The sequence below is a fragment of the Periplaneta americana genome, chromosome 16, assembly GCF_040183065.1.
Source record: "Periplaneta americana isolate PAMFEO1 chromosome 16, P.americana_PAMFEO1_priV1, whole genome shotgun sequence".
Lineage (NCBI taxonomy): Eukaryota > Metazoa > Arthropoda > Insecta > Blattodea > Blattidae > Periplaneta > Periplaneta americana.
In genome coordinates, this window is record NC_091132.1 from 54,586,860 (window position 1) to 54,847,105 (window position 260,246).

The 260,246-nt window shown below is 35.0% G+C and overlaps 8 protein-coding genes and 2 long non-coding RNA genes across 16 annotated transcripts in view; 7 read left to right on the forward strand and 3 right to left on the reverse strand.

Annotated features, from left to right (window-relative positions):
- Window positions 1-21,381: 21,381 nt before the first annotated feature.
- Window positions 21,382-31,596, forward strand: LOC138716267 (juvenile hormone epoxide hydrolase 1-like). The gene is made up of 6 exons (XM_069849164.1): window positions 21,382-21,706; window positions 22,690-22,894; window positions 24,511-25,055; window positions 26,551-26,750; window positions 27,518-27,752; window positions 29,861-31,596. The coding sequence occupies exons 2-6, from the start codon at window positions 22,709-22,711 to the stop codon at window positions 30,060-30,062; spliced, it is 1,368 nt and encodes a 455-aa protein (XP_069705265.1). The 5' UTR covers window positions 21,382-21,706; window positions 22,690-22,708; the 3' UTR covers window positions 30,063-31,596.
- A 62,612-nt stretch (window positions 31,597-94,208) lies between these two features.
- On the forward strand, window positions 94,209-118,633 carry LOC138691232 (uncharacterized). The gene is made up of 5 exons (XM_069813040.1): window positions 94,209-94,258; window positions 110,480-110,541; window positions 111,020-111,056; window positions 112,772-112,915; window positions 118,045-118,633. Exons 2-5 carry the CDS (start codon window positions 110,488-110,490, stop codon window positions 118,212-118,214), a joined length of 405 nt encoding a protein of 134 aa, XP_069669141.1. The 5' UTR covers window positions 94,209-94,258; window positions 110,480-110,487; the 3' UTR covers window positions 118,215-118,633.
- A 1,022-nt stretch (window positions 118,634-119,655) lies between these two features.
- Window positions 119,656-163,055, forward strand: elgi (E3 ubiquitin-protein ligase NRDP1 elgi). The gene is made up of 7 exons (XM_069849165.1): window positions 119,656-120,146; window positions 127,086-127,186; window positions 131,763-131,905; window positions 133,770-134,058; window positions 137,502-137,657; window positions 151,479-151,737; window positions 162,935-163,055. The coding sequence occupies exons 2-7, from the start codon at window positions 127,097-127,099 to the stop codon at window positions 162,976-162,978; spliced, it is 981 nt and encodes a 326-aa protein (XP_069705266.1). The 5' UTR covers window positions 119,656-120,146; window positions 127,086-127,096; the 3' UTR covers window positions 162,979-163,055.
- LOC138716270 (uncharacterized) lies at window positions 157,839-172,112 on the reverse strand. Its single transcript, XR_011336624.1, has 3 exons — window positions 171,953-172,112; window positions 169,377-169,516; window positions 157,839-162,409 (listed from the first exon to the last, which is right to left on the reverse strand). It is a non-coding gene; the product is annotated as an uncharacterized lncRNA (long non-coding RNA).
- Window positions 172,113-172,363: 251 nt separating this feature from the next.
- bonsai (28S ribosomal protein S15, mitochondrial) lies at window positions 172,364-183,595 on the forward strand. Its single transcript, XM_069849167.1, has 4 exons — window positions 172,364-172,921; window positions 177,859-177,992; window positions 178,854-179,049; window positions 183,217-183,595. The coding sequence occupies exons 1-4, from the start codon at window positions 172,704-172,706 to the stop codon at window positions 183,500-183,502; spliced, it is 834 nt and encodes a 277-aa protein (XP_069705268.1). The 5' UTR covers window positions 172,364-172,703; the 3' UTR covers window positions 183,503-183,595.
- Window positions 183,596-186,291: 2,696 nt separating this feature from the next.
- On the reverse strand, window positions 186,292-196,441 carry LOC138716271 (DNA primase large subunit-like). The gene is made up of 6 exons (XM_069849168.1): window positions 196,317-196,441; window positions 195,297-195,566; window positions 193,795-194,078; window positions 191,408-191,624; window positions 188,638-188,998; window positions 186,292-186,673 (listed from the first exon to the last, which is right to left on the reverse strand). Exons 2-6 carry the CDS (start codon window positions 195,476-195,478, stop codon window positions 186,341-186,343), a joined length of 1,377 nt encoding a protein of 458 aa, XP_069705269.1. The 5' UTR covers window positions 195,479-195,566; window positions 196,317-196,441; the 3' UTR covers window positions 186,292-186,340.
- A 25-nt stretch (window positions 196,442-196,466) lies between these two features.
- Window positions 196,467-201,090, forward strand: LOC138716272 (uncharacterized). The gene is made up of 2 exons (XR_011336625.1): window positions 196,467-196,676; window positions 197,382-201,090. It is a non-coding gene; the product is annotated as an uncharacterized lncRNA (long non-coding RNA).
- A 6,723-nt stretch (window positions 201,091-207,813) lies between these two features.
- On the reverse strand, window positions 207,814-222,799 carry LOC138716273 (uncharacterized). Its single transcript, XM_069849169.1, has 3 exons — window positions 222,575-222,799; window positions 217,483-219,788; window positions 207,814-214,050 (listed from the first exon to the last, which is right to left on the reverse strand). The coding sequence occupies exons 2-3, from the start codon at window positions 219,760-219,762 to the stop codon at window positions 213,808-213,810; spliced, it is 2,523 nt and encodes an 840-aa protein (XP_069705270.1). The 5' UTR covers window positions 219,763-219,788; window positions 222,575-222,799; the 3' UTR covers window positions 207,814-213,807.
- Window positions 222,800-222,865: 66 nt separating this feature from the next.
- Dlish (Dachs ligand with SH3s) lies at window positions 222,866-243,406 on the forward strand. Of its 3 annotated transcripts, none has more exons than XM_069849171.1 (7): window positions 222,866-222,997; window positions 223,420-223,607; window positions 225,013-225,268; window positions 227,663-227,793; window positions 230,622-230,811; window positions 233,179-233,315; window positions 237,300-243,406. In XM_069849171.1, exons 1-7 carry the CDS (start codon window positions 222,949-222,951, stop codon window positions 237,462-237,464), a joined length of 1,116 nt encoding a protein of 371 aa, XP_069705272.1. In that variant the 5' UTR covers window positions 222,866-222,948; the 3' UTR covers window positions 237,465-243,406. The 3 variants fall into 3 exon arrangements, with proteins under 3 accessions (XP_069705272.1, XP_069705273.1, XP_069705271.1); XM_069849172.1 differs by having other exon boundaries at window positions 223,420-223,496; window positions 227,657-227,793; XM_069849170.1 differs by having other exon boundaries at window positions 222,867-222,997; window positions 227,657-227,793.
- Window positions 243,407-247,694: 4,288 nt separating this feature from the next.
- Window positions 247,695-260,246, forward strand: part of LOC138716275 (ankyrin-3) — a 40,541-nt gene continuing 27,989 nt past the window's right edge. Inside the window, exons 1-3 of one of the 5 annotated variants that reach the window (XM_069849176.1) lie at window positions 247,695-247,811; window positions 248,238-248,357; window positions 259,829-260,070. In XM_069849176.1, the coding sequence (XP_069705277.1) occupies window positions 259,894-260,070 (177 nt within the window). In that variant the 5' untranslated portion in view covers window positions 247,695-247,811; window positions 248,238-248,357; window positions 259,829-259,893. Of the gene's footprint in view, window positions 247,876-248,237; window positions 248,358-257,499; window positions 257,624-259,607; window positions 259,745-259,828; window positions 260,071-260,246 lie in introns of those variants that run through there. The other 4 variants (XM_069849174.1, XM_069849175.1, XM_069849173.1 and 1 more) reach the window with 4 other exon arrangements.

Sequence of the window (260,246 nt, forward strand, 5' to 3'; positions counted from 1 at the left end):
TTCTTTGAATTGAAGTAAGGAATAATAACTTACGATTCAAGAAATACGATTTGTTTTGCATTTTCGAGATAGCTAAAAAAAAAAAAAAAAAAAAACATTGTGTTCCCCATTTCTTCAGTTCCCAAGAGAATAGGTAGTTAAATATTCCTGCTCCAGGAGAGCATTTAGGACTATTAACAAGTTTTATCAGTTATTTAATGACGTTGTATCAACTGCGAAGTAACCTAGCGATCATGCAGGTAATGATGACCGAGATGCTATTTTTGGAGAGATGATACCGACTATCCATGCCACTTGCTGAACTTTTAACAATCATCGAATGTAGGTCGCACAATCGGTTAAATAAAACAAGCCCAAATGTTTGCTTCCGTTTCAGTTACGGCACTAGACAAAGTCAAGCGAAACCAAAGCTCACCGCGACTTTTTGAGTAATTAAACACAGAAATATTACTAAATAACTTTCTAACTTCTTTACTGTGTTAATATTTAGGAATTTACTTGGCGACTAGTTTTAACTGTCCGATGAAGAACAACACTTCGAAACTGTCGCAAAGTAAATTTCTAAATATTAACAGTAAAGAAGATATATAAGAGTTAAAAGTGTATATAGATAAATGAAGCAGAAATATTAATTGCATCAACGCACACGCTTGATATTTTGTGTTCACTTACTTAGATATAACACGCGGAGCATGGTAGAGCATGAAAGTCGATGAATGTTATGGACAGGAAAACATCGATCATACGGGAATGGATATTTAAGAGTTATTAATTCACTATACAGGGTGATTCACGAGGATTTACCGTCACTTACGGAGTTTTTTTCCGAAGATATTCTGAGCAAAAAAAGTCATATAAACATTTGTCCTAAACGCAATATTTTCAAAGTTACATTAATTTGAAGTTGTTAGTAAAATACATTATTTTTTTCTTTAGATTTAAGGGCAAGAAAATATAAACTGAGAATGAACTATTCAAAAAGTGTCACTTCTTTAATTGGCTAGTTTTCTGAAGCTAAAACTTTGTTGTTAATTGTTTTGCACAAATTTTATTTTTAAATTTTTAACTAAAAATGACATCATTCTTACGCACTTACCAGACAAATTGTTATAAATCATACGACTTTAGGAACTTGAATATTTACAGTTTAATTATGCATCCTAATGTAAATCTTAAAGAATTTACAAGAGTGGCGTGATTTGTAACAATTGTTGTGATAAATGCGAAAAAAAATGGAATTTTGTTGTTAAAAATCGAAAAAAAAAAATCTGTACGAATCAACTATGGAATTCACAACACATTTTTAGCTTCAGAATACTAGCTAATTAAAGAAATGATACTCCTGAATAGTTCATTCTTTATCTGTAATATTATTTTACCCTTAAAGCTCAAGAATAATGGTATTTTACAAACAACTTCAAATTAGTGTAATTCTGAAAATATTGAGATTAGAACAAATGTTTATATGACATTTTTTGCTCAGATTGTCTTCAGAAATAAGCTCCGTAAGGGACGGTAAATTCTCGTGAATCACCCTATATAAAGTGAGTCTGGCACAACGTTAATACAAATTAATTTTATTTCCTAGAATATATATATATATATATATATATATATATATATATATAGAATAACTCTTCTCGGGTTCTCAGCCAGGTGAGTTGGAGATTAGCTTCCAAGCTTTCGACGGCTAGCTCTGCCATCTTCTTCAGGGACATATATATATATATATATATATATATATATATATATATATATATATATATACACACACAGAGCGTTCGCCTACGGGTGGGGCCAGGAAAGCGACCTGCCTGCGGTGTCGTTTGCGGGAATCGTCTATCCGTAAGCTTCCGCTTTCTATACTATACTCTGTAGAGTTTTAATTTTAAAAGTTTAGCAGCAGTAAAGTTTGATGTTTTTGAAACACTAACCTCCTGTGAAACACGTCTTAGAGATTTATTAGGAGAGCGTGTAAATGATGCACTGATTTAATCAATTTTTTCTCCCGTCAATACTCCTCGTTTTCGCTTAGGAATTGTAGCATTTATCGATCCTGTTGTCCTTAATTTGTTAACAAGACGTCTAACAGTTTCTCTACCCTGAATTGGAGCACCCGAATATTTCACTTCAAATTGCCCACGCACCTCTCTACATGACTCTGTTTTCACATATGCATCATACATAAAAACTCTCTGTTCAAGCGTGAATTTTGCGTTTTACGTTGTTAACAAATTTTACACAACGCTGAATATTTAAGCAACTGTGTCAAGAAACTGCACTGTACGTGTTAAATACTGCAGCATCTGGCTCACAACTGATAACTTGTCGACCTTGATTGTCGAGTGTGTCTCAACAACTGCGTGCACAAAGCGGCGTATGAGTACATGCTGCTTTCCTGGCCTCACCCGTAGGCGAACGCTGTGTATATGTATATATATATATATATATATATATATATATATATATATACAATAATCAATAAAATAATGAATGAATGAATGAATGAATGAATGAAGAATGAATGAATCAAAGTAAATAAGTAAGGTAACAAAGAAATAAATACATAAGTAAACAAATAAGTAAATAAAGAAATAAATCGGCAAATAAATAATTAAGTAAACAAACAAATACATAAATAAATATAGTAAATAAATAAATATTATCTTAAACTCTCCAGCAATATCCCTAATGTTTGCGCCGTCTTCTAAGCGTTGAATAATATTTAGACTGAAATGCATTCTACTAATTCGGGGGAGCAGTGTAACAGGCAGGAGATGCTTGTGAAGACAAGATCTCTTAACATGTTAAGAAACTACGTCACGATTGCCTCGATAAATACAGGAGCTTCATAAAAGTGGAATAGCAATCGACTACCAATAGACCACTTAATGATAATAGGCTTATATACAGTATCCTGCCTCTTCTCCGCCTCAGTAACAGTATTCTGAATACGCATGAGTTTTTATAATCCCTGTACGTACGGGAGAGAATCCATGTTATATAAATATAAATGTCAAAGGAAGGACGTGTGACCGAAATTCAAATTGGAGAGAGAGGCAAGCATCATTATAAGCTGACTGAAGGAAGGAAGGAGAGTCGAGAACGTGCCGACCATGCAGACAGCGTCACAAAGGACGCGGGCATCATTGGGTCGACTCTTCACAAGCGTAAAATGCGAACCAGAATAACATCGTGGGCATCATACCAGAAGGGCGCCGTATCAACAAACTTTGCGCTATTGGAATATTTTAACTGAACCTATTTATGTTTGAAAACAATTGTTTGAGAATTACATTGGGCATGAGAAAGAATCCAGACGTTTGAGATGGGCAGGGCATGTAGCACGAATGGGCGAATCCAGAAATGCATATAGAGTGTTAGTTGGGAGGCCGGAGGGAAAAAGGCCTTTAGGGAGGCCGAGACGTAGATGGGAAGATAACATTAAACTGGATTTGAGGGAGGTGGGATATGATGGTAGAGACTGGATTAATCTTGCTCAGGATATGTTGTTGTTGGTTATTGACTTTTCTGGCTTTGAGCCAGAGGCCGTTTTAGGGTCTTATACGTGCAGGATGCCTCTTCAGTCATTGTACATAAATAATAATAAAAATATATTTACATAGGGACCAATGGCGGGTTTATGTGAGGGCGGCAATGAACCTCCGGGTTCCTTAAAAGCCAGTAAGTAAGTAAGTATGAGAAAGAATCAGAGAAAGTACCTCGTTATGTAGACAAGGAGAGGAAATATCATTCCACATTTATATGAGCCGTTCAGAGCAGAAGTGGTGTAAGTCAAAATTGACTAGTGAGGTTTAAAATAAAAATTCTGTAAAATACAGCGCAAAGTACCAATTAATATGTCCGTGCTATCAACTGACTGCTAGCAGTTTAAGTAAATTGAATATTAATTGCTACTTTACGCTGTATTTTACAGAATGTTTACTTTAACCCTCATTACCCATTTTTGACTTACACCACTTCTGCTCTGAACGGCTCATATGACAATGTAAACTTGCAGTTTTGTTGGTACGCCCTTCTGGCATGATGTCCTCGATATTTGTAACAAAATTACGCCAAATAAATGTAACAAAATTACTAAATACCGTGCAATTTACCCGAAGCAACATAGGTTAGGCCAGGGATGGACACAATGTTCCCTCGCAAGCATTGTATACACCACTCCTTCATTTCTCCCGCCACAAATATTCAGTCTGCGTTTTTTTTTTATTTCAGCAGCGCATAGTCCTAAAAGTATGTGTTTTTATAACTCAATTGTAAGCACCTGAAATTCCTACCTCTTCTGCGCTTGGTTCATCATTAATAATACCTGCCTAACTCTCGCATTAATCTTCCGTCTGAAATAACGAAGTCTATTTAAAGGGGCACAGTAACGACAACGACGCTTCTAACGAGGAAGAGAGACATTACTGAACATGCGTTTTGTTAAGAATTACTTGTCTTGAGGCTGATTGGGGATCAATGAGTTAAGTTGACTGCAACACGGAATATACACTGAGGCTTCGTTGTTAGTGGCAGAAGATGGAGGTATACAGAAACATCAAAACTCAAGGAGCGTTGTTTACTGCTGAATGTATGTTGACCTTGTCGTTCAGAATCATATTATACAATTAGGCTATGTTGGTCGTCTAATGAACATAAACAGTGCTTGCAAGGAACGATGGGTTACATAAGAACATTTATACAAAATTAAATAAATAATATATTGAAAATGAAAATAACCCAAATATATGTGTCTTATTTAATGCAATGTGCTACCGTAACATATTTAAAAATAATTTTGCCTTAGTGTTTCATAGACTGGCAACTTTTTATTTGTGAATTTTTCAATAAAGACTTTAAAGTGGAGATTTTGTAGTACCATGATCTCACACAAATCCAGTTAAAATTGTGATTGTTTATTTGAAATGGAATTACCTGTTGCAGATCTTCATTTTCGTTTTTCGATGCAAGTTTTCTATTTTATGTATTTTTTCTAGTGTTACAATGTCTCTGTATATATTGACGTTTGTCACCCCGCATGTTTACGCTACACAGTTTGCAAGTAATACAGGGACATCATTTTATTTTTACTTCAATTTTTATTGTATCTGAGTTTTTTAATGTACTTCACTCCCACCCCTTCTACTAGTAAACTTCCATCTGTCTTCCACGCAGAACCAAGGCCGCATATGAAGTCAAAGTCGTCTTACAGTCACAGCATACAGTACTCAGTGAGTATAGTACGTTCAAAAAATGTGGTCATATTTTCCAGTGAATGAAATGCATTCATTATTGAATCATATTTTCGCAGGTACAGTGTCCGTTTGGTTAGACCTACGTCTTTTTCCGGTTTCCCCCACACGTTTCTGCTGACTCCTCTGTAAAGGCTAGTGACTGGGCCGTAAGCCCTTTTCTGAAACATTTGCTGTTAGGAATTGACGTCCACGTAATATTATACAATTTCTTTAAATAATTTAAATAAAAGGGTGTCGTTAACTGTCACGTGATTTCCCCCATTTCTACGACCCTGCGACATAACTACTTGGACGGACAGTAGATAGCAATGTGACTAAATTTATCTGTGCGCATCGGGCAGAAGTGAAGATTGAATTTACAATACGTAAGGTACTCTGTTATAGAGCAGGTACAGACTGCTGACTCCTCTGTAAAGGCTAGTGACTGGGCCGTAAGTCCTTTTCTGAAACATTTGCTGTTAGGAATTGACGTCCACGTAATATTATACAATTTCTTTAAATAATTTAAATAAAAGGGTCTCGTTAACTGTCACGTGATTTCCCCCATTTCTACGACCCTGCGACATAACTACTTGGACGGACAGTAGATAGGAATCTAAGTAAATTTATCTGTGCGCATCGGGCAGAAGTGAAGAGTGAATTAACAATACGTAAGGTACTCTGTTATAGAGCAGGTACAGAATTATTTAAGAGGCACAGGATTATGGTCTCCCCCATGTCGACTGATGCTTTGAATTATTACTTTTGGGGTTACTATAAAACAATTGTGTCTGTTAAACATACTACAATAAGAGAAGAATTGCAGAATTATATTCCAGAAACTATACATTAAATTTGAAAAGATAGGCTATGCTTAAAAACGTTTTCGATAATATGTACACAAAAGAACTGAAGCCTGTATCGAAATGAACGGGCATCATTTTCAACAATTTGTTTAAATATCTAGATTTTGATTATTTTTCAGTTTAAATTCATTCTCCATATTGTATGCTAAGGTGCTGTAGACAGTATACTATACAATGCATAATGAGTACGTCCGCTTGGATAGTTCAGTTAGTGAGTAAAAATACTTATTATTAATACTGTACTGTATTTTCAGTAAACCTAACGAAAATTATCAAACTGAAAATCGTAATAATTCCTAGTTTATGTAAATGGATGCACTACTTTTCTTCCCTCCTATGTCTAGTAAAGTGATTTGTTTGTATTTTACACTAGTATCATCAAACTCCGGTCGTGGAAGGGGGCAACATAGTGTTTGCGGTTCTCAATCCAAAGGTATAGCCAGGATAATATTAAAAATGTTAGTAAAAACAAAGTGATGACCCGGTATATTCCCCTTTCACTTCAAAACACTCGCCTCCAAATTGTCACAAATTGATGCTTCTTAGATTCCTTCCTTTTCCGTCTTGATGTACTATAGATTCATTATCTATGCAGATAAGTAGCGCACTGACGGGTTGTTACAAACTATATGTCTGTCTTGGTGAACAAACAGTTGCTTATTTCATAGTGTTCCTCCCTACATAGTCTGTAGTGTACATGTGCCACTCTTGAAGCTACACACAAGCTTTGCTCCAGCATTCAGTTAACTTGCATGCACAGTGTTCACCTCAATCGGTCCCTAAGATGCTATGTCTGCTGATTAGTAACTGTCTCTAACCCAATTCGAATTTCTATTAGACATTGATGACTGTGTCTCCAATTTCAAGTCGCGTGACATGAAAGAATATTATTACTGTATCAGAAAAGTAGGAAGCCACCGGCGTAGCTCAGACAGTAGTACGTTTTCCTACTGATGCGTAATTGCGCTCAGGTGTGGGGTTAATTTCCGCTGGGGCTGATTTGTAGTTGGCTTTTATCCGAGGTTTTTTCCAACCGTAAGGGGAATGTCAGGGAATTTATGATGAGTACTCGGCTTTATCTCGCCAAATATCACCTCGCTATCACCAATCCAATCGACGTTAGATAACCCAGTAACTGGTATAGCGTCGTCAAGTAAATAAGTAAAATAAAAAAAGGTAGGGGTATACACTATTTATTGCCTCTCACAGGAAAGAACGATAATTTTTAACATAGTTATCTTGGAGTCATCTTTCTCAATCTTTTATCCTTTAAGTCTTTAAGATGTTGCTTGAGTTTTGAAAGCAAATAAAATTCACCAATGTTAAGGACATGGAAGAAAGAAGGTTGTTCAGTGAGTTCCATTCCAGTACTGCGAATTGCATTCATAGGAATGAGAGTTTTATAGCAGTAGTGTTTCCTTAATGGCAAAGAATTCCATGAGACATCTCTTCCCTTCTCTTTTTATAAGCAATCGCGTAGGCGAGAGATTAATACTGTGCAGTGTCCCCCGTTAATCTTCTGACTTCTGTTCAAACAGCCATCCATTAAAATATTTAACGTCCCAGAATATTGTGGCCATAATCCTTCTATTAAGCCCTGTACCCGAAACCTGTGAAATGAAAGAGAACTACATCAAAGTAATACACCCATGTTTCATCCAATGTCACAAATCGAGCAAGAAAACTTTCTGAGTCACAACTAAATAAAACCAAATTGGCTTCAGGGCAAAGCACTCTTGTATGCTTTTGTTTCAACATTCTTGGCACCGTTCTGACAGAGACTTTCTGGAGACCCCTATAGTTGCCAATAGAATAGTTGCAAAAGTACCTTTTGAAAAGCCTATTTTCAGCAATACATTAGTAATCAATCGATGATTTTCCGTAATTAAATCATTCTCAAGGTTAACATTTTCTTGTTCACAGTGTGCAGTAGTGGCCTGCATGTCGGACAGCGAAACTGCGAGCCCGGGTTCAAATCCTGGTTGAGACAAGTACTTGATTGAGGTTTTACCGGAGTTTCCCTCAACTCAATAAGAGCAAATGCTGGGTAACTTTCAGCGCTGAACTCTGGACCCATTTCACTGACATCACCTTCATTTCACTCAGACACTAGATATCCAACGCAGTTGATAAAGATTCGTAAAATAACCTCCCCCCTCTAAAAAATTCTTAAGGCATTGTTATATCGAACGCGGTATACTCGTATATTGTTAGTGTAAGTATAATTCGCGACATATAGTATTTGAGAAATATGGACTGTATATTTTATATAGGACCAGCAGAGTACCTCAAAGCATCTCTCGTTCAGTAACAGGAATTGTATACTCTACATCTTATTCTGAGAATCCGTATGATGTCATGAATATGAAATAAAGGGAAAGATAGGGCGAAAAATTCAACAGGTGCTTAGCTTCATTATCCTGCATATCTTTAAGTAGAAATTCGTAGGGATACAAACACCTGTAAATCTGTACAGCTTTAGTAAGATGCGTACCTTTACGTAGAACAGCGGTGACCAAAACTCGAGCTGCACTGATTACATGCGACAAACAGCCTATGAAGTAAGGAGACCAGCTACCCCAGGAACCATACACGACACCGTCACCATTCTTCCCTTTATATCCACACAACTGAAATGGGCTGACAAGACGCCAGAACCTAACTTTGAGTGCAACAATCTGTGTGACTTAAATTGTGGCTTTGTGTTAACGTAAAATTCGTAAACACTTAAGAAATGACGCATTCCAAACTTGGACAAACCATAACTTGCGTGGTAAAGGGGTTATTGTTTATAGTGATCTCCCCAAGGCTAACTCATGGGTAAGCAATAGAAAGGGCCTATCTTCCTCAGAATGGACCAATGCTTTAAAAATGTCAAGCAATATTTCGGCGGTTCGCGCAATACCGGGTAGAACTCTAAGCACAACCCGCTGCCGTCATCCAGACTGTAGCGAGCTTGAAACACTTGAACACGTGCTTGGACAATACCTTAAGGCGAGCTGCTGATCAATGCTAGACATCATCGTGTACGACATGCTTTGGCGACATCGTTAAAAACTTTAAATTGGGAGATTCATGAGGAAGTGCATTGTGTATCATCAGATGGTTCTTTCAGACGGGCAGACATTATTGCCATTAACGGACTCTTAAAACGGGCTCTTGTTCTTGACCCTACTATCCGTTTCGAAAGAAGCCTAAATCAGGCCACCGAAGTTGATATTGAGAAGAAGTCCATATATGAACCTTGTCTGCCTTATCTTTCTCAAAAGTACAACGTCCCTCTTAAACAATGGTCCGTCATTGATTTGCTGTTTGGCAGTAGAGGTTCTATTTCCGAATTCACATGGAATTATCTTAAGGAACTTCACATTCCCTTTGATTATGTAATGTCTGTCCTTATAAATATTATCAAGGATTCTCTTCAAATATTACATCATCATCTCTATTTCAATAAATCCATTTATTTTGCCTTAAACAATTAACTTTCTTTTTTTTTTCTTTAATGTATCACATCACATTATTGTACATGTTTATTGAATTCAGGACCCTTGTGGTCACTCAAAATTCTTTGAGCTGATGTCTATAATTTATATATATAGTAATGAATATTTTAGTCGGTAGAGCATTCGTGCGCTAAGTGAAGGGTCCCGGGATCGATACCCGGCCCCGGAACAATTTTTCCCTTGAAATTATTCAAGTCTGCTTCACAGGGAGCTTCTACCTGAAAGCCAGATTTTCATAATGTACTGAAAAGATCCAAAACACTAAATGCAATGCAATTCGTCACTGTGGAAGCAGATAAAAATCGTCAGTCTTTAGAAAACGATATGAATACTGCGATGATTTTATAAGAAGTCCAGGAAATTAGATAAAATTGAGAATAATAAACACGCAACTTAAATCAAGTTGCGAGGATTCAATTTGAGAGGCGATAGTACATGAGCTAATCATTAGTATGACGTATTCTAAAAAATGTCTTTAAATCTGAATAAACGCCACTCTTTTTTAACCAAACTGTATTACTGTTTCCCTATAAACTTACTTCTTGACAAAAAGGACTTTCAAATCTTTCGCGACTATTAAATAACCATATATTTTAAAACGTTGAAATATAAACGATTGAGTTTTTACTCGTACATAGAACAAGAAAAGGTAAAGACAATCCCTCCGCATGCCATGATTGTGGCTGCGGAGCACGAAGGTGAAGCTTCTTGCTATCAAGACAATTGGTACTAGAATGACATGGTCAGTACAGCGCTCCGACCACTTTTACCTTGGAAAGAAACCGTGCTCAATTTTACAATAGGCTGAGTGGACGCCGAGGAAATTCTGAATGTTTTGACGATAAAAATCCCGTCATCACCCAGAATTGAACCTGGGATCTTCCAGCTCGTAGCCAGTTGCTCTGCAAAGTAAACTTCTCAGCCGCCATGTAACAATCTATACTAATAATGAATCTGTAGCCGAAATTTTTCTGGTAATTTTCGACTTTCCAAAAATAATTGGTCCTAACATATATAATTAACCACCCTGAAACCGAAAATCGCTTTTTTGAAATTTTTGTTTGTCTGTCTGTCTGTCTGTCTGTATGTTTGTTACCTTTTCACGCGATAATGGCTGAACGGATTTCGATGAAAACTGGAATATAAATTAAGTTCGTTGTAACTTAGATTTTAGGCTATATGGCATTCAAAATACATTATTTAAAAGGGGGGCTATAAGAGGGTCTGAATTAAATAAATAGAAATATCTCGCTTAATATTGATTTTTGTGAAAAATGTTACATAACAAAAGTTTCTTTAAACATAATTTGCGATAAGTTTTATTCCTTGACAATTTTTGATGGGACTGATATTTAATGAGATAAATGAGTTTTAAAATTAAAATAACTGCCATCTAAGGCGGTGTAATAAAATAAACAAATGAATTCGTCTATAAGGGGCCTTGGACAACAACAATCGAAAGCTATGAATCATAGCCTACAGAGAATGTTTCTGTGTTTGTATGAAGTAATATCGGAAGCTAAATTAACCGATTTGTGTAATTAATTATTATTTCACCATTGGAAAGTGTAGTTTCTCTATATGGACATAATGCTATAATGTTATTACAGTAACTTCGGAGTGAACTGAGGACAGGTAAGATTAAAATAGCTTCTTATGCACAAACAACTTAATAGGCTATTCTGTGTATTCGTTTCCTGTATTTCTTAAAATAATGTTTATCTCAGAGAATTAACGAACCACAAGAGTGTATTGATTTACGTAGTATGCAGTAATAATATGTTAGCTTAGCATTTCATTATTTTATAATCCAAATTTTAACTATGCTCAATTGAATCGTGTTAAAATACATAAAATACATATGCATTAAATGCAATGCAAAAAAATTGGGTAATGAGCCAAGCAGATTATGTTGCGCTGTTGTAAAATAAAATTTGTTCCTCCTGAGATTCAAGAGCCCCCATAACAAATTAAAAACTTACTTATCGGTGTGCATCCGTTATCAACACATTTTTATATAATATAATATAATTTAAGTTATTTAAGTTATTTGAAGGGTTCAGAACCATAGTGGCCCAAGCGCCATTTACTGAATACGTAGAAAACAATGGTTAAAATTAAGTTATTATCATAATTCAATGGAAACATATAGCAAGTAAAATAAAGTATACACATTAAATCTAAATGATATGTCAGTTTTCATTAAAGTATGGATGCATGTAATAAAAATTAAGAAACATGTTAAAGGAATTGTCATTGCACCAAATGAGTGGTCTCTGGACCAAAATGATCGCATTTTAATTATTTAAATACAATTTAAATTAAGTAACATATTAAACGATTTATCCTTCTATCAAACACGAATCTTCCCTGGATCAAATGTCCTATTTTAATTATGTAATTACTTTATATTTATTTCTAACGGGTGCAGCGGAGCACACGGGTACGGCTAGTAAAGAATAAAGTACATATATAATACGTTTTATAATACGTTTTCCAAAGAATAAAGCTTCTGAGAATTACATTTTGTTTTTAAAGTGTGACATAATCGAGTGCCCTCTATTATTGCGAAAATTTACAGTACTTTATTGCAACCTAAAAATGAAATTACAGACATAAAAGCCACAGGAAGGAGATACATTTGGCACTGTGTACTTGTAAATGTTCAACTATCAAAAATCTGTACTTGTCGTCCTGAAATGTAACCCCCTTATCTCATTTAATATTTGAGAATCAGTCTCTCTTTTGTGATTCTGTTACGTGGAGTCAGGTAAAGATTACAATGCCTGGTATTTTGGTCTCACAATAAGAAATCACGCCACAAAACAAGCTGGACTCCGTTCTTAATTAACATATTCCATTTAAGAATGAGAACAGTCTATTTCAGGAGCGCATTGCTTGAAAGCACGCACCTCATTCACTTCTTGTCTTCTCTCTCGAGTAGGAGATAATTTGGCTCCGCGACCCTTTGTGGTGGAGGACTCGTAAACGTTCAGTGAACTCTGGTTCATCGATTTAACACCGTAATTATAGCTGTAACTGCACAATTTGTCACACGTAATTCCTCAAAGGAACCTCTACGGATATTTTCCTTTCTCAATGTTTATTTAATACACAGACATTTTATTAAACCTACTTAAATCATTTCGGGAGGGAAATTAGGTCGGTCGGTAGAATCATTAGTTGCCAATTTACAGAGCGAGTTTTCAGAAACGGGCAGAAACAAATATTGTCTTCCTCCGCCATAACATGTATTCTAATACCAGATTTAACACTGAGGAGTTTTATGTGACTATTTCTTTTATATGACGTCATTCCATTTTCGACCAATGAAGTGTAATGAAATTTTGAATTCCAACCAATCACAGTCAGACTTTGCGATAATTTGTGCAGCTAGATTTATCGCTATCAATTTATCGCATGGTCGTTCTTTTGTTTAGTCGTTGTCGCCAACTGTTTCCCCGTAAATTGATGATCATGAATACTTTAAGATGCAACTACACGGTTAAACTTTTCTTTCAACTTTAAATCAATGAATGCAAGATTGATATTTAATATTAATTAATATATTTACGCAGTGAAGACCACGTTCAAAACGGTGCACCATGTAGACACAAAATCTTTATGCATCTTAATTGAACGTACCTTTTAAACTTGATTCTTTCAATATTCTTCCCAGATTGCACGCATACGCGATTGGCATTTTGTACTGTGTAGATGCAGCTTTAGTTCCGTTACACACTACAGAGAGAATGCGTTTGTCGAGCTATAAAAAATGCTTTCGTGTAGCACTCATTGTAAGTAACGGTCGAAACAAGGCACATCTGACATTGGTCCTGCTTCTACAGGTAACATAACCTATAAAATTGTAGCCTATAACATTTGTATTGAAATTAAACAATTAATAGACGTTCAAATTTATGTAACATAATCGCATATCAAACTCATAGACCTTGCTTAGTAATAATGTCTTTGATCAAACTGCCTTTCGTATGGCGTAATAAAATTCGTGTTTTAATTAGGCCTATCTATACAGAGATGGCTTCACTGTGTAGCAACATATCTCGCTGTGAATACATAAGCATTGGTATATAGCTGTTCCCACTGTTACTGTTTAATTAAATTATGATTTCAGCAGATAATGAAAATGTATTTGTTATACTAATAAGAGAAAAGTGCAGTACATTTAATTAACATTGTTAAACCTGTATTTCGCTTTTCGCAATTGGCATTACTGAATAATAACATCGAATTTCTTTATTGCAGTAATCGATATTCATCTACGAGTATTTCAACTTCACAATGTCTGAATAGGTTAAGTATTCGTTAATATACAATTATTAACATTTTGTAATCGAATTTTAGGGATATAATATTTAAATTTTTATTTTATTCACTAAATAGTCCTAATAAATGTCACTCGAAGTCTGAGATTTCCCAGATAAATCCACTCGCTTCGCTCGTGGATTTATCGGCAGATCTCAGACCTCTCGTGACATTACTACAGATAATTAGTGCTCGATATCGAAATCTACAATAGTGCAGCGAAACCCTGCTAATTAGAACTTTACTAATTTTCGTAATTCGCTATAATTCGGACAGATTTTTTTCTATACAAGACACTTAGGGTGCTATTCATAGACATTTCGCTAGCCGGCGCTACGAGCGTGCTAAACTAGCCCCGACTATCGACTGTTTACTTGTACAGGATTCATATCATATCATATATCATATCGCTAACACTGGTTTATGAATACGAAAAACGTTAGTTCGCTGATCATCCACCGGAAGCCCGCGCTAAAAATGTCTATGAATACGACCCTTGGAGATTAATATTCCACAAATTGAAAGTATAAAAAATGAATGGAAAGAGTGAAAAATGTGGCGATAAAAATATATTAAAATTATCCGACATAAGATTAATTTAGATTCATTTTGTGGACTGTAATCCGAACTAACAGAAATTTCATCTTGCCTTAAAAGAAATGCGTCATGATGTAGGCTACAGTCTTAGAAAAAAATTGACCGTCTGCTAAGTCCCCTTCGGAAGACTTCGGTTGATTCCTTGAGAGCTGAAGTTCACACGTGAAGTAATTTCTTATGCACGACTCCGCTCTGTTTTTCCTTTGCTTTGTTTGTTTGTTGCTTTTTTGTCTGTTTAAGGTCAAGTATTATAAATAATTTATAACGAAAATGTATTCAAGGAGTAAATTAGGAACAAAATAAACATCCTTTCCCTAGTCGTGTGAACCAGGCGTTGCCGAAATGGACTTAGACAAAATTCATGCTACAGGAGAGCGGCCATTTTTTGTGCCTAAGGCTGTACATGAACAGCAGTGCAAACAGACGCACACAACATTAAGCTTTGGTTTTTTCTGAACCGACGTATGCGACGTGCAAGGTCCGGACTACAGGAGAGATAGTGAGTGGTTTCTATAACTGCGAGATGCGAGGTCTGCGCACCTCGCAACTATAGAAAGTAGAGACACAGTCTACTATATACAGTAGCGAAGCTCAATATGTAGTAAAAATGCAAACATGGGTAGTTGCCCACCACTAGGATCGCTACTATCGCCTCATCATCGCAGATCTCTCTCCTAGCAGACGACAAAATATGTTACACTTTCGTTGTCGTGTTCTTTTGGAAAAATTAACACCTTCCTTCCATTATTGAAATATTAAATGCATAAAGTTAATTTATTATTTTAATGAAGTATATTAAATTCTACCATAAACTCGAAGGTACCTGCAAGAAATAGGTTAACATTATTTTTGTTTGTGCAAAACGAACTGAAATTTATTATAATCGCTTCACTCATTCAAGATTATAGCGATAATTAACTATGAAACCAATAAATATTAATCTGCATTTCCCTTTACAGCAATAATAATGGAAATATGAATTAATGGAGTAACTTACGTGTACCGGTACTTGTAGTGTAGGCTTACGTAGTTAACAAAGTGGGATGAGGTTAAGCAATAATAATCACACCAGAACTGGAAATAAAACGTGATCAATAAATTTTATTGTAACAGACTTTTTCTACGTCTCTAGTAAAGTAACAAATAAAAATAACAACAAAATTAACAGCTATAATTAAAAACATATCCTTTGAAAAAAAAAGTAGGCCTAAGCAATAATAATCCCACCAGAATTGAAAATAAAACGTGATCAATAAATTTCATTAAAACAAACTTAATTTTTCTACGTCTCTAGTAAAATATTATTATTCCAATTATTGTATTTTAGCCATTAACATTTCATTACAACCAATAACGAACATTCCGCAAGCATCAATGTGAAATACGCAACGAGCTAGCACTCGATGGAAATATGACACAGTCCAAAGTCGACCATGGACAGTCTATTGTTTCTAGTTGCTAACCGCTTGGAGCGCTTTATCACGAGATTTGCAAAAAATCACGTCAAGCTTCGCGACTGTATATAGTAGACTGTGGTAGAGATGAACAAAACTAACTGCCGCTCTCCCTCGCTGTGTTCGTTGCATTTGTCTTTCGAGTCTCGGCTCGTCATTCTCGTGCGCTTCGAGTCTCACTCATCATTCTCGAAATAGCATTTGGTCGACGTGGAAAGATTTCGTAACTTTGAATAACACACATCATTGAAATAGATAACATTATAAATGTTTAAATGAGACAAAAAGACAAAACAGAATAGCAGCTTAGTTATCAAAATGTTCTGGTTCTATTTTATGATATTACCTAGCCTATGGTTATATAAATAGAAAAAAAACAATTCTCAAATAAATTTGCATTTCTAAGAAACATAAAACATAACGTTAATATCTTTCTTTTTATTTGAGATTGCACACTTGTTCTCAAACATATGAGAAGAAAATTCCTAGCCTTTTAATAAGGGCCTACTAATTAAATAAAGATTGGGGAACGGATTATTATACACTGAAAGGTAGAGATGATGTTTCAAATAGGCTACTTGATTATTTATACATAGGCCTATATAAGAGTTACCAAAGTAGATAAAAGTTCAGTCTGGTATAAACAACTGTAGCGATTCAAGGCTGCTTGGCGTTCGGGACTTCGGGAGCGATCAATCTCGGCATCTCGAAACATTCACAAGTAGTCTTTACGTCAACGATGCGATGTATAGAATACTGTCGTGCGGGTTTTCGGCTTTGCGGGCGCTGTTAGACTTGCTTTCTCGATCGTTGTTCATCTCTAATAGAAACCACTCATGTATTCCGGATTTGTGCGAGGCGGGCCTCGCATCTCGCACGTCGACTCAGAAAAACTAAGGCTTTACCTCTTTCTTTAAATCACAGTCTGAAAAGCTAGTATTCTCTGTACAGTAACTGACTTGAATTTAAAAACTTCAAACTCATTCTTCTTTTAATTAATGTTTTATGTTCCATGTGTTTGTAAAAGTTCGTTACAATATGCACTTCTTGTGTAGTAATTGATTTGGACTAAAGAACTTCAAACTCATATTACGAGTATTTTAAATGGGAGGTGGAGAGTGTTGGTGGAATCATACAGGGAATTAATTTTAATTGCTCAAAAAGTAAGCAAAACTATTTTGCATTTTTGAGATCTTACATTAAATTAATATAAATGCAATATTTCAAAACCAGTACTGCAGTTTTTCGCCTATAAGCAGGCGCAATAAATACAGAAATGGTAAAACCTTGATTTATCCGAACCGACACATGACGTGCGAGGCGCGAGGCTCGCCTCGCACAAATCCGGACTACAGGACAGATAGCGAGTAATATAACTGCGAGATGCGAGATCTGTGCACCTCTCAACTATGGAAACCACTCACTATCTCTCGTGTAGTCCGGATTTGTGCGAGGCGAGTCTCGCACCTCGCACGTCGCATACGTCGGTTCGGAAACACCAAGACTTAAGTGAATATCCTTTGGACTCAGAGTGACCTGCTGTTAGTTTTGGTACGTAAAATAAAATGTGTTTGTTTGTTGTCCATCTTTTCGTCTGCTGTTTCTACATGGATGTGCACTATCAGCTGGACGCCAACAGTTAACAAACTCTCCTGTACAGTCTATTTGACGTCATTCCTTTCGTTGTACACTGTCGGGGCGTGTCAAGAGAATTAAAAGTTCGAACAGTCCGGAAATTGCTAAAATCCCGTGACTGCGCTTTGACAAAACAAAGTTTGCTGGGTATTTTGTACTACTTGGCACAGACTCTTGTAGTCCAAGTTGAGTGCACAACAAAAGAGTGAAAAGAGAAAACAACCAATCCTATAAACTCAAAGTTTTTCGTCTCTCAGAATTTACCACGCCACTACACACGGATCAATTTTGTTTTTATTGGTAGTATATCACTTCATTTCTGGCTTCGTTTCAAATCTGTGCTTTAGATAATGTAGCAATGTTCAATTGTAGACATCACATATTACAGACTTATTTTTATTTCAATCGAAAGTTGTGCATTAAAGAGAACAAATATCAACGACGAGCCTCTAGTTTAGTTCTGAAATACTCGTATTAATAAAATTCTCTATTAAAATAGAATTTCATAAATATTTCAGGAAGTGAGTTCTCATTTATATCACATTTCTGTAAGAGGTATTCAGCCTTTGTGATTAACTAACTGCTAATTTTGACTTGTGTGAATGTTTAGCTTAGGTACTTAATTCCCAATTATTCAATCCTAGACAAAAATTATCGTAATGAGGATAGATAAAGAAGAAAAATGGAAGCGAACTGCAAGCGACGTAAGACGAATAGTAAGCATATGATCATACACACAGGACATAAAATAAATCACGATATTAGGACAGAAGTTAATACTTTGAATTTTAATTATAAAATATAAAACTTATGTAGAACTTTGGTATGATCTTTCACAAAGTATGAAATAAGAGTAAATCACAAAACCAGATTCGACAATAAAAACTCAAATGTGAGAGACCACAGGACAGACCGAGGGAACGACGATATGACAATAATGTTTCAATACACGTAGAAGATGGCATTGGATGTGTGCTGGTAAGCTTCTTGGTATTGAAGTTTCGTGGCTTTTAATACTACATGTTCAGTGTATTACGCAAAGTTAGTCGCATATAAGACAAAAAACCACATGGCATCTTCCCTGCAATACGTCACCTTAGCGAAAGAATACGAAGGAAAGAATGAACAGTCGTATAGCTTTCCATCAATCTACTAGCACAGTCCAGTACACACAGTCACGAAGCTTCAAGCGATTTTTTTTGCATTTCTGGCGATGCAATGCTCCAAGACAGACCTGCAGAACTGTAGCTCCTCGGAGCGACTGCCTTCATACACAGACATTTAGTATTGTGTGAACCCTGCTCTCTTGCATTTCTTCCGTTGTTTATATTTACTTCAAAGACATTTGGTATAGAGTGTACAGTAGAACCCCGATTATCCGTCACCCTGTTAACCGATTGGCGGATTATCCGACTGTCTTCCTCTCGCTCCTTTTTTTTTTCTAAAGAAATATACGAATTAGATTCTATAGTACGTTATATTTTTTTTTCTAGAGAGTGTTATTACAAGCATTTACACTTTAGGTCCTACACAGTTTGGTCCACTGTTCGAGTTGCCATACTCTACAACTTCTATATAAAATGTATTCCATGAATGTCAAAAGAAAACGTGTTGTGCTAAGTATCGAACAAAATGCAAATAATTAATTGGTTGGGGAAAGAGAAATTGTGAGTCATCTCACATCACAATACGAGACTGATGTTACAACTGTGAGCAATTGAATAAAAATCAAAGATAAAGTGTGTACAGTATGTAAATCTACAACATGAGGCCTCTACTATTTATATCTTTCAGCTGACTGCCATTACAAGGAGTTTTATTACCCCTTAAAAATACGTCGTTGACAACCGAACTTAAATTAATGAACTTCTGACTCACTACAAAACGTGTTAAACACAAGATTACGGAGGAAATGACGAAAATTCAAGTGTTAATTCACTTAATTTACAAAAATATTTTATGTTACGGATTATCCGATTCTTTCGATTAACCGTTCCGTCAACCCCATTCATTACCACGGATAATAGAGGTAGTACTGTAGTTGGTTTTATTCCGGAAGTTTTCCCCAACCTTATGACAAATATCAGGTAATCTATAGCGAATCCTCGGCCTCATCTCGCCAAATACCATCTTGCTATCACCAGTTCCATCGACACTAAATAACCCAGCTAAAAAATACTTTTAGCCAATAAATCGAATATGGCAGGATTTCTCTTCCGCAAACTTCTTGTAAAGCCCTAAAAGCTCTGAGTTGCGATTTTTCCTTGTGCAACTTGGATTGTGAACTACCGCCTTTGTTCATATTCACTGACCATCTTTTAGAGCAGTTTTATTAGATGAGAAAACAGAAAATGTAATATTTATAAAATATTATTTGGAGAATTTCAATAAAGCCGATTTATAAATCAATGTTTGCTCCGCAACATAGGCCTACTATAGGCTCCAACATGAGATTTCCTAAGTCCGACGGATTGCCTGGCGGTGGAGCATTCGTGAATCCAAAGCTGATAGGCGAGCCATCCTTCCTGATCCTACAGGCAGTGCTGTCATGGTAATTTTTTCTTGACCATACGCCATACTGTTTATTCTTCTCCCTTGAAATATATTTTACTCTCTTCTCTCTACCTATCCGACCGTCATGTAATGGATTTTTTAATATATATTTTACGACGCTTCATCAGCTGCGATGGTTTCAATTGCTGTTAATGGCTTTGTGGAAAAACTCCTAAAGAAATCTTAACGAGGTAACTTATCCCAACTAGGAGTTAAACCCGGTCCCGCTTGTTTCACAGTCAGACTTGCTAACCGTTACTTAGAATCTTTTAATATAGGAAGAAGGAAAGAATTATTATTTTGATTTACCTTTTCATAATTACAAAACAAGCTTGATTTAAAGAATATCCCACGAAGCTGTCACAGTAGATGCACACTTGCCTTAGAGCATGTATCTGCAGCACTTCGGTAATTTTCAGTAATATAATTATGGTTCTGGATTTCAGCGCTGCGATGTAGCGATGGACATTTATGATCACAAAAATAAGATAATCATAGGAACAGCATGTGAGAATCAAAGATCAGTACAGATCTCCGTGTAAAAATATAGATCTCCATGTACAGAACTTTGGCGCCCATGTCTCCACTTGGACTGAATTTTCTCTTCCCCATACGATTCATTAAAACACTGTAGGTTTCCATACACCGTATTGTCCCGTATGAACCCCATGACAGCATTGCCTGCAGGTAAGATTCCATCGGAAACTGATAAACCAGGATCCAAGAGTCCGAAGCTCCAAGCCCTTCTCAAAACCTGTATCAGCATCGGAAACCCGTACTATCCCCAGACATCACCCCAGTCTATTTTTACTATTACAGAAATGATAAATGAAATGAGGGGAAAGTGAAATGTGTTGGTTGAATGAAATGGGAAACGGGAATGCTTCCAGGAAATGCCTCTGCAACTACTCTTTTGTCCACCACAAATTCCACTCAAACCTGATGGGAATCGAACCTAGGCCGCCTGGATGGAAGGTCAACGCGCTAGCACTGTAGTCACAGACGACGCAGTTATTGACGGTGTAAAGTGGCAAAGACTTATAAAGATAGTCTACTTCATTTGTTATTGATAGTAGTTGTTCAACGTAACTTACGTAACACAAAACATCGAAAAGCAAGAAGTCTGTAGGCTATATAAATAAACCAATAGAGATAACATGCAACAGTAGATGTTACAAATTTAGTGCAAGGTCATGGACAGTCAGCTGAATATGTCTGTCGCGCATGATGTTTTGAATACGAAGTAACATTGTGCTTTGTACCTCGATTTGTTAACTCTGATGTAACACCGATATCCAGTCGCCATTGCAATCTCATTATCTGCGTAATGAAACAGCAAGCAGATAATGAGTCTACTTATTAACTTCGAAGAAAAGCCCAGTCATTGCGCTATCTACATAGCAGAAACTGCAACTAGATAGTGACAAAGCACGCCGAGATCTGGGATTATAGGCGTGGACTTAGCTTAAAACAGAACGACTCCTCAGATAGACGGCAACACTGATAGCATTTGTCTGCAGCTGTAGTACAAGCAGGTAAACCACACACGTAACATCGTGGGTCGCAGGTCCAATTTCAGTCGTATTATCAAGCGAAGTGGTCTGCTCCCATTATTATTATTATTATTATTATCATTATTATATTCGTCTATTAAGCAAAATGTTTATTTTCGCACACGCAAGGAAATAAACCAAGCCAAAATGTCGAATCATTGTCTTCAAATGTTTGTTCTTGTTCTTTTATCGTTGTTCCAAATGCGTAGGCACTTGGAAGCCTTCCAATCGCCTTCTTTCGTTCTAAAATAAATCATTGATTATTTTTCTGTTATTCAAAACTCTGGATGCAGAGTCTGAAATACTTCTTGTTTGTGATTGAGTTGTTATCGTTACTGAGTGAAATTTGGTAATTCGAATATTCCTTCTTCATATAAATGAGTTACAAGCAATTATATTAAGCTGTTAATTTAAAAGTAACTACATAACCTCACATATATACACATATATAACATCGTCACCTACGCTGGCTGAATGATTAGACCTCCAGCCTGTCACGCAGGCGGTCCGCGTTCGAGTTCCAGTGAGTTACACTTTTACTAGGTCATACTACTTTTGACCAATAAAACGGTACGAAAGGATGTGTTTCAACTAATCATGGCTGTTTACCGCTACAATTTTATCATTTCCCTAGCATTTGTTTATGTTTATCACTTCCCTAGCATTTGTTTTTATCACTTCCCTAGCATTTGTTTCTTTGTTTGTCAACATTTCAAACTGCAAATTCTTTACGGTACTATAAAACATGCTTTGCGATCATCATTTGTTTACCGCATAGATAGTCAACTGAAAATGGCGACTCCGTTCAAACGTTTTGTGGAGCTAACATTACTGAAATAGAATTTCAGTAAATCAATTTGTTATTGTATTAGAGTACTTTATTTCTTCTAATCGTGTAATGGTCAATTAAATTCCACAATATAGTTAATAATTATTAAATTGTGTATTTTGTAACATTCTTGCAGATTCTCGTACGACCTAAAAATGGGACTTCTAGGAAAGTGTCTGCTTATAAGTGTAGCACTTTCTGCAGTTGGAATTGCATACTTATGGTCTGTTCTTAACGAAGTGCCCCCACAACCTCAACTGGACAACAAATGGTGGGGAGTGGGCCAGCCTCGTAAAATGGACGAATCCATCAGAAGTTTCAAAATTAACGTCCCAGACGAGGTAAGTTTGTTACAATTTAAGTTGACTTCTAATCTGAAGTTTATCATTTCTCTCCAAGTATTGAGTTACAGTAATATAGGACCTACACTTTGGTCTAACATAGACTATGACGCAGACTTTGTCGTACAGTACAAACCACTAGAACTCACTTTCTATGTAACACGAATGGGCTGTGCCAAATCACCTGTAAGAAAGAGTATGAAGATGTTCAGAGGGTCTATAGACTAACGAAATATATATTGTAACTAAAAACCGTTTTCTTAGTCCCAGAACATTGGAATGACTATATGTGTGCAAGGAATAGTATACATTACATCACGTGTCCTTAAGAAGACACTCGTCCACACCTGTGGAGTAACGGTTAGCGCGTCAGACTGCCAAACCAGGTGGCCCGGGTTCGATTCCCGATCGGGGCAAGTTACCTGGTTGAGGTTTTTCCCAGGGTTTTCCCTCAATCCAGTACGAGCAAATGCTGGAACTATCGTGCTAAACCCCGGACTCATTTCACCGACATTATCACCTTCATCTCATTCAGATGCTAAATAACCTAAGATATTGATAAAGCGTCGTAAAATAACCTACTAAAAAAGTAGACATTCTGCTCACAAACTATACAGCATATATGCATGCATGTATACACAAGTTCCAGAGAAATGCAGACCAAATGGCGCTAAGAAAATGGGAATGAATGATTGATTGGCTACAATTTCTTTTAAAATATATATCCTAACCTATTGCAGAGACCTCTGTGTTAATTGAACATGATTTTCGGGTAGAACTATTATTTCTATGTATATATGTATGTATGTATTTTTTATTTTATTGGGTTATTTTACGACGGTGTATCAACATCTCAGGTTATTTAGCGTCTGAATGAAATGAAGGTGATAATGCCGGTGAAATGAATCCGAGGTCCAACACCGAAAGTTACCCAGCATTTGCTCATATTGGATTGAGGGAAAACCCCAGAAAAAAACCTCAACCAGGTAAATTGGCCCCACCTGGAATCGAACCCGGGCCACCTGGTTTCGCGGCCGGACGCGCTGACTGTTACTCCATAGGTGTGGACTTCGTATGTATGTATGTACAGTAAGTATGTATGTATGTATGTATGTACAGTATGTATGTATGTATGTATGTATGTACGCTTATAACTATTTATGGGTGTATGTGTTACTATGAATGAAATCGGTACACTTTTGACAGAATGATACAGACTACCCGATTTGACATGGAATACTCAATTTTAAATACCGGCTATTTTACGTGGAAGTTTTGTCGATAAATGACATAATCGCCATTTTCATCATCATCATCATCATCATCATCCCGTCAGAAGAAGTCCAGGTAACAACTGAGTCCGGAGTACAAATAAAATTGGATAAAAGAGGTTTCACGAGGCAAAAAACGAGAAACTGGCCGCTGTTATAAGTTCTTGCCTACATGAGCACTAGTCATTGAAATTGTTCTGCATCAGCACTGTTACTGCCAGTTCTATCTAGATGTGCCAAATATATGTTTAGTCTCTTTCTCCCGTTACATCGAAACCCATAGTGTAACATGTGCACCCTATGCTAGTGAATTGACAGAGTTAATCAACTACTTCTCAACTACAGGTACTCCAAGATCTGAAGAAACGCTTGGATCTTGCTGCTCCATACACTCCGCCTCTCGAAGGCATCAACTTCGAGTACGGCTTCAACACTAACTACCTGAAGAAAGTCATCGAGTTCTGGAAGACAAGCTACAACTGGAGAGAACGTGAGACTTACCTGAATAGATTTCCTCACTTCAAGACGTACGTGGACGGCCTCGACATCCACTTCATTCACGTGAAACCCAAGAACGTGGACAAGTCCGTCAGAGTATTGCCGCTGCTCATTGCCCACGGATGGCCGGGATCAATCCGGGAGTTCTATGACTTAATCCCTCTGCTGACCACCCCGCGCAAGGACGCTGACTTCGTGTTTGAGGTCGTGGCACCTTCTCTCCCTGGCTACGGCTTCTCGGAGGGAGCGGCTCGTCCCGGACTCGGCACAGCGCAAATAGCCGTCATCATGAAAAACTTGATGCAGAGGCTTGGCTTCAACAAGTTCTACGTCCAGGGAGGAGACTGGGGCTCTGCTATCATAACGAATATGGCCATTCTGTTCCCGGAGCAGTAAGTGTAAATTCAAATACATTATTTATCATCGTCATCATTACAGATTACATGGCGGTTCAAGCCGTGTTGGGAGCTCAGTTAGCAGCGTTGGCTCCCTACAGCCGCGGACCCAATGGCGAAGTTGTATTTCTGGTGGACAAAGCCAAGGTTGTTAAGGATCTTCTCGAGATTCTTCCGTTTTTCCTCGTCATTCCACCAACGCACCCCAAAATTATCTTTTCATTATCATCTCCGTTTCCAAATGTATGGAATCTTTCGTGTTCGTGCAACGTCAGAGCCGACATCCGACCCAATTTCTCATTTTGAAATGTTGGCGAAATATTCGCTACAATTATGGTTCACACAAATGTCAGAAAAGTTCTTTGACTTAATTGTGATGTATAGACTCCTGTTGTACCTAGTTTAACTTGATGTTTTATGTTACAAGTACGTGTATATTTAATGCTACACTTACGTTTCCTAATGTTACATGCTATGTACTCTACAACTTTCACTGCACACAACTTCCAAAAGAGTTCACTGTTGAAATTGAACACATTTTGTCTATATTGATCACTATGTTTGCTTAAAATTTTTTCTTAATAATTATGATCGCCGCATTCTTACTATAGGCCTACATCTAGGTTGTTAGTCTGTTGCGTTGCTTTCGACAGAGCTGTACCACGTTGTATTGTACCATCTACGTGAACTACTGAGTGATAAGTGTACGAGTATTCTGCTTGTAAACGTTAGCTACAGTAGATCGCAAAACTAAATTCAAACAATATTTTTTCCTAACTCTACTACATCATGGTAAAATAAATAATTCTGTTGTGTTCATGTATACCTTGATGTTACCCTGGTGGTATTTGTCAACATTCCGAAGTCCATGCGAATAAGTATAGAACCTTGTTTACAGAGTAGCCGCATTAAAATAAATATCTGGCATAGAACTTATGGCCGATGCACTGAAACCTCATCTCAGCTTATATGTAACTGTCCTCTTTGTATGGCGTTAGGCATATTTGGGTTAAGCATTACGTAAGACAATAATTATGGTTTGTTTAGTTTTTGCTATCACTGGAAGAGTCATATTAAGAGTAGTTGCCGATACTCGTAAACATTTCATTCATAATGGAAATAGTAAAACAAACTCAAAGACTTTATCAGTCAAAATATAGTTTACAATGTCAACTACTTTACGCCGTGTTCATGAGAATTCACCAACGTTTGCAGGAAATCTGTAACCTAACTTCAGAAGCATGTCCTACATATAAAAATTGCTCATTATGATCACTTCTGTCACCTCTGAAAGTTTGTAACAAAATCATATAATGATCCGGTATATGAAAATCATATAATATATTATATGACATTATTTTAAAATGATTTTCAGGGCCCCATGGTGCAGTTACTATAAATTAAATTTATTAAAAATTGTATGTGCAAAACAATTAATATGAATTAAATAACTAAAAGATGGAATTTCTCAAATAAAATCTGTTCATTTCAGTGTCCTGGGAGCCCACTCCAATATGTGTTTCTCAATGAGTCTACTTTCTCAACTCGCACAACTTTTCGGAAGCTTCTGTCCTAAGATGCTTGTTGAAGAACATCGGGTTGACAAGGTTTATCCTCTAGGGAAGCACTACTCACAACTTATAGAAGAGTCTGGATACTTTCATCTTCAAGCCACTAAGCCGGATACTATAGGTAAGTCCACGTGCATTTCTGAATGAGTGAGTGAGTGAGTGAGTGAGTGAGTGAGTGAGTGAGTGAGTGAGTGAGTGAGTGAGTGAGTGAGTGAGTGAGTGAGTGAGTGAGTGAGTGAGTGAGTGAGTGAGTGAGTGAGTCTGCGGTCTTATAAGCTATGCGCATATGAAAAAAGCAGTAAGGAGCTATTTTTTTTAAATTAGCTAGGTAACAGTAGGCCTAAATATAGAAATTAGTTTCAAAATGCAAATAAATTTTCTCAGCGAAGCCAATCTCATTCAATTTATTTTACACAGAATAACTCGTTCGCTTGTTGCTCATTTTTATTCCTCTTTGTCAGCGAGGAGACAATTGGATAAGTAACGGGACAACAGGACGGAGGATGGTTTGAGATGAGGGTTTTACCTTGTAATATTTCCATTAATATTTGTGATTGATAATGTATCATACACTACTGTGCTACACTACTTAGGCAAGAATTCAGAACCTAGAACCTTATATTGTACATATATCAGAAGGATCTAATATGTGAATATGTATATGTATTTTCTTTCCATTCTGCTCTTAAAGTAGAGGAGGTGATCTTATATGCGAGGAGGTATATTAAGCGAGTAAATATGGTAATTTATTTTATACAACAGATGATGTCAGAAAACAATGAAATTTTCTCTTATCTCACTGTTTCTTCACGGAGGTGGAACTCAATTTTGTGAAACAATATATTTTATATGAAAACATGGAATTAATATGTAAGCTTCCTGTTTTAGGCGTAGCTCTTCGCGATTCACCGGTTGGCTTGGCGGCTTACATCCTGGAAAAGTTCTCAACGTGGACAAATAGTAGCTGGAAAAATTTACCAGACGGGGGCTTGACAAATAAATATAAACTCGAAGATCTTCTCGACAACGTCATGATCTACTGGGTGACTGGATCCATTACTACGTCAATGCGGATCTACAGCGAGAACTACAGCAAAGCGCATTTGGCATTGAAGTTGGAAAAGTAAGTAATACTAACAAGGGAATCTTTCACAGCTTCAAATTGAAACACATCTTGACGATACGTACACGGGTAAGAATTGTAAATGTACAAAAGTTATAACTGGCTCAGACTGAAACACTAAAAATGGTTTTTAAAACAGTTTAAAATGTTCTTTTCTACTCAACGAGACCACACTTTACACTACAATAGAAAGATTTACAAGTCCTTATAAGAGATTTTGATAAAAGCAGGTCAAGTGACTTGTTAAAATTGAGAAAGAAATAGCTCTCCTGGGCAGTTAGCTTCCTTACAGGACATTGTGCTCTCAAGAAGAATTAACCTAGCTTGTATTCCTTGTTTACAAGGAGATGAGTCTGTAGCTTATCTGTTATATGATTGCAATGTACTCACCTATCAAAGAGCTCTCATCTTTGGAAAAAACTTTCCAAAGCTTGATGAGCTATCAACTGCCCCAGTCCTCAGTGTGATTCAGTACATCAAGAACATCAAACTATTGGATTGATAGGATATCATGGCTTATTGTGTGGTTTCGTAACAAGCTGTTTTTTTTTACGGTGATGGGTTGTTAGCCCTTCGTCCAACCCCCAAGCTGGAGGATCACCCTTATCGGCAGTACACGACTGCATATTCAGTATATTCGCAGCTACACTCCATATCTGGAGACCGCCTCCTCTATCCGCAACCTGAGTGGATTAATCTTGCACAGGATAGGGACCAATGTCGAGCTTGTGTGAGGGCAGCAATGAATCTCAGGGTTCTTTAAGACTCATAAGTAAGTAAGTAGGATATTATGACGGGGAAGCTCAATATATCTTTTAGGCTGCAGTACTAGGGCTGTAATAGCCCGCTCCTACATATAAATTAAATTAAATTTCGTTCAATTCAGAAGCAAATTTATGTTTTTTTAGTTCCAATATATGAGTCATGATCAATTGAAACCCGTTCGAACCGGTTTGTTTGTTTATTCGTTCGTTCGTTCGTCTCTGACGTAGCTCATAAGGCAGATGCATTTTCCTACTGATCCGGAGCTGCGCTCCGACGTGGGTTCAATTTCCGCTTGATCTGATTATATCTGTTTTTTTTTTCGAGGTCTTCCCCAAGAGTGAGGTAACTCATCTCGCTATTCCCAATTCCATCGACGCTAAGTAGCTCAGTAGTTGATACAACGTCGTTAAGTAACGAACTAAGCAATTCTTTATTTAGGGCACTGAGATCATATGAAATTGTGAAATAAATGTCTATGAGAAATGAAGGCACTCAAAGGAAACAGTTTTGTTTACCTATATTACACAGAAATTTTAAATTAAAAGATTTTACTGGCTTGGATTAGAAATAAACATTAATTTTTGTGCAAGTTTTCGTACCAGCTTCATTAGATGTGTGACAAATATCATACGCATAACATCACTTATTTGTGGCATCAGATCAATTATCTGTGGCACGCTAAGTATACCTTTTCATAGAACATCTTGTTATTCAACATCTTTTACAATATCCACCTCGCGACAATGGAATTTGTCACAAAATATTAGGGGCTGCAAGATAATAAACATTTTTAAAAATAGCTTAAAGGATAACCTTCTTAGCAATTCACTCTAATTATACTGACTTAACGTTCACTGAATATATGGTAACTTCTTTTTTTTAGACATGCATCATAATAGTGCTGCATTTTCAAAATTGTCTCTCAATAATCTATTCTTATTATCTAAAATTATTTGAAATATATTAACATTCTAAGTATGTTAGTTTAATTCTGCTACACCGTTTGCACTTCACTGTTTAATTTATAGTTCATATTATTTTACTGTTTAATTCGTATAAGTAAATCTTGTATACACGAAACTTTTATCTAAATCAAATTCTTGTATTCTTTGTAGCTTGTAAGTTCATACATACATGTATGTATACTTTTTGCTAGTTGTGTGGAAAAGGAGGTCTTACGGCCTTAACTCTGCCAGCTAAAATAAATCATTATTATTATTATTATTATTATTATTATTATTATTATTATTATTATTATTATTATTATGTAATCCCTTAAAGACAAAATTATGGACACATGCCACATTGGAAAATACGTAACAATACTTTTGTTCTATCTGTAGGATTCCCCCGACAGTACCGATTGCGTGTGCGGCATTCCCTGATGATTTAATCTACAGTCCGAAGACGCTGATGAAATGGAGATTCCCCAGTCTTGTGAGATACACCGATATGCCACATGGTGGCCACTTCGCAGCTTTTGAAGAACCTCAGCTCCTCGCAGAAGACGTGTGGGCCACAATAAGAATCATGGAAGGGAAGTAATTTGCAGCACAATATTGGAAAGCCTAACTTTCAAGTAGGCAATGTGATTTACTGAACCCTACAGCTACTAATATGAAGAAAATGTTCCTACACTACCGGCTGTCGATTAAACTGTTAAAAGTTGAACAGTAGTATATATATAAAGGTTACTGTTTACAAGGTTTAATACGTAGAATATCATCAGCATTTCAGATCTTGTTACAGTGATTCATAAGTGAGTTGAATATTGGATGAGTATAATTTAGAAATAAAGGCAAGACTTAAACGCACTGTAACGCTTTTCCTGAAAATACATTATTTCATAACTGTGTAGGAAAGAAACAGTAGCAAACTCAATACAAATTGAAAGTCATTTCTCTCAAAGAATTTACAAACATTATAATGGTAACTGTTCAAAGTGATTTGCCTGAACCCATAGACACACGTTCTCGTTGTCGTAATGATCTTGTAACATCACTAAACCCGTTCAACTCAATCCGAACAGTTTCAGTGTCTCGTTCCGTTTAATTAATCTTTGCAGTTCTGTTCTGTCCAGAATATTAGTGGCGTACATAGAGACTTCAGACGACCCCAAAGGTAATCCGGGAGTCTTTTGTCCGGTGATCTGGCTGGAAAAGCAATCACAATCTAGACTCTCCATTAAACTTTGTCATTACTTTGAAATAAAGTATTTTCAAAAATAATTATTTAAGATACAAGTGTTCAAAGTGGAATTTTATTTTGTGAGTAGAAATGTTTAAGAAACGAGACCTAAGGACAAAATGAAGCAATCTAACGAAATAAGATCAATTTTTGCATGTGTGTCGTATACTATTTTTAGATAGTCGTCTGTCCGTGCTGGTCTAGACACAAATTCCCCGACTGTCCCACTGCTGTATTCCCCCTCTTTATAATAGTGAAAGTTTATCACGTTAAATGAAAGCGGTGCAATAGTTCAACAATAGAGCATTCTTCTGCAGAACAAGAGTTCTCCGGTTTCTTAATCAAAAACAGTCATTTTTGAAGTAGGCCTGCCACTGTTTAAACCGCTTTATTGATCTGTTGCAATTGCTACATTTGGTGGGAAACAATTTAAAATCGGCGCAAATAGTTGAAAGTCAGTGGTAAACATTATTTTCTCATTAACGTTAAAAGTAATTTTCGATCGCTACCGTATAATAGTCAGTTTTTAATGTGCTTGCCTAGTGTTAAAAATCTACTGTGCTTTTAGGATTGGCTGTACAAAAATAATTTTAGGTCCTATAGGATATTTTAATCTGGTTTTCATTTGTACATTACACCCATGCAGTATTTACACTTATGAATCACCATATATTATTCAAAAAGCTATTTCTTTCAAATAACTTATATACAGTAGAATTCCTCGTATCTGGCAACTGTGGGACAAGCCAATGCCGGTTAACTAATTTTGCCGGATAATTGGAAAATACGTTTATAGATTATGTAAAGAGACACTGAACTGCACAAACATTTTTTCCATGTTGAAATTTGGTAATTTTCACATAGATATTTAAAAATAAAGTTTTTAAATGTGTACAGTGTTTATTTTTATTACTGAATACGGTAATATACATTCCTCAGTTCATAATTATTGTAATACATAATAGCGTAAAAATACTAAACGTTTCCGTAACCTTATGACAATTTTAAATGGCGGCCATGTGAGCCATGTGACGTTAGGAGCAGTGTAGGCAGCTTTGAACTACGAAGGCGATGAAGTAGAGCTCGATGATTTGAGCGTAAGAACATTTCGCTTGCGTTTCACGGAATCCATTGTGAAATAGCAGTGCTTAGCGGTAATAGCCATGATACTATCTATCACTCGAATGAAATTTTTGCGCACTGTAGGAACAAAGAATTTCACACTTTTCTATTTAGACTCATCCAACACCCCTTCGAAACGGGAGAGTTCAATATTGGTAAATTTAAAGATATCGTCTCTGCGCATTGTTTGCAAGGTCCAAGTGACAGTTTTCTGACGCTACCCAATATGCTCCAGGGACATAATGGAGTGACCTAGCCAAAAGTACGGTTGTTTTGGTATTGCCGGTTTTTTGGGTGCCGGATACGAGGGATTTTACTGTATGTGTTTAAAAATAATTTCATATTATAACATCCTGAGTCCTGAGACATTTGTTGTTTTATTTTTAAAGTTCAATATAATTCTACACTTCAAAGAAAAGTTACTGACATGAGGGAAAATGCTAAAAAATTCTGCAGGTTACAGTTAGGGCATAAATGCAGGTATATTATACTATATTTCGGGTCTCTGCACGTACATCTAATATCATAATCTTGTATGAAGTATGGTATAGTTACTAGGCCTATACTCTTAGGACTCAGGAGGATATATCTACATTTTGTTTCATGTACATGTAAATATTCTGTATAGGCTAAATGTATTGTTTTAGTCTTTAGATTTTCGAATTTAATTTTGAATACAGAAAGTTACTAAGCACACATCAGTATTTGCATTGTAAATAATAATGTTTAAAATTATGGCTTAAAATTAATTATTAATGTATTCAAAACTTCCAACATATAGACACGTTTCATATTGAAACTAATCTTTCAACTTTTTCTTTTTGTCAAGCAGACAATTATTTTAATATTTTTGTAAAACAAAATGTTTTATGTAATTTACACGAAAATAAAGGATTTGCACTTCAATTAAAATATTTGTTGAAAACCTTTAACTTCACTACAAACGATATCCTAGTTAGGTTGTTTAGTTCGTGAATTTTATCATTCAGTGTAATTTTATATTTGAAGAAACAGAGGTCCACACCTGTGGAGTAACGGTCAGCGCGTCTGGCTGCGAAACCAGGTGGCCCGGGTTCGAATCCCGGTCGGGACATGTTACCTGGTTGAGGTTTTTTCCGGGGTTTTCCCTCAACCCAAAACGAGCAAATGCTGGGTAACTTTCGGTGCTGGACCCCGGACTCATTTCACCGGCATTATCACCTTCATATCATTCAGACGCTAAGTAACCTAGATGTTGATACAGCGTCGTAAAATAACCCAATAAAAAAAAGAAAGAAACCGTTCTTTTCCTTACAGAACAATCATGATCGGTTTCATCTTCGCCGCTGCGTGACTCATGGTGGACAAACTTATACTGCAAGTGTTTAAACCTTGGTTCTTTTGTTTAGCGCGATGTTACAAATTTAATTACGGTAACACTCCATTTCAACCCATATTTTAACTTACTCCACATCATTTCATCCTGTGATAGCACGCCAGGCACAACTTTATGTAATGATCAGAGTTGCGCGATTCCTTTAACCAAAACATTGAAAATAGGTTAGTGGTGTCTAGACTACAGCTGCAATCTGACGTACAGTTACGAGCGTACATTCGCAACGAGAATGTGATATCAAAGGAAGTCGTCCCGTGAAGGTTTGTTTTCCTTACTCAGGTACATCAACATTTAATTTGTTACGAGCACAAGCGTTAGTCACAACGTAGACTTACGTTGTTCAGAAATATGCCGAAAATAAGAAAACACAACATGCAACAAATTTCGATAAACGAATTTGGCTGTGAGTACTTTTGTTTGGTAAGGTGTAATATATTTTGTAAAGCACAGTATATGATGTGGAAATAAGAGCGGAAAAAATACATTTCGTTCAATCACATTGTAATTCAAGAAGACATAGTGAACATACGAAAATTAATGTTAAAGCACTACAGAAAGAACTCCCGTCCACCTCCCGTAGTACAAGCATCCAACAAGATTTTTCACCCGACCGCACCTTTTTTTTTCTTTTGATACAATCAGAATGTACGAGTATATTGTAATTTATTATCATAAAGATCAGTGAACCATATACTGGCATGTGTTATGTATAGAAGTACATTTTATTTATGTATATCAAACTGTAATTACTAGTTTTTTTGTTATTCATAGAAGTGTATTGCATTTACGTACTTTATTTAATTACTTTTGAAAGTTATATGAAGTTCACTGTATTAAATTCCAGTGCAAATGTTGCACAATAATGAAAAAATTAGTACACATGGAAAGTTAATTTCATTAACTTGCTAGATTTTTCATTCGATTGTACAGTCCGATTATTTAGTCCTGAAGTCGCCGGAGATATGCGCCTGGGTCAGGCGAGTCAATTTAGTTACGCCAAGGGGTGTTTGGGTTATTCACTCGCTTGCCTTCGGAGCGATAGGATGCCATGCGTGCGGTAGAGCGGTATGTTTCTAGTACAATATTAAGCTGTACTGCATTCCTTTACCCACAGCTCGCAATTACCTCTACTCCGGAGCTCTGACCACTACTCCTATTACATCCCCTCTTTCGCGTCGCTGAGCTATCAGGACTAAATAATCGGTCTGTACCTGTATACAGCACGCGAGCACTGTTTCCGAATTGGATCATAAAGGTATTCTCTGTCTCTTTCTTCCCTCTACAAACAGTCGCTGCGTCCTTTAGAATCTCAGCACTGGTAATGATCAACATAGATCGGTGAAGTATGTCGAGGTTGTCTGAAGTAAAACCTGATTTCTCACTTATCAGAAAAGCTGGGTTTTTCAATGTAATGATCGCCAGAGGAGCTGTCTGGCCTAACTATTCGATGACTCCAAAACTACTGTCTGTGTGTCAGTAGAATAAGCAGTCGTACAATAGTCTGATCTTTTCTGCGGGGACAGGAGAAGGAAGGATGTTAGGCTACGTGTGTTGGGGTGCTTCCTATTTTTTGTTCAGAATAGTGCTACAGTTCAGTGAAACTAATTTGTAAACTATGCAAATCTGGCTTTCAGATAGTAGCTCCCTGTAAAGCAGGTTTGAATAATTTCAAGGAAAAATTGTTCCGGGGCCGGGTAAACTTTCTTACATTCTAGTAATATACTGGGTGTTCATTTCAAAGTGTGTCATGACGTTACTGTTGTTGGGTCACCGATTTGAAGCGAGTTTCAGCTGATATGTTAGAGAAGTTGCCTATTATTTAAGGCGTTCTTCAATCTGAACTTGAGAACGTGTACGGTATAACTTGAACGTCGTAGCAACAGATGGCGGTCTGTACGGTCTGTGTGCTACCATAACCTCTTTCCAACTGTGTTTTGCGCCGGCAAGTCGTACGCAGGGTATTTGTTATCATCGGTTGCGTACGGTAACATTCCACAACACAAATTAAATACTCAATGTCCATGTTGACCGTCGAAATTAATGTCAACAAATACGTAAGTAATCGTCTTAACCCTCTCCCCATATCCCGACAGTACGTATTTCCAAACAGTTCACATTCCTGCCACTACCGGCGTTACCGTACGTATCGGTACGTACTCTTCAGAATTAACGCCGCACTTTCTAGGCAATTTCTCTGCCTCATAGGTTATACACATCTGCGGAAGTGTAGGAAGATTGAATTCTCTAGACTCATCGGCTAGCCACATGACGGCATACAGCGAGCCATGACACACTTTGAACTGAACACCCAGTAGTGCATTCATTAGTGTAGTTTATACGGTGTATTATGATGTACTATATCGAGATAGTGTAGTGTTGTACCATGTAATATAGTGATATAGTGTAGTTTGAAGGTAAGCGTTCACTACATCGTATCGCACTCATCGGACGAATCGCACGGGTCGGAAAAAGACAATCTTTACTGTATTTGTTATGTAACCGCGTTCACTACATCGTATCGCACGCATCGGCTCTCGGTAAATCCATCCACGTTTCTCGGATGAGCAACTTTTCCGATGCGTGCGATCATGGCCTTCTTTAATAGATCAATTTTAATTGCTCAACTGTTACTATTATGTTGTGCCATGTTCAGTGTCGTGCCAAAATGGCAGACGGAAAACTTTTATTTCGCTTGTAGAAAACTGCGAAGAATTATATAAGTTGAGGCATTCCCATTACAGTAATCAAGTCGTTTCTTACATATATATTACTTAACCAATATCTCTTTCGTTTCTTCCTCTTCAATTAAGAAGCATGAAACAATTACAAATTCTTATTCGCTAACCTCAAACTCCTCTCTTTTTAGCAATGTCAATATCGTACGCCATATGTTTTAAACAGCTGATACAGAATCCGATGAGACGATGAGATATAGCCGTTACAGTGAAAGCACTGCGCTTAAAATATCCGTTGCGTGCGATTCGTACGAGGAGTGCGATACGATGTAGTGAACGCTTACCTTACCTTGCTATACTGTAGCTAAACGGAAATCAATTATTGTTATGCACAGTGAGGAGAAGGAAATAATGTAGAACATTGTGGAAATGCGTTATATTTGTTACTGTCTTTGCCGCGGTTAACTGAAAGGGATGCTATGTACAGTGGGGGACATAATTTTCGAGCGGGCAAAAATGCCTCAAGATTTGTGGCGCGGTTTATAAGAGGCTACAATTTTAATTCATTCTCAGCATAGACTGTAATACTTAAATAGAAATATGAAGCGAACATCTCATCATCATATGAACCAAAACTTTCGGCTCGGAGCATGCGCAATGTGGCATTCCTTGACTTAGAAAATACTCGAGTCGCTCAACTATTATGTCTCTCACTGTACGTACACCGGAGTATCATAATATATTCTACATTCAGATCATGAGGACGGAAAACAAAGAAAGGAAATAGCAGGATATGGACACAGCTTCATGCGTCTTTATTCACGTGTGACCTGAATCCCTTAGAAATTGCTTGCTCGAAGAGAAAAATGGAACGGTTTCTGTCTGCACATGGAGTCTCGATGAGAAAGATAATGTTATTCCGACAACTTAATAATGAGTACATTCAGACAGTGATAGTAACGATGAAACTAGTTCAAGAGAGTCAAGGAATATCATGCACAGTAAAAATCGATCATACGCGAATAGATATTTAAGGGTTCTTAATTCATTATAAAAAGTGAATCTGATACAACGCTAATGCAGACGACATATATTGTGAATGAATGAATGAATGAATGAATGAATGAATGAATGAATGAATGAATGAATGAATGAATGAATGAATGACTATTACCTTAAACTCTCCAGCAATATCCTTAATATTTGCGCCGTTTTCAAGGCGTTGAATAATATTGTGACTTTGATTTCTACTTTAACCACCACACAACAATGTGACTTTTATTCTTAATAATTCACCCTACAACAATAGGTATTCCACACATCACAGCAACACAATAGTGTTATTGCACTCCTCACGAAGACAATGGCAAACACGACGTGTATTATTGAGAACAGCGTACTCCTAATTTCAATTAATGTTCACAAAGCACTATGTGCAGAACAAAACTGTCAGTTCACAGTTCGCTTGCCTTGGCTAGTTCTTCTAGCTCATTATTCAAGTTCACTGCACGTCGAACTCAGGTCTTCCGAACTGCGTCGCACTCGCCTGGACACTGCCAGAGTTACGGACTCACTCAAGTTCACTGCACGTCGAACTCAGGTCTTCCGGCTAAGGTCCACTGCAAGTCGAACTCAGGTCTTCCCAGTTACGGTCCACTGCACTTCGAACTCAGGTCCCCGTCGCTCGCTGGTGATTAAGACAAGACTTGAGGACTCAAGATTGACTGACTGACGAAGACTGACCTCCGACTGTCGGCCACTAGCGCTTTTATTACTAAACTACACGTTCTGGAATCTTCGATTCAGAATCTTCGAGAGAAATACGCTTCTAGATGTTTCCCTTGCTCTCTCCGCTCCGCGCCGTCACGGTAGTTTTCTCCCATCGCTCCGTACCGCGCTACAGCTCCTACCGAAGCTCAAGTTTCCGTTTCCCAGCGCCATCCTTCTCGCTAGATGCGTACGCACACTCATGAGGCAACCAGAACAATCCAGACTGGTGCCACAATATTTACTTTGTCAGAAATACTCAGACGTGAACTTGCTCGTGATATGAAGCCTTACCAATTTGTGGGAGCTTGAATTCTCGTCATAAGAGACCAATTTGTACTATATTACTGTTTTCTTTAACCTCAAACACAATCTACTAAATCGGAGGAGCAGTGTAACCACTGTTATATAACTCGGTCACTGCAAGAATAAGTAACACTGGTATAAACTCACAGAATTTAGCTGATTTCATCTCCTTTAAATCATCAGGGTCAAGAAACGATACATCACATGCGAACATGACACATGAGGCAGTTCCGCTGCCATCCTTCATCGCCTACACGTGGAATCATTAGTGGCGTACTTGTAGGAGTCTTTTCAGACGCGGTGACTTATCAGTATCCCTGTCGCTATATTCAAGAGACTTCTTTTTAATAACGGATTTATTGAAGGCGGCTTATGAATGCCCCGTGAGGAATTTAGACATGTCAAAACTGCTACTTCACTCAAACTTCTCCTGAATTTCTTAATATCTTCTTTCAGTTCTCTGAGTTCAGAACCATTAGAAAAACCGGTAAAGGACTCTGGCTCAATACGAGAGGGTGGAGGTTCTTTTTCAGCCAAAACATCAGCTCCTTCATTTTTATGATATGAAGAGCTCTGAAATTCATATTACAGTGTAAAGTCCATCCAACGTAAGACCCGCTCTTAACGGAAACAAATATGTATCACTCCTCCCACACGTTCCAACCTGTTGTTATGTTGGCGCTTATTGATTTCAAAAATATTTTTCGCAATTGTGGAGGTTGCGAACAAAACTGGTCTTTTCCAAAATAGTATTTTTTTTAGGAAGTAGAAAAAATATTTTGGAAATGTCCGGTTTTTTTTTTTTTTTGGCATTATGAGAGAAATGTTCGCTTTTGTTCGAAAAAAAAAAGCTATTTGACATTTATAACAGTAAAACATATACGTCATTTAGGCCTATATTAGTTATATCATGGAGCAACGAATATAACTTTACATGATAATTATGTAGTAAACATCGGCCAGGCAATCTTCCAGCAATAGGGGTCCAGAGCACATTACCAAATATATACATATATTTTAATTATATTTTGAAAATTTTCGTATGGCTAGCATATTGTGAGTTCCTTTACACTCTAACGGAAAATATGTGCCCAGGACCTCTATTGTGGGAAGATGACGGCCTAGCTGGTATCCTAGATCATATATACCCAGACTGCTCGGCCTTATAGACTTTAACGGTAACAACTTTTGTCAGGTTTACTATGCTGCCATCTAGTTGTTACATAAGGAGCCACGTCATAACTCCCATTTGAATTGTATTAGCGACTGTACTGCCATCTCGTGTTCGTTTACGGCGGACGGGTGGCGATCCTTGCGGTTGTTCTCTTCAAAGTGCTGCCGATTTTAACATAGGGATGAGCAATCTGTTATATATGTAAACTGGGATGGTGCTTACTACATAATTATCCGTACCGTAATACTTTTACAATAATTTTAATAGAAAAACATTTAGCTTAACTATGTGAATGCACATTGCATGAAAATAAAAATATGAATTGAATAGCTTATCCCCAAGTTATCCTTTACTTTCATTCTACTATATCATGGAAAAGTGAATATATTATAACATTTTTACAATAATTTCAGTTAGCAATAAGATATCCCTCTTGCACATGGAAGTGGAAATGACCGATTTTGAATAGATTGGTAATTACAACACATACAAAGTGTTGAAAATGACTGTTTTTGATACAAAGAAGACAATAAAAATATTGATTTTAGCATGATGTGGAATTATCCGGTTTTGATTGAAAATAATGATTTTACCATACTGTTTCTCATGGAAATGTCATCTTTAGAATAAAAAAGTAACATATTCAGAAAGATGCCTCTCTAAACATACCGAAACCGTAGAAGAAACCTCATTTTTTGTTTTCGGTGGAAATGGCGGGTTTTGTTCGCAACCTCAAGAATTAGCTGCTGCCGTTTTGTGTCCCTCTGCGGTCGAATATTGAACGACATGATTCCCGCTTTCGATAAATTCAACATCCGTGTTGTTTCCGCTCATTGGCGAAAAATGTTTTCAACACAAACAAGGGGAGGATATTTTATTTTTTGAACTACTCTGAAAAGAATATTGTGGATTTGTCATGCCAAATCAATTTAAATTTTCTGAAAGATTCGAGAACTTTATTTATAGATGGGGCTTTCAAGATCTGCCCTAAGCTGTTCAACCAAATATTTATAATTCATTATGTACATGAAAAAAAAAAACTATTTCCCATTGGTATTTTTTTTTTTTTTGCTCCCAAATATAAAATATGAGACATATAAGGAAGTTTTTCCTTAATTACAAATAACACCAACCCAGACATTATACATGTTGACTTTGGGACAGCAATTCACCAGGCAATTGCTTACGTTTGGCCCCAAACGAATATAAAGGGTTGCAGATTTCATTTCGAGCAGTCATAGTGGAGAAATATTCAATCACTAGGATTATAAAATGATTTTAAATTAAGGGAATCTAAAATCGGAAGACTTCTGAAAACTTTGTTTGGACTGTCAAATTGAAGACAGCTTCGTCGAAGACCTAATGTCCCGCAAATCTAAGCATGAACAACTAGATGACTTTTTTATTATTTACTTCATACCTATATTCTCGCAGATAGCGACTTTCAACCCAGCGAGTGTTTTGAAGTGAATGGGGAATATACATGGCCTGGGTGAAACAATTTATTTTATGAACTGTTGAGGATTTTGAAGTTACAGCGTTAGAGTTTTAAACACACGTGGAGTGTGTTTGCAAGCGGCAAGTCGAGAGTGTATTGTACATACACCGCAACAGGGAAAGTGTAATGGACGATCGCTGTTGAAGGGACGGAAATAGTACTGGCGCTTCATAATGATATGAGGACTGTATTAAAAGAAATAAACCAAAATAAAGTGTGGGAAAATGGAACAGTTTAATTAATATTGTTTCCATTATTTGTAATTAATTTAATACCGGTACATTAGCCTAATATACAGCGCTAAAAATATCATATGCGCGTAATTGTGACTTGTATTTTATTTCTATTTTAGTAGGTTATTTTACGACACTTTATCAACATCTTAGGTTATTTAGAGTCTGAATGAGATGAAGGTGATAATGCCGGTGAAATGAGTCCGGGGTCCAGCACCGAAAGTTACCCAACATTTGCTCATATTGGGTTTAGGGAAAACTCCGGATAAAACCTCAACTAGGTAACTTGCCCCGACCGGGAATCGAACCCGGGCCACCTGGTTTCGCGGCCAGACGCGCTAACCGTTACTCCACAGGTGTGGACTTGTGACTTGTATAGTATATGTTATGGTAAATATGTATAACGAAAAGGCGAATTTACACAATAACCGATTATTATTCATTATTCATAGTAGAAAATATTGGTTACTATGACAGACATCAATGACATCATAGAAGAACAGTGACAGATTAGGTTCAGTTTGTTGAGGTTTTTGATATGCTTTACATATACGTTTTCTGGTAGGCATACCAAAATCCTGAACAAGCCAAACCTAACCTGTCACTTATCTTCGATGATGTCCGCCATATTGACCAACGTTCTCTACCTATACATAATTATCGGCTATTATGTATAATTCCCAGATTAATTACTTATATGTTCCGATTATTTAGTCTATTGCAGTTTATTGCTGCTTAATGATATTATTATTATTATTATTATTATTATTATTATTATTATTATTAACTTATTATTATTAGAAGGAACAGTTACATTACTGGTCGTTCTGTACGGTTGTGAAACTTGGACTCTCACTTTGAGGAACAGATATTAAGGGTGTTCAAGAATAAGGTACTTAGGAAAATATTTGGGGCTAAGCGGGATGAAGTTACAGGAGAATGGAGAAAGTTACACAACGCAGAATTGCACGAATTGTATTTTTCACATAACATATTCTCCTTCCCCTTTATGTTGAGGGCTGTTATAGGGACTGGATTAATCGTGCTCAGGCTAGGGACCGATGGCGGGCTTTTGAGAGGGTAGCAATGAACCTATGGGTTCTTTAAAAGCCATTTGTAAGTACGTAGGCCTACTGTAAGTAATTAAGTAATAGGTATTAACCTATGCGTGACTATTTTATAGATTGTTTCATTGGCTACAGTAGTTACAGTTAACTAGTCTGACCGTTTGACTTAAAGGGAGTGCAATTGTTGAGGTCAGTATTGCTTATAGGATTGCTTACAATTCCGTGAAAGGCACTCCACGCCACTGCACTCCTGCGGTCACGGAAATAGAAACTTGCGGTTTTTATCCTTTGATAATCTAAAACATACACAATCATTCAAAATCACGTCATAACGAAAGCTTTCATTACCGTGATTTTACTAAACAACTGCCCTTAAGTGTAGTTGTAAGTCACTTGTGAATAGCTAATACATAGGCTACTCAGAAGATAACAAGCATGAATACCTTTTCCTTTGATGGGGCAATACAGATTCTAGATCCCGCAATGCATTGTACACTGTACTACATCAGTTGTGCTTCAAATTGGAGGGCCCTGTTACAAGTACTGGCTTGTATACAGTGCGAGTTTCATGTTTGATCATGTCAGTACAGAGAGCAAAATGTCAATACTTGAAATGGATGTATGTTAACGTGAATCAGTGTTCAGTTGCAAGCAGAATACAAAAATGTGTCGATTTTCCGTATCTTTTTCTTCTACCATAAAAAATTAGTAATCTTGTTTGAATCCTCTTCTTAAAGACGTAACTTTTTAAACGTGAAATATACCAACTAAGTAATTATAAGGTTAATTACCAAGTCTATAGTGCCATCATCTTCATTTACCTCCAAGCATTAGGTACTCGTACTTAGCCCGTCCATCCTTTACTGGATTTTTCCTGGCTTATTTCTTTAGTTAGTTATATAACGAAGCTATATCAACTACTAGGTTATTTAGCGCCGATGGAATTAGTGATTTCGAGCTGGTATTTGGCATGATGAAGTCGAAGATTCATAATAAATTACCTGCCTTACAGATGGGGAAAATCTCGGAAAAGTTCTAAACAGGTAATCAGCCAAATCAGGAATTGAACCTCCGTTCGAGAACAGCTCTGGATCAGCAGGTTAAACCCATCTGCAGCCTGAACTACGCCGATGGCTTCCAGGTTTATTAACGAACAATATAGGTAATTGTCATTGTCTCAATGTAACCCATGCTGATTATACTAATTGTACTATTCCTTTAGTTGTGTGATTATATTCATATGTATTAATTCTTTTCTTTTAAGTTAATACTTGCATACCAGAATGTATTTATATTGTGGTTATATTCATATGTAAGCCTATTCAATCTCTTTTTATTTTTATTATTATTACTATTATTATTTTATTTGTTTTAAGTCATTACTTATATACCGGTATGTATTTTTCGGTATGTGCTTTGATCCTGGTTGAGTGGAAGGGAAGGCCTGATGGCCTTAACTCTGCCAGGGAAAATAAAACTATTATTAATAATAATAATAATAATAATAATAATAATAATAATAATAGTAACCCGGGAAATATTTGTGGCTAAGAGGGAAGAAGTTATAGGAGAACAGAGAAAGTTACACAACGCTAGATCTGTACGCATTGTATTCTTTACCTAGCATAATAAGCAGGGAACGGATTTATATGGACTAAAAATATATGAAATATGTAAATATATATGTAGTTATTTTTACCAAAATATGGAATTAAATATGGATTTTTACCAAAATATGGAATTAAATATGGACTTAAAATTATAAAAAAATGACTATGTACGTTAAATATTGGTACATTTTAATCAAACTAAACAAAAAATATAATGGACGTACCTTATCTTCCAATGTAGTTTCAACAAAACACAATTTTTATTGTCTGATACCATAACAATAGGTTACAAACATTTCTTTCAAGTGCTGAAAAGTGAATCTTCTTCTATTGTCTCTGAGGATAGATTTATACTGACTAAAAGAGCGTTCGACGTCACAAGAAGTAACTGGTACATAATTCAATTTCACAATGTCTGCTGGGGATAAGTCCAAGTTAATCTTCACTGTTGATTCACCACTCATCACAGCAACAACCTTTTGTAGTTCTTCATATCCAGGGTTTTTTGAAAGTACAGTGTCCACCTTAGCTCTTACTGCATCTGCAACTTTACCTCTACCACGATTCAGTTGTTCCACAGTACTATTTATAATTTCAAAACTTTCAGATAGTGAAAGGTGCCTATTTTGGAGACTTTTGAGCGTTTTTATGATGCATGAAAATGTATGCTGAATGTGAGCTAAGTCATTCTTCACACTTATGTCACAGGTAACTGTTTTCGCAGTATCAATTGAGACTGCATCTTCAGAGTCCAATGCAAGGAGAACATTGTTAATAGAGTCTATATGTTCGGCATAATATTCAACTGCTTCTAGCCATGTACCCCATCTAGTTAAAATTGGCTTTGGTGGCAATGGAATTTCAGGGTACATTTCTTTCAACACGTTAACTCTACTGGGAGCTTTGAGAAATACTTTTTTCACTGATGAAATCAACAAATCTACTTTAGGGAAATTGTCTCTGACCACTTCTGCCACACGATGAAATGCATGCGCCACACAAGTAAAATGAGTCAATTTAGGATATACAACAGATAATGCTTGTCCAGCTTTGACCATATAAGGGGCAGCATCGCTAATAAAGAATAACACATTATCGTACATAATACCCTTTGGCCACAGGATACCCATAGCTTCGTTGAACAGTTTAACTATAGTTTTGTTATTGCACTTTTCTAGAACATCACAATGTAAAAGAATTCGTTCAGAATATTGTTCACTTAACAAACCGATAACTACATTACCAACAAGTCTACCTTCTTTGTCGGGAGTCTCATCAATGGAAACCCAAATTGAACTATCTTTAATTTCATCTCTTATCTTCTGTATTGTCTCATCGTAGATGGATGGAGCATACGTCTTCCTAAGTGTTGACTCATCCGGGATTGTATGTTGAGTATATTTTTCAAGGAATTCCCTGAAGACCTTATTCTTTAGTTTGTAGAGAGGAATATCAGCAGAGATGAGAGAACGGCACAGGTCGATGTTAAACTCAGATCTTACATTCGATGTTGTTGGTTGTGTTAAAAACAATTGTCTCTGCTTGGAATTTAGTGTTTGTTGGCCTGATGTTTACTAGTTGTAATGTGTTGTTGCACCAGGAACTTTTGTGTAGATGATACTGCACACTGACACAAATTACAAAATAATATTTTATTGTCAGTTGATAAACCATCTTCTTTAAATTCTGAAATGTAACTTGTTAGTTTTGATTTTAAATTGACTGAATGACGTACTTTTGGCATATTTACCGTCTTTATAGTATGATTTACAAAACTGAACCTATGTGTACTCTGACTGGCATTTAACTGTTGAGCTGCACAACTGAAGTCTGTTAAAAATTTTAAATTAAATTAATACAGTTTTGTAACTTACTTTCCCATTGTTGATAGGACTGCTAATTTTCAAATAACTCTGATGTTAAAGGGATTACTGAACATGTGTTTAAATCTCTATTGTTGAAATGTATTTTTAAAAGTTAATGGAATTTTGTTTTGTTTTATTGTTAAACCTAATATAATATGGACTGTTTTATATGAAATATGGAAAATATATGGAAATTAACGAAAATATGTACTAAACTCTAAAATATGGAAAAATATGGAAAATAAAAGTAGGATTTTTCAACCCTACACATTGTGAAACATAAAGATAATGCAAAATATAAATTATATTAGCTTTATAAGTAAATATGTATTTACATATAAATCCTTTCCCTGATAATAAGGAACATTAAATCCAGATGATTGAAATGGGGAGGGCATGTAGCACGTATGGGTGAATCCAAAAATACATATAGTGTTAGTTGGGAGACCTGAGGGGAAAAGATCTTTGGGAAGGCCGAGACGTACTGTAGATGGGAGGATAATATTAAAATGGATTTGAGAGAGGTGGGATATGATGCTAGGGACTGGATTAACCTTGCTCAGTATAGGGACCGATGGTGGACTTTTGTGAGGGCGACAATGAACCTCCGGCTTCTGTAAGAGTCATTTGTGAGTAATAATAACCCGTGGTACGAGAGTGCATGAAGGGCCAAGCCCGTCCAGCCGACTACTGGCCTTACGATTATCCAACGACGAACACTCTAACCTAATATATTTCCCTATATATTTTATAAACAGTATACTGGTTGGATGATCGTTCACTTCTACTGAGGCACGTGGACGTGAAGCCAGCAGTCGACTGGTAAGCCTTGACCCTCTCTGGGTATCACGCGAAAGATTATTGTTATTGTGATCGTTATAGTCGTTATTATTGACGTCGTTGTAGTCGTTGTCTTCGTCATCGTTATCGTGTTATTATTCTTGTCATTATTATTATTATTATTATTATTATTATTATTATTATTATTATTATCATTATTATTGTCACCGTTGTAGTCGTTATTATTGTCATTGTCATCGTCATTATTATTGTGAAGTGCATTACAAAATCTCGGAAAATGGAAAACTTTTCCTCGATTTTGTAAAAAAGTACTTCTCAAACTTGTATCGTAAATATTATTTATTATTTCTTTTCAGCATTACAGTGTCTTATCTTTGTTTTTCGTAAAACAATACATTATCAGCATATTTTTTGCATAATCAATTCACTGGTAAGAATACTGGCATTAAATGTACTACCTACAAATTCATTGTCACTCATGAGTGCATTGGTAGTCTACACTCAACAAGCGAGAATATAAATGAGTTCAGAATTAAGTGCCGTGACAGTGATAGATTGACAAAAGAGTCCCGCATAATTAACGTTTACCACACTCTAGACGACCTGACACAAGCACTTTTTTCTTTCTTGTGACAACAATTATTATTGCTATCAATCATGCTGGATATTGTGAAACATTAATAAAATCGTCAAAGCTACAAAATAGTCAGTGTCACTTAGTGTGAACCTTTACAACAAAGGAACTTTTCTTATTACACCTCAATTTCTTTGTTTTCAATAGAATCAGAACAGTGTTTTTTTTTTTCGGGAGCAGCGCAAGCAGACAACGGTCAATTCTTTAACCCGCGACAACTGCCTTCGTGTGATCAAGAAGGCAGTGCCGCCACTCAATCACAGTAGAATGAAATTGAATCATGAATTTAATTAACGATACAAACAATTCTCTGTTAGTTTCAAAAGGATTGTTCCAATAATAATTTTTTTAAATGTTATGCACGAAATTTTACGAAATTGCATGTTTTTCTTTAATAAATATTCATTGAAATCAAATCATTTTAATCACCGAAATCAGGGTAAAATAGTCACCATAAAATCACACCCATATAGATCCTTTAATTTACTGTACAGTCAGCGAAAATAATATACTAGGCTAAGAACTTAATAATACTACAGTCTAGTACAGAGGTCTCCAAAAAGCGTATCGTATTTCGTGCTCTCGATGCAGCCCGCCGAACACAGTGTGCTGTAAGGGAAAGAGACTCTTATCTCAACAGATGGGAGCGATCAGTGGGGGATCGCGGCAACGGTGTGCTTAAGTTTACAAATAATAACATCAAAAGAATAAGAAATATTATACGTTTGTATATTATTTTGACATACTATGAAGCTGGATCCCCGTCTATTGCTAATGACACAAGCCATTGCAAATTAAACCTCTTCTGTTCTATGGTGCCTTTCAGTGCCTAGAAAAAATCTTCTCCAGTTGTATTTTGTAATTACATCTAGAAGACATTCAGACACAGTAAAATGTTCATTAGCTCCTCGGATGAAAATGGCTAGGTGAGCTTTGTCATTTCTATCTGTGCTTTCGTCCAATGCAAGTGAGTAAGCTACAAACTGGTTAATTGTCGTTTCGACTTCAGATTCAATTACATTTACAATCTTGAAATTCCTTCTCTGAACTGTAATTGGAAACAATTTAATTTTCTCAAACTTTGACTTTGTTCTGGACATGGTATTTTAGTAACATCCTGTATGCACGATTTTTACAAATGATGCTTCTGTAAAGGGCTTCATTGACTTTCCAATATTCCAAGCTAGAACATAGCTAGCAAGAAGCTTTTATTGTTTAAGACTGAGGACACGTGTGTGATTTGTGTTTGTATTTTCTTATTTAATATTTATCAAAATATTTGTAGGCCTACGCATTTCACCTAAAATTAAACGAAAAACTATATGTTTGTCATGCGGAACTGAGTGTAAACTGGTTATTAAGTATAACCAAAAGTTATACAGATAGGCCCGAAATAAATTATTTTCACATGTCCCACATACCTGTAATTGTATGATATTCTTTGTGAAGAGTCGAGTATTGTCGTCGCATGTTGAATTTTAACACACCCTTAAGAATTTTCGAACAAATTAAGCATTTCACATTCTCCCCACTAACTAAAAAAAAATGTCTCTTCCTATTCATTCTTGAATGTACTACGTCCACGATTAGAAGACATTGTGAAAAGGTGGAACACTCCGACCAACACAATGATAATGGCAGTCCGCCATTGCTTCTCGTTTACGCATAAACATTGAATACAGTACATGTGGGGATGGGTGAGGCGGAGCGGCTCGTTACGTAACGGCTTCGGTTCCGTTCAGGGGCTTACTCGTGAGTACGCTTTTGGAGACGTCTGGTCTAGTATATACAGTCACGAAGCTCAATACGTAGTAAATATGCATCCATAGATAGTTGCTAACCACTAGGATCGCTAATATCGCCTCATTACAGACAATGCGAAATAGTACCGGCACAGTCTATTGTTCCTAGCACCCTCACAACTCAAGCTTCGTGACTGATATACAGGACTGTGATAATACCTCCTAGTATAACCTGTAAAAAGTTACTGTATCTCAAAACAATTTTCAATTTATTCAACATATTTAATCACATTTTATCTTCACATGCTTTGCACAACGATCATACAACAATTCTAAATGTTTTAAAAAATTATTGTTTTCTAGGCCTACAGACCACTCTTCCATAGTACAAATTACTGCATCATTCTATGACAGCTTCTTTCTTTTCAATTTTTCATTAATTTCGGAATAGATGATAGTTTGAAGGCTAAATCTGACGAAGCCCACGGGACTGGATGGTTGTCCATTGCATTGCGACTGTCCTGTAATGTCCCTGCATTCAGTGGCGATGAAGGATATGAGGATGATCCTACAGTTTAATTTCGTGCCTCTGATGATAGAAAACATTTTAATTACAGATTTTTATTTTCAATGCGTTCCGACATAATAATTTCCTTTAAGCTTCCACTTTCTGTCGTGAGTTGTCGCCACTGCACAGCTCAGAAATAATTTCCGAGAAACCATCCAAATATCTTTCAGCAAACGGTTCTTTCTAGCAGTGAAGTTAGCCGAGAGGGGAGGATGCGGAGGACAGGGTATGGCTTGACTTTAACCGCGTTTGAGGCTATGATCGTGTATCCTAATACTACAGTCAGGAAGCTCAATACGTAGAAAATATGCATCCATAGATAGTTGCTAACCACTAGGATCGCTAATATCGCCTCATTACAGACAATGCGAAATAGTACCGGCACAGTCTATTGTTCCTAGCACACTCACAACTCAAGCTTCGATATATATATTAGATTGTGCTAATACAACAACCCCTCTTTCTGGGTGATGGAGACCCTGTCAGAGATTACAATAAGAATTTTCAAGTATCGTTATAGCCTTCTTAAATGCAGTTATTGGTCATTTTAAAGGAGTAGAATAAACGAAATAATAAATAATTTAAAATGATATAACATAAAAAATAAAATTACATAAAAATAAGTAAAATGAGCTATAATAAATACAAGAATTAATAGGACTTTCAGATGACAGGACAGCCGAAAGAATATCTGAAGTTGTATTTGATCATTTAGAAGAATTTAACTATAGCAAGAAATTAATTGCGCAAACTTACGATGGAGCATCGGTAATATTGGGCAGTACAATGGCGTTGGTCGGCCTCGGTAGAGTAGTTGGTATAGCGCTGGCCTTCTATGCTCGAGGTTGCGGGTTCGATCCAGGCCGAGGTCGATGGCATTTAAGTGTGCTTACATGCGTCAGGCTCATGTCAGTAGATTTGCTGGGATGTAAAAGAACTCCTGCGGGGCAAAATTCCGGCACACCGGAGACGCTGATATAATCTCTGCAGTTGCGAGCGTCGTTAAAGAAACCATAATTTAAATTTTACAATGACTTAGGAGCCATCTTCGCAACTAAAAAGGGAAGGAGAATCAAACTTCATTACAAATAAATTGCCAGTTCCAAAATGGTGAGTCAAAGACTAAACATAGGCCTACTTGTATTGATTTTGCATGCTCTATTATTATTATTAATATTAATAATATTATTATTGTTATTAATATTAATATTATTATTACTAATATATTATTATTTTATTATTATTAATATTAGTTTCTGTCTTGGTCATCAACCGTCAATCTCATATCCTACATACAAAAAATTTCACGAGTCGCCACTGCGTGCATTTTGTCAATCATATATCCAGTAAGGCCTCACAATGTATATACAGTATTTCTAGTGTGAAATCAGAGAATACCCTTCCTCCCTACGCCGGAGTGATCTGTAAGTCGGTAGGTGTTTCTGTATAATTTTATCCAAGCTTAGAATAATACACTCCCTTTACAACTTTACTTTTTCTAAGTAGCGTTCATAATTATTTCGTCTTTATTTCAAAAACTTTTGTCAGAACCTTTTCTGCACATTTTTTGAACGTGAAACTTCTTTGCGCGGGAAGAGCCAAAGTATTTCATTGTTTTTGTGGTTCATTTGTTTCTGGATCATAATGATGGATCCAGGTTTCGTCTATAGTTACAAGTCGATCCAGGAATCCTATTAAAAACGACGACAAAGCGACTTGGAAATGGTCGCCTGATTAGCATTGAGGCATTTAGGGATTCCACTAACAGATAATTTTCTCATTGATGTACGATGAGGAAAACGCTCTCATATCAAATTTTCAAAGCTTTTGATATATGAGTCCAATTCGTATTAATATATACTACAGTGTTCTGTTCTTAGACCAAAGAAGTAAATCAATAAAAAAAGTAAAACACAGAAGATTGACTTTATGGGGTATAAATCTACGCCAGTACACATCAAAGCTTAGGAACCAGATTGAGATTGGTCACGTCACAGTTAGGAAGCGGCTAGCCTTACTTACTGTAGGCTACCTACTGTATGTAACTTAATCAGTTCTCGACATGCATATATACCACATGTATACAGTATACGTATATGCTGAGAGCTGATTACGTTACATATACCCATGTATGTGGGCTACGTGCTATGATGTGACCAAACCATCCAGTTCCTAAAGCTTTGACGTGTATTGGCACAGATTTATGTCTCGTAAAGACATTGTTTCTAGAAGTGTTTTACTTGTATTGATTTACTTTCTAAGTCAAAAGGAGTATTACACAAATATTGCTATGCAATTTATAGGAAAGATAACGCGTAGCTAAATCGATAAAGAAATATTAGTGTTTTTATTTTTTTTTCGAACTCGTTTATTTTATTTAATGTTTTACTTTGAAATATCTTTCTCAGAGAAGGTTGTATTAGCTCAGTTTTATACCATTATAATAATTAATATTATGGATGTGAAACCTGGACAGTTGGCAGTGCCGACAATTGTAGGCTGAGTATATTTGAAAGAAAGGTTCTGAGGACGATATACGGACCAGTGAATGATGAGGGCAGTTGGAGGAAAAGGTATAACCATGAATTATATCAACTTTTAAAGAACCAGATATTTGCAGAGAAATTAATGCTAGGAGAGTCAGGTGGCTGGGCCATATCTGTAGGAAGGATAAAAATGATCCTTGTAAGAAACTGACTCTCACTATACCTTTTGGCACCAGAAAAGTAGGGAGGTCTCAGCTAAGATGGCTGGATGAAGTGGAGAAGGATGTAATAGCAGCAGGTGTTAGAGGATGGAAAACAAAGGTGTTAGATCGAAGGACAAGCATCGTTGGGGCGGTCAAGGCTGGAACCCGGCTGTAGAACCAAAGAAGAAGAAGAAGAAGAAGAATAAGAAGAAGATAATAATTAATATAGATTACGTGAGAATTGTGTATGTGTGTCATTTTGATAAATAATTATTGTTTCTGGACAAGTGGATATAAAATCTTTCGATACAGTTCAACGTATCATATGCGCCTTTAAATAAATTAGAAAACATAGGTGTCAATGAAATTGTCAAATTTATTTAAATCATATTTAAGTACTGGGACCTACATAAGTTAACTAAAATTCATAATCAATTTAGTAAAATTCAAAATGTAAATTTAGACATGCCACAAGGTACTGTATTAGGGCCAATTATATATATATATATATATATATATATATATATATATATATAAAACACAGTTGTAATTTTAGCGCTTCACCTGGGCTAGCGTAAAGAAAATGTCAATAATGTAAATATTATTATTAAAATATAGCTAGATAACAATTTTCTTTCACTAAATATTTCCAAGACTACTCTGGCTCCATTTGCCTCAACTGCCAGCTGTTTATCACAATCAAAATCTTGTGATAAATTAAATGTAATAAAATTGATTATTCAGTTTTTTATTAATGATGATTGCAAATGTATTGAAGTAATGTATTCAAGTGAGATACTTAGGAATTACTATTAATTAGCACTTAAGGTGGGATAAATATGTTTCTTATTTATGTAAAGACTTCGTAAACAATTATAAATTTGTTAATCTTCGTTCTTAACATTCATACAAATATGCTGCGATTATTTTATGTAGGTTTGGTTGAATCTGTTATCCAATATGGTATTATGGTTTGGAAGTAACATCAAAATTTACACTTTCTCCACTGATATTGCTTCTAAAGGGGATAATTAAAATTTGCGTAAAGAATGCAACTGATCATCCAACAAATCTGATTTATTCCGATTTTAATGTTTTTAATTGAACAAATACATTAATATATCTTATTAGAAATCATCATAAAATTGTCAAAAATATTAAAAAGAACCGTATGTTTATTTCATCAGAAGAAATTTGACATGTCCTTAACTGAACCTAAATATTACACAACCACTGGACAAAATCATACCCAGAGTTACGGGCCAAGGTAATATAACTTCATATTGATAGTAAACCTAGGTAATTTTAATTTGTTAAATATAAGAATAAAATTGAGCAAATTGTTTAATATTCATGCCCTTTTCTTTCTTCTTTTTCTTTTTCTTATTATCAGTAGACCTATAGGCTAATTATTCATTCTAATTTATATTCCGTTTTTTGATTTGATTTCATTATCTTCATAATTCCTGTTAATTGTATTAAATTTTGTATTTTCATTGATTTTTTAATAATACAGTTTAGTACAAAATAGTTATTTATAGGAACATTCCCCGAACACGAGCTTGCTCAGACGGGTGTGCGCTATGTTTATTCTGTGTATTAACTTTGTATTGTAATTATGTAGTATTAAATATGACCAGATATTCGTCTTCTTCATACCAAATACAGTAAAGCGATCATCACGAAAATTAATTAATTTCGGAAACATAGTACTCATCAGCAGACCTGAAATGCAAGAGGCAATAGTGTACTTCACCCACTAGTTCACTTCGTTAAGATTTGCAGGCAGCGTGCTGGTTGGAGTCTTATACCACGCCATGTTGTGTTAAGACTCGGCCACACAGAAAGCGGGCTGCCGCGGCGGGCAGCGATCTGTGCCAGCAGCGGAAAGCGTTTGAATTATACGATGTAAGATTTTATCACCCCTGTCAAACAAAAGACGGGCTGACTCGGCGGACCAGTCTAGATCGTTGCGAGCAGCGGACATTTTGTATTTTGAAACAGATTTCCTGCGCGGGTAGTAGGAAATGGCATAAGAATTCACTAAGAAGTTAATTGAAAAAGTGCGGGAATACGTGTTCCTGCATAATACAAGTCACCGGACTACAAGAACCTTTCCTTTTTCCATTGATTTCCTGCACCCACCACAGTCTCCTTTTTCTCTTAGAATTCAGTGCTAACACAAGATGTTCTTCCTCGTCAGTACTGGACATCATGACATGAAGGAAAATCATCCAGACGAAAATAAAGAAAAACTATTGGAGTACCTCGTAGACGGCTTTTCTTCATACTAGATATCTCAGCTGCGGCGCTCTGTAAGGCGTCACTACACGACGAGAGAGGCTAGCAATGTATTCCTGTCTAGTACTGGGTGTTCATTTCAAAGTGTGTCATGACGTCACTGTTGTTGGGTCACCGATTTGAAGCGAGTTTCAGCTTATATGTTAGAGAAGTTGCCTATTATTTAAGGCGTTCTTCAATCTGAACTTGAGAACGTGTACGGTATAACTTGAACGTCGTAGCAACAGATGGCGGTCTGTACGGTCTGTGTGCTACCATAACCTCTTTCGAACTGTGTTTTGCGCCGGCACGTCGTACGCAGGGTATTTGTTATCATTGGTTGCGTACGGTAACATTCCACAACACAAATCAAATGCTCCGTGTCCATGTTGACCGTCGAAGTTAGTAATGTCAACAAATACGTAAATAATCGTCTTAACCCTCTCCCCATATCCCGACAGTACGTATTTCCAAACAGTTCACATTCCTGCCACTACCGGCGTTACCGTACGTATCGGTATGTACTCTTCAGAATGAACGCCGTACTTGCTAGGCAACTTTTCTGCCTCTTAGGTTATGCAACTCTGCGGAAGTGTAGGAAGATTGAACTCTCTAGGCTCATCGGCTAGCCACATGACGGCATACAGCGAGCAATGACACATTTTGAACTGAACACCCAGTAGTGTTGTTAATGTAAATCGGTAATATAAGTGAAAGTGAAACTGACGGGGAAAGGAATTATTATTATTATTATTATTATTATTATTATTATTATTATTATTATTATTATTATTATTATTATTATTATTATTACACAGTGTCCCGCTTAGAGGGATCGAGAAATAAATGCCCACCATTTAAAGTCAGATGAAGATATTGTTGTGATTTACGTCTCACAAGATGAAGAAACCGTTCAAGTTTGTGCACCAGTGGTTTAAAAACAGTTGTATGTTCATGAGCATGCGCACTAACGTTTATCGTGGAAACAAGCCTGGGGCCATTCAGTAGAACATTCTGTCATTGGACTATTCTTCTTCATCGAGGCAACAATCAAAGAGAATGTGTATCTGGACATGTGCAGAACTTTTGTTGTTGTTGATCAACTCCTGCCAGGATCCGTTTTTCAGTAACATGGGGCACCACCCTATTACTTTGGAGCAGTGCTTGACTTCTTGAACGCAAACTTTCACAATAGGTTGATCGGAAAAGGAGAACTCTTCCCTGGCCACCTAGGTCATCCGTCTTGACGCCCATTGACCTTTTTCTGGGCTTTATGACGAGTGTTTTGTAGTAACGTGGTACAGTTGGCACTTGGGAAAAACTGAGACAACGCATTGTAAATGCAGCTGCGCTAAACACTTCACAAATGTTATGGCACACTTGGCAGAAGGTTGAGTACCTTTTGGATGTCTTCAGGGTAGCTCGAGGCGCACACATCGAGTTGCACTGACCATTCTCCGAAACTCGGAGAGTTTTTACAACAAGTTCTATAAAAAGTTATGTTATAAAACCATTATATCTGTAGTGCTCGGGAAAAGTGGCACAAGTCAAAAATGTTAATTTTTACAGAAGAAGGAAAAAAACTGTTTTTACACTGGTTTATGTCGATTTGATTTTCTTCTGTGTTAATTATTGTAATGGGAGAAATACTTATGTCTCTTTTCCCAAGCGAGCAGATGTTCCATAAGTTATCAATAAATTAATAAAAAATGATTGTGGAAACTGACTTATGCCACTTTTCCCAAGCACTGCAGATTTATACTTTAAATTGGCACTTATTTCTCGATTCCTCTAAGCGGGGCACGGTGTTTTATTATTATTATTATTATTATTATTATTATTATTATTATTATTATTATTATTGAGCAGCTGGCTACGGACTGGAAGGTCCGGGGTTCGATCCCAGGTGGTAACAGAATTTTTTTCTCGTTGCCGAACTTTCAGAACGGCCCCGAGGTTCACTCAGCCTCCTATAAAATTGAGTACTGGGTCTTTCCCGGGGGTAAAAGACGGTCAGAGCGTGGTGCCGACCACACCGCCTCATTTTAGTGCCGAGGTCATGGAAAGCATGGGGCTCTACCTCCATGCCTCCCCAAGTGCCTTCATGGCTTGTTACGGGAATTCCTTTACCTTTAGGTACCTTTTACCTTTATTATTATTATTATTATTATTATTATTATTATTATTATTATTACTAGTGGTGATGGTGGTAGTAGTAGTAGTAGTAGTAGTAGTAGTATTACTGCTCTTTTCAATTTTATATTAATTTAAACACATTGACCACTTCTTGCATATTAAATTTATAATATAAAGGAACAGGTAATAGTTATTGATAATGTTAACTTTTAAAAATAAAAAGCATTAGCATTATTTTCACTACACGTTATATAAAACTTCCAACTAGGAGGACAAATTGGAAATTTCGAAATCCGAGAACCTGTCGCTGCTTTCTTTTACTCTCACTTTTTAAATACCTCCTGTTTCAAATTAGCATCACTGACTACGAAACACAGTTTGCGGCTTAGAGAATATTTACTGTTTCAACAGCGAAATTTACTTTGTCAGTTGACCAATGATTTTGCAGCACAGTGTATAGTGTTTATGTACTGTCTGTTGGAATGTGTTTTAGTTCGTCGCTGGAATTCGCTCCCAGCGGTATAATTAGCATTGTGCTCGTATTGTACCTGCTTCATGCTCAGATAACACAGAGACGAACATGGATCTGTGTGTGTATATTACTCTATATTATGATGCCTCTATGATTCAAAGACAGAAGAATTTCAATCAGCGAATCTACAGTATTTACATTTACTCACTAAGCCGCTTCTCTGCTATGTGATCAGACAGTACTCGTTCTCATCAATAGTAAACGTGCGTTAACATGTTGCATATATTGAAAGTAGGCTTAGATATGGCTTCTTCCAACGCTGAAACGAAGTTTCAGAGGTTAGATATAGCTCCACCTTCGTGTGAAAATAATGAAGATGAAAACAAACCCTATACAGTAGGTCATTACAAATGGATAAATATGGCTATTACGTAAAACACTGGAGGCAAGAAAAAATAAGAAATAAGATAGAGAATTGCGATTTTCTCCTCTATTTTACGGAGAAGGAGCCCGAAGATATCCACTCCAGCCACAGGCTTATTGTGGTTACCGCATTTTTGTAGGAATGCTTAGGATGCAATCTTGTAAGTATCGTTACACACTGTTCGGTTCCATCTATCGATTCAGCTACACAACACTCCGTCTCCCCTGAGAGTTTTCCAGCCGTATAATTCTAATTATGGTTTATTTAACGACGCTCGCAACTGCAGAGGTTATATCAGCGTCGCCGGTGTGCCGGAATTTTGTCCCGCCGGAGTTCTTTTACATGCCAGTAAATCTACTGACATGAGCCTGTCGTATTTAAACACACTTAAATGCCATCGACCTCGGCCGGGATCGAACCCGCAACCTCGAGCATAGAAGGCCAGCGCTATACCAACTACGCTACCGAGGGCGACCCCAGCCTTCTCAGAACGATTCCATCTGTATGGAATCAACGGTACTATATCCTGCAGTATCCTCTATTCATCTCAATCTCTTGAATGGTGAAAAACTAATTTGAAACTAATGATGGCGAAATGAACCCAAGGGTCCAACTACGAAAACTGTCCACCATTTCCTTCGAATTGGTAAAAAACTCCAACCATAATTAGATTCGTAGTCAGACATGCTGACCACTACTCTACAGTGGTAGACTAGATAATGATGATAGTTTTCAGGATATATATTATTTTGTTCTCTATTGTGGCTGCCTACTTTCTCCCGCCTCTTATTGAGCTGAAAATGCTAATGTATTAATTTTAGAAATTACAATTCAGCCTATGAACTACTGAAAGCAGAGAATCGCAATTTAATCAAAGCGAACAGTTCAAATAATGTATTATACAAAGCTTTGATGTATGAAATAAATTTATGTAAAAAAAATTGATTTAAAGTTTACAGTAATTTCTCAATTTCGGCAGAGAGGAGGGGGAATTGAAAACTTTTTGAATGTATTCATTCAGAATCATCAGAGATATCACCAGCCAATGCAGAACCAGAAACGTATTCACATCCATTGTCTACGAAGTATTTAAACTTATGCACGGGAAAAAATCGAACTGTGTGTACACTGTTGTCAGCACGAAATCGATTCGAATAAATGTTTGTTTCGAGAAATTCCTGTACCCTGTGAACGGGACTTAAGAGGGGGCGATTGAGAGGTAGTAACTGTATTCTAGTTTTAATCCTGGTTGAGTGTAAGAGAAGGCCTTACGGCCTTAACTCCGCCAGGTTAAATAAAGCCATTATTATTATTATTATTATTATTATTATTATTATTATTATTACTAGCCGTACCCGTGCGCTCCGCTGCACCTGTTAGAAATAAATATAAAGTAATTACATAATTAAAATAGGACGTTTGATCCAGGGAACAACTTTTACAACAGTGCAAGATAATCTGCTTCGCTCATTACCCTTTTTTTGCATTGCATTTATTGCATATATATTTTATGTATTTTAACACGATTCAATTGAGCATAGTTAAAATTTGAATTATAAAGTAATGGATTGCTAAGCTAACGTACTATTACTGCATACTAAATCAATACACTCTCGTTGTTCGTTAATTCTCTGAGATTAAAATGAGTGTACATGAATATTATTTTAAAAAATACAGAAAACGAATGTACAAAATAGCCTATCAGATTTTCTGTGCATAAGAAGCTATCTTACCTGTCCTCGATTTACTCAGACGTTACTGTAATAACATTATAGCATTATGTCCATCTAGAGAAACTACACTTTCCAATGGTGAAATAATAATTAATTATACAAATCGGTTAATTTAGCTTCTGATATTACTTCATACAAACATAGAAACATTCTCTGTAGGCTATGTTTAATAGCTTTCGATTGTTGATGTCCAAGGCCCCTGTTTCGATTGCTGTTGTCCAAGGCCCCTTATAGACGAAGTCATTTATTCTTAATTCATTGCACCGTCTTAGATGGCGTTATTTTAATTTTAAAACTCATTTATCTCATTAAATATCAGTCCTATCAAAATTTTGTAAGGAATAAAACTTATCGGAAATCATTTTTAAAGAAACTTTTGTTATGTATTATTTTTCACAAAAATCAATAATAAGCGAGATATTTCGATTTATTTAATTCAGGCCCCCTTATAACCTCCCTTTTAAATAAAGCATTTTCAATGCCATATAGCCTAAAATCTAAGTTACAATGAACTTAATTTATATTCCAATTTTCATATAAATCGGTTCAGCCATTATCGCGTGAAAAGGTAACAAACATACAGACAGACATACAAACAAAAATTTCAAAAATGCGATTTTTGGTTTCAGGGTGGTTAATTATATATGTTAGGACCAATTATTTTTGGAAAGTCGAAAATTACCAGAAAAATTTCGGCTACAGATTTATTATTAGTATAGATTATTATTATTATTATTATTATTATTATTATTATTATTATTATTATTATTATAATGCGTTTATTGTAAGTACAGTGTAATGAAAAGTACAATGTTCAAACTTATAATATTTCTAGCAATGGGTGCCTGAATTAGGAGGACAATTCTATCGGCTTCGTCACGGCGTCGGTGGCAGAAAACGTTGCGCCGTACAGCGGTTAAGCAATTGTGACTTTTGCGAACACAAAAATCTGCACTTATATTAATTCAAGGCAAAGTCTCTAAATACTGTAGCCAACCCTTGCTAAGAAGCATGCCTGACATCGTTTAAAAATGTTTATAGCAACATAGCGAAATTCTTGTTTTGTGACGTAAGTAATTTCTACAAGAATATTGTCTTTCAGTTAATTTAATGTAAATGGGTTATAAGCATACACTCTGTTTCAGTGTCCTCCAAAAACAGAAATCGCAAGGATTTAAATCGGGTGAGCGGACCGGCTACAATCCTCGACTAATAACTCTATCATCAAAGATAGTCTTACTTTCATTCATTGAGACATCTGTAGTGTGCGAGGTCGCATTATCCTAAAAGAAAGGAGTTCATGTTACTACTGGGTGTTCATTTCAAAGTGTGTCATGATGTCACTGTTGATGAGTCAGCGATTTGAAGCGAGTTTCAGATTTTGTGTCAGAGAAGTTGCCTATTAATCAAGGCGTTCAATATGAACTTGAGAACGTGTACGGTATAACTTGAACGTCGTAGCAACAGATGGCAGTCTGTAAGGTCTGTGTACTACCATAACCTCTTTCGAACTGTATTTTGCGCGACCAAGTCGTACGCAGGGTATTTGGTATCATCGGTTGCGTACGGCAACATTCCACAATACAAATCAAATGCTCCGTGTCCATGTTGACCGTCGAAGTTAATGTCAAAAAATACGTAAGTAATCGTCTTAACCTTCTCCCCATATCCCGACAGTAAGAAAAAACTCACCTCAGTACATGTTTCGAAGCAGTTCACATTCCTGCCACTACCGGCGTTACCGTACGTATCGGTAAGTACTCTTCAGAATGAACGCCGTACTTGCTAGGCAACTTCTCTGGCAGATAAGTAATACACCTGTGCGGAAGTGTAGGAAGATTGAATTCTCTAGCCTCATCGACTAGCCACGTGACGGCATACAGTGAGCCATGACACACTTTGAACTGAACACCCAGTATAACAAATCATTTAAAACTTACGGTAATCTCTAAAACCGCTGGCGCGATAATTGCACGCGCAGTTAATGCATTTTATACACCGATTTTCACATCAACTGAAGGAACTTCATACAGGTTATGCGGATTTTCCGAACTCCAAAATCTATTATTTTGGCTATTAACATACCCGTTAAGACAAAATTAGGCTTCGTCATTGTAAAACACTAGTTCTGGATCAACAATCCCATCGTGTACTGAATGTTGGAAACATAATTATAATAATAGGCCTATATCTTGCTCCTACATCTACCAGTAGACTGCTGAACCACGGTTGTTTTTACGGTCTCAATTTTAACAGTTTTGTTGCCAAACGGACACCTATCTTGTTTAATATGTCTTTAGTAAGATCATGTTTAATTTTCTCTCTATTCAGCAGTGATCTCGTTGCACGAAGTTTTGCCACTAATTTGTAAATCACAGACCTTCAATAACGGGAATATGGAAACTTTCTACGAAAGAGTCTTTGACATCTTCTCCAATTTTCACGCGAGTCACGAAATGCCGAACACTGCTATACACATACACTGTATACAGTTAACTTAAAAGCGGTGTCTGGGTTACACGTAACCGAGCTCTGATGATAACATACGCTACAGACCTAAACATATCTTTTATTTTTATATACTGGTATCAAGTGTTAAAACACAACATTTGAAATAAAATTACCTCCCTATTTTATGCGTACATATTTAAGCGCATTCTTGGCCGAAATTCTAGTGCTGAGAATCCGACATATTCTAGTGAGTCTCCAAGGTGGTGTCTGTAGCGGATAGAGAAGTCGGTCTAAGATTTTCTCGGGTTACGCCCGGCTCTCTGATGTCATTCAATCGTTTTACCATAAAAAATAAATGCGTGAATTCAAACTTCGAATGTTACGCAATCACAAATCTCATGAAGAATAGCATTCATGCTATATATCTACAAAAAGCAACGAATTTCTGAAGGACCTAACTATAAATAAAAATAGGCCAGAAGTGTTTAAAGATCGATTATCTTCTGCACTTAAGTGATGGACTAAATTTTCACCTTTTCCTTTTTCATTAGCTAGTTCAAGTTGGAGATGATTATTTTACAGATTTAAAATAGACTACACTCTTCGAAATTGCCAGTTAAGAAAATGCAAAAACGCCGGTAAAATATCGAAAATCTATCAATTTTATTACTTTACTCGGTATACTAAATGGTTTATACTTTATTCACCAGTAAGTCTTTCAAAAGCTGAAGATAGAATTCTGTTCAAAAATATTAAAGAAAGAAAAATAATCTGTTAATCACGAAATTGAAGAGCATCAAATTCATCGCTACTCTATATCAACATGCAACTATTGCATGCTACAAGTATAACTTACTAAATTTATTTTTCATATACTGTGTACTAATTTTCAACGATTCTACAGTATTACCTTAAAAGTTTAATATAAACAGAATTAAGGATATATCTAACAATAATAAATTTCGTGTTAAATCTTTCTATAAATATTAATTTCTTCTGAGGGATTAAGCTTTTCAGAATATTTTTTCAACAAAATATGTTAATTTATTCACTGAAATAAATCCATTCTTGTGACAGAGTTTTAATCTCTACAGAAATAGGCCTAAAACTTTCTTCGACTCCATGAATTGGCGTCAGCGTCTTGAAACAGACAGGCTGTCAGGTTGAGAAGTGAATCGATTTTTTAACTCTACACAAAGTTCGGTAACCTGTTCTCACAATTACAGTAATAAAAGCTTGAATATCTGAAAACTGACAATCCCTTGAAACTAAGAAACCTCTACAAATTCATCGTTTTCTGTTAAATTTTAATTAACTACCTTCCCTTCTTACTTGATATAAGAAACGAGGCCGATAACTGAATTATAAAAGAAACTAGCAAGCAGGATTATCATCAGAGTCAGTATTTATGAAGATCGAGATAATCACTAAATGTTAGATATACAATTAATTTGTATTAATATTCAGATATTAAACTATAATAATTAACAGCCTGTAGATAAAATTAGCAATAAAATGCGAAATAGGATCCTAATAGCGAATTATAAACTTAATCGTGAATTCTCACAATCGTGCCATTTTATAGGGAATTTCAATTGCCAATAGCGAATAAAAGTTCTGCAAGATTTTTTAAAGTACAATTTGTAATAGACAGGCGCTTTGAAATGTTGTAAATTAATTTTCAAACGGATGCTCCGGATGTTTATGGTTATTAAGAGTAAAATTGAGGTTCCATACTTCTACAGTAAGTAAAATGTAATACCTGAGTTATGTTTAAAAAATATAACATTTTAATATATTTTATATTGAACAATAGAGCTATTTAGTTTCTTCTCTGCAGTAATTATAATATTTAGAAAAGAAAAACATGTTTGACCGCACTACTGGAACTAAAATATTTTATAAATCTATATACTTTGTGGTATTAATGTAAAATAAATATTATATCGACAAAAATATAAAAATTTAATTTATAATCATAGTCTCACGTTGCCACTATAATAATTTAACAGTAATGCAACTATCATTTTCTTGACCTATCACAGATTTAGCATAATTCAATAAACATTTAATATTATTCGTGATAGTGGAAAGGAATATTCATATTGAATTAGTATTCCAGTTAGAAAAGAAAATTACAGAACAATGACTTCTCATATGAATCAGAGAACCCAATAGTGACTTAAATTTAAGGAGTAGGAGATAATAACTCTAGAGTGTAGTTAAAAAAACTAACAATTATGTCTCTATAATAATAACAGTCGGCCTGGGTAGAGTAGTCGGTATAGCGCTGGTCCTCTATGCTCAAGGATGTGGGTTTGATCCCGGTCCGCGTCGATGGCATTTAGCTGTGTTTAAATGCGACAGGCTCATCTCAGTAGATTTACTGGCATGTAAAAGAACTTTTGCGGGGCAAAATTCCGGCATACCGGCCACGCTGAAATAACCTCTGCAGTTGCGAGCGTCATTAAATAGACCATAATTTGTTTTAATAGTAACAATAGAGTTTTTAATCACATTCTTTGTATCATAATACCACTCATTAGATTATATTGACATCACTGATTTAAATTTTATATTTCAAATAAAGTTGCACTTTTATATCACAAACAGTTTAATAGACTCAGTAAAGTAATTTTACTGTTATATGTTGTAAAATTATATATTCATACGTGTTAAGAAAAAGGTTATTAAAAAAAGATGTGGATTACAAATATAATCCGCGCGAGTTCTGGTGCCACAAATTATGGCGCGAGCATTGAAAGGTTAAAATTATAAGACAAAGATCTTATTTTTACTGGAAATTATAATAAAAATGATATCTTGTTAATATCTTAGCTTTAAAAAATATTAAAATACCACCAAAGGATTTATATACCGAATTTTGTAATATAAATTTAATAGCAAGGTACAATTTTAAAGAATTTTGTGCGAGATCGTCCGTATTTGCTTGTTTTCCGCACAGAACCAATACGCGGTAAGTGTGAAATACCACATTCAGTATTCCCAACCTAACACACATAACAATTTCCCTCTTCTTACCGCTTAAGCGCCATATTCATTTTATTGCTTTAGGCCTTTAACATATTATTTTTAGAGACGTTTAACATAGCAATAATTATAAATTGGAAACTTACCACTGCAATTTCACCTAAATTGCAATGTTAATTATTGTTTTTAAATATTTGCAAAAATTAAGTAAAGTCTACTACTCCACGAAATTTATTGCATTCTTGATACAAGTAACATTAAGGAAGCCGTGAAAAAATCAACAAGATTCCAGATGCCGATGTTATTACTGCAATATGTTATATAAATAATATTGTTAAAATATTAAAATGAAAAATAAATCATTACATAACCTTACCGTTTGTTTTAAGTTCGCATTTATAGACTGGGGAAAAAAAAAAGACAGACGTATATCACGGCCTGCTGGAGTATAGTAAACACAGAAAACATTTTATAGCAACAATGTTGAAGAAAGATATTTTGGTTTTCCGAAGTTGCCGTCATTAAACAGAAACCAACATGGAGATTTCATTGCAACTAATTAGAAATTTTCGTCTTTCAGGTATGTAATAGACGATCTTCGCACAAAATAATGTACGATACACGAGCGGTATGTTTGTTTTCATGTTCTCGGAAATTAAAAAAGCTCAACTACGTTTCGCTTTTTCAATCTTTTCCTCGACCATGAAAATGTCAACATACCGCTCTTGTAACGTATATTACTATTGTTTCTACATGTTTCATGATGTTACAGGCAACATACATTTTTATGTAGGCATATACGGGCTCTAGTAAATTCATCAACATAGCTTTACTAGATAAGAAAATTGTGCTTGTTAAATGCTTCTCTGCTGATATCAAATTAAATACAAGTAATAAAATAGCACACATCTACGTTAATCGATATTTGAAATATGACTCCCCCGCTTGTAAGTTAAGTGCTCTCCACTCAACAACCCACAGGATTTGAGTTGACCAGACTTTCCATCTCAGCAATTTAAAATCAGTTTTTTCAACGCAGTATTGCGTGTTGCTTCAGTACCTCTTCAATGTAATATCCCCCCTCCAAAAACATTAATAAACAGACTTCTCTGTATGATGTTTTCGCTTCTGGAAATCCTCAAGTAATACCATACACATTATCGCAATTATATTGTTATTGTTTCACAATAACAGACACAAATGTCTTTTTACGATAACGTACTGTACATATGGGTCAGATACCAGTTGGAATCCGAATTTAATTCAATTCAAATTATTAGGCCATTAAACATACAAATAATTTGATACATTTGAAAAACTTAGCTATTATGAAAAGTAACAAAATATGACTAAAATTATTACTTAAAACAATTTCACATGCAAAATATTAAAACTAACAAAATATAATTAAATTTATTTATTAAAAAAATTTCATTCGAATTTATGTTTTAAAGACTCAACGATAGAGTAAAAAGGATTTTTAGATTATGAATTATAAAATCTTGTTGGAAACTTTGATAGATAAATTGTAGGCCTATTATTGATTGAGAAGCTTATTATATAATTTCATCCCCATAATATAAAAGTTAGTCTTTTGTAATCTATAATATGGAATATTGATTAGTCTTTTGTAATCTACAATATGGAATATTGATTAGTTTTCTGTTGGAATATTTATTACTATTTTGTAATCTACAATATAGAATATTGATTTGTTTTCTATTTATAATTTCATAATCATGAATATTGTCAACTAATGAGTAACTGTCGATATTTTGACGAGTGTAAAGTACTAGATCGTATACGTACAAATTTACTAAAACTGTTAATATGTGTAATTATATAAAAATTGGACGACAATGTTCAAGACAGTTTGATTTGCATAAAATTTTAACAGCGTGCAACGATGTGAAAATAACATTGTTCTTCCTTACTCCCACATACTGCCACATTTGGGTCTCACAAGCATAACAATTTTGACTGCATCTAAAATAAAATCAGTTATTTTATTAATAGTTTGTGAGTCAATTGTGTAAATTATTTTTATTCTAAGTGAAAAGTTGGTTGATCATAAATGTTAGCCAGTATTCACAATACAGTAAGCATGACATTTTCCTGAAAAGAAAAGGAAACGTTTTATGCAGGAAGTCATCTTCTGGGATCAATTCTAAAGCCCTAATATGAAATAGGAATGACGTTCTGTTCATATGAATTGAAAGCACGTGCCTAGAAGTGGGTCATCAACCCTTAAAAGCAACAGAGACAACCCGAATAACCTGTTGCATACACTTTTAACGCTGCTATAACATTTTGTCAATTTTAATAAATGTAAAAGGCACAAAAGTAGTAAAGGTTGGTTTCTCATTCGTTTTTTTAGTAGGTTATTTTACGACGCTATGTCAACATCTTAGGTTATTTAGCGTCTGAATGAGATGAAGGTGATAATGCCGGTGAAATGAGTCCCTGGGTCCAGCAACGAAAGTTACCCAGCATTTGTTCATATTGGGTTGAGGGAAACCCCCGGAAAAACCTCCACCAGGTAACTTTCCCCGACCGGAAATCGAACCGGGGCCACCCGGTTTCGCGGCCAAACGCGCTAACCGTTACTCCACAGGTGTGGACTTCCCATTCGTGATTTCATCTTGATTATTAAGTGGTGAGAAAAAATTGTTCACACGAAGCTCGCATATAAATTCTGATTACACATTTCACACATTTGGCAACAATTAAGTTAGTTTATCACCTCGAAATTACTCGTACATTATTGTTTGCAGTTTATTTTCTCACACTAACAGTTAAAAGACACATCAATGAAGTCATATACTATGCACCGAAACAAGGCATTCTTTATAAGTTACTGCCAGAAGTAAGATATTCCATTTTTTATACATGTAAAGTTTATTTACATTTCTTTTATTATTTTAAGGCCCGATTGTATAAACCATTTAATCTTAGATCAGAGGTTAAATTGATCCTTGTTTCAGCTGAACTTGGAATTTTGTGTTGTATAAAGTCTAATCTGAGATTAATTTGTCTCAAACTAAAGTCAACTTTGACTGAAGAAATTTCTCCGATTAAGTTAGATGATCCAAGTTCAGTTATTTCTTTTCTGTTTGAAATATACGAGTGACAGATTGTGCAAATAAAATAACCGTTATTATTAATATTAATGGATATGTTAGGTACATTTATATATATTTCTTTCAATTTCTTGCCTTAATACACGAACATTCTTATATTTTATAAGACTCTATCGTGTTCAGCAGTATCAAATAACATAACCTATAATTATATTATATTTACAACAACCATTAATTATTAATGGATGTGATAAGTACATTCATAAATGTTCAATTAACTGTATTACTAAACGAAAATTGTCGTTTTATAAAGCTTTATTGTGTTTAGCAGTGTCAAACACCGTAACATGATAACAACTTGGAGAACAGTCAACCTTCTTCTTATTGTCCGCCCATTATTTACATTGCACAAAAAACCAGTGTCTCCAACAGAGTGTAATACGGAAAGTCGCCAAAAAGTAGTTGTAAAGTCGCTAGATTTCTCATTATCAACAAAGAAAGATTAAATTTTGTCACTATGGGGTGCTAAAAAGGTAACCAAATCCCTATTTAAGCAATATAAAAGTTAAAAGAAATTGTTGTTGAAAAAGAGTTAAAGTCGCTAGATTGGCAACACTGAACAAACCTGTATAACATGGTCCGCGCATCACGTATTTCACCTGTTTATGCGATGTTGCCAAATCCTTTTCACGTGAACTTAGATTGCATTTGAACCAAGGTAATTTGATCGCAGAAAAGTTTTATACAATAGAAGAAGTGTCTGAACTCGGTTCACTTTTCGATCTTCGAGATCAAAGTTGATCTTTAGTCAGGGAGTTTTATACAATTGGGCCTAAGTCGATTATTTAACAACACTGTGTCAATTACTACGTTATTTATCGCCCATAAAAAGAGCGATAGCGAGATAGTACTTGGCGAGATGAGGCGGAAGATTCGCCATGGGATCACCTGGCATTTGCCTTACAGTTGGAGAAAATCTTGGAAAAATAAAACCAATAATATAATCAGTCGAATTATGAGTCAAAGCCAAGACTGAGCGCAGCTCCGGATCAGTAGGCAAAAGCTCCTACAATATGCCAATGACTTTTATCTATACATAGGATTATTCGAAAGTTAAGAAAGATTATTTTATTTTCACAAAAACGTCTAATGAAATAGTTTCACTATTGTTGCTACGAGAAACGAATTAAACAGTAACTCGAGCTACGCAAATTCACACCAGAAAATAAAAGTTTTGTCTCTACAAATGCAAATTGGCCTTATTCAGTATTACTATGAATGTAATACAGTATAATCATCAGGCTTCGGCCTAGGGACACAGAGTAACTGTATTCATCTGACGTTGTTTAGTTGGCTTACAGTATTCCATTCAGTGCGCTGTCTGAGGGATGGGGACAGGAAACTACACTAAAGCAATACAGATGGCGTAATGTGTAACGGACATGGTCGGTCCTGTTATGCACGTCTGTAGACAGCAGTGTATGTGTACAAGTTGCAGTGTCCAGTCGATCAGTCCTAGTGAATTGGAGAAGTACACGAGAGCGGAATATGCAGACCTGATTTTCGAATACGGATGAGCCAATCGGAACAGTAGACAAGCTCACAGATTGTATCGGTACAAGTACCCACGTAGGAGACATCCGGCCCATACCATCTTTCCACGACTGTTAAGGGAAGGAGGGCACGTGGTGCGAAATTACAATTCCATTTCCACACAATTATTTTTGCTTATAACTTTCGACTCAGTCATTTCCGGACCAGGGTTCCTTATCTCAAATTGATACATGTGTCCTTCCCCATCATCCCTGAAAGTTTGTAACACCAGCCCGGAAACGCCCTGTATATATATATATATATATATATATATATATATATATATATATATATATATATACATCGAGTAGAAGGGTATTAAATAGGATCCTTCCGAAGAAAGTGGAGTTAAACGTAAAAGTTTATTATCATTGTGGTCGTTTTTGAACGATTTTTGAGATATTGATAGAAATAAAAGAGAACAGATGGGAACATTACAACATGTGTTCATGTAACAGTAGCGGTTGAAATGAAAAATTATATGGACGAAATGATCAGTAACCTAATGCGTCACAAAGGAACATTGGTGGCTGTGCTGTTCACCCTTCTCGCAATAGTCTTGCTTCCGACTTATTTCTACCGTTCACTGAATGCACGGTGGCCACGTCTTCCTGTCACACACTTCGTTACCGGTCTTCAATGAAATTACGGCCAAACCGTCAATGGTACGCAACAAACCACAAAGACACATTTGTTGATATTTTCTCTACAAAACCTCAACGTCTCCTCTCCAATGTCCCCCATTTTCCTGAAATACTCATTCCAAAATTCAACTAAACAAAACCAATTCACGAAGGACCTCAATATAACACTTTGTTTAACTCACTGTCCTGATTAATCTCTCAAAAGGACTTTAGTTAGTCCCCTTCTAATACGTATATTATCAGAGAAAACTAAGTTGGCTTATTTTAACTATTTAAACATTATCGAAAACTACGTCAAAAATAATCAATGCTTGTATTAATAAAATTATACGAGAAAATAAATTTTAATTGAGAGTTATGTATGGATATCTAGCCTACTCAGCTGTTTTACAATGCTACATAAGCTGATAATTCTTATAGTTTTATTTTAATGCTGAATAAATCTTTCTGTTGGAGGTATTTCACAGTTCAGTTAACATTACGCACGCAGTAGATAAAATGCCTCATCTTCTTTCTGACAGCAATAAATCAGTGTCAGCATAATGAATTTTAATGTAAGGGCGGGAAAACAAGGTGCAATTTACACATAAAGAGAATATACTGCGTTTATATCCAAGTCTTGAAATTGCAGTCTATGTACGTACCGGTACATTAAAGCTATTAAATTAAAACTATAAATGAGTCCAACTAATTTTTTATAGTTCTTAATATGGTTCACTAAGATGATTTCCTCTGCAATCAAGAGTAATTAATTATCAAATCAATAAGTAAAAATAGAAATGTAAATATATTAAACGTGTTTTATCATATCATTAGTGTTACAATATTTGTGCCTTAGAATTCCATCGAAACAATTTTCATCGGTTATCATTGCAACGTACAAAATATGGTCATGCTGTCACTTATGACGTTCAACCCGTCTTCGGACAGTTTATTAAACAACAAATATGTTATGATAACCATGTTTAAAGAAAATGGTTTGGTAACATGTCATGTATTGGTAGAAGTAGACGTGTTCACAAACCGAAGCTATTGTTAGTGTTGCTATGGTAGAAAATCCAAAGAAGAGTCTTTTAAGATTAGAAAATTGAATTTTTGCAAATTGTTCCAGGAACCTTCCAACTCTTCAACCAAATATCTCCTAATTATTATTAAAAAGTTAACACGTGATATTGCGAAAATTACATTTAGTGAATGTGTAAGTCTCAAATTGGCAGTAGCTTTTTATTAGAGTTGAACAACGACCGAGAAAGCAAGATTAACAGCGTCCGAAAAGCCAAAAACTGCACGACAATATTGTATACGTCGCGTCGTTGACGTAAAGACTGCTTGTGAGTGTTTCAAGACTTCGGGACTTCTCGAACGTCAAGCAGCCTTGAATCGCCACAGTTGTTTATACCAGACTGAACTTTCATCTACTTTGGCAACTCTTATAATAGGCCTATGTATAAACAATCAAGTAGCCTATTTGAACATCATCTCTACCTTTCAGTGTATAATAATCCGTTCCCCAATCTTTATTTAATTACTAGGCTTTTTATTAAAAGGCTAGGAATTTTCTTTTCGTCTGTTTGAGAACAAGTATACAATCTCAAGTAAAGTTATATTAACGCTTTATTTAACGTTATGTTTTATGTTTCTTAGAAATGCAAATTTATTTCAGAATTGTTTTTTCTAATTATATAACCTTGGGTAATATCATATAAGAGAACCAGAACGTTTTGATAACTAAGGTACTGTTCTGTTTTGTTTTTTTGTCTCAATTAAACATTTATAATGTTATTTATTTCAATGATCTATATTATTCAAAGTTACGAAATCTTTCCACGCCGAACAAATGTTATTTCGAGAATGATGAGCGAGATTCGAAGCGCACGAGAGTTACGAGACGAGACTAGAAAGACAAATGCAACAAACACAGCGAGCGAGAGGGACAGTTAGTTTTGTTCATCTCTATTCTCTATGGCCTGGACGTTACCGTAACCGGCCCTTGTTTTCAAGAATCGTGCGTTTAAATCCTACCAAGGACGACAGATTTTAAAAGGCAGTAAAATCTCACTATAGTTTCCTCCGGGAAGGAAACAAAGCTGGGAGATCCATGCCGTAAACTTGTATACGGGACGTAAAAATCTCCTGTCTCTGCTAGAGGGCTCCATGAAAAATTTATCGGCCACTTCTCGCCCATATTGAATTTAGATACTCAAAAATCTGTGTGTTTCGAAGCGTCGTTAACTAAAGTAACACCACCACCGCCGCCGCCACCACCACCACGAACTAAATAGTGACCGAAGAAGAGGATAACAAAGTTGTGAGTTCAAAATTAATTGACAAAAAGGGATTATCAGAGTATTGTTAAGTTTATCCCCACAAAACCGTGCTACATCGTTCCTGAAACCCACTGTCGCTGACAACACTGGTATCAGTTACGCGCACCACGTTTAATGTCCACAGTATGTCTAAAAAATCATTCACTTATTTTCGTAAAGCTGTTTTGTAGTATATTTGCGTAAAATTATCTTGTAGTACTAACAGTATATTATTTTATTACCGAACACGTACAACACTGCTATTATTTATTATTATTATTATTATTATTATTATTATTATTATTATTATTATTTTGTGTTTCGAGTTTTCAGTCAACTCAATAACTCAGTAAACATTTACACGAACGAAGAGAATAGTTAATGGACGAACCTCATTGTGTGAGAATGTGCGGAACTCTGACGTTACTGAATTATAATAATTTGAGCTAAACATGGGTTAAGTTCCTATATTTTCAATTTTTCGTTCCTTATTTCAAAACAAACATGTAGCCACAACGTACAGTAAATCATTCTTACAATGATGCAATGGTTTAGTAGTAGTAGTATTTATTCCATATTTATAAATCCTATTTTACATAACTTATAGTATATTAGGATTATAATTTAAACTAATGCTTTAGCTGTCATTCATTCACATCAAAAACATTAGCCTACTAGTTGATGTCACTCTCAGAAATACTCGACCCAGTTGAAAAAGTTTCACTATTAGCGTATTGATTTATTTATTAGGTTATTTTACGACGCTATATCAACATCTAGGTTATTTAGCGTCTGAATGATATGGAGGTGAAAATGCCGGTGAAATGAGTCCGGGGTCCAGCACCGAAAATTACCCAGCATTTGCTCGTATTGGGTTGAGGGAAAACCCCGGAAAAAACCTCAACCAGGTAACTTACCCCAACCGGGATTCAAACCCGGGCCACCTGGTTTCGCAGCCAGACGCGTTAACCGTTACTCCACAAGTGTAGACTAGCGTATTGAAGTTACTTTCGTCTTCACTCTTGCTCAGTAGCAAAATCGATTGATGAAATACAAAACGCATTACAGATAGGAAATCTCGGTTGAATGAAATCTATCAAGGCCCGGTTGCTTTAAAATGGGAGCAGTGAAGTAAATATTCACTTGAACTCGTTTAATAGTAAAACTGAAATTCTAAGTAGGCCGAAAGCCTGTATTCATGTAATACGTTATTAGGAATAAGAACAATACGACAGCAAAAGTTTTGCTAAAAGACAAAGAAGTAAATCATTAAATCTTCATAAATATATGTAAAAGAATTGTAATAAATGATTTCATTAATTCAGTTCCAAAGCGTACCATCAGATGGTTTAAGGGAGTTCTTAGAAATGTTTTTATTGAACAGAACTAGACTCTTGCGGAAGTCTCTAAATAGTCTTAAATGACCAAGTTATATTTTTTCTCCTGTCTTTTCTTTTTTTCTTCTTCTTCTTTTTTTTTCTTTTTTTTTATTATCTTGATATGTATTACTTAATCATTTGTATCTGTATGCCATATAGTACGATTTTGCTTTTCAACATTTTTTTCTTGTAATCCACATATATTTTCCTATTAGTTTTTATTAACATACTACATCTCAAGTGAATTAATCTTCGAATTTATCTCGTGCAGTTTATGTAACTGATTTTGATAATATGTAATTTTCTACTTTATTTTTTATTCTCCTTATATTATGTATCTGATCTTGATTATTTGTAATTTTCCACTATATTTTATGTAATTTCTAAGGTATCTTCTTTTCTGTTGTTTTGTAATCTATCATATAATTTTGTATTCATGTAATAGTATTGAAACCTGGTTGAGTGAAAGAGAAGGCCTTATGGCCTTAACTCTGCCAGGAAAAATAAAACTACTACTACTACTACTACTACTACTACTACTACTACTACTACTACTACTATATAGAAAATTATATGTTCTACATTTTTTAAGATACAGCTTTCATTTTTGGTGCACATACAGTATGTATTTTAGCAACCTAATAGAGTTACCAAAATTTGAATTTCGTCGCACATTTCTTTTTTTCTTTTTTTTTTTTTTAGTTATTCAGTTATTTTTAAAAATGGGGACAAATTTTCAAAATTCTATTCCTCAAACAAATTTCATTCAATTAGCCTGAATATTTTTCTACAGCACCATTGCTGTGTTTAGAAAGAGAACTGTGCATTCAATTTCTCTAAATGATTTCGTATTCTAGAGAAAAATAATTTGTGAAGTAAGCACAACATTTTTAATTATTTTGTTTATGTCACATAAATATGTTTTTTTTTAAACTTCGAGAGGTAGAAAAAATCCATACGCAGAAAACAATTCAGCTTCTTAGCTACAAAATAGTAGAAGCCTTAATGATTTCGATGAAGAGAAATACACAAACTACTATAGCGGGATAAAAATGACTTTGAAGTTGACACTTCAAGAGCGTGAATCTTTCATTATGACGTCATTAGAAGGGTTTCCAATCATCTTCAGCCCTTAATTTTGTAGACAAGTAGAGTTGGATATTAGGAAACATATTTTGCAGAAAAAATATTTTTCTTGTCCAAAAATGTCATAGAACTATTTTCTCCATAACGGCTGCTGAAAATCTGTGTAAATGGTTATTATGTGAATGAAATCCGTAAATCTCAGTTTACTTTCACCATGCGTCCTTCAACTTATAGGTTAAAATATACATTTCGCGGCGATCCTTGAGCTCTTTTTGCTTTAAAGACGAATATTTCTTCTGCACCAAAAAATGATACTATAAATCTGCGAATAAAAGAATAGCATTCTTCTGGAAGACCAATATCTCTACTGGACCAACAAATGCAATACAAATGGAGTAAAAATTAGTATTTTACCATGGACCAAAATGGAGTTTTCCCCTCGATATAACTAGCGGCATGTAAACTTCCGAAGGCTATGGTGCTGATTACATCAGAGCAAAAATTACATTATGTTAATTCGCTTTCTTTTTATGGTGAAGTGTAATCGAAGTAGTCAACATCACAAGCGCAATTACTTTGCAGTGAGAAGTAATCGATAAATCAAAGTGCATACCGGTAGGGATTTAACGGACAGTGAGTGGTAGAAAGCCGTTTCGCAGCTACCGGATTGGTGAGCATTAACCTTTAGGGACTGAATACTTAATGTTGATTAGGTGCCGGTACGTAGAATAACAGGCCTACATGTGAGTGGCGAAATGAAAATGTTATTAATTCTAACACATATTAAGACGTTCCAATGGAAAAAACTGACTAAAATTTATTTCTATTTGTTTGTTATTAACTCACCTTTCGCCGTCGTCATTGAAGGCGTAGTCGCCCATGATGAGGTCCCTGAAGCGATACCTAGGTGGCAGCGGAGGAACTACATCCTTGTCCAGGTCTCGGGCAGCATTCATCGCCATGGTGCTGTTGCTGCTGTCTTCCCCCGACGAATTTCCTTCTTCCGCCAGTTGTACCAGTGCAATCTCCGCTGCGGCGGCCCGCCTGCAGGGGCGCGACCTGCCTAGGACCAACAGGATTCTGGTTGCAAGTCACTTTTATAGGATAGAAAACACAACACTGAACTGTGTACAGCAAAGCGGTTATCTTCGGTGACGCGACGCTCTCTATCGCAGAGGAGGCTGAGAGGACCTCGTGGATGCCAGTTAACGCGACGGATTCACCTCGCGGTCTGCCGCCTCGGACGCCAGTACTCAGACGACCCGCCTTCGAGGCGGGAGTCGGCGCACATGATCAGCGAAGTCGGTTGCCATGCGACGAGTCAAGTAGAGCAGGTTGTGTTCAAAACAAGAAAACGCGGGGGTTGAAATAGTCTGCCCCTCGACGTTGGCGAGGGCAGTGCTTTCTGCGCTGATGGGTGAAGTGGAATTATATTCCCTGCGAGACATTGATTGAAATGTGTTGCAGAGTTATGGATTAAACGTAACAAGCTTTCTAGTCATCGGATATTTATGAGGCATTCACACGGCATTGGAAATATTACTGCTCTACCAATTACATTACCGAAATTATCCTGTTAATTCTCCCATTTCACTTTCTCTTGTAACGTATGTACGATGATATAATTTTAATTCCTTTATTTTACGGCGTTTAATCAACTGCGATGGTCATCTGACGTCGTAGTTAAATGAATGTGATAATTTCAACGCAATACGTCCAGGTTCCATCGCCGAATGTTACCCAGCATTTGTTGTTAATGGAGTAAGGGGAACACCCCGGAAAATCCTTAACCAGGTAACTTGTCCCAACCAGGATTTGAACCCGGGCCCGCTCGTTTCACGTTCAGACGTGCTAATCGTTAGGTCTACTCCACAGCGGTTGACTCGTACGGTATGTATGTATGTATGTATGTATGTATGTATGTATGTATGTATGTATGTATGTATGTGTGTATGTATGTATATGTACAGTAGTGGCAAAAAAACGGACCGGCCCTTGTAGCTGATTTCAGAGCCTTGTTCACTCCAGAGCATGTTAGACTGGTAACTAAGACTTTCGTGGTTCCAATCCTGCATGGGAAGGAAACCTTTTTTTGTTCCTTATTCAAATTTATTCCCAATACTTTTCGATTACGGCGATATTTTACTACTTAATTAACTTATTATTCGCAGAACATGAATGTTACCAGCAATCGAAAAGTATTGGGAATAAATTTGAATAAGGAACAAAAAAAAGTTTCCTTCCCAGGCAGGATTCGAACCACGAAAGTCTTAGTTAACAGTCTATCGTGCTTTGGAGTGAACAAGGCTCTGAAATCAGCTACAAGGGTCGGTCCGGTTTTTTTTTCCACTACTGTATGTATGTATGTATGTATGTATGTATGTATGTATGTATGTATGTATGTATGTATGTATGTACAGTATGTATGTATGCATTATGTAGATTATGTATGTGCAATAAAAAATTTCAAAGCTGATTCTCAAGGGGCTCAATTAATTTTCAAAATTGGACAACATTTTCTAAATAAAAGTACAAAATTAAATTAATTATTTACTTTAGCTGATGGCACGTTTTCTCGACGAAATTTATTCAGAATTCCTTGACTTGACTTGTGAAATATGTACAAACTACTAAAATTGAACGGACAACCATTTTAATTTTATCTAGTTAGTATATAGGACTTCAAGGTATAAGACCAGTACAGTTAACAGGGGATGAATGGAGTTGATGTGTTTGTGGATTTACCGTATTTGGCATGTACTACCGGTTATGTCTGATCGCGAGAATAGTGTTGCAATATGTTTTACTCTCCGCTGAAGTATATTTCCGTAAATATTGCGAGTTAGGTTAGGTTACGTGAAGATTAATTCTTGGTCCTACAGAATATATCTGTTATGGTAACAATGGTTATTAGAGGAGAAACATTCGCTCCGGCGCCGGGGATCGAACCCGGGTCCTTCGTTCTACGTACCAAGTGCTCTAACCACTGAGCTACGCCGAAGTTCAATCCACAGCACCGGATCGAATCCCTCTCCTCTAGATATATTCTGTAGGACCAAAAATTAATCTTCACGTAGATTCTTTGCCCAACAGTGCATATTACTGTGGAATCCCTGCCACCAAGTCACTCAATTGAGTGCGCTCCTTGTATAATAGCAGTTGACTTAATACGAGTATATGTCAACATATATGTCGAACTTGGAGTCAGGCCACAAAGGGAAAAACACTAGAGGAGAGGGATTCGAACTTTCTTTTATTCAATTTTTTTTCTTTGTTTAATGTCCAATAATGTGGGAACTTAGTTTCTTTTCGAATAATCTTAGGGCATGTTTTAATTATTAATTTGCATTTAATGTGTTTATTTTTGTAACTTATTATGAAATATTTTAGCCCCGATAGTAATTACGGACATCCTTTTCTAGTATCCTTCCTTTCTTCCTGTTATGCTTTTGACTCCTAAATGCCATTTCACTATTAAATACTTTCGAGAAGTTACACAACCAGTTCAAACAGCTCTTGAACGAAGCATTTCGCGAGCTAAGATGTCAATTCGCTCGTGAGCGAAGAAAAGAACGAACGAAATGTAGAAATGAACAGGTACTAGGCAAAGACAAGTAACACTTAACCATGCTGTTCGCGCGTGGATAAGTTACGTCATAATAAAGTTTCTAATTGGATACTTAATCACGCTATATCATCTACGTCGTCATTTAGCGTAGATGAATTGTTCATAACGAGAAGGTATTTGGCGAGATGAGGTCGAGAATTCGCCGTAGATTAGCTGACATTCGCCTTACGATTGAAAAACCTCGAAAAATCTCAACCAGGTAATCAACCCATGAGGCAATCGAACCCACGCCAGAATGCAACACTGGATCACCAGGCAAACCAAATATAGCTATAACCGCTCCGGTTGCCACAAAATCATGCCACTCAGGATTGTACTGCTCATAGGTGTACCTAAATGGGGTAGTTTACACATGCAAAGCTGTAGTTTCTGTTGTCAGTTTAGTAGTACCAAAAGTAACATTCGAACTATAGTGAGTAGACGAAATGCAAAAAATTTTTCTCTTCCCTCACAGTCAGTTCAAGCGAACGAATGGTACTTGCTAATACGTTAAATTATTATTACAAAGGAATGCTGAGTTGAAAAAAAAATCTATGTGACAATTCAGTTTAGTTTTCTTAGTTATTAATGTTCTCAATTTCCTTTGAAGTAATTAAAATTATGCATGCGTCAGTTCAACAGGGACATTATCATTACGTGTAAAATGTGTATCTACTCTTCGCTTGCTAGGAGAGGAAAGACAGAGCTGTAATAATGAAGATATGGAGAATTATAGTAATAAATTGTTACTGTAACGATGAACTGAACTAGCCTATTCTAACTACCAGTAGTAATAACCAGGCTTCGGCCTAGGGACATAGAGTAACCAGTATGAGGTTTAGAGTACACGGAGTATAAATGACGTCATGACCCGTGGGCAGTCATCCGACTGCAATAGCACAGGTGGGTCCGTAATGTGCTTTACCGTTGCGTATAGGCCTATTGCAGCTTGGCTACGATACGTGTAAACAGGCTTCGGCGTAGAAACACCTGATTGAAGGTTACAACTCACGTTAATACTTTAATGGTAGACATTTAGGGTGCTATTCATAGACATTTCGCAGCACGCGCTACGAGCGTACTAAGCTAGCCCCGGCTATCCACTGGTTACTAGTACAGAATTCAAATCATATCCTATCGCTAACACTGGTTTATGAATACGAAAAACGCTGATCATCCACCGGAAACCCGCGCTAAAAATGCCTATGAATACGGCCCTTATTGTCTACACTAGGAATGTACTGTATATAGCTTACTGCATCTGTACAGGATGAAATATGTTTTGTGCCGTACTGTGACGGTCTGTTTACATGTTGAGACACGAAGTAACGGCGCTCTTCATCTCCCACTCCACTCGACCAACAGAACACCATCATCCGTGCGTTCTGAACTTCATGCGTTTCTGTGCCCAGGACCGAAGCCTGGTAATAGCTTATTTAAATGTAACTGCAGATATGAGAAAATAGACACATTATTTACTATAGTAAACCCCAAAATAATAGATTGGAACAATTTGCATGCAACAATCTCTGAAAATCAACACATTTAAGAAAACGTTGAAAAGATTAGGCTGAGATAATGTAATAGTAATGTCGGCGCAATGTAATCATTTAACTTGACATGCAATTAATTAAAATGACTTTTAATTATTTAATACGACAGTGGTTGATTTTTTGCTACTTTCGGCACCGCAGAATGAGGCTTATAGTGCCTAGACGCACAATTCTCCTGAACACACGCACACACTGCAGGACTCCCCCGTTTACTGGATCAGGGTACCCGGGGGCTACTGCGAGGTACCACACACACTGGGGCAATGGACAGACAACCAGCCCCGTGAAGAGGTCCGAATTAAATCCCCCTGACTTCACGACCGGGAATCGAACCCGGGCCACCTTGATTAGGAGTCCAGCACGCTACTTCGAGACCAAGAAGGCGGACTTTGGTCGGGTTTGATAGAAATAGGTCCAGGTTTACTTGTAACGTGGCTTTTAGTTAGATATGCTTCGTATTAGGCGTTATTAATAGCTAGGCCTCTCTGTAGACCACCACACAATCCGTATGCAGGGCGTATGCTGTAATGGGGTGTGGCACAATATGAGGTCATGCTTTTGTGGTGTACTCTGACCTACAGGGATGCTTCTAACATGATAAATGTACATAATGTATAGTTTTTCTTCGTGTGCACATAGCCACGTTAATTGGTACGAAATAGGACTAGACACATGCCCTTCGAATTAAGTCAAATCTTTAAATCCAAATGTCAACAAATGTCAATCTTTTATTTTTTCATTATTCAAAATACCAAAATTAAATGGTGCTTTGTGCATCGAAATATAAGTTCTAAAACAAACAAAAAAACATGTTAGTACAATTGTGGTGAAAAGTCTTTGATTGATATGTGCATATTTGCAACTTTACAGGAAAAGGTTTTGAAAGTTCGCCAATCTACCAAAAATCAGTTCTTGCTCTTAGTAATTTCAAAATTTACTTTTTGTTTTGTAAACAAATTTTTAAACAAAACACAAGTAATATTACATCATTTTATCATTAATATTTGTTTTAGAATATAATTAATCACACATCAAGTTTTGACTAGCAATGTATTTTCAAACGTATAGTACGTCCGCTCAAATGAGAACCACTTACACCTACCTTGAGCGGGAGGCGTCAGGTGTTTCAGTCTGGAAGCACGCGGCTGGTTGTTGGTACGCCAGCGCTGTTGACAGATCTAAGTCGGTGCTCCGAAAACAAGTTCATATAACTTAGTATTTGGTTCAGACGAGCCCGGAAGTATAATACAGAACGAGGCAGAGGACAGTAAATGTATATTGTAGCTTTTGTGTTCCATATAATATAAATAAAAAATAAAATAGCTTCAACATCAAACTTCTCAATGCAATGCGTAATAAAACACAAGGCACCCAATATGAGTTTCCGTATCAAAGAAATACTTTAATGGAACTATTACATTCAATGGGGTTTAAATATAAAATTCATGGACCTCAACCAGCACCAATGGAATCATTACGAATACGGATGTGGCCTTCCTCGTATTTACGGAATATAGAGTATTATCGACAACTGAGTTATGAATAAGTATACTTAGACGAAACATGGTATGATACCCATGACGGAGTAAAGTGTCGTTGGTGAGATGGGTCAAGTTATTGTGATGACAATTTTTCTTCAGGTAAAGGACAACGAATAGTAATTTTACATGCGACGGGAAGAAATGGTTTCATTCCAGGAGCATTATTCGTTACCCACCAAAGCATGTGTGATGCCCCAGCTGATTACCGTGGGACTATGAATTCTAAAATCTTTGAAGAATGGTTTGAGGAATGTTTGCTAAAACGACTGGAAGAACCGTCTGTAATCATTATGGATAATGCCCCATACCATTCCCATATTGTGAATCCCGTACCTACCACTAGATCAACAATAGTTGTCATTAAAACGTGAAAATAACATCCCTTTGCGCACGCCAGTCCCAACAACAAAGTTACAGCTGCTACAAGAGATAAAACGTAGCCATTACAGAAAAAAGATGTATGTAATTGACGAACTATCATCAAAATACGGCCATGTTGTACTACGACTGCCCCCTACCATTGCCATAGAATTCGTTTGGACGGAACTGAAGAGAAATGTCCGGCCAGAAAATGCATTGGAAAATAAAACTGTTCAAGAAGTACACGATTTAATAGTAACTGTGATGGACGACATTAACAATAAAAAGCATTGAGTAAAGTATATCGAACATGTAAAGACAGAAGAAAGTGATTATCGCTCCTTAAAAACTAGCTTGGAATCTTGTGTAATTGATTTAAATAGTGACTCAACGGACTCTGAATAGGAGGTGTTCGTGATTTAGTTCTGTATTTACAAGACGCACACGAAGGTTCACTTCAGTCTTCAGAAGGGAGAGATGGCAACGCAGCGTTGTTTACATGGAACCTGCTCGGAGTCGCGTGCCTACTTGCTCCCTGCGGTAAGTGTGTCCAATCGCACGTTCCAAGTGGCTCTCATTTGAGCGGACGTACTATACAGCTAAACCTGCATGTTAAATTCCCTCGTCCATCGGGCTGAACTATTGCAGCTCTCTTTTTCGCAGTTACTGTATAATGTTAACGTCACTCCTCGTGATCCTAAATCTGAATATCTTTGCTTATTGATAGACTTACTGTAAATCAGCGTTGACCAAAGCGGGTGTCGTGATTATATCGTGTATTCACAGACATTCAAACGGGTACGAGGAGTTTCCTGTAAATTTGCTGTGTGTTGCATTCACGTACTGAAGGCAAGCAGTGGCTGTATCATATCCCTCTACAAACTCTGTCTCTACAAGCAGTAAGAGGTAGTTTCGCAAAGAATGAGAAGGGGAAATCTTTTTGTTTTTCTGTCGGACAAAATGAATATGTTTACTTTGCTCAACGGTTCAATTAGGAGCATATACATAGAAACATGAATTTCCACGCTGAATAATGTATTATTATTATTATTATTATTATTATTATTATTATTATTAGCCTATTATTATTACTACTACTACTGACCACTAAGTATGTGTTTCTATAATTCTTCTGTACGTGCATGAATATTGATATTTTTAGATCTTCTCCTTAGAAGGATAAAATTATTAGGTTTTTATCTCAGTTTTAATCTTCTTAATCTTTAGATGAGGGTAACTATTTATTAGTTATTCATTTAATAATGATATTGTAGAAAAACTTCAATATTATGTGCCATCGAACTGTTAAACGCCAGGAATTGACATGTCTTAAATCATAGCCAGGAAGAGAAAGATGACATAAATAAATGTAAGGAAGTCAGGTACCTAATGGAGTTTGAAATATCTCGTGCTCTAAAGCCTTTTAATAGAACAGAATTTCTCAAAAGAGTAATGATTAAAATAGCTTAAATAACTTGTCCATAACAAGTTTTTAATTTTGAAAAGACTACGAATTTCTCAACCAAGTATCGAGAGAAGAATTTAGAAAATTTCTGATTATATTCAAGAGGAAGGTTAAAAAAAGAATCAAGAAATATCGTATATTATTCACTGGCTCTTGATGACAGTATCCTCCCCCGCGTATAGCTTGTTTAGTAAAATTGAAGTGAGTATTAAATTTTCTTTGAACAAGCATCAAAAGATATGAAGTTCAAATGGGCAGTACAAATTCGTAACTTGCGGATTTATTTCACTGTAGTGCATGCGGAAGACTATGCTATTTAATTTTTGTCTTCCTGAACCTTCCAGCTGGAGAGATAGCAGATATTAAAAAAAGCTTAATTTATCGCATTCAGTGATAAAATTGTAATTTGCGAGTGGAAATATAATAATAATAATACTTCTTTTTAACAACTTGTCACGGATGTGAAATATAGCACTTGTAAATAACTTGTAATGTAGCTTTCTCTGCCTTTCATGTGTGTAGAATCTTATCTTGTTAAGCGGTCTACACGCACTTCCTGATCTGCCTTTATTTATTATGACTTGTACAAATTATTGCTCAAATGTCTAAACTCTGTCCCCTGTGTGAAAATTCGTTCTTATTACCGCTACTTAATTTTCTTCAATGATCCCTCAAACGGACGCCTCAGAACTGAATTACCATAGACTCTCCAACTAAGGCATCATGCCTAAGGCTCGCGTTACGGAATGTGCGCTGGTTCGAGTCCCCAAGAGGACGAAATTTTCTCGTGAAATTTTATCTAGTGTATGAGACCGGTGCCCATCCAGCATCGTGATGCATTTGGAGAGCTGTAATAGGTAGCGAAATCCGGTTACGACAACCAGCTATAACGGCTGTAGGGATCATCATGCTAACTACACGATACCTCCGTTCTGAATAGATGATCGTTTTCCTCTGCGCAAGCATCTGAACGTGAGGCCAGTAGTCGGCTGGTCGGCACTGGCTCTTACTGGGCTGTTACACCGCCAATTTATTTGCTTTTAATACTATGAGTGTGATTCGTTCGGCGATCAATTCACGAGCAGCGCAGGCGCGAGTGAATTTATCCAAAATTAATGAACAGTATGAGTGGCATCTGTTTATATTATTTCACGAATATAATTGAAGGTTTCTTTAAAAAAAACCATAGTCCAAAAATGCAAATTTGAGGTATTAAGTATGAGGTGAGTATTTTGTAGCGGCCATCTACTAAATTAATTGTTAGTGAAAGAAAACACCATAGTCCTATGTTATAGGAGTGGAAATTTTCAGTGGTTTTCATAAAACAACCATAGTTCAGAGACTTATTTGTGAAAACAGCCATTGTCCAGGACGATGGTAGCATTTACAAATACCCCATTCATATCGTCTTGAAACGTTTATCCATACAATCTTAAACTGTAGTGGATTGGCAGTACTGCTTCTTATACACGAGGAAAAAGCCACCTCAGAGAAAAATACTTTAGCAGGTGAATTGTATTATAGTCCTGTCGCTATAATTTCCGGCAGCCAATCGCGTTGCAGGTCGGCTATATTTAAACGTGTGCGTCTTGTGATTCGCTTATGAAGACGTTATTCATTTCTTAAGGCTCGATAAATACTTAATATAATCGCCCGCCATTTTGGCTCTTTCGTTGGCGTTCGCAGAAAGCACACGAAGACGTTATTTGCCGCTCAATTATTTGCTGAATTACAGTGCGTTTGATTTATTATCATAGGAGCTACGACATGATAATGTTTAACGGTGTGGTAAATAGCTTCCTCGTATGGTAGCTCGGCAACGAAAGAACAAAAATGGCGAACGATACTACCTACCTAGACTTTATAGAGCCTTCACTTCCTAAGACGTGAGCAAAGAGGAGGAGTCACGCCGGGAATAACAACGTCGCGACTATAGTGATGAGGTCATCTTTAGGTGCAGAAGTAACTACAAGGAAGAAACGTAAGCAACGAAAGGAGAAGAAACAGGATATGATAAAGAAAAAAGAAGATTAAATGAGAGGCACACTTCAGCCACATCAGAGTATTTTTTTTCTTAAAACAACCATTGTCCACAGTTACCTACATTTAACCTACACATGTATTTTATGAGGCAATTTAATTTATAATAATGTACTTCAGTTTTCCCAAGTTTCTACAACACCTTAAGAAATGGCATTGTGAATTTCATACTTGAAGTGTCAACAACGCCCATGTCAGATAGTTTTTTGTTTCTCCTGAAAATTTATGTCTTTGGACTATGGTTGTTTTTCCAAAAAAACCCTTCAATTCATTCACATCCTGTCACTCCACGTTGGAAGCATGGCGCCATAGTGAATGTTCACCATGGGACATGATCTGATGTCATTACCTTCACTTCACTACAAGTCTTGCCCTGCTGATCGATTTCTTCATAAACAGTTCTTCTCAATAACAATAAAATATAAACTACAACATAAATAAGAAATTCCGTTAAGGAACACTGCGACTGAGTTCTCGAAACTACATTTTTAGATGTTTAAATGCATCATGTGAATACAGTTTTCACCAAACTCGATGAAAATATATGAAAGAAATGCAATACGAGTCCGTATGGAGTCTAGTCTGACTAAGGAGATTTCAACAGTATCCCTAAAATTTGTTTCCAACTACATCACTGATATCTAAGTGAAATGACGAGGGAAAAACGGAAAAATCCCGAGAAAAACCATCACACATCTTAGCCTTTCCACAACAAATACAGGGTGAATCATAAGTATGTTCGTAAAACGCGTGAGCGTGCTCCTGGGTCAAAAATAAGAACAATTCCTTATATAAAATTTCACAGAAAATTCTTAGGCCTATTTATTAGAAAAAATAGTAATAGGGTAGTGCCTTTTGTTTTCATAGGTATCTCATCATATTATTGTGTTGTTCTTGTTTCGATTTTGTACCAGTATTTGTTACAAACAACACAGTGACAAGACAGTAGTACATTGTTTTTGTTTTGTTTGGACTAGGTGGTCCAGAGCCTTGGCCACCCAGATCACCCGACTTCACCACATTAGATTTTTATCTTTGGGGTCACTTGAAAGCTGTCATCTATGCAACACCAGTGAATGATGCAGAGGAGCTATTGTAACGTGTTGAAAATGCATGCCAATTGATCCGTGATGACAACATGGTGTTTGAGCGAACTCGCCAGTGTACAGTTTCCCTGGAAAAGGATGAGACGATTGAATATTCCTAAGTCTCAGATGTAAGACACTGCGCATGATCGGAGACCAGAGCACTGATACACAAGATAACGAATATTGAGTTACTTAAATTCAGGCTATTTGGTTTGTTACTAGCATCGTTCCGAAATCCACTTCAAAAACTGCAAAAATATGATAATATTACGTAAATAAAAGATAAATATATATATATATATATATATATATATATATATATATATATATATATATAAATCGTGTAATTAAATCGACAATGGACCTTCATGACTAGATCGACACTCCACATATCGTTTCAATAGCTCAGATGGTAAGACTTCTGCGTGTTGTGTAGAAGAGTGCGAGTTCGATTCTTAGTCTACACAACGATTTTTTTTGTCTAAATAACGTTGAAATAGCTAAGTAACGTTGAAATATAGATTTACAAAGTCCTGAGATTAAGTGTTAATGATCGCAAACAATACAAAATTACAAGTTATAAAACGTTAATCTAATGAATGCATTTATACACACATATACAATGTAAATGCATATTATATTAAAAACTAACAATTAAAATGAAATTAAAAAATATAAAAAATATATGTAATAATAAACAAACTTTTACAAAGGTTTAGAGTACTTGAGTCCTTAGGCTAAGTCATTTGTTGAGTAATTATTACAATATTTTATTAATAGCTTTCCCATATGTGTAAGAAATGCACTCGCACAAAACAATTTTTGTTAAAAGTATGGCTTTGGATTATTTCATTCTCACCCCTTCAGTCAATTTTAACTATTTTATCTACGTGTTTGAAATAGTGTTTAATTTAATGTTCATTCAATTTTATTCATGTTATGATTGAATGAAAAACACTGTTGCAGTTATTGACTAATTACATATATTAATATTAATTATTAAATGCATCTGTTAAGTAACCAATTGCAGTATCTTTTGCAAAATCTTGAATGTTTAAGTTGTCAATAATATTTCTGTACTATATACTATAATACGTTAAAAGAGTTTGCATAAGATTTGGGAGCCTCTACTTTATAAACATTGGTTTTAATGAAAAAAATATTTTCTTTCTTAGGATATCTACAAGTTTAAATTTAATAATATTCCGAATAGGTTTAATTGCATTATCTGAATTTTGTACTTTTCTATTCAAATATATTCTATTTCCCTCTTTCATAATTTTTGATAAATTACACTGTACTTCTTGCAGTATTTAAGACGTCGCTTTTTGATCCTTCGATGTCGGCTCTTCCTATCATTGCGGTCAGTGAAGTTATGGTTTTACAGTGCAGTGAACAGTTCCGATCAGTGATAATTTATAGCGTCAATGAAATGTGTTCTATAGTGTCAGTGAAATGTGTTACAGAGTGTCAGTGAAATGTGTGCTAAAGTGTAAGTGAAATGCGTCATAGTGCCAATACAGGGAATGAGATGAGAGTAAAGTGAAAGACTATTGAAAATTATGTAGGACCTATACATAATCATGTAGGTTGTGTTGTAAAATTAGGTGTTTTATTTTATGTTTTATTATTATTGTGTTAAATTGTATTGTGTATTCTTATTGCATTGTGTATAAAATTGTATATGTGTTGTAAATTTTATTATGTATTGTAAATTTTATTGTGTATTGCTTATCATTTTAACTGTGTATTGTTAATATTGTATATACCACTGCCACCGGGTGCTTGCCCACTTGCAGTGTAAATAAATACATACATACATACATACAAAAAAAAAAAAAAAACATGAGGATCATTACATTGCAACACATTACATATAGATTCTTCTTTTTAATACATGAGATTTTGAAGTCCCTGCGTTATCTACATGTTTTTACTTTTGAATTTTTTCACAACATTGAGTGGAGAACATCCACTGAAGTAATTATGAAATTAAATGAAAAATTCAATACATTTACTCTTAATATCAGTAGTACCAGTATCATATATGTTTTTCCAAGATTCATTTTGTAGACATAAGTGTGAATAATCACTAGATACAACATTTACGATCCTTTCTTAGTTTTTAAATTAATATTTTGAAATTGTTCAGTAACATTGGAAACACTTAGGATTTGTTTATCATGTTCAGACAAACCATTGATTATATAGGTTCTGTCGAATAGGAATTCAGTGTAATTCTGTGTACAAAACATTTATCAATGGCTGTGCTACTTCAGCTTGTATGCTATGGGAAAATTACTCTGCGACTAAGGTTTCCAGTTTCAAGGAGTGAATTTAATTTACTTTTACGGAAAAGTTCCGAGAGATAATCTATGTTTATGTCACTACAGATCACAAATTCCATATGAGATTTCTAAAGTTTTTTCTTTACAAATTCAATTTTGGCTATAAATATTAATAAATAATCTAAGAAATATGAATGATTGTAGTTAGAAGTCTGATTTACATTATAAAAAGCAAGAAGTTACATTCCTCCGCGAGATTCGAACTTTCGATGATGGTTTTGTCGTCCAACACACAACCACGGACCTATTCAATGCTTATGTTAATAACCTACAATTTAGCTGTAGCAATGTGGTGTCATAACTTGGGATTTGTTTACTTAATGTAATTAGATTTAATTTGATTAGTTTCGCAACAATTGGACTTCCTGTTATATCCTGTTATTTAGATATTTAATTTTGGGTTGATTTATTAACTCTTACTATGCAAAATGCCTGTTATTTCAATAATTCTATATCACGTTAAATAGTCATTGTCTACACTAAAGTATTATCGTCATCCCTCATTTCTCATCGTAATGGCGAACCGACGTGACATGAGACAGCGAGTTATAGCTCTAGTTGAGGCTGGATATGGGGCTAGATCTGCTAGCCGTTTGGTCGGTGTTCCTGGAAGTACAGCCGCGAGGTGGGTTCATCGTTACCAAAATTTTGGGGAGGTCGAAAATCGCTCTATTCCTGGGCGTTCGCGGATTTCTTCATTGGAAAAGGATGCTCTCTTATTCGAGACAGTTCGACAGGACCCCTTTCTGACTGCTAACGAAATAAGAGCAGCATCTAACTTTCCCGGCTCTTCACAGACTGTGATCAGCAGGTTGAGGAACTGCGGTATTAGGAGCCGGAGGGCTGCGCAAATGGAAATATTGGGGGAAGCACAAGCTGTCGACCATCTTGTCTTCGCTACCAATCGAGTGGATTTCGATTGGAGAAATGTAATTTTCTCCGACGAAACAACCATCTCGAGTGATTACCAAGGTCCTGTCCGTGTCTATCGTGAGGATGGTCTTCGACATGACCAGCGCTATGTGCACCGACGTGAAAGATCGGGGCGCTTTAGCATATCGTGTTGGGGGTGGATGTCTTACGATGGACCTGGCGTTATAGAACGCATCGATGGCCGGTTTAATGCCGGAACTTACGAGCACATTCTGGGAAATATATTCCTTCCCTCCGCCCGAGAACGTTTTCCCGAAGGAACATTGCTGTTCCAGCAGGATAACCATCCCGTGCACTATGCTGCAAGCATTCAAAGATGGTTTCAAAGGAGACCCGAGATCGAAATCATTAATTGGCCTCCGAAGTCACCTGATTTGAATGTCATCGAAAATTTATGGGCGGAATTGCAAAAGAGAAGGATAGCCACCTATGCCCACCGACGCCCTCGAAATCGGAACGAATTGTGGGATCAAGTTGTTGACACCTGGAAAGATCTCGCCGGGGATCAGAACTTATTCCACAATCTCGTGACATCCATGCCGGATCGACTTAGAGCTGTAATAGAAGCTGATGGCATGTGGACAAGATTTTAAGTTAACATGTCTCTTTTGTTTCTTATGATTTTTGTTTGAGGAAGAATACTTTTAACTTCCAAGTAAGATTTATTTATTTTCTTTTTGACGAGGTTCAGCCCACTTGTAAGACCCAGAAATTGGGCATATATTATTCCATATTTTTCGACAAATTAGACAGTCGAGGAACTCTGAACATATTAATTACACCTCAATAAAAAAAAGTTTTACCCGGGATCGAACACGAGACGTTTCGGTTATACAGTGGAACCGACACGCTCCTATATGAGCTAACGAGACAAGACAGTGACAGCAGCAGTCCAGAATGTAGATCTCTTAGCAGGCATTTGCCATTCGGTACAGAGAAGCAATGATATTTTGTGACTCGAGCTATGTTGTGAAATCCTGGCCTTAAATGGCAGTCTTCTTCATGATCCTTACTCTGGTCCTTGTCCTTGTTGTGGTCCTTGTAACAATTCTTGTACTATTTGTCATGTTATGTATCGTTACGTCGATATCGAGTGAACCGCGCTGTAGAACTTTAACTTCCGACGACCAAGAATCGTCTCATTCTTTTTCAGGGTAACTGTACGTCGTGCTCAGGCATGTGTAAACAATGGAGGGGGACACATTGAGCACCTTTTGTAAACGTTAAATGACAAGCTTACAAACATGTACAGTACTTGTGACACAACAAAAAAAAGAACAAAAAGTATTACCATTTCTCCAATAAATAAACATTTTCTGTCAAATTTTTATACTTTAGTGAAATTTAATTTAAGACTTTTACACGCGGAAGATATCTAGAGAAGAATAAAGGAGTGTATAGGAGAAGAAATGTCAGAAGGAAGTGAAATAGGGAGAGTAGTACGACAAGGATGCCCTTTATCACCTACTCTTTTCAACATCTACTTGGAGAATTTAGTGAAGAAATGTTTTCAGAACATGGGAGGAATGATAGTAGGAGGAAAAAGAATAAAGTTTGTAAGATTTGCTGATTATATGGCGTTGTTAGCAGAAGAGGAGATGATAATAAGGATATGCTACTGGAGCTAAATGGCAGTTGTGAGCAATATGGAATGAAGATAATTGCCAACAAGACGAATACCATGGTCATAGGAAGAAAAATACAAAAGATAAACTTGCGAATCCTAAATTAGACAGTAGAGCAAGTGGACAGCTTCAAATACTTAGGGTGTACTATAAGTAGTAACATGAGCTGCTGCCAGTAAGTCAAAAGGAGGATAGCAATGGCAAAGGAAGCTTTTAATAGAAAAAGAAGCATCTTCTGTGGACCTATGGAAAAAGAACTAAAGGAGAGACTAGTGAAGTGCCTTATGTGGAGTGTAATATTATATGGGGCAGAAACATGGACATTACGACGAAGTGAAGAGAAGCGAATAAAAGCATTTGAAATGTGGATATGGAGAAGGATGGTGCATGTGAAATGGACAGAGTAAAAAACGAAGCTGTGTTGGAAAGAGTGGTTGAAGAAAGAATGATGCTGAAACTGATCAGAAAGACGAAAAGAAATTGGTTGGGTCACTGGTTATGAAGAAACTGCCTACTGAAGGATCCACTGGAATAAATGGTGAACGGGAAGAGTTTGGGGTAGAAGAAGATAGATGATAGACGACATTAAGATATATGAATCATATTCGGAGATAAAGAGGAAGGCAGAAAATAAGAAAGACTAGAGAATGCTGGATTGCAGTGAAAGACCTGCCCTTGGGCAGAACACTATGAATTAATGAACATGCAAACCTATGTTTCACTTTTTGTATAACAACAAAGAATTGTTAAAGATAATTAGGTATAGTGATAAATATGCAGAAGCCGCTAAAGTGATATAAATGAAGTTGGTAGGCCTATAAGGACTTCGTTAGTAAGAGGAATGAGTCAGCATTTTCAGATTTCAGAATATGGTAACCCTAATTGTAATCGATTGAGGTGAGGTGGAGTGGTTTGTATATTTATGACGTGGTTTTATGTTTCAGTTCCTATACAAGTCAGCAAAAAAACAGTGTCAATCAGACTAATAATCGACACCTAACCATGTTGCCATCAGTACTTTTTTACTATTACCTTCTACGCTGATTATACCGAACGGGCCGTGTGCGTGAGCTAACATCCTATACTCCATAGTACAGCTAACCTGTTTGCTTCACTCGGTGACCAAACGCTGGCCTCTGCTTATGAGGTACAAACCTGTCTTCGGACAGTTGACCAAACAACAACAAACAACAAGGGCCGTACTTTTCAATCATCTTGGGTTAAACAATTTTCATGGGTATTATATGAAAAATCAGACGATGTTATTTCCTGTAAAATATGTAAGGAATTTTTTTAGAAATGTTAATTAAAGTTTTCTCGTACTTTTGTGCAGAATCCTGCCCCCACAATATTTCAAAGCAGTCGGCGCTTATGATGGGAACGGAGGATGGAGATGTGCATGTATATTAACTCTTCGCGGTTACGAAAGCCAATATGATCACAGAGAGAGCTTTCCACACATCGCACAAAATATACGTCGTTCCCGCGACAGTTTTCTTTCATCATCTTCCCTCAAAAACGCATAGAAAATGCATATGCACTGAGCATGTCTTCTAGCATGCCTTGAATATTCACCACTGGTCACTACATATGAATCTGAAGTTTGCTTATGAAATCTAAAGAATTCAGACTGTACATAAACAGCCAAAGCAATGAACTATATCAGGGATGTCGAACAGCGCTCTCGAGCTGTGAACTGCAGAGCCTTCACTCCTCCCTTATCGTGCAATGGTTGAACACAGGTAGCAGGCAGTCCGGCCGAATGATAGTAAACAAAAGCGAAACTGCGGCGGCTGGTACTTGGATAGCTTTTATATATCTTACCAATTGATTAGGAACTCAGTTTAGATTTGCACTTGATTAACTCTGATAAACAAAGAATGTAGCCTACACGAGGATGAATTATGATGATGATGATGATGATGATAATAATAATAATAATAATAATAATAATAATAATAATAATAATAATAATAATAATAATAATAATAATAATAATAGAGTTTTATCTACTGGGTCATTCCATGAATGTTGTTCGTTAGTGACGGAAATAGGTAAATCATAACAATAATGGTGTTAACATCATGTTTAAAATATCAACTTTGTGTGTATGTGTTGTAGCAGAGCAACTTCAAGTTCAGAAACGTAAACTGTTTTGATGTATAAAATTAATTACTTTTAGCGTGACCTGAAATTTGTTTATAGTTTTTGTTACAGATTCAAAAATATCTCCTCCTCGAGTTCGATCCTTTAGTGAAATGACATCTACAAGATCCCCATGAACATTGAAATCTGAATCGACACTCCTTATGAATATAGCTAGCTGCGCCGTATCTTTGCGGTCGGTACTTTTATCAAGAGCTATAGTGAGTGACAAGTAAAAGTTTTTATTCTTGCTATCAGTTGTTCCTCCAAGTTATCCCCTATTTCTGATACGCGCTCTGCAACAATATTACGAGACAAACATATAGACTTAAAATCATTAACGTATTCCGGACATATCCCTTTTGCAACAGCTGTGAGACAGCCTATCACAAATTCTCCGTCAGTAAATAGCTTTAAAGCCGTTGCAATAATTTCACAAATTTTGTAGCTAGCACGAACCAAGCTTATTCCACTAACACCCGATGATGATGGAAGGTTTTCTGAATTCAATCTTGATTTTAATTCTTCTACAGCCTTTTCACGAGTGAAACCGGATAACTCTTCTGGTCCATAAGCTTCAGCATGACGTGTAGAATTAAAATGCCTTTTAATATTGTGATGGCTAATGTATCCAAGTTCTTTTCTACATATTAAGCAATGTGCCTTTCCGTCCTTTATCTGTCCATTCACTATTGAATCGTCGTTCCATATCCATACCAGCCGCCAGAGTTAATAAACGCACTGCATACAGAACACTGCTACAGCGAGCTGACTGGCGTTTCAGCTCAGCTACAATAGGAAACAGTATTAATCGTTTCACAGTTTGAGAGCGCTGTTCGACATCCCTGAGCTATATGTTACTGCTGGACTTAACGTACACATAAATTACAAACGAAGCAAGGTTGTTATAAAAAGCGTTGTCACTTCCTGTTTTTCCCCCTACGCTGTATCTTATCAAAATGAATATTATTTTAGTTGTGCTGAGAAATGCACGACACGCATATTTAATGTATGATACGCTTAAAGTAATGCGATTTTTGAACAGCAATGTGTACACGACGTCAAGAAATTTTAGTATAAAAGGAAGTACAGTAACTCAAGTTTACCATTATTTCCTGAAGAGTTATACATCAGAGTAGGCCTACAAGGTATGTAAACTTCATTATTTTTCGCCAATGGTTCATGTAACTTATAATGTTATTTCACTTACAAATTATAATTTTGTTATTTAACATTGAGGTCCATTGTCTATGCCGATGACGTGAATATGTTAGGAGAAAATCCACAAACTATTAGGGAAAACACGGGAATTTTACCGGAAGTAAGTAAAGAGATAGATTTGGAAGTAAATCTCGAAAAGACAAAGTATATGATTATGTCTCGTGACCAGAACATAGTACGAAATGGAAATATAAAAATTGGAAATTTATCCTTTGAAGAGGTGGAAAAATTCAAATATCTTGGAGCAACAGTAACAAATATATATGTCACTCGGGAGGAAATTAACGCAGAATAAATATGGGAATGTGTGTTATTATTCGGTTGAGAAGCTTTTATCATCCAGTCTGCTCCCAAAAAAGCTGAAAGTTAGAATTTATAAAACAGTTATATTACCGATTGTTCTGTATGGTTGTGAAACTTGGACTCTCACTTTGAGAGAGGAACAGAGGTTAAGGGTGTTTGAGAAAAGATACTTAGGAAAATATTTGGGGCTAAGAGGGATGAAGTTACAGGAGAATGGAGAAAGTTACACAACGCAGAATTGCACGCATTGTATTCTTCACCTGACATAATTAGGAACATTAAATCCAGACTTTGATATGTGTAGGGCATGTAGCACGTATGGACGAATCCAGAAATGCATATAGAGTGTTAGTTGGGAGGCCGGAGGGAAAAAGACCTTTGGGGAGGCCGAGGCGTAGATGGGGGAATAATATTAAAATGGATTTGACGGAGGTGGGATATAATGGTAGAGACTGGATTAATCTTAATCAGGATAGGGACCAATGGCGGGCTTATGTGAGGACGGCAATGAATCTCCGAGTTCCTTGAAAGCCATAAGTAATTATCACTGAGGTTCATAATCTTCAAACTTCACAGAGTATATTTTTCTAGTAACCTATATTTAATTCAAAATCTTAGTAAACATATTTCACTGGGACTATGGCGATACATCACATTTTTTTTCTTACTAGTAATTTTACCCAGACGTCATCTTTTCGAATAGCATGAGTAGATGCCACAGTTCTTGTAGAAGAATAAATATGGCTGAAGTGAGATTCTGGCTACTCATTTCCTTTTCGATCTGAAATTAAAGAAAGAATAACAAAATGTCTTCTATCACAATACAACTTCAGTTCCAGTTAAAGTATTCCGTACCTCACAAGAAATATTATTATCACATTAATAATAAGTAAATATTTTCAGTTCCGGATATATCGGAAATTAAACATATTATGCAATACCTTTACATAAATTTGATTGAGGTTCTGGCTTATATGTACATAATTATATTATCAGGCAGTAGGTCTATATCTCATTTGATGATATGTGTCAGAGGAAAAACAATTGTTTGTGTGTATCAGAAGTCTAATTAGTGTAATATGTAGATAATCGCGATGTATGCAATGGAGGGGGAAAGGAATTGGCCATCCTACCCTTCTTGGCCAAGTTGCCTCATAAGTGATGTCTTGTTGGTATTACTTGTGAGGTTCAGACCTGTCTTCGGACAGTTGATTAAACAACAATACCTTTATATGAACAGTATAGGGGAAAAGCAATCAAAGTCACAATTCTCTTAAGGGTGATGCCATCATCTAATTCAGTACCTAATATTACTGCAAACTTTCGTGTTTTTTCTTATCAAAACTGGTAAAGAAGGATTGTTACCACGGATGCAGTCATTCTTTGCTACTTTTTCATTAGGAACAGCAACATAAAGGAAACGTGGTATTGTACACCAACTCAAACAAATAAAGAGATAAAAGAAAGTTTAAAATAAAAAATATAGAATTAATATCACTACCTTAAAAAGTAATACAAAACATACTCATAAATAAAATACTAGCATACTCAGCCAAAAAATTAAAGCAAAACCACCACTTCTAAATTTTGTAGTAATATACTGAATTAGATGACATCCCCCTTAAGAAAATTGTGACTTTGATTGTTTTTCCCCTGTACTCTTCATATGAGCCGTTCAGAGCTCTGAACGGCTCATATAAACTAGGCTAATGATTCGGTCATTATTTTACAAATTTAAATGACATGATTATATATTTTGCCTGTAAATGTATATACGAAGAACAGAGAGATTGAGAGAGAAAAAAAAACAAAGAGAAGGTAGGAATTGTATTTTGTGTATTATTTATTTGAGCTGTTCAGAGCAAAAGTGGTGTAAGTCAAAATTGACTTACTCATATATTATATTCGCCTTTTTATTTCACACTTTACAACTAAAGTTATCAATTTTTTAAGGAATTACAAGGGACTAATGAAGCGATAAAATTTCACATAGAAAACTGACAATTTATCCAATTCAGTTACTAAAAAATAATTTTATTAGGCTTAAATTAATAGTATTTTGAGACAGATTTTGCCGCGCGTTACAATTTTTTATTTTTTAACCAATTTTATTGTAAAAATTTCCTGCATGAGTAGTTGAACTTGACAGCAATTTACACTTCTGATTTGATTACATATGTCGCGCTCTTATTTAGAACATCTGCTCACTTGTTCACAAGAGGAAACACTCTCTCTGTACGAACATTGCTATCTGGTACGCTAAGAAAAAACTCACTATTTTTTTTTTTATTTGTAACGTGAACGTTCTTTGATTTTAAACCTGCGAGCACTGAAAAGCCATTTCTGGAAAGCATTAACATCAACAGAGACTCCACATTTTTATGTATCTCTGTGATAAAAAATATCATATAAATCATCTTCATTCACAGCAAAATTAAATTAATGAAATGACGAGAGGGAATACCTGAAAATAAAAATACGGGACCTAGGGAACTATTAAAATTAGGGCCAACTGAGAGAGATCCGGGGAAATATAGGAGGGTCGGCAATCCTACTTACAATCTCTTTGCCCATTCATTCCTTCGTCAAGTAGAAGATGACGTCTATCCAAAGAAGAAGTGGAGAAAAAGCTATGGTATGTAAAAATAGTTTTTTTAGATAACCATTCCTAAAAGTACAACTTTCAAAACTAGGCAAGCGTATTAAGACTGAACATTATGCAGTAGCGTGAGAAAAGTATTTGAACACTGATATTCAACTGTTTCCGTCGACTGCCAATTGTTTACCACCAGCACACAGCAGCAATCGCAACCGATGAATAAAACAATTTAACCAATAGCAGGCCTACTTTTAAAAATGACCGGATTTGGTTAAGAAACGTATACATAAATTAAATAAATTATATCAATAATTATTTTATTTATGACTATAATATGAACAAATTAAGAATTAAATTTAACTACAAAAAATAAGGCGCACTCGGCTTTCAACCGTGGACCCGTTGACCTACAGTGAATACTTTAACACTGAGCTATATTACCGAATGCTTTTATGTGATAATAGGTTTGTTTCAGCACGGTTCAGAATCGATTCTGAACTGCTTACTCATACGTAGTAGCAGAATAGCTCAATGTGGGTTCCAACAAGACTAGAACTGATTCCGAACCTATACTGTTACGTGTTCCAAGTTCCAACATGCTTTAGAACTCGTTCGGAACGAGTGAAATTGGTTCTCGATTAAAGGTGCATCTACAGTTCTACACGGTTCAACTTTTCTTTCAACTTTACACATTCAAACAATGCATGCAAGATTGATATTTAATATTAATTGATATATATATATATATATATATATATATATATATATATATATATATATATATATAGGCTATATACGTAGTGAATATGACGTTCAAAACGGCGCACCATGTAGACACAAAATCTTCATGTATCGTAATTGAAAGCGCGTTTTAAATTCAATTCTTTCAATATTCTTTCCAGATTGCATGCGTACCTACGCGCATGGAAAATTGAACTGTGTAGATGCAGCTTAAGAGCTGGAACTGGGAATTCTGAAGTGCTGACGCATGCGCAGATGGTTTAATCCGAAGTTACGGTTAAAATCGTTGCTTACGATAAAATGCTTCGAGACTAGGCAGGTTAAAATAAAAAAAGTAGTGATTTGGAAGGTGACAGCGGTATATTTTACGAAGAATTAAGTTCGGAATATGAATATAATTTTAATATGAGAAGAAACTCCAAAGGCCGTGAAAGAAGGGTTCAAGAAATGTTCCATCAACGTAAAATCCCCAACTATAGTTCTGGCACCGTAAACAGCTGGCGCATGGGTCGGTATTAGTTACGGTACGCGTTCTGAATTGCTTGCTGGAACAAACTTATTATTTCACTAATAGAATGAGGGAATACATCAATCAGTAGAGAAGGTGGGATAATAGCCTCTATATCAGCAAGGTCGAATTGTTGTCTAGAAAAGAGTGTACAATAATTTTTTTAACTATTTTGTTCTTAGGTTTCTCCACTCCGCTTGTGGTCTCGTTTCGCAAATATCCTTGCTCATAAAATAAAGTGTCATTTTTAACACTTTATTGTAAATAGCTATTATTTACAGTGTCATTCAGCCACCGAATTGTGTGTTTTGTACTTTATGGTTTACACTGTGGATTTATGTTCCGAGGTCACTCTCAGGCGTAGTTTCTAGTCTCGCTTGGTCCGATCATCTGGTTTTTCAAAGGTATTTCCTAGCCGTAATGCAGATTTCAGGCAATTCCCTACCGAATCCTCGCACTCATCTCGCCAAATACCATTTTGCTCTCATCAATTCAACCATCACCACATTTCCGCGCAGTTCATACAGCAAGATTATAAAGAACCTCATGTCCTGTGTTCTTATTCCAGTACTCAACAAGCCTGTGTATCCCTGTCCTGTAAAATTCGCCATCAGTGTAACAAAAAATGAGCCATTTCTTAACAGTTTTTATGGCAGCATCAATATTGGAAAAGCACTACCCTCGAAATACGTTCTTCATAACATATGGAAGTCCGAAGTAAGAAAATCAGATTCCAAAGTAGATGTGTAGAGAAAGTCTGTATATAAAATAACTCTTCTCGGGTTCTCAGCCAGGTGAGTTGGAGATTAGCCTCCAAGCTTTCGACGGCTAGCTCTGCCATCTTCTTCAGGGACAGATGGCAGAGCTAGCCGTCGAAAGCTTGGAGGCTAATCTCCAACTCACCTGGCTGAGAACCCGAGAAGAGTTATTCTACATCAAACGCCGGGAAAGCCTCAAGTCATACATCTGTATATAAAGTTTGCATTATATTCGCTTGCCAGTTCGCATTGCGTTATTACGCTGAAATGAGAATGTTCGTTTTTCTGTCGAACAATTCGCGAAAATCTACATTCTTCATTGTCTCACACAGCGAGCTGCATTTTCTATAAAAATTTAATGAAAAGCTAATGCACTATGTATTAATTTCGTAACATCCTAGGAAGATGTAATATCAAAATTTCAGTACGGTACAGCAAATAAAACTAATGGCATTCGGAGGATCAAAGCCAGTGAGATGCACATTAATCCTAAGCCTTGTCATAGAGTAGTTCAGCTATTCCAAATTTTTGTGATATTATATATTTTATGAAATCGATATTAGCCGTAAGTGACAAAGATCCAACTCAACTGCAGAAATATTCTAAGAACATTGAGTAGAGAAGTCATAAAAATAAAGATTAAATTTTACGAAACTAAGGCTGTTACAACAACCTGTCTTTATGGCCAAGGGCGCCCGCAGTATTCAATCTCAGTGGTAGCAAAATGGTCAGAAAATTAGAGGAAATGGATGGACGAGGAACGAGAAAAATGAACATGAAAAATGGCCGAGGGTTTGAGGAAACATGTATCGAACACATAGAGAAAAAAATTAAAAAAACGCATAAAAAATATAAATCCCCCCCCGTGGACGCCCTTGTATATATATTTTTTTTATTTTTATTGGGTTATTTTACGACGCTGTATCAACATCTAGGTCATTTAGCGTCTGAATGATATGAAGGTGATAATGCCTGTGAAATGAGTCTGGGGTCTAGCACCGAAAGTTACCCAGCATTTGCTCGTATTGGGTTGAGGGAAAACCCCGGAAAAAACCTCAACCAGGTAACTTGCCCCGACCGGGATTCGAACCCGGGCCACCTGGTTTCGCAGCCAGACGCGCTGACCGCTACTCCACACGCCCTTGTATATGGCAATGAATTCATGGAGCATAAGAAGGAGAAAAGGTGAGATGAGTTGTGTGAACTTTGTTTTGGACTATTCAAAACTTTCTTTTATAGCTACAGTTTTTTTAATTGGGATGTGGCATAACAAGTCTTATTATTATTTGTCACTTTTTATTAATTGTCTTTAACTGGTATTGGCACTGTGGTAAAATTTTATTGATAGTTGATGTCTTATTATCACAAAGTGGTGCAAATGGATGTTTTGCTTCATCAACAGCATCTTCTCTTGATGAAACTCAACTAACTTAAATCATTGCACTGTTACCCTTTACATGGCTTTCAATGTGCCATTTAGATACAAAATAACCATTATGATGACGTACTAGTAAAAATTACATTTTGTACCATTATTATTGATCCTACACTGCCGCCCAGGGGCGGATGCAAGGGTGGGAATTAAGGGGATATATCCCCTCCCGAAATTTTGAGAAAAATACGAAACAAGAAACAAAAATAATATTAATTTTAATTCGTGAATGTACATAGGAATTAGAGAGTTTTCCACATAAAGTCTCTTTGCTAAAATGTTACATTCCAAGAACTGCAGGAAGACAAACACGGCGTTCTTACTTCAAGACAGAGAGTCATGAAGAATATTTTAGGCTTTTAATTTTCCTTCTCTTCTTAGACTATTTCATTAGTCAGCTCAAGGGCAGGTTTTTAAATCATAAGGCAATCCTAAAGTCCATACAAACCTTGCTGCCTAAAAACATAGTGCGAGCATCAGATGAAGATTTAGAAACTGCTGTTGAGGCTGTAGTAAATCAGTGGCCCAATGATGTTGATGCATCACCAGAGTCTTTCTTCAATGAATTGAAGATGTGGAGAAGAACTTTCCTTGATCAGAAAAATCTTCACCTAATACCTACTGATTTTATATCATCTTTGAACAGGTGCAATGAAATTATTTTTCCCTGCACTCGCAAGGCGCTGAAACTTTTCTGCACGTTGCCTGTAACTACAGCAACACCAAAACGGTCGTTCTCAACATTGCGGTATTTGAAGACTTACTTGAGGAGCAGACAGAATAAATGCACTGGCCTTGATGTATATACATAAAAATGTAGAAGTAAAAGGTCATGAAGTACTGGATGAAATGTCTAAGAAGCCTCGTCACCTTCTTCTATAAATATCATTGTTTTTGTATTGCAGTCATTGTAAATGTTAAAATTAAAAACTTATGGTTTATTTAACAACGCTCGCAATTGCCGAGGATATATCAGCATCGCCGGTGTGCCGGAATTTTTTCCCTCAGGACTTTTTTTACATGCCAGTAAATCGACTGATATGAGGCCTTTCGTATTTAAACACACTTAAATGCCATCAAGCTGGGTTGGGGTAGAACCCGCAACTTCGAACACAGAAGGCTATAGGCCTACCGACTACGCTACTCAGGCCAATTTGTAAATGTTTGTGACTCGGAAACAAATTGTGAATATATAAACTTATTTCTCATTACTCTATTTTTACTATCTCCTCAAATCCCTCCCCGAAAAATAATCCTGCGTCCGCCCCTGCTGCCCCCCTTGATGAAGTGTCATTTTGTCTCTTTTTACCTATCTCTTTTCTAGTTCATGAACTGCTCAAAATCAGGAAATTCTTCATTTGTGTCACAATTTTCATTCATAGTGGTTTTAACCCTTAAAATCGCAAAGTATCCTATAGGATAGAACAGGTTAATAGGCTATATGCTATAATTTTAGTAAACCAATAGAAAAATTGATAGGAAAATTAAAATTTCACAATACTATAATATTGTACAACATATAAAATATGGATATTGTGATAGTTTTCTTTACAGTCCGACACAGTTTAATAAACTAGTATGAGAAATGAAGTTTTGCCAATTTAAGGGTTAATGATCTAATTTTGAAAATTTGTGCCCTCATAGGAAACAATAATGGGTTAATTATTTCTGTTTTCCAAGTACTGTAGGCCTACACCATGTTTCTTTTTACAATGTGTGACGAGATTATTCTTTCTATTGAACTGGGCATTACAGTCTGAGCATTTAAATTTCTTATCATCCAAAATAGCTTCTTTATATGTTTTCTTTGCGTAATTTTTAAGTTTTCAAATGTAAAAAGCAACTATACAGAGGTCACATTCAACGTTCTTCGTTTTATTGTTACAAAGCCATTATTATCAGTTTGTTTTGTACTTATGTACTGTAATTTTAACTCTCGGCATTCGTTACAAGCAAGTCTACAAATTACATATAACAATTTTAATTACCTGTATTTTGTCTTCCAATGTGGTCCACAATTTCTTTTGAGAGCAAAGCTAGCGTCATAAAAATTACACTAAAACTGTTTCCCACTTATTTTTCCCACGTAGGCTATTATTATTTTAACACAGAAAAGGAAACTCATATTAACATTAGCGCGCCACAGTGACTGTCTACTGTTTACGAGAAAGACCGAACAAAAACGAAACGCGCAGCTGTAAATGTATTACCAGGTATTACTGTGCTACAATAGCTGCTATTTTTTAATGTTCGGAATAATCGAATTATTTCTGTAATCGAATTATTATTCGATTGTAGGATTAAATCATTCGAATGTATTAATTTTTTTTTTTTCGAATGAACTGTTCAATAAATGCAGTATGTTGATTACTCATGCATATCGTCAGGGCGTTTCAATCAAATGGAATCTTTCGAAATATACTGTAGGCCTATATGGAAGATTAGCGTTCTCTCTTTTCACGTCATATCGCTGGAGTGTTTCGTCAAATGAGTGTTTCATTCCAATAAAGGTCAGGGCCAGATACAAAACAGCCGCACACAACATTTAAAACGTATCCTTCTATTGTTGCGCCATATAAATGATCCTGAATGTGAAGCTCTTGTAGCTTTGATCCTTCTGTAAGGTAAGTCCGTTCATTGTTACCGATATTTTTCAAAATAGACTTAACATTGGAAATTTTGTTTACATTCAATATTAAATCTCGTATACCAACAGTTAAACTAGTAGGCTGAATACTTCTTGTTAAAGAAGCCAAGCATTTGCTGTCCCAGTCATGACATAAATTCCTTTATTCATGTGTTGTTTCTTTGCATCTTTTTCTTTCTTTTCTTTATTTCCTTTTCTCTTTCTGTTATTTATATTTCTTCCTTTCTTGGTTCAGTTATTTACTTTCTTCTCCCTTATTTCTTTGACGTGCTTTTGTTTCTTTCTGTTACTGTTACTATCTGCTTTTATTTTATATTTTCCTTCGTTTCATTAATTGCTTTCTTCTCATTTTTCCCCATTTCCCATCTTTCTTTACTTATTTCTTCTTGTTCTTCCTTTCTCACCTTCTTTATTTTTCTTCCTGTTTCTCCAAAGTACATTTCTTATTATTTCTTTCTTTTGTCTTCTTAAGTCAATTCCTCATTGTGTTCAGATAGACCTACAAACTGAACATTGAAAATTGACTTTACATTATTTAATAATTAGTTTCTTCGACTATAATATCTGATCTTACTGTAATTGTGTCAGCTAAGAATAATCTTCATCTTACGATGTTTGGTGACGTATACACGTCCGTTGATGTGACATATTAATGAATTTAAATACTTATTAAGTTACAATCATAACATCACAGTTCCTTCATTCTCTTCTTCTGTATTTTTCTCAGTCTTTCTTTGCCTCTTTGTTCCTTTTGTTCTTAATTTCCCTGACCGTTTTCTTTTTTGATCCAGTTCATCCTATCTCTCTCTTTGTTTCTTTCTGTCATGTTTGCTTTGTGTTTTCTCTTTCCCCCCCTATTTTCTTTTTCTTCCTCACTGTTTTTTTTATAATTTCTCTATTCTTTTTTCTCATTAATTTTATTGTGCTTTTCTTATTATATTCAAATCTACTTATAGGCCTACTTTGAAAATTCATTTTACATTTCATTAATCTTTTTTGTCCAATTGTATTAACTTAAGGTACCGGTATTTAATATTGCATTTTAGTCGGAAAAAAAGTATTAATTGCTGTAATTTTTATAATACAATTGCCCCATTCTTTCGTTCTTTTTTCTTCAATTTTTCATTCTTCTTTATTGTAACAGACGAATTGTTTCTATGAAAATTCAAGTATATTTTTAAAGTTAGATACTAGCCTATTTTAAATACATGAATTGCACGAAATAGTTTAAATTGTGCACAGGTTCGGCTTTGGTACTCTTACTACATCCTTATGATCATATTATATTATCTCATATTTGTATTACAGATAATATGGTATAAAACATACCTATTTGAAGTTTTCAATCATCAGTGATTAACATTTCTTTTTATTCTTTAAAATTAAGATTTTCTTTCAATATTACGATATTGCATTAACAGTGGTGTTCAAAATCTTCAAGAGCATTCATGAAACAGTTTTTATTTTCTTTCTGATAACCATGGTCTTCTTCTTGTTTGCATTTATTTTCATCCCGTACTGCTCACAGCTGTCATTTAGCTTCGCTAGCATATCCCTTAGTATTACAGTAATATATTGACATAAAATTATTTTAGTCCTCCTTTGTAGCATCATGGTCTAAGGTGCCATGCCTGAATTGCATTATAGAATGAAGAAATGTTGTGTTTACTTTCTTATCATAAGAAGGAGAGGGAGAGAGGGGGAGAGAGAAAGAGAATTGTGATGCTGCAAAAAATAATTTTTGGCATTTTCACGAAAATATATATTTCCAGCATTCCTGATACCAAAGAAGTTGTTTCCAATACACGTTTCCAGCATCCCTGATACTCATTTGCACTCAAAATAGTCGTTTCATCTCAAAAAACTGTTGGATTAAAACTTTCATTCAGATGAAAAATTTAAAGCAAAGCATGAACACAAGTCACGGAATCAAAACAACTAAAACATTTTAATTCATAATTTACTTTGCGATATGTAACAATAATCTTTTTAAAATTTTCCACTGTCATGTATTTTTCTTAGGAATATAGTCATAATAACCACTTTCACCTGTTAAAATAAAAATTAAGTTGTGAATTACCTAGTTGACTAGTTTCGGCTTCGTGTCAGCTATCTTCTGAACTAGTGAGGTCCTTGCTTTTTCTGCTTTCTTCAGTTGTTTTGCTGGGGGATGCGTTTGCGTTTGGTAGTGTGGAGTCAGAAAGGGTGTGTGTTCTGAAATTTAGTGGTGTAGTGAGGATGAGTTGCAGGTGTGTTTGTAGTGTGTAGTTTTTTTAGAATGCTCTAGATACACAAGCAGAAGTGGGGGTCAGAGAGGCATAGCTAATACCACAGTCTAGTATATACAGTCACGAAGCTCAATACGTAGTAAATATGCATCCATAGATAGTTGCTAACCAATAGGATCGCTAATATTGCCTCATTACAGACAATGCGAAATAGTACCGGCACAGTCTATTGTTCCTAACACCCTCACAACTCGAGCTTCGTGACTGTATATACTAGACTGTGCTAATACAGTACTTTTTTTTCTCTTTCTCTCTTGTATGGAGGAGGGAACCGAAGGCTTACACTGCAGTCTAAGACTTATTGTACTTACCACTCCTATTCTGTAAATGAGTGGATAGCCGAACGGCCGAATTCTTGTACCTACAAGTACAGCACACTGCGTCGTAAACTCAACCCAGGCTATGGCAAGGATGATGGTGATATGTGAATTAATGATGGCGAAAAGAGTCTGAGGTCCAATGCCAAAAGTTACCAAGCAATTCTGCTTCAATTGATTAAGGGAAACCCCAGAAAAACCCCGACCTGGTTTCATGATTAGATGTGCTAGCCATTACTCCACAGCGGTGGACAAACTTACTTACATTCCTCAGTTTATTTTCATCAGGAAGATATTTCCCCATCCATGACTTCATTCATACGCCTGAGCATTGAAAACTTCGATTTTTCTTCAGCACACTAGCACACTGAGTCGTGTAATAAACATAACCAACAGCAGGGGCGGACGCAGGATTTTTTTTCGGGGAGGGATTTGAGGAGATAGTAAAAATGGAGTAATGAGAAATAAGTTTATATATTCACAATTTGTTTCCGAGTCACAAACATTTACAAATTGGCCTGAGTAGCGTAGTCGGTAGGCCTATAGCCTTCTGTGCTCGAAGTTGCGGGTTCTACCCCAACCCAGCTCGATGGCATTTAAGTGTGTTTAAATACGAAAGGCCTCATATCAGTCGATTTACTGGCATGTAAAAAAAGTCCTGAGGGAAAAAATTCCGGCACACCGGCGATGCTGATATATCCTCGGCAATTGCGAGCGTTGTTAAATAAACCATAAGTTTTTAATTTTAACATTTACAATGACTGCAATACAAAAACAATGATATTTATAGAAGAAGGTGACGAGGCTTCTTAGACATTTCATCCAGTACTTCATGACCTTTTACTTCTACATTTTTATGTATATACATCAAGGCCAGTGCATTTATTCTGTCTGCTCCTCAAGTAAGTCTTCAAATACCGCAATGTTGAGAACGACCGTTTTGGTGTTGCTGTAGTTACAGGCAACGTGCAGAAAAGTTTCAGCGCCTTGCGAGTGCAGGGAAAAATAATTTCATTGCACCTGTTCAAAGATGATATAAAATCAGTAGGTATTAGGTGAAGATTTTTCTGATCAAGGAAAGTTCTTCTCCACATCTTCAATTTATTGAAGAAAGACTCTGGTGATGCATCAACATCATTGGGCCACTGATTTACTACAGCCTCAACAGCAGTTTCTAAATCTTCATCTGATGCTCGCACTATGTTTTTAGGCAGCAAGGTTTGTATGGACTTTAGGATTGCCTTATGATTTAAAAACCTGTCCTTGAGCTGACTAATGAAATAGTCTAAGAAGAGAAGGAAAATTAAAAGCCTAAAATACTCTTCATGACTCTCTGTCTTGAAGTAAGAACGCTGTGTTTGTCTTCCTGCAGTTCTTGGAATGTAACATTTTAGCAAAGAGACTTTACGTGGAAAACTCTCTAATTCCTATGTACATTCACGAATTAAAATTAATATTATTTTTTGTTTCTTGTTTCGTATTTTTCTCAAAATTTCGGGAGGGGATATATCCCCTTAATCCCCCCCCCTTGCATCCGCCCCTGGCCAACAGTGCCTGTAAGTCACAATTAGAAAAGTTGCGAAACTGCTATTTTTAATTGAAAATGTTGACTGGCAGTAACAACAGCTACGTAGATAGCACAGGTGTAATAGAATGTACACTGTATAATTTAAGAACCATCATATTCATGTTGTATAAAAAAATTAAGTACCGGTATAATTATAATTTTACAATTTTTGAATGTGCAAAAATAGGTATTTAAGGCACTGAAATTGATATTAAACACTCAAATAGGCATTTTAGAGTAGGCCTACTATAAAACTCTATCATATTTTATTATGTTTCATTAAATACGGACATATTTACCAGTGGCTGTTCCTTGGGGGAGGGAAGGGAGGAACGTCCTCCTCACATTTTCTTCTTTTGAAAGTAAATACCAAATAAAATATGTACCTTGAAATTCGAGGAAGATTCGAAAATTTTTAAGTTCACAGCTATAAGAAAATCTCAGTTGATCGAGTTTTAAACGACGCGCGCTCATGTGCTGTAGAAAACTGTGAGAAAGATGCGAGATTGTCTGTGTTGAGGAAAGGCACTCCATTCCTCCTCTACTGCAGTTTACACACATAGACAACAGCGCACTAGCGGCCAGAGAGAGAAAAGCAGAGTTTTAAAGCAAGTAAATGAACGGAGAGGGAGGAGATCCTCCTCTGAATCAGCACATGGGCGGGAAATAGAAACTGACTGGTCGTGCAGCAAGCTCGCTACCGCTGCCACCTAACGATGCTGCATTCAACAACACTATGAAAGACACCATGTAAACTTTTTTTAAAATTATAAATCAAAAATATTATTCATTGCACTTTATATAGGCTACTATTCATGTTTTGAAACTTTCGTGGATATTTTAAAGTTAAAGTCGGGTTCATGTAAAACAAAGAGGAAGTAGTTCGGCTCCTGAAATTCACTTCTATTCATTGTTTACTAGACAGGGCAACAGCCAAGTTGTCAGTTTTGTACAAATATATTTGAAACTGAAAGTAGGTACTCCAAACTACATCATTTTTAACATAAAAAATTAATCGGCCACTAGCAACTTTGAACAATAATGATAGTATGACTTTACAAGAACTGACATTCTTCAAAAGGATGTGATACTGAAGTTGTAAAATGTACATGTGGCAACACAGACCACGTAGGTCAGTGCAGTGTTCTCGCTTTCCTCAGATTATTTCCCATTCCCATTTCCATTTCCATAAAACGGTTCCGGTTACGAGTTAGTAGCTAGTCTCTTCCAACACGTGTGATGCTGTAGTGTGCTCGAAAAATGCTACGAAGTTGTGAATTTCCTTGTAATTGTTAATTTGTGCAATTATTCAACAATGAATGGAAGTGAAAACATAATATATTTTGGACAATTTAGGAAACTCAGTTTACAAGAACAGATTATTGCTATACAGAAGGGAAGGCCAACCCCAACACTACCTGGTCTTACATGTATGCATGTAGGCTAATTTGTAGTATGTTTCATTCAAGAAGGTGTCATTTCGTGCTGTTAACTTCTTTCCTCCTCTTAAGAAATATGCAGAAGCCGCCACTGATATTTACACACTTTTGAATTAATGCATTTTCTTTAAAATCTCAGGGCTAGTAGGCCTATCAATAATAAGGGAAGTTTAATAATTCGCACTCAGAAAAAAATTATACATTTAAATTATACATCTTGATTACACAACTTTTAACATTATATCACTTCCGAATATAAAGTTTATATTCCTTTCATGTGTTAAATACTAGGTTACAGTACCTTGTTGAGTAGATTCGGCCAGTGCTATTCTCAGAACTAGATGGTCTTCGCAGCTTTTGATTGACTTTACTTACTTACTTACAAATGCCTTTGAAGGAACCCGAAGGTTCATTGCCGCCCTCACATAAGCCCGCCAGCAGTCCCTATCCTGTGCAAGATTAATCCAGTCTTTATCATCACACCCCACTTCCCTCAAATCCATTTTAGTATTATCCTCCCATCTACGTCTCGGCCTCCCTAAAGGTATTTTTCCCTCCGGTCTCCCAACTAACACTCTATATGCATTTCTGGATTCGCCCATACGTGCTACATGCCCTGCCCATCTCAAATGTCTGGATTTTAAGTTCCTAATTATGTTAGGTGAAGAATACAATGAGTGCAGTTCTGTGTTGTGTAACTTTCTCCATTCTCCTGTAACTTCATCCCGCTTAGCCCCAAATATTTTCCTAAGCATCTTATTCTCAAACACCCTTAACCTATATTCCTTTCTAAGAGTGAGAGTCCAAGTTTCACAACCATACAGAAGAACCGGTAATATAACTGTTTTATAAATTCTAACTTTCAGATTTTTGGACAGCAGACTGGATGATAAGAGCTTCTCAACCGAATAATAACACGCATTTCCCATATTTATTCTGCGTTTAATTTCCTCCCGAGTGTCATTTATATTTGTTACTGTTGCTCCAAGATATTTGAATTTTTCCACCTCTTCGAAGGATAAATCTCCAATTTTTATATTTCCATTTCGTACAATATTCTCGTCACGAGACATAATCATATACTTTGTCTTTTCGGGATTTACTTCCAAACCGATCGTTTTACTTGCTTCAAGTAAAATTTCCGTGTTTTCCCTAATCGTTTGTGTATTTTCTCCTAACATATTCACGTCATCTGCACTTTACATTATTTATTTATTTATTTAACTTGGTAGAGATAAGGCCATCAGGCCTTCTCTTCTGCTCTACCAGGCGATTACAACTACAATATTAAGAATACGCCTACAATTACACTATACAAACACACCTCCACAGGAATCGCAATCAGAAGGTACAAAGACCGCCCAGTTCTGAGGCTAGCCCACAGGCTGAAACTAGTCAACAAGGTACCTACCAGTACCGTAATGTAGTATTTATCACGTTAAAGCAATATAAACTTTATATTCCGAAACTTAAATTATTGAAATTATCATAAATCTCTCTCATTAAACAATTTTAGCTATTTATTTTTAACGACCAATACATTTTCCAGAAGAGAAAATGGCAGCAAAGACTGTACGCCTTCTGTTCCTCTTTTCAGCATTGATATATCAGGTAAGATTACAATATTCTTATATAATTCTGTACTAGACATATGCAAGGATTACTATTTCAGCTAACTATATGATATAGACATCTTAAAAATGAAAATATTTACTGGCATTCTGTCATACTATCACACTCGTCATTCTTGATTACACTCTTTTAACACTTATATGTCGCTGAAGAAATATTAAGTTATTTAAATGAGTGAGTGAGTGAGTGAGTGAGTGAGTGAGTGAGTGAGTGAGTGAGTGAGTGAGTGAGTGAGTGAGTGAGTGAGTGAGTGAGTGTTAAAACGTTTTAAATACCTGCATATCTTTTAATTATAAACAAACTTGAGATTTAAATCTAGGATGCAGAATAATGATAGATTAAAAATAAATTCAATGCAAAATCTATTGACTAAATGTACTGGTACTCTTCCTTCTTTATAAAATTACCGTATATATACAAATCAGCATTCAATTTACTGTTTTCTATCTTTTTCCAGAATTCAATTCTCACTAAAGCCGAGATAAATAACGATGGTATGTATACATGTATGTAGTACTCTATTCTAATAGTAGCATATTGTTTTTAATTACTATGAATCATTTAGAGAATGGAGAAGAAAAGATATTTTATTTACCTTCTGTGTCACTTTAATATTATATTTGCAGTCAGAAAGGTTTATAATGTTAAATTTAACATTATTCCCGTGGTATTGGGATTTAAATATGAGAGAGGTTAAAAGGTTCTAAAATTGCGAAATTAACCATACAGAAATCCAATCTTCAATTCCAAACCTATTTATTTCAATTTATGTATTAAGCAAAAACTACTCTTAAACACACTTCTTATCAGTTTGAGTGAGTCATCGCTGTCTCGTTTAGAAGAGGATTAGAATTGTATAAATATACATAAGCCTAGTAAATATTAACATTTTATATTCGTCTACTCATATTGGTATAACTAACTTATTGTGTATAATCATTTAAATATTAATATACAGGCTGAGTAAAAAGTATGGAACAATGCTTGTAACTTTCTTATTTCTAATTTTATGAAGAAATTATTTCTACAAAAGTTGTAGGCTATCAAAGAAGGAATATTTTGAACATGTTTTCAAATACTATGCTTCTCATTTATAAAGAGTGTGCCAATGAGTCTGTTTTTTTTTTAATTCACCAATTTAGGATTCTTCAGGTCTTAGTACATACAAAATCATATTTTTTTGTCATTTATAAACTACTGTTTTGTAAAAATGACTTCTTTTGATGACAATGTATGTATAGGCCTACTGAACAAAGGGAAAGTTTAACGCTAACCACTAGGATCACTACTATTGCCTCATCACAGACAATGCGAAATAGTACCAGCACAGTCTATTGTTCCTAGTACCCTCAACAACTCAAGCTTCGTGACTGTATATACTAGACTGTGATATTGGAATGAAATAACCATTGTTATTCAATTGTTTTTATTAGCTTTATTCACTTGTTTCTACTAGCTTTTGTCTACAATTGTTTAATCCAAAGTGTCCTCAAATTGTTGTACTGAAGCATTAAAATTCCCTTTTGTTCAGTACACATACATTGTCATCAAAAGAGGTAATTTTTACAAAATAATAGTTTACAAATGACAAAAAAAAAATGATTTTGTACGTACTGAGACCTGATGAATCCAAATATGGGAAATAAGTACAGGCTACTACCACAGTCTAGTATATACAGTCACGAAGCTTGAGTTGTGAGGGTCCTAGGAACAATAGACTGTGCCGTTACTATTTCGTATTGTCTGTGATGAGGTGATATTAGCGATCCTAGTGGTTAGTAACTATCTATGGATGCATATTTACTACGTATTGAGCTTCGTGACTGTATATACTAGACTGTGCTACTACTTTAAAAAATTGACTCATTGGCACACACTTTATAAATGAAAAGCATAGTATTTTAAAACATGTTCAAAATATTCCTTCTTTGATGCCCTACAACTTTTGTATAAATAGTTTCTTCATAAAATTAGAAATAAGGAAGTTACATGCATTGTTCCATTCAAAATATTCTTTCTTTGATACCCTACAACTTTTGTATAAATAGTTTCTCCATAAAATTAGAAATAAGAAAGTTACAAGCACTGTTCCATACTTTTTACTCACTCTGTATAATAGCCACAAAAATTGTTTCAGAGTGAAGTTAATAACATTGTAATCCAATACAATGTAATATAAAGTATAAAGTTTAATTGTTTTATTTTTCAGATATTAAAGAATTTGAAGCAGTAAATAATTTAATCCAAGCACAGTTGCTAAGAGTGGAAAATGTTATTGGTAATGAAACAAAAGTTCATGATGGTATGCAGGATCTTCAAAAGAGAATGACGGAAATTATAAAGCATGGAAAAGGTAAAAATGAACTCTTCCAATAAATAACTTTTGTGCAATGGTAGGGCTCTTAACTTGCCATTATTAACCCCGACTGTACAAAAATGGCTCATAGATGTCATTAATACCGAGAAACATAGACCATTTAGTTCGACAGAGGCTATCCAGTGTACATCACAGATGGTGGCCTACATTACATTCGTAATGAATGATGACGATGGAAAATTGTTTGAATGTCACAGGGGACATGGAGTACCCAGAGAAAACCCCTACATTGCCTGGACCACAGGCTTTCCCAACTCAACTTATAAATTTAGGATGGATTAACTGGGATTTGAACCCAGGTTCCCTGGCTTATAAACTCAGCACATCAGAACTGAGCCACCATGGCGGACTAATAAATATGACAGATGTATAAATATGTCATGGTTTTTACTACTTACAGGTACTTACCAGTACCATGTAGTTCAAATGATATATATACTATCCCTGAAGATAATGTTAGTATAGAAAATTGTTTATTGTGAGACAATATTCGAGAAATACTTCAGATGCTAATTATTAAGAACTGTGAACTATATTCACTCTACAGTTAATATAAAAGTCGGTGACATATAAATAACATATTATATTTACCCTTAATATATTTTAAGCAGTAACAATTACAGTACCAATACCTATTTTATGTGAACTTGTGTCAAATGAATGGTGTGCAATCATCAGCTTCACACATATCTTTCTACATTATACATCTTGATTACAGTTATGAAGATGGCTGATAACAGGCTGAAACATGTTAACGAGGCAATGTAAAATTTAACACAAGGAAGACACATAATACGTTTTCTGAAGCCATATCTTTCTCTTCGCAAACTCACAAGTTTGTTGTTATTTTAGCACAGTTACCTATGCAAGTTGTTCAAATCAGCTCAAATGTGTAAAATAACATAGAAAAGGTGTAATTGGTTATTTTACGACACTTTTCAACTGCTGTGGTTATAAAGCGTCTGAATGAAATGAAGGTGATAATGCCAGCAAAATGAGTCCAGAATCCAACACCGAAAGTTACTCAGCATTTTCTCTTACTGGGTTGAGGGAAAACTCCATAAAAAAAACCTTAATCAGGTAACTTGCTCCAACCAGGATTTGAACCCAGGCCTGCTCATTTCATGGTCAGAAATGTTACTCTACAGCAGTGGACGAAAAGGTGTAGATTTGATTTTTCTATTGCTGGTGATCAAAAAAAAAATCACAACGTTTCGAGAATTGGCTCTATCTTCGTCTTCAAGTAATAAAAAATGGGAGGAGAAGAGATTCCTATTTTTTTGTTCATTACAAATGGCTACTGCTCAACTGACCCTATAAGCGAGGAGAGAGGTAACGAGGTTTAATTTGTAACTCTTAATCATGTTGTTCGCTCTACAATGGATTAGAAAATTGATATGGCAGGAAGTTTTAGACAGTGATATTTGCAGTTTTTATAGTTTATGGAATTCAGGATGATGTCGGGTCCATACTAGTTCAATAGTCTCCATTCTAATGAGGGAGAAAGGAACATTAAATTGTTTAGAAGAGATGTAGATTGGACTTATGTTACTGGTAATGATAAAGGAAATCACAATGTTTCGATGATTTACGTATCATCGCTTTCTTCAGTGATTTAGATGTTTGTAACAACTTCAAATATTAAGGAACTCCTTCTCACTCCCTTTTTGATCACATCAAGACGAAAATAGAATCAATCTTAGAAACATTGTGGTTTCCTTTTTCTTCAATGGCAATAGAAAAATTTCAATCTACACCTCTTTTAAACAATTCATTATTGCATTCTTCCTTGTTTATATCAATAAAAGAACACAAGTTTCTTACCTAAATAAACATAGGTACTTCTTTCGACAATTCATCAAGTGGTTTTCCGTTCACATTAATAACTTTCAGCTCTATTCATTAAAATAATTTATATGATACCATGTTCTCTGCGACTGTTTATAACTCATGGAATTGGTACAATGGACGTAGGTATAAGTCATACATACATACACATCCTCCCACTCTTTTTTCCCCTTTTCATCCCACTCTCCCGCTTTCCTTCACTCTCTGTTTCTCCAATTCTGAATCTTAATTTCGGTACGGTATAATATAACTAAGCCATACCCACGAGTTTTGTGGGCTTAGATAATGCGGGTAGTTCTTACATTTTATTTACACTTACTTGGAAATACTTGTACCTAATTCTAATGAATATCATTTCACTCTTAAATGTCGACTTTGAATATTTTCAGTTCAGTAATGTTCAAGTTATTCTGTCCAAAAATGTTTAGCCCTTAAACAAAATTCTTCTGTGATTAATAAAATTAATCATAATATTTAGGCAGTTCAGAAAAAGACAGATTAGAAGCTCTTCTATAAATTATTATTTCAGTTATTATGAGAATAAGATCCCAAAATCACTGAGAAAATAATCAACAACTATTAGGTGAGTGAAAATGTGTATTTTGGCATCTAGAATCTATAGGCCTAGTGTTAGTTGGGAGGTCGGAGGGAAAAAGACCTTTGGGGAGGCCGAGACGTAGGTGGGAAGATAATATTAAAATGGATTTGAGGGAGGTGGGATATGATGGTAGAGACTGGATTAATATTGCTCAGGATAGGGACCAATGGCGGGCTTATGTGAGGGCAGCAATGAACCTCCGGGTTCCTTAAAAGCCAGTAAGGAAGTAAGTAAGAATCTATAGGCCTATATGACCAATTTTTTTATTTATTTAAGTCTGATTCATATACTATGAGTTTGCATAACACAGAATAGTATAAAAAGAGAATGCAAACATTAAAATATTAAGAATAGCAAATCGTAGTGCCCTCTTCTCGAAATTCAATTAAATCCACCTATACTTTACATTTTATCTTTTTTTTTTTTCCTTCGACTTTATTTCATTTTGTCACTAAAATTACAGTTTAAGGGTAAGTTGTATGAGGTTTTGTGCTGTCAGTGTAGTCAACCACCCGAATGAAATGTAATGAATGAAGTAATTTCCATACCATACTATAATTCCGTGCAAATACAATATTCGACAAAATTAATAAACCTTCCATTTTATGCAAATTAAATCTCAGAGCATCAATAATTTCTTAATTACTTGACGAATATATGACAAGAATGTAGAAAATGATGAAACACCAGGATGGATTTATTCTTCTTGCCTTCTATTTATTTAAATATTATAAATTTAATATGAAATATAATTTTATTTTTATTGAGTATCCATTTTATATTAATAAAGTAAAATAATAAAGATTAATTCAACAAAAAACTACAAAAAAATAAATACATTCCAGTAGCACTGGTAGTAAATTATAAACGACAGATTAATCAACGCATTAAGAAACAAATATGGCACCTAAATGCAATCACTGCTTTTCATATATATTTTTCCTTTTCATTTTTTTTTCATTTCATTTATTGTATTTCATAGATCTTACATTAGCATTGAAGCTTTAAGATGTGGAACAAGTCAAAATTTTACAAGATTACAATTTTTTAGAGAGATGAAGTGAAGTGAGGCTGAGGATTCACCATAGATTACCTGGCATTGTCTTATGGTTGGAGAAAACCTAGGAAAAAATTCAACCAGGTAATCAGACCAAATGGGGATCTAACCGAAGCCCGAACGCAGCTCCGAATCAGCAGGCTAGCGAGTCTGCTAACTGAGCTAATATGCTGTATATAGCAATCAGATGATTAAATTTACAAACCTAAACAATTATTCATCAGTTGAATTATAAAATATAATATATAATGTCATATTCTTGTAAATGTGTCAGAATCTATATAAAAGCTTCATTCTATAGAGAAAAGAGCATTGGTCTTATGGAGATGTAACAATATTACGAGTACATAATTGTATGTTATGTTATAATTAATGTCTCAAATACGAGAGCTATTCAGAAATCAACTTCCGATTGTCAATTGTGGATTGCTAGATCGTTGCAGGAAGATGGCGCTTGCGCAGTAGCCACAAGTAAAGACATAATAATGCTCCCATGCATCGCACACTCATTTCCGTTCATTAGTCTATGAGAAACAGCTGTTGATAATGGACGTGATTATTACTCATCCTGCAAGTTGTGAGGTCCGTTTGGTTATTCGATTTCTTCACGAAGAAGGAATTAACGCTGCTGAGATTCACCACCGATTGTGTCGTGTTTATGGCAACATTATGAGTAATAGTGCTATATGGGACTGGTACAGGAAATTTAAGAATGTGCATGAAGATGTGCACAATGAGGGAGGTCAAGGACGACATTCAATTGTGACTGTTGAACTCATTCAACAAATTGCTTAAAAAACATTGTTTCACAATTTCTGAACTCTCAGAAGCTCATGGAAGGAGTGAAAACCTGGCTGAGTACACACGCGGCATCCTTTTATGAAGAAGGAATACACAAGATGGTCCCATGTTATGACAAGTGTTTGAATTTATATGGCGACTATGTTAAAAAATAGTGTCACTATCCAGGAACGTTTTCCAGGCAATAAATAGTTTGTAACATTGTTTGTGTGTATGTGTTTTTTTTTTTTGTGCCAATCGGAAGTTGATTTCTGAATAGCCCTCGTACAATACCACAGTACCACTATGTGACAATAGTATAATGGACTTGGTTACTTACAAGGTTCACTCTTAAAACCGATACCAGTATCTCTACAGACGTGGAAATCTCTACAGAGTTATGTTCTTAGTGATAAGATTACAATAAATAAATACATTAATCATTATTTTCAAATTGTTTTTTATTCATTCTTGGATACCGTACACTCTTTCAACACTTCTATAATCATTGATTAACAATAACTTCTTTACTGTGTTAATATTATAAATCACTGAATAAGTTATAAATGCTTTACTACAGTATTTAATATTAGGGCCTATGGTAAATTACCTTCCTGACTAGTTTCGATGTGGTGTCCGTCATCAGAAGCTAGTCAGCTGAGGTAATTTACCATAATATTAACACAGTAAAGCAGATGTACCTTATTCAGTGATTGTTTCTTAATTAAAATATAGCAGTAAATATAAGTACTTCTTATTTCCTTATTTTCCTTTATGGCACGCCACATTTTCCTTCATAAGAATTCTTTCTTTATGTTTCAGCCGGCCATGCAACACCATCTACTGTAAAGGACGCAATAAGTCAGATAAGAATCATCGTTCCACTTGCAGAACAATCAACTATATACATAGAAGAAATGTTAACAAAGTGCAAGCAGTTGAGAAGTACATTAAGAAGTACCATACCAAAACTGGAAATGTTACTGAATTAATATAATTTAAAAGTTTAAGAAAACATTAGAAACTCAATGTACACAAATGAGAGTTTGTGGCGACATTCAAAACTGTGAGCACTTGCATTCAGTAACTTATTTATTATATTTATATCTAATTTTATATTTAAGGTTCGTGTAGTGCAGGTGCTATTATTAAGCATCTTCAAGGTACTTGTACTTTCTAACATGTATATTAGTGTTAATTTGTGGTCCTCTATTTAAGTAATATTCACCAACAATAGATAAGTTTATTAAACCTTTGTAAGTGCTGCATTAAGTGTTAAAAGTCTTGTAATCATGCTACTGTATATGTAAAATTAGAGGAAACTGAAGTTTGCAATTACATTGTACATGCTTTTTATTATTATTGTTAGTACCGGTAGTTACATAATAAAAGTTGTTTGCACTTTCCTGTAGTTGTAACACTTTTATAATGTTTAAAAATTCAGTCATTTTAGCATTAGTCCCTCAACAACCACAATTTCTTTAAAACTCAAATGTCACTTATTCGGCTTAGACTCTTAATTATGTACAGCCCTATTAATAGTTGATTGTGCTGACATCACATTATTTGTTACAAATGGATGGGGTCTATGCTCAGGAATGTCCATTTTGAACTTAGAAATTACAAGAACTAACTTGTCAACTGCTGATTGTTGCTCAATTAAGACTGTAGCCTGGTTCGTTACGAATCGTCTGAAACAATTGCGAATGTTCTATCGTCTCGCATTCTCCAATCACACTGTCTCGGCTGCCGTGCGACCCGCCAATTCGTGCCTCAACTTCCCCGCTCCTGCGTATTGCTAGATGACGTCGTCTGCTCAAGCTCAGGTCACGTTGGGTACATTGATCCTTTGATTGCTCTATACTATATATAACGTCTTTGTTAGACTGTCGATAGTCGTTTACTTCATTGAAATATGTCGTGTAGTTTAGAAATTATAGGTGCGACAAATTTACCTGAAAATATGTCGGTCGACTTTCTGGGATTGCAACCTAATACTTACAGGACTAAAGTCATAGACGCATTCATGTAAATAAGGACTCTGTCCTTTGTTGAGGGCTCCAGACAAAATCTGTCGACCATTTCTGGCCTACATCAACATTTGGAAGTAGCACGATGGACTTTTATCAGTGACGTAATTGGACGTAGATTTGTTCTATTCCGCACTCATTTTATCCATACTATAGCATCTGCAAATAATGTTAAAATTTTGCGCAATGATCTTGGTCAATAGGTACCAAAGACGTTTTATAGTTTAACAGCGCCACAGCGTTTACAAACTTAAATAATAATTATTTATCTAATTATTAGATCATCATCGCCAAAGATGATATGCTGATACATATTTTCACAAACCACCGCCAGAGTACAGTATATGAAAATTCTCTATCCTTGTTTTACGTAAGTTTTCCTATATCTTGTTCCTCATTCGTTCTCATAGCTAGCGAGTGCAGCGAGCTCGTTCGGCTTGTTCAGCGTTGTATTACAGAATTAGAGCAGTTGTAAGAGAAAATGTAGCAAAGTGTCATGTAATTTATGAATGTAACTGCTGTTGGTACAGGTTTAGTAAAAATATAAAACATTCGTTGATTAAAGATTCCGTAAAAAAAACTTGTAGGGAAAATATGATTGTGAACTCTAAAATTGATTTAGTGACTGTTGCACACAATGTAAAACTGTGTTACATGCCATAGCAAAGTTGACAGTGATCCAATGATCTTTAACGATGCGAGAGAGAACCAGTAGATAGCGCACAATGGATAGCAAAATCTCTTCATTGTTAACAGAGAAAGTGCACAAATACCATGCCTTTCCAACGTTTTGTTATATTTAAGAATCCTGTACTCGTTAAACGAAATATTTTCGCCCTAACGTAACAGTCTTCTCAAGTTAAATGAAACAATCTGTCACTTAATACAGAACACGTAAGTAGATTAACGTACTTGTTTTTGTATTGAACGTTCTAGTTTGTTATTGGTAAGATTTCAAATATTACTACTGAATACTGCGAGAAAGACGTTCAATTAATTGCAATATCGTATTCGAATATATAACACAGCTATTCAGAAATGAGCAAGAACTGGTGAAAAGTAGGTTTTCCATAGTTACATGTATTTAAACAGAAATTTCTACTGAGGCCCTATTACTTCTCTTATCAATATGTTAGGTTATATTTTCACTTTCATATTTATTGAAGTAAGGGTAATCTGGTGTCCCATAATGTCTCGGTAACTACAAAGTCCTCTAAGTTAATTTTTAATGTTATGTTAGGATTTATAGTTGAGTCTAACCTAACCTGTAAGAAATTCGGTGTTTAGTTCTGTTTGAGAGAAGTGTATAGACTAGGCCTACCATCATACAACTTTCTGATATGGTATATATTTAGTTGTCGGTTTAGTTGTTTAGTCAGGCGTAATTGAAAGAATGTCATTCTTAAGAGAAAATGCATTTCTAGGTTAGGTATGGAGAAAAGACTTCTTGCCAGAAATGGTCAGTATTCTACAGACATTGTCATTTGTTAGTCTCCTGAATTCCTCGACTTTGTACACTGGACATATTTTGCTTGATCTATATCATAACGTTCTTAATCCAGTACTGGTAGTTAATTTAAGAATGATAAGTGCATCTTGAAAGCACGATTGACCTACTTACATGCCTAGGTACTGTCAGCAGGTTCGGAAAATATAAATAATTTACCGAACTATTCAAATCGTAATGGAAGTTCATGTTGTGAAGGAGAATTGGCTGGTTATAACAGTATGATCAGAATTTTTGCATATTTTGATGTTGCGGAGTATTATGGTTTTGAGTTTATTATTGACACTATTATTACTTAAATGTCAGCAGCTTCTGAAGAAAATGAAATTCAAAGGCTAAAATTAATACCCCCAAATTTGGAAATAGGAATGTGATATAATGTGTTTCCTTTCTCTCTTACACCCTTTCTGTCTTTAGTAAAATAATGGCAAAGTTTCTATTTCTACGGAAAAAAAATAAATGTCACATGTTGATAGATGAGTCATTCCATGTGAAAATAGCAAATTTAGCCTAAATGCTGTGGCACTTCTTTCAGATCTGTCTGAAATTTTGTGCTTGCAATTTAGTCACAATGTATTACTAAAAATAATACAATTCTAGAACTGAAGTAAGTAGCTCTAAGAAACTAGTCTAACAGTATTTGAACCTGAAATATAGATCTGTCGTCTGAACACAAAACATTGATTATTGATTTCAATGTCTGCTGTAGAAAAATAAAATTAATCAAATTTTTACTTTCAAAATATGTAAGTATTGTGAGGAAAAGGATGCTTTAGGTATAGAAACTCTGTTATTTTATGTCTATTGGAATGAAACGCTGATATTTCCTTGTGTATGGAATTTTCAGACAATTGCTGATACATTCTTGACCTTTTCTTCAGTTTCTGATGCTCCTGCTTGAGTGACAAGTAGGCCTATTTTATGCTGGGATTATTTTCTTCGACAAAATTATACTGGTCTCCTGCTGTAAAAATTTGTTTGTTATGTAACCTTTTCAAGAACTGCTTTGGCTTCAAGCTGCTTCGTTGTGCCACCTACACCTTGAAATGGTCTTTTGCCATGACAGGTGGCAAAGAAATGCCATTCTGCTTCAATCTGAAAATAATTTTTATGATTCACCACATTGCCAAATTTTTTTCTATTTTGTATTGTGTTGCAGCTACATTACTGAAGTAAATTATTTTTTAAAATTGTTATTAATTGCTTTAATGTGAGGGTTTTCTATAGCACATGACACTAAAGAGGTTTTTTTGTCGGAAAAAAAAAAGTGGAAAAATTGTCTAATTTTCAGAGGGAATGTAGTTTGGAACGTGAAGAAATCGTAGGACGTCAGTTGACGTGAAAACATAATTATTAGAAACTAGCTCAAAATTGGAAAGAGTTATTGATCAGTGTAGATAACCTAAAAGTGATTAATTAACACGTCAGTTAAAGAGGTAAAACACTTCAAAATATAATGCAAAATGCACAATTCCCTTCACTTATTATTATGCAAAGCTTACAAAAAGCCTAAGCTAACCTGCCACAGATTCATATATACAATGCATACGAAAAGTCTAAACTAAGTTAATCTAACCTAACCTGTCAAGATTCCCGCACCGAAAACTTAGAAAAATTCATGTTTAAAGTTTCAGTTTCACGTGCTGTAGAAAAGTCTACTTAATGTAATTTATGAAAACTTTCTAAAAGTCATAAAAATGTGTTTGTGATGTGTGACATGCAGTCACTAATAATGCACAAGGCAAAGCTTTTTGGTTGAGATGGAGTTACTAGTTGGTATATAAATATTACGACGGGATGGAGTATAACTTCATCATGATCCAATGATAACCTTCAGTAGTTTTCTGCAAAATCTACTAAAACAGTCTTGAGTTAAAAACTGATCCTCATATCATGCAGTGAAGCTGTGTTACAAGGTGATCCAAATTTTGTCAGCAATAAGGCTATCAATAAATTCTTCCAAAGGTGAAGTAATAATAATTGGTGTTGAGTGATTAGTCATTATCTATTCTTTGTCAACAAATACAACAATACATTACAACTTTACCAATAGTGGCTCATGAACTGCTTCAGGACTGGTGTATTGTCACATGTTTTGCTTATCACATTATCAGTCCATTTGGTTAAAATATCCTTTGCATTAAATCCCTTTGGTAGATTTTCACCTTGAACCATGAGGTTTACATTTTGGTGAATAATAAATAATAAGCTACATACACACGTAGAATGAGTTCCCTTAGCACCTGCTGGAGTGCATTATTTTGGACGCAATTCTGCAAATTCTGAAAATCCAATGTTCGCTAATGAATGTTTCTCATAGAATGCAACATTATAGCCTAGGCCTACCTTTGTTTGTTGCAGATCGGACCCACACTGTTTTTCAAATATTGCTTTTAGAGGTTGTTCTTTTTTATGTGTATGCAATGCTGTAGTTGGGCTGGTATGCCATGGCATCTAAAATAAAAACTTGGGGCGTGCTTCCGAACAGGGGCAGCGGCATTTCCTCTAAGGTTAGAGCCCAGTTTAGGTGTGTGTGTATTAATCGAAAATTAGGGGCTAGAAAATATTGAGAATAGACGCATGTTTATACGACTTTTTTTTTATTAATACACACACACCTAAACTGGGCTCTAACCTTAGGGGAAATGCCGCTGCCCCTGTTCAGAAGCGCGCCCCTGAAATAAAAGTAATGGCTGGCATCTCATGATTAACCTATGCTTAAACGCTTGTAAATTCTTTGTTTTATCAAAAGCCATGGTTGTGATCTGTTAATTTCAAGCTTGCAGACTGTCGTGGTATTTCTAATTAATAGGCCCACTAACTTAATGATACAGAACCTCAAGACTGAAGCCTCCAATAATAATAAGTAAAGAGACTCTAAATAAAGATCTAAATATGCAAGTTTAGCTAAAATTACGATGTTTGTTGATTTTGTTCAGAATATGGGAGTAGTCTGTGATGGCATTATTATGAGAGATCTAACAATTTCAGAAGTTTAAAGCATACTGTACTGTTAAGGTCTTTGAATCTATGGTACATTCGCCAGGGTCTTATGATGAGGAGGCATTCTCTGCTTCAAAACTGAAGTTTTCAAAGATACTAAGTTATAAAGCAGGACAAAGAGAGTTGAAATGAACCCTAGTCAATTTTACAGAAACCTGGCAGTAGCTTATCAATTCCAGACATACATCCTACTTACATTCACAATCTAAGATTAGTCATACAAAATGGAAGACAAGTAAAAAAAAAGAGACTGTTGAAAAATTTGACTTGTAAATACAAACATATATAACCTTTAGTGATACATACATCTCAAACTTGTATTCGAACATTTCCATCTTGAAGACAGGTGAAAGAACATCCAGGCCTTCAGGGAATATACTGACTTCAATTCGAAACCACCAGAACTTTGTAGTTTATTATATAATAGATTCTATTTAAATTTTAACTTCAGTATGCGAAGTGTAATGAATAGTATCTGGACTAAGAAAAGGAATACTCTTGTAGTAAAAGAAGTTCTAGGCTTTCGGTCCCAAAAATGTGATGGGCCACCAGTGTTAGCATTTAACCTCATGTCTTATGTGCAATTGTGGCTGCGATCTGGAAGGTGGTCTGCAGAGGCGACTGCAATAACCTTGGAAAAGAAGTGCAGTACAAGTCCGTACGGAGTCTATTCTACCAAGGAGATTTTAACAGTATCCCCTAAATTTTATTTCCAGCACTGTATGCATACATTTAGAGTTCAAGAAACAAGAAGAAAATACCCATTTATATTAAGTAACGTGTGATTAACACGTCTGTCAATTTAAATTAAGATACTACTTTGCCAATACTTTTTGTATGACCCTTTGAGTTGCCATAAAGTGTAATGTACCGAAAATAAATTAAGTTATTCATGAATAATACTTCAGTTTTAAAAATGCATTACAGTTTAGTATAAAACTAGTTCAGTCACTGTCTGCTGGGTCTCATCATATGGCTGTATAAACTGCCTGCTCAGTCGAAGTTATTTTGCCGCTAGGTGGCAGATAGTGCACACCGCTATTAACATTATCTCTAATACTGTGTACACTACCTGCCACTTAACCGGCGACTTATACATAAGCGTGATTGAACAGGCAGTATAAGCAGCCATAGAACGTGATCCAGCAGGCAGTGAGTTCAATATAGCTACGTGTTTACTATCCACAGTCAACAATTTCATTAGATGCGTAAATACATTAATTTTTCTGAATATGCAGCAAACATTTCTCAATACACATCCTATGTAATGCACATTTCAGCCCTTAAATACTTTTACTTGGTTATTTAACGACGCTGTATCAACTACTAGGTTATTTAGCATTGATAGGATTGGTGATGGTGAGGTGAGCCTGAGAATTCGTCATAGATTACCTGACATTTGCCGTATGGTTGGAGAAAACCTCGGAAAAAACTCATCCAGGTATCAGCCCAGGAGGGAATCGAACCCACACCCAAGCACAAACAATAATCACTTGCCAAAGGGGAAAAAACATTATTATTTAAAATGACAATTGTAGGAGCATGATAATAACAAGGACCACAACAATGACAAAGACGAGGACGAATCTTTCATAAAATATAAATGATCAAGGACATAAAAAAAACCTACGCCAGAAATAGACAACAGATAACATTTTGTATTGGTGTATACTTTGGAGTAGGAAGAAAATAGGTCTACACATGCACGACCCGATGTCTTCCTGCCTACGTCGATATCACATGAACCGGGCTGTAGAACTTAACTTTTGACGGCCAAGAGTCGTCTCATTCCTTTTTTAGAGAACTGTACATATCAGCCTGAACCTCAATCAGAGGCACAGTTCACATTATACAAGTAAATACAAAATTTTCTCATGCTAGATTCAGGAAAAATGTACACACTATTTCCTCAGTAGTTGCATTCAGTCTTTAACAGAAAAAGGCCAATGGCAAAACTTGTTTCTGGCAAACTGTCTGTAGTTAATAAAGATTTGTATAATAGGAATTTTGGAATTGTCATGATAATGGGAATATCACAAGAAGTCTGAGTAAGTGAGTTAAGTCTGGTTGCACATTGTTTATTCATGCATGTCCCAACAACTTCTGTATTGTATGTGGTAGATGTGTATGAGAAATCAACAAAAGTTATCACACTCCACTTTCTTAAATTTTAAAGCTGTTGGCAGAAAGAGTAATTAGAATTCACCAAAAACTTTCTTCAGTTATGTAGGTATAGTCGCAATGCTGTTATTCCCGGCGTGACTCCTCCTCTTTGCTTACATCTTAGGAAGTGAAGGCTCTATAAAGTCTAGGTAGGTAGTATCGGTCGCCATTTTTGTTCTTTCGTTGCCGAGCTACCATACGAGGAATCTATTTGCCACACCATTAAACATCATGTAATAGCTCCTATGATAATAAATCAAACATACTGTAATTCAGCAAATAATTGAGCAGCAAATAACGTCTTCGTGTGCTTTCTGCGAACACCAACGAAAGAGCCAAAATGGCGGGCGATTATATTAAGTATTTATCGAGCCTTAAGAAATGAATAATGTCTTCCTCAGCGAATCACAAGACGCACACGTTTAAATGTAGCTGACCTGCAACGCGATTGGCTGCCGGAAATTAGAGCAACGGGACTATAATTGAAACCTTAGTCATTTATTGTACATTCTATGACCATAAACAGATATTTCATATCAACATTGTAACCTATCACAGGAATAATATACTGAAAACCAGCTTCTTGAAACCAAATTTAATAACATTTTAAATAGTGCTGCTGGATCCCCATGCATGCTGCCAAATGAAAACTTGCATGTTTTATAAATCAATCTATTCATGACTATTCGATGTTGGCAAGGACTTCGTGAATAATTGAACATTTTGCCTGCTTCAAAGTACTGTGTATATACCGCAGTTGTGACAACATTTTTCCAGAAATGAAAGTCTGTAACATTTGGCAATCTAGTGTGTGTTAAATATGTAGGACTTAACAAACATATTATGTTGATGGTCTACTTAATTTCATCATAGGTTATACGTTGTTGTAATATACTTGTTATATCAGATTTGTTTTACCAGTTCAGATAAATGCACATATTTCATAGTCAAATGTTAACCACTCTGTTATAACATAAATGTATAATCATATATTATACAGTTAAGATGATTGAGAAGAATTCTCTCACAGTAAAGGAACAATTTTATTCATACATCAGTTTGTAGAGAGATAATCTTAATTCAACATATATAATTGTATTTTTTAAGTAGAAACATTTGAAAGTTAATATTTGTGTCTTTTTCTTTTTTATAAATTTCAGAACTTTACACAATGGGGTTTGAAGTGAATCGCTTTCAAGGTGAAGTTGATGAAGAATTGGTATGCCCTATCTGCTCAGGAGTTTTAGAAGATCCTCTTCAAGTAAGGATACATTGAAGGAGAAGAAATATTTTCTTTGATATTTTGACTAAAACTTGCATCGATTTTAGCTTTTGTCAAAATAGTACTTACATGAAGCAATATAATAAAAATTTGTGTACAATTGCTGTGTTGTAATTTGATATGAAACTGCATATTATTCCTAACACAACTTAGCACTATGACTCTACATACAGTATGTATAGTCACTGGTGCCTTTGCATTAAAGGAGTGGTTGGGGACAGTATTTGGCAGTGGTGTCTGGTGAAATTAAATTTAAATGTTCGCTGCCCTGAAGAGACATGACTTAATCACTTTTTAAAACCAATTTGTGAGTGACATTAATGCAGAATGATCTGTGCACTGAGCACTGAAATAATTTAATTTAAATTTCATTGGAAATATGATATGATATATATTTGTCGTTAAGCACTTACGTCCGTTGAGATGGCACTTCACATATTTTGTATACAGTGCCATCCCACCTTATTACATAGCAAATTTGTGCAAGTCATAACTTACTTCCTTCTCTCTTTCACTTATGTTCTCTTTAAATGTATCTTGTCACCTCTCGTTCACCAGCCTACCTATCTATATTTCCCCACTTCTTCACTACTGACCCCCACACTTATGTCCTCCCTTCACTTCACTTCACTTCCAATTGATATCTTCTTCTTGTATTTCCCCCCACTACTTCCCCCCTACACCAACTTCTTAAATCATAATGTTTCTTTTTTACTCTTCACTTTTATTCTTTCATTACTGCTCCCTGGATCTGTTCCATTTTTCTTCACTTGCCTTGTCGTTGTTTTCCCCTGACTCTGCAACTCACGTACTCGCCTTGGAATCACCTCAAAATGCTGATTGCAGGAATTTTGACGCATTTTTAGAGTTCTGCTACATGTTGATATTTCCTCCTCAGATGACGTCGTAGGCTTCTTTCGATCGCTTAAAGTTGCTTCTTTCCGCATTTCATATCTGTCTGATGAACTCTGTGTCGTGCTAGCCTTGCTATTTTCATGAATGTTGTCCAAGCTGATATCATTACCAATGCTCCTCGACACTAATCCCCTAATTTTCTCCTTCAGGACTCTTCTATTCCTCTCCATTTCTTCCGAATCTACTGCCGGCTCCTTAATGCTTTCGAGACACTCTTCTACACTAAATATCAAATTGTTAATCTTTAATTTGTCTCTACATAGTTTTGCAAACTGACCACTTTTTCCTAGCTTCTTTCAGGAAAGGGACCAAAACCCATCTTCTGCTCCTTACTTCATAACTCCAGTCATTGTCCGTTCTGATAGAAGTGTTCCCTAGCAACCTTCTGTTTCTCACGATTTTATCCTTCGTTGTCATGCTCTTGAATTTCACTAGTATAGGCCTAACTTGATCTGGATTGCGATTTCGATTTCTTCTCCCTATTCTAAATACATCCACAATTTGTCCGTCGCTCAAATCCATTCCAAAACAATCCCAGCACACTCCTATTATCTTCTCGTATGTTTCACCACTATGTTCCTTTTTCATTTCTTCTACTCCAAAAAATATCAACTTCTTTCTCCTCTTTTCCTCCTCTAAATGCTCCCATTTGCTCTTCAAATCTTCATTTTCGTGTTGGATTTCTTCCATCTTCTTCCTCATCTCTGCTATGGTCTCCTTCAATGCTACTAAATCTTGTTTCATTTCAATATGCTCCATTTCACTCCGGCTTTTTTCACTCATTACACAGGTCAATGCCTCTGCTACGCTTACTTCCACTGACTTGCACGGAGCACTGAAAAGCTTAAACTAAAGAGCATAAATTTAATTTAGGAATCCCATTAGTACTGGACTGCACACATCTGTGGTATTTGCAACAAAAAACAATATACCGTATTTACTAGTGTAATTTCCCTCTTTTTTTTTCCTCACAATTTGGAGACGAAAAATCACGGAGGGGAAAATTACGTGATAACTATTAAAATATAGAGAATAATTTCTTCGCAAATAACACCAAACATTTCATGTATTAATCAAACTAATGTTTAATACAAAATAGCTGCATATATACGCACGTACACACACACACAGTAATTATGGAAAATTTTGTGGCTTTTCTTTGTCTTGCTGTATGTCACTTCTAATGGCTTTAATAGCCTGACCTTGATTAATCTCAGATCTTGTTAAATTTCGCGCTTAAAATAGATATTCATATCAAAACTAATTTGTTAATTACATAAAGGAAATGAACGTAGATGTATTTTATATTGCACTACTTTCAACAGATAACAAATCCAAATCATTTTCGTTGTCATCAGAAAATCATAGTTCCCCCCCCCCCCCCCCCCCCCCAGTATAGAAGGAATGAATAAAAGACCTTTGGTTTTCCATGCTTATTTTTTCGATTCTTGGAATTTTCATGAAAGATGCTTCTGAGGGGGAAAGGAGTATTCAATTTTATTTAAAGTAAAAGGGAGAAATTTCGTGAAGAAAATAAAGTTATGAAAAATAAAGAGGAGGGATTATGCGCGTAAATAGGGTAGGCCTATGTGATGTCTATTTAATTTTAGGAATCAAATATCATTGTTTCCGTATTTTCTTTATATCTCGTTTAGAGCAACTCCATGACAAATACAGGTATTGTAATACATACTGGTTTTTCTAGATTGACATGCACTGATCAAATAAATAGAAAACTGATTGAGGTTAGGTCTAGTTTATGTAGAGTATGACAGTAGCTAGAAGTATGATAGAGTAAGTGATTGTTGTCTTGGATTGTGATAAGCTCTTTCTATACTAAACATGATACAAGCTCTTGTATGGCAGACATATACCTATTTAGACCAATTTAGTTTGTGTTTCCAGAAATGCTGACTATCAAGGATTAAATTTGCTAGCCATATTGCCCACAACAAGTAAATGCTGCTGTATCTTATTGTAAGCTTGGAAAGCAATTAAAAGGGAAATGGTAGGATTGCTTCAAGATTTTACTTACTGCCTATTACTCCACTTCCTTATAGAAATATATTCACTCTATCCCACGTCTTTATTGAAGTGTCATATTGACTCTTCGTGTCTGGTACGAGAACAGTATGGTGATACATACACAGTAGTCTTGACTGTAATACAGTAGTGTGCAAATTAATCCGAACAACGTAATTACTTATGCAAAAACACTCAAACAGGATAAAAAAAGGATCCAAGACATACCTCAGTAATCTATGTGGCCTCCCTTGTTCCTAATAACAGCTCTGAGACGATTTGGCATGGATTCCACTAATTTCCCACAAATATTCATTTCTTCATCACGAAACCATACACCAATGTCATCTTCTCCTTTGTAGAACAATCCATTTTTTGCATTCTTCTTTTGCAAATTGACCACAAGTTCTCAATGGGGTTGATGTCGGGTGAGTTGCCTGGCCAGGGGAGTACCTGAATATTCTTCTTGTTGAAGAATTCTGTAGTTTTTCGAGACGTATGGCATGGTGCCAGGTCTTGTTGGAACACACCTCTGCCATCCGGAAATGATTTTTGCAGCTGGGGTACGATTCTGGTTTCCAATAAGTGAATATATTTGTCAGAATTCATCATTCTCTTGATAGGTATTAATGCTCCAGGCCCTTCATGTGTAAAACAACCCCAAAACATTACTTTAGGTGGGTATTTGGGTGCTTGTTGGAGATGAGCTGCTGTTACTTTTTCGGATCCTTTCCGTACATAAGAAACACGGTGGCCGTGGACCTCGAAATGAGACTCATCGGAAAAAAGTACATTCTTCCAGTCATTCACTGTCCAGTGTTGATGTAATTTTGCCCACATTAAGCGTTTTTTGCACATAACAGGGGTTAGCAGTTGCTTCTTAATAGGCTTACGAGCCCTTCGTCCAGTTTCCAAAAGCCTACGCCGCACTGTTGTGACGTGAATATTCGCCCCAGTGGTAGCCATTAACTCGCGGGTTAAGTCGACAGCAGTTAGTCTAGGATTTAATTTACTTTTCCTGACAATTAAATGATCATCTGCAGGTGAAGTCTTCCATTTCTGACCACAGTTTCCTGTTTTCTGGGGTGTGATGGATCCAGTCTCCCTGTATCGTTTTATGATCGAATTAACAGTAGCCAAACCAATGTGACATTCTGCAGCAATTTGCCTCTGTGTCATAGAAGAATGCTCTGCTAATGTTATAATTTTAGACTAATTTTAGACCGTTTTCGTGGAGTTTTATCCATTTGTAAAGACGACAGAATGTACACAGGATTGCAGTATTAAGTCTTCAACACAACTGAAATGCTTATAAGTACAAAACGACAGGCAAAATGTCACATATTATAAAAAAAAATAATGACAGACCTTCAACAATGGAATTACACGTACTACAGACGTCAATTAAAGCGGTATGAGCAGCTGTGAGGCCAACAATGACAGAAAATGTAAAAATATGTCGTGTTCGGATTAATTTGCACGTTACTGTACATACATTATTTTCATTAACCCATTTCTTAAAAATGGAGTTAAAATAGAACTTGATGTTGCACGATCGTAATGTTATATGAAGACTCAGCCTATTCAGAAATTGTCATGCACAACATTTCCTTTGTAGGCTCCTGTCTGCGAGCATGCCTTCTGTAGAGGCTGTATCCAGGAATGGATTTCTAGACAACCGACATGTCCTGTTGACCGGCAAGCAATCACCTCTGCACAGTTGAGGCCAGTACCAAGAATATTAAGAAACTTATTATCAAGGTATATTAATTTATTTTACTCGATGTTGTGATGTGTACCTTCAGAATGTTTAAAATCACAAAACCTTCTATCTCTAAATTCTGAAACTAATGTTTCTAGGATGTCGCAGCATTTATCTGTTATTGAATCTTTTTGAAAGTGACTTCAGACAAGAAAAATGATGAAACTCATTTTCTTCCAGTTACACTTTCCAAACTTTATTTTCATGGAAAAAGATTTCATCACGTTATACATGTCAGCTATGTTCTGATCATATCCTTAAAATCGGCAGTTTAGTTTGTTCAACAGTTCAGAAATATCTGTTATGAATGCCAAATGGTGAAAAATCTTGGAAAGACATTTATATTAATGTGAATAATGGATTACAGATAATTAAAGAGTGGTTTGATTCAAATGATGTTTCGTTAAACACATCCAAAACAACTGTTGTTCCGTTTTTACTAAGGTCCAGTGGTCTTAAATCTCCTCAATCTTCTTTTAGGCTCAAAATTCATCATTCTGATTGTTCTTCTCAAAATTGTGAATGTCCCATATTAATCAAATCCTCAGAAGTTAAGTATTTAGGCATTACAATCGACCAACACTTATGACGGAATAAACATATTATATATTTATGCAATAGATTACGTAAAACAATTTATATCTTTGTTATACTTCGGTCATATTTACCAGTTAATATTTTACGTCTCATTTATTTAGCTTTATTTCAATCCATTCTCCAGTATGGAATTTAGGGTGGGGAAATCCATCTAATTCTAATCTCACTCCACTAATACTTATTCAGAAAAGAATAATTAAAATATTCCTTAAAATAAACCAATTGATTACTCATCTGAGCTTTTGTTCACTGATTTTAATGTTTTTAAAATTAAACAAATTTATTATATGTTGTTGTTATCTAATGCCGGGCTTTGGCAACGAAGCCATTAGCATTCTTGCTCTCCAATATTTCTCTACAAATTTATTATATTGCCTTATTAAACTTCATACATAAAAATCATAATAAATTCAAATATTACCATTATAAATATGGAACTAAAAGATCCGATTTTATACGACTAGAGGAACCAAAGTGTTTTACAAGCACAGCTCTTAGCCATTGTACCTACTTTGGTCCAAAGTTATATAATAAAATAATTGAAAAATACTCAAATTTGGAAAATTTTAGTATCAGAAACTTCAAAAATAGTGTTAGGAATATAATTTTTAAAGAATATATATTAATTTAACATGTATATGTATTTTTTTTTATTGTTATTTAAATTGTTGAAATTGAAATAGAATTTTTAAAGTTAATTTATTCCTATAATTTCTTTTTCTTGACCCATGTTGTGTCAAATAATTATCTTTGTTCGTTTTAAGTATGTGTTTAGATAACTCCCTGAGCACTAGTTTTTACTCCTTCAGGGAGGAATTAAGACTATTTTTGTACATGTTATTTTACTAACAATAAACAATAAACTGTTCAGATAGTACTGGATAACAGAATGAACCACTGCTGACAGTACAGACAATGCTAGAGGAACGGGTTCAGCGTGGATAGGGGTATTGTCATGTGGAACTTATGTCAGAATTCAGGCGCTGTTTCACGAAAGACAATTTTGCGATGTCTGGCCTACAACAAACAGCGTATGAGGTTGCCGTGTCAGTTTGGAGTCAATATGAATGCCTAATAATTTTACATGTGACATCGACATAGTCTCAGTATCATTTGTAAGTGTAAACAGTATTCTCTTTTATTAACGTACAGAATATAAATAAAATGCTCAGGCAATCAGAATATTACACATTTATGTGATGGTGATGATGAAAATGACAGAGGAAACATCTTGTTTCTTAATAATAATGGTTGTCTCTTAAATAGGTTATGCATCACTTGCGACAATGCCAGCTATGGGTGTACATCAGTTATGAAACTGGACTCACTATCATCACATTTAGAGGAATGTGAACATAATCCTAAGCGACCAGTGCCATGTGAACAAGGATGTGGTCTGGTTATTCCTAAAGACGAATTAAAGGACCATAACTGTGTTAGAGAATTGCGTGCCCTAATTCATTCTCAGCAACAAAAAATGGCTGATTTCCAACAAGAGATGGCAGAACAGCGCTTCCAAATCAATGAGCAGAAAAGAGAACTGCAACTCCTGAAGGTATTAGAGTGATGTACTTGTAAATTCTCACTTTACATAGTAGAGCAGAGATGTCAAGCACGGGCATATTGTACCCTCTGACAAGGAGTCTAGAGACCTTTCGCTTATGGAATTGCATGCAGGTATACTCTTAAGAGAGATTCTACATCACTGTTACATCATGTTTCTTCTTCTTCCATCCCTTATGCTGTCAAGTGTCGGGGTAACCTCGGTCTATCCATCTCTGCCTTCCTGTCTGTTACTACTCAATCTCTTCATTTCTCCCACTGTCTTCCCACGTTTCTGTCCAATCTCTCAATTCTATCCTCCCATGTTGTACATGGTCTTCCTCTTCCATATCTTCCTTCCACTCGCATTTCAAAAACCTGTTTTGCTTTCCTTTCCTCTCCCATTCTTTTAACGTGACCAAACCACTTCAATTGGCATTCCTCCACCACCATGCTCATAGCTTTCCTCTGTTCAGCCTCTTCTCAGATTCTTTCATTTCTGATTCTATCTCTTCTGGTTTTTCCTACTACTCTCCTTACAAGTTTCATTTCTGTAGCAGTAATCTTACTCATGTGTTTGTCTTGTAATGCAAGGCTCTCCATACCATACATCTTGTTTAAAGGCTAGAAATGTCCGTACTTGACATGCCTGTAGTAGAGTGTAAGTATTGCAAATTATTATGTATTTGAAAGCTAATCACAAAACATAACTGTGCTGGAATTAGCTTCACAGTTTGTATTCATTTTTGTTTTAACTAAATTGACTCGCCTTTTCATAACATGACATAAAAATTTAAAAAAAAATTACTATTTCTTTCTTTTGTCATTAACATATTCCATTATCGATTAGCATGAAAATGGTCATCTTTTATGAATAAGTTAGTTGTTACAAAATTCAGATTCTTTAATAATTTAGTTTTAAAGTGATTCAGAAAGATGAAAAATAGAAACATAAAATATTGTGAAATCATGGCATGACCCTATTGTGATAATTTGAGATGGAACTTCCCTTGAACATTATAATCGTCATTAGACAGACTTAAATGTTTGTTCTTCAAGTTGCTTGCCACTGCACAGTGGGCCATACTGAGTAAAAAATGGGACAAAATTGAAAAAATGAACTTTTTTTTACAATACTTTTGACAGTGTATACTCATAGTAGAGATGCTGGTGAGCACTAAACTCATGATGCACATGTTTTAACAACTGTGGCTACAGCCTTGAAAGAGAGCTATTGTAACCAGGCGATAGCAACAGTCAGTCCTAGGCCTTGCGCTTGAGACAGTGGTGTGTGTTACGTGGTCATATTCGTGAATAAAGAAATAACAATGGCTGAGAATGTTAGAATAAAGGGTAGGTTTTATTAGGAATACATGTCATTTTGAATTGATTTATATAGAGTGTAAATATTTGTGATAACTCGGAGGAATGCAATTTAACCTAATATATTTAAGTTTTCAATATTTAAAAAGGGTTATAAAGTGCATGTCACTCGATGTTACGAAAACTTTTGTGTCAATGGTTTAAACAGACCCTATAGGTTGCAGAAAAGTCGTATTCAGCTGCAGCTACTTGCACTTTTCTGTTTAATGTGCGAAAATTCAGATACCTACGTACAGTATTATTCATTACTCTTCCAGATGACCACTGTTTTTTACATCGTGAAATCATGGAAGCCTTGCTACAAAATAATAATAAGACAGCTGTTCATGAGTTTGTTATTTCATAATTAGGATTACGTGAAAATTGTCAACAAGATTTTTCTTCAGAACTAAAGAAAAAAAATAGTTAATTCTGCAGTAATTTGAATAAAAAATAGCAGAATTGCTACAGAATGAAAAATAAATAGGAAGAAAAATATGGCAGTTCATTGGATCAAGAATTTAAGCTGCTCGCATGTAATAAATTTCATGTTGAACATGTGGCTGGGTGTTCATAGTTGTATAGTCATTCTGGTCAACCAAGAAAATTGTTCTCTGAATCATCTAGAAGACCAAGAGGAGGAAAACTGAACATCTCAGAGAAGCTGCTGATCCTGCTGTCTTGCTCTTGCTTCTCAGATAAGTCTGAAGGCTTCTGGTAAAAAGAAGAAGAAGAAAATGCTGTAAGTACATCAACCCTTGCGGCAAAAATTCCAATTGCATATAACGAGCATGGTGGTTCCTTCAAAAATGTTGCAAAATGTAGTGGTGGTGACGTTTTAGCCCTGATAATGGATACGAAATTATCTAAGTACCTGTACACTTTATTGAGACTACAAACCAAATGTAGAAATGTAGATTTATATCCAGCATACATTGAAGTTCGAGAAGCAAAGCTGCATTGCTATCCATGTGATATTGCTGTGACAGAAATAAGTGCAGAAGTGAAGTTACAGAGTCTGTTAGATCATACAGCCAGACGAATTTATGAAAAGGAGAAAGGAAGAAATTCAGAGTCCGTTTCCAAATGAGATGGGACTTCTTGTGTACAAACCTAAACCAGGAGAGAGTGGAACCTCAATACTCCTAGAAGATTCTTTTCAAATCCCGAATTAACATATCCATAACCGGGATAGATAAAGACTTAATTATATGTTTTGCAGTTGTTCATCGAGTAATTTCTAGTGGAAGAGATATTAAAATTGATTCTTTCAATCAATATGCGCTAGAAAATGCAAAATTGTTAATCCAAAAGTATCCCTAGTTTAACCTCCCAGCTAGCGTACACAAAGTTCTCATCCATGGATCTCAGATTATTAACTCAGCTCTGCTTCCAATTGCACAGTTATCTGAGGAGGCTCATAATAAAGATATTAAAATAATATATCGAGAGCCCCACACAAGGAAAAGTTCTCGTAAAAATACAATGACAGATTTAGTCAACAACCTTCTCATATCTTCCGATCCTCTCATTTCAAATATCAGAAAGTCACATAAAAACACAAAACCCCCTTGTGGAAAGACTCTAGTGAGGGAGAAGAAGAAAGTGCCATTCATGAAGAAAATGTCAGTAATGAAAATGTAATGATGAGGAATCAGATATTGAATAAAAAACTATTATGTTGTGAAAGTGCTTTTAACTTAAAGAAAAAGTGAAAACTATTGAATAACTATTGATTTTATGCATCCAAGAAAACAATAGAGACATAAAATAATTTTGTCCCATTTTGAGTCGATTCTGGCCCACTGTACACTGGTATAGCTTAGGTAGTAATGCATTTGTCTGCTGATATAAAGCTGCAGTTGGTGTGCCCCAATTCACTTTGAGAAAATTGTTATATTGAGCCTGAAGTTTTTGTATTTCTAAATAAAAATAGTTGTTTCTCATGCAAAGAGATTTCTTGCAGAACAAAAGTTCAGTAGCAAATTTTGTTGAAATCAACAGCAAATATTGTTAAATGTTTGTGAAATGAATGAATTAAACTGCATTGCAATATTAAGTAATGTGGATAAACTTTCTTTTTCTGTCTACTAGGACTTCATGCGAGCCATGCGTATATCAAATCCAGCTATGCGTGCTATTGCTGATCAAATGGAACGTGATGAAGTCTTACGGTGGTCAAATTCATTGACAAGGGCACGTGTCACAAGATGGGGAGGAATGATTTCAACCCCTGATGATGTGCTTCAGGTATGTCCATTGCCAGTTTTAGAAGAGAGCCACTCCAGTACCATTGGATGTTAATGTCAATGGGTTTTTAATTCTCTAGAATTCATATGTTTCACAGTTTTATTTAATGTGTAGGTCCATTTGCTTGTATATGCAACAAACAGATTTTGTGCTTAGTCTGTCCATCTGCATGAAGCAAATTTGCTCCCACTGATCGGATTTAATTGAACTAATATTTACACATTTATAAAAATCTATTAGGTTTTTGTAACATCCTGAAAGAAATAAAGATATATAATAAAATTTAGACAGGAACTTGTTGAGCAAATTTAACAAATACGGGTCACTCCATAAGTTGTGGCAGCTATTTTTTTCCCTCCAAAAGTGCAGCAGTGCTGGAAATCTGCACATGATTTTTTAATCCATGCCACCTCTCGCCAAACTGCTGTTAAAATGTCATTTCCCACACAACTGCTTCTTCACTCTGTGAATGAAATTGGTCATATGGACTGAGGTCAGAAGAATAGTGAGAGTATGTTAAGAATTCTGAGTATTCTCGGGTCATTTTCTGCTCACTGGCTTTATGCTGCTTTTGTACAGTTAACTATAGATAATAGTCAGTGTTGCCAATACAGACCATTTCCCTCTTATTGCCTTTGCCATTTTTGCACCATTAACTATGAATAATCAATGTCACCGACACAAAAACAAGAGATCACCTTCTTGTCATGTCCTTTTATTGCAGTTATCACAACCTTCCCACATATCCACACTTATCATCACCACTTGTTAAGTTAAATAGAAAAAATTCGCGAGTGAAGTTGAGTGAACATAGAAAATTCACGAAGTAGAGGCATATACAGTGCAAATGGAAGTGGCATATAAGCAACAAGTAGCAAACGATAGAGTGCAGTGGTTACTATAGCAACTGACATGTTTACTCTCAATGTATACAAGGAGGCTACTTCTAGAGGTTCCAACACAGTGAAGATATACTAGGTTTTCAGGGCATCTGGAAAGAAAAATGTTGATTGTCACTGCTGATGTTTACCTCATCTATCAGAGACATATTCACGCATAAAACTTGCGGTTGTTTCTCCAATACAGCCCACCCTGTATTGTTTCACGTGTATAATAAATAATATGATCATATGTATCATATAGTGTCTTTATATTGATGGCCTCGACAGATTCTTGCCTATGTACCAAGAGGAAGGAGAAATTTGGGAAGACCACGAAAACGCTGGCATGAGATTGTAACAGATTCACTAGGATCTAACACAAGGGTTCTTAACCTGTGGGTCGTGACCCAGACAAGGTTTGTTGTGACTTTCAGGATGGGTCACCATAGATTCCTGAAAAAAAAAATAAAGAAATGTTAATTAAAGTACTTGGGATTATGATTATATTTTATAATAATTATTATGAAATATTACAACTCTACATTAATAAATAATTTCTACACTTATTTACTTGTTTTCATTACAATTGAATCGGTCGGAGCTAAAAGGAACTAAGTCAAAATATGCAGTTTTGGTTTATGCAAAAAATTGAACAAAGGATGTCATGCGCATCGAACGGTGCATGAAGGAACTAAAACTTTTAAATATTCTTTTGTCTTCTATAACATAAAAGTATAATATTTGTGTTATTAGTGGAATGTTTTTTGCTTCTCCTGAAAAGTTGTGAAAAGTGACTTAGTTCCTTTTAGCTCCGACTGATTCAATTCTACTTTTTAACTTCAAAACAGACCCATGGGTCACGTAAGTTTATCACCCAGTTAACTTTGGGTCTTTGTCAAAAAAGGTTAAGAACCCCTGGTCTAAAACGTGAAGGACATGATGATGATGATGATGGATATTTTTTTTGTGTTGATGACATTGAGTGTCAGCAGACTATTAGTGGAGAAAGGCAGACTATAAAAAATGGCGGTGGGAATTGGTCTAAAGCAGCAGTCATGATGAAAGTGATGCACTAGCGTGCATCCATGGCTGCTGGCAGGTATGCTTTCTCCCTCTCCCTGCTGCACGATGGTGCATATTTTGATATACTCCTTACCCGTTACTCTTTTCAGCGAGAGCTGACGACCACTGTTCTAAAGAATTCTCAGACTTCCCACTCTCATAAAGTCACAAAAGGTACTCAACAGTGTCTGTTGTGTGTGCTGTAGCATTGTCATATAGGAGATCATGCCATTTTCCATAAATTCAAAACATTTAACCATCCCACTGCAAATGAGGACATAGCCATTTCGTTAGATCCTTCACAAGAAAAACATACATATTTAACATGGTCTTAGCTGTAAATCCACACACATAGGCATCACTCATGCTGATACCATTTTGAAGAAAGGATCCTAGGATGTGAGAAACATAAATTAAATTGCTCTTTCACAAAACAGTTTGTTCTAAGTAAATAAAAGTGGAGTGTTAAAACAAAAGGCCGCAGCTGTTCAAAATATTTATTTAGAATGATTTCATTTTCTGTTTTGCTGTCTGTTAAGGGTTTACTTATTTGATGCAGCAGCTTTAGGAAGAATTTCCGAAGCAGAATTACCCATTAAATAATTCTCCCTCAATTCTTCAATTACCTACTGCCTTCTTCGTGCTCCTACAAACACTTTGCTACAGCAATCTAATTTTTTATTTTTCTATCTCCTCCAATTTCCTTCTGTAATCGCTCCTTATAGGTGAAGGAAGAAGAGATGACCTACCATCAATTGCTTGTTCAGATTTTCTGTCTTTAGGAGCATTCCTGGGCTCTTTATTCTGCAAAGACACAAAACACGATAGTTATATGTATCACGTTTTGAATAATTCCTATAACACATAAAAGAATACATTTAACTGTCTCTCATAAGGGGATTTTAAGTTACCAATATTAATCCATCAATACAGTTTCAAAAACCAAAATTAAATTTTCATCAAAGGGAGCCATGATCCATTAAAATTTATGTTACAGTAGTATATATAGTACATCATTATAATAAACTCTTTCATGGCATAACTCATTTTTTGCAGGTAAGAAGGAATATCATAATAATTTGTACAAACTGCAATGTCTTTCAAAACAGCTCTTCCCCTGGACCAAACAAACATGTCTGGTTCAAAGTGTACAGAACAAATCCTAGTATGTTTAGGTAAAAGCCAGTTCTTCATCCTCACTGTTTTTATCCATTGTACTGTTTTGTTTTCATTTTCTGGAAAACTAAAAAGAATAAACAGATAACACGTAAAAAATACTGTAAGTATATTTTGTTGCAATGAAACATGTGTATAACCTCAAATGTTTTATTATCATACACATTACTACAGAGTGATCAGATGAGGTGTTGACAGGAGCGATGGGGTTTTCACTGTGCGCTGCTGACGCACTTGTGGCGAGGAACGGTGGGCTGGCAGAGATGATGATGCAAGCATGCACGTGTTCATCCTGGCTCGTGTCAAGGTTAGTGAATCAGTCTCCAAGTGACTGGCGAGTGACACAGAACATATTGTGCTGTATTATGCGATGTTTTCTTGTGCATTTAAATTAAAAGTGTGAATAAGTGTAAACTGTATATTGGCTAATCAAATGTTTACTATTGAACAACGTGTATATATTTATGATTCATATGTGTTGAGCCAGTCTGCCAGCCAAGTACAAAGCCAGTTTGAAACACAATTCCCAGGTGTAAAACTTCCATCACATACAACAATCCACAATTTTTATAATAAATTTCGGCAACAAGAAGTGTTCATCCTAAGAAACAAAACAAAAACAGCATAAGGTTCTCACAGAAGAAGCGTTAGATGACATTGAGCATTGATTGGAACAGTCACCTATAAAATCACTTAGGTGCCTTTCACAACAAGTACGAATTTCTTATGACTCTGCAAAAACGTACTAAATTATTAAGTTTGCAGCCGTATAAAATAACTAGAATACATGTTCTTCACTCAGATGATTCTGTACGTAGTGAGTTGATGCTGAATAATATTCGTAACAGACTAACAGACCCACATTAATATTTTTGTCAGACGACATTTCATAAAGAGGTGCCAAAAATATGTGGACAACGAAGGTGGACAGTTTCAGCACCTCCATTAATAAAGTTGATAAGCAAGACACTTTTTAAAATAGTTACAGAAACTTGTATGATTGTATCACTGTGACTCAACGCTGTTAATTTCCTGCTGCGCTTGAGTCAGCAACACACAGTGAAAACCTCGTCAATCCTCTCCAGAACTCATCTGATCTCTGTATTATTTATTCCACATTTTCAATTCACCATTGTTTATATAGTGGTCAATGTTGCCAACTCCACTACATCACGTGTTGCTGGCTGCAGATAACTGAGTGTTACTTTCTCTTTGTTTATATAATAATAATAAAAGCATAATATGTATATACAATATCGGGATTATTGCATGTATACGGAATTATAGATTATCTTGCATACTTTTTTTCGACAAAAAAAAACAGGAGAACTGATAGTACACCCTAATAACTTCAAGTTTGATCAAAGCGAAAATGAAGATATTTTTAACAAGTTACGTGCCAGATGCTGTCTCATTGAACAGAAGGTCACACCTTATTTCTCATAATTTAAATAGATCAATTATTATTATTACCATTAAGAATTTCATTTTAAATTTTTACACTTGCAACAGTGAAAAAATTAGCAATGTTACAGATTACCAGAATTTAAATTATCTGGGTCTGCAGTGGTAAGAACAATAACATCAACATGCTTTCAACATATGTGAAGTAAGTTACTCACTGTTAATTAAATCTGGCTGAAGTAGAAGGCTGACAGGACAGCCTCATTAAAGGATATATAGGCTAGACAGAGAGAGACATACTTCCATAAGAATCCATAGCAAACTGAAAACTAGGAATAGGTAGTAGACCTTCTTTTAATGTTTGTCGCTTACTTATGAAAATTTATTACTGGTATCTTATTTCGAAGATTTATCCATCCATAATGCACAACATGACATTTTTACATGGAATACTTTTAAAATAAAGTTGCAACGTTGGTAACAAAGTTATAAACACCAATGTGCCACAGTGCGTGGCTTGGCTTCACCTCTGTTTGTTTTTCATGGGCATCTCCCAGTATTCTTTCCTCCTAATAAATGTCCAGGGTTGCTGCATTTTAGGAGAAAGAAAACGGTTGCTACACCTTCTGGAATTACTTTTGCATATATGTTATGTAACTATTGATTTTATGTTTTCTAACCAAAGGCACGCAATTACCAAGTTGTGAGATTAATTTAATGGAAAGTTAAATATTCTGGAACTTTTGTATAGTTGCGAGCAATTTCTGTTGGAGTTTAATATAAGACTGAAATTTAAAAAATGATTATGATGATGAAAGTGTTCTGCATTGAAGTTATATCAGTAAAATTATCATTTAATTTGTGATTCTGAAATTTCATGAAATGAAAATGCACAGAAATTTTTTAAATGGTATATTGTCATATTTTCAAACTGAGATTATGATAAAATTTTTTACAACAAAATAATTTGCACTGGAATTTTATAGTGTCATAAGAACTAATACTTTTATTGAAACTATAAATATTTTTGTATGTGTATATTGGACTGCTAATGTGTTGTCATACAAATAAATGCAAATTCATACTTGCTAATTTTTAACCTCTACGTACATCCAGTCACCTTCATTTGTTTTTATACATAATACTTTAATATTAATAATTGTCTGAACTATGGGAAATTAAATTTATGTTTTATCTCAATATATGTGTCTCCAAAAGAAAATATTGCTATATGATATATATTGGGTAGTAAGGATTGATATTTCATTTACATTAGCTTTTAATTACTGGACAAATTGATTTTTTTATATTAGTATTTAGTAGACGTGTGTTTTTTAATTAGTCATTTTATATATAACATTATATATTTTTAAAGTCCCAAAAATAAGGCTTTACAATAATTACATCCTAAGATTAGAAAAAATAATTATATGAAAACCTTACTCTTGCAGATTTGGGGCAAAAATTACCAAATCAGAAGGCCAAGAAAATTTGAGTACTGAATTCGTTAAAAAAATCAGAGGTAGTCAAATTTTCATACTCATTATTTCCATGGCATGTATAGTAGTATAGTAGACTTCAAAATATAATAGTCACAACAGTAAGTAGAGTGAAAATATTTCAGAGATTCTTCTTTATAAATTGTACAAAAACTAATAAAATATAAGTATAGAGGATTTCTGGTTTCAAGAGATTGCATGCTGTCATTTATATACCAGGAGTACTCGAATGTTGGGCTTCTGTGTCATCAGTGTTGGTGATAAAATACTATAATTGACAGCAAAGTAGTCGACAAATTTCTTATGACTGGAAAGTCTTATATTGACTCTTTGGTGGAAATTTATGTTGAAACTAATTGAATGAGCATGTAGTTCTATTATGAATATGGATGTTACGGTATGGGTCATACCAAAAAAAAAAAGTATGAATTATGAATTTGATTTATAAACTTCCTCATAGCTTTTGTTTTCACATTTGTCCTCTCTATCCTGCACCTTCTCCTTCCCCTTCCTTTGCACCAATGTACATCCAGGAGACAGAATGCAATGTACAGATACATAAGAATTTTCAACAGGACACTTTTGAATCATAAATACTTCATAATATGCGAATCTTCATTGTGTGTAGTACACCATTGTACCATGTAAGATGTGGAACGTGATATCTCATCAGTTATTGTAAATTATCCTTTTGTAAAGGAAATTTAATTGGACCTTTCTTCCGATCAAATGGCTAAGTTTCTCATATTGCTATAAATAAAGAATACATTATTTTCACGATGGTATGAAGATATACTGACAATAATCCTGATGTAATTTTAAAACCTTCTTTTAGCTTCCTAATTTTTTATTTTATTAGTTTTGTAAGGTTTCCTTGTCACTCTTTTATTTTCTACCTCAGTTTTTCTCTGTACAGTACTTAATTTAAAGCATTTCACTACTAGTACCATCATTTGTTTTGGACCATTTTTCAGAAGTAGTCCCTTCTTTTTCTTTAACATTACGATTAAATAATTTTAAAAGAGGATGTACGAACTGACGTCATTTTTTTTTTCTTTTTCAGTAAGCTTACTTAACCATCTCTTTCGATTTTTGCTTTTCGTTATACTTCTTCGCCTTTTTCCCAGATACACTGCTTACAGTTCAACTATTTGATGTATAATTTTGCTGGAATGTAATCTCTAGAGAATTTGCACATTGTTTCTTCTTTTAAGTATTAGATATCAGGTGTTGAGATTAGTTACCTAAAGTTCCTTTTTCATTTTTAGTCAGTTGATGTATCATTGTTTCATTATTAAAACTCTTTTCACAAATTCCATGAAATTCATAGCCCCACATATCTCTCTGTTGATATCAGTTAATACTAGAATAGAATATTTATTTCATCCATTTTGTTTCTGTAAGACAGACCTGTTACAGTATTACCCCAGGTCTGTCTTACTTTACAATTTTAGCTTCCTGTGCCAAGTTGTACGTCTCTCTGTTATTCCCGTCATGCCTGACTGATCAGGCCTGAATATTTGTTCCTCTATTCTGTGACGTACACCTGCACAACTACTATAGAAAACTTACTCTAGTAATATCACTAAAACTATCTGCTAAGCAAACTTTTCAAATATAACACATTCATTCAAATATCTAACCTAACCACTCTCCTTTACCTCAATACTCATACACCACACAATACTATCTAACAAGGGGAAAAAAAGAACAAACACAAAACAAGATCAATAAATAATTTGGTCTTAATCTTCTCTTCCCATTTCATCTCCGCTATCAGTAAGAATATATCTAATTTTTAACATGCTTATATGCACTGTACTACATATATTTTTAAGCTAGATATCTATTAATACTCAAGTTTTTGTTTAACCACTTTTTTCTTATGTTATGTGTTTCTTGACATTCTAATATGCAGTAGCGTGCAAATTAATCCGAACATGACATATTTTTTACATTTTCTGTCATTGTTGGCCTCACAGCTGCTCATACTGCTTTAATTGACATCTGTAGTACATGTAATTCCATTGTTGAAGGTCTGTCATTATTTTTTTTTTATAATATGTGACATTTTGCCTGTCGTTTTGTACTTATAAGTATTTCAGTTGTGTTGAAGACTTAATACTGCAATCCTTTGTACATTCTGTCGTCTTCACAAATGGATACAACTTCACAAAAACGGTCTAAAATTATAACATTAGCAGAGCATTCTTCTATGACACAGAGGCAAATTGCTGCAGAATGTCACATCGGTTTGGCTACTGTTAATTCGATCATAAAACGATACAGGGAGAGTGGATCCATCACACCCCAGAAAAAAGGAAACTGTGGCCTGAAAAGGTAGACTTCACCTGCAGATGATCGTTTAATTGTCAGAAAAGTAAATTAAATCCTAGACTAACTGCTGTCAACTTAACCCGCGAGTTAATGGCTACCACTGGGGCGAATATTCACGTCACAACAGTGCGGCGTAGGCTTTTGGAAGTTGGACGAAGGGCTCGTAAGCCTATTAAGAAGCAACTGCTAACCCCTGTTATGTGCAAAAAACGCTTAATGTGGGCAAAATTACATCAACACTGGACAGTGAATGACTGGAAGAATGTACTTTTTTCCGATGAGTCTCATTTCGAGGTCCACGTCCACCGTGTTTCTTATGTACGGAAAGGATCCGAAAAAGTAACAGCAGCTCATCTCCAACAAGCACCCAAATACTCCCCTAAAGTAATGTTTTGGGGTTGTTTTACACATGAAGGGCCTGGAGCATTAATACCTATCAAGGGAATGATGAATTCTGACAAATATATTCACTTATTGGAAACCAGAATCGTACCCCAGCTGCAAAAATCATTTCCGGATGGCAGAGGTGTGTTCCAACAAGACCTGGCACCATGCCATACGTCTCGAAAAACTACAGAATTCTTCAACAAGAAGAATATTCAGGTACTCCCCTGGCCAGGCAACTCACCCGACATCAACCCCATTGAGAACTTGTGGTCAATTTGCAAAAGAAGAATGCAAAAAATGGATTGTTCTACAAAGGAGAAGATGATTTCTGCCCTCATTGGTGTATGGTTTCACGATGAAGAAATGAATATTTGTGGGAAATTAGTGGAATCCATACCAAATCGTCTCAGAGCTGTTATTAGGAACAAGGGAGGCCACATAGATTACTGAGGTATGTCTTAGATCCTTTTTTTATCCCGTTTGAGTGTTTTTGCATAAGTAATTACGTTGTTTGGATTAATTTGCACGCTACTGTATATGAAACGTGTCTTCTTCCATGCTACAAAGGGTCAGATATCCTATGCTATGATATCCCTCCTGTTTCTCAATTTCCATATTCCTAACCTCCACCAGGTTAAGCCTTCCCTTCCCTTCTCTATTGTTTATTCTTACTTATTCATATCAGTTAATAATAATAATCAGACGCGTATATATGTAATCTTTTACATTTCTCTTGAACTTAACTACTGCCTATATATTTTCTAGTGTTCATTCTTTTCTTCTTTAGTCTTCAGACCAGTTATTTTTCCTTGTGTCTCTTGAAAGATACCATAGCTTTAGATTTCAATCAGTGATGTCCTATAATCTCATTTTCGAGAAAGTTTGTTTCATTTTATTCCGAAGTTGTAACTGAAATTGTTTATATTTAATTTTCTCTTTCCCTTCTATTTTTATACATGAATATATTCTCTTGTCTCTCATACTCCCTTTTTGTTATATAGGTACTGTATTGATCCGAATTTAGTACAGTATTTTTGCATAAAAACAACCATGGCCGCAATATTGTCAGATATGTTATTTTCTCATAATTTTAATTAATAATCACGATAATGATATTTTGTCGTAAGTCTGCTTATACCCAGATATTTTCCGGTATGTACCTCCATTAAAAGTATAATTTTGTAGATTGTCGTCGACGTCAGGGAAATTTGTGCTTGGCCCAGTGGATAATTAACAACATGGAATAGGATTAGCAGTGAATCAGTTGTGAAGGCTTTCAGTTTTTCTATATAGAACATCTGAACTTAGTGTTGTATTAGATTCAAGTTGGTATGGTAGCTATTTTAATTTATAATTTTGCATTCATAAGATGATCATTGCTTATAATTGCACAATCTTATCTTTACACATGCAGTAAAAAGTGGATAGCAATCTGGTAATCTCCTATTACAGACATCTTTCATACACTCACTAGGACATTTAATAATTCTGCATGCAGTTGTTCCTTGGTGTCTGCAGCTGTCGTATTGGCTCTGAATTATTGCTGCATCTCTAACTCTGACTTCAAAACTCAAGTATATAATTCTTTCTGATGTCTACTTCCTATCTATCAGGCTACCTTTGTTCTTTCGCTTAGTAGCATTCCAATTCTTTCGAGATGTAGGTAATCTCTCCCTCCATCCTCCAAGGTCTTTTAACATACTGTAGATTGCCTCCTCAGCTCAAGGCAGTTGAAAGTGTTGTTGAATAAAATACTATTATTATTATAGGTTAGTAGGTAATAAAGTTACGTAATAAACACGCAAAAATTGTGAATTGAGCTGATATGAATCCATTTACCGTGACCAAAAATAAATTAATGTAGTGAATTTGTTATATAAACTACTTTTCTGTGTTAATTGAAACTATTATGGTATTTTACATAGTTAAGGACTAGTTTCAGCTTGATATCTGCCATCTTAAGATCTATAGTGAGGTCTTGTATTTGTTTCCGGCTTTTTCTTCTTCAATATAATAGACATGATAAAAAGACAAAACATAATCACAAGACACAAAGAAACACAATACAAGAACACAAAAAATACATCACACTAACTTTTGAAAACAAAAATACACTAAATCACATCTTAATTCAGGAAATTAAAATACAACACTGCATACAGAACACAAAACACACTACAAAAACATCTCAACACACAGACAACACAACAAAAAAATACAATCTAACAGGAGTTTATAAACTAATATACAATTGTTGTGACGAATTCAACATCAGAGAGATTGGGATATCATTTCAAACACGATACAAGCAACACATCACAACCGTAACCAAATCACACAATACTTCCATCTATGCATAACACATCACCAACACCACCCACACTACAGCAACATAGAAATGTGCATGGAAACCCTACATATTTAGCTCAAAAGCCAGAAACTGAACACACTAGAACAGTATGAAACATACAGACGTACAAAAACACTTGCACAACACATCCTCTACAGATAAGTAAATTTCAGAAACCACACCCTAGTTGACATAACATACAGACGTACAAAAACACTTGCACAACCCATCCTCTACAGATAAGTAAATTTCAGAAACCACACCCTATTTGACATAACATACAGACGTACAAAAACACTTGCACAACACATCCTCTACAGATAAGTAAATTTCAGAAACCATACCCTATTTGACATAACATACAGACGTACAAAAACACTTGCACAACACATCCTCTACAGATAAGTAAATTTCAGAAACCACATCCTATTTGACATAACATACAGACGTACAAAAACACTTGCACAACACATCTTCTACAGATAAGTAAACATCAGAAACCACACCCTATTTGACATAACATACAGACGTACAAAAACACTTGCACAACACATCCTCTACAGATAAGTAAATTTCAGAAACCACACCCTATTTGACATAACACTACCAATTATAAACGCACCCCCACCAAGGCACTAAAACGAAGAAATGTTATCTGAAATTAGAATTTAATTGTCGCATAAATTGGGTTTCAAATGCCATTGTTGTATCAGAAGATACAAATAAGCGTATCATGTTGAATTGCTAATAGAATGGAACTGGTAAAAATATAAAAAATAACAGTAACAAAGTCTTTAGAATATCCAGCTCGTTTTTCAAGTTTACTTTGTTACTATTCTAGGCCTACATACTTTTAAATGTAAGATTGGGTGTCCTCCCAGTTTTTCTTGAATAGGGAAATTTCTCGTGTTTGTCCTAATTTAATCAAACACATACTATCTTACCTCATGAATTCCTAAAATATCAATGTCAATTGTATTTTGTGCCTTTGTTTCCAGTTGCTTACAGATGGTGCCTACATTTTACATTCCAATTTTCGTAAGGGTTTTCATACCAAATATCAATATAGTTTCTGTTTAAAGTTGCTTTAATAGTGACATTTTAAAAGTCCTTTATGATTATCTCACAGATTTCAAATGCTATGTTATATCTGCTATATCCAAATTAAGGCATTAACTTCTCATCTGCCATGTTTTCTTGTGGCAGAAAAGACATTTTCTTTTGCCTCTTATAATTATGTGATAACATTGCACAATACAAGGTTGTCAGAGTCTCTTTTGTTGTAACAGGATGCACCACAAGTAGGCGAGACTGTTGGACAGGAGAGGCTATAAATGATGCGTCACTGCCCCTTACATCTCACACACGAAATATGTAATAATTTAATATGAAGATTTGTTGTATTAAAAGCACAAAACTGACCTAAGTTGCAAACTGTATGTGACTGTAGAAAAAGGGACAGCTTTTGGTAAATGAAATTATATCATGCATGTTGGCAGAGAGATGGACTGGAGTGAGTAACTATCTCAAAAGAAGATTTCTAATAAAAAAAAATATATATTTTTTAATATAAAATGTGTCAGTATTCACTATCTCTGCATAGAAAATGAGGTTATTTTTGTATCATAATATATATTAAATATGCAATATGTTGCAGACAGTAAAAAAGAGTGATATATTTATTTTATGATTGGCAAAAGACAGACAAATTTTTTATTATTTTATTCTCATTCTTAATTATCAGATTAAGTTGTTTAATAAAATTAATTAGCACAAACTGTAAAAAGTGTTGAGTGTTATCAGTTGGACAAAGCTGTGGAAGAATACAGGAACTATAAAACAAAATGCATTGTACTTATCAAAATTATTTGTTACAAGCTAATCTGTTGTCAGCAGTCATGAGAACTCTGTAGTAAAGCCTAAGTAATACATACACTCTTATATATACAGTGTGGAAGTGAAATAACCCTGCAGATTTTTAGAGCAAATAGCTCATGTTGTATGTAACAAAAAACTATAATACCATATTAGTGGAAAGTTCATAGTTTTCTCAGAAAAAAAGTTTTTTTTCCAAATGTTTAACACCCTCTTATTCAGGAACTGTTGCGAGTTGGATCGTGATTTTTGTCCATATCGATAAAATATCTAATAAAGAATAATTTATTTCTCTGTTGTATTTCAATAACATGGACGGTTTTCGTGTAAATTTAATTTCAAGCCACTGAACGATGCAGCCACATCACAACATTGTGGCTAGAGAAGAAGGCACGAGGCAGTTCACGTATGCTTAGTTTGTTGGCCTCTTAAATCTGTATTACAGTATGAAAGAAGACTGTTAGCGGTGAGGTTGCCAGATTGCTGGAACTTCCAACTTAATTTTCTAATTAACTGTGCAGTTAATCACAAAATCTAATATAGATTTTCTATTCATTTAAGTGTACCCAATCGTCTCTTTAAATATGCAGGACTATTTCATTTCCAATCTGTATATGTCTGCTAAGCAGTGAAAACCATTCTGGAACTATGTTAATAACAGAATTATAAACTAAATTAGAGTGTTGAAGCAAAATACAAGGAGACAAACTTGTTCCAGAAAGATGCATAAAATTCTAATGAGACCTATTACAAGGCAGGTACATGCACCATTTAAGTTAATGTGGAAAGCTAATTGATAATTGAAATATTAATTGCAAAAATGTTGTGAATTGTTATGTTTTACATTCAGGCCATGATCAAGCGTACCTTGTCAGAATCTGGTTGTCCACCACACATTGTGGATGATCTGATGGAGAATGCACATGAACGACGCTGGCCGCCAGGTCTTTGTTCTCTGGAAACGCGGCAAAATAACAGGCGCCAGTACGAAAATTATGTGTGTAAACGAGTTCCTGGTAAACAAGCAGTTGTGGTGCTTCATTGCGACAACAGCCACATGAGCGACGACATGATGGTTGAGCCTGGACTCGTCATGATTTTTGCACATGGTATTGAATGACAACAACATATTCCCACTTCCATATTCCCTATGAAAAGTGTCATAAAGCATCTACTAGTTTTATGAATACGAAATTTAAGAGTATTACACAAGATTTAAAGGAATTGTTATTTCTTGGCACTATAGTGACAGATTCCTACTCTTTATTGCATGAAGAAGAAAAGTTTGTATTTTTACGGGTCTTAATCACACCTCAGTTTTATGGTAATGTTTCATGTACTAGCTTGTATGTAAATATTTGCAAAGATTTTTGTTAAGAGATGTAGTAAAATATTAATAAATCAAGACTGATACTAGAGCCTCAAAATTATATTCAGTTACAATATTTATATTTAAATTGTTCTATTTTTGCAACTAATGCATTTTCAATGATAAGAATTAAAACATTAAATTAAGTTTAAATGATAACGTTTCATACAACGATGTATAAGTGAGACTTATATTTAAAATATTCCTTACATAAGGTACACAAAATGAATGTTAAGAAATTGAGAAAGAGAGCAGAAAATAGGATTTTTGTTGTTATTTGCCAAGTTATACCAAATCTTGATAAATCTACAAGCTTATGGAATGAACAGTTTCTCATCACAATTCATTGATACATGCTTGCATCATAAAATAACGTGTGAATGATATTAGCATTAAAGCCAGAGTGGGGAATCCAGTACCTTATATATTAAAATGTAAAGGCAATGCTTTTGATCTGGCTGTGATCTGTTAACTAATATTTCATGTCCCAATACTTTGGGGTGTCATGAAAATAATTGGAATCTATCAAGGAAAAGAACATTATGCAACAGAAAATTCTCCAACATTTTTATGGCATTGGTGTATATTCATCATATATTATGTTGGGTAATTTTTTTATAAGTGGGCATAATTTTTCTTCCTTTACATTGCTTAAGACAGTCTCATATTTAACATATTGGACTTATTCTTCAAGAGAAATGCAGTTTGTAACCAATAATCTTACAAAAAATATTGCAACAAACAGCGTTTGTGTGAAAGCTGGAGTTGAATTTGAATTGAGATATTTCAGTATGCATTAATGTCTCTGTTTTTATAGACTTGTTATTAAAAGTCGATAAATTGCAATCGAGCAGTAGACACAAAGTTCTGTAATTTTGTTATCTTCATTTAAAAATTAAAATTTGTTCATTTCTCTCATTAGTTTTGATACATCTTAGGTGAGTTCACATATACAAGAGTCAGTTATATGAAATTGTTGCACTCTTCATAAATTAAAAAATATTTTGTATCAGAAAATTTTCAATGGGGAAACGAAAGTCTCATAGATGAACATACTTTTTAACAAAATCACCCTGACAAATGAGGCATTTGACACAATGTGCACGAATTTGTCAGTCTCAGATGAATAGAATGTAGCTTCCTTGATATCTTCAGCAGACTGGAAACAAGTGCTCTTTTAGGCCTGGAAATATATAAAAATCTCCTGGAGCTAAATCTGGACTGTAATGTATATCTTCCAACACTTCCTAATGAATAGCCTGCAGTAAGTCGCTTGTTCAGTATGTGGTATGCAGTCGGGAATTGTCATGAAGAAGAAGTACATCACTGCTCAGAAGGTCATAATGGTGTTTCTCAATGGCCTGTTGCAAATTTGTTAGTGTGGTACAATATATGTCAATATTAATCATGCATCCATGTTCAAGATTGACGACTAATAAGACAGTCTTTGAGTCCCAAAAAACTGTGACCATCACTTTACCAGTAAATAGTCTGTCTTTAGGCTTCTTCCTTGGTAAATTACGTTGTTTACATCTAATGGTTGCTCTCATACTGGTAGCAGCAGAGTGATGGTGTCATGTTTCATCGCCAGTCACAATTCAGTTCAGAAAAATGGATCCTTCACAGTAAACATAAAGCTGGCATTATTTGTTCCACGCTGTTCTTTTCTGTTAATGCTCATGACATGTATTTTACACAGATTTTTCTTCAGTACTGCGACTGTTTACTGTGATTTTCTGCACAATGCTATAGAATAATTCATCAGACCCAATGTGATAAAAAATTATTCCTCTCTCTTTTCTTGTAGAGGAGCAGAGCTCGCCATTTTGACTTTGTCGTTTGTCACATTTTTTCCTGTCACATTTGGGTATGACACTATGGCAAGAGACCTCCAAATGTCTCGCCATTTTAAACTGCATTATAACATACCAAGTCAGCACTAGAGTCCCCAGCAGGTAATTCAGCAACATTTAAGCTTCGATTACATTACAATGTTATAGGATGTGTAATATTTTTGTCTAACCAACTCTTGTATGTGCAGAAAGTATGTATTATGTTAGATTTTTCTGTCTACCTATTTGCAACATCTTGGTTCGCACTGAATTAATTTGACAAAAATTTATATGCACCTGTTTTACGAAAATATATCAACCCAATGCTCGCTTTCTATATATCTTTAACTGATGGATTTGAAGTAAATTCTGTAGTTTTAAAATGTGAAATTGATGTAGCCTATTGTTAATGTCATGAATCATGTCATGTATTTTTCGATACAACAAAACTTAACTATATCCAACTGTAGTATATTAGAATTGTATATTATTTGTAATTATTTGGTACTCTTACATGTAATATTGATTGCTTGCATAGTATCTTTTTTTTTCCTTCCCTGTGAAGTTTTGCAGTTTTGTGTAAAAGTTCTTTTTAAGTTTCAATGGGGTTTACCATTTTTTCCCTTTAGAATAACAAGTGAAATTTCATGCAGTGTCTGCGATGAACTTAAAAAAAGTAATTGAAGTTTTTTTGTGTTTTAAGTAGAAAATTAAAAAGAAAAGCATAGTTGCAGATGAATCTTAGGACTTACTTGCATAACTCTTGGCATAAATCAGAGTGAATAATTAATCATGCCAGTCATTTATATATAGTGTAATTTAGGTAGATCTGGTAATTGAGCTAATTGCATTGTAACTCTGGGATTGAAAATATTGGCAGAAAACTATAATTCATTCCAACTTTCAGAAAAAATGTTGCAGGACAAAAATTGTCACTAATTTCTAATATGTAACAAAATTCGCTTTTCTATTGTTAAAAGATAAATTTCAGAAGTCTAAAGATAATTTTGTTATAATTATTGTTATTGCAAGCCCAATTATACAATTTTGTTTACATTTTGATATTCAAGTACTTGTATAATTTTAATATTAATGATTAAAGTTACGACTCTCTGCTGATTAAAAGAAAATACAAATCTTAAAATTAAGAAAAATATGAATCACTAGTACAATTAAAAATTCCTCTTTTTTGTTAAATGGATAATTGAACATTTCCTTTATGTATATATACATATACACACTTTAATACTTCACAAACACTATAAGGAAGAAAGAGGCTTGTAATTTTACATGTACACCATTTCAGTTTTTTAAACATACTTCCATTTTTATTATACTATCTGTTTTGTGGAGCTCCCGTTTTGTATATGAAATGATACATTAAAAAGATTATATTAACAGTTCAAAATTATATCTCAGTAATCATGAGCTGTGTTAGTCATATTACAGTCTTTGGTATATCAAAATATAACGAAATTAAACATATACTGGTAAATGATAAATATATTATACCTAGGGGTGTGATTTTATGGTGATTATTTTACCCTGATTTCGGTGATTAAAATTGTTTAATATCGGTAAATATTTCCTTAAAAAAAACAAGCAATCTTGCACCCTAAAGAAACTTAAAAAAGAATGGAATAATATATTTTTTTAAATTGTTGAAACAGTCCCTTTGAAACTAACAGAAAATATTATAGATTTATTAATTTGTCCTACAGAATAATATCTGTAATATTGACAATTAATATTTGAGGAGAAAAATTAGCTCCGGCGCCAGGGATCGAACATTGAAGGAGGAGGGTTCGGTCCGGTGCTGTGGATTGAATTCGGCGTAGCTCAGTGGTCAGAGCGCTTGGTACGTAGAACCAAGTACCCAGGTTCGATCCCCGGCGCCGGAGCGAATTTTTCTCCTCAAATATTAATTAACAGAAAATAGTTTGCATCATTAATTAAATTCATAATTCAATTTCATTCAACTGTGAGGAGTGACGGCACTTCCTTTTTGACCTCATGAAAGCCAGTATAGGAAAGAGAAATAATTGTTGTCTGCTTGCGCTGCTCCCTGGAAGTAGTTCCTGAAACTATGCATACATTGTTGCCAGATGTCACATGCATGTAATGTTGAATGATCAAATATATAGAAATGTACATGTATATTTTATAACGAAAATTTTCACGTTTCATTTGAAAGAAAGGTTAATTTTTTGTGCGAATTCTCCATAAAACCTAATTTTTTGTTGAAAATATCGTGATTATGAAGTAATTTCATGGATTTCTATCAACTTCGCGAAAACTTCGGTTAATTTGGGACTTTCATAAGGGATTTCCTCTGATTGAGGTTATCAGGCAGTGCATCTCACTTGATGATATGTGCCAGAGGAAGAACAATTGAATACCCTCCGGAATAAGAGATTTAAGTAAATAGGGAAAACACCATAAGAGATTTGCATTTTCCGTGCATAAAATTAAGTTTTCAACACATTTCGCATATATCGTTAATACTAAAAAATCACACCTCTAATTATATCTTTCAATATTCCCTTTGTAATGAAGTGCAAGATACTCAGTTCACGAGTATGTAATTTTATTAGGAAGTCCATTGAATCGACATTTTAAGTCAATGTAGTTCTAATGTGCAATGTGGGCATTGATTTTTCTCATGCAGAATAAGTCCAATATTGAATAGTTACGGATTTTTCCATTGTAGGAAACTAGGTGCTCTCTGCTATACTTTTGCCCAAGAAATTAGCACTAAATATTTTGTAATGTGTATATATTATATAGAGATGAAAAACAGATAATAATTTTGTTCCTAATATGTAGCGATTTTAAGTAATAAGAAACAGTGTCCAAAATAAGGTGAGGTTTTGCATTTAATTTTTTAACTTTCTCGACATGTTTCACTAGTCATTTTTTTAACTAAAATACCTGGCAAATTTCATATTTAGCTTGTTTTTGAAATGTGTGACGACTGAATACAAAGTAATTTCTAATATACACTAATGTCAAATTTGAAAAAAAGTGATTATTTTTTTAGGAAACTGTCAGGGGATACTGGCTGAGTTTGCTGCAGTTTGATTATAACAGTTCAGATTGAGGGAGGCAGCAAGAAGTTGGATTGTGATAATTGTGTCCAAATAATTTTTATAAAAATCTAGTTTATAGTTGCACTGCAGACCTGGATTTAATTGTCTAGTGGAGTAATTGTGGCATTGTTGAGGTGTGAAATTAAGAGTCAGTAATATATTATAAATGTGGGATATCTAAAAATATAGAATTTCAAAAATAGTATAAAAAGATTACAATTACAGAAATATTTTTCCGATAATTTTCCTCGAATCTTAATTAGATTTATAGTAGATGGCAAGAATCAAATGGGTTGAATGCACTCAAGTGATAGTCATTGGAGACCAACCAACCTTCTTGAAATCATTATATTTGTAGTAATTGATCAGTAAAAATTATCTATTTCTATCAGGACTAATTTTTAAGAATTAAACCATTGGGTGTGATAGCTCTAAATGAATAAATGTCTGAATGATGGAGAATAGCCTACTCTTGAGTAATGAAACCTAATATCTTTTCTGAGAGTACTTAACAACATTTTTATATTATTAATTTTGAGATACAGTAGAATCTCTTTTAACTAGCACCATGGGACCAAGCAAGTTCCAGATTCGAGATTTTGCCGGATAATTTAATAAGTATTTTAAGAAATTACCTGTTCGTATTTTATGATGTCAAACTGTTGAAACTGCAGCCATATGAAGCTTATTTCTCAGTCACTTGATCGTAATTAAATAACATAAAACTGTGTGGATTTTCTTTATTAAAACACATCATTTAACACAAAAATACATACACTAATTTCCAGTTCGAATATTCACTGAATGTTCTTTGTTTTGTTTGAAGCCATTAGGCAAGGTTTCCATCACGCATGCCAGTGTTGTAGGAATACACCTCTATAATAAATCAGTCTCGTCTGCGTTATATATTTGTTCCACACTAACATTACTCTCAGACAAATTTTTCTGAAACTGATTAATAAACTGATCCACCGACACTTCATTCGCACTCCTTTGTTCACCGGACACGTCTAGTTTTCGAGTCTCTCTTTGAATCTGTTAAGTCATCCAACGGAAAATCCACACTCACCTTGCAGTTTCATTTTCTGGTGCAATTCCTTGGTGTTGTCTTGTAGTATCAGCCCAGAAATGCATATTTCCTCAGATCTTTTAATTGCGAACCATTCATATAGAACACGATCTAATTCTTTACAGTGCGACTGATGTGTACAGTCTTCCAATTTTCCACAACTTTCGTAGATTCAGTGTTACTTATGAATCTTCAGAGTTGACTGCCTTATTTTGTTATATCGTATAAAGTTGAACTACTAACTTCTCTCTCCATTTTCTCGAGTAATTCAAGCTTTTGCTTCAGTGTGAGGATATTCCTCTTGCGCTTAGCGGTAGTAGTCATGATGCTATTTATCACACGAATGAAACTTTTACGCGCTGTAGGAACAAAGTATTTCACACTTTCCTATTTAGACTCGTCCAACACTCCCTCGAAACAGGTGAGTTCAAGTGGTAAATTTAAATATATCGTCTCCGCATATTGTTTGCAAGGTCCAAGCGACAACTTACCAACGCTACCCAATCTACTCCAGGGACATAACAGGGTTTTCTGTCTGTTTTCACATGTGAACAACGTAAAGAGTAAACACAATATGCGGACATGTGCGATCCACGAAAACCACTCAAATCTTCGTTCAACTCTTCCCTTTCGCATGAATGACTTTTTTTATACATCTTGATTACACAACTTTTAACACTGTATCACTAGAAGTTTGACTTTTTTTGTTTGGCCTAGCCAAAAGTGCTGTTGTTTGGTATTGCCAGTTATTTGGGTGCCGGATATGAGGGATTTTATTGTAGATGTAACATTTAAATATTCATAATAAGACAGAGCTATTATGGTACATAAATAATATCTGGAAAATTTCAATATTACTTATACTCTTGACACTATAAGTTAAAAAATATTCCTCCACTAGCTACAGTTACTGCCATAAGAAATTAAATCTGGTCATATAGCTGACTGACAGTATTTGCCCTTGTACATTTTAACACTTCAAAATGAACAGCCCAAGAGAGTGTGAAATTGACAGATGGTATTAAGACCTTTGTGTGTAGCCTCTCTCTTACATGTGGCTTCTTACCGTATGAAAATCAAAATGATGTCTGTGGTAAAGTTTTTAGATAGCCAAATAATGATGAATTAGTAACTTCGCCCATTGCAGTGCAGTAGTGATATTGGTTTTTAAGAGTATTTTAGGTTAGAACTAGAAGTATTTTTATGTATACATTTTTTTTTTTTTAAATATACTAAAAGTTTTATTTAATATGGGTATTTTCTGTCTTCATGTTTTACCCTGCTTTGGGGTGTGCATTGGTTAACTGCAGGCTTTGTTATGTTCATTACATTTGGAATTTTTGCCAATAATTATCGCTAAAATGCAGTCTGTCTTATATTAGTGGAGCATCATTTATCCAAACCAATGTAATTTTATTTCAGTAGTTCGAAGACATACGAGATTTTATTAAATCTTTAAGTCAATATTTTTAACCAGGAATGAACTTCATTATTGGATAACTAGTAGCGGACCTTGATACTGAGGTTTTATTCCTTAATGTACCAAGTCTTCATATTACAGTCAAGAAATATACATATACTGAATTGAATGGTCATAACTTTACTGAAATTTATGTTAACTTCAGTGTTTTTTAAAATACTGGCTTGACAAAATGTGATTATGCAGTGTGTCTGGCTTACATTCAGTAATTCCATAACTGAAAATTGTAACTGATTGTCTGTGTTGTAAATAATCTTCACTTCATTGGCACTTCATTCTTTCTTTTTTTCTATTTTCATCTGATTGTTCTTTCTATCCTGATTGGTTGCTTGATATCTTTTTTTTTTCATGTTTGAAATAGACTTTAATATGTATTGTACATGTGTGTACTATGTTTTATGGGATGTTTACTTATTGTAAACCATTAAATTACCTACTGTAGCTGTTCATTTTTAAAAGTTGGTACTTTATGGGATGTAGTTTGTGAGGTTTTATTGAAATTTATCAGAGCTTCACCACAAATTGTTTATTTTCTAGTAGAAGTCTGTTATTACAAATTTAAAATTACAGTAAATGTGTTCCCTTTTTGCCATTTTATATGCGTGATGGCAAGTTGAACAAAACAGTATCACTACTTTTGTTTCCTAATTAAGTCCAGGTGCAATATTTTTTAGGCATAATGTATGTAACTTTTAACTTGTACTGCCTTATTGCATTACATTCTAGTACAATATATATGTGATACTACAAGCTCAACAGTTTCATAAATCTTAGACATTGTATTGAATTTCCAAGTTAGAGAAATTCTATAAATTATTATGAAGAGAGATCACAATACAGGGTGGATGGTAACCTCTACACCAAAATGAAACCAGTAATAGATCATGAGGAGAGATTTGAAAAATCTAAATAAGTTTTTTCTCTAACATTCACCATTTTAGAGGAAATTGTTATGTTTCTATGAAGCATTTGGCAACATCACAGCTACTGCAATAACTCTAACATGCACAGCTTGCACTCTTTACCTTTCTCTCCCCTCTGCTGTACTCAGTCTGTGATGAGTGACAGTGTGCTGCGTTGCAAGATTTATTTTAACAATTTTCGTAATTATTCAGTTTAAATTCATGGCAAACGGTTTAATTTGCAAAAAAGATTCAAGACATTAACTGTTCAGATTATTTTTACCTATCTGCTTGTATAGCAGTCGACCATTTCTCTTAGGCCATTACCACAATAGAGCGCTGCAAACATTGAGCAAAGACTATTTTTTTTTTTTTTTTTTTCTTAACGGTGCTTCATCGAAGGAAAAGTGTAATAAAAGTTTTGTTATATTTAACATGTAGAATCATCTCTTAAATTTTGGTGCATCAGTCCCCTTCCACCCTGTATACAGTAAAACTTCATTTATACATCTTTATGGGGATCTGAAGAAAAAACGTTTAACTGAAATGGCATACATCTGAAATAGTATTTGAAGACCATATGGGTAAAACGAGTTGCCAATTTAGTTAAATTTTCACAAGAGAAATTTATAACTCCACAGTTAATCCATCTTTGAGTTTATAATACAATACCTACTCAAATTTATAACGCATATTCTTGAAGAATGTAAGATTATTTGTAGAAAAATCTTAACTGCTTAGAGCCAAAGCTGTCTGATGTATTACATTTCAAACTCCAATCTAGAAAATTTTACGACATTGACTTACTTTGTTCTTTCTGTATGATCTTCCAATAATACGTGACCATTTTACAAAAAGAGTCAGTTTTGGACTGCTTGCTCCTAAGAAATAAACCATGCCCTCATTTTGTGAAAACTGTTCCATAGTTTGTTCAGTTACATCATGGTGTGTTACAAAATGTTTGACTGTTCCTAAAACAGTAACAACATCATTAAGGGATTATTGAAGGCAAGCATGGAGATTCTCGAATTTCCACGAATTTCAAAGTGGACTGCATCTTCACAATAAGCATGTGCTGTATTTTCGTGTTATTATATTTTCATGGCAAACATAATTTCGAGCAAAATTAATTTAGAATGTATAAATGACGTTTCTTATCTCCCGAGGTTTCAGATATGATCGTATAAGTGTAAAAAGAATGTATGAACGAAAAATTTAAACACTGCGCATATTGACGTGTAACCATTTGCTCCTCTGCCTACTTTCTGTGATAGAATATTATATAGGATATCGATACGTGCATTTAGGTATTCGTGTACATGCTATGAAGTGTCTGGAGGAAGGGAGATCAAACTCCCATACTTCTTGATCTTTGCATTAAGAGGAGTTGGTGTGATCAATGCCATGTTCCAGCCTTTACCCACAGGTAAGAAAATGATTATTATTTTCGTAGTAATCTGAGGGTATACTGGAACTGTTATGAAAGTTATAACAGGATGAAAAAATCTGCCTTCACCGGGGCTCAAAGCCGTGATCTTCTAGTTTATATTTTGTTACTCTACTGACAACATTTAAAGGTTCTACTTATAGAAAAGTACGGTACTTTTAGTGCAGTCACTTTCCTTTTCATCCAGTGTTTTGTAATTTCAATTGTATTTCTTCAGATACTAGTATATTTTTTATGCATTCTTGCGAAATAAAGAAACAAAATAAAGCAACTATAAATAAAAAACAATGAATTCAATATATATTGGTATAAGTAAATTATACTACAATTTAAACATGCAGAGCATAATTCCACATGTAACAATATTCATAGTAAGGAGTAAGTGATTAATGTAGAGTTAATTATGGCGAACTTATGGATAATATAACGGACTTCTACTATTATGTCTTATGTACAATTTCTTCATCTTTCTTTTTCCTCTCTCTCTTCGGTGTTTCTTTCATTTATATATAACTAGAATGCCAGTAGTCCTTGGTTTTTCTATATTCATAATAATTGTTTGCTGAGTAGTTAACATGAATTTGCTCAATGACCTGAAACCAAAAAGGATTACAAGGCATAATTGTCAAATGTCATTTTCCTGATGTACTGCATATATATGAAGAATCTGATTATATTTTATACCTTCATTTATGAGTAACCTGCTTGAATCTCTTATTTAATCCTTTTCTCAAGATCTGTTATTGAGAATGGAGTTCGATATGAATGTAGGCCCACACACTGCTTGTATAAAAAAAATTGTCAATGAAAAATTCCATCTTCGAAGGTTGAAATGAAATTAATGTAAAATGTGATGATATAAATCCTCTTGAGGTATTGTAAGCAAGGAGTTGTCACGTAAAGAGGTATGCTTGGCTATATGTTTTGTTATGTTCATATGAAATTTCTGAATGGCCATTTTTGCAGAATTGTAATCCTTATATTCAGATACTACCATTATTTAACAATAGTAGTTGCCATTGCAATTTAATCTATTTGGATAATTGAAGCTCTCTACTCAGTTATGTAAACATATCTAAATCTGTGTATCTTGAATGTAACAAATTTGTGTGTTTAAGGATCAAACTTCAGTCGAGCAGTTGTGGAGGATATAGTGGACTAGCAGTGTTCAGCGTTGAGATCCAACCATCAGCTGTACACAGCACTGTTCGTTAATAAAACATACATTCAGATCTCTAAGTTGATGTGTAAAGAATGTTTGTTATATATGTTTCTCAGATTTCTGATGGATGTATCTGAATCACTGATCTAGTTCTTCCTATGTGCTGTTTTAAATAAATAAGTATTATTTCTAAAGGATAAGTGTTAATATCCAGAATACAATATGATTAGACAGTGGTGACATGCAATTGTGCCTTCCAATTGCTGCACAACACTAGTGAAGATTCAGTACAATACCTTCAGCCACGTGTGTGTGTAATTGATGCAGGTGCTGGCTTGAGTGGCAATAAAAAGTCACTCTGTAACCAACATAGTACAGAGCCATCATTTTATCTGGGCTCATAGTTCCACAGTTCCATGGTCAAGCAGGGTGTACCTGCCCACTAATCAGTAGCAATAAGTACAGTATGCAAAGTTAGCTACGAACAAGATAAGGTACTTGAGAAGCATGCTATGGTGTTCAGTTCTCTTGGGTTGTGATTGCATGACTCATGGTGCAGAAATTTAGTAGAGAACAAATGATATGATATATATATATATATATATATATATATATATTCATATATCTGTAAGACAGACCTGTTACAATTCTATATTACTCCAGATCTGCCTTAAGGTATGGTCACACGTCGCTACTTTTGCTGCACAACTTTTGTACTGCAGCTGCAAAAGTTGCGTGTTGTGTTCACATGTGAACCAAAAGTAGCGCACTGCATGCTACTTTTTGTGCTGCGCAACCAGAGTGCTGCAAAAGTTGCAACTGAAGGTTGCGAGTCTGTTCACACACAAGGCGCTACTTTTGCAGCCGCAGTCATGCTGCAGGTTTCCATCGCAGTGTTGCTTCTCAATATACATTTTGTGGTTATGTTTGCATTATTAAGAAACTCATGCGAAAGCTTACTTATCTATTATTTGCTTTTCTGTCATAACTAGTATTCAGAAATTCGCATTATTTTTACTATAAAGCTTTTAAAAACGCCTATATACTTAAATGATAACCAACACCATATTCACGTAATTAATGTTGGCAACCCTCCTGTTTGAAACTACGCTATGGAAAATTAAAAAAATGAATTATATCGTCAGCAAATATTCTCAGACTGTGTTGTACATTTAATAACTGTTACAAATCATTTATTTTCATCACATCTAACATTAAAATATATCCAAACAATAAAAGTGTCATTGGCACATTTGGGTGGTAACACTGGTCGCAACCGCAGCAAAAGTTTCAACAAAACCGATATCAAAAATGCTGCGGCTGCAACCCTGAGAACCCTGTTCACATGTTGCTACTTTTAAGCTGCACACAGCTTGAAAAAGTAGCGAGCAGCAGGTCCGGCAGCCGCTACTTTTCGGGTTGCAACGTTGTTCACACGTCGCAGTACGAGAGTTGCGCAGTTTTTTTTGTACTGCAGTGCTGCAAAAGTAGCAACGTGTGACCGTACCTTTACTTTACAATTTTAATCATCTATGCCAAGTCTCACAACTGAAAACAATAAACAAAAAAAAAAAACACACACACACACACACACTACAAGACTGATTTAATACACCATTACTTTGAACTTTCTCTTCCCATTTCATCTTCACTATCATTAAAAATTTGCCCAATTTATTTAACTCTTTTATATTAGTTATATTACGTATTTTCTTATATGCTACATATCTATTCATATTAAAAAATTTATTATTTATTCATTTTTTCCTTGTATTGGCAGTTACTTGACATTCTAATAATACATGGAACGCGTCTTCTCCCATGCCACAAAGGGGGCAGATATCCTTCTCTATGGTACCCCATATTCCTAGTCTCCAAAGCTAATCTCATCCTCACTTTCCTATTATTTATTCTGACATATTCTTCTTGTTCCCATGACGTTTTAATGTCCTTATAGTTACTTAATGTTCTTAATTCGTTGAGATTTTGATATAATTCCTGTCTCATAGTTTCATTACTCCAATTTCCTCCCTTAACCATCTTAGACCGAATCTACTCACCTTGTTCTTTAAATCTTCTAGCCAATTGAATTTCAAATTCGTGTCCCAAAGAAATTGCAAACACTTCTTTTCAATGGCACTATCTCCTTCTCCAAAATATGACCTAAGAATTTTATTTTCCTTACTCGTATCGTTCCCATAATACTATCTACCCCCATTTCGAAAGTAGAGAACAAAGCATTTTCATTTGTTATAACTTTATAAAAATGAATCACCTGCTCAGTGTCGTAGAGAATTTCAGGAATGCTTTCTTGGGGTTCAGTATTGGATAAGAAAAAAGAAATCGAAGACGTCATGTTTTAACAGAGGAAAACTTGACAATATCAGTGCTCAATTAGAATGCTCACCATGAAAGTCTCTTCAAGTTAGCTCAGCAAGCAGGAATCAGCTATGACTCAGCACACAAAGCAACAAAATTGCTGAAAATTTGTCCACACAAAACAACAGAAGTGCAAGTCTTATAGGACAGAGACCTACAGAGGAAAATATAATTTTGCACTTGGTTTCTTGAGTCTGTACATGTCGGCAATTATTTAAACCTGCAATTTCAGTGATAAGCTGTGGTTCCATGTGCATGACTGAGTGAAAGTCAAAATGAAAACTCTTTGTTCTGTACTAAATTTCTGCACCACAAGTCACACAAACACAACCCAAGAGAAGTGAACACCACAGCATACATCTCGACTACCTTATCTTGTTTGTAGCTGACCATGTATTCTGTATTAATTTATCATTACTGCTTCGTAGCCAGGTGCACCCTGCTTCCATGGAACTCTGCTGCTGTAAGAAAGCCTAGATCAGTGCTCATCAGCACTCGCTGAAATGAGTAGAGTGCATGGAGGGTAAGGAACTCTGCTCTGTTGTGCACAAGAGATAGAGAGACACCATACCTGCCAGCAGTGATGATTGCACGCCAGGGCTGTGTCTTGTCCGCGGGTAAGAGACGCTAGCCCGAGCGTGCAGTGTTTTGATGACCGCTGCCCTAGATAAAATTATGGCAATGTAGATTGTAAGAATTGAGAAATCCTTACTCGAAGAAGTCAAATATACTCGTGTACTTCTCTCACACCTTCCCACTCTTCCTCACACTTGCTGTCCCATTCCAAAAAAAAAAAATAAATAAATAATCGATGTCCTGAAGATGACACATACTTTCCCATTATATCTTTTACATTCTTTTTAACAGCTGTTCTTTTATCAAGATGTAGGTATTCCGGTTTATAGTTTTTCTTCAACTATGATTCAAATTAGCTTTGATATGGTGGGAAGACTACAATCAGGTTTAAATCCTATTCAGCGTGCAGATGTTTGTTTTTAATGTGTTGTCCTGGACCACCTCTATGATGCAGACCTCACATCACGGGATTCTGTCATTTGTGGATGTCTAATGTTAGGCTTCCAGAACTACTTCTCAACTAGGCCCAGGACCCACTTGCTATACAGACCACTGTGGACCCACAAGTGTTCCAGATCAATTTCATGAATGAATTTATAAATTCTTCAAAAAACACTCACAGATTAAATAATTTACTATGCATCCATACTGGATTGCGATGATATCCTACTACTCTACCACTAGACATACAAGTGATATCCTGGCATTACATCGAGCTGGTTAGCGAAAGAGAAATAGGTGAAGAAGCTCATTATCTCCACTCCACTCCAGATCATCAACATGTTATATCACGTTGCCCTACAAACTCCTCCTATTTCAATTTTCAGTAGTGGAAATCACTTGCTGTGCAAAAACTTTTATCAGCATAGTGCTTTTATTATTTTTATTATTGTTGTTGAGTAAAATTTTCTTACTGTTTGATCATTGCTAATTTATCTAAAGTAGGGTTTGATGATAAATTAGACAGAGCAGAAAACAGGTTAATATTCCTTATCCTACACTGGATCCGATGTTAATATTGTTCATCCCAGAGAAGAGTATCCAGAACCAAATGTGGAAAATCTTCACATAGCTAAGTTGCGGAGTTTCGGGAAATCCTTGGCTGAGAGTGACTGGTAAAGTTCAGTTCCTGTTTTTCCAGAACACGTGTTTTCTGTATTGTTGTGCAATTAGAGCAACTTGAGTTGAAGAGATGTAGGTGCTTCATTCATATTGCATTTTCATGGCTCTGTAAAAAGACGAATTTCTAGGTTTTAAGAAGTTCAGAAAATCTGCTCTCCATTGTTCAAGTTAGTTCTTCCGTAATTGTATAGGTATTTTGGCTAATAATTATTTATTTATACTGCCAAACATAGTAGTGAGAAGTAGCTTTGTGCATTATAATTTGATATTCGAGTAATTAATATGTATTGAAAAATTGCAACAAAAAAAAAATCAAATCTCTTATCCATTCTGATCGAGTTAACTCTGTTATTACCATATTATGACTGTGATGTGTAGTTATTATGCACTTACAGAACATAGGATGCCTGTTTTAAAGCAATCTAATGTGTTATAAAAAACATTGCCATCTTTTGTTTTCAAAAATTCTCCAACTCGTGTCCAATATCAAAAAAACATCTCAGCATATTTGTTCTCTGCTAAACCACTTTACTTGGCAGAAGCAAGGGGGATTTACATAATTGGATTGAACTTGCTCCAAATGCTTTTTAATTTTTTTTGTACTCACACTAATTTTTCGAGATACAGATTTCACAGTATTTGTTTTTATATATTCCAGATTCGTGTAATTTATGTAAAATGCTTTTCTATTAATTTTATACAATGAATAACTTTTATGCTGTCTGAAATTGTACATTTATCGTAACAAATTGTCATAAAATGCCAACAAAACAATTTTGACACCAGTCATCACAGATGCACTGTTGGTCATAACCAAAACAATCTTCCCTTATGGCTTAATTTTCCAGAGACTTGCACAACAGCATCAAAAATGTCTTTCCCACAAGTGGTCGCTTGCAGAGGTACTAAATAAAAAAATTCCTCCATAATATTTGATTTGTAGTCAAAATTTCTGATTAAAACAGCCAGCTATGCCATATCTCTGACAGCATCAAAAGACATTTATTGTTTTCCAGATTCCTGTTAATTGGCTCTCACTTTCTTCACTACAGTTCTTTTTAATTGCCGTAATTTTTTCCATTTATTAATTCTGGCAACAGTTTTGTTGCTTCTTAAGCATATCAATTTGAAGATACATATTTCTCTTGGGGAAAACTTCTTTAGCAGCAATTTCCAGGCATTCCTTAAAGTCTCCCGAAGAGAAACTGCAAAATGTTTTCACTGCTTTGGAAGAAATGTCGTAACTGGTACAGACAACCTTTTCAAAAGAATCTTTAAAGTCTGTGAAGTTCCATTTTCAAAATATTTGATGGAGAATTGACATTGTAAGTTATCTAGTTGTCACTCTCAAGCCAATCATATGTATAAACTATAAAAAATTATGCTAGCCTGAAATTCTCTTAACAAAATTTATCTAAAGTATGTAGCATGTAGTTATACAGGGCTACTATAAATAATTTCCCCCAATATCATTTTCATTTTACTCCCAAGGTATTAGACTTACAACAATGAAACAAAAGTGATCAAAAGAAAACCTCACCAAGTTTCGTTTAAATATCAACGAGAGTAGCCAAAGTACTCTGATTGGCTGGCAGATGCGACAATTAGAAATGGCAGCTAATAGACTAATTTTCACCGAAGCTGTAAGGTGAATAAATTCAACGTCAGTGTTGGGGACTGAAAACCCTAGAACTCTTATGACAGTTCAGCGAGATTCTCCTAAACTGAACGTCTTTTGTGCTTTGTCCTGCGATAATGTGTACGGGCCTTTCTTCTTTGCTGGGAATATAGTAAAAGGACAACTATCTGGATATACTGAAACAATGGTTGATATCACAGGTCTCGGAAGACAAGCCAGATTTAATCTTTCAACAAGATGGTGCTCCTCACACTTTCATCATGATGTGTGTGACTATCTCAATCAGCAACTCCAACACTCGACGATCAAGCCTTCATCCGGTGATCTGCCAGGTCTGACCCCTTGTGACTTTTTTTATGGAGTTACGTTCTTCGCACCCAATTTAGAGGTTCTAAGAACAGGATCACAGCGGCTATGATTGACGGGAACATGCTCCGGCATGTGTGGGAAGAGATGGATTATCATCTCTCAATGTGTGTTGCATAGCACGAGAAGCACACACAGAACACCTGAAGCTTGGTGACAACCTGTGAGTTTTTCTTTTGATCATTTTTTGTTTCATTACTCTTAAGTCTCATACCTTGGAAGTAATATGAAAATGAAATCTGGGAAATCATTTATAGTAGCCCTGTATATACGTTACAATAAATTATTATAGATACCAGTACCTAATAGAACAGACCTGCAGAACTGTAGCTCCTCAGAGCAACTGCCTTCATAACTCTTGTACCCCATCCACCTTTTCTACCAGTGTGGTCTTAGCGTTCTAGTTGCGCTCGGCTGTATCAGCATTCATCCTCGCAGCAGCAGGTACACAATACACTGTCAAGAATTACAAATGAACAGATAATAAAATCCTTAGGAACATACCTTTGGAAAGTAAGAGAAAAACGAATGAAGGAAATAAATAAGTTAAAAGACTTGTAAAATAAATTTTAAAATGTATGTGTGCATATAATGTAAGAAGGTTTACAAACATACACACACCACACACACACACACACACACACACACACACACACACACACGAGTGATAGCTATATGGCCGGAGGTCAATGCTGTCATTCAACATTGTAATGCACTGCAGCCAAATAAATTAATTAATTAATTAATACACAATACGTGTGCTGCAGTTTGAAGAGAACTGGAACATGGCAAAATCTAAACCTGCGAAGAAATACTACATCCAAAGCAAATGGGAATATGATTATTTTTTTGTTGAAGAAGACGAAAGAATTGCTTGTTTACTGTGTCCCATCCAATTTATTTCTGCTCGTCATTTCAATATAAACCACATTTCAACAAAGCCCATACTAAGAATTATGGAATAGACGAACTTTCGGGTAAGTTCATTATTACAAACTGTATATTGATTATTTATATACTGTTAAATTAAGGACATCACTTGGGTTCATGTTGTATTGAAATGAATAGTGACATTTATATTAACTTTCAAGGTTCATTACTTAAGTGCTACAAATTTATGTTTCCATAGGTGATGATAGGAAGAAAGTTTTCGAAAATCTAAAGCAAGCTATGTGCAAAGAAATCTAAAAGAAACTACTGACAGAAAATCTAGCATAATTGTAAACCTTGCAATGAGATAACATATTATAAATACAATGACTTTATTACAATCCTTTTTGAAAATTACAGTGTCGCCACTGATGGACCTTCCACATGCAACAAATGTAAACAACTCTACATGGAAGTCGTTCATCCCCAATAGAAATGGAGTGAGGCTGATGTTATATTTCCCCTACTTACGGGTTCTGCAGGCCTGTAATAGAACTTCAGTTCCATTCTCTTGTAACTGTTTTGTTTTAAAATTATGCCTGATATTGAAATGTAATGTATAACTTACTGAAAATCCACAAAATGTATTTTCCTTATACATAAATATTGTTCTCACTCCTGGTGAAAATGTCACACTGAACTGTGCCGTTGCTGATATGCCTGCACTAAACGCATACTGGAATTGAGCAGTAATCTGACACTAGATGCATAGTAGAATGTAGCAGACTAGATGTATTACATCATAAAATACAGAGCCTTCAATTTAAGACGCAACCCTGGTCACAGCAGGTGGGCGGCTGATAGGCCGTTCTCTATAGTGGGAAAACCAAGCAGTATTGTGCGGCAGCAGGCAAGCGGGAAAACCCAGCATGCAATTAGTGTTAGTTTGTCTTCTGTAAGGTGTGTACATGTTTGGTGAGTCTTAGTTTTCATTTAAAGTGTTTGGTGAATTGGGCGCTGTTCAAGTTTAAATTTATCATGGTGTTTACCACCATGTGACTTTTATCTTTGGGATATGTTAAAACATAAACTGTATGTGAACAATTCTCATACATTAGAGGAACTTCAAGAAAATATTCGGATCGTGATCTCCAGCATTTCAAAGCAGGAATTGGATCATGTATTTCAGTATCTTCTTTGCTGGTGTGAGCGTTGTATTGAAGCTGGTGGAGGTCATTTTGAACATCTTATGTCTTGAGGTAAGGAAATAAACACCATAAAATTAATTTTACAGAAGATAAACTAACACTAAATACGAGTAGAAAGAATGCATGCAGGGCCACTTAGCAGTTCAATGCCGCTGGGTGTTACCACTTGAGAGTGCTGGTGCCTGGGTTGCGCCCTAAGTTGAAGGCACAGTAGTATGGTGATACATGTCGAAATGAAGTGGTGTCCTAGCACTGGATGCATACTATTAGAATGAAACAATATCCTGTCACTAGAATCATACCAGATTGGAATTGGTATTCTACTATTAGAATATTAGATTATGGTGGAACCTTGCCACTAGATACATATCAGAATGGTATAGTATTTAGTCACTACATGCGTATAGATGTACGAATCACCTTAAGTTGACATCCTATTGCTACCGGTACTTTATAAGAGTAAGCAATGATATATATATATATATATATATATAACATTGTAGTTTTGAGATTGTATGAAATAAACGGAAATATTTTGGTATACCTATCTTAAAATAACATTCAAATTATTTTATTTGTCTGACAAATAGGAAAAATGGGGAGGGGGGTTTCCACTGCGGGAAGAAAAGAGATTTTGAAAGTGCACTTGTAATTCATTTTCAGAGGTTGGCAAAAGGGTAATATGTTATATTTAATTTACATAGAGGATAAGGCTGCAATTAAATGATATTATTTTGTCAATGGTAGATAACTCAGTCTCAATTGACTAGTATATTTTCAGCAGTAGGTAATCTGTAAAATAGTGCTGAAATACCTATTTTTCTAATCACTCTTTTTCTTTTACGAATTACAATAGTAATTATGAGAGTAGCCAACGCTACATTTTTTCGCTAGATCTGGTGTATTTCCATGTTTAGCTGGTAAAATTGATTAAATTTCTATTGTTTGTCTAGGAATTTAGCGGCCTTTTTAAACCATCACTGCGAACCTAGATCATATATGTAACAGATATGTCGGGGTTATAGGCTTTGAGGTTAACAACTTTTGTCAGGTTTACTACGCTGCCATCTAGTTGTTACATAAGGAGTCACGTTATAATATCCATTTCAATTGCATTAGCGACTGTGCTGCCATCTCGTGTTCGTTTACGGCGGACGGGTGGCGATCCTGGCGGTTGTTCTCTTCAAAGTGCTGCCGATTTTAACGTAGCGAGGAGTTATCTGTTACATATATGATCTAGGCTGCGAACAATAATCTCACTTCATATTCATATTTACATTTACTTAAGGACGTATTTTATAGGAGGTTTAAAAAAAAATCGTGTTGACAAAAGCGACAGTGCAGAAAGAGAGCACGCGCATTGCCATCGTGATCTAATAGATCGAGATGACACGCGCTAGTGCTTTCATTCGATTGATCGAATAGTTACGATAATTTCTTATTTAATGCTTATGCTCATATTGCCGAAAGTAGTGTGACTTCTATGGGGGAATTTTTAGTGTTTATGTAATTTAAACCTCTTGGCGAATGGTTTTGTTGTTTTCAGAATAACTTTTCTTCAAGAAATGTTTTCAAATAGCTTCAATGGATGTTATCTGATTTGTACTAGACCGATAATATATCAAGCAGTTCGTAGCTTTAAGTCAGATCTCAAGATAAAATGGGTTAGACCGCCTAAAATACCATGTATCAAGCCAGAGAAAAGTGGAGACCTAACACAGTTTCCATCTGTGGATATTAAGCAGCTTCCATTGGAGTTCCAAAATTCTGAAGAACTTAAAACGTGAGTAGGAAAATATTTAGGTTAGAATTTTCAGCGCTCGAAGGATAAGATCTATAGACGAACGGTAAATATATTGGTTATTTGTTTATTTTAGTGGCAAAAACTTACATATCACCTCATTAGGATAAACTTAAGAACGCGGTTACATTCCTTCCCCTCTACCCTCATCACGCCTACCTATTTTCATGCAGGTACTTTCTCTCCAGTCCCCCTCCGCTTTTCGTCTTTCAAGATGTCACTAGATACTACTACGGCAATGATGCCGATACAACGTTCGTGTCGTGTCTATATTATAGCGGGAGATTTCGAAACACCTATATAGACCTAGGCCTTTATATTTAATAGTTTTATGTCCAAGTGTAGGTCTTTCACTGTAAACCCAGCATTCTTCAGTCTTCCCTATTTTCCTCCGTACTCATTAATCTCCACATACGGTCCATGTATCTTAATGTTGTCTATCATTCTTCTGCCCCGAACTTTTCTCTCATTACCTTCAGTAGGCAGTTTCTTTCCAGCCAGTGATCCAACCAATTCCTTTTTCTCTTTCTTCACCCATTCTTTCCAACACAACTTCATTTCTTATTCTCTCAGTCCACTTAACACACTCCATTCTTCTCCGTATCCACATTTCAAATGCTTCTATTCGTTTCTCTTCATTTCGTCGTAATGTCTATGTTTCTGTTCCATATAATGCCACACTCAACACAAAGCACTTCGCTAGTTTTTTCCTTAGTTCTTTTTCCAGAGGTCCGCAGAAGATGCTCCTTTTTCTATTAAAGGCTTCCTTTGCCATTGCTATTCTCCTTTTGACTTCCTGTGCAGCTCATGTTACTCCTTATAGTACATCCCAAGTATTTGAAGCTCTACTGTCTCATTTAGAATTCGCAAGTTTACCTCCTCATTTTTCTTGTAACAGCTATAGTCTTGTTTGCATTTATCTTCATCCCATACTGCTCACAGCTGTCATTTAGCTTCTGTAGCATATCCCTTAGTATCATCTTCTTTTCTACTAACAACGCCATATCGTTAGCAAATCTTATGTACTTTATTCTTCTTCCTCCTACTTTTACCCCTCCCATGTTCTGAAAACAGTTCTTCACCAAATCCTCCAAATAGATGTTGAACAGGGCAGTTGATAAGAGGCATCCTTGTACTCCTCTCTCTATTTCACTTCCTTCAAACATTTCTTTTCTTATTCTGGCTTTGACTCATTGTTTCATATAAGTATAGGTTACTGAACAGCCTCCTGTCTTTCTAATCCACACTTATTCTCCTCAGGATATCCATCAGTTTGTTCCAATCCACTCTGCCAAACGCCTTTTCTAAGTCCACAAATACTATAGGCTATACATTTCTTTATTCTTCTCTAGGTATCTTTCACCGATTGTTCGTAGTAGTCCAATTGCATCCTTGTACCTTTTTCTTTTCTGAAGCCAAACTGCTCTTCTTCCAACTGTCCTTCTATCTCAACGTGAATTCAGTATTTGCAGAAGAATCTTCGCTGAGTGCGATATCAGGCTGATAGTTCTGAACTCCTTACATTTCTTGGCATTATTTTTCTTTGGTATTGGCAGCAACACCATCTCCGTAAAATCTTCAGGCTATTCGCCTTTCTCATATATTTTGCTGCATAATGAAAGAATTTCTTTCTTGTCTTCATCCAAGCATTTCACTAACTCAGTGCGGATTCCATCAACTCCTGTTGCTTTCCCTTCTTCATTTCCCTAAGCACTAGTTCAACTTCTGCTCTTAAAATATAAAATTCTTTTTCATCTTCTGGTACATTGTTTCGTCTTCTATGGCAATGTTGTTGTTGTTTCAATGCCTTGCATCTAGCAATGAAGCCATTAGCATTCGTGCTCTTCAATACTTCTGGGCTACAGTGTCTTCTGCAGATAGTGCATTGCAGGTCTTCAAGTGGCTCTCGTTCATCTCCTCTTGACTGTTGCACAGGGGACACAATGGTGAATTCAGAATTTGTAGTTTATGTAAGTGCCTTGCCAAGCAATCGTGTCCTGTAAGCAGCCTTACAGCCTGAAGGCTGCAACTGCAGTTTTCTATGGTGCTTGTGAGATTACTTCTGGGTTCAAGATTAGGGTGTTCCATTTTTTTGTTTTCGTCATGTTTTTTTGTTTCCTCAATATGAAGATGTGAGACTTTAGAATTGATCAGGCGCTTTACCGAAGTCATTGGCAGATTTGTCGTTTTCATTTGCTGTAGTAGTAGTAGTAATTTATTTACCATAAAGATCTTTACAAATCATGGCTTCGTCAATCTTATTTCTAAGTCTTAATCTAGTGTCTGATTATAGGCCTACTATGGACATACTGTATTTATGAATTTGTAGCTTTGTTATTGCAGGACATCTGCTGACATGATACAATTACACATTAGTAATTAGGCACTTTCTGCAAGTTCTAAAGACATAAATTCCTCTACAGTATATGGCATATGATGCAGCAGCAACCTGTTGACCATGCTTTTAAACTTCTTTTGTTTACTACTTATTATGGAGCTTGGAATTTTATTATACATATTTATGCCTCTATGTAAAATACTTTTAAGACTTGTGGTTTTTCTATGAGTGGACAGATGGATATGACTTAATGTTCTTGTTTGATATATGTGGTACCGTAGTCTGAATTCAATTTGAATTTTGCTTTGTTTTTATGAATGAAAGACACTGTTTCTAGAATGTATACACAAGGTACTGGCAGAATTTTGAGTTCCCTAAAGTATTGTTGTGCCTTTCTTGGCAAGTGTATCTGCCAGTTCATTGCCCTCGATCCCACAGTGTGCCGGGACCCACTGTATGTAAATTGTTTTGTTAAGACTTTGAAGTTGAACTAACATGTTGTAGCAATCCTTTATTTTCTCTGATTTTTTGTGGTGTTTGAGCTTATTGCTTGAATTGCAGCTTTGGAATCTGAGCTTGATTACTGCTTTATTGTACGGTACTTGTTAATTGGGAGATTCATTAATTGCTGTAGAGCTACGTGTATTCTATATAAGTTAGGCTTACTGGTACTAGGTGTAATGTTTATTCTTCAAATTAGCACTTTACTTAGTGATGGGTGCTGAACATTTCATGACCCAAGTGACACACATGTTTTAAAATACCAGTAATGCTTTTTAAAGTTCTACTTAACTCAAAACCAAACCATGAAAAATTCCGTACAGAAAAATGAATAAAATCAGAAGATTAGAGGATGACTAAGTGACAGGAGGTCGAGGACTGTGGAAAGGTTAGAGTGAGTAATGTGAGAGGATAGCTAAGTGACAGGAGGCCGAAACCGGTGACAAGGTTGGAGTGGGTTAGATTTTATTGCATTGTCAGTTCTTGGTTTTTTTTTTTTTTGTAACTCTTGTGGTATGTAAACAGATCTTTATACTCTACTATTCCTCATATTTTAAATATTATTCTAATAAAAAATCTTACTTTTTATGCTATTTTTCATCCAAGAACAACACACGCCCATCACAGAATCACCGAAGTTTTCAAATACAAGTCAATTTTCATAACAAGACTGGCCTCCTTAAACAGTTGCGGTCTTTATTACTACATACTGCAGTGGATAAATACTATTAATAAATTAATCAGAAGCTGACACTGCATTCTGATTTCATAGAGACTAGGTAACAGTGGTGTTGAAAACTGTCATTAACTCAGACATAGTTCTATGAACTAATATGATCAACCAAGCAATCTTGAAACATTGAAGCAGTATAATTTTTCTTTAATCAGGATAAAATGGCAATATCTGGGACAGCAGATCTAGATCTTCAAACCAGGATACTGTATTGTATATGATATTTTTATTACTTTTCATCACATGATTTAATCACTCAGAAACTTTAATCCTACTGTGATGATCACCTGGCATATCATATCACATTACATACAGTAGAACCACAATCTAGTATATACAGTCACGAAGCTCAATACATAGTAAATATGCATCCATAGATAGTTGCTAACTACTAGGATCGCTAATATCGCCTCATTACAGACAATGCAAAATAATACTGGCGCAGTCTATTGTTCCTAGCAACCTCACAACTCAAGCTTCGTGACTGTATATACTAGACTGGAAGAACCTTGATAATCTGAACTAATTGGTACCAAGGGTAGTTTTGATTTTCAAACATATGGAATTACTCTACCTGAAATTTAAAAAAAAAAAAAATTGTACAGTGCTATAATATAAAAAGGTTGTAGAAATCAATGTATGAAGTACAGTAGTTAAACAGTAATACAAGCAGTAGAAACAGAATAAATGTTAATACTACACCCGCACCCATTCCATACAAACTTGGCTCTGTAGTCCTACCACTCCAAGTCTGACGAATATGATCATTGCTCCAAGTTGTGCTGACCCATTTCTTGTTTTCTGTGCTCTGTGGTATTGTACAGTAGTGGCAAAAAAAAACCGGACTGACCTTTGTAGCTGATTTCAGAGTCTTGTTCACTCAAGAACATGATTGATTGGTAACGAAGACTTTCGTGGTTTTAATCTTGCCTGGGAAGGAAACTTTTTTTGTTCCTTATTCAAATTTATTCCCAATACTTTTCGATTGCTGGTAAAATTCATGTTTGGGAATAATAAGTTAATTAAGTAGTAAAATATAGCTGCAATCGAAAAGTATTGGGAATAAATTTGAATAAGGAACAAAAAAAAGTTTTCTTTCCAGGCAGGATTCGAACCACGAAAGTCTTAGTTACCAGTCTATCGTGCTCTGGAGTGAACAAGGGTCGGTCCAGGGTTTTTTTTTTTTTTTTTTTTTTTTTGCCACTACTGTACATACATTTGGTAGTATAGGTATTCGAATTATCAGGGTTATATCCTAATAAGAAATTGATTCAACCTGTGCAGTTTTGTAATATATAGCACCTTAAAGTGTGTTATAGCTGTTTATTGAATTTGTTTATGTTTCAGAGCTGATGAACTTGTGAAAAGAGTATTTAGCCTTGAATTCAGTCGGAAAAAGAAATGTGCTGAACTTGTGAGAAATGATGTTATCAACTCTGTGAAACAGCATGAATTTGACACAAGTTCTGAAGAAAGCAGAAGTAAGGTTAATGATATTTAGTTATATTAACTTGTTTCCTAATGTTTGCTTCGTAACTAGTAAATTTCCATAATATTTGAGAAGGGTTTCTGCATTAGTAATAGTATTTGATGAGTACTGTTATGTACATTACTTATAGCAAGAGCCAAGTTAGATTATTCTTTCCTCACCTCAGACTCATTCTCTCACCTTCCATCTTCTGTAGTTGCTGGCTCATCTGTGAGAAAATTATTGTATTAGAAATCATTGTTATTGTTGGGAGAGGCTGTTGTATGGTGATACACTTTTCAATTTTGATATTTTTAAGGGTTTTGTATAAATGTGAATGCAAACATTTATTTTAATGCAACATATTCTAACATTTCATTCAGATTTCTTGTTAATTTTGGCCCAGTTATATTTTATTACAATTTCGAAATTGAGATGTCCTGTTTTGGAAAATGACTTGACAGAATAATGTAATAAAATGAATGAAAGAATGTGTTAATTGTTGTTAAATGCACGAAGTCAATGTTAGGAGAGTACAAAAACACGGTCTTTTTTATTAGAGTTTCAGCATGTATCTCATTTCTTATTAGTTATTAGTTACGTCGGCCTGGGTGGAGGCACGCAATGTCTCTATTACTTGGTACAAAGGGTTGTGGGTTCGAGTTCCGTTTTGAACATGGGTGTTGTGTTTGTATTAGTTTAGGAAAAAAAAGAAAACAGGAAGAAAAAAACTGTAAGCGAAATCTAGAAAAATGGCCTCTGGCACATAAAAAAAAAGTTATTAAACACATTTAAAACAAATAGATCTAGTAGAGTTAAGAGAAAAAAATCTTAATTACAGAAGAGAACTGAATAGAGAAAACTATTTTTCCAGTTGCATCTATGACAGCTAAGATTCGTTACCTGCAGCATGTGATGGAAGAGTTTCCCAGGGACAAACGCTGTAAAGTTCGATTGAAGGAGCTGATTGATCGGCGAAAGAAACGTTTAAAGTTCTTGAGAAAATGGGATTACAAGCGCTTTGAGTGGTTGTTGGAGAAACTGGATTTGGTGTATAAACCACCACCAAGGTAACCTATTCAGTAATACACAGTTTTAATTTGTAATTTCATTTTATGTAATTGTTTTATTCTGAATTACATTTATAGGCCTACTGGTACCTTGTAGAAAATATATAATTTGTTTCATTCAAGATCTGAAGCAGTAAACCTGCATAGACACTTGTTAACAACTGCCAAAACTCATAAAACCCATGTATCTCTTGGCAAAACTTATAATGAAAGGACAGAGTTGTATTCAGGTCTGAGTTTGATTCCTGCTTGGGCTGATTACCTGGTTTGATTTTTCCGAGTTATTCATAATAGGAAACCAGATGTCAGGTAATCACATGGCGATTTCTCGGCCTCATCTCGCATCACCAATTTCACTGATGCCAAATAACTACCATTGTAGTTGATATTACATCATTAAGTAACCAATAAAAAATTACTAGAGTTAGACCAGAAACCAGTGAACAACTAAAAGATATCAAAATCATGCAGTGGAATTCAAGGTCATCAAAGAATAAAGTGGAATAAATAGAAACCCACAAAACCAAACGTTATTTTCATACAAGAAACCTCATCAGTAAATTAAATAATTTCACCAGAGACAATCTTCCAAGAAATAATAGAAGAAGTGAAAAAGTGTTAGAGCTCATCCATAATTTAATTCTGGTTATAGGACATCAAATTAAAATATTAGATTGTAAACTAGAACAGTTAATGCCAGATCTCTGGATTAAGAAGAATCTTACATTAACAATGTTAATATAACATTCCACCAATTAACAATGTAACACAGTGAAGTATAAATGTCATCCTACTTGAAGGAAAAAAATCATCTTAGGTGACTATCTCCTAAATGCATGTATGGTGCTGTTATTCTATTAGTACAGGGTAATTTAGTTAGTTGTAATACAGTGTCTTGATTCTCATGTTTGTAGACGAAGCAAAACTTGTCTATAGAACTTCGTTTTCCTTCCTTGATTAGAATAAAATTAATAATCTAATATGATTAAAATACAGAATATTCGCCAGGAAAAAGGTTTTTCTCGGGTAAATGCTGTCGACCTTTGACTGTTATAGATCAAATGCGACTGTCAAGGATATAGCCTTATATTTCCCCCGGATTGAGTGTGAAGGGGCATCAAGGTTAAAGCAATTAGTATACAGCTGACTTTCATTCAGTGCAGCTCAGTTTAGTTTGTGGCAATACAGTACACATTAGAGCAGCTAATCTTCATTTGTGATAATTATATTACAAATGAATCATAAAGTGTTATGCTCAAGTGCTGGCTCAATATTACAAGATTCTATGTCTATATCAGAAATATTACTACATACACCCTTGTAACATTTAGCCAGCGATATGTAGGGAGATATTCTGGCATTCAACTACCATCTGATTCAACAATTCACAATTTAGTGAAAAAAGTAAGAGAAGCTGGCTCATTTTTAAATAAATAAAGAAGGCGCATAAATCACATTATAATGCAGAAAAATTTGATAACATAGACTGCAGGCTAGAATAGTCTCCCACGAAATCATTAGGTCAGCAAGCAGATGTATCCAATAGTGTCCTGCAATATTCGAACATGAGAGAGGCAACTAACAAGCAAACATTCTGATGGGGACAGATAAAAAAGTTAAATTTTTTTTCTTTCACCATATTAATGTCAAAAGAAGTGCTTATACAAATTTTGGCCACTCAACTGCAATTACGTGGGCTGTAAAAATAAGTTTGCCTGGAACCGTTACCAAAAAGAAAACACAATTTCATTGGAAAAATTTATTGGAACAGACACAGCAATTCTTGAACTATTTTTCCAACATATTCCCCACCAGAATTGAGACATTTGTCACATCATGGGATCGACAGAGAGGTCCAGATGGCTGTCAAACTCTGGTTCCAGTCCCAGGTGGCTGACTTCTATGACACAAGGATACAAAAATTGATCCCATGGTATGACAAATATCTCAATTCCAGTGGGGGATATGTTGACAAATAGCGCAACAATTGCTGTATCTGTTTCAATAAATAGTTCCATGCAATTTGCTTTTTTTCTGTAAACGGTCCCAGGGAAAATCACTTTCTGGATGGCCTCGTAATTGCGGTTGAATGGCCAAAATTTGTATAAGTACTTCATTTGACATTATTAACATGGTGGAAGATAAAGATTTAACTTTTTTATCTGCCTCCATCAGAAAGTTTGCTTGTAAGACATTACAAACTTCATCTTATTTCATATGAAAAACTAATAGCAAGGTCTGTGCTAAAATCCTTAAGCAGTTGAAACATGAAGGGATGAGAGTGAAGGACAGTGAATATTTTTATAACAAGGTGGAACAAACATGACAGGCCTCCTTCTGCAGAGCGAACATCGGCAAATATCGAACTTCATCATACTCAACAAACTTGAACCGAACATGGTGCCTGTAATGCATGATGCTATAGTCGCGATGCTGTTATTCCCGGTGTGACTCCTCCTCTTTGCTTACGTCTTAGGAAGTCAAGGCTCTATAAAAACTAGGTAGGTAGTATCGTTCGCCATTTTTGTTCTTTCGTTGCCGAGCTACACCGTTAAATATTATCATGTCATAGCTCCTATGATAATAAATCAAACGCACTGTAATCTAGCAAATAATTGAGCGGCAAATAACGTCCTTGTGTCCTTTCTGCGAACGCAAACGAAAGAGCGAAAATGGCGGGCGATTATGTTAAGTATTTATTGAGCCTATAACGTCTTCATCAGCGAATCACAAGACGCACACTTTTAAATGTAGCCGATCTGTAACGTGATTGGCTGCCGGAAATTAGAGCGACGGGACTATAGTATCCATTACATCAGCTAAGCCTTATAACACAACAGTCGTTCATAAATTCAGTGAAATGGATCATTTGCCAAGGGTTCAATTCTATCGATAGAGATGAAATCCAGAGTGTGTCTAGAAATCTTTTCAAATTATGTGAAATGTGCATTAGAGAGGATGGACGAAAATTCAGCACTTACTATATGATAAGCGAATAAATTAGGCCTGTAATGTAATACAGTAGAACTTGGTTATAACGACATCCAAGGGACCTTGAAAATTATGTTGTTATAAACGAGTGTCGTAGTAACTGAGATTCATATTATCAGTCTAGTGAGGTGGAAAATGAGAAATAATAAGCATAATTAGGCTTATTTTAGATTTATGTATTCAGTTTAACCATATCTTGAACACAATAAAATACACGTACAATTACAGTATAAACACAGTATTCTGTATTAAAACAGTTTGTTCATTACTCACCAAACTTCTTTACTGAGGAGTGAGTAATCAGTCATTTTACTCTGTTGTCTCCTACTTGCCCAATATAATACACTTTCTAAATCACATTCTATGTTCATTATTTCAGTTGCAATTTCACTGCTCCCTCTCCTAGCTTCATACTCCCTCCTCTAGCTTCATAGAAATGTTCACAATTCTAATGGCTTCTAAAGTGTCACTCACTTCTTTTAGTGGCCATACTGCGTTAAAATGCGTGCACTAAGTGAAAACTTCCTGTCGAAACTGATCGCATGCAGGTACCATTAATACTGCATGGATTCAGGCAGATTACAATGGGATGGGGAACAGTAAAGGATTTGCCAGATTTCAGCAAAATATTTCTTAAAATACTTTGGTTCTTAGAAAATTGTATTCCAACTGAGGTTGAAAATGACATTATATGCGAGGTAGACGCATATACATTTGTCGTATTAAGCAAGGTAGAAAAGCATATGTCTTATGGGGAATTAGTTGGGACCACAGAATACTTGACGTTATAGGTGAGGTGTCGCACAAAACGAGGTCACTATAACCAAGTTCTACTGTATATAAGTTGTGGGCTTTTATTGCCGAAAGCTTATGTGCTGAATTACTCCTACACGATCATGTTATCTGCCCAGTCACTTTTTGAACTGCTGAGTAGTACTAAGTGAAGCCTTTTTTCTAGGCATACAAGTGTTATAATCAATATAAAACAATATAATTATTAGGTACTATTACTGTAAAGCTTTTAGTATTTTGTCAGGTAGACATAGTGTTTTTACTTCCCTTTTGATAATACTGCCCCTCACTTGATACCATCATATACTTCTAGCATAACTATGTTTGCTTGTGCTCAACATTAAGAACAGTGAAATTTTATTAAAGTGAATTTAATTGTTTCAGTCACTTTCATTGGATAACACGTAAGGATTCATTACGAAAACTTACAGACAAGCACTGTGAAGATTTGAAGCAAGAAAGAATAGCAGCGTATAGGGCTAGTCTAGAAGCCCAACAAGTGGATTTCTTACGAGAAAAGTTAGAGAAGTTGCGATGGATCCAGAAAGAGGAGCAAGAATGTGGTGTGGACCTAACTGTCAGTGATTCAGATATAGATCAAGTTGTGCAGCAGTTAAAAGAATTAGAACTTTCACAGCAAGAAAAAATGAAGAAGAGTACTGCAAAATGAGAAATAATGAACCTCGTGAGAAGCAAAACTAGCGACATATTATATCATTTTTTGTTTTTCAATTATTGACAATAAAATAATTAAGTAAATACATTCAATGCCTTATCTAATTTCCCCTCTTTAGACTAATTCTGTTACTAGAATATATTATTTTTTCCATTCTTTTTCTACAGTTTTTAATGTGTGATTCTTGGTATCTACAGGTAAAAGTGAGATAATCCTGCATGTTTCCAGGGAAAATAGCTCATGTTGTATGTAACAAAAAAGTGTAATACCATATTGGTGAAAAATTCATGGTTTTCTCAGAAAAAAATTCTTTTTCTCCAAATGTTTAATACAGTCTTATTCAGTAACTATTGAGAGTAGAATCGTGATTTTTGTCCATGTCGATAGAAAATCTAATAAGATATGCTTGTGTCATAAATCGTACCTTGTTTGAAGTAGTCGGTAATAATTATTCAATCTCTATCCCAAAAACTGATGTGAGGACCTTTCCCACTTTTTTTTTTTGCCCTGGACTGTAGTAATGGCATGTTTCGACCATAGTTACAGTACTATCCAAAAAGTTATAAGAATCCTCTTCAAAACAGCAGCAAAACTATCATATTTACGGAGTTATAATACTCACCTTTTTTGATAAAATGTTGTCTTGAAAACTGAGATTGTATTATATTTGCAGGTAAACACTCAAACTCAAAATAAATTTGAATGAATACTTAATTTATACTACAAGATATGGTGGGAAACCACTGATGAAAATAGGCATTGCGGGTTCATGTATTCTCGCCTTTTTTGCACTCTTTATTCGTAATTTCAGTCCATTTTTGGCAACAATCATTTTGAATAGAATATTATTTTTAACTACCGTAAACTGGGGTTACTTTGAACACAGAGGAAACTTTGACCATTTTTTCAGAAAATCGTATTTAGGTTTCTACATGCTGCACTTGTTATAGATGGAGGTAAATTTGGTATGAGAATGATTTTATGATAATTTACCTCCATCTATAACAAATGCAGCATGTAGAAACCTAAATATGATTTTCTGAAAAAATGGTCGAAGTTTCCTCTGTGTTCAAAGTAACCCCAGTTTACAGTACGGTAATGATGTAATTTATTCTGAGATTTTATGTAGGTATACTACTTTTAATAATATGGGAAATGCCTGTTATTATTCGGTTGAGAAGCTTTTATCATCCAGTTTGTTGTCAAAAAATCTGAAAGTTAGAATTTATAAAACAGTTATATTACCGGTTGTTCTTTGTGGTTGTGAAACTTGGACTCTCACTTTGAAAGGAACATAGGTTAAGGGTGTTTGAGAATAAGGTGCTTAGAAAAATATTTGGGGCTAAGAGGGATGAAGTTACAGGAGAATGGAGAAAGTTACACAACACAGAACTGCATGCATTCTATTCTTCACCTGACATAATTAGGAACCTTAAATCCAGACATTTGAGATGGGCAGGGCATGTAGTACATATGGGCGAATCCAGAAATGCATATAGAGTGTTAGTTGGGAGGCCGAGACGCAGATGGGAAGATAATATTAAAATGGATTTGAGGGAGGTGGGATATGAAGGTAGAGACTGGATTAATCTTGCTTAGGATAGGGACCAATGGCGGGCTTATGTGAGAGCGGCAATGAACCTCCGGGTTCCTTAAAAGCCAGTAAGTAAGTATACTACTTTTAATGGTCACTCATCTTTAAATAAACTAAAAGAATTTACCAACAATAAAAATTACTGATGAAATAGGAGTATGACATTAGCCATTTTCAGGTAATGTTTTGACATAACCCAGACCTGTTGACCAGAAGTTCCAGTTCTGATACTGCATGTGAGGATGGGTGTGATGTATAGCTAGAGGCAAGGGTGCCTTTGTGACCTGTCTTGATAATATACTTTGATCTTACTGTTTTAGCATAGGTGCATGTTATATTCGAGTCAATTGTAATTTCCTGTCAGTGTCAGGCATTTTGGAATCCATTTAGCATATAATTTTTCCATACCCAAATCTTGATGTACAGTGTGATAGAAGATTGGAATCCGCGAATTTCAGAACTGATGGCAAGCATACTAACCATTATACTAGAGAGAGAGTGACGTTCATGTGGTAACTTGACCAACATCAATATACTGAATCTGTTAATATAATTTGAAAGCACCAAATTGATACTGTTCTATTTCTTCATTTATATAAATCAGTCAATCTTCTTAATGTATCCAGCTGTTTGCTGACAACATAAAGTCCACTATAGTCTTTTCAATTCTTGTTTTTCGTGAGAAATGAAGGATATTTTGATCGGTGTATCATAAGCAGTGAAAAATATAGTGGGACTGCGTTGATGTTAACGCAACTTCTGTGGGTACCTCTTTGTTATTTGTTAGCTTAAACAACAAGCCTCCTCACCAAGGTGAGTACCCACTTAAAAAAACTTATAAAACTTAATAATTAACAAATGCAAGGTCACCTGTGTAGCTCAGTTGGCTAAGGCTGTTGCCTACCAATCTAGAAATTTTATAATTTGGTTTTTTTCCGAGGTTTCCCCCAGCTGTAAGGCGAATATCAGATAATCAATGGCGAATCCTCAACATCTACTTGGAGGATTTAGTGAAGAACTGTTTTCAGAACATGGAAGGGATGACAGTAAGAGGAAGAAGAATAAAGTACATAATATTTGCTGACGAGATGTTGTTAGCAAGAGAGGAGACGACTCTAAGGGATATCATCATCGTTCCTGCAATAACTCTATGTGTAAAATATAAAATTTTTCAGTAGGAAGAAAAAACACATTTATTCATTCTATGGCAGTGGTACATAAAATAACATAATATGACATTAATTGCTTTCAGCCATACTGTCCTCACATTTCCGTGATTTCAGAGAGATATAATACTGCACAGGGTTTGCAAAACGATTAAATGACAGTGGCTTACACATTTCCTTATTTTGTGTCGTATCAACATTACTAGTTCTACAGATAATGTTCTCTTGAGCTGATAAAAATAAATGACATGCTTCATGTGCCTTGCCAGTTGCTTTTAGGTGCAGTATTTCATTTAATGTGGAAGTGTCACTGAGAAGTTGAGAGGAAACCAATGAGATCATCCTTGGATTGTCGAAGTGCTGAAATGGGCATCCACCTTCAGCCTGTGCTGTCAACTGCCATTCCTGCAAAATATAGGAATTATTATTATTATTATTATTATTATTATTATTATTATTATTATTATTATTATGATGGGCCATTTTCTGAATTTCTGTTGTATTTTTTTTGTTACAATTACATCTTACTACTGAAGTCTGTGACACAATAAACGGCGTCATTCTTTCTTTAGTTTAGAAATTCAAAGTATTATGAGTGACAGAATAACCCAGATGCAAAAATAGAACATGTGGTAGAAGTCGAAATAAATCATAATGGGCAGCACTGCATTTACCACATCTGTTTGAAAAACTATTCAAGATTAAACTATGAACAGTAAACAAGAGGATTTAAACTACAATTTATGTGGCAAGTAGAATCTTGGTTAATCAATACTTAAACAGTCCAAACAAACTTACTTTCTTAAATTTCTATACATAATAAACATGAAGAAAAGAAATATTACAAGGAAACTGTAAATGAGTTCATGTTAAAATCTCCTCTCAAACTGCGCACACTATTAGATCTCCGCAGCAGATAGACAAATGTAAAAAAAAGTTGCTGCCCATACAAACTGTAAGAGTCGCCCTGGGTGGCAGAGTTGGTATAGTGCTGGCCTTCTGTGCCCATGATTGCGGGTTCGATTCCGGCCCAGGTGATGGCATTTAATGATAGCTGAGTTGTCATACTGTGTAAATGTCTCTTTTGTCACGTAATATGTGATATAATATTGTGCACTCAAGACACAAGACACTCGAGGCTGGAGGCTCCAGAAATTATAATTTTTTATTTAGCATTAATTTTGCAACCTTAGTGTTAGGATGGGTACATATTTTTTTTTTTTTTTTTGCATTTATCTACCTACTGTGGATATTTAACAATGTACGCAAGTTAAAGGGAGGTTTTGTCATGAGCTCATTAACAGTTCTACTGTTAGTCGAATGATTGTTACATAAAGCCTCAACTGGTTGATTAGAGTTTGCTAATAAATTCATGTATGGTCGATTAGGCCCTTTTTTGGATTCTGATAGTGAAGAATTCCATCCATTTCTGACTTGGGAGCATTTGCAAAGCGAAATTCATTAGTACTCTTGATGAAAGAAAAGAATGAGAATTGACTGTAAGCAGAGTTCAATTTCGACGTAAGTTTTTTAGTCGTTGCACAGGGTATATCATAGGGGCTGGTCTATGCTACATCCACAATGAGATGAAATGATGATAGAGATTTATTGGGATGCCGCAGGGGAACTGGAGCTCCTGGGGAAAACCTGTGTTACCTGGACCACAGGCTTGCCCAATATAAGTTATAAATTGGGGGTACGCCAGGGATCGAACCCAGATCTACAGGATTATATGTCCAGCATTCTAGCTTCTAGACCATCGTGGCGGTATTCGTTAAGTGAAAAATTACTAGTAAATTTTGTCTTGATTCTTCCATCCAAGAACATGGTCGTTTTATGGATCTCTTAACTTCACTTTATTTTCGAAAGATGCTTTCATTTTGTTTCCTCAGCCAAATTTCAACTCGCGAAATTTGAATATAAAAATAGCGAACATATTACCCACTCAATCACTTCTTTGATAGGAATAAGTTTTCTCTAAAGTATTTCATCATTTCCGAAAGTGCTAGTATGAAGAGACATATTACTGCTTGGAAAATAGACATATGAAGAGTCCACTGCAAGGATGATGGATGTCACTTTCTTGTCGAAAATGAACCAAGACTGTCAATGCATAGCTTAAGACATATAGAATGTACATACAGAGTTATATGGCATTAACACTGATAGTCATTGTCCAGTAATGATCGGAAAATCACAGTTAAGCTTTGAGCGCTAAGCATTTCAAGCTTTCAATTGCTTCTCCTGCAAAATGTATTCCAAATGACATCCATCATTCTTGCAGTCGACTCTTCATATGCATAAATATCCGTGTTATTTTCTACAAGGAAATATTACAATTCCATTTCAGAAGAAAAAAAAGCTTATACCTGGATTTTTCTACAGCTTGACACTCTGTAGCTGTACCTGCCACCCTCCAGACCATACATGTGTCTAATGCTATAGCGATATCGACGATAATCTTTCTGCCAAGAATGTGTACAGCCTGTCTCACATGTTGAACTAGGTCGGGAGTATTCAGTACCCCAGAAGGTAAGAGCTTCTTCTACAGGCATGCCAGCATCTTTCAGGAAGAGTGTAAATTGCCTACGAGCTTCATGAGTGAGACGATGTCTTGAACGAAGAGTCTGATATAGGTGAGCCATGCAGGGAGGAAAATATACACTGTTGGAATGTACCTCACGAGCTGACATGCCACTTACGCCCACTTGTGCAGTGTCATTTACAAATCTAAATCACGAAAACAGACAGTACGTCATAATTAAAACTTGACACTGAATAAAGTTGAAGTAATGTAATACCACAGTCTACTATATACAGTCACGAAGCTTGAGTTTTGAGGGTGCTAGAAACAATAGACTGTGACGGTACTATTTTGCATTGCCTGTAATGAGGCGATATTAGCGATCCTAGTGGTGAGCAACTATCTATGTTTGCATATTTACTACGTATTGAGCTTCGTGACTGTATATACTAGACTGTGGTAATACTGTAATTCATCACTGGAAAGAGAGGTTATATATCTGTACTTAATAAGATAATTATATTTTCCTATACTGAAAACCTTCATGCACATGGTGAGAGTGAATAGCAAGAGTTCTGCAACATAGCCATATCCTTGTCTCTCATAAGAGAGAGCGAAGTCTTCCCTATCTCATTCTGAAAGCATCTCTAACAATGTACTGAGATATGCAGTTAATAAGTAAATTCGAATACATGGGGTATCAAATAAGGCTGTTGCCATTCCTCATTTGACAGAGATCAGAGGTCTGCATCAGCTGGATTTAGTCAGCTAAGGCAATGGTCCAGTTACAGTAGGTCCATACCCAATCAGGTAAGCACCTGCCTAAACCTCTCCGAATTCTATCCGACACCCAACTCAAGCAGTGCTGCGTTCTGCAAGCAGTGATAGTGTGTGTGCGTCACTCTTGAAAAATTTCTTCACATTGCTGTGTTATGATTGCATTAATTTAATAATTTTTCGCCCAGATGTAATGTTTTAAATGCTTTATTAACAATTCCTCAAAAGAAAAATTTGATTAAAGTGATATAATTCTACTACAGCAATGCAAAATAACTCTGTATTTTGTGACCAGCTTTAATCCAGGCATCCATTTCACCCAGATCTACAGGATTATATGTCCAGCATTCTAGCTACTAGACCATCGTGGCGGTATTTCGATGTTAAGTGAAAAATTACTAGTAAATTTTGTCTTGATTCTTCCATTCAAGAACATGGTTGTTTTATGGACCTCTTAACTTCATTTTATTTTCGAAAGATGCTTTCTGGGTGAAATGGATGCCTGGATTAAAGCTGGTCACTGGTAATTGAGATTATTTTCGAGTCTTCCTCTATCCCTCATGAGAAGATATTTTGAATAAAGATCACTTTAAACTACAAATTTGTATTTCCAACTTGGAGTTGTAACACAGTACATGCTTGCAAATCAAGATTTCAGGTATAACTCCCTGTAAAGTTGATTTGAATAATTTCGAGGGAAAAATTGTTCCAGGGCCGGGCATCGAACCCGGGACCTTTGGTTTAACGTACCAACGCTCTACCAACTAAGCTACCCGGGAACTCTACCCAACACCGATCCAATTTTTCCCTCTATATCCACAGACCTCAAAGTGGGCTGACAACCATCAAGCAACCAACTTCGAGTGCACACTAACTCCGTGTGACTTAAATTGTGGTTTTCTGTAACGAACAGTGACGTGTATTATGCAAATCAAGATTCCAGGTATAACTCCCTGTAAAGTTGATTTGAATAATTTCGAGGGAAAAATTGTTCCGGTGCCGGGCATTGAACCCGGGACCTTTGGTTTAACGTACCAACTGAGCTACCCGGGAACTCTACCCGACACCGACCCAGTACAGTACATGCTTACATTTAACACACTGTGTGAATTCTGGGTTGACAGGTTTATCTTTCTCTGCTGAAACATACAACTGATCTAAAATTTTGCTTTTACTCATGAACTGGGGTTGGGTATATGCCAATTAATTCTCCAGTTTTAAGTCTCTCTTGAAGTTCAAAAGGAGGCAATTCAATGTGGCTAAACAGGGTTAAAATATTGTCGAAAAATAACTGCCTAGTTCTAAGCAAGTGTAGCATCTAGCTGGGAGGATTGCCAAACAACTAAAACACCTATTAACAACACAGTAACATACACTTTTGATAATTGTGCAGTGTCTGGAAAATGCTGCTGAAACTTGTGTAAACATAATTTATATGACTTCTTCAGTAGACATGTTTCAATGAGGAAAATGCGTTGCTCTACCGTGTATCTGACCATGGTTAAAAATACGTACTTCTTGATACAATTCAAACAACTAATGGGACTGACAATGTAAAGTGCCATCAGAATAATTGTGTCGCCAGCTTTGTGCAACAACTAATAACATTGTGTTCTTTGCTGGGCTTAAAGCAAACAGAAGGCCGGGTAAACTCAAAGCAACACACCGCCTGTCTAAAAGTAACCTCATTGCTTGATAAGAATGTCTGTAACTTAGGCTGACTCGTAATGTAAATTACACTAGCACATGGCATTACCCACTGTAATGGAGCATGCTGAGAAAATAAATAATAAAATTTAACAAAATACTTCTTATAACTAGAAAGTAAAATTACTAACCTTTTTTGTAATTCCTGTGCTAGTTGATGAATTCGAGAATCACTGAATGCTTGAGTTACACAGCCTGTGATCTGCAATTGTTTCATTCCGAATTCTAAATGAATGTGGAATATAATTTTCAACAAATCTTTCCATTTTCCACAAGGAACAATACATTTTCCTAATTTCAATTCTACTTCACGTTTCTGAACAAATGGCAAGCACATTTTGAATGGCACTGGAATAAAGAATACAATTGACTAGTAAACAGTTGCTTCGAAAGAGTTTATATTTTTGTAAACAATAATCAAATGAGAATAAGACTATAATGTAAAGATACTGAGTTATATCTTTGGAACAGATTATACAACTCAGTTACTCAACAAACAGCAGACGAACATGCATGCAGATGGCTAAGTGACCCTTTCAGTTACGTACACTACTTTTCAAGTGTTTATTAGACATAAACTGTGATTTCTCTTTTATTAAGTAACTGAAGGTAACATCATAATAAATCTGTACAGTAAGACCTCTATTATCCGTGATAATGAAGGTGGTAAATTGAATGGTTAATCGAAAAAATCAGAAAATCCATATCATAGAAGATGTTTTTAAGAGCATAATACACAATTTCGTAATTTCCTTCATGATTTTGTGTTTAACGTGCTATGTAGTGGGTCAGGAGTTCATTAAAAGTTCGGTTGTCAATGGCGGGTTGTTAAGGACCAAGGGTTGATGGCTGTCTGAGGAAAGATAGGAATACTTCAAGTCTCATGTTGTAGATTTACATACACTTTAGCCTTGTTTTTTTGTAATCTTCATCTTACGATGTTTGGTGACGTATACACGTTCGTTGATGTGACATATTAATGAATTTAAATACTATTATAGTCACAATCATGCCATTGTATGAAAGAAAAATTTCACAATCTCGAGCGGGAATCGAACCTGCGACTTCCTGTTCTCCGATCAGGCGCTCTACCACTGAGCTATCGAGTTCATCTCACGCCAAAGGCTTGGAATCATCCTTTCATACTGGCGACTCTGTTATAGAGTACTGTCCATAGCGTCTGATCTAGTCAGCACTGCTTATGGGTTGAAAGAAACTCTACAAATGTAATCTTCATCTTACGATGTTTGGTGACGTATACACGTCCGTTGATGTGACATATTAATGAATTTAAATACTATTATAGTCACAATCATGCCATGGTATGAAAGAAAAATTTCACAACCTCGAGCGGGAATCGAACCTGCGACTTCCTGTTCTCCAGTCAGGCGCTCTACCACTGAGCTATCGAGTTCGTCTCACGCCAAAGGCTTGGAATCATCCTTTCATACTGGCGACTCTGTTATAGGTTACTGTCCATAGCGTCTGATCTAGTCAGCACTGCTTATGGGTTGGTAGAGTGCCTGACCGGAGAACAGGAAGTCGCAGGTTCGATTCCCGCTCGAGGTTGTGAAATTTTTCTTTCATACCATGGCATGATTGTGACTATAATAGTATTTAAATTCATTAATATGTCACATCAACGGACGTGTATACGTCACCAAACATCGTAAGATGAAGATTGCATTTGTAAAGTTTCTTTCCATCCATAAGCAGTGCTGACTAGATCAGACGCTATGGACAGTACTCTATAACAGAGTCGCCAGTATGAAAGGATGATTCCAAGCCTTTGGCGTGAGACGAACTTGATAGCTCAGTGGTAGAGCGCCTGACCGGAGAACAGGAAGTCGCAGGTTCGATTCCCGCTCGAGGTTGTGAAATTTTTCTTTCATACCATGGCATGATTGTGACTATAATAGTATTTAAATTCACTTGTTTTTTTATTATTATTTTTGTTAAATCGCGTACAGTTGTAATGCCAATCTCCTACTCTGACGCATTTACCACAGTTTCTTCTTTCCCAAACCTCTCAATTATATTTTGTAATTTTTTTCGATAATTAACACAATGCGTTTTCTTGTGACAACTATGGAAGATAATATGCATAGAAGTTATACAGTACAGCCACTCGAATAGTAAGGATAAGGACTGAATTGTACACAAGTAGTGATTATTTTACAAATAACTATTTCTGTTGCCGACAGCGAAGCATTTCTACTACAGAGTTTGTAGTAAGAATAAAGGCTTGTAATAACCTTTTGAAGAAAAATTATGTAGAAACATAACGTACAGCACTTCATATATTTTTCTGCACCAAAAAGAAAATGGAAGCTAGAAAAAAAGGCGGATAATCTGACAATCGGTTAATAAGGTGACGGATAATCGGGTTCTACTGTATTTTGTTGCTCTGCTGCTCCAAGAAACTCGTGTAACAACACTAAACTAAATTTACATACAGAATATAAATAGCTGAAATTAAATCCGCAGGACATTACAGTACCATAATTTACTATCTTACCACTTATATAATAATCGGAACAAGTTTCTGGGTGAGTTTCCTTGAAGACATGAACAGCTGCTTCCATATTTATCATACTTTTGCAAATATGCTTCACTTCTGATAAGAAATCAATGAAATTTTTGTCTGACAATAATGGTATAATCTCTAGTACATGTTTGTATAATGTCTTCAACATATTTATGATTTCATTATATTTCAACATGTCCAAACGTTTAGCAAATAAGTTCGTTTCTGTTTTCAAAACAAACATCTTGAAGTTGTAAGATGAAAGAGAAAGTAATCTGTAAAGAAATTCAGAATGTAAGTAACTTATATAGGTACTTCAAATAAATCCATATTGAGAATAACTGAGGGTGTCGTCAGTTCAAGGATAGTGTCAGGGGGGAGGCCTTCAGTAGACAATCATTCTGCTTATCAATTCCACATAAATATTTAAAGTGCAATTAAATTTTGTTTCAGAATACTTCCAACCCAACTAAATTTACTTATTACTTAAATTGCTGTTACATTTAGCTAACTATTTTTCCTAAGCAATTACTTCACAGCTATGTACACCCTTTTTATCTTTATTTTATTTTTTTCCGAATTTAGTTATATGCAAATGGAAAATAAATCATAGCCTATGTCAATCATTGCTAATATTTAATATTACAAACATTTACATAAGTTTATGATTTTGTTCCTAGATGTAATTTATGATAGATTATGATTGATGATGTTATTAATAGTAATTTGATGAGGCTAATAAAATAATTGTGTGATTATAATTAGATCTAGGAATTTTTGGCGCAAAATTTTGGTCAAAAGGTGCAAAAAAAGGTGCTTTAATTTAGTTGAATGTGCGAAAAAGGTACAAATTTCAAATGTAGATGTTAATATTACAAACAGTACCAAATCCAATTACATGGCATATGAGGACACAAAGTTCCTTCATCCTCCTTGATGAAAATGTCAGCTGACTGACCTACAGTTGGGTCCGACTAATATAGCAGATGATACTGGCAAGGAGTGGAAAAGAATTAATCTTTGGCAATGAAGGAGCAAGCTCAAATTCAATAGCTTTCGCCTAAGGGTGGTGCAATGAAGCAAAAATTAATCTGTAGACATTTTACCAAATGGGAGTTCACTGAAGGGCAAACTAATTTCAAACTTTTGCCACACAGGACTGCACTGAAGTGAAAATAATGTGGTACCACACTAAAAACAGTAAATTCTAATAAAAACATTCAAAAAGCAATTGATTTGTCCATTTATTACAAAATCAACAGCAGAATAGTAGATTAAGGTGCCTGAATGGTGTATTTAACAGTAAGTAGGAGCCTTTGTTAAGCCGCACACATTCGGTTTTTCTTGTTTAATTTTTATAAGAATAAAATGCTGCAAAAGAGCCAAAGAAAGGAGGTCATCGTCATTATTATTATTATTATTATTATTATTATTATTATTAGTATTATTATTATTATTATTGGGCCTATAAATATGGAATAGCAGCTACATACCTCAGCATGAAATGTCCAGCTCTATCTAACGGAGTACCATCAATTAGATATTCAAAATTCTTGGGAATTGTTATTTCTCCATTTTCAAGTGAAGCAAGAAACTGGAATCTTTCTTTTACGCATTTATGAAGCTTATGTAGAGCCATATTTCCTCTTGGAGGCTTCAAGTAGTAAGTCATCATGAATTATTTAAAAGATAATTCATCATTAATTTCTTTCAGCTATATTCCCAAGTATCGTTAATAGATTGTCTACAGGCTGTAACAATTCCTGAAACATCATGTAAATTAACTCTAGTGTAGTACCTACTGTGAAAGCTGAAAATTAATTATAATTCTTGTTGAATAATAAGAATAAACAGACAAAAGTAGTCATTTCAACAGACCAGCAATACTCAGAAGGAAGGGATTTCATGTAATTTACTGTATTCCATAGATGATATGATGTTACATCAACATTGAAACTTTAAGATGTGGAACAAGTAAAGAGTTATACAATTTTTGACGAGATGAGGTGAAGTCTGGTATCATGTCATATGGTGCAAGGAGACAGAAATCACTAAGGTTGATATTACACTATCAAAGTTCTTTGACAAAGATCTTTTATAAAATATATGACAACACGGTTCCGTGTTGACATTACCTTATGCTCTTTGCACACTGTGAACTTTCTCCTGTTATTATAATATTCACATTAACCAATGGGTATGTAGGTTATGTTGGCCTAACAGGGAGTGGAACTTTCGAGGAAAAAGCGCTCAGCATACAGTGATTGTCGGGATTCATAATTTGGGCAATTTTATCCAGCTATAGTTACCATGCAGTACGGGCATTTTTAATAATTCTCATTATATTCTGTGTTTAATTTTAATGTTATACTTCTACATTATAACAGTTTCACACAAAATCTAGAATAAAACTAATCTATGTTCAGAAACTACCATTTTTAGGTGAATACAACAAATTGTAGTAATCAATTATATTTATGAACCTCATTATAACTATTGTTTATATTACTTACAGGGACTAATTCTAGCAATACAAAACTGCGTTTTCAAAATTACCACCATTTTGTGTTACAAAACATAAACAATTGGCACGTGGCATATCGAGACTATCGAGATCAACTGATTATCGCGATTGCAGTATATCGCAATAACCTCATTTGACACATTTGAACAACACGTCACATGGCATGTAATGTTTGACAGTAGTGGAAAGTGTGTTTTGAGTACTTTATAAGTTATTTATCTTCATGTTTAAGAATTATTATAGTTAATGAGTATCATATTATTGCTATAATGAAGTTGGATTTTTATACAGTATGGAATATTTTCTTTCTGATATTTTTGTTATGCATGTTCCTGTACCTAATATTTGGGTATGTACTGTATTGGTATATATGTTCATATATGTCACATTGTAATTGTTCTTAATACGCCACTACATTATTTGCCATGAAATAGTTCTTGAAGTAATTGTAGTAAATTATCCATTTGTTGTCAATTTAGAACGAATATTTATACACACATGACACAGCGTAATGTGGGTCATGTGCTGCTTTGGTATGCTTATTCGAAGTCTAGATGATATCCTCGTCTTGTGTGTTGTATTTTATGAATTGTGTACAAAGTTACTGTACAAGGAAACTGAAATTTGCAATAATTCTGCATGATCCCTGGGCCTAGTGACAATAGACTAATTTAGTACGAAGAGATGTTACCGGTAGCTGATAATTACACAAAAAAGTAACACGAGAAATAATACTTTTTCCGAAGTGATATAGTGTTAAAAGTTGTGTAACCAAGATGTACAAAATTTATTATTATTATTATTATTATTATTATTATTATTATTATTATTATTATTATTATTATTATTAATTTTGTATCACTCCCGCCACTTATACAACAACCTATTTCTTCTCGTCAACTATGAAAGACTGGTATTATTTGTTGACAGGAGCCAGAATTCTTCTCTCCCCCCTCCTTGGCGAATGTCGACTTCTCTTGTTTTCCTTCTCCCCTTCCCTAGATAACCTCTGTATATAGTTACTCGAAGTGTTTGTAATTTTTTTTTGTTTCAGGTGACATTTAACTTGGAAGTGATAATGGAAGATCAATTCAGATTTCTGTTTGATCCAACACATTATTATTCAACATCTGAGTAATGATGAGAAGATTATGGTGATTGAAGTAGTTTGGAGATGGTTACACTTTCTCTGCTTTTGTGCCAAGTAAAACAAAAGTTACTAATCAAGTAAGACAATGAATTATCAGATTTCAGTTGTCGCCCAAAATTGCAGAAATAAAAATATTTTTTGGAATCTAATTGCGCATTTATTTTTCTTTTAAAGCAACGAAATGGACTCCATCATCATTAACAGTCACATGTCTCAAGATTGCTGGAATGTAAACATGCCTTAAATAATATTTCTTTGTGACGAAATAATATGGAGTTTGTTACAAATATAATAAAGTTTAATATGAACATACAATACCAAAAATTAAATCAGCTTAACTTGTTCTCTTACATGAACTTTGAATGTCATGGATATTCCTTTTTCCTGCACCTTTCTTTCTTACTTAAGTACTGGCTTTTAAGGAACCCGGAGGTTCATTACCGCCCTCACATAAGACCGCCATTGGTCCCTGTCCTGAGCAAGATGAATCCAGTCTCTACCATCATATCCCACCTCCCTCAAATCCATTTTAATATTTTCTTCCCATCTACGTCTCGGCTTCCCCAATGCACCTTTCTTTCAGTATCTTAAATTTAATTATTTGATTTTTAAGCATAGTTTTAGTTATAAACATAGGCGGAGAGAGAACCGTTTCCTTGGGGGGACAAAGCAAAACCATAGAATCTCCATATAACGGGCTTATGGGGGACGTCATTTACCTCCTTTCCCGTTATGCTTGACGGTGGTACAGTTTATCGGAATATGATCATTTAATAAAGGTATTTTCGGGAGGCATGTTTCTCACAGTTTTACGTCCATATCCGCGATGTTTAGGGCTTGAACTGTAGGTCTACAACAAATTATAATAGGGCATAACTTAAAACAATCTCCCTCTTTTTCTCTCTCGTACAAAAACACATGTGTAGGCCTACATCAATAAAACTACGTAACAGTGCTAACAGAAACTTACCTTCCTGAAGATATCATATGAAATGTAAACTCTAATTATTTTATTTAATCTCGTCTTTAAGTTTACACATTATACTGAGATCACTTTTCTTTTTTCTGCATCGTTATGCAGTATGTTATTCATACATCACCAAGTGGCAGCCTGAACACCAGCAGACTTCTAACACATGAGTACAGAGTGTTACAAAAGAAACATTACAGTGCTTCCATTCCTCAAATAAGGTATAGGAATTCTTATACATTCAGAAATTTAAAAGATTATAGTCCAGACACATGATCTGAAGACATTAATTCATCAATTTAAGTACAGAAACTTAATCATAAACAAAAGCAAAAAACGTCTTTTGAATTCAATACTTGCTAACGTTAATAGAAAAAAAAAAAAGAGTTCAGACGAGTTTGAAAGGGGGCAATGCCCCTCCATAACTCCGCCTATGGTTATATTTTTCCTGAGCTAAGAGTCAGCTGGATGAAAAAAAAAATTATAACTCTGTTTAGTGAAAAATTAAACTAGTCATTATCAGTACTGGTATAAATTTTATTTAAACTGCCTGTACTGCTGTTTTAAAACACCGCGCCCAAATTATGAAAACAATTTTACTTTTTCTACGCATTTCTCGAAGATTTATATCACAATTCCAGTAAATTATATTTAGACTTCTCAGTCCGAGTTGAACGTCATTAAAATGCTTTGCATTAGCGAATCATTTAAAATCAATGTAATGCAGTTTAATATTTAAATTGATTAATTATCTTAATTCATGTTCCAGATTAATATTTCTGGATTAATTAAAGCAGGAAAAATATTTGTTTTGGTTATATTATAATTAGGAAATGGCAACTTTTCGATCTTTGTAGTCATTTTTAACAATAAATTTCATTACAAAGGTATGGCCATTAGGTGTAGCAAGTCTCACTTCTGTAATTATAATTTTGCATCATTAATATCACTTAAGCTGTTTGTAATGCATGGCCAGTTCTGGATGAGCTGGCTGGAAAGAAAAGGATGTTATTAAATGTACTCACTTCTTACAGGAGATGTTGTCCCTTGGCTTCTGTACACTGCTGACATTTGCAGATAAAATTTCCATTGACTCAGAACGGTTCGTCTTCAGAAATTGATAAAATTGTGTAACAAATTTTTTTTTAAATTTTAATTCTTATCCATCCCTTGATACACAGATTTAACTTATTCTGTCTATTAACTTAAAATGGCTGTTACTGAATTTTTACGACTGCATGGATTACCAGTGGGATGTGAAACTAATTCCTTATTCATGAGGTCTGCAAACTCGATTCATCAATATGTTGAAAATTGTGATATCAATATATGATCAATAATTGTGAATAAATAATAATTACTTGTCATACCGTATTTACGAGGTTTCTCTTCAATTTTTGCGTTGAAAAATGGGAGGAGGAGTCATCTTAAATTCACGTAATAAGAAAAGTACACAAGTTACGTAAATCTTAAATGTTGTACAGTACCACCTATACTAAATAACACCACAGACATGGTTGTTTCTCCTGTGGTCCACTTGTTCATAATTATATCGAATTGTGTGGTACTTGACAAAAAATTGTTCCAGATGTTTATCTATGTACTTCACAATGTTGACACAATAGATGCTGCAAGTTCATATTATTACTACTTCTGCTACTTTCTTGTTTTACCTCATACGCGACTAACTTTATATTAATTTTTGCGAGTAATTCACATAAATTCTTTTAAATGCTATAATTTTGTATGAAGTTCGATTTTAGGCATAATTCTATGGACAACAATGCTCTAAAATATATTTTTGGAGATATGTGGCCTCTATTTTTCTTTTTTGTTACAAAAAATTGTGATTTCGTATTGTCATGCGTTTATTCTTTCCAGTAAAAGGATTTCCAGCCACCGGTGTGGCTCAGTTAAGGCGCTTGCCTTCTGATCTGAAGTTGGCTCAGGCGCGGGTTCAATCTCCGCTTGGGCTGATTACCTCTGATTACCTGGTTGGGTTTTTTCCGAGGTTTTCCCCAACCGTAAGGTGAATGCCAGGTAATCTATGGCGAATCCTCGGCCTCATCTCGCCAAATACCATCTCACTATCACCAATCTCATCGACGCTAAATAACCTCGTAGTTGATACAGCGTCGTTAAATAACTAACTAATAATGATAATAATGAAAAAAAAGGATTTCCTTATTTGGTTGCGAATTACTTTCTTACATGTGTATTCTTCCTGACTCCTGACGTGAATATTAGCAAAATTCATCCAATAGTTTAGAAGAAGACTGTATACAGATGAATGCACGGCCAAATAATACCGGGGGGTGACTTATCATTGTCAGAAATGTTGAAAATGTTCGTTTCTTTGAACATTTTGAAATCTGATTTTTGGGCATCACAACATTTAGTCATTTTACAAATTTAAATGAGAATCTAGAGGGAATGTGTTTTTGTAGGAAGAATTACGTATGAAGTCAGTACAATGGTTAACTTTCGTTTTTGGTGTGCCAGATTTGGTGTAATTGACAGAAACAATGCAGTCAGTATGTGTTGGGCATGTTTTGTTCGTGATAGGTACATGAACAACAAAAACCTTTCCATCAATGCTGTGTGTGATTTGAGTAGTCAGAATAAGTGTGTTCTTTCTTTCTTTCTTTCTTTCTTAAAATCTGTTAAGTTTAGTGTGTTACCAGTATGTAAATTGATATAAATTGTTTTCTTGGAATTGGTAAGAGAGAGTATTTACAGAATATGCCTTGGAACAGTGTTGGAATTTGGGCACCACAGGAACCAGTCAGGACCTTCATTTAGAAACATGGGAATCATTGCCTCTTGACAAATGGGCCCAAAATTTATGCCACTATTATGGAACGTTTCTATTATTTCGTTTACACTAGCACAAAATCAGAACACTTCAGACTAATATCCTTTTTGTAATGGAATCCTTACAATATAGAAAATCTACCGTATGTAGTCCTACAACTGCTTTAAAAAGAGCTCCATATAAAAGTACCTATGCAATTATTATAGTCATAAAGTGTTATTTAATAAAAAGTTTTGTGATATAGTCAATCTGTATTTGAATATATCACATATAATTTTACATTGGTTATAGATACATAGTATAAAGTTCATGTATATTTTGTATGAATCCAGAATTGGAGTAATAAATATATTTATGAGAAATGTTCTATGGATTAATATTTTCTACATTCATCATCATCCTCTTATCATGTCCTCCTTTCGGAAGATCGATTCCAAATATCCCACCATTCATCTCTGTCTTCCCAAACTTTTTTTCCTGTTTATTTTATCCCACGTTCTTGTAAGTTCTTCCGAATTTGACTATCCATCTTTCCCATGGTCTTTCCATTGATCGTCTTCCTTTCACTTTTAAATTCAATATTCTCTTTGGCAGCCTTTCCCTTTCCATTCTGTTAAGGTGCCCAAACCATTGTAATCTCTTATTTTCTAATTGTGTTAATTTTTCAACCTTCAGAGTTTCCCTGATTATGTCGTTTCGTATCCTGTCTTTTCCTGTCGTAACATAATGTCACATATTTCACTATTACCCTCAAATCAGTTTGAAATGAGCATTTCAAGTAAGTAAAGTAAAACTCTATACAATCTGAATATCAGCTATAACAGCTAGGGGATCATTGTGCTAACCACACATTACTCCTATACTTGTTGGATGATTGTTCACCTCTGCTGAGGCATGTTGATGACTGTAGCATTGTAATTCAAGGCATCATGCCTAGGACTCGCATTACGAAATGCTCACTGGTTTGAGTCCTCATTGGAAAGGCATTCTCTCATGAAATTTCGGCCAGTGTAGGGAAGTAATGCCTACCCAGCCAGCATTCGTGATGAATTTGGGGAGCTATGATAGGTAGTGAAATCTGGTTATGGAAATCAACTATAACGTCTGGGAGGGATCATAGTATGTACTAACCACATGATACCTTTGTTCTGGTTAGATGAGCGTTCACCTCTGCTGAGGTATGTGAACATGAGGCCAACAGCCACTTGGTTGGCCTTGGCCCTTCACTGTCACACCATGGATTAACGAAATTCCTCAGAAGAGATTTTTCTTTTGTTCCAAACTATATCGCACTGACCTCTTAGATCCTGGAATGACTGCCAGCAGTGAACTTAATATGTGGAAGGATCAGAAGTTAAACCAAGTGTTATGATACATCGGTATTACGAACTTATAGGCGTAATGTTACTAAGTATAATAACTCAAATTTTTTGGGTAAACTAAGCCTCTTAAGAGCTTTGCCACTGATAATGAATATGTATAGTTATTAAGTGTAACTGAGAATAAGTGTTATAAATTAGGAGGAGGGATAAGTGAAAGTGAAGGGACATGAAAGACATAGTTAAGTGCAAGTGTAAAGGTCACATTACATCAGTGTGTAATGTTTGTAAATAGTGCAAGTGTTTGGGGTCTCATATTTCCTCAAAAATGGTTCACATTCCAATGATGTTTTCAAAAATGCTAGTTCATACTAAAAGAAAAAAAAAATCCTTGTTTTATCTAAAACATTTTTGAATGGCCTACTTTGAATGGATTTTTGGCAGTCAACGAATTTTGCTTCATATGAAAAAAGAACACATTTGCAACCAAGACCTCTTCAAATGATATCTCTATCCAATGGTTTTGCTTCAGTAAAGTCTCATTTTACAAACCTATGGATCAACAATTGGTTCTCTTCTGACAAAGGAAAAATTTTACAGTCTACAAAAGAAACCAAATGACCTGGAAATGTACAAAAACTTGCCCAGACATATTCAAACACTTTTAACAAGGGCCAGAACAGGTCACATTCACTCAATTGTACCTACACCAATTTCACATTTCTGATAATCCTACTTGTCTGTGGTGTAATAATCATGACGAAGATCTGGAGCACATTCTTGTATACTGTTATCCATAAACCACTAAAGAAGTAATTTAAAATCATCAGTGCCAGGTGCAGAAGACACAGCCCTGCAGTATATATTGACTACACCCCACCTCTGGCTACTAGCAACAGGCATCTATAATGAACACCGATCAAAATACCCCTCATTTCTCGTGAAAAATAACAACTGAATAGACTACAGTGAACTATAGTGGACATTATATTGTCAGCAAACAGCTGGATACATTAAAAAAGAATATATTGCATGTCTTCCATCAGTTACCCTACTGATATCTTTCTCTTGTCATAGACCGTACTTTCCATTTGTAAACCGAAACAAAAATAAAACATTCAGGCCAACACAACTGTAGTTTCATTTCTGAAGCTGGTGACATTCTACATGCTGTTGCATCTCTGATACAGTATATATATTTTGTACTCTTAACTTATCTCAGCTGGCAGTAAAATTTCGAAATGAACCAAATACCCAAATACAGTAGAACCTCTATTATCTGTGGTAATGAAAGGAATAGACTGAACGGCTAACTGAAAAAAAATTGAATAATCTACACCATAACATATTTTCCTATATTAGTTCATAATACATAGAGTTTTGCTATTTCCTCCATGGTCTTGTGTCTAATATGCTACATAGTGGAACAGAAGTTCACCAATTTAATTTCGGTTATCAATGACGGATTTTTAAGGTCCAAGAAAACTCCTTGTGCTGGCTGTCTGCAAAAAGATTAGGATTAATGGAGATCTCATGTTGTAAATTTACATGTTTGATACACTTTATCCTTATTTTTTAATAAATCCCGCACAATTGTAACATCAATCCCGTATTCTGATGTGAGATGAGCCACAGTTTCTCCTTTCCCAAACCGCTCAATTATTTGAACTTTTTTTATATACCGGTACTTAGCAAAACACATTTTTTTTTTTCGATGCCCATGGAAGACATTTTGCATAGAAGTTATATGGTATGGCCACAGGAATAGCAGGACAAGGACTGAATGGTGCACCAGTTTGCTATAAATTGAATAGAAGTTCTTGGGTCATTTCTTTGAAGGCAAGTAGTGATTGGGTTGTGAGTTTTCGGGCTTGTGCCGTGTTGTCTCAGTTGTTGGAGCTGATGTTCCGATCATCCTGCTGTGATCGTCCTCAGAGCTGTGGATGGATGATCGAAATGTTAGCTTCAGCAACAGAGACAATGCGGCACAAGTCCAGAAAGTCACAACCCATGAACAGCAGCTGCTGAAGCCTACGCCAGTGAGATTATTTTACAAGTTGGAAAACATCCACAAGTAACTATTCCTGTTGACCCCAGCGACAGCAATATTGTGTAAGGGTTAAGGCTTGTAAGAAGTACTGCCCGTGCCTCACTTCCTGAGCTGTTTCTTTGCGGGGCGAGATGCAGAGGGACAGGGTAGGAGGAGCTGCGTACAGCATGTGCCTACTACCCTACGTTCAACACATCGGCCTTTTCAGGATTCCTTTCGTTAGCTATGGAGCAAGATCAGCCATTGACAAGCGAATGTATAGGCTGTCTCCTCATGAAACAGATTATGTCCCCATCAATTCCTGTAACTAAACACTAATACCAGTTGTAGACTACAGTCTCTACAAGACATTATAGACCTAATCGCGATTATGGTTATCACGTGTACACATCCGTAAACTCTTTCCTCAATGGCAGTGTTTCTCAAACTTTTTCCACCCCGAAACCCCTTTTAATCTAAAGTGTAACTGCGGAATCCCTGTAATATTTTATTAGTGTTTAAATTAACAGACAAGTGAAAGCTAGTATCTCAATAATTCTGTTCAATGGGACGAATGTATTTGCTTTTTAAGCCTGCAATCTGGTTTTATGGCGGAAAGTTTTAGTCTCATTTCTATTGTACTTCTGCATTTTGTCTTTTCGACATTTTGTTTTAGTGAACAGATGCGCAGAGAATCCAGTGATGAAAGTGATAAATATTATGGGTATTTTCCGTTTTAGATGTTCATTAAACATATTATTATTATTACGCATATTCTTGGATTATTATTATTATTATTATTATTATTATCGGTGGTTTCATGTTATTATTGATTCATATTTCCGTAACATTTATATATTTTTATAATATCCACTAAGTATAAAATAACCACCGGAGCAGTCCAGTCGGCTAAGGCGTTTGCCTATCGATCCAGAGTTGCACTCGGGTGCGGGTCCGATTCCCGCTTGGGCTGATTACCTGGTTGGGTTTTTTCCCCGAGGTTTTCCCCAACCGTAAGGCGAATGTCAGGTAATCTTTGGCGAATCCCCGACTTCATCTCGCCAAATACCATTTCGCTATCATCAATCCCATCGATGCAAAATAACCTAGTAGTTGACACAATGTCGTTAAATAACCAAGTAAAATCATATAAGGCTCACGGAACCCCAGAACATACTTTGAGAAATGCTGCTCTATGGTAATTCAGCAGTTGTCCAAACTGAACAAAGAATGGCCTAGTATGTACTTATATTTTAGGAAATCGCCATCAGAGATAATAGCGATAGTGGTAACCACGATTAGAGTATCCAGTATTATAACCAGTAAAGATCCCTGCGATGGCATAGGATAATGTTTTCAGAACATGTAATATGCTGCCGTGCAGCCACGTTGCACCTCCCGTGACGTTCCGAGCAGACCTAAGAGGCGTGGTTATAAGCACTAGGGAACTCTCGGTTCAGGACGTGAGACACGGGCAGTAATAATACTATTTGAAGAGTCCACTGCAAGAATGATGGATGTCATTTGGAATACATTTTGCAGGAGAAGCAATTGCAAGTTTGAAATGCTTAGTGCTCAAAGCTAAACTGATTTTCCGATCATTACTGGACAATGACTATCAGTGTTAATGCCATAAAACTCTCTATGTACATTCTATATGTCTTAAGCTATGCATTGACAATCTTGGTTCATTTTCGACAAGAAAGTGACATCCATCATTCTTGCAGTGGACTCTTCATTTATAAAAATATGTACTAATAAAAGGTATGGTACTGCATATTTTTTTGCAGCAAAAAAAAAAAAAAAAAAGAGCGAGAGAAAGATGGTCAGATAATCCACCGATTGGTTCTACTGTACAGTGAATTTGTTCTGTGATGCTTGGCATTTCAACATAGCTGTTCTCTCTTAATTCATGTCACATGTGAGCATTGTTCAAATATACTCTACACCTCAAATTCCGTCTTATTTAGAAATCAAAGTATTTAAATCTAAGTCAAGGTGTTTACAGTCCTCAATTACACTATCATTGAATATCTTGTCGGTTTATCTCGTCCACCACTGTGGAGTAAAGGTTGACATGCCTGACCATGAAATAAGTGGACCCGGGTTAAAATCCTGGTTAGGACAAGTTACCTGGTTGAGGTTTTTTCCTTCAACTCATTAAGAGCAAATGTTGGATTACTTTCGGTGCTGAACCCTGAACTCATTTCGTCAACATTATCACTTTCATCTCACTCATGTTAGATAGCCATAGCAGTTAATAGACGTCGTAAAATAAATAAAAAGAGGTTATTTCAAATTTCACTTTGACAATTTCAGATTTAAGCATTCTCGTGTAAACGACATTTCATACAAGTTGAGAGGATGCTAAGGTATTTCTTTTCCCTTCTACTGTCCCTGAGTCCGTCTGTAACAGACCGGTAGCTGTTACCTCTTATACCTGCACCCCCAAGTTGTACACACAAGAAAATAAAATAGTAAATAAAGTACATAAATGGATATAAAATACAGTGACACAGATGTTTGACAATTACATGTTTCAGTATATTTTAGTGTCGTTCTTACAATATTTTCAACTAACAATTAATTAAATTAAGGAATGTTAGTTTGTAATATAAAGTCATGGGGGGAGCGACACAGTGCAGATTGTCCCATTGTGTGTGCTATAGAGTAGCAACTAGCGGTGAAGAAAACATTTATCTTCTGCTGTCAGTAGCTCTTTAATGTGCCAGTTGATATAAACAACAATAAAATGAAATACAAACACTTAGTATAGATTTTCGAAATATAGATTACCGGTAAACCTTTTCAATACTAAGAATTTTCACTATGTTCAAAGTCAGTCGAACGTTAGTAAGATAGGCAGTAGCATCTTTCCCTTCATGGATGGTAAAGAGTGTGAGTAGAGGGAAAAGCCTATCAACCAAATTGAAATGGGGCTTAGTATGTGTATACCAAATTTAGTCGAAATCTAGCTGACTTGTATTGGGCTCCAAGAAGGACAATGAACATATTCGACACTGGTGACAGTATAAAGAAAATACAGTATTTGGTCGAAATAAGTTCAGACGTGGAAATTAGTTACGGGAACTAACACAATACATGTACGAATACAACTGCATGCACCACAAATATATGCATGTTATGATAAACTTGCAAAGCTTGTTTTCAGACTTTTGGAAATTAATAAAACCTGAAATAAGGAAAGTTGGGACATGTAAAAATCATGTTAAACTTAATTTTCATTAATTCATTATCTGTATTCAATTAATATATTTTATTTGTACTTCGTTACATCAAACATAATGGTAACTCTAATACAGTAATGATCAAAATACAGAAATTTAACTTCAAATTCAATTTTCAGTCTTCTTTAATATCGGAAGTTTTCAGTGGGTATAGCATCACAGAAAAAGTGTCCATTGTTTGAATGAGGTATATGTGTGTTCAGGTTTCTCTATTTCAGAGATACAAATTATATGAGCTTTGATATCAATATTGACTGCATTAAAGTAAAGCTAAAGAGAAGGCACTTGGATATTTTTCTATTATAATATTAGCATATACTAAATATATAATTGATAAAAAAAACTAGAGATCTCTGTTTTGATTCATTCATATTTTGATCTTAAAGCCTAATAGTGGTATACACACCTTGCCGTTTTGTTATAAACACATGGCATCAAAATTATAATAGAGTTTGAACTTTGCTTGAATATACAGTTAAAGTCACAAGAGTTGTTGAAGGGAACATATAGTGAAATTCTATTTACACGTTTTTGCAAGGAACAAGACAGAAGTATACTCTATATAATAAAAATTAATAGATACTTGAAGGTTACATCTCTCCTTTTATCATCATGTTTTCTTCCAAGCAACTGTCTCCATAAAAATAAAAAAAATTAAATTTGAATAAAAACCATACTTTTTTCTGCAAACAAGAGAATAACTCATAAAAAACATTGGATGAATTTGGATATAACATTAGCTATGCCAAGTTTCAACACTGTGCAACCATATGACTATCAGCTGCTGGCAACGACAGGTTTACTGCATTTTCCAGTCATACATTTCAATGTACATGAACACATATTGAATTATTAACAAAGCAATAGCTGTATAGTTTGTCTGAAACACAATACCAATTAAATTATTTCTCTATGTAGGATTTTAACTCTGAGTTTAAAAATATACATTATTACAGTGGTGGAATTCAAGGAGTGATTCTCTACATGTTCAGTAAAATGTATCAAATTACAATTGTTGTACAATGCAAAAATTTAACATTTGTTTTCACATCCATCATAAAACTCATGCCGAAATAAGTTACAAATATGAAAATAAATGTGTAAAGAGGGTTCCACTATACTGTAGGTGATTTCTGGGATAAGACACCATTTGCACAACTCAATACAGCTTACAAGCATACTGGTGAAATTTGGAACTGAACATTTACCCGACATGACATTGCTGCAGTAATATACTCTATTATAGTTACAGTGAACATTGTCCATTAATTCCCTGTTCCTTGTGCTTGGAGGTTGTAAGCAATGTACAAAAAATTTGGTCATGAAGATGATACATACTCCCTCATTATATGTTTTTTGCATTTTGCAAAAATTAATTTCCTTTTTCCTAATACAGCATGTCCCAGAAATGCCATCTATTTAAGTTATAATGTAGTGTACTTAGATGACTCACGTATCATATTGGATGCAGTTTTAAGAAGTATTAGAGGTGATGAAAGTTATATTAACTTAAGGTTTATTTTCTTTTTTGTATTAAAAGTCATTAAACGGCATGTTCACTCATCCTTGATGGCATGATTTTGGTTGTCTATTCAAATAATATGGATGGCATTTCTGGGGCACTCTGTGTATACATATTTATATTTCCCCCCTTTGTATGGAGAAGAGTACCAAATGCTCTGCAGCCTCAAACAGTTTATTATGCCTTACTAATCTTTTATCGCATATAGAAATGAATGTGAAATCCAAACAGCTGCTTTCTTTGTAGATACTGTGACTCTGTCATGTGGTGCCGTAGCTGTCAATTCAGCCATGTAGGCTTAATAGTATGCTTTTTATTTGAAATACAGACTCAGTAGGACGTAATGTTTGCATAAACTGATATTTCACATGCAAAATTGCTGGTTGAATTGATTTGTTCCTTACTTACTTACAAATGACTTTTAAGGAACATGGAGGTTCACTGTGGCCCTTACATAAGTCTGCCATTGATTCCTATCCTGTGCAAGATTAATTCAGTCCTAGCATTGTATCCCAACTCTCTCATATCCATTTTAACATTATCCTCCCATCTACATCTCATCCTCCCTGAATTGATTCGTAGATACTGAATATGAACAAAATCCTAAACAGACAGACTGCATGTGAAAAACCACTTTTTTTCTGTATCAGGGATGCTGAGAACGTGTATTATGCGAATTAAGAAAAATCCTACACTGATGTGTGGAATAATATATGTACTTTCAAATGCTGAGAAGTTATTGAACATTCCTCCAGCATCTTAAGTTTCTATAGTAGTATAAGTAAATTTTAAATCTAAACTACCATTTACAAACATGTAATTTACACAAACTGGTTTGAACATGCAATTTCACAAATAATCTTTGTCCAAACTGCATGTGTGTGTGTGTAAAAGGTAAAGAATTTATCAATGTTGTTTACATGTAAAATTGTCGAATGAAATGAAATCTATCACGAATTGAATTTGCATGGTTAATTTTCACGATGGGATCTACTCCAATAGTACTGTACACATTACTTACTCATCATGCAAATGTGAACAACTGCTGTCAAGAACAGAATTATATTTTCATAGTGGCAACATCTTTTCATTAGGCATAAACAAGAATAATAGACAAAGCTAAAGTGGCACACTCGAACCGTGTGTTACTCGGCTGTTTTGGGTAGTACTTATACTTTTGACCTAAGAAGTCACATTTCAGTGTAATATTTTGGCATTTTCACGTCGTGAGAGATACCACCTCCAAACTTCTTACTGGTTTCATCTTCAGGGATAGGCCTATATATAACTGAAATCTACCACGTTTTGAAGCTGTCACACATATGGCCGACTAGAGACAGTCTACTTGTTGGGTTCATTGTGCTGAAACACTCCTAGTCAAACAGATTAGGATTTCTTCATCTTTATTTAAATATTAGACACAAGGTCCATTGGATCTCCTCTATTAGTTATCGTGACCATCATTTTCTCGGCATATCAACATATCTTCTTACTAATCTGATGCTGAAGATACTTTTTGAGAACCTTGATGTTCAATTTTCTGTCTATGGTCCACTAGAAATTTCTATATTCATTAATTTTTCTTTCGAATTCCGGAAATATACTTGGTGTGTTATATTATTATTCCTCAAATTACCTGTTCTCATCATTACCATTTAGAGTTGCCAACACTCCCGTATATGACAGTAATTTTCAATAGTCTTCCAGCTCCCATATTTTTTCTTCTCTTTGAGCATTTTCCTCCCTTATTTTTTCATAAAGTAGAAGCTTTATTTCAAATATTTAATTTTGCCGTGAATTAAAATGATTTACATGATAAAAATTATTTTGTTGTTGTGCAGTCTCTATATAAGGTAAATGCTTGGCAGAAATGGGTTTTAGTGCTGCCCAGGTTAAAATAAAAAATGTTAATATTTGAAATTTGGAAAAACTAGTGAATTTTGTTCTGAGCTTACCAGGTAGTAATGCTGACAGATATACATATGAGAGAAAGAGAGAGAGAGAGAGAAAGTGGACAGATGTTTGAAACGAGCGTGACACATCTAATCAACTGAGAACTGCAAACTGAACTCATTTAGATTAGAGAATTTTTTCAATTTGTAAAAAATAATAATAAAAAAAAAAAAACCATTATGCGAGGCAAAAACCTATCTCGAAATACTCTTAATTTAAGCTTAACTGTCAAAGTGTAGAATAATGTTTTTTTTTTTTTAATAATTGAACTGAATAATTTGTCAATTTTCTATATGAAATTCTGCTGATTCCTTAGTCGCCTGTATTTTCTAATTAAAAAAAATAGTTGACAACCCTATTACGATTACAAACATTGAAAGACTTTTTAAATCAATAATTCACTGCCATATAAACAGCTTGCAACAGCCAAAGTTTCATTTGAAGTTAACTCATACTCACCCTTTTACCCATTGCCATCTCCTCACTTTCTACAGATTTTGAAAGTGTAAGAAGAGAAATTTAATTCAGAACATTTCCAACCATTTCAGCCATTAATTTAGCTCATACTTTTTTCAATTACATCACAGCTTCTTCTACAGCTATGCATAATTTAACATCATTCATACTTAATTTGTTAAATCTCCATTAAAATTTATGGATCTAAGTGGTGTGAATGGAAAATGAATTCTATGCTAATCAATACTAATGTAGTAATCTACACTCCCATAACAAATTTAATGGTGTGAGGCACAAGGAAGAAAGGACAGTAGCCTGCCTTGAATAAATTTTGCCCACGCAAATGCTGCTTCTCCAAATTAAAAATGTTTATTGATTACATGTATATTCCTGTATACAGAACCAGTAAGGAGTTTCAAAGTACCCTATTGGAAATAGTCTCTTCCGACACATGGATGAAAAACTAACAACTCAGCTACTGGTGAAATGTCAATTTAAATATCACATAAATATGCACTGAAAAATAATCTGGTTTAAATTTCACTAATAAAAATAATATATTTTACACAGATAATTATTACTTTTCAAATACCTCATTATTCAAAACATTTAATACTTCCAAACAATTTGTACTGCTCAATTATTTTAAAGATAATACGCACCCACGCACACAAACACACACATAAAATTGACTTAAACTTGTATACTACACACTAACATAACCCTGATTAACAAAGCACCTTTTAAAAAATACTGGGACGGTTAAATGCACGCTGATAAATTTCAAAGAAGAGAATATGGCAGTTAACATGCAAACAACTTGACAACTATTGTCGGTATATATTCAGTAACATATTCTTTAGACAAGTAACATAAAACTATATTTCATTTCTTTTACCCCTTTCAAAAATTAATTAAATTTAGCATTATCTCTACTTGACTGTTCCCGCTATACACTTCCATGACAAAAGATAGGGTCTCAGAGTAACTTGAAAACTGAGGTACTTGTATTTACTGAATAAACAACAACTTAAGCTTAAAAGCTTAAAATTTTGTTAATTTCTTGCCTTCTTACTATTATTAATCTCTATCATTTTGTTTAATTTCTACTATATTTTAATTTCAAATGTCAATTCAAAAATATACTATTTAAGTTCCATAGTTCATGACTTATTTCACGAGACTTCTGAATACTTGAGCAAAAGGATGTGATAGTGTGCTAATGAGGGAATTTATAATACAAATATAATATTTTATTTGAAATTAACCATATGAGAGTTATAACATGTGACATATACAATTTAATTTTCTGTAATTCGGAAATATTTCTTATATTCCTTTAAGTGACAGAACTCTTCTTGCCATGTGAAATAGAACAGTTAATCAATTTATGTCACCATCAGAGCATTTGGCTTAATACAAATCGAGTATGAAAAGCTTTGTGTTAATAGTTTTGTTGCATCATTCTGCACAAATATTGAGACAACTTTTAGTAATTGTTCCCTGCTACATTCCTTCCAGTTCATCATTCATGATCATTTTGACAATATAATATCAAGTTGAGTAATTCCTGCAGACAGCACAGTATTAAGTCATTAGTAAATAATATAAAACAAAATGAGACAAAACATTATTTTTTTTTATTTTTCTTTCACACATTACTTAGTTATTTGAAACATTACTATTTTCCCTCTATAGCGAAATAAGACATTTTCAATGAGATGAACACTAAAATAAATTTAACAATATTAAAAATAATTATTTGGCACTTCAGTTAGAGGCGGAATACAATAAATTTAGGACAGTTTGAACCAATCACACCACTGTGGCTACTTGCTATTTTCGAGGCTTACAAAATTAAGAACGGAAATTTTACTTGTCACAGAATTTATTTACATACTGATTCAAGATTTCTGAACTTAAAAGATAATAAAAACTGTTCTTGTTATGTAATGTCAGTCATCTCTACTTGAAGACAACAAGAAAAAATAAAGTGTAACAATACAAAGTGCAATTTCTTAAGCAGAATAGTATTTATCATATTGCTCATAGAGATGTTCCGTTTCCAAGAGTTCCTCCACTTGAGATTCTGAAAGTAAGGAACTATTTCCCTTATCAGATTCATGTTCCAATCCTTGATAGAATTTATGAAATGCCCTAACCTCTTCACTTGCTTTCTTCAAAGCTTCAAATCTATCCAAGTTTGCTCTATCAACAGCTATTCGGGCATCATCAAACCTCCTATGGATCCGAGCAATGTCCTAAATACAGAAAATAAATATTACATATAGCTGCAACAGTTTCTCTCATATTTCTAAACAGTTCTTTCACTTCCTGGTGACCTGAGTGTAAAAACATTGTTTTGTGAAAGATTTATATTAATATAATCAACAGACATTTATTTTGCATGCACACAGAGTGAAAGCGAAAGAGAGAATGGAAGATATTCCACGACTAAGTTCACAGAACAAATCCTTAAGAGAAAAAGAACAGAAATTTCCTTTACAATTTTGTGTTATTTCTTTTTAGTTAGTAGACAATCGACTTAGCCTCTTGAAAAAATTACAACATCGCATCTGTAGCACTTATCAACACATGGAAACACACCTTCTCTGTAACAGTGGGAGCGGTTATGTAGCCAATGTCAACATCAGACCTGTTTTATGAGGTGACTGCCTAAGAGGGACGAAGTTACAGGAGACTGGAGACAGTTACACAACACAGAACTGCACGCACTGTATTTGTCACCTGACATAATTAGGAACATTAAATCCAGACGTTTGAGATGGTCAGGGCATGTAGTACGTATGGGCGAATCCAGAAATGCATATAGAGTGTTAGTTGGGAGGCCTGAGGGAAAAAGACCTTTGGGGAGACCGAGACGAAGATGGGAAGATAATATTAAAATAGATTTGAGGGAGGTGGGATATGATGGTAGAGACTGGATTAATCTTGCACAGGATAGGGACCAATGGCGGGCTTATGTGAGGGCGGCAATGAACCTGCAGGTTCCTTAAAAGTCAGTAAGTAAGTATGTTAGTTGGGAGGCCAGAGGGGAAAAAGACCTTTGGGGAGACCGAGACGTAGATGGGAGGATAATATCAAAATGGATTTGAGGGAGGTGGGATATGATGGTAGAGACTGGATTAATCTTGCTCAGGATAGGGACCAATGGCGGGCTTATGTGAGGGCAGCAATGAACTTCCAGGTTTCTTAAAAGCCAGTAAGTAAGTAAGTATGTTAGTTGGGAGGCAGGAGGGAAAAAGACCTTTGGGGAGACTGAGACGTACAGTAGAAGGGAGGATAATATTAAAATGGATTTGAGGGAGGTGGGATATGATGGTAGAGACTGAATTAATCTTGCTCAGGATAGGGACCAATGACAGGCTTATGTGAGGGCGGCAATGAAACTGCGGGTTCCTTAAAAGCCAGTAAGTAAGTATGTTAGTTGGGAGGCCAGAGGGAAAAAGACCTTTGGGGAGACGGAGACGGAGACGTAGATGGGAGGATAATATCAAAATGGATTTGAGGGAGGTGGGATATGATGATAGAGACTGGATTAATCTTACACAGGATAGGGACCAATGGCAGGCTTATGTGAGGGCGGCAATGAACCTGCGGGTTCCTTAAAAGCTGTAAGTAAGTATGTTAATTGGGAGGCCAGAGGGAAAAAGACCTTTGGGGAGACGGAGACGTAGATGGGAGGATAATATCAAAATGGATTTGAGGGAGGTGGGATATGATGATAGAGACTGGACTAATCTTACACAGGATAGGGACCAATGGCAGGCTTATGTGAGGGCGGCAATGAACCTGCGGGTTCCTTAAAAGCTGTAAGTAAGTATGTTAGTTGGGAGGCCAGAGGGAAAAAGACCTTTGGTGAGATGGAGACGTAGATGGGAGGATAATATAAAAATGGATTTGAGGGAGGTGGGATATGATGATAGAGACTGGATTAATCTTACACAGGATAGGGACCAATGGCAGGCTTATGTGAGGGCGGCAATGAACCTGAGGGTTCCTTAAAAGCTGTAAGTAAGAATGTTAGTTGGGAGGCCAGAGGGAAAAAGACCTTTGGGGAGATCGAGACGTAGATGGGAGGATAATATCAAAATGGATTAGAGGGAGGTGGGATATGATGATAGAGACTGGATTAATCTTACACAGGATGGGGACCAATGGCAGGCTTATGTGAGGGTGGCAATGAACCTGCAGGTTCCTTAAAAGCTGTAAGTAAATTGTCTGGCTGCAGATTCTGTGGCATGCCTCAGCCTCAACTCAGATGTGTAATAGGTTGAGTCTGATCAGCATTTCCATTGCTGCAGTGGCAGTTGTTCTAAGTGCTCCATTATTGCTATGCAGAACACTTTTTGTAATTTAAGTTCAGCCCTGCAGTTCCTTAATTTGAAAGAATAAGTAATTTATGTAAAAAAAAAAATGGGCATTTATTAGTATCTGAAGCTAGTAATACCTTTAAATACAATTTATTGTTAATATTAAAATAGCCAGTGTAGGCACAGCATACCTATCCTACCTTGAATGCACACCATTGGTTAAGGATTCGTCCCTTAAGAGAACTGTCACTGAACACCTTCCATCCTGTATATACAGTATATCTATCTGGGATTTCCATGATACAATGCTGATGCTTTGCTTTAGAATTTAATTAATCTGAAGTCAAAAATGTAAGGTAATTTAATTCATGAAACATCAGTTCAATTTATTGTTAATCTAAAGAACGGAGACAGTAATGGTTGTTAAGAAGAGGTAAAGTCTAAAATTTTTCCATTGCTGTTAATGAATAAGGAATTCACAACATTAAGAGTGGCTTTTCTTCAGCTTTAGTAAAAAAAAAAAAAAAGTGGGATAAGTAGTGTATCTTACTCATTGAAATCATTAGAAATAGCTATTCTGCTTGACTGACCCAAGCTCACAATATTTAGGAAATTTAGAAGCCATTAATATCCTCTTTCTGAGGTTCTGGCTGATATGTACTTCTATTATCAGGCAGTACATCTCACTTGACGATGTGTGTCAAAGGAAGAACAATTGTTTGTATGCATCTGAAGTCTGATTATTGTAACATGTAGCTAATCGGCGATGTATGCAATGGAGGGAGAAAGGAACTGGCCGCCCTACCCCATTATCTCCTGGCCTAGTTGCCTCATAAGTGGTGCTTTTTGATATCATTTGTTCAGACCTGTCTTCGAACAGTTGACTAAACAACAACAAATGTTCGAATATTGTGAAAAGAAAAAACAAATTTTTAATACTTAGTCCAGAAATATAAAACTATCTGGTTTCCTTTTACTGCAATACACATCAGGCACAGACAGACCACCAATATGTGCTTCTACCTCGTGAGCTGAATGATAGAGATCAGTTAGCATGACTGTAGGCAGTTAAAGTGCCACTTCATGGTAAAATTTTAATCTAGTACTCTATACAAGCTCATATAAGGTAAAGAATTAAATGTTTACTAAAAACTAGCAGATTTAATGGTCCATCTTAAACCATTTTCACAATGTAATATTACCTAATAAAATATTTCAATTCAATAACTTACTTGTCAAGACTGTTTGTTCACAGTCCGACAGCATTCCTAATCATAGATGAAAATGTAAATTCAAGTCAAAATTACTTTCCAAGATATATTATTTTCTTTGTATTTTGTACAATAATAAATAACTTACCTCCATTTGTTGACAATAAATGTTCTGCATTTCTCCACGTATGTTGTATGAAGTTCGGTACTTTTGCAAATAATTCATCTGTTGAGATTTTCTGAAGTCTAGCTGCTGAAGAGCTTGCCTTTCTTGGTTATAGAGAGACTGTTTTTTACTTTCTATATCCACATGAAGCTCTTGCAACTTTTTATCAAATAAAGCGGTGCAAGACCGTGTTCGTAAACGCTTTGTTTGATGTCTATCTTGGGCAACTGAGGGATCTTCAGATATATTTCTTTTATGTTTACCTGCAGGTACATTATTTATGAAACCAGTTCCAGTGGTGTTTTTTTGTATAACTGTAGCAGGTTTACTCGAAGAAATAATAGATGTTGTATTCTTTACATTGTGTTGTATTTTCCAGTTATGATAAGTTAAATCTCGATTTGGATCTGGAACGACAAGATTTCTCCAGCGTTTTCTCACTGCTCGATATCGTTCTTCATCTGTCTGTAATTTACGTAATAGCTCCCATTCTGGATCATTGTTGTCAGCATTCTCTTGGGGATTGTTACTGACAAAATCTCCTTTAGAGTCTTTGTTCGTCTTCAGCTCAACTGAATTCTGATTTATGCCTGCAGAGAGGCAGTTTTGGACTAGTATGTTACTTTCAGAATTACTATTATCACTAAATTCTTCAGCTGTTTTCTGGACTCCACCATCCACACTTACTTGGTCACTTTTTATGTTTGATAAAGATCCAGAAACTTTTGTTTCAATATCTGTTGAAATGATATTTAAACCAGTAACTGGAAGAAGAGGTGCATCATTTGCTTCGATTTCTGAAGTAGGTCTAATAACATCTGGGCCAGCAACTGAAGGAAGAGATGTAGCCTTTGATTTGAATTCTGATGTAACTGGAAGAAGAGGTTTGCATTCAGTTTCAATGTCTGATGCAATTGTATTTGGTCCTGCTTTTGGAGGAGAGTTATCTCTTATTTCAGTTTCTGATCTAATTATGTTCGGCCCAGTTACTGAAGGACGAAGAATGTCTCGAACCAAAGGCGTAATTAGAAGTTTCTCCGTGGAAAGTGATGACTGATGTGAATTTCTATGTTCAGTTGCTTCGTTGTTTGTACATAAAATAATTTTAAGCTCTTCATCGTCACTTACAGCAACTTGTTTCTGGTCACAGTTATGATTATCTTCATCCTCTGCAGCACCTATTTTGTTATCATCATTCAACTGGAGTGGCAAGTCATTGACAATAGTTGTCATGTCTTGTATTAGAGTTTTTGTTTCTGAAATTACACTAACCTCAATCGGTGAACTATTAGTACTTATCTCAGAATTTTCGTGGTCACTAGATTCACCTGATTCATCCAATATAAAAAAAGTGTCTTTTAATGGACAAGCCTTTGACTTCCACCTCTTGGGAGAGACTACGTTAATTCTGCATGGTGTACTTGAAACCAGACTTGCACTTACAAAGGTGCTTGGAATATTAGTACGATTCAGAAACTCTTCTTCGCTTACAGAAAAATCCAACTGTAGTTCTTGATTAGATCTCTGTTTCACTGAGTTAATTATAATACTGTCTAAAGATGATGATTCAGTCTTCTTTTCTATGTTTTCTACAAAATTGTTCGTGTTAAAATTATGGTCATTAAATTTAAGAAACACTTCTTTGCAATTCTTCACAGTTATCACAGATGTAGTGGAATTCAGGTCATTTGGAATTTTCAGTTTTGTTATAGAAGAGACTTCGCCTCTCTCTTGGCTCTTTCCATCTTGTAATTTTGTTTCGATACATCTCCTGGAATTTGAAAAATCAATACCTTTCTGCTGTACTGGACTTCCCTTACAAGAAACTGTTTCTGGAGAACTTACCAGATCAATGATATCAATTGGGTCAGATTTTTTCTCGCCACTATGACAGAATGAAACATAAACACTGGCATTTAACTTAAGTGGTGTTTTAACATGTTCTAAACAATGTGACTCATCATTAGAATCACGTATTTCCCTCTCTGTACTGTCAGGATCACTGCATTTAAGAATATTATTACCATCAACACCTATTTTCTTTTCCACTTGTAGGTTAGAATTTGTCAGTTCTCCTTCTTCACACATAAAAGAATCGAATATTTCACCTTCCTCTAAATCAGAGACAAAGTCCTCTATGTTAGGTAAATCCGTAATTTCTTCCAGACCATTGAGCGTTGTTTCAAGTCTACTAATTTCAGCTTCTAAGGTGTCTTCTAATGAATTATCATTATCAGTAACATATTCGTATGTTGCATCCATATTGAATTTGAGTTATAGAAAAATATCTGGAATAAGAAGAACAGTTTGAAATGTAAAATTACATATGCAGTGTACACTCACAGAAACATAAAATGGCTGGCCACATCTTTTGAATGAGCATTAAATGGTACAGTTGTCAGCAAAAATTCAACATGCATATAAAGCACAATAATGTAGTTAAAACTAATCCTATTGTTGTGATATACAAGAAAGAACATGCATCGTAATCAAGATTTAGGCTGTTGAGAAGCTATAGTCATATGTGTCAATGCATTTACTTACTTACTTACAAATGGCTTTTGGAGAACCCAGGAGGTTCATTGTCCGTAACTTTCTCCATTCTCCTGTAACTTCATCCCTCTTAGCCCTAAATATTTCCCTAAGCATCTTATTTTCGAACACTCTTAATGCTCATGCATTCTGTATCTCCTTGATAGCTGAATGACAGTGTGTTAGCCTGCCAAGAAAATGTTCCATGTTCGGTCTCTAGCCACGATTGTATTTTTATTATTATTATTATTATTATTATTATTATTATTATTACCATTTTTATTATTATTATTATATCTTTCCAATTTGAACCTGTATTACTCAGAATTGTATGTTCTTTAATACATTTTGGGAAAATTATGTAGCCCTGAAAAGGGATTCTTTTGGGTGTCCATTCAATGTAACACCAATGACCTCTGTTGTCAGTGACTTCTTGTAGTCTAGTGGGAATTGCTACACTAATCATCGGTCGGGTATATAAGAAACAAAAGTAGTTTACAGCTTTCACAGTGATCACATCATGTCTTTAGAGTTCTACGCTACAATTTTCAGGTTCCTTTCAGTGATTTACGTACTTTTTTCCTCCGTATGTTGTGTGTAGAAGAATCGAAGATTCACCGCATCTTGACTTAATGCTATCAAAAGGCACTGGCAATTTCTTAAATTTGTGCTCTAGGCCAAAGAATAAAAATTAACAAAATTTTCTGTATTACTTAAAGCAAAACCGACATAAGTGTATGAACATCTCTCGTATAAGTGTATGAACATCTCTCGTAGGTCTAGATTATATTTAACAATGTAAAATGAAAAGTTGAGATCTTAATTTTACCCCATAAAATATCTCTCGTAGGTCTAGATTATATTTAACAATGTAAAATGAAAAGTTGAGATCTTAACTTTACCCCATAAAATATCATTACCGGTACCAATGTCTTACTTCTTAAGTCACTGGCATTTACTCTTCCCAAACATACACATTACAATAATTACTTAGGCCCTACTTGAAGATATCATCTTCGTCGTCGTCATCATCATCATCACCACCATCACCATCCTAAGTCGTAGAAGTAAATAGACGTGGAGAGAAAAATGACGGAATATAAGTGGGGATTTTAGTTTGCCGAGATTTTGAAAGATCAGTTTTCCATTGTTTGAGGTAGGTTACAAGAGTTCTTTCCAGTGGCTGGGCCAGGTGGGCATGCGAATTTTTGCGTTTTTTAAATGGAAAATACTGAACATTAAAACTAAACCATGGATCCAGAGCAACAGTTACAGTCGATAGCATTAAGGTAAGAAGTCAATAATGCGTTCATTTCTTCAAGAGCCAATTTAACTGTATTGGATTGGACCTAAAAAATTGTCTGGCAGCGATAAAAAGAAGGGAACTGTGGAGGCTACTGAATTGTTACATCAGCTAGAAAAATTTGACACCTTATTTTATTTGGTATGTTTAGACGATATTCTTACTCTTGCAAATTCAATATCGAAAGCACACTCAGTCTCTAAAAATAGGTATTAGGAAATGTTCATCCTTCATTAAGGCAATGATATAAAACTTTTCAAAGCTCTGAAACGAAGAAAAATTCGACAATCATGTCAAGCACAAAGGTTTGTAATCTAGCAATTCTATCCATTGAGATAGAGAGAAAGTTGGAATTTGTTGAAGGACACATCATCAGCGATCGACAGATTCGTTGCTAGGAAATCTCGATGGCTCCAGTTCACCTTATGAAGCGTTTTATAGGTATGCCTTGCATGATTGTGCATCATAATTTTGCATGTTATTAAATAAGACTTCCGAGAATAAGTTTCAAGAGAGTTGACGGCAGCGGCATTGTCAGGAAATGGGTCAGGTAGGCTACTTTCTAAACCCTACATATCTGGTCCACCCAAAATAATTAGTCTGGCTACGCCACTGGTTCTTTCAATCACATATTAACCTAGGCATTTAAATATTTGAGTTCTTTCAATCACATGTTACCGTAGGCCAGGCGTTCTCAACCTGGTGCTCGTGAGCACCATAGTACTCCTTTAATGACATTTGCGGAAAAAAAAAAACTTCCTCACATGAAATACCTCAACAACAAAGCACGATCACTATTAACCAATTCACATCTGAAGGGCTGTTTACATGCAGCTACAAGAGATTTTTCCTTGGGCATCATTGAAATTCTGAGTAACATTCAATTTCAAAGAAATCATAACTGTTGTGTTTTAATATTTAGTTATATATTTTACTTGTATTTATGTATTCATATAGGCCTACTAAACCTATTCGATTTCATGGTGCTCGCTCACTTACTATCACATGTCGGCAGTGCTCACAATCTTCAAAAGATTGAGAAACTCCTGGCCTAGACATTTAAATATTTATAAGTGTTTGGGTGAAAGCGAGATTGTATTCATCAAAATAATTTGTAGTTTGTAAATAAAGAAGGTATTTAAACATGGTGGTAATTTCCAAAGCTTTCTTTCGCATTAATTACAAAACAAGAATTAAGAAGTATAACATTGTTATAATCAATCTTTTGTTTATACAAACCTCTATCTTTAAAGCAACTTTCGTCGGTGATTATACAATATGGAAATAACAGAAATATTCCGTTACGCTCATTGTTTGTTTCTAGTATATCACTTATATATATAATTCCATACTTTTATTGGTAATAAATATAACCTCTAAAATCAATAAAATTGTCACAAATACAATCACATCCATATACTTCGCTTTTTCTTCGTGTTACATTCATGTGATTCATGTTACAGCTTGCCGCCCTGAAATGTTGGCTGATATATCGAGGAGTGTACAAATCGATTTATGAATTCCGATTATCTTTCCACGAAGTCGCTCATTTAGAAGTTTCGATATCATAAGGGTAATGGCCGAATGTGCGGGGTAAATAATGCATCTTTGTCATGGCTTTTCTTTGTCCTGTACGCATACGGAGAGGAAAGAAGAAGAAATGTAAGAATTTAACATGGCACCTAGTTAATACGTAAAGTAAATTACTCTCAGCATTTAAGTATATAATAAAATTCTAGTTTAGTTCATGATTACTTGTCTTCCAGTTCCTTGGTTAGCTATGTGACAATGTTATTCTGATTAGTTATTTAATATGTAATATGTAGGCCATTAGTTCTACACATATATTGACAGAAAGTAGTAGTGATATTCAAATTATGATCACTTCGGACTTGTATATAACGTAATGTGTTTGATAGTATTGTTCACCTTTGATTTCGTTGTTTGTCATCCAATTTTCTGTCATTGTATCTCAAAATAATTGTAGATGTACTTGAACAACAGGTTAGAGGTTATATTTGTTTACATAAAACATATATACATGTTGTAAAATTATAAAATTTGTTTTTTCAACGTGTTTGCAGCATCGGATGTAGACAAAGATTTGGTACGCACCCCAGGAATGGGTCGCATCACAGGGAGTGCTTCCATCGAAACACTGGTGAGAGTTGGTATCGAAAAGGAAAATGGCCTAGCACCTGATAGCAAAATGGTTGTGTTGCATGATTTCACTCCATGTGTTGATGATGAATTAGAAGTGAAGAGAGGACAGGTTTGTAATTAATATGTGATTACATATGCTACACACGTTAGAAACATATGGGCTAATTTGAATTCACAAGATGTGTCACCATTCTTTGGGGACATATATTGGGATCTTTATTCTCCAAATGCTTTTTCTAACACAAAAAATAACTGCCCACATAAATTGATTCAGTGACAAAGAATACCTTATCCTATTGACCAAGTGTGTCAAAAAATTTTGAAATCCTGTGATTATAGGCCTACATAATAATATGTACAGTCGCTCCAAAAAATATTGAGCGCTTATATTTTCAAGTCCACACTTGTGGAGTAACGGTTAGCGAGTCTGGCCGCGAAACCAGGTGGCCCGGGTTCGAATCCCGGTCGGGGCAAGTTACCTGGCTGAGTTTTTTTCCGGGGTTTTCCCTTAACCCAATATGAGCAAATGCAGGGTAATTATAGGTGCTGGACCCCAGACTCATTTCACTGGCATCGCTTTCATTTCATTCAGACAATAACTTGAGATATTGATGTCGTAAAATAACCTACTAAAAATATATTTTCAAAATATTTCTTGGGCACATCTGTGCATGCATTATACCATCTCGATTAGTTCACATGATACGGAAAATAATATTGCGTTATTTCCTCTGTCCCTAACTTTATAACATCATTCTGGAAAACGAAATAGTTGAATTTAATTGATTGACCTTTAAATTAACTCATTTTAATCACTTATCAGAGCATTTAGAATAGAAAGTGTGGTAACTCGGCAAGGGTCTAATGGGACTTTTAAACCCCTTAGTGTCACCATGGCAACTGAGCGAAACATTGGCATGGTGATCTTTCTAAGACTCCAGTTTTCCTCTTAATACTGTGGACAGAGCAGGTAGAACTCGTTCTGCTATGGAATTAAGGAGATATTTCGTGTGGTGTTCGGGTGATTTTTATTGTGCCGTTTATGTGAGTAAGTAGTAATATGCCTAATTGTTTTATTCTTGACTATGAGACAACTAAAGTAATTTTTTTTTTCTTCTCACCATTACTCTCGTTTCAAGGGCAAGCTATGAAAGAATGAAACGAACATTATTGAAATAATTACCATTTTCATGTTCTCCCCATGAATTTAACTTTAAAATAATAATATACTTACAACACAATAGCATTAGAAAAATAATTATTTGGTTCGTCCCATGACAGGTCATGTAGTTCATTGCAGTAACAGTTTTTAATGAATGGTATAATAACCAAGACTTGTGACCAGTAACTTTTTCTGTTGTCAAGTGACTTACAAAAGACACTTTTTCACAAACTTATTTGAATACATGTGAATGCAAATTCTGAAACACATTGAACACTGATGTTGAAAGACCTTTACAAGGATAATATGGAAAATAATTTAAGTTACAAGTTTTTCTTCTGTATGATTTCAGGTGGTTAATATTTTATATCGTGAAAATGACTGGGTTTATGTGATAGCTGCCGATAGCAGGCAAGAAGGTTTCATACCACATTCGTACTGCACACCTTATAATTCTCACTTGGGAGAGTTGGCTCTAAGCAATGTGAAGAAGAAACTTCCAAGAGAACAGAGAAATGGAAACAGTAATAGTAATGGCAGTACAATTGGTGCAGGTAGTGGGGAAGGAGTAGGGGAGACTGATTTGCAAGAAACCAGGACAAATGGAGGTACAAATATTTTGTAACTTAAAGTAGAAGAGGTATTTCTTTACAATTGCGTTACCACTTTGAGGTACAAATGTATTATTGTACTTGGCTTCTAGTCGAGTCATATGTACCGTAAACAAAGGAAAAATTGAGTGCCAAAACCAATTTCGCACCGAAATAAAGGTGGAAAGTTGCTGTAAAAGAGGGAGTTGGCAGAGAGTTATGGGCAGGAGGATTGCTTCGTTGAGGTGAAAGAAGTAGGCATCAGGGAGGGGCAGCACATACATCCCATTTCCATGCGTTTACTTATTGATCATAGAGAAAAAGCGAGTTTTCTTAAAGTCAAATCAGTGACAGATTGGGTTAGGTTAGTTTAGGTATCTCTACATGCATCTCTCCGCCGGCCATCACTTTCGACCCTTATTTTCGGTGTGAAATTGGCACTCATTTTTTTTTTTTTTGAATCAGTTGAGGGAGACATCGAGGTCAGTAATCACGTCTTATCTTCACCTTAGAATTGTGTCACTTTGTCAGATGACTTATAGGGCCTAATAAACAAAATAATCAGCTATTAACGTTAGACATGTTTGTAACAGACATGTTAAAACTTAGTCTTGATTCAACAGTGTTTTCATTCATTTGATTAAAATATGTTGTTGTTTTCTAATGCCAGGCGTTTGACAATAAAGTCATTTGACCTCTTGCACTCCAGTATTTTTCAAAGATATTATCATGACCAGCCAGTGAAGCACAGATTTTGAGGTGTTCCGAATCCATTTCTTGGTTTGAGTTGCACAATGGGCAGTTAGGGGACTAATATATTCCAATTCTATGCAGGTGTTTAGCCAAACAATCATGGCCTGTTGCCAATCTAAATGCAGCTACAGACGATTTTCGTGGTAAATCGGGAATTAACTGTGGATTTTGATGCAGAGAGTTCCATTTTTTCCCTTGGGATTGTGTTATCAAATTTTGTTTGTTGAAGTCTAAGTATGTAGATTTAATAAATCTCTTCACAGAGTAATACGTAGATTTAGTAACAGGTCTGTAAGTAGCAGTGCTGCCCTTCTTTGCTAAAGCATCCGCATTCTCGTTTCCCAGGATTCCACAATGGGATGGTATCCAGACATTCTGGGGGTTGTGTGTGAATGAAGTAGCCACCAAAACGTTAAAATATGGTGTTCACTTAAATCGGCTACAACTTGCCATTTAACCGCTCCAATATGAAATGAGTACCATTAAGGTAAAATCATCCGGAGGTAAAATAGTCCCCCATTCGGATCTCCGGGCGGGGACTACTTTAATGATTAAAATATAAAAACAAAATCATGTTTAGATCATACATGTTTCAGGACATGTGGTCCTGTCTTCACTGGTCATCTGTAATGAAATGAGCTCTTCATATAATGTTACTCAAAATTAACAGTGTTGAAATTGAAATATAATGTGTATAAAATTGAAAACGGCCATAGTGCAGAATGAATACTTGCGACTAATCAGCTGGTGTTCGCTGAGATGCAACGCTAGTGTGGGTAGGTGACTGAATGCGGCATATTAAAATTAACAATGGTGGCACGTATTATGACTACGCTGATCAAGTATACAGATCAGTGAGAATGTTACTGTCAATTGGAGCTTTATCATTTAAATTATTCCCTTACATTCGAACTATGGTACCCATTTCAACATAAAATAGCTGGCCTTAATAGCTTAGTAAATAGACTCGTTTACATTCCTATGAAAAAGCAAGATTACAGTAATGAATTAAGAATTATTAAAACAATAATCGGTTGCTCTACTAATTGATTTACCCAGCTGTCATATATCGATCGTCCAGTTCAAAAGTGCGACAACTCAAAAATTGCCATTTTTTAGTTATTTATACTACTGAAAGCCCCTTTCGGAGCTCTTTCCGATTCAATATTGAGATAAGTCATATTTACAACCAAAAAGAAAAAAAACGAAATAAACTGCTTTAGAAGTAAGTTAATTATAACTATGGACTTTATTAATTCATTATTACTACATTTCGAAATCTGTTAATAATGAACTGGAAGATTGTGATATACTCGTCCTGAATACTGACCCATTTCTAATTGTCGTGGTTATGAACCAGAAATCTGTTCCTTTCTAGGTGATTTATTTGAAACTTTCAACTGAAGATATCTCAAAACTTGTTTTTTTGAGTTGTTGCACTTTTGAACAAGACAATCGATATATTGTATAGTAGTACTTTATAATTTTCACAGAACTGTGAATGTACAATTCCCTCTTTCTTTTCACCCCTTGAGAATCATTTTATATGTAAAGGCTCCAGGTTCACATTATATTGTAATACTTGGTATATAATTTCAGGTGATTAGTTTGAATTAATTGGTTTAATAGATTATTTCATTATTAAATCTTTAGTTGCAGATGTTTCTGATTGTGAGAGCTACGGCAATAAAAAAGTAACAGTAGCAACACAACAGTTAAATATCACAAGTTCCCAAGCATCACTTCACAGTGTGTCTTCGTCACAACCTGATGTGCATCCTTTCTTCAAGGTATGTTTATAAATATTAAATAACTTTTTTAATATTACATATCATATAGTATGAATATGATTACAAAATATATAACTTGCAGTTCAATGAAGTTCTGTCTCTGTTCAAGTTTCAGAGGTTGAATACAAACATTGTTCTTTGGTTTTCATATCTGTCCACATATTGTCACAAAATTCGATGGTCAGGCATTTCTTCCAATGTTTATGTTTTCCACTGGATTTTATTATATTACAGAGACACTATGTCAAGCTGCGTACTAACATACACCAGCAGTGCCAAACACCTCATATACATTTATATGCTTGCATATTACGAGGGGGATCCAGGAAATAACGACCGTTTTGTTGTAATAATTAAAAAAAATATTTATTTGAAAAAACAAAGTCTGTTACATAACTGAAGCTTCCTTTACTTCTCTACATAATCACCACCTACATTTAAACATTTGTCTTATCTGTTCACTAGCTTTAGAATTCCCGTGTTATACTCCTCTGCCGCCAGTTCATTAAGCCAGGTGTTTACTGTCTTCTTCAACTCTTCATCACTTCCAAAACGCATACCACCCAGAAAGTCTTTCAGCATAGTGAAAAGGTGAAAATCGCTAGGAGCAAGGTCTGGACTATAGGGCAGATGATCAAAGATTTCCCAACCGAATTGATCCAGCAATTCTTGAGTTGAAGCAGCAGTGTGTGGGCGGGCGTTGTTGTGAAGAAGCACAACTCCTCTCGAAAGCATTCCTCGCCTCTTGTTTTGGATGGCTCGCCGTAGTTTTCGTAAAGTCTCACAATAACGATTTGCATTGATTGTAGTGCCTTTTGGCATGAAATCCAGCAAAAGAACACCTTTGCGATCCCAAAAGACAGTAGCCATGACTTTTTGTGTTGAGAGAGTCTGTTTGAATTTTCTCGGTTTCTTGGGTGATGAGGGATGATGCCACTGACGTGATTGGCACTTGGTCTCTGGGGTGTTGTGAGACACCCAGGTCTCATCACCAGTCACAATTTGATCAAGAAAGGCGTCTCCATCTGTGTGATATCGCATCAAGAATGTCAATGCTGAGGCCATTCTCTGAGTTTTGTGTTGGTCACTCAGTTGCCGTGGAACCCATCGTGCACAGATTTTGTGGTAGCCAAGATGTTGCGACACAATTTCTCCAAGCAAAGAACGAGAAATGTCAGGAAAGACAATATGCAATTCGTCGAGTGATGTGCGCCTGTCTTGCAAGATTCTGTCGTTCACTTTAGTCTTCAGGTCTTCTTTGATGAGTGATGGGCGTCCGGGTCGAGTTTCACCGTGGACATTTGTTCGCCCATTGTTGAACATTTCGCACCATTTTCTCACATTTCTTTCATTCATTACAGTATCACCATACACTTCTTTCAATTGCCGGTAAATTTCTGCAGGCTTCAAATGTCGGGCATTCAAAAATCGAATCACACTCCTCACCTCACAGTCGGCGGGATTATCAATCACGTCGTTCATTTTGAAGTAACATAAAATGCACAATGGCGACTTGTTGCAACCAGTACTCACAACATTGTGAGAACACATGTTAAGGAAGCCAGTTGACCTTCAAACAAGGAAGGGGAGTCAGCTGCACGGCGGGTATGCACGAACGGTCGTTATTTCCTGGATCCCCCTCGTATGTCTTTACACTAATTGTCACTTGCCAATAAAATAATGAAAGTATCAACCAGCGACATGTGGTGACGGCGGTAAAACTTAATATAGGGTGTCATTTAAAAAAGTATTATTTTTTTGCCACACTCTGTAAATGAATCAATACTTTTGTGAGACTACAGCCATAAGTTTTAATTAGATATCTCCAACAACTTCTGTTTTTTGCTTTTTTTTTTTTTTAAATATAAGATGAATATATAAAGAGTTATTAGCAGTATTCCATGCTTAATTAACACACTGTACAAAACTTCTCTCTTAACTGAGTCATATGCCTTTTTTTGAAATCTATGAATAATTGATGTACTGTACCCTTATACTCCCATTTTTTCTCCAATATCTGTCGAATACGAAAATCCGATCAATAGTCAATCAACTGTATTATGCCTAAAACCACACTGACGATCCCCAATAGTTTCATCTACATATGGAGTTAAACTTCTCAAAAGAATATTGGACAAAATTCTGTACATCAACAAAAGTGATATTCCTCGAAAGTTACTGCTGTTAGTCTTGTCCCCCTTTTTAAAGATAGGTACAATTATGGACTCCTTCCATTGTTCTGATACAATTTTCTTTTCCAAAATAGTAAGTACAAGCTTATAAATTTTGCTACATAATGTGCTTCCACCCTCTTGTATTAATTCTGCTGGAATTTGATCGATACCTGGAGATTTGTACAGTGAATAAATTAACTTAAAAAGCATATTTTTAACAAAACAGTCCATCACTGTGGAGTAACAGCATGCATGACCGTGAAACGAGCGAGCCTGGGTTCAAATCCTGGTTGAGACAAGTTACTTGGTTGGAGTTTTTTCTCAACCCTCAGAAGCAAATGTTGGGTAACTTTCGGCACTGCACTCTGGACTCATTTCGTTATCATTATCACCTTCATCTCATTCAGACCATAGATAACCATAACTGTTGATAAAGCTTCGCAAAATAACCAATAAATCAATCAATCAACAAAACAGACATATCTGTATTGCAGACAAAAATTAATTTCTCAAGCATGTCTGGCCAAGAAAGGTTTTACTATATTAAGATTTCATATGTCTTCTGTATGGTAGAAAAGAGAATGATCTTTGTTATTAGATTAAGAAATTAAGTAAATATTGGTTTCATACTTAATTATATGTAATGTTTTTCAGGATCCATCAGGGCGCTACATTGTTTTATATACATTCATTGCTCGGGATGAGAATGATGTGAGTGTGGAAAGAGGAGAGTTTGTGACTGTTCTAAATAAAGAAGATCCTGATTGGTACTGGATAGTTCGAAGTGATGGGCAAGAGGGTTTTGTTCCCAGTGGTTTTGTATATCCAGCACATGTCATTCAAGGTTAGATATTTCATTTATTGTATTCCATAGATCTTACATTGGCATTGAAACTTTAAGATGTGAAACAAGTCAAGATTTTACAAGATTACAATTTTTTTGGCGAGATAAATGAGCATAATCAACACAACTTTAACTACTTTATATATGCGTGATTTAATATTTATAGTTTCATTATATTTCGTGTAATGAGCCAGTATTATGGTGCTGCATAAAATTGAAGTGTACAGGGGGGAAAACCCTGATAACTAAGTCACAATTTTTCTGTTTTTACAGGAGAGCAAATTAAAAAGTTTCAAGACCCACTGTATTTTATTTTCTTGGGTTTTTATCACTCTCCAAAGTTCTCTGGATTAATCAGGTTGTTATTCTGCACAGATAAACCATACAGAGCTACACTACCCGAGCTATTGCATGACATCGAAAACAGAAAATATAATTTTGGAAATAGCCGAGTCTTTTTTCATGCACTCTTTAATTGGTTTCTGGATTTTCTTGGAAGTTGAAAACCTGTGTACTTCCTGAGGAAGTTCACCAAGAAAATAAAGACATTTATGAACCAACTATTGAGTACTTTAAAGAAAAATACCATCTTAAACACATAGATGTGATTGGTATTTTTTATCGAGGTTTGTGGTGTTATTCCAAAATTCTTTAATACGTTTAGGAAACAATTTGGTTTACCTACATCTTTAATAGATGACATTGTCGCAATAGTTTTGAAAAATCATGTCAAATTTTAAATAATCATTCACACTCTTAAGATATATTTTAATTAGATTTTAGTATACATATCAATTTCTTTTCTTATTCTACTCTATATTTATAAATCATATGTAAGTATACTGAAGCTTAAGAGTCTACCTCCTTTGAGAGGCAGTTTGTAGTAAATAAAATAATATATACAAAAGGAAAATGTCGCTGCTTGATTTGCTAAAATATGAAATTTATGAGAAGTTGCTTTGAAAATTAAGTTATGGGTTTACTTACGTGGGCTACAACTGTAGCTCAAGGAATAATAATCACTCTCACTCTGAACATCTGGTCAAGTCATAAACTGTAACAGCAAAGATAGATTTTTACAAGTGTGCGGGAAAAGTATACAAAAGGAAAATGTTGCTGCTTGATTTGTGAAGATGTCATAGCACTACAAAAAAGAGTGGGCTACAATTGTAGTTCATGTGAGCACTGAAATGTTAAATGATCCTAGAACTGCAACAATTTTCGATCTCTTCTAAATGATTTTGGTTTACTCTTCAACACAAAAGAGTAATATTCAGCCAAACTCTCTTACGTTTTATGTGAAATCATATGAAATAGCCTACGTAAAAATATTGTGATTTGTTGACATTTATATTTTTCTGAGCACCTAAATGTAGGCTGACCAGATTTTTTATGGTCCAGCAGGGGACATCGACAATTAAAAAAAAAAAAAACACACACACACACACACACACACAAATGCTTATCTAGTCACTATCCATTGAAATGTTGCAGCAGATACAATGACAGAACTTTGCACATTAAATTTGTAGAGTATCTGAACTTTTTGAACTAAGTGCATAAACATACATAACTCTTATACATAATTATAGCCACCAAGAATTCAATTTCGGTACTGACGCATGCATGGAAGTCTTTCACATAATAATGTACACACTGAACTCGAACACACACATTTTACAAGTACTTGTCTGTAGAATGTATCTTTTTAAGGATCTGTTCATTCCCATACAGCTTCACACTAAGTTCTTCAAATGAGAAATGAAAGTTTCTTTTCACTTGTAACAAAGATGTTTCAATTTTCTTTCTTGACTTTTCATCAGTCCAGATTTTGTTCAATGTGGAGAAAAGTCAAACATCATACCACTTTTCACCTGTTGATTTGTCACAAAACTCCTCATTTTTTTTTACCTACTTAGAAATGGACGCTGCTGCAGTTCTTTTGCTTCCGTGCAATGTGAATGAAGATGAAGATGCTGTTCTTCTTAAAGAGTGCAGACTAACTCATACTGTGCTTGGTGGTTCTTCTGTCTCGTACTGAGAACCGTTCAGAAATGTGCATGAATTGCAAGAGTTTCATCACGATATTTAAATATTCACGTGTAAAATGTTATTGAAACAAAATCAAAACTTCTGGGAACAAAATTAATTTCCAGAGACAAAACGGGGACATTTGCTCTCTGGGGACAGCAACTCAAAACTGGGGACATCTGGTCAGCCTACCTAAATGACAAGAAATAGAATATGTAATTACATTGAAATCCCAGCTCCAGCTATTACATAAAATATATGAAAAATTTGCAACATACAATAGGCTATAGAAGTTTTTTCTCTTTTAGACACTGTAAGGATTACTTTCTTTTACAGGACACCTGAATCAGAGCAATAATCAGAATGTAAATAATAATTTTGCGTCTCCTAGTAATGCCCATCTTTTGACTTCACCTTCTAGTGATGATCTTCGCTACCATGGCACAGAACTTGTCATGTTGTATGATTATAAGGTAAGTAGTTTGTATCAAGTTAAATATGGTCACAGTGATCAATAGCTGAATAGAAACGTTGTTAGATTTGTTATCAAAAATATAATTATGTAATGGTTTGTTAAATTTTAAATTACAAAAAAACTAGTGGATTTATAACATAAATTATTTTGAAAGATGAGTAAGACACCAACTACAGGAAAAGATAAATGAAAACAGGCTGCAACTCGTTGTCTCATCAAGATCCGAACATTCTTAGCCTCCATGTTCACCAGACTTCTTTCTGTGGGGGCACTTAAAGTCTAGTGTATTCGAATTCTATGGATAATGAAGGAACTCTCTGTTAGTGGATTCTGCAAGGATATTAGATGATAAGAACTGTGCCATTAATTTTGGGAGTCTGTTCGGATCTTGATGAGATGAAGTGCTACGGCCTGTATTCAGGCAGGAAGTGGACATTTTGAACAGTTCATCTAAGGAAATGTAAACAGAATACATCAAACTAATTCCAGCAGACAAACATACTGGAGTGCACTATGATCATACTTGCAAGCCCCACTCGGAAACCAAGCATTTCCAGACCCTGTTGATACAACCATTTTTTCTTCTATACTTGTGAAGAATCCATACCTGAAGTTTTGCCCACTTTTGCGTTACACCCTGTACAAGATTTGTAAGTTGTTAAGTTACTTTGCTCACTGTGTAAAGAACTACAGTATTCTGAAGATCTCTGTACTCATGTCACTTGTTTATGATGGTAATTTACAAAAATACATTTTGGTTGCAAGTATAACATACATCATAAATACATTACAGAGAATTACAGATCTTGAGATGCAACTACTGAAAGATAGTCTTAAAAAACAGAGTAAACTCTGAATCTAAATAGAACACAGATGTGACTTTATTCACCAATTCTTTACATTATAAGCATCAATAAATTTAGGAATGCAGTTATATTGTCAGACTCCAAAGCAGCTATTCTATTACTCATCTCTAAACACACACCTTCATCTCAAACAGCAGAAATAACTAAAATGCTCTCTCAATTAATATCACTCAATAAAAGAATTGTATTCCAATGGATACCATCCCATTGTGGAATCCTGGGAAATGAGAATGCGGATGCTTTAGCAAAGAAGGGCAGCACTGCTACTTACAGACCTGTTACTAAATGTACGTATTACTCTGTGAAAAGATTTATTAAATCTACATACTTAGACTTCAACAAACAAAATTTGATAACTCAATCTCAAGGGAAAAAATGGAACTGTCTGCATCAAAATCCACAGTTAATTCCCAATTTACCACGAAAATCGTCTGTAGCTGCATTTAGATTGGCAACAGGCCATGATTGTTTGGCCAAACACCTGTATAGAATTGGAATATGTCAGTCCCCTAACTGCCCATTGTGCAACTCAAACCAAGAAATGGATTCGGAACACCTCAAAATCTGTGCTTCAGCGGCTAGTCATAATATCTTTGAAAAATATTGGAGTGCAAGAGGTCAAATGACTTTATTGTCAAACACCTTGCATTAGAAAACAACAACAACATTATAAGCATAGGACTTTGTTGGTGTAATTATAAATGCAGAAATTTTTAATATCAAATGATATTTATCTTAATATCAGCACGGTTTTACTACAGGTAGATCTATTGTAACAAATTTAACGAACTTTAACGAACTCCAGTACATAGTTTAGATTGTAAATTTCAAGTTGGTTTTCATGATTATTCTTTATGAATTGATTAGTAGTGCGATCTATTTGAACTCTTATGTAGTGCGGCTTTTTTATTAAAAAAAATACAGACATGACTAAAGCATTTAACAAGATTGATCACGATCTTCTTTTGTCAAAATTAAATTTATTATGGATTTTCACAACAAATGTTAAAATTAATGAGTTCATATTTAAGAAATAGACAACAATATGCTAAATATCATCAGTCTGTCATATATTTACATTGTAATTCTGGAGTACCTCAAGGTTCAAATCTTTGCCCAATATTATTCTTGATTTATATTAATAATTTGATGTAATTAAATATTCAAAATGTTTACTTTATGCTGATGATCTAAAGATATTTAAATTAATACAAAATGTGCTTGATTTAGAATTTCTGCAAATTTATATCAATTTATCATTGGCTTTTAAATAATGGGGTAAATTTTAACATAAAAAATGTTACATGACTTATACAAGGAGTACACCTGATTTAAGAAGTAATTATACAATGAATGATGAACCATTAGAACGAATATATTCTGCGAAAGATCTTGGTGTAACTATTAATCATAATTTGACTTTTCGTATTCACATTTTTAATATAACAAATAATGTTTTAAAAAACCTGGGATTTATTATTGGAAACTCAAAGAATTTACAAAGCATTTCGACTTTGACGCTCCTTTTTAATTGTCGTGTTCGCGCTTTTTGGAATATGCCTTAGTAATATGGTCTCCCACTTGTAAATCACATAGTAATCAAATTGAAAAAATTCAAAAACGATTCACAAGATATATTTATTAAAAAAAATAGCATTATTCGGTTTTCTATAACAAAATTTCGTACAACAATCTGCTTGCTGAATTTAATTTAATGTCTCTTGCCAGTCGTACATTACTTGCTGAGCAACTTTTATTTGATAAAATGTTCAACGGTCTACTGGTTAATAGCGAAACATTGTCACAAATCCAGCTTAATGCTAGAACATCACATTTAAGAAATCGTCAATTGTTACACTACAAAAAATCAAACACTTCAGCACATAAAAATTCGCCAGTGTTTGAAATGTGTTCAAAATTCAACGAAATATGTAATACATGGGATCTAGATTTCAGCATTTCTTACATTAAATATAAACATTTTCTTATTAAACTACTGAAGGTAGTTGATTTTAAATAGAATTGCTATCTATTTGTTACTCTGTAATTCTCGTTTGTAAGTACATTTTATGTGTTTTGCTTATGCTATCTGTATTTTCTTATTTTGTATTTGTCATATTTATATCTATGCCTTCTATTTATGCATGTATTTATCTGTTTTTTTTTTTTCTTTTTCATTTGTATTTATACCTGTATCTTGCATTTATATCTGTTTTTATCTCTATTTTCATGTTTTTGTCTCCTGTTTTATGTTCTAAGCAACTATTTGCATTGTCTATTGTACTTGGGGCTTTGCCCTGTTAGGCATATAAATAAATAAATAAGTAACTAAATAAATAAATAAGTAAAATAAGTAAGTAAATAAATAAGTAAATAAATAAATAATCTGTGAAGTTGATTTGAGCACGCTGCTTTTCAAATTTGAGCGATTTTTAATTTTTTCTGTATTGAGGAAGACTTTTATGAACAGTCTTTTATTATTACTTACATACTTATTTACTTACTGGCTTTTAAGGAACCCGGAGGTTCATTGCCACCCTCACATAAGCCCGCCATTGGTCCCTATCCTGAGCAAGATTAATCCATTCTCTATCATCATATCCCACCTCCCTCAAATCCATTTTAAATTATCTTCCCATCTATGTCTCGGCCTCCCTAAAGGTCTTTTTCCCTCCGGCCTCCCAACTAACACACTATATGCATTTTGGATTCACCCATACGTGCTACATGCCGTGCCCATCTCAAACATCTGGATTTTATGTTCCTAATTATGTTAGGTGAAGAATACAATGCGTGCAGTTCTGTGTTGTGTAACTTTCTCCATTCTCCTGTAACTTCATCCCTCTTAGCCCCAAATATTTTCCTAAGCACCTTATTCTCAAACACCCTTAACTTATGTTCCTCTCTCAAAGTGAGAGTCCAAGTTTCACAACCATAAAGAACAACCGGTAATATAACTGTTTTATAAATTCTAACTTTCACATTTTTTGACAGCAGATTAGATGATAAAAGCATCTCAACCGAGTCTTTTATTATTAAAATTACTAATATAAAGAAAATAAAATTTGTATAGCCAAAGGTATAATTGATTTTTTCTTCACTTTTTTGTGTAACAGGCACAGGCTCCTGATGATCTTTCAGTTCGAAGAGGTGACTGGATCTACGCAGATCTCAACAATCAGACTGTAGATGGATGGCTGTGGGCATATGCTCCCAAGACTCGAAAGTACGGCTTCATTCCCAAGGCATACGCACGGCCACCAGCCATGACAAGTCTATAGTCTATGACTAGCTTTTAAAGTTGGTGAATAAGCGTCTCACTTCAACCAGTAATACACCAGTACATTTTATTAGAAACGAATCTCAAATTTACTTCTCATTGTATTTTGAGTTACAGATTATTTAAGTTACACTGATTTTATTGACACCATACTCTTGCAAAAGCTATGTCCACGTATTTTAAGCTTATATGATAAGTCAGAAATATCTTGTGGTGGGAAAGAAAGGAGAAAACCTGAAATAACAGTTACAGATTTGCCAAAGATACTGAGTGGCCAACTTATATCATGCCTTGATTGACGTCTGCTTTAAGGCATCCTTGCTGATACCTGTTGATCTTGCTTATAATTTTTTATTGCATATAAACTTTATTTCTCATTTTCCATATACTTTAAGTACTTCACTCTGCTTGGTTATGTCCAATATTGAAATAGGTTCAAAATTATTTCAACATTGTATAACAAATTATTGTAATAAACATATGGGTAATAGTCTTGACATATTGTGCAATGTCCTTCTACTGTAAGGTCACCAGATTTTTGTGATTGAATCTGAGGACAGGTTTTAACTTTCTTGGGAAAATTGATGGTGCTCGAGAAAAGATACAAAGTTTATTTAATGTGATTATAAATAAGCATAAATTTAACGTTAAAAATATCGATAATATTTGTCATCCTTAAAATTATCAATAATCTAAAAACAGCAATGCTTATTTTGCTTGTGTACTTAATTAGAACACATTTTTCGCGGTGCATTCCAATAATGACAAAATAACACATTGTGAGTCACAGAGTTAAAAAAATGGGCGTACTGATATTTGTTGACATAAGAATATAGACATAGTCATAAAATACAACTTTGAAAACATTGAGATAAATATGGTAACAAAATTTATCTGATTACAGACTGTGTTGCTTAATTTCTAACAGTTCTGATATCATGTGCTTTTACTGAATCTTCCTTTTCAACGTTAAAAAGATTAAAAACGTAAACAAGAAACACACAGAAGTACAGTTCTAAAATTTTTCATTAGCTCTAGAGAAATATTCTAAAAATCGCCTAAAAACGAGGTTCATTCTATGATGATAATTAAAAATTCTCTCAATTCGGAGAGAAGAATTGAATTCATCTACATATAAAAAGATAATGAATGTTGAAAAATTAATCTGTAAATTCCTATTTATAATACTGATAATTATTCAATATGTATGTGTGTAACATCACGTTATTTATTTCAGTGCAGTGACTTTTGATAATTAACTATATTTTTTAAACAAAAGTATATTTATTTAAAAATGTCTTTATGAATTTGTTATATCGGAATGATGATGTGCTGTAAAAGCCATTTGACTCCTAATAGGTCTGTATTATATTGCATTATGTAAAAAACGTGTAGTCTTTTTAAATAATCATCCTATGCTGAGAAATTTCCTTTCTTTAGTTTCGGTGAAGGTGAATGAAGTATAATCGTAATTTTTCATAAAAAAAATAGCAACAAGGAGTTGGTTGTCTATACCAGTGACTAATCGCCATTTTCTTGTCATTTTCTATCTTGATTTCTTTACTTACTTGCCTGTCATCTTGACTGAAACAAACCTTAAATTACATCAGAGTGAATTAGACTACAGAACTGTAGAAGCCATTCATTTTAAGATTAGTCTCTCAACTTCAGTGGTTAGACAAATGTATAAGTCCTTATGTTCTAGGCCATTCCAGTGTTTTAAAATTGAGAAGTATTTATTACATTCAACTCTTGGAATTTTAAGATTTTTTTTTCATTTGATGTTAATGATCTTGTGTTAATTATGATTGAATTTTAGTACAAACGTCAATAACAATCACCACTCATTCTTATTTCTAGAAGTCTCCATTGTACTTCAAGAAAATTGACAATTATTGCCCAACATATAGTTCCAGTATTTAGAATTTCGTTTTGCTCATGTACCAAGAAGAGAGAGTGAAGATAGCCTTCAAGAAATTATTTAGAGTACATGGGTTTTGATGTAACTAGGACTAGCAGTATTGTAATAAAACAAAATTTGTTAAAATAGTACTGGTAAACAAATCTCCATCAAACTATATTCCTTTAGTCAAGATGTCAGCTGCAATTTCAAAATTTCCCCTAGTACTCCTGTGGCTCAAGCTCTAGTGCAATTGATCTTCCAGTCAGATACCCTAAGTTCGATCCCCGAACAGGCCATGATGGAATTAACGGTAGATGTTGTAGAGGGTTTTTTTTCTCTGAGTATTCCCATTTCTCTCTATCATTCCACATACATACTCCACCTCCCTCTTATTTCTCATATCGTCTGGCATAGCTACAAATAGACTCTGGTGAAGTCTTGGGGGGTACTCTGAGTTTTCGATGCTGATATATGAAGGACTTAGGGCTAGGATCCTGGGGCTTATCAGGAACTCGTCTGAGGATGGGACCTGGCTCTATCAGGACTAAGGCAGGATGGTTCACCTGTCATATTAACGAATACCACCATAGCCACCTGTCAGGCTTGGACGACCTTCGCATATATGTATAGGGCATGCAATGGTCCATTATGAGTCTAATGCAAGAAACTATACCTAGTCCGCCCCTCAAAAAGCCAAGTCAAACATAGAGTTTTTTTCTGGTAAACTATTCATTGGTTTATATTTGTGTTTAATATAAATAAAGTGACTCGTGTAAAAAGTATGAACCTATCGTAATATCATAATTTGTCTATTAAAATAACACAGGCCTCAGACAAAATATCATAAAATGGTAATCTGTATAAAGTCTGTTTCAATGGTTTTCTTTTCTATATTTTCTTACTTAAGAGATAGTGCCAAATAAAACATTTTGTAGTGTATGTTTCAAAAAATGTTTAAGTGCAGAATAATAATTAACTACAAAAAACTGCCTTAAAGCTAAAGATACTTCGGACAGAAGTTTTGAGCATGAAAGGAGTTACATAAAATTACTTGACACAAAGAGATAGACCAAGCAGTGGTGTAAGTGCCGTGGATAGTTGTTGCAAATTTTATGTGCAGCACCTACTCACAAAAGCAGGTATAATTTATTGTGACTGTAGTTTAGCAAGTTCCCTTTCCCACAGGCTTCACACTATTTGCAAATTGACTTTAAACAATGCTGCATCATGTACATTACGGGAAAGTACAGTAAAACCTCGATAAGACGTAACCACTTATTATGCTATTCTGTGTAATACACTTTTTTTGTCCAATCCCTGCACATTTAATATATAACGTCTTTATAAAATACCCCGTTTGTTGCACTCAAGTCCCACATAATATCCTATTTTTGTGGAATATTTTCGATGTAATTTTCAGCAGTGTACTGTAACAGCAATGAAATATTTTGGCCGTTGAACTCACTGGTGCCATTAACCTGAAAAGTACTGGTATTCGACCCTTTACCTGCGCACTTAAACCTTCATACTGTACTATACCCCACCCTCTTGTTACGCTCTCTTATTCGACTCGTTACCTGCGTGCTTAAAGCCTACATACAGTTACAATACCCCACCCACTTGCTAACCCCCTCTCTCAAACAACATTCTTCACTCGGCCATAATAAAATTCTGGAAATTTTTGCTGATCAGTTTGTTGTCCTTTAGTGTACTGAAGTGTCTGTGAGTGTGATTACAATGAGTATTAAACGAAAAGTGTTTTCTGTGTCAGAAAAATTGGAAATCTTACGAACGTACAATGAAAACAGTACTCTTAATCAGAAACAACTCCCTGGTTCATTAGGAATTCCATCATCGACATTAAGGACGATAATAAAAAACTGCGACTCAATCACTGCAGCTGCGACATTGGGAGGATGTAAGCGCAGGAAAGTAAGTGTGGTAAACATGAGGACTTGGAGAACACGCACACAGCAAGCAACTATAAATTACTTTTTTCGAAAAAATTAAGTACAGTACATATTCTAAATGTCTTTGACGTACAGTACAGTAATTATATAATGGAGTAATATTGTATTACTTTTCATGAATCATGTATTTCAATACAGAAAAATGCTAATAGATACTGTATACCCTCCTAATACGCGGCTTACTTTTGATCCCTTAAACAGTGTCTTATCAGGGTTTTCACTGTATATTCGATTTAAATTAATTGTATTAAAAATGAGTGATATAATGGAAGAATGCAGCATCATTTCATATCACATATCTTGAATTATTGTACAAAAATTTTGCATATTGTCTATGAAAGTCCAGTTTGTGATATAATTCTGCAATGATCATTGTTAATTGAAACACACACTGAACGAGTTGTAAGACTGTAGAGGATGTGGAGAGACTCAAGCAATTAGAAACTGAAAATATTTATTGAGTACGTTATGTAATCATAGTGGGACTGTAAAGTGAAATAATTACTGAGATTACTTTTCAGAGAAGCCAGTTTGATGTAGTTGTCCAATATCGGAAGGAAAAATGTATGTAACATTTTGAGTAAAGTGTAATGTATACAACTGTGATAAAATAAGAAACAAGTCACAACTTATATTGCTTTTCGTATTTAATTTTGAAATTGAATTTGTTTCTGTCCAGTAAATTTGATAAATACATTTCAGTATTCATTTCAGACAGGTATTTGTTGTGATGTATGCAACATAAATTTTACTTTCGTTACATTTTTATATCTCAATTTTATTTTCTTATAATTAAATATTGTTCTTAAAAAATAATATTTATTGTTGTTATGGTGAAAATTTTGTTACATAATGCTGCAAAATTGTAAATTACGATAACTGAAAACAAAACATACCAAATTTACCTGAAAGGAAGACAATCTCAAATATTTATTGGCTTATTTTGAATTTCAGTTTTAGTCTTTGAGTCAATTAAAGATAGTAATGTAATCTGTAAATTGTCATCATTAAATGTTTGACTGAAAGGAAGCTTAAATATTGATAGTTTAGTTATTAGTTAAGCAATATAAAAGACCTAAAAAAAGGTGCTAATAAGTAAAATATTAATCTTATGGCATGCTTGTTTTAAACTTAATTCATGTGCAAATGATTTTAAATTACATCTGTCCTGATGTTGTTGTATCTTTTTTTTTATATAATGAAATAAAATTGATGTAAAGTGCTCATTAAAAGTGTGAGTAGTTTGGAAATGTATTGGTTCAGTTTTAAAATGAGAAAAAATGAAGATATTGTCTGATTATCAGGTGAATATGGTATTTAACTTGCCTTGTACATAAAATGACCTAGATTCACAGAACATCTCTGATACATTGATGTGCTCACTCACTATTAATGTAATGTTTTGAAATAGAACATTAAACAAATGCAAGTGGCGAAAAAAATGTATATATTAACTGTGAATTGTAGTGGATACTGTGCACCTTTATTCTTGAATGAGTGTTAATGGTACAGGTATCATGAGCCTAAGTCAGATGTTCAAGAGGAAGATTTTACACCTTTGAAACTGACAGTCTGCCATAAAATTAGTAAAACTTCACTTCAAATGAGCTAGTTCAGTAACTAAGTTTTAAATAAATGATAAGACCTACATTTTCTGTTATGTTTTAAATAGAATGAAGTTTTGGGAGTATGAATTCGTAGGCAGCCGAATTACTTTCAGTTTGTAAAATGAAGTTATGATTTTTTTTCATTACCTAGTAAATGTTTGAATAGGAGGAAATGTGCACAAAACTGACAGCTACTTACATTATCGAAACTACTGTTGAATTGTACCATTACCCATATATAAGTTAAGGACACAAGTACATGGTGAAGTCTTCTTTTAAATGAAATATGACTGTACAGATTTATATTGAAAAGAAGTATTTTTGTTACTTGTATGGTGAGAATGGTTTTTTATATTTGTACTTTATAGTTTATATATTAAGGAGACTTTTTGAACAATTGTTTTACAATGTTTTGTAAGTTTTTTATAAAATCTTTAATCAATAAAATTATAGCATAATGTAAGTCTGTTTTTTTAATATAAGAATTTATAATGTATTTAATAAAACACAAAGATTAGGTATTTCTTTGGGAAACTTGTGCAAAAGAAAGACCAGAAGAACTGTAAGTTTTTTCACGATCCATTCATCTTATATTAACCAGTATGTATACAGAATGTGTCAAAAGTGATGGTCAATAATTTGAATTTGAAAAGTAAGAAGTAAATGGATATTGGCGCACAAATGCACCGTTTTCAAGATAATACATATTTTCTGTTGAGATCCCTATCTCAAAAGAAAGCTGTGAATTTACTACAGGCTGTTTTATTAAACATAAGGTGGCGAATTTTTAAGTTTTGGTTTAGCACCACAGGATTTTACAGATACAATAAGGCATGTTAAAAAATGTTACAATAGGTGTTCAGAATGCTGTCTTTGCATTTGAAAGTAACTTTGTAGTCTTCTCTTTAATAGTTTAAGTTAAATGTCTAAGAACAATATGTATAGACAAGGTCAGATAAGCCAAAAAAACAATTACAAAGAGATTGTACAACCAAAAAATTCGTCAAGATTATAAGAAGAATTTAAAATTAACCAACTAGAGCTGCATGATTTGCGAGCAGCTCTGCTTAAATTAAAAATATGTGATGAAAATTTATTTGCAACTTTTAATGACATTTGACAATATGCATCAAGCTGTGAATGCTCTTATGCATTCCTCAATCATATTTCTTTTTCTGATGAAAGGCTGCTTCAGTCTGATGCTGCAAGGTTTTTTTCATGATTCCAGATACAAAAATTCACAGGATTTAAATCTGGTGATCTGGGAGGTCACAGTATAGAACAACCTCTACCTGTTCATCATTGACCATGTCTTCTAGTTAGATACAGTCACACCTCGAAGAAAATGTGCTAGTGCACTATCATGCGTAAATCACATGCTGTAGTGCAATATCATCATCATCATCATCATCTGGAGGAACATTCTGCAGGAAGTGCATTTACATTACTCCGGTTAGCCTGTCTGGCAGAAAGTGTGGCCTAATTAGATGGTCTCTGAGCAGTCCTGCCCAGACAGTCAACAAGTTATGTTCACGACATGACTTGTGAATTGTACTCTTATCTTAATAAAACTGCCCTTAGCAAAACGTCCACAGCTTTCTTCGTAACTAGTGCTATTATAATCACTAGTTTATCTTAACAGAAAATGTGTATTGCTTCGAAAATGGTGCATTTGCGTCCACGTATTTATTGGGGATTTTTATTTGTTTCGTATATTTCACATTTAAATGACTGACCATTTTTGAAATGCTCTGTATATGTATCCCTTTCATTCTCTCATTCATTTCTTTGCAGCATTTTTATTTTACTTCCAGAGATACAATGGTGCTGCATCACACACACATTTCAAGTATCATCATCATCATCATCATCATCATCATCATCACCATTATTATTATTATTATTATTATTGCCTTTGGAAAAGTAAAACTGCACCACAAGTATGAAGAACAGTTGAGAAAACTTTCGTTGAACATCTTGTTCATAACCTGACTATAATAAAAGTCCAGAAAAGTTCAAGATCCTGATAAATGGACTAGTCACCATAGAACATATGGTATATACACCAGACTGATACTTAGATTTGGAAGGCTCGACTGCTGATGATTTCAATGTCGCATTTTTTGATAACTAAATATATATTTCTATCTGAATGACTTACCAAATTATTTACAAAAAAATATGGCATATAATAATTTGTCATTGTATTCAATGTCATTTAATGCAAACGTTTTTGCCTAATGGCATCATGTCTTAAATTACAATTACAATATCTAATGTAGAACATATATATATAGAACAATATACACTAAATTTGTTTTGGGAAAAGGTCTTAAATTATGTATACACAGTACATTATTTTAAAAACACACTTCAAATTTTCTATAAAATAATTTAAGGATGAAAGGTATATGCATTTAAAACTGTAGGCTACTGATTCAGTGACTACAGTCATAACCCATATCAGAGGGGAGGGGTTTTTCTGCAATGAAGCTGATCAAACAGTATTATTTAATTACTTACAAATGGCTTTTAAAGAACCCGCAGGTTCATTGCCGCCCTCACATAAGCCCGCCTTCGGTCCCTATCCTGTGCAAGATTAATCCAGTCTCTATCATCATATCCCACCTCCCTCAAATCCATTTTAATATCCTCCTATCTACGTCTTGGCCTCTTCAAAGGTCTTTTTCCCTCCGGTTTCCCAACAAACACTTTATCCCTATGCATTTCTGGAATCGCCCATACGTGCTACATGTCCTGCCTATCTCAAACGTCTGGATTTAATGTTCCTAATTATGTGGAATCACACAGTATTACCAGCGAATAGGGATTATAAAGAATGGACACTTCGCGTCGGTACCTTTGATGTAGCCGGACTGATTTCAATGACCTTCAAGCCAGCTAAAGCGTGAGATTCTGCTTTCTCCCTAGAGTTGGCGCTGACATCACACCAGCTAGCAGTCGACACAGCGGAAATATAACACATATAATTAATACATCTAGGTACATTATGTACTCAAATAAAATAAATTGGATCCATAAAATAATAAATCCATCATTAACTGTAATGTCTAGACTCTAAGAGTTCCTTTATAATGAGGGTTGAGACGTTGACCCCAACAACAATTAAAATATGTAATGATGTGATAGCGCTAAAAATGGAAAAACAAAACTCTTACGAGAAGTAAAACCATATACTTATATTATATTATATACAAATATTAAACGAATTCGATACTTAATTTTATAATATAATTTATTATATCTGAAATATAAAATATTATTATTACAACTAGTTTGTCACTGAGAAATAAGGAAAAGCTGTTAACTTGAATTTATTTGAAGCAAAGCATTACTGGATTATGTAATAAGGTAGGCGATGTTTGGATCCTGTGTCTTAACTCTGTTCTCAATTATTATCTTAGCGTATGCTCGATTACACTAACCTCTAGCGCTTGAAAGTGGAACTATACGCTGGCGCACAGAGAAACAAAACACAGGAAATTGCGCTCAGTGTCCATTCTTTATAATCCCTATTCGCTGATATTACCAACGAATAGGGATTATAAAGAATGGTCACTGAGCGAAATTTCCTGTGTTTTGTTTCTCTGTGCGCCAGCGTTTAGTTCCACTTTCAAGCGCTAGAGGTTAGTGTAATCGAGCATACGCTAAGATAATAATTGAGAGTAGAGTTGAGACATAGGATCCAAACATCGCCTACCTTATTGCATAATCCAGTAACGCTTTGCTTCAAATAAATTCAAGTTAACGGCTTTTCCTTATTTCTCAGTGACAAACTAGTTGTAATAATAATATTTTATATTTCAGATATAATAAATTGTATTATAAAATAATATAATACATTATAAAATTAAGTATCGAATGCGTTTAATATTTGTATACAATATAATACAGGTATATGGTTTTACTTCTCGTAAGAGTTTTGTTTTTCCATTTTCAGTGCTATCAAATCATTACATATTTTAATTGTTGTTGGGGTCAACGTCTCAACTCTCATTATAAAGGAACTCTAGAGTCTAGACATTACAGTTAATGACGGATTTATTATTTTAAGGATCCAATTTATTTTATTTGAGTACATAATGTACCTAGATGTATTAATTATATGTGTTATATTTCCGCTGTGTCGACTGCTAGCTGGTGTGATGTCAGCGCCAACTCTAGGAAGAAAGCAGAATCTCACGCTTTAGCTGGCTTGAAGGTCATTGAAATCAGTCCGGCTACATCAAAGGTACCGACGCGAAGTGTCCATTCTTTATATCCCTATTCGCTGGTATTACAATACTCAAAAGCAACTATGACAAGAGAATGCCTCAATAGTTTAGCATTTATCTAAAAAAAAAAAAAAGCACTATTTAATTTATGTGATTCATAAGCCATCATTAGTAAGTTGGCTTCTCAAAAATATGCAGTCTTTATATCTTGTAGAGTTGTTTAAAATAACTGAAAATTTGCTAAGGATTCGCAATTAATTTTGAAATATTTATAAAACGGTGAATATTATATTATATTATTAGAATCGTCACTGATCTCATATTTGACATTTTATAAATTGCGCGTAATGCATGTACGCATTCCTTTAGTTTAAGTTCGTTACACTAGATGGTACTGAAATAACCAATGGGACATTGAATGTCAGCAACTTCGTTATAATCATGTTTAAACTAGGGATTTTGTAAAAATAGTAATATTTTTATTTAAAACTTAATTATAATTTAACATTTTGTAATATGAGTGTCACTTACTTCATGTAAGAAATGTCGTCTGCTGTGCACAGAGCACGCTGTTGCCCTCTGTCGTATTTATATGTAATTGCAGTTTCGACGAGACGTAGAAAATGGGGAAGAGTGAGTTAGTATAATCTTAAAAATATAGCTTTACAGTCCCCAAAAAGAAAATGATATATTCATGGTAAATAAATGAAACAGTTCTTGTGATTGTTATAGTACTCCACATATAAGTTTTAAAGAGCATGTGCCCATTTTTTGATGATGTCACTTGAGTATGTATTATGCCCCGACGAAGCAAAATTTAACACATGAATCCAATTTGTTAGTGTTTACGAATAATTTACAGTGTAACAAAAAATGATATATGTTTTAAACATTATTCTTTGTACTTGGTATACAACTTGAAACTTTGGCATTATTGTAGATGATTATTAAATTGTAATGGTAGGATTTTGACACCTTACGCAGATGCAATACATAAATTAATAAGACATTTATCTGCTACGGGCCACTGACTCATTACCTATGGTATTGTGCTCGTAGGGTTCAACAACAGAGAGAGGGGCAATGAACACGCACATTATAGCAGCAGAGGGCTGGTGTGCGGAAGGCACCAATTTAGCTAAAGGAACTGCACCAAGTGCAGGAACTAAAATTTCTCAGGCAAGTATAGAGTACAGATTATGTAGGCCTATGCATTTTGTTTGAGGTTTTAAGATACATACTGTAACATTAAGTGATTGGCTGTCGTCGAGGTACAGATTTATTGAAGGGAAGTTAATATTATTTTGCAGCAAAAGTCAAAAGACTATTTAGAACATTTATTTTACTACATTAACAGCGCTGGGGTATCAAAACAGTTACGCTTTGTTTTCCATGTTCTTAACAGCAGTTTCATAATTATTCATGTTTAAAATTTTCGTAAAAGTTAATCTCATTTGCCTTTTATATTAGTCTTTCCAATAGGCCAAAGCTTAGCCTATGTATGAGCTATCTTCAGACTTTTAATACTAGTAGGAACAGCATGTCAGTTAATAATTAAATAGAACGAAAGTGAAGTATTTTTGGGGCTTTCACTTTAAATAACACATCATTGTGCCCAATTTTTATTACCTTTTAGTACGGAGTTTTTTCACATTAACTTGGCTAATTAGGGAAGTTATTTTCACAGTAGGAAACATACTGTGTGTAGGCCCTTCGACATTGTATGAGAATATAGATTATTTTGAGGCCCTATTAGTTACACTTCAACTTCAAGTCATTTTTCACATTTTTTTTTTAACACGAATAATTCAATTTTTAACGTTAAGCTGACACTTATAATTTAATTTTTGCAGTATGGTACATTATGCTATAGGCCTATATATATGCAACTCTCAATAAAATTGTTAATATTTTATTACCAGTAAGCCTACAATAGTAGGTGTCCTATTAAATTTAAGTACTAGTTTTAGCTAAAGAGTTCGATTTAAAAAAACACCAGAAATTGATTTTCGAGAAGATTGATGATACTGGAAAAATAGCTTGTGATGTTTGGTTCTGGAGAAATTATGATTCTGAGAAGCTTTATTATTTAGAAATAAATGTTATTTTGGCCTGTTCTACAATCATGTTTGTGACATATTTCTATATGTAGATACAATATGGTAATTTGCTTCACAAATATAGAAATGGAGGCAATTACATCAGTTAGAAGATTTTTTGTAGTAGGCCCTAAATATTATACAGAATACATTTTACACTTAGTTTCTGATAATGTTAAACGTCTTTTTTGGAATGATCATTATGTGACAGTGGAGTAACATTTGGCTTACATTCCTTATTCTTCAAATTTCTGTGAATAATGTTAACAAATAGCCTATATTGTGAATTTGTTTTAGATTAGTGAAGAACTAACAAACAAGCTTCACTAAACAAAATTAAATTATTATATAATATAATTGAATCGCACTTTTTAGAAAGGAACTAAGTCAAAATTTGCTACTTTTCAGGAGAGCATAAAAACAATTTTTTATGCACATGTAGCAGAATAAAATATTTAAGACTTACATTATATAAAGATAATATGGGATTGAATTTAATGATAACAGACTTTTTAAAAAAAATTTGTGCTACAATGGTAAGTTATACATAAACTTCTAAATTTGAGACTGAGTTCCTTTCTTTACTGGAAATTGTTTTTGAAAGAACAAAATAAATAGATTAAGTTAACAATATTTATTCAACGCAGATCTACATGTATTTTGATTAAATTGACATGTTAGAAATTTTAAAATAATATTATGAATCAAAAAATTAATTCAAAATGGACATGTTTCATAAAAAAATTAACACATGTGAAATGACTAGTGGGTCTCATTCATGGTGCGCCAGGACCTGTGTAGTAGAATCTGAAAAGATTTCTTCGTAAAATGCTTCAGCATTTTCATCACTGACGTATTTCATTAGTTCCTTAAGGTCTTCAATCTTTTGGGCATTGATGGGAACTTTTTCTTCTGGATATGCCTTTGTTAGTTCACTGTCAAACTCGTAAATTCCCCTTCCCAAGGTGAGACCTATTGCTGATATAACTCCTGATGTATGGACGAGCTTCTACAACGCCAGGACTGTCTGAGCTGTATGTGAATTCCTTTCATACAAACTGTGTGAAATGAACCTTTCTCTAACGAGGATTCTTTAAAGTTTCTTCCGATATGGTATTCGTTTTGAAAAATTTAGGCCACCACATATCAAAGTTACTGATCAGTTTTCAGAGTCCACTTTGTACGGTTATTTCTATATATTCTTTTATTGTATACACCCTATCGGTCCCTGTTATTGCTTTTCTGAAAACCCCAAAATCCCTATCATAAGGGAGAAAGGAAAATAATGTTTTATAGTTTTGAATCTTACAGAAGCTGCCAGACCAAGACAAAACCTAACTATTGTATGATTTTTGTTTTGGCCTGGGCAGCTATCTGAGAACATGTGTAAGTTATGTTTTCATCAAAATAGTATTTCGAAAACGAACAAACATCATTGGCTCCCTTTCGAACTGTCCTTCCTAATACATGTACAGCACACATTGGTTGGATTTAAGATCATGAATGCAAAATATATTAACCTATAATTTATTGCCTCATATAGAAGATTTCTTTGAACTGGTAATTGGGGGAAGGGGAGATTATGCTAACAACGTTCATCATGTCTTTTAATTTTAGGGATCATCTTAGTGAAATTACTGGCTCATGTATTGACGCACACAACTTTCTCTGTTATAAAAATACTTTAAAATAAAATAATAATGATTATCTAAACAACTTATTACCGGTACTTTACAATTACCTATACAAACATTCATTGTTGTCTGTATAAGCACAGGTTTCATAAGCAAGTGTAACAGTATACCAACAATTAATGTAGCATAATTAAGTTACAAACGATATGTTGTCATATTTTCGATGTCCAAACAGTGAAGAAACGCACTAACTTCCTGACTTAGTTCATTTCTTTACCGCAGTACAAACATCACTGTGTTGTTAGAGACACATGGAAGGATCTGACTAAGTTCCTTTCTTCTCCAATCAATGTGTCTTGGAAGTAGTAATCATTTGGCTAATAAAAACAAAAATGGCAAATTTTGACTTAGTTCCTTTCTAAAAAGTGCGATTCAATTAAGTAATGCAATAAAATTTCCCTAGTCATGTTTGTGACAGGTGATTAGGTATGTGACATTGTATAGATTTAGGTAATTGAGTGTGAAAATACAATTCCACGATTATTAAATATGGGTGTTCTTAGTGTTCGAATGATATCATTCATTTGTGTGGTAACTCCATCATCATCTTGATATATGAAGTTAAGTTCAAACCGTTTTGTTAAGGAAAACTACTCTGATATTAGAGTTGTTCACAGAAGATGCTTGTGCAACGAATGGCTTCCACGTTTTCTTATCAAATGCTTTCACGAGTAAAGATGTGCCAGGTGAAATTTTAGAACTCTGTTCTGTAGTAAATGATGATATATTATCTGCATCATATGCATTGTCTTCACAATCACAACATAACTCCCTGTTCTCACCATACCGTATTTACCCGAATATAAGACGAGTTTTTCTCCAATTTTTACGTTGAAAAATTGGTGGGAGGGGATTGTCTTAAATTCGCTTATTATTAAAAATGCACAAGTTACGTAAATCGTTTAATGTTGTACAGTACCTATACTAAATAACATCACAGGCATAGCTGTTTCTCCTGCGGTCCACTTGTTCACAGTGATATCAAATTGTGTGGTACATGGCAAAAAAATTACCGTATTCTAGATGTTTACCTATGTAGCAATTTCAACCCCTAGCAGTTAGTTTGTATACATAGTTTTTGTAAATATAATATTTAGACTGTTAAGCCCTACAGGGATACAAATTCAATTTCATCAAGAGGATCTACCAGTATCTATTTTGCAGAGGTAAGTAAACTTGAAATTTCATATGTTCTAGAAAAGTAGTTAATAATAGGTCGGCTTTGAATTCATTAACGAAAAATATTGTAAATATTAAATCCTACAGAAGTCATTGTAAAACTAGGGGTCATCTTAATTTCGAGGTTGTCTTGTATTTGGGTAAATACGATAACATGTAGTAATTGGGTGTTCAATGATTGCTGACTGCTAAATAGATTTGTTGTTGTTGTTTTCTAATGCCAGGTGTTTGACAATAAAGTCATTTGACCTCTTGCACTCCAATATTTTTCAAAGATATTATCATGACCAGCCACTGAAGCACAGATTTTGAGGTGTTCCGAATCCATTTCTTGGTTTGAGTTGCACAATGGGCAGTTAGGGGACTGATATATTCCAATTCTATGCAGGTGTTTGGCCAAACAATAATGGCCTGTTGCCAATCTAAATGCAGCTACAGACGATTTTCGTGGTAAATCGGGAATTAACTGTGGATTTTGATGCAGAGAGTTCCATTTTTTCCCTTGGGATTGAGTTATCAAATTTTGTTTGTTGAAGTCTAAGTATGTAGATTTAATAAATCTCTTCACAGAGTAATACGTAGATTTAGTAACAGGTCTGTAAGTAGCAGTGCTGCCCTTCTTTGCTAAAGCATCCGCATTCTCGTTTCCCAGGATTCCACAACGGGATGGTATCCATTGGAGTACAATTCTTTTATTGAGTGATATTAATTGAGAGAGCATTTTAGTTATTTCTGCTGTTTGAGATGAAGGTGTGTGTTTAGAGACTATTGATAGAATAGCTGCTTTGGAGTGTGACAATATAACTGCATTCCTAAATTTATTGATGTGGCATGGAAGTTTCCTGAGACTTATTGCAATGATTTCACCATCAAAACTTGTTGTTCCATATCCAAGAGATCTATAAAGTGAGAAGAGACAGCACATAACACTTGCACCGGCACCTTGTTCTCTGGAGATCAAGGATCCGTCGGTGTATAAATGAAGCCAGTTTTGTGGAGGGTACCTAATATTAATTGTCTCTAAAGACAATTGTTTCAGTATTTCAGTGTTTACTTCTGATTTCAGTATTTCTTCTGTTAAATTTAGATTATATTCTATATTTAATAGAGTTAAAGGGTTTGGTTTAATTTGTAAGTTTTCTTTTAAATTCGGGATATTGATTTTCTGTTTTAATTCTTGAACCATGGATATGAAACTTTTTTGAGTTTTCAATCTACAGAGAGAACTGTATGAATGCCAATTGTTACCTGGTAATCTGATAAGTTTTTCATATTGAATCAGTGCTTTTTCTTCTATTGTCATTTTGATGCTGTTAATATTAGTGAGGAATCTCATAGAATCTATTGGAGTTGTTTTGATTCCACCAGTAATGAATCTGAGAGCTTGGTTTTGAACATATTCTATGTCGTTTATGAAAGGTGAAGTAATTAAAATTTCTCCGCAGTATGTCAGCACTGGCTGTATAAACATTTTGTATGTAGTGTTCAAAGTATTCCTAGAGCATCCCCATTTCTTTCCTGCTAAATAGATATACCATACATGATTATTGCAACATCTGATAACATAATATAATCCGTGGAGCCACAGCCCTTGAAGGGCCCAGACCGACCAGCTGGCTGCTGGTCTCACGTTCACATGCCGAAGCAGAGGTGGACAATCATCCAACCAGAATGGAGATACCATGTGGTTAGCATGATGATCCTCCCACCCACTATAACTGGCTTTCGCAACCAGATCTAATAACATGCCTTCTTAATACCTGGAACTTCTTCAGCCAGATTCTATTCAATCTGGACTTCGTCGTGCATCATTGGAAATACAGACACAGACACCACTTTTGCAGCTACTGCAGGAAAGTCAACTGCATAAACTCGAGACTTTCCATTACCACCCTCACCATCCACAACTCCCTTCCCATGGGACGTTGCTGAATACTTCCATTCAATAGACATGTTAAATTTTAGTCATATTACAACAGTGTTTTCTCATAAGTAATTAAAATATAGATCTAGATTAATTTTCCGGGCTGAGAGGCCGTGGTCTATTGGTTGGTTTTATACTAGACATTTCGTCTGCAACTGTGGCAGACATCTTCTGTGGAGTGGTATCCGAGGTCGCAACCCTCTTCTCGGCGTACCTGAGATCTATAGATCTATAGACTCCGGCCGTGAAAGCCTACACTACAAAATTAAAATATACATAAAATAACAGCTGTTTTATTTATTTTAATTATTTGCATTCAACACTTGAAAATCGTTATGATCTGGTGATCACTATGTTGAATAAGTAGCAAATGAACTTGTTGTAGCATTAGTCCAGATTATTAATTTTGGTTTATTGGCTTGAAACTCTACGTGTTGTCAGGAGGACTTCATAAATTTATCTATGACCTGTATGTTATGTAATGAGCAAACCATAGTTTTCTTATAAAGTTATAACTTCATAAGTGAGAAACACAAATTCAATCAGGTATACACTATATACGTATTTTATTTACATGTTGATTTGTGCGTTTTTATGACATAATAAATACGTTAATACGGGAAAACTGTGGAAATGGTCGTCTTCATTTACCAATAACCTCAGCAATTTTTTTTCTTTCTGAAACCAATGTAAGTTCCCATTCAGCTATGTAAATACAACCTCACTTTAGTTGTCACCTGTAACTGCAATTAGTGACCAAAGGACTTTAATTGGAAATTTATCCTTTGAAGAGGTGGAAAAATTCATATACCTGGGAGCAACATTAACAAATATAAATGATACTCGGGAGGAAATTAAAAACAGAATAAATATGGGAAATTCCTGTTTATTCGGTTTTATCATCCAGTCTGCTGTCAAAAAATCTGAAAGTTAGAATTTATAAAACAGTTATATTACCGGTTGTTCTTTATGGTTGTGAAAATTGGACTCTCACTTTGAGAGAGGAACATAGGTTAAGGGTGTTTGAGAATAAGGTTCTTAGGAAAATATTTGGGGCTAAGAGGGATGAAGTTAGAGAAAAATGGAGAAAGTTACACAACACAGAACTGCACGCATTGTATTCTTCACCTGACATAATTAGGAACATTAAATCCAGACGTTTGAGATGGGCAGGGCATGTAGCACATATGGGCGAATCCAGAAATGCATATAGAGTGTTAGTTGGGAAGCAGGAGGGAAAAAGATCTTTGGGGAGGGCGAGACGTAAATGGGAGGATAATGAAATGGTTCTGTCGATATGTTATGGAACTCTTCGTTTCTTTTTCAGTGTAGAATCTGCTGTGCCCCTATATTGAATACTGTTACGAATCACCCTGTGTTGTGATTAAAAGTGGAAGGTTTTTTTTTTAGGAGAAAGAAATTCTTTTAATAAAGGGGAATGTACCGTATTTGTAATAATTGTAGTTGTAGTCAGAAGGTTGTTTATTCCGCAAGTTCCTTGTCTGAGGTGAAACATTTGATGCCATTGTCAGGAAATCCTGTTTGTTACTTGCTTCATTAACGTATTTTCCCCAGAACTGCGCAATGTTGATGCACAGTGGATTTGATAAATAATTTTCTGTATTGATAACAATAATAGTGAAGTAGGAATAAATGTTTGTATGATTCTAGAGGAAATGAGAATGTGCTGAGAAATCGTGCCCAATGACGTTGATTATTGTTAGGGTCGAATTTGAGCATATTTGCATGTTTTATTTCTTAGTTCAAAGCTGTATGCTACCATTATTTATATGTTTCAAGAGGTTTGCAACCAATGACAGATTTTTATAGTATATATATATATATATATATATATATATATATTTCCGCATTAATTAATTAAGTGCAAATAAATACTGTACGTACTGTATTTGTTGCATTTTATTATTCGACTCTTAAAATAGTGTTAAGAAATGGAAAATGACAATATGCAAATTATGATAAATGGAGACAGTATAGCCACTTTTCAATTTTATTTAACTTACTGGAATGTTTAAACATTCGAAGTCCAGTTGACTTGAAACAATTTTTGCATACATTTTGTTAAATGGAGTTATAAAATGTTTTGTTTTTGTGTTATGTGAATGGTCTTCTCAATTCATTGTAAACTGTCCCAGATTTGCCTTCGTAAATACTAAATTTTCATAAATAAGTTACATGTACACAATTGAAGCAATATGAATGCTTTTTAATTACAACTAATAGTTTCGTGAGCCTGAATTATAATTTTATGATGATACCATTTTTATGTTTTGAAAACTAATTTAGCATTTGGTGAATTATTTTATAACAACAGTGCATAAGTCAAAACAGTGAAAAAAATGAACGTAATGCAAAAACCAAATAGATTATAATTGTAATATTCTTTTACTCAATTATAAATAAAATAATATTTTTTCTCTTATTTTTTTGTGATACTTCAATGTGTATGGACGATTTTAATTCCATTATACCATACCCTCAGAAATTTTGAAGATTTATTCATTGTATTTTGATACATCATAGTAATATGATATGCGTAAGAATCACTTCGTGATTCAAAATGGCGCCATGTTCCATCAGATCCTGGCCTCTTAGTCACTCGTAATGAGTGCATAGTGTACATAGTGTTGGACATTGTGCCACTGTCACATATTCTGTGACACAGTACATGAGTGTAGGCCACCAAAAGGGGCTGGGGGGAACAGAGAGGTAGAACTTAAACTGAGAAGGATTCAGTGTGGCATCGGAACTAGAATCCGGTGTGACTTAGTGGATAAAGCTTGAGCACATAGAGCTGAAAACCTGGGTTCAAGTCCCAATGCCGGAGAGAATTTTTCTCCATTCTACCCATTCTTCACCAAAACTAATTTTATTACCTCAACTAGTCCTTCTCTTGTGAGCCATATCGCACATCCTCTGATCATGCGCCTTCTTTCTGGGATTCATAAAGTATTATCTGTGTGACAACACTTTTTTCTAAGACTATACTTATCAGCCAGAATCTCAATCAGAGTGTGGTACGATGTAATAGAAAATATTTTTAATATAATCTATAGACATTGTGGTGGATAGATACTTAATTTAACAATAGTAATTGTTTAATGTGGCTAATCTCTCAAATAAATTAAGTTACTACTGTAAAATTTAAACCCTGAAACTTTTATACCAAAGGTTCATATTTGGCGAGAGTGGAGGGAGGACTCCCTCACCTTCGTCATTAGGTAACATAGGAAAAGAAACCTTATTGCAACACACTAAATAGATTACCTTAGTTACGTAAGCAACCCAGTTCTTATGCTGGTGTGTCATCTTCATGCAGTTGTGGTTGAACGAGGAAGCTGTGGTTAGACGTTAAATATAGTATGTAGATAAGAGTGATGCATATTGCAGGTTGCATCCTAGCATACGTATTTGTGTAAATATTGAAACTTTCATACATGTTTTGAAGAACCAATATGGGAAATAATTTAACAATTGATACCGCTGTGTGCAGTACTTCACAGTCAGTTTTCTTAGGCTGCAATCAAGGTATGTAGTATTTTGAATGTTGTGCGGTTGCTACTAAATTCTAATATAAGAAAATTGAATTGTAACACCTTTCTAACACAGAATAAGTGCAATGTTTCGCATGTCATATTATTTTTTTCATTACCTTAACATAAGTTATATTAGATGTAGCATATGGTGTGCAGATAACATCAAAACTTCCTAAATCATCGGCTATTAATACTGAGGAAGGGTTCACATTCCAGTAAGGTCAGATGAAATTTGTGATGCTTAAGATTCTCACAGGATACTCAGGTTTTCTCTGTTATCATTTCCACCAATTCTGCATCATCTCACTAACACTGAAAAATGTTTGATCTTATCAGCCAGCACTGTAACCAGGGCTCGAAATGGACATTTTCAGGAATGAGAATGTTCTGTTATCTTTATGAACACTGTGAAGTTGATGACAATGGAATTAATTATTAGTGAGATGACGTCGAATATTATCATGCTATATATATATATATATATATATATATATATATATATATATATATATAAAATTACCATTAAAATATTTTTGTATGTACATCAATTAATAAGAACATTTCGGACACAGTCTTCAAAAATGTTATTCTCTTTATCAAATTCACAAATGCGGGACACCACGAACAGTAGTCCCTTATTTCAATCGAAAAAAAATCTGTTGAATAAAATGCACACATCCTGAGTAAGTTGCTTCGATGATTTTTTTCGAAATAAACGTAAGCTATGCAAGTGAAAAATATTGTCATGTAATTATTTTTCATAATGATTAGGGTTGTGATTATTTTACCCAGATTTCGGTCATTAAAATGGTTTAATTTCGGTGGATATTTTGTAAAAAAAAAAGAAAGGGGGAAAAAAACAAGCAATTTGGTGTATATTTTTCGCATCTCAGAAATAAAACAAACAATAATATAATTTAAAAAAAAATCATTATTGAAACAATTCCTTTAAAACTAAGAGATAATTGTTTGCATCATTAATTAAACTCATAATTCATTTTTTTTTTTCATTTGACTGTGAGGGGATGATGGCATTGTCGTCTTGATCTCACAAAGGCAGTTGCTTCAGGAAAAGAAATGATCGTTGTCTGCTTGAACTGCTTCCTGGAAGAAATATGTAGAAATGTTCATGTAAAATTTTCACGTTTTATTTGGAAGAAAGTGCCTTTTTTTGTGTGAATTCTCAATAAAACATGTTTATTGTTGAAAATATCGCGATTATGAAGTAATTTCATGAATTTTTATCAATTTCGCGAAAATTCGCGAATATATTTCACATGACTTTGGACTTTAATTAAGGGATTTGCATTTTTCGTGCATAATATTAAGTTTTTAACATGTTTCGCGTACATCATTAATATAAAAAAATAACACCTTCTAATAATGATGAATGGTGATATCTAATACCACATTAAAATGAATCGGAATGGTCTATAGCCACTTTTTAAAAGGCGGAACAGAAAGGTTCCTGAAATTCACGAATCAGAACGATGTTCTGGTCTGCTCTGGTCCATTTCAAGTTCTGATTGTAACATATCCTTTGATATATAGCAGGACTACATATCAGACCAGCAACTTGAGTTGAAAAAGAATTCATTTGAGAGCATGAAAGTAATTTTTTTGATGAGTATAAACTGTTGCATAGTCCTGCGCTGTGGCGTCGTGGTCACATTGCACTTCACTCACTTAAAGGAAGAAAGAAAGGGACGAAAGAAATAAATAAAAAGAAACGGAGAAAGGAAAAGAAAGAAAGAAAGATAGAAATAATTAAAGAAATGATTAATGAATTGGTACTTGGCAGATTTAAGAGAATAATAGCAGAAAAATAAATAAACGAGTGTACCATATAACGAAGTTGTGTAGTAAACATGTTGAATGATCTTGAGTGGTTTGACCATGAGAAACAATTTGATGAAGCAACTTTTAATTCATTGAATTAGGAAAGGGTTAAGTAGGGCTTATATGCTTTTACAGTTGAAATGAATCCTTATTACTACATGCATCAAAAAGGCTACTATTGCTTCATTCATTGTAGTCTATTGATATCAAACGAGCCTGTCATCTGACATTTAGTTTCAAATGGTCAGTTGATTCTCTGCTTGAAGACGAAAAGGTTAACATGTTTTATGATTATACGAGTATGTTTGAAGTCAGTTTTTGCTGTTTAAACATACTGAAATGTTTGATGAACTTTCAGGTGGAAACACCAGGCACCATGTGGCTGTGTGGCCCTTAGGAAGAAAAGTGTGCCATTCGGCCAGTATGGGCGGAGCACTTAGCAATTTCTTTCAGTCTGGAAGTGCACTTCTATCAGCTGGTAATCACCGTGGTGTCTCAGAACAAACCCGGAGCAAAGTGCGCATCATATTTGATGCTCTCCGAGCTAATCCTAGAGTAACAGTTCAAAGACTGGAAGGTCTGCTGTCTCAAATACCGAAGGTAAGAGATATGTACTCTTCTGCAAGGTTATGAGTTAACTTTGAGCAAGATGGATGGTTCTTCAGTTAAGTGTAGAGTTGGGTCTTCGATATATCAGTACTTTCAATACTTGGGAGCAGGGTTGGGACTTTGCGCGTAAAAAAAGATTATTTACATTACAGTAAAATACGCGTAAA

Bases quoted from the DNA above. Each gene is read 5' to 3' on its own strand.
- LOC138716267 (XM_069849164.1), top strand. From the start codon at position 22,709: ATGGGACTTCTAGGAAAGTGTCTGCTTATAAGTGTAGCACTTTCTGCA. The intron at 22,895-24,510 runs GTAAGTTTGTTA...TCTCAACTACAG, and splicing joins AAATTAACGTCCCAGACGAG to GTACTCCAAGATCTGAAGAA. The intron at 26,751-27,517 runs GTAAGTCCACGT...TTCCTGTTTTAG, and splicing joins CACTAAGCCGGATACTATAG to GCGTAGCTCTTCGCGATTCA.
- LOC138691232 (XM_069813040.1), top strand. From the start codon at position 110,488: ATGGCAGCAAAGACTGTACGCCTTCTGTTCCTCTTTTCAGCATTGATA. The intron at 110,542-111,019 runs GTAAGATTACAA...ATCTTTTTCCAG, and splicing joins TTTCAGCATTGATATATCAG to AATTCAATTCTCACTAAAGC. The intron at 111,057-112,771 runs GTATGTATACAT...TTTATTTTTCAG, and splicing joins AGCCGAGATAAATAACGATG to ATATTAAAGAATTTGAAGCA.
- elgi (XM_069849165.1), top strand. From the start codon at position 127,097: ATGGGGTTTGAAGTGAATCGCTTTCAAGGTGAAGTTGATGAAGAATTG. The intron at 127,187-131,762 runs GTAAGGATACAT...TTTCCTTTGTAG, and splicing joins TTTTAGAAGATCCTCTTCAA to GCTCCTGTCTGCGAGCATGC. The intron at 151,738-162,934 runs GTATTGAATGAC...TGTGTGTTTAAG, and splicing joins CGTCATGATTTTTGCACATG to GATCAAACTTCAGTCGAGCA.
- bonsai (XM_069849167.1), top strand. From the start codon at position 172,704: ATGTTTTCAAATAGCTTCAATGGATGTTATCTGATTTGTACTAGACCG. The intron at 172,922-177,858 runs GTGAGTAGGAAA...TTTATGTTTCAG, and splicing joins AATTCTGAAGAACTTAAAAC to AGCTGATGAACTTGTGAAAA. The intron at 177,993-178,853 runs GTAAGGTTAATG...CTATTTTTCCAG, and splicing joins AAGTTCTGAAGAAAGCAGAA to TTGCATCTATGACAGCTAAG.
- LOC138716271 (XM_069849168.1), bottom strand. From the start codon at position 195,478: ATGATGACTTACTACTTGAAGCCTCCAAGAGGAAATATGGCTCTACAT. The intron at 188,999-191,407 runs GTTAGTAATTTT...TTCGTGATTTAG, and splicing joins GCACAGGAATTACAAAAAAG to ATTTGTAAATGACACTGCAC. The intron at 186,674-188,637 runs GTATAAGCTTTT...TATATTTTGCAG, and splicing joins CAAGCTGTAGAAAAATCCAG to GAATGGCAGTTGACAGCACA.
- LOC138716273 (XM_069849169.1), bottom strand. From the start codon at position 219,762: ATGGATGCAACATACGAATATGTTACTGATAATGATAATTCATTAGAA. The intron at 214,051-217,482 runs GTAAGTTATTTA...TTCTGTATTTAG, and splicing joins TTTATTGTCAACAAATGGAG to GACATTGCTCGGATCCATAG.
- Dlish (XM_069849170.1), top strand. From the start codon at position 222,949: ATGGCTTTTCTTTGTCCTGTACGCATACGGAGAGGAAAGAAGAAGAAA. The intron at 225,269-227,656 runs GTACAAATATTT...TTAAATCTTTAG, and splicing joins AGAAACCAGGACAAATGGAG to TTGCAGATGTTTCTGATTGT. The intron at 233,316-237,299 runs GTAAGTAGTTTG...TTTGTGTAACAG, and splicing joins TCATGTTGTATGATTATAAG to GCACAGGCTCCTGATGATCT.